This window comes from Scyliorhinus canicula, chromosome 1 (genome assembly GCF_902713615.1).
Source record: "Scyliorhinus canicula chromosome 1, sScyCan1.1, whole genome shotgun sequence".
In the NCBI taxonomy this organism is placed as follows: Eukaryota; Metazoa; Chordata; class Chondrichthyes; order Carcharhiniformes; family Scyliorhinidae; genus Scyliorhinus; species Scyliorhinus canicula.
Genome location: NC_052146.1, coordinates 97143648 through 97432005, shown reverse-complemented (window position 1 = coordinate 97432005; position 288358 = coordinate 97143648). Strand labels below are relative to the sequence as shown.

The window sequence follows — 288358 nt, the reverse complement described above, 5'->3', positions numbered from 1 at the left end:
ATGTTCAATTCCCGGCTTGCGCCACTGTCTGTGCAGAGTCTCCACGTTCTCCCTGTGCCTGCGTGGGTTTCCTCCGGATACTCCTGTTTCCTCCTCAAGTCCCGAAAGATGTGCTGTTAGGTAATGCGGACATTCTGAATTCTCCCTCTGTGTACCCAAACAGCTGCCAGACTGTGGCGACTTGCTTGGGCTTTTTACTGTAACTTCATTTCAGTATTAATGTAAGCTTACTTGTGACAATATTAAAGATTATTATTATAAAAAACATGAAGTTGGCACAATGGCTGCTCAGGGGAAGTGGCGAGGTGAGTAGCCATTTCCATTTTCTGGCAGCTCAATCAAGGGCACCTGAGCCCACAGACGGCGTGGGCTTCGTCAGCGGGCGGAAGCGTTCTAGATCGGGGGTTGCCCCAGAGATGGTGTGTGATAGGCGTTGCAACTGTGAGGCATTCCAGCTATCTTTAAATATTGTGGAGACACATAACAGGGGCAACCACAGCTGAGACCTGTCTGTCCCACCAAACATTTTCAGGATAGAGCCCTGCTGCTTCTAACCTGAAAGTCAATTTCATCCCCTTTGACTGTGAGCAGCCTCTAGCTTCACAACTGAAGGCTATTTGAAATCAAGAATTAGCCTGGTTAGTTGTGAGAATAGTACATGCCTCTCAACTGCCACCTTGAGGACACACGTGCCATGTCTCGGAGGATGATGGGAGCGGAGATGGGCCGGCATTGTGGCACAGTGGTTAGCACTGCTGCCTCACAGCACCAGGGTTCCAGGTTGAATTCTAGCCTTAGGTAACTGTCTGTGTGGAGTTTGCAATTTCTTCCTGCTGTCATGTGAGATACCTTTAAGAAATGTGTCTATAAATGGGTATGTATATAAGTATCTGTAGTGAGAGTACCTTTAAGAAATGGGTATTTATTACTGCAGTGATGTTAGGGAGTGGGTGGAGCTGGGCTGTCTGTCAGATTTTTACTTTCATTTTAGGTTGTTTGCTGCAGGGTGTGTTTTAGTTTTGTTTTCAGTGTTGGAGCTGAGGCCAGACCGAGCAGGTGCACTGTTGATCCCTCTGCCATCAAACGACTATCTCTTGATCAGTGGGTGAATTCAGAATTATAAATGTTGTCAGTAGTGAATGCAAACCTAATGTGCTTCTGTTGAAAGGTGTTTTTAAGTCTTATGGATGTTAAAAGGAAAACTGAAAGGATTACTTACTGTTGTAGTCTTTGGGGGTTGTATTTAAATTGATGGTTGCTAAGATGTTCACTGGATGTTGTAAAAAGGTTAACTTGAGTTCATAGAATAAACAGTGTTTTGCTTTTAAAAAATACTTTTCCATTTCTGCTGTACCACACCTGTAGAGAGGGCCGTGTGCGCCCCATACCACAATCTATTAAAAGTTGTGGGTCAGGTAAACTCCATGATACACTTTGGGCTTCTCTAAACTCTGGCCCATAACACATTGTGGTCTCGTCCGGGATAAAAGATAATCTATTGGATTGGCTTAGTGAACTTAAAGACAGTGAGGGGTGAGCATATTGTGCTTGCTTTTAAGGTGTGGTATTCTAATTTAAATAGGGAGGGTGTTGTGGATCATGGCTCTTTCAGAGGTTCAGAGGTTTGTGGGGGTGGAGATGGTCACACGCAGTACTTGACGGACAGGGACTAAAAGCAGACTGTTAGATTTGGCAAAAACATTGCAGTTAACGTTACCTGACAAAATGCGAAAAGATGAGGTAATTATGGTGGTGGCTAAGCATTTAAAGTTGCCTGAGAAAATGTTTGACTCATTGGAAATGCCAAAAATTCAGTTTCAAATTAAACAAATGGAACATGAAAAAGAATTAAAGCAGCTTGAATACAAAAGAGATAGAGAGGAAAAAGAAAAGGAAAGAGAAGAAAGGAGAAAATAAAAGAATACTCCTGGCAGAACTGAAAGAAAGAGAAAGGGAGATACCGTTCAGGGAAAAGATAAAGAGAGAGAGTTTGAACTTCAGGAAATGATTATGAAACATGACAGTCAATTAAAATTGGGAGACGTAACGGGAAACGTACAGTTGGATGACAGTGATAAGGACAGTGAGAAAGAGCGTCAAATTCGAAGGCTTGGTGGGAATCTATTTACATTTGTCAAAGCATTGCCAAAGTTTGACGAGAAGGAGGTAGAAGCCTTTTTCTTATTATTTGAGAAGGTGGCTAAACAAATGAAATGGCCACAGGACATGTGGGTTTTACTGATTCAAACAAAGCTGGTAGGTAGAGCTAGTGAAGTGTTTGCATCACTACCGGAGCAGGTATCTGGGATGTATGAGGAGGTAAAAACATCCATCTTGGGTGCATATGAACTAGTGTCTGACGCCTAGAGACAAAGGTTTAGAAATTTAAGGAAAGAACGTGGTCAAACATACATGGAGATTGAAAGGCTCAAACAGAGTAATTTTGATAGGTGGATAAGGGCTTTGAAAATAGACCAAACGTATGAACCTCTCAGAGAATTTATACTTTTGGAGGAGTTTAAAAATTCAATTCCTGGTGTAGTGAGAACTCATGTGGAAGAACAGAGGGTTCAAACTGTGAGGTTAGTAGCAGAAATGGCAGATGATTATGAATTAGTTAATAAATCAAAGCTTGGTTTCCAACATCAGTTTCAGCCTGTGAGGGATAGAAACTGGGGACATGAGAAATACTCAAGTGGTAAAGGTAAGGGAGATCTGATGGGAGATAATAAGGAGAGTGTACCTCAGACTAAAAAAGAAATCCAGGAGAGTGGAAAAGAAATGAAAAGTTTCAAATGTTTTCACTGTAATAAACTAGGCCATGTAAAGTCACAGTGTTGGTGGTTGAAGAAAAGCACTGGGAAGGCTGATGTGGTAAAACAGAACAAGTGAGTGGGGCTTGTTAAAGTGGTAAAGGAAAGCCCAAGTGAAGCGAAGGAGGTGCAAAAGATTGTACAGCCTGATCAAGAGGCGATTGATAAGAAGGTGCCAGATCTCTTTGAAGAATTTACTTGTGTGGGTGAAGTTTATTCATGTGTATCAGGAGGAGCAGGTAAAGAAGTCACAATTTTAAGAGAGACTGGAGCTAGTCAATCTTTAATGGTAAGAGATGAGGAGTTATATAGTTTGGGAAGAATGTTGCCAGAAAAGTTGGTAATATGTGGAATTCAGGGCGAGAGGAGTAGTGTTCAATTATAAAGTTGGAAAGTCCAGTGAAGAGTGGTGAAGTGGTAGTAGGAGTAATAGAGAAACTATCTTGTCCAGGAATACAGTTTATCTTGGGTCATGATACATCGCTGAATCACAGGTGGGAGTGATGCCTACTGTGGTTGATAAGCCAGTGGAAAATCAGACAACTGAAGTGTTGAAAGATGAATATCCTGAGATTTTATCCGGATTGTGTAGTAACAAGGTCGCAAAGTCACAGGTTAAGACGAGAGGAGAAATCAACGAGTGAAGTGACATTGAAGTGCAATTATCAGAAACAATTTTTGATCAGATCGTTGAAAAAGAACAAGAACAGGTGGAGGATGAGGCGGATATGTTTAGTTCATGAAAATTGGTGTAGTTACAACAGAAAGATTTAGAACAGTACAGCACATAACAGGCCCTTCGGCCCTCGATGTTGTGCCGAGCAATGATCACCCTACTCAAACTCACATATCCACCATATACCCGTAACCCAACAACTCCCCCTTAACCTTACTTTTTAGGACACTACGGGCAATTTAGCATGGCCAATCCACCTAACCCGCACATCTTTGGACTGTGGGAGGAAACCGGAGCACCCGGAGGAAACCCACGCACACACGGGGAGGACGTGCAGACTCCGCACAGACAGTGACCCAGCCGGGAACCGAACCTGGGACCCTGGAGCTTTGAAGCATTGATGCTAACCACTATGCTACCGTGCTGCCCCCTAAAAAAAGATGTAGAAATAAAATGGATGTATCGGAAAGAATACACGGAAGAGGAATCTGAGTGTATACCAGAGTTTTATTAACGTAAAAGTGATGTCTTGATGAGAAAATGGAGACCGGTACATATGCAGGTGGAGGAAAAGTGGGCAGAAGTTCATCAAGTAGTATTGCCGGTAGGTTATTGAATGGAGGTGTTGCGAGTTGCACACGAGGCACCAGGGGGAGGTCATTTGGGAATAAGGAAAACTCAAGCTAAAATCCAGAAACATTTTTATTGGCCTGGGCTACACAAAGATGTAGTTAAATTTTGTCAATCATGTCACACATGTCAAGTGATAGGGAAACCTCAGGCAGTGATGAAACCAGTGCCTTTAATACCCATTCCAGCATTTGAGGAACCTTTTACAAGTGTCCTAATTGATTGCGTAGGACCGCTTCCTAAAACAAAAAGTGCCAATCAGTATCTTTTGACGATAATGGATGTGTCCAGTCGGTTTCCAGAGTCCATTCCGGTATGTAATATTACAGCTAGAAAGATTGAGGAGGAGTTACTTCAATTCTTTCCTAGATATGGACTACCCCCAGAAATACAATCAGATCAAGAATCAAATTTTACCTCAAGGTTATTCAAAGAAGTTATGGATAGCTTAAGAATAAAACAATTTAAATCAACTTCGTACCATCCAGAATCGCAGGGAGCGTTAGAAAGTTGGCATCAGACATTAAAGACAATGTTGAGGGCTTAGTGTCACGATTATCCAGAGGATTGGGATAAAGGAATTCCATTCGTACTGTTTGCAATTAGGGATGCACCTAATGAGTCAACCAAATTCAGTCCTTTTGAACTAACATTTGGTCATGAGGGAAGAGGACCACTTAAATTGATTAAGGAAAAATTGCTGAGTGAGAAATCAGAAATTACATTATTGGATTATATGTCAAATTTTAGGGAACAATTAAATAGAGCAGGTGAATTGGCTAGACAGCATTTAAAAGTTGCAAAAAATGTGATGAACCGTGTAGCGGTTAAGAAATCCAAAGTTTATAGTTTTGCCAGTGGAGATAAAGTTTTACTGTTGTTATAAGTGGTAGGTGAACCTATAAAAGCTAGGTTTTGTGGACCTTATCAGATTGAAAGGAAATTAAGTGAGGTGAATTATGTGGTTAAAAACACCAGATAGAAGGAAGACTCACAGAGTGTGTCATGTGAATATGCTGAAAAGGTACTTTCAAAGGGAAGGAGAGAAAAAGGAGGAGGTTTTAATGATACTAACTCAAAGTAACGAACCAAATCCATATGACTGTGAATTTGACATACCTCAAATTAAATTGGAAAACGAGGATGTTCTTAAAAATTGGGAAAATTGTTGAATTACCTAACAGGAAAAACGAACTGACCTGAAAGAGTTATTGATATCACGTGGGCAAGTTTGTTGAGAAAGGTTGGGAAGTACTAAAATGGCTATACATGATGTAGATGTGGGAAATGCTGTTCCAATCAAACAACATCCATATAGACTTAACGCTTTAAAATTGGCACAGGTTAACAAAGAGATTGAGAGTATGTTTAAAAATGACATAATTGAAGTGGATTGCAGCTGTCATGTGAGAGTACCTTTAAGAAATGGATGTTTAAGCAATGTATCTTTAAGAAATGGAGCAGCTCATATTACTGAAGTAATGTCAGAGGGGGGAGCTGAGCTGAGCTCACTTCTGCTTTTAGTTTCAGTTTGAGAGAAAGCAGCTGAAAAGTGCCTGGTTGGTTTGCTGTGAGCAGTTTAAAAGGAGAAAGCCAGTTTTGAGGAAAAGAGCTTTGGTGTGTCTGCTTTTGCAGTGAGCTGGATCTGCTATGATCTCTGTATTGATAGACTATCTCTGAATCATTTGGGTCATTTAAACTCATAATAGTCTTAATGTCTTTAACCTGATATGTTTCTGTTGTTAAAGGTGAAGTCTTTTGGAGGTTTGAAGGAACATTTTGAGGGATTATTTAGTGTTGTATTATTTTTGGGGTTATCTTTGAAGCAAGGGGTGTTAAGTGATCCAATGTTTATTTAAAAGGTTAAGTTGAATTCATGGAATAAACATTGTTTTGTGTTTAAAAACCCACGTGTCCATAATTGTAATACCACACCTGGAGAGCAAACCGTGTGCTTCAAAAGCTAACAATACATTAAAGGGAGAGGTTGGTTGAACTCCATGATACATTTTGACGTTCTGAAAACGCCGCTGCCATAATACAGCCAAGGGGGCTCAACCATAGTGTTGGTACCAAAACCAGATGGTACCCAACGGTTGTTTGTGGACTACAGAAAGGTTAATGCAGTTACAAGAACAGACTCTTATCCTATCACATGTTTGGAGGATTGCATTGAGAAAGTGGGACAATCAGCTTTTATTTCCAAACTGGATTTACTTAAAGGTTACTGGCAGGTACCTTTATCCGAAAGGGCGAAGGAGATTTCAGTTTTTGTGACTCCCGATGGTATATACAATTCAAAGTTATACCATTTGGCATGAAAAACGCCCCAGCCACATTTCAGCGGTTAACTAACAGAGTCGTTTCAGGTTTATCCAATTATGCGGTATACATCGACGATCTGGTAATTTTCAGCCAGACATGGACAGAACATTTAAAACATCTGATGAAGTTATTCGATCGACTTCAGGAGGCGGGTTTGGTGATAAAACTAGCCAAAACTGAATTTGGAAAGGCCCAAGTCACTTTCCTTGGTGATACAACCAGACAGGGTCGAATGGTCTCACGGGATGTGAAAACAGAAGTTATTGGGGAGTTTCCGATACCCTTGACACAACGGAAAATAATGCGATTTCTTAGTATGTGTGGATTTTACCGGAAATTTGTACCCACTTTTAGCAGTGTGGTCACTCCACTGATGGACTTGCTCAAGAAGCGTAACAAATTCCAGTGGACAGCGGAGTTTCAACAGATATTTGACTGCCTGAATGCTGTGATAACCAATGCTCGTGTGTTGGAGAATTACAAGGGACTCTGTGATCAGATTGAACGAAAGTATCTGACTTTAAAGAGAAATGCTAAGGCGTAAAGAAATGGATGGATTGTGCAGACACCTTCTTGTTCAAAGCAACTGTCAATCAAGAATGATTTATTGTATAAAGGATATAAAGTATATTAACTGTGCATTTTTAAAGGATAGTGAAAAGGTGAAAAATGGAACCATCTTGACGTTGATGGTTTTTTTTTCTTGGGGGGAGTTGTCATGTGTTGTTCATTCTGGGTGAGTGTGCTTTACACTCAATTTGGCTCTGTTTTATTCCTTAGCTCTAGAGTCGCCAGGTATCGTTAAGATACCGCCACAAGTTCAAGTTCAGACCAATAACTCAATACACCAGTTAGTAAGTTCAAACAAGACGTGTTTATTATAATAGTTATCTACTACTTATGCATATAAAACTACAAGACTAGGCTAATCCTACCACTAACAGGCCAATACTTATCTGGAATAAGGGAACTGCCGGATCAGGGAACAATGGCCTCTTGCTTTGTCCTGGATCCCAGGCTTCCAGTCGGTGTGGACTAAAGGGGTTAGGAGTGTGTACTCTCGTAGCGTGCGTTGTATGACACTTACTTGATGGCGGCTGCTGACCAGGCATCTCCTTCTCAAGGTTCTCCGAGAGTTGCTAAGATGTTCTGCTGGGAGGGCCGGCTAAGAGCGCTGGTCAAGAGAAAGTCCTGGGACCTGACTTTTATAGGTCCCAGGGGCTTCGCATCCTTCTGGGTGGACCCCTTATAAACCTGCAATCGATTGGGTCTCTTCCCAATCGATTGATTTGAATTTTCCCAATAACGAGGCCGTTCCTCGATCACCGGGCGGTTCCTTACACCTTATTGGTGTCCTTTGTCTTAGACTCCTCTGGCGCCGGAATGTCTGACCTTCCATAGCATGTTTCAATTGCAGTTAACTGTTGTGTCCATTATGCCTGGGAATCACCGTGAATCGCTCACTTAATATGCGCAGCTCGTTAGTTACAATTCTGTCGGGTTTCTGTAGCAGCTAGAATACAGGGGATTCTGCAGACTGCTTGTTTCTTTGCCAATGTCCATTTTACCCTGTAATCTTTGCGTTCTTCCATTTTGTGTGAGGAAGTGGCCAACCCAGGTGGCTACACATGTGAGATTACCTTGAAAAAATGGGTATGTATATAAGTATCTGCGTGAGAGGACCTTTAAGAAATGGGTGTTTATTACTGCAGTGATATCAGAGAGTGGGTGGAGCTGGGCTGTCTGTCAGCTTTTTACTTTTGTTTTAGGCTGTTTGCTGCAGGGTATGTTTTAGTTTCGTTTTCAGTGTTGGAGCTGAAGCCAGACCGAGCAGGTGTACTGTTGATCTCTCTGCCATCAAAAGACTATCTCTTGATCATTTGGTGAATTCAGAATTATAAATGTTCTCAGTGGTGAATGTAAACCTAATGCGCTTCTGTTGAAAGGTGTTTTTAAGTCTTATGGATGTTAAAAGTAAAGCTTAAAGGATTACTTAGTGTTGTAGTCTTTGGGGGTTGTATTTGAATTGATGGTTGCTAAGATGTTTACTGTATGTTGTAAAAAGGTTAACTTGACTTCATAGAATCAACATTGTTTTGCTTTTAAAAAATACTTTTCCATTTCTGCCATACTACATCTGTAGAGTGGGCCGTGTGCTCCCCATCCCACAATCTGTTAAAAGTTGTGGGTGAGGGGAATTCCATGATACACTTTGGGGTTCTCTAAACCCTGGCCCATAACACTGGATCTACATAGGTTTCCTCCGGGTGATCCGGTTTCCTCCCTCAGTCCAAATATTACAGGTCAGGTATTTTGACCATGCTAAATTGTTCCCTAGTGCCCAAGGATGTGCAGGATGGGTGGGGTTACTGGGATCTAGTAGGGGAGTTGGCCGAGATAGCGTACTATTTCAGAGGGTCAGTGCAGACTCGATGGGCTGAAAGTCCTCCTTCTGCACTGTAGGGATTCTATGACTAGGGCACAGCATGTCAAACAAACTTTGATGCTTGTAGAGTGTGCCTGAACTCTAGGTGCACCACAGAGGCAACCATCAACAATTAAACACTGAAGTGCAGGCTTTCAGCACTGCAGATCTTCTCATGACCAAGTCTGTGGATCAGGGAGGGCACCTGAGCATGGCCTCCCTAATGTTGCCGTCAGTGGTCTGGGTTCTGGGGGCTCCTGATGTGACCGGGAATGAGTGTGCAGAGCAAGGTTTGCCAGCGCAACTGGCTCACGGGGTGGCACACAGAGAGAAGGTGCTGCACGATTGGGTGGGGGAGCCTTGGGGGATTTGAGAGTCCCAGGATGGAAGCCCAAACTGATTGTCGGTCTCTCTCCTTCTCCAATTCTTTTGAGCTCCAAATATGTTTGCTGGAATGGACCCGCAGAGAATGCCCTCCTGTTGCTGGTGGTAGCCGAGGCAGGCAGATGCCGGAGAAGGTAGCATCGACGACATAGGCTGGAGGCAGCACCCCATGTGCAGGGGGCCACCACACACCCTGAAGACACAGTCACCCATCAGGCTGAGGAGGGATCCAGAAAGGAAGGCCAGCGATGGCTCAGAGTGTACAGGTGTCATTGGTTATTCTATGAGCTGTTCCCCGGACTTGGCACCCTGTGGAAGAGGAAAACATCCGCTTCCACTGGCTGTGAAGGTCACTGCAGTGCTCAGCTTTTATCCTACTGGGTCATTTCAGGGGTTGAGCGGGTCACTGTATGGAATTTCACAATCTACAGCCCATAGTTACATCCAGGAGGTGATGGATGCCCTGTATGCCCAGGCATCGAACTAAACTGGACCAGGTCCATTAACATGCCTGGGCTGCAGGATTACATAGAACTGAATAGCACACTCATTCCCGGTCACATCAGGAGCCCCTAGACCCCGGACCACTGCCGGCAACATTAGAACTTATGGTACAGAAGGAGGCCATTCGGCCCATCGAGCCTGCACCGACCCATTCAGCCCTCACTTCCATCCCATCCCCGTAATCTAATAATCCCTCCTAACATTTTTTGGACACTAAGGGCAATTTAGCATGGCCAATCTATCTAACCTGCACGTCTTTGGACTGTGGGAGGAAACCGGAGCACCCGAAGGAAACCCACGCAGGCACGGGGAGAACGTGCAGACTCCGCACAGACAGTGACCCAGCGGGGAATCGAACCTGGGACCCTGGCGCTGTGAAACCACAGTGCTATCCACTTGTGCTACCATGCTGCCCATTCTCAGCCATCATCGGGATGCCCCAGGTCTACGGGCAATCGATGGCATGCATGACACCCTGTGCACATCGGGGCATCAGGGAATTCCCCATATTAGCAGGAAGCGGTTCCATTCCCTGAATGTTCAGACTGCCCCCATATCATGCACATGTGCCCGCTCCCAGGGTGAGTGCATGACAGCTACATCCAGGGGCACTCGGAGATCCCTGGTGTCTTCAAGGCCACCCCAGAATGACAGGCTCAAGAGGGGCAAAAATGGTGAGAATATCATTAACCCTCAATTGCTTTTATTTCAATCTCATTAGCGGGATTGAAGTCAAACCCAGCGGCCTTCCAGGAATTAGATAAGTCCCCAGTGAGAAATCACGTGGGCGTTGTTCAGTACTCCTTTCCAAAAGGAGCATGGTGACACAATAGAACAGTGGTTATCACTGTTACTTCACAGCACCAGGGTCCCAGGTGCAATTCCCAGCCTGGGTCACTGTCTGCAGAGTCTGCACATTCTCCCTGTTTATGTGTGAGTTTCCTCCGGGTGCTCCAGTTTCCTCCTCAAGTCCCGAAAGATGTGTTAGGTAATGTGGACATTCTGAATTCTCCCTCAGTGTACCCAAACAGCTGCCAGACTGTGGCGATTTGGGGCTTTTCACAGTAACTTCATTTCAGTGTAAATGTAAGCCTACTTGTGACAATAGTAAAGATTATTATTGTAAAAAACATGAAGTTGGCGCAATGGCTGCTGAGGGGAATGACGAGGTGAGTAGCCATTTCCATTTTCTGGCAGCTCAAGGGCACGGCGTGGGCTTCGTCAGCGGGCGGAAGCGTTCTAGATCGGGGGGTGCCCCAGAGATGGTGTGTGATAGGCGTTGCATCTGTGAGGCATTCCAGCTATCTTTAAATATTGTGGAGACACATAACAAGGGCAACCACAGCTGAGGCCTGTCAGTCCCGCTAAACATTTCCAGAACAGAGGCCTGCTGCTTCTAACCTGAAAGTCAATTTCATCCCCTTTGACTGTGAGCAGCCTCTAGCTTCACAACTGAATGCTATTTGAAATCAGGAATTAGCCTGGTTAGTTGTGAGAATACTACATGCTCCTCAACTCTCAAGTGCCACCTGGAGGACACACGTGGCATGTCTCGGAGGATGATGGGAGTGGAGATAGGCCGGCATTGTGGCACAGTGGTTAGCACTGCTGCCTCACAGCAGCAGGGTCCCAGGTTGAATTCTAGCCTAAGGTAACTGACTGTGTGGAGTTTGCAATTTCTTCCTGCTATCATGTGAGAGTACCTTTAAGAAATGTGTGTCTATAAATGGGTATGTATATAAGTATTTGTAGTGAGAGTACCTTAAGAAATGGGTGTTTATTACTGCAGTGATGTCAGAGAGTGGGTGGACCTGGGCTATCTGTCAGATTTTCATTTTTGTTTTAGGCTGTTTGCTGTAGGGTGTGTTTTCGTTTCGTTTTCAGTGTTGGAGCTGAAGCCGGACAGAGCAGGTGTACTGTTGATCTCTCTGCCATCAAACAACTATCTCTTGATCATTTGGTGGATTCAGAATTATAAATGTTCTCAGTGGTGAATGTAAACCTAATGCGCTTCTGTTGAAAGATGTTTTTAAGTCTTATGGATGTTAAAAGGAAAGCTAGTGTTCCCTAGCGTCCAAGGATGTGCAGATTGGATGGGGTTACTGGGATCTAGTAGGGGAGTTGGCCGAGATAGCGTATTCTTTCAGAGGGTCAGTGCAGACTCGATGGGCTGAATGGCCTCCTTCTGCACTGTAGGGATTCTATGACTAGGGCACAGCATGCTAAACAAACTTTGATGCTTGTAGAATGTGCCTGAACTCTAGGTGCACCACAGAGGCAACCATCAACAATTAAACACTGAAGTGCAGGCTTTCAGCACTGCAGATCTTCTCATGACCAAGTCTGTGGATCAGGGAGGGCACCTGAGCACGGCCTCCCTAATGTTGCCGTCAGTGGTCTGGGTTCTGGGGGCTCCTGATGTGACCGGGAATGAGTGCAGAGCAAGGTTTACCAGCAGACCTGTCTTACTGGGTGGCACATGGAGAAGGTGGTACACGTATTGGTGGGGGAGGCTTGGGGGATTTGAGGGTCCCAGGATGGAAGCCCAAACTAATTGTCGGTCTCTCTCTCTTCCAATTCTTTTGAGCTCAAAAATATGTTTGCAGGTATGGATCCTGCAGAGAATGTGACGACATAGGCTGGAGGTGGCACCCCATGTGCGGGGGGCCACCGCACACCTTGAAGACCCAATCACTCATCAGGCTGAGGAGGGATCCAGAAAGTGAGGCCAGCGATGGCCCAGGGTGTACAGATGCCATTGGTTATTCTATGAGCAGTCTCCTGGACTTGGCACCCTGTGGAAGAGGAAAACATCCGCTCCCACTGGCTGTGAAGGTCACTGCAGTGCTCAGCTTTTATCCTACTGGGTCATTCCAGGGCTTGAGCGGGTCACTGTATGGAATTTCACAATCTACAGCCCATAGTTACATCCAGGAGGTGATGGGTGCCCTGTATGCCCAGGCATCGAACTAAACTGGACCAGGTCCATCAATATTCCTGCCCTGCAGGATTAAATTGAACACAGAACGCACAGTGCAGAAGGAGGCCATTCGGCCCATCAAGTCTGCAACGACCCTCTTAAGCCCTCACTTCCACCCTATCCCCGTGGCCCCACAACCCTTCCTAACCTTTTTTGGACACTAAGGACAATTTAGCATGGCCAATCTTTCTAACCTGCACCTCTTTGGACTGTGGGAGGAGACCCGAGCACCCGGAGGAAACCCACGCACACACGGGGAGAACATGCAGACTCCGCACAGACAGTGACCCAGAGGGGAATCGAACATGGGACCCTGGTGCTGTGAAGCCACAGTGCTATCTACTTGTGCTACCGTGCTGCCCATTCGCAGCCATCATCGGGATGCCCCAGGTCTCGAGGGCAATCAATGGCATGCATGTCACCCTGTGCACATCGGGGCATTGAGGAATGCCCTATATTAGCAGGAAGCGGTTCCATTCCCTGAATGTTCAGACTGCCCCCATATCATGCACGCGTGCCCACTACCCCAAGGAAAGTGCATGACATCTACATCCTGGGGCACTCGGAGATCCTTGGTGTCTTCAAGGCCACCCAAGGGTGACAAGTTGGCTCATGGGGGATAAGGGGTATCAGGGGTTAATGGATGATGACACCGGTGTGGAGTCCTGAGACCCATTTCCCATTCCCTCCTCCTCCCATCCCACCTCCTTCCACCACATTTTCCTCCTTCCCCCAATCCCCTCTCTTACATTTTCCCCCTTCCCCAACAATTCCCTCCATTTCCCTCCTTCCCCGACTATCCCATCCATTTCCCTCCTTTCCCCCATCCCCTCCCCCACATTTCCCTCATTCCCCACAATTCCCTCCATTCCCCTCCTCCCCATCACCACCTCCTCCCTAACCACCCTCCAAGCGTGCCCAGGGGGTGGGGGGGGGGGGGGGTGAGCGGAATGGAGGGCAACAGTGGCTGGGGGTGTAGGTAGGCACTCTGTGGAGAGTAACATGACAGAGACTTCACATTTATCAGGTGTTACGTGTTTTAATCGTGAACATTTTATTTTTCCATTCTCCCTAGCAGCTACAGATAGTGACCCCTCCCCCCCCCCCCCCCACCCCCAGTGTCCACTCAGTGCTCCCCACACTTCTTGATCTTTTGTGGTCTAGTACTCTGTCTAGGTGTGTCCCCAGGATACATATCAAAGAAGGAAACAGCCTGCTGCTTTGAACTCCCTGTGGCCTCTGATGACCTTTGTATGTCCTCCTTAGAGCCCGAGGACGCTGGCCGATTTACCAGTGTCACAGGTGTTGCCGTGCCACACTGTTCTGTGAGCCGTGTGCTTGATGGGTCGGGGGTCTATAGCAGGTAGCATGTGTGGGCATCGCACCTGGACATGAAGAGGTTTCGCGGGCAGGTGGTGAGGTGTTGAGGAATGAAGATCGGATGTGGGAGTGTGCGAGGTGACAGCCTCTTCATGGTGTCCAGAATCAATGTTGTGGATTCCCAGGGCAACTCCATCCCAACTGTGCAGCCATCTCTGCTGGATCTGTCCTGCCGGTGAGACAGGACATATCCAGTAATGCTGATAGCGGTGTCTGGGACATTATCTGTCTGGTATGATTCCATGAGAATGCCTATGTCAGGCTGTTGCTTGACTAATGTGTGAGACAGTTTTCCCAATCTTGGCACCAGTCCCCAGATGTTAGTAAGGAGGACTTTGCAGGGTCGACAGGGCTGGGTTTACTGTTGTCATTTCCGGTACCTAGGTCAATGCCGAGTGGTCCGTCTGGTGTAATTTCTTTTTTCATGTGTTTTTGTAGCAGTTGAATGCAACTGAGTGGCTTCATAGAATCATAAAATATACAATGCAGAAGGAGGCCATTTGGTCTTTCAAATTTGTCAAGGCCCTTGGAAAGAGCACCCTACTTAAGCCCACACCTCCACCCTATCCCAACAACCCAGTAACCCCACCTAACCTTTTGGACACTAAGGGGCAATTTAGCATAGCCGATCCCTCTAACCTGCACAACTTTGGACTGTGGGAGAAAAAATGGACAACCTGGAGGAAACCCACACAGATGCGGGGAGGAAGTGCAAATCCACACAAATAGTCACCAGGGGCCGGAATTGAACCCGGCTCCCTGGAGCTGTGATGCAGCAGTGCTAACCATTGTGCTACCGTGGCGCCCAAAGGCTTTCTAGGCGTTTTCAGAGGGCATTTAAAATTCAACCATATTACTGTGGGTCTAGAGTCATATGTAGGCCAGACCCAGGTAACGATGGCAAATTTCCTTCCCTAAAGGACCATTGTGAGCCAGATGGGTTTTTACGACAATCGACAATGTTCTAGTTTCCTTCACACTTCTCATTTCAGATGTATTATTGAGTTTAAATTCCACCATCTGCCATGGTGTGATTCAAATCTGGGCCCCCAGATCATTACCTTGGGTCTCTGGATTATTAGTCCACTCACAATACCGTTACGCCATCTCAACCTTCATAGCGAGAGGATTCGCGTGCAGGTGCAGGGATGTCTTGCTACAATTGGTGAGACCACATGTGGAATATTTGGTGCAGATTTGGTCTCCTTACCTGAGGAAGGATGTTCTTGCTTTAGAGGGAGTGCCGCAAAGGTTTACCAGACTGATTACTGGGATGGGCGGTCTGAGTATGAGGAGTGTTTGAAACGGTTAGGGTTATATTCACTGGAGTTTAGAAGACTGAAGAAGGATCTCATAGAAACCTATAAAATTCTAGCAGGACTAGATGCAGGAAGGATATTCCCAATGGTGAAGGAGTCCAGTGCCAAGGGATGCGGGGTAAACCATTTAGGAGTAAGTTGAGGTGGGCCTGTGGAAGTTGCTACCTCAGAAAGCAGTTGTGGGCAAAATGTTGTATATTTTCAAGAAGGAGTTCGATATAGCATTGGGGCTAAAGGGGCCCAATGATTTGGGGGGTGGGGGAGGGGGGGGGGAAGGTTGGGGGGAGGCAGGAACAGGTTACTGAATTGGATGATCAGCCATGATCATAAAGAATGACAGAGCAGGCTGAAGGGGCCGAATGGTCTGCTCCTGCTTCTATTTTCTATGTTTCTATGTTAGTTAACTTGACAGAATTATAGTTGATAAAAGTCCAGCACTTTGCATTTTTAATCCTTTCTTTTTGTTAGGATACCAGGCAAGTACCCCAAACAATGTTTACATTGATAAAACTGTGAGGAAAGGCTACTTCATCCCAGGAGTGATGACACTGACCAATAGGTATCTTTTATGTTAAAACTTACTTTAATTTAAACACAGAATGAACCATATTAACATCAAATAAATAGCTTTGCAATTAAAAGTTAAACAATTCTTAAGTAAAAGGAAAAAGTTTTATCTACTATTTATACCTGTCATTAATTCCAATTAAGGAACCTGTTATGCAAGGGATATATTAGGAAATTGGTCCAGAAATGATATCGAAGATGTAGCAGGCACTTTACGGGTTAAACTCACTGAGGGAAAATACTGCTAGCGCAGAGTCAGAGGGATATGCCCACACTTGGCCGAGCTACATTGACCCAGCCAGACTTAAACTCATTAGTGGAAATACACAGGATGCCCCAGATCCATTGTTCTTCGGGACATTCCTGTCTGACCAGCCATTAGCCCATTACAGAGTCTGATAGCCTCTTTTTCCATCAGTGGGAGGTTAGTTGCACACCAATAGCATGGCTCTGTTCTTTTGCATAAATGGGAGTGGGCAATCAAAAAGCCAAAATAACGATGATAGGCTCAAGTGTGGAAACCTCAGCGAACCTTTGTTTGAGGGACTAAGCAGAGTTCAGAGAGAGAAAAAGAATCCTGTTTTGAACAGGGACAGGAGAAAGCTTTGGAAATCGACCGAAAGAGGTCATGAAAGTTGCCACTGAGATAGGCTTTGGAAAAGGGTTCTGAATTAATTTTCCTAACAGAAGGAAAAATGCTTAGTTAAATGTATTGCCTTTGCCTGTGGAACAAGAGTTGCTGTTTAATGGTAACTGGTGTGTTAAGGTTACAAAACAACATGCAATCTGTTATTGTTAGGGTTGACATTTAAATATTTGCATTTCTATAGCAATATTTAAATATTGTTTTCTTTCTTCTGTTTTTTTTGAAAAATATTTTATTGAGGCATTTATACATTCACACAACAAACAGAATTACAAATCAAAACCAACCAGTAGGGTTGCAAACAACAAAGTCAACAAAAAACCCCTGTTTCTTTTTTGAAAATAAAGTTTAAACCACTGCGCCACCGTGCTACCCATAACCTCACTTTTTATGTCACCTTCATTACAGCTTTAACAGACACATGGGGCTGGATTCTCCGTCGGCGGGATCCTCTGTTCTGCCGGCACTGCACTCACACTCACGGATTTCCCGATGGCGTGGGGGTGACCTCAATGGGAAACCCAATTGGCCGGCTGCCGGGATGGAGAATCCCGCTGCCGGCGGGGGTTCACCGCACCAGAAAACGGATGTGGTTCAATGGAGAATCCCACCCAAGGTCTGGGCACTTTAAACTAGGTTCTTTAATAATATTACTATAACAAATATATGCCATAACCAAGGCTTTTAGTGACGTTACTGCGACAGAAATAAAATACAATATACCAATTTCGTACATTCGTCACATCGTCAAGAGGCCCTTTATAAGATGGACCTTGACAGCCCCGAATGTGAAATTTAATGCAACGCCAGGGCCGTTCTGCAGTGCAATTCATATGGGAACTTTCCAGATAAGTGGTTAACTTACAATATCAGAGGTTAGGTGACTGGTGTTGCCATCTTTGGTCAGTGTCTTTTCTTGTTTTTTTTTAAAACTCGTCCTCTTCAAACAGTTTAATATGTTTTTGGTTAGCTGCTGAAGGTATAGCTAGATTTTACTCAGTCACAATTTCCCGCTGCCATGATACCTGGCCTGAAACTTTGCTCCCCTTTGTCCAGTGTATTATGGTGGCAGCTGACATTACAGCAGTCACTTTTACGACAAGCTAATTATAAAGTAAAATAGTCACAGTCATAAATTCACCTTTTCAACTGCATTTATAATGGTTAAAAAGCTGATATATGCAAATTGTGCTTAATGTAATATAATGACCATTTAATGACAATGAATGGATCTAATGATGCATGCTTATTGTTATGTACAATCTAATGATATGGCATTATGGGTACCCTTTACTGTTACTCATTATTACAGTTTTACCTTGTTTTTGTTTTAGTATCTTGAAATATTCATTTCGAAAATGTCCTGCACAGCTCTGCCCTTTTTTGGTGTGCTTTATTCATTCGAGGACTAATGTAATGAACTCCAATTGGCTTTATTGGTTGGCCAATTGGAGTATGTGCTCCCTCAATGATAGTTCATTGAGGGGGCCCATATAATCACCTGTGTAGGCTTTGTGAGCCAGTCTTAAGTTGACTGGACTGCTAGCAGCACTGTTTGTAGCTGCTCCTGTAATATCATTATTGTAAATAAATATTGGTGCGGTGACGGAACTCCTGCCTCCCGTGGATTACTACAACTAAATAATTAGAATATTTGCTGTCCAGGGAACAGCACCACTAATTGTGTTTACCTGTATCCTATGCTATAGATAAATTCACTGCCACTTCTAGGTAATTTATCAGGAAGTTCAAGAGGCATCAGGCTGCAGACATTTTGAATCCCCTTCAAATAATTTTATTTTTATAGGAAACTGTCAAAGCTCTTGAGATGCTGTCACATTACTTGAGGCCTGGGCCCTTTATTGATGTGTAAAAAGGCAAGATTGGACCAGAAGATTGAAATCTCCTTGAAGATTTTTTTTCCACGGTATACCGTTCATTTTATGGGTGGTTTTATTCAGTTTGATCTGGTTTTGTTCGTGCCACTGAATCTATCAGTGTGGAAGTTGGTTATTTAGGGCCCTGGGCCCATAACTGCCGCAGAAGAACGGCTAGAGAAATCAATCACTGGGACAAAAAAACAAATCACCATTTGAGAAAGTGAGAGTCTTCAGCAGCTTGAAGAGGCAGATCACTATTATAGAGAGATAGAGCACACGGGCACTCATTGCCACTACAAATAGGTAGATCATCATTTCACAGACATTACCTGTGGTTAATAGCACAGGTTATAGCAAAATTGGAAAACAAGAATGCAAAGAATAATTGCCGGATTTGCATGGAAAAGGCACGGAGCAGTAATAAAATTGAGGCATTGGAGCTTTTGGGATCTGAAGCTAATGATTTTTCAACCAATGCACTGAGGAACAGTCAAAGTTCAAGGCCCATTCCAGGGCACTATTGGAGGTGCCATCTTGCAGATAAGGCGTTAAACCGCGGCTCCATCTGTCTGCTCGGGTGGATACAAAAGATCCCATTGCACTATTTGGGAGAATAGCAAAGAAATTATCACCAGTGTCCTGGCCAGTATTCATCTCTCAATCAACATACAAAAAGAGATTATATGGTCATTATCGTATTGCTGTTTGTGGGACCTTACTCGTGCAAATTGACTGCCATGTTTTCAATGCTACAGCAGTGACTATACTTCAACAATAATTAATCATCTGGAATGCATTGAGAAATGCAGAGGCCATGAAGAGTGCTATAGAAATGCAAATATTTATTTTTCTTTTTAAAACGGAGGTTAGCAAGGATGGAGATTGCCTGAACTGAAACTTAATAGATTTAGATCAGTTGGAGCTCAGAAAGCAGTTTTGAAAAGAAGAGGAATGAATATCCAAGGAAAAAAGGTGTTCTATCTGCCAATCTGCTGCTGTTATTCTAATGCATTTAAATAAAACTGGGCAGTAACTGGACACTTAAGGACAGTGGGGGAAATCTAATTGTTGAGCCAGATGAAATGGGCGAGGTACTAAATGAGTACTTTGCATCTGTGTTCATCAAAGAATGGGACTTTGTTGAAGATGATTCATGGGTAGGGTGTGTGGACAGTCTGGGTCATGTTAACATCGAAAAGAAGGAGGTATTGGGTGTTTTAAAATACATTAAGGTAGATTATCTCCTGGGCCGGATGGGATTTACCTGGGGCCTTATCTGACATCTTTGTATCCTCATTGGCTACAGGTGAGATCCCAAAGGACTGGAGAATAGCTAATGTAGTACAACTCCTACACAGTAGCATGGTGGTTAGCATAAATGCTTCACAGCTCCAGGGTCCCAGGTTCAATTCCCGGCTGGGTCACTGTGCGGAGTCTGCACGTCCTCCCCGTGTGTGCGTGGGTTTCCTCCGGGTGCTCCGGTTTCCTCCCACAGTCCAAAGATGTGCGGGTTAGGTGGATTGGCCATGCTAAATTGCCTGTAGTGTCCTAAAAAGTAAGGTTAAGGGGGGGGGGGGTTGTTGGGTTACGGGGATAGGGTGGATACGTGGGTTTGAGTAGGGTGATCATTGCTCGGCACAACATCGAGGGCCGAAGGGCCTGTTCTGTTCTGTACTGTTCTGTAAAAGCAAATTACTGTGGATGCTGGAATCTGAAACAAAATAGAAAATGCTGGAAAATCTCAGCAGGTCTGGCAGCATCTGGAGGGAGAGAAAAGAGCTAGCGCTTCGAGTCCGATGACTGTTTGTCAAAGCTAACAGACAGAGAAAGTGGGAACTATTTATACTGTGGAGTGAGAATGAAAGATGAGTCATAGCCACAGAAACCCAGGGAAACCGGGAGCTAATGGCCACAGAAACCAAAGGCAAAGACTGCTAATGGCAGTCCCCAGAGAGAACAAAAGATGTGAAAGGTCAAACAGCAGAGAAACTAACATCAGAGGATGAACTGTAGATGTGGGGGGAGGGGACGGGGGAAGCAAAGAGGAGAAAGGTTGAGGAAAGGTGGATAAGATTGGGGGGAGGATTAAATATATATTAAGAAAGAAGGAAATGGTAAAAGAAAGTTAAAATTAAATGGGATGAAAGCAAATGGGTTGAGGTGGGGTAGAGCTGATCATCTGAAGTTGTTGAACTCGATGTTCAGGCCGGAAGGCTGTAGCGTGCCTAACCGGAAGATGAGATGTTGTTCCTCCAGTTTGCGTTGAGCTTCGCTGGAACATTGTAGCAGGCCAAGGAAAGATATGTGGGCATGGGAGCATGGTCTTTTGTTCAAATGGCAAGCAACAGGAAGGTCAGGGTCCTGAAGATGCTCAGCAAAGCGATCACCCAGTCTGTGTTTGGTCTCTCCGATATAGAGGAAACCACATTGGGAGCAGCGAATGCAATAGACCAAATTGGAAGAGATGCAAGTGAAACGCTGCTTAACCTGGAATGAGTGTTTTGGGCCTGGGATGTTAAACATGGAAGAGGTACATGGGCAGGTGTTACACCTTCTGCAATTGCATGGGAAGGTGCCATGGGTGATGGGAGAGGTACTGGGTATGGTGGAGGAGTGGACTAGATTATCTCGGAGGGAACGGTCACTGCGGAATGCTGACAGAGGGAGTGAAGGGAAGATTTGTTTGGTGGTGGCATCACGCTGGAGTTGGCGAAAATGGCGGAGGATTATGCTTTGCATACGGAGGCTGGTGGGATGAAATGTGAGAACAAGGGGGATTATATCCTTATTCTGGGAGGAAGTGGAGGGGACGAGGGTAGTGGCGTGGGAGATGGACCACACACTATTGAGGGCCCTGTCCACAACTATAGGTGGGAAATCATGGTTGAGGAAGAAGGAACACATTTTCGAAGCACCATTTTGGAAAGTGGCATCATCGGAACAAATGTGACGGAGGCGAAGGATTTGAGAGAAAGGGATGGAGTCCTTACAGGGTGTAGGGTGCGAAGAGCTGTAGTCCAGATAGCTGTGGGAGTCAGTGGGCTTGTAGTGTATATTAGTGGATAATCTATTACCGGAAATGGAGAAAGAAAGGTCAAGGAAGGGAAGTGTCTGAGATGGACCAGGTGCAAGTGATGGAGGAGTGGAAACTGGAAGCGAAGTTGATGAATTTTTCCAGGTCCAGGCGAAAGCATGACGAAGCACCAAAATAGTCATCAATGTATTTGTGAAGGAGTTGTGGGAGGGGGCCCGGATAGGCCTGGAACAAGGAATCTTCCACATACCCCATAAAATGGCAAGCGCAGCTAGGACCCATCCGGGTAGCCATTGCTGCACCTTTGATTTGGAGAAAGTGAGATGAGTTAAAGGAGAAGTTGCTGAGAGGCGTCAAGATAAGAGGAAATAAGTTTGGTGGGGCAAGAGCATGCTGGCACAATGGGCCTGCCGGGACAGTCCTTTTTGTGGATTTTGGGAAGAAGGTAAAAGCAGGCTGTCCGAGGTTGGGGGACTATGAGGTTGGAAGCCGGAGGGGGAAGGCATCTGGAGGAAATGAGGTCACTAACGGTGTTGGAGATAATGGCTTGATGTTCAGTGGTCTGGTCATGGTCCGGGGGAGGTAAGAGGAAGTATCTGAGAGTTGGCACTCAGCCTCTGCAAGGTAGAGGTCAGTGTGCCAGGCGACAGCAGCATCCCCTTTGTAGGCAGGTTTGATGACAAAGTCAGGGTTAGACCTGACGGAGTGAAGAGCAGAAAGTTCGGAAGGAGAGAGGTTGGAATGGGTGAGGGGGGCAGAAAAATTAAGACGGACAATGTCCCGTCGACAGTTCTTAATGAAAAGATCAAGGGCAGGTAATTTTCCTGGCCCGGGGGGGGGGGGGGGGGGGGGGGGGGGGGGGGGGTCCACTTGGAGGCAGAATGTTGGAGGCACATGAAAGGATCAGGAAATGGGGGGAGGATTCTTGCCCAAAGAAGTGGGCACGGAGACGAAGGCGACAAAAGTAGAGTTCAACATTATGTCGAGCCCGGAATTCATTGAGGTGGGGACGTAAGGGTACAAAGCTGAGTCCTTTGCTGAGAACAGCACGCTCAGCCTCAGAGAGGGGAAGGTCAGAGGGTATGATGAACACGCGGCAAGGGCTGGGGCTGGGAGAAATGGGCTACGAGGGATTGGGACTGGTGGTGGCCCTGGGATAGGCAGTGGTGTTGATACTGGGAGAAATGGAGTACGAGGGATTGGGACTGGTGGAAGGCCTAGGATGGGCAGTGGGTTGATGAGTTGTTGAAGCTTGCGTTCCTTAACATCTGTAAGAAACAGGAAAAGATTCTTGGTTTTTTAAAATATTTTTATTCTCCTTTTTCACATTTTCTCCCGTATTTACACCCACCAACAATAAACAATAATCAGCAACAGATATGTCAATCCCCATAACAATAACAACAATCCCATCCTCCCACCAAACATCAGCCTGCATGTTCACATAGACAAATGACAAAAAGGAATCAGGATTACCCATAGTCATCCTTAAAATACACAGCCCCCCTCCCCCCCAACCCTTCCACCCATCCGCCCCCAACTAATGTTCGATGTTATCCAGTTCTTGAAAGTGCATAATAAATAATGCCCATGACTTGTAGAACCCCTCCGAGCTTCCCCTCAGTTCAAACTTAACCTTCTCAAGGGTCAAGTATTCCAACAGGTCCCCCCGCCAACCAGGGCACAAGGTGGAGAGGCCGCTCTCCATCCCAGCAGGATCCACCTTCGGGCGATCAACGAGGTGAAGGCTATGATATCTGCCTCCGCACCCGTTTCCAACCCTGGCTGGTCCAACACCCCGAATATGGCCTCCCGGGGACCCGGGTCCAGTTTCACGTGCACCACCTTGGAAATTACCCTAAAAACCTCGGGCGAAATTCTCCGCACCCGCGGAAAGTCGGCAAACGGTCGTAAAAATCGGGACCGTTTTACGACGGTCGCGAAGGCTTCATTTCCCGACCGATTCACTTCCTGGAAATGGGCTAGCAGCGCGGCCGCGTCAATTACGTGCGTGATGACGACGGAACGCGACGACGACACGAACCCGCCCATGTGACGCCACCCGACGCCGTAAAAAGGCGCGGGCGACCACAGAATCTGTCGGGCAGGATGTCGGAGCCTAGGCGAGCTGCACCTCGCTTTATTGATGCAGACGTCGAGGCGCTGCTCGATGCCGTGGAGCAGAGGAGGGGCATCATCCGCCCGCGGAGAGGGCATCGCCAACCTGCCAGCACGGTACGCCAGGCCTGGCGTGACGTGGCTGCTGCCGTCAGTGCTGTGGGGCAGACCCCTCGCTCAGCAGAGCAGTGCCGAAAGAAGCTACATGACCTCACCAGGTCTGCCAGGGTAAGTGCCATGAGGGTGCCCCCTAGTCACAACCATCCCTCCCCCTTAACTGCCCGGGGGGGGGGGAGAGGGATTGGGGCAGAGTTATTTGAGGGTGGTTCACAAAGTTGTCACAGACCCAGCGCTCTGGCCCCGAGGAGAGATGCAATCATCTGATGACAACTTGCCCCCCCCCCCAAACTGTGCCAGTATCAGAACGGACTTCTGAGACCTACCGTTTTGTAATGATCTACCTATGTTTCCTCCCCCAACAGGCCAAGGCCGGTCATAACCACCGTGAGCGGCACAAGACTGGAGGGGGTTCGCCCAACATGCACCCCCTCAGCACCTTTGAACAGAGGGCACTGGACCTTGTTGGGGGGTCTGCCACCCGCGATATCGCGCAATGCGAGGTTGGCGGAACTGCAGCAAGTGAGACAACCCTCCCTGACAAACACCCTCCCCCCCCCCCCCCCATCCTCTGTCCCTTCACACACCCTGCCCACTGGGACACCTCCCCATCCTCTGTCCCTTCACACACCCTGCCCACTGGGACCATCCAGCGGCCTGCCGAGCAAATCGAAATAACCCGTCTCATTCTCTTCCCTAGGACGTGATGCCGAACGACCAGGGCCGTCTGGCTGCAGACGGAGACACGAATCTGCCGCCACCTCACCCGGGGCCTCACAACAGAGGGTGCCCGATCAGCGGGCAGCCCTATCTGCCCCAACCCAATCTGCGGACCAGGACGCACAGAGGGTTCGAGGTCCACCACCACCACCAGAAATGGCCAGGGACAACCCTCCTGTCGCTGAGCGGCCCCACACCCTGGACGAGGACCTAACCATTGAGAGCGTCGGGCTTGCGGCACTGCTTTCTCCCACCACTTCCATCATCCCAGAGATACACACCCCGGCGGGCCTATTTAGTGATGAGTCTCCTGGGGCATAGTCTGGTTGGCACATCACAGATGAGCAGGTACAGCAGGTGGAGGTCGGAGCAACAGAGGGCCCGGACTCGCGGAGGCCAGACCAGGCCCAGGATGCAGCTGGCTCCCAGACGTTTTCGGAGTTCCTGGAGTTTCTCAACCCACCCGCACAGCCGATGCCTCAGGAAACCCAGGGAAACAATGACGGGATGAGGGCTTCCTTCCAGACTCTGCAGACGCTGTTAGAGGAGTTGATCCGCGTCCAAGAGCAGGGAGTGGTGCCGCTCATGGCAGAGACCCAGTCCGACACCGCACGGGTGGCATCCGCGGTGGAGGCAATGGGTCAGGTTATGCAAGACGTTGGGATTAATGTGCACGCGTCATCCTCGGCCCTGGACAGGGTTGCCCTCTCACAGGCAGCAATGTGCCAGAGCCAAACCGACATTGCCGGCGCCCTGCGGGCCATGGCCGAGTCTCAGCAGGTCATTGGCCAGTCGCAGCAGTCAGTCGCCGAGAGCATCAACCGCCTGACACATGTGCTGGATGGCGTCGTGCACAATCAGGTTGAGATCGCACAGTCCCTGGCGGGAATGTCTAACTCCCTGGACTCCGTCTCTGCAAACCTTCGGATCCTGGTGGATACCGTTGCAGGCCTCCAGGACTGGCAGCGCCAGGTGTCGGTGGTGCGACGGGGAACCTCCCCGCTCGCACCTCTGTCCCAAAGTGAGGCCCGGGGGCCACCGGGCTCCCCGAGGGAGGAGGAGGTTTCGGGGCCCGTCCCATTAACTCCATCACGGGACGTCCCGGAATTCTCGGCCTCCCCCTTCCCATCCCTGGTGCATCGGGTGGGCAGCAGGCAGAGCAGGGTGGCACAATGTCACCCGAGACGCCCGCAGAGCAGCCTGGCCCATCAAGGCCGGGTCGCCCCAGGAAACGCTTGGCCAAGGAGAAACGAGTCGAGGGGGGCGATTCGCAGCAATCCTCCTCCACTCCTGCTGTATCATCTGGGGATTCACTTAGACGTAGTGGTAGGGCCCGTAAGGCAACTAAGATAGACACTGAGTAAGTTGGCACGGGTGAAGGGCACAGTTTAGTTGTAGGGGTAGGGCACCTGTAAATAATTGTTAATATTAAACACACTGTTCCACCTTACTTGTAATACCGTGTGATTGTTCCACAGCCACAGGAATCGTGATGGTGACCGAGTGTCGCTGGGGGTGGCGGGTGGTGAAACCTCGGTGCCGGGTGTGCAGTCCCTGCCCCTACCCCCCTCCCACAGCTAGCCCACGCGGGCACGTGATGGAGTGTCAGTGACGAACTCAGCGGCCACCAAGGTGGATGGTTCAGCTATTGCCATGGGTCAGACTCTCTCTAACGATTCTGAGCTCACAGCTCTTCGCAGAGCGGGCTGTCATCATTCCACATGGCACTGATCACACCCGCTGACACAGCCATCAATGTTGTGCCATTCCGTCTGGACCCAGTGATAAGCTTCATGTCGAAGTGGAGCAGTGTACACTGAGGGGGGGGGGTTTGGTGGTGGCAGTTGTGTGGTGACCCTCTGCATGACTAGCGATGCAGGTGGTGGTTTGGTGTTCATCGGGGACGTCACATGCGATGCGTGAACCGTGCTGCCACCATGGCATCGCGTGCCCGCCGTCCTTGCCGGGTCCGTCGTGCCGCCTCCTGGACATCACCAGCACCTGGGTCGTGTCTGCGTGCTGCGCCCGCCACTCCGCCAGCGTCCTCCTCCTCCTCCTCCTCCTCCTCCTCCTCCTCCTCCTCCTCCTCTGTGCTGGCACCACTGCCACTAGCTTCTCCCTCCGCCTCCTGCAACAGGTCATCTCCCCTCTGCATCACGATGTTGTGCAGCGCACAGCAGACCACTACAATGCGAGCGACCCTGTCGGCCTGGTACTGCAGGGCCCCTCCGGAGCGGTCCAGGCACCTGAATCTCATCTTCAGGAGGCCAAGGCAGCGCTCCACCACACCCCTGGTTGCTGCATGGGCCTCGTTGTATCGTGTTTCCGCATTGGTCTGAGGCCTCCGTATCGGCGTCATCAGCCAAGACCTCAGCGGATAACCCCTGTCACCTAGCAACCAGCCCCTCAGCCGGGGGGGACGTCCCTCAAACATCGCAGGGATGAACGACTGCGCTAGTATGTAGGAGCCATGCACACTCCCTGGGAACCTTGCACAGACGTTCATGAACCTCATGTTGGGGTCGCATACCACCTGGACATTAATGGAGTATGTCCCCCTCCTGTTTGTGAACACGTCCCTGTCCACAGCAGGCGGGCGCATGGGGACGTGAACACAGTCGATTGACCCCTGAACCCTCGGTATCCCGGCCACACTGGCAAATCCACGGGCTCGTGAGTCTTGACTTGCTCGGTCCTCGGGAAAGGTGATGTAGCGATCGGCGATGGCATAGAGGGCGTCGGTCACATCCCGGATGCACCTGTGCACCGAATGACTGGGAGATCCCAGAGACGTCCCCCGCTCGGAGACTGGAAGGAGCCGGTAGCATAGAAGTTCAGAGCGACCGTCACCTTGATGGCTACCGGGATCGCGTGTCCTCCCCCCGTTCCACGTGGGGCGAGGTGCGACAGGAGTTCGCAGATATGTATCACCGTCTGCCTACTCAGCCGGAGTCTTCTCCTGCAGGTGATGTCCGGCATTGTTAGGAAAGAGACCCGGACACGGTACACCCTCGGCTTTGGTCGTCGCCTCTGACGCCGTGGCTGCACCCTCACTCTCTCCTCTTCCTCTTCCTCCTCCTCCTCCTCCTCCCCCCCCCCATGCTGCTCGACGACTGGCAACTCCTCGGCCCTTCCCTCTGCTGCTGCAGCTGGCCCTGCAGCCACTGCGGGTTGTGGGTGTGGATGCTGCTGCATCTCCAAATCCAGTAGAGCTGCCCCAACCACTGCGCAGAACATAGCCGTTCTGTTCCCATGCATCGTGCTAACCTACAGAAGGGTGGTGGGGGGCGGAGAAACGGGACATGTTAGACGGACGTTAGTCGACACCTCGGCAGCCGCCAGCCATGGGATACCAGTGTGTCCCGGTGGCCTGGTCGCACTGCTGACACGCGGTCAGCCTAACCCCTGGTCACTTCCTGCATCCAACGGCAGTAAACTATGTCCTCCTCACGGGTGTGTCAGTGGCCTGTGGCCGGAAGCCACAGGGGAACCAGCGGGCCGTGTCCTCGTCACCTGCACACCATGGCATGGTGGCAGACATTTTGTTACGGGGTTGGACGGCCTCACTCTCTACCTAAACCCCCCCCCCCCCTCCGTCGCCCCCCACTGCCTCCCCCGTCTCCCCCCACTGCCCCCTCCGTCTCCCCCACCTCTGCCTCCTCCGTCTCCCCCACTGCCCCCTCCATCTCCCCCACTGCATCCTCCGTCTCCCCCACTGCCCCCTCCGTCTCCCCCACTGCCCCCTCCGTCTCCCCCCACTGCCCCCTCCGTCTCCCCCACTCCGCCCCCTCCGTCTCCCCCCACTGCCCCCTCCGTCTCCCCCACTGCCCCCTCCGTCCCCCCCACCGCCCCCGTTCTGGACCCCCTCCCGTTCCCAGGGATGCCTTCCCCGTTGTGGCCAGACTCGAGCGGTGCGCTGAGCGGTGCGCTGAGCGGTGCGCAGAGTGGTGCCCTGACCTCCTCCAAGCAGTCGTCAGCCAGGCCGACTGGTTGACGAATTTAAAAAGCAGGTGTGTTTCACGACGTCCAAACAGGGCGCCATGACGTCGGGACTTCGGCCCATCCGGGCCGGTGAATAGCGGGGGGGCTCACAGTGGCGATTCTGGTCGTGTCAGGGGCGGGAAGGAGGCGTTTGTCGGGAAACGCGACTCCGACAATTTGCGGGGTTCGGAGAATAGCGGGAGGGCGTCGGAACAGCGTCGCCGTAAAAATTTCCGATGCCCGCTATTCTCCGACCCGTCGTGAGTCCGGAGAATCTCGCCCCTCCTTCCAGTTCTCCTCTAGCTTTGGACAGGACCAAAATATATGAACGTGATTAGTGACCCCCCCCCCTCTCCCCCCCCCCCCGCAACGCTCACAGACATCTTCTACTCCTTCAAAGAATCGGCTCATTCCCGCCCTTGTGAGGTGCACTTTATATACCACCTTCAGCTGTCAGCCCCAACCTCGCACATGAGGTGGAGGCATTTACTCTCCGGAGCACCTCACACCAGAACCCCTCCTCCATATCCTCTCCCAACTCTTCCTCCCACTTTGCTTTGATCCCTTCCAGTGGTGCCTTATCCTCTTCCAAAATAGCTTCGTAAACCGCTGACACTACCCCCTTCTCCAGTCCCCTCGTCGTCAGCACCTCCTCCAGCAATGTGGAGGCCTGTCCCTCTGGGAAGCTCGGTATCTCTTTCCTGGCAAAATCCCGAACCTGCATGTATCTAAACATTTCTCCCTGCTCCAGTCCATACTTCGCTTCCAGCTCCCTCAATCCTGTAAACCGACCCCTCAGAAAAAAATCTTTTAGCGTCTTAATCCCCTTCTCTTCCCATTTCCGAAAACTTCCATCCCACTTCCCTGGCTCAAATCTGTGGTTCCCCCGAATTGGCATTTCCCTTGACCCTGCCCCCAACCCGAAGTGTTGGCGAAACTGCCTCCAAATTCTCAATGAAACTATTATTACCGGACTCTTTGAGTATTTCCCCAGAGCTATTGGGAGCGGCGCTGTTGCTAGTGCTTTCAATCCCGACCCCCTGCACAAACTCTCCTCCATTCTGACCCACTGGGAATCAAGCCCTGCACCTTCTCCACATTCGCCGCCCAGTAGTAGTTGTGGCGCTAACAATTGTACACAAAGACTCGAGTGAAGTACAAGAGAGTCTTTATTGCTGTGAGACGCTATTCCTCCGGCGGCAGCTGTAGAATAGTATCTCAGTGAAGCTAGCGCATATTTATACACAAGCTCCCTGTGGGCGGAGCTAGCCGGCAGGGGCTTACCGGAGAAACCTGTATTACAGGTACGGCTATACATCCCCCTACTGCAAGCACACATATATACAGTGGTTGTATCACCACATTCACCCCCTGTAAAAATGAGTCCGGTGGGGGTGACGTGGAACAATAATACAAAAGGTGATCTATGTACAAAATGTCCAAACAATAGAAAACCAAGAGTCCATCCGGTTAGCAGGTCACAGGTTGAGCCGAATCGGCGGTCGAACATTCCGTTGTGATCAGCATAGCTGTGGTGGCGACGTCGGCACAGGCGGTGTTGGCGACGACAGTGCAGGTGCTGGCGGTTTCGGTGCTGGCCAGTGGCGGGATGACTCCGAGATCGAGCCGGAATCTTCCGTGTCCTCCAGTATGGGCAGGGGGACGAGGGATGGACCTGGTGGGGACGAATACGGGGGCGCCAGGGAAAGGAGGGTGGCGCGGGGGGGGAAAAATGGCATGGGATCGGCACCTGAGGGAGCCAGGTCCCGGAGCGAGACTGTGTCCTGGCGGCCATCGGGGGACTCTACATAGGCATGCTGGGGGTTGGCGTGGAGCAGGCGTACTTTGTCCACCAGGGGTTCCGCCTTGTGGTTCCTGACATGCGTACGGAGAAGGACTGGGCCCGGAGTCGTGAGCCAAGTCGGGAGCGACACCCCGGATGTAGACTTCCTAGGGAAGGCAAAAACACGTGCATGGGGTGTACTGTTAGTTGGGGTGCACGTAGTGACCGAATGGAATGGAGCGCGTCAGGGAGGACCTGCTGCCAGCGAGCGGCTGGGAGGCTCCTGGACCGTAGGGCCAGCTGGACGGCCCTCCATACCGTCCCGTTCTCCCTCTCTACCGGCCCGTTTCCCCGGGGGTTGTAGCTGGTCGTCCTGCTGGAGGCGATACCCCTGCTGAGCAGGAACTGACGCAGCTCATCGCTCATGAATGAGGATCCCCTGTCACTGTGGATATAGTCGGGGAAACCGAACAGAGCGAATATGGAATCGAGGGCCTTGATGACGGTGGCAGACGTCATATCCGGGCATGGGATGGCGAAGGGGAACCTAGAAAAATCATCGACCACACTAAGGATGTAGTTGTTGCGGTTGGTGGAGGGGAGGGGCCCTTTGAAATCCACGCTGAGGCGTTCAAAGGGGCGGGACGCTTTCACCAGGCGCGCACGGTTTGGCCGGTAGAAGTGCGGCTTGCACTCCGCACAGATCTGGCAGTCTCTGGTGACTGTCCGTACTTCCTCGACGGAGTAGGGCAGATTGTGGGCTTTGATTAGGTGGTATAAACGAGTGACTCCCGGATGGCAAAGGCTCTTGTGCAAGGCACGGAGCTGGTTCACTTGTGCGCGGGCACATGTACCTCGGGAGAGGGCGTCTGGGGGCTCGTTGAGCTTGCCGGGGCGATACAAGATCTCGTAGTTATAGGTGGCGAGCTCGATTCTCCACCGCAACATTTTGTCATTTTTGATCTTGCCTTGCTGCGTGTTGTTGAACATGAAGGCTACCGACCGTTGGTCAGTGAGGAGAGTGAATCTCCTGCCGGCCAGCTAATGCCTTCATTGCCGCACCGCTTCAACGATTGCCTGTGCCTCCTTTTCAACAGAGGAGTGTCGAATTTCGGAGGCATGGAGGGTGCGGGAAATGAATGCCACGGGTCTGCCTGCCTGATTAAGCGTGGCGGCAAGGGCGACATCTAAAGCGTCGCTCTCTACTTGGAAAGGCAGTGTCTCATCTACTGTGTGCATACCGACCTTGGCTATGTCAGAGCGAATACTGGCGACGGCCTGTTGTGCCTCGGCCGTGAGGGGAAAATGTGTGGACTGGATTAGTGGGCGGGCCTTGTCCGCGTATTGTGGGACCCACTGGGCGTAATAAGAAAAGAACCCCAGGCAGCGTTTGAAAGCCTTGGGGCAGTGGGGGAGGGGGAGCTCCATGAGTGGGCATGCGGTCGGGGTCGGGCGCCATTTGTCCGTTTTGGACTACGTAGCCAAGGATGGCCAAAAGGCCTGTGCGGAACACACACTTCTCCTTGTTATACGTAAGGTTAGGGAGGGATGCAGTGTGGAGGAATTTAGCAAGGTTGGCGTCATGGTCCTGCTGGTAATGGCCGCAGATGGTGACATTGTCTAAGTACGGAAAAGTGGCCCGCAGTCCGTACCGGTCAACCATTCGGTCCATTACTCGTTGAAAGACCGCGACCCCATTTGTGACGCCGAAGGGTACCCTAAGAAATTGGTACAGACGACCGTCCGCCTCAAAGGCAGTGTAGGGACGGTCCGATTTACGATGGGGAGCTGGTGGTAGGTGGATTTCAGGTCAATAGTAGAGAAGACCCTGTACTGTGCAATCTGATTGACCATATCAGATATGTGAGGGAGGGGTACGCGTCGAGCTGTGTGTACCGGTTGATGGTCTGGCTGTAGTCCACGACCATCCTGTGCTTCTCGCCAGTTTTCACCACTACCACCTGGGCTCTCCAGGGACTGTTGCTGGCCTTGATCATACCCTCCCGAAGCAGCCGCTGGACTTCGGACCTGATGAAGGCCTTGTCCTGGGTGCTGTACCGTCTGCTCCTGGTGGCGACGGGCTTGCAATCTGCGGTCAGATTGGCAAAGAGGGAGGGAGGCTTGACCTTGAGGGTTGCGAGGCCGCAAACGGTGAGGGGAGATAGGGGTCTGTAGAATTTGAGGATGAGGCTCTGGAGGTTGCATTGAAAGTCCAGGCCTAGTAAGAGTGACGCGCAGAGGTTGGGGAGAATGTACAGGCGTAAACGATCGCATTCCACGCCCTGTGCAGTAAGTTTAACCAGGAAGGAGCCCCGGATCAGGACAGAGTGGGAACCGGAGGCTAGGGTGATCTGCCGGTTGACGGGGTGGACCGCAAGGGAGTAGCACCTTACCGTGTCCGGGTGAATGAAGCTCTCAGTGCTCCCGGAGTCGATGAGGCAGGAGGTCCCGTTGCCGTTGACGAGCACCGTCATGGAACAGGGTGCCAGGTTGCGAGGACGGGACTGGTCGAGCGTAATGGAAGCGAGTAGCAGGCGATCTGCAGCCGAGTCTGATGAGTCCGATGAGTAGCGGCAGCGACCCGAGTCCCGTGGTCCCGTCCCGAGGGGAGGACAAAATGGCGGCGTCTGGAGTACCTGTGTGGAATAAGATGTCGGCGGACAAAATGGCGGCGCCCATGGAGCGCACGTTATGGTGGCGGGACAAGATGGCGGCACCCATGGAGCGCACGTTGTGGAGACAGGACAAGATGGTGGCGCCCATGGAACGCACGTTATGGTGGCGGGACAAAATGGCGGCGCCCATGGAGCGCACGTTATGGCGGTGGACAAGATGGCGGCGCCCATGGAGCGCACGTTGTGGAGACAGGACAAGATGGCGGCACCCATGGAACGCGCATGGAGGCGGAGGGTGAAGATGGCAGCGCCCATGGTGCGTACATGGTGGGGGCGGCGAAAGATGGTGGCGCCCACTGATCGCACGTGGGGTCGGGGGCAGCGGACGGCAGGGCCCATTGTGCGATCGGCTGAGGTGAGGGGGGGAATGCGGGCGCGATAGCGGCAACCGTCCGAGACTGACACACCGCTGCAAAGTGGCCTTTCTTGCCACAAGCTTTGCAGGTCGCGGTGCGGGCCGGGCAGCGCTGGCGGGGATGCTTCTGCTGACCACAGAAGTAGCACCGAGGACCCCCAGGGTGCGCGGTGCGGCGAGCAGCGCAGGCGTAGTGCGTGGGGGCGGCTGCTGGGGGGGCGGTTTGCGGGGTCCACGAGGGGTAGGACGGGTGGGCCTGGGGGGCCGTTTGCGGGGTGAACGAGGGGTAGGACGGGTGGGCCGAGTGGCTAGCAGGGTAGGATCGCGCACTATGGGAGGCGGCCGTCATTGATAGCGCCAGAGTCTTTGTAGCCACGAGATCGAGGGCGGCCCCTTCCAGTAGTCGTTGCCGGATGGGGTCCGATGCAATGCCCGTAACAAAGGCATCCCACATGAGTAAGTCTGAATGTTCCGTGTCCGTGAGGGCCTGGCAGTCACAGTCTCGTACTAGAGGTATAAGGGCCCTCCAGAAGTCCTCAATCGACTCACACGGATGTTGGACGCGAGTTGAGAGTAGATGTCTTGCAAACAGGGTGTTCGTCGACTGTGCGTAGTTTTCCTTGAGCAGTTCCATGGCGTAGTCAGGCGCATCTCGAATTAGCGGAAAGACACTGGAGCTGAGTCTTGAGTAAAGGAGATGTCATTTTTGAGCCTCCGTCAGGGGAGGGTCCGCTGAAGAGATGTAGGCCTCGAAGACTGCAAGCCAGTGAACAAAGTCTTTCTTGGCGTGGGGCGACTGTGGATCCAGCTTTGATCCTGATGTCCATGGTGTATGAAAATCTCACAGCAATAAATTGTGGCGCTAACAATTGTACACAAAGACTCGAGTGAACTACAAGAGAGGCTTTATTGCTGTGAGATGCTATTCCTCCGGCGGCAGCTGCAGAATAGTATCTCAGTGAAGCTAGCGCATATTTATAGACAAGCTCCCTGTGGGCGGAGCTAGCCAGCAGGGGCTTACCGGAGAAACCTGTATTACAGGTACGGCCATACATCCCCCTACTGCAAGCACACATATATACAGTGGTTGTATCACCACAATAGTACATCAGGTTAGGGAGACCCAAACCCCCTGCCTGCCATCCCCTCTGTAGCAGCACCTTTCTCACTCTGGCCACCTTCCCTCCCCATATGAACGAGGTAATCCTTCCCTCAATTTCCCTGAAAAAAGCCTTTGGCAGGAAAATCAGTAGGCATTGAAAAATAATCAGAAATCGTGGCAACACATTCATTTTACCGCCTGTACCTGACCGCCAGTTACAGAGGGAGACCAACCCCCGTGCCAGATCGGCTTTCACTCTCCCCACCAAACTAGTGATGTTGTATCTGCGAAGCCTCCCCACTCCCGAGCAACCTGCACCCCCAGATACCTAAAGAGAGTTCCTCCCCTATGGAATGGCAGCCCCCCCACCCCTGCCCCCACCCCCGGCCGAGACACCACAAAATACTCACTCTTGTCCAGGTTCAGCTTGTACCCCGAGAAAGACTCGCAGTAGCTCCAATATTCCTCCTATCAACGCACTCGGTTCCGACACATACAGCAGCAAGTCGTCGGCATATGAGGACATCCTATGCTCTAGCCCCCTCCCCCCACCGCACTATTCCTTTCCATGCTCCCGAGCTTCTTAATGCGATGGCCAACGGCTCAATCGCAAGTGCAAACAGCAGGGGGACATAGGACATCCCTGCCTCGTCCCACGGTGGAGAGAAAAGTATCTCAAACTGATATTGTTTGTGCGGACACTCGCCTTCGGCTCCTTATATAGTAGCTTTGGTCCAATCCAATCCAAAACCATTCCAGAACTGCCACCTACCCGGTCAAACGCCTTCTCGGCGTCCAATGCCACAACCACTTCTGTTTCCTTCCCTTCCGCCGGTGCTATAACGACGTTCAAAACGCTCCTAATGTTCGAAAACAGCTGCCTCCCTTTCACGAACCCCATCTGATCCTCACCTATCACCTTCGGGAGGCACCCCTCCAGCCGACTCGCCAGTACCTTCTCCAGTATTTTTGCGTCCACATTCAGAAGTGATATGGGCCTCTCCAACCAACGCTCCATCGGATCCTTATTTTTTTTAGCAAAGTGAAATCGATGCCTGCCCCATGGTTTGCCCCTTCCCTATCACCTCTTCAAACATCCCCACCATCAGGGGTGCCAACTTATCCTTGAATTTTTTATAATATTCCACCGGAAACCCATCCGACCCTGTCACCTTGCCCGACTGCATCTTCCCAATCGCATCCTTTATCCCCTGCTCCACTATTGCTCCTTCTAATGTAGCCCTGTCCCCCTCCCCTAGCCTCGGGTATGCAACCCATCTAGAAATTCCTGCATCTCACGGTCTCCCCCAGGTGGCTCTGATCTGTACAACCTCTGATAAAACTCCTCAAAAACCTTATTAATCAGCTCCGGAGCCACCACCAACTTCCCTGCCCTATCCCTCACTTGAAGAATTTCCCTTGCCGCTGCTTCCTCCGGAGCTGACCTGCCCCGCCTTATCTCCACGCTCATAAACTGCACCCCTTGCTCATCTCAGTTGGCGCACTGCCTTCCTGGTGGACAGTCGGTCGAAGCTCGCCTGTAGTTACTTCCTCTTTTCCAGATTCGCTGGGTCCCCATCTTCTGCATAACTCCTATGTGCCTCCAACATCTCATCTATTTCCCTCTGCTGCTCCACCTCTCCTCTTTGTCCACCCTGGCCTTAAACAAAATTACCTCACCCCTCACCACCGCCTTTAGAGCCTCCCAGACGACTGCCATTGACACCTCACCCGGACAGTTGAAACCTACATATTCCTTAATTACCTTTTCAATTTTCTCACAGAACACTTGGTTCCTCAAAAGCCCCACATCCAGTTTCCACCCCGGCCTCTGCGCTACCCCCTTCTCCAGTACCATATCCACCCAATGTGGCGTGTGATCTGACACAGCAATTGCCGAGTATTCCGACCCTTGAGTCCAGACAGCAAAGCCTTTCCCACCACAAAAAAGTCGATCTGTGAGTATACCTTATGGACTGCTGAGAAAAACGAGTACTCCCGTTCCCCTGGGTGCAGGAACCTCCAAGGGTCCACCCCTCCCATTTCCACCATTAGCCCAGCCAGCACCTTCGCCCCCCCTTGACGGGACCAGCGAGCGCGGCCGGGATCTGTCCAACCTTGGCTCCTGCACCAAGTTCCAGTCCCCCCCCACAATCAGCTCGTGTGTGTCCAAGTCAGGAATGGCTCCAAACACCTTCCTCACAAATCCCGCATTGTCCCAGTTGGGACCGTATACACTTACCAGCGCCACTAATCTCCTGTCCAGCGCCCTGGCCACAATCACATATCTACCCCCCTGATCTGCCACTACCTTCTCCATCTGGAAGCGTACCCTTTAGCTGACCAACACTGCTACCCCTCGAGCCCTTCCATCAAATCCAGAGTTAAACATTTGACTAACCCAACACTTTTTAAGTCTCACCTGGTCCTTCACCCTCAAATGAGTCTCCTGCAGCATTGCCACATCGGTTTTCAGACTTTTAAGATTCACAAGCACCCTTGACCTCTTGACCGGACCTCCTAGCCCTCTCACGTTCCACGTAACTATCCTTACTGGGGGTCTCTCAACCCCCTCCCCCCACCTTTCTTATCCACCATCAACATACCGCCGGGCCCTGCCCCATAAGCCTGACCCGCCCCTGTCCATTGTTAACATCGAACCCCTTCCCCCCTCCCAAAAACCCCCCCTACATTTCCCCCAGAAACAACATCTCCCAACATCCATCCCTTCCCCCCCTCTCGCTCGCCTCGTAGGCCCATTGAAGCCTGCTATCCAGGCTCCAGCGTCCGCAGCCCTCCTCTCACCTCACCTCCGTTCACTAGCTGACTTTAGTTAGCTAACACGGGTGGCTCCCCACACCAAGATATATCGTCCCCTTCCACCCAATCCCAGAGAAAGAAAAAACAAGACCAACAATTCAACCCATTATTAACTTGAACTCTGTCACAATGCAAAGAGAAGTAAATTATAATACACATCAGTAAAACGAATGTTGTAGCATTTATACATTTTCCAGCTGCTCAAACACAGTCCACAGTCTCTCTTCCAGTTCCACTCTTCACGTCTGACCCAAGCCTTCTGCCCTCACGAACATCTCAGCCACCTCCGCTGTCTCAAAATAAAAGTCTTTGGCGTTATACGTTACCCTCAACTTCGGCGGGTACACAATACCAAATCGCACCCCCTTCTTGTACAGTGCCGCCTTCACACGCCTGAACGCCACTCGTCTTTTTGCCAACTCCACTGTCAAGTCCTGGTAGATCCGAACCGCAGTACCATCCCACAGCACCTCACGCTTCTGCTTAGCCCAGCTTAATACCTTCTCCTTCATGCAGAACTTATGGAAGCAGATAATTACTGCTCTTGGCAGCTCGTTCGCTTTGGGCTTCGTCCTTAATGACCGATGAGCTCGGCCTAGTTCGTACCAGGAAGGGTTCTCACCCTCCCCCATCAGCTCCGCCAAATTCTTAGCGAAGTATTGTGTTGGTCTTAGGCCCTCTGTCCCTTCGGCAAGCCCACAATTCTCAAATTGTCGCACCCTGAGCGGTTCTCCAAGTCCTCAAGCTTTGCTCGGAGTCCTCTGTTGACCTCCACCACCCTCCGCAGCTCGTCCCCCATCGAGGTGACCGGGTCGGAAATCCCCGGAGACGCCGCAAATCGTGGCCACCGGCGGGAGCTTCTTTTACTGCGGCCGCCCTGCTCGTCCACGTCACCGGAAGTCCGGAAAGATTCTTGTTAAGGCGTCGAATGACACAAAGGATGAAATGAAACTGGGGGCAGGGATAGCTTTGAGAGTGAGTAAGACGGTGCTGCTGGAGAGAGAGGTCGAGTGTCTTCATGTGGCGGCGCATGGCACTGAGTGTGGCTTTCAGGATGCAGCGAGAGCAGCAGTTGGAAGAATGTTGTGTATGCTGGAGGTACCTGTTTTCCTGGAGATTACATGCAGGATGGAATTAAAGTTGAAATCCTCGTGGGGTAAGTCGGAGCCGAATGGTCACTGAGGAAGGAAATATGGCTGTGGAAGCGAATCTTGGTAAATACCTTGTCCAACACTAAGAGAAATGGAAAGCAGTGAAGGTGGATAGTGGGGGAGGGACATACAGAAATCCTGTCGGAGAGAAATACAGTACTTCTTCAGGGTAGGCATTCCTGGAAGAGAGGTGGCAGTGAGTTAAACACTGGATAAAAGCAAATTACCGTGGATACTGGAATCTGAAACGAAGCAGAAAATGTAGTACCATTGTTTAAGAACGGAAGCAGGAATAATCCAGGCAACTGCAGGCCGGTGAGCCTCAGGTCGGGAGTAGGTAAATTACTGGAGAGAATTCTCAGGACAGGATTTATAGCCATTTGGAAACAAATGGACTCATTAGCGACAGACAGCATGGTTTTCTGAAGGAGAGGTCGTGCCTCACTAACTTGATCGAATTTTTGAGGAGGTAACAAAGATAATTGATTATAGAATTTACAGAATTATAGAATTTACAGTGCAAAAGGAGGCCATTCGGCCCATCGAGTCTGCACCGGCTCTTGGAAAGAGCACCCTACCCAGGGTCCACATCTCCACCCTATCCCCATAACCCAGTAACCCCACCCAACACTAAGGGCAATTTTGGACACTAAGGGCAATTTAGCATGGCAAATCCACCTAATCTGCACACCTTTGGACTGTGGGAGGAAACCGGAGCACCGGGAGGAAACCCACGCACACACGAGGAGGATGTGCAGACTCCGCACAGACAGTGAGCCAAGCCGGGAATCGAACCTGGGACCCTGGAGCTGTGAAGCAATTGTGCTATCCACAATGCTACCGTGCTGCCATTGATGACGGGATGCTGTGGATGTTGTTTACATGGACTTCAGTAAAAGCATTTGACAAGGTGCCTCATGGCAGACTGGTACAAAAGGTGAGTCAGACGGTGAGGTGGCAAGATGGATACAGAACTGGCTTGGTCACAGAAGGCAAAGGGTAGCAGTAGAAAGGTGTTTTTCTGAATGGAAGGTTGTGATCAGTTGTGTTCCTCAGAGATCTGTGCTGGGGCCTCTGTCGTTTGCAGTATACATAAATGATTTGAAGGAAAATGTAGCTGGCCTGGTTAGTCAGTTTGCGGATGACACCAAAGTTGGTGGAGTGGCAGATAGTGTTGAGGATTGTCAGAGGATACAACAGGACATGGATAGGTTGAAGACTTGGGCAGAGAAATAGCAAATGGAGTTTAATCCAGACAAATGTGAGGTAATGCATTTTGGTAGGTCTAACATAGAGGGGAAATATTGCGTAAATGACAAAACTCTTCGGAATATAGAAAGTCAGAGAGATCTGGCCATGCAGGTCCACAGATCTCTGAAAGTGGCAACACAAGTGAACATGGTACTCAAGAAAGCATACGGAATGCTTGCCTTATTGGATGGCGTATCAAGTATAAAAACAGGCAAGTCATGCTGCAGTTGTATAGAACCTTGGTCGGGCTGCACTTGGAATACTGCGCACAATTCTAGTTGCCACATTACCAGAAGGATGTGGAGGCTTTAGAGAGGGTGCAGAGGCGGTCTAACAGAATGTGGCCTGGTCTGGAGGGTGTTAGCTATGCGGAGAGGCTGGATAGACTTGGACTGTTTTTATTAGAACGCCGGAGATTGAGGGGTGACCTGATAGAGGTCTACAAGATTATGAGGGGCATGGATAGAGTGGATGGACAGGCATTCTTTCCCAGGGTGGAGGGGTCAGTCACCAGGGGGAACAGGTTTAAGTTCTCAGGGGCAAAGTTTAGAGGAGATATGAGAGGTAGGCTTTTTACACAGAGGGTGGTGAGTGCCTGGAACGCGTTGCCAGGGGATGTTGTGGAAGCAGATACATTAACGGTATTCAAAAGGCATCTCGATAAATACATGGATAGGATGGGGTTAGAGGGATACGGCACGAGGAAGTGCTGAGGGTCTTTGTCAAGGGTGGTATCATGACCAGTACAGGCTTGGGGGCTGAATGGCCTATTCCTGTGCTGTATTGTTCTTTGTAATTTTTAACCTGTTTTCAGTGGTGATAAATGATAAGTTATAAGAAAGGATATAAATGTGTTATAGGCAGATCAGAGAAGGTTCACTTGACTGATGCCTGGACTGTGGGAAATAAATAGTGAGGGAAGGTGATCAGTGGTGTTCCTCAGAGATCTGTGCTGGGGCCTCTGTCGTTTGCAGTATACATAAATGATTTGAAGGAAAATGTAGCTGGCCTGGTTAGTCAGTTTGCGGATGACACCAAAGTTGGTGGAGTGGCAGATAGTGTTGAGGATTGTCAGAGGATACAGCAGGACATGGATAGGTTGGAGACTTGGGCAGAGAAATAGCAAATGGAGTTTAATCCATTAACATACAGGTTGGTCCTGTATCCATTGGAAGAAGATTGAGTGGTGATCCCATTGATAAGATTCTAAGGGGATTGACTGAGTGGGTGCTGAAAGGATGTTTCCCCTGTGAGAGAGACTGGAGCAAGGGGACACAGTTTAAAAATAAAGGGTCTCCCATTTTAAGGCGAAGATGATAAGAATTATGTTCCCTCAAAGGTCCTGAATCTTTGGAACTCTCTTCCTTGGAGTCTGGGTTGTTGTGTTAAGCACACTAAGATAACACGGGCTGCAACTGGATGCAGCTTTAACTGAAAGATACTCCAGACCTTGACATTAGTTCAATCTGATTTATTGAACCTGTCACACAGTTAGCACAGTTCTCTGTGAGTTCGACTCTGCTAACCTAAGTGTGATTACTCTGTCTGACTGAACCAGACTAGCTCTTAGCCACGTGCTGGAGGTGTTATGTGATATATACTCCCCGACTCACTCTGTAGATGTCCCCAGTGGAAAGAGTCGGAGTGTGAGTGCCTTGTGCCTTCTATAGTGGGAAACCACCCCCAAGTGTTCTGCCTGCTGATTGGTTATGTCCTGTTCTCTGTGATCATTAGCTGCCTGTTTGTATCTCATTATGTGCATGTCTGCATATCATGACATCTCCCCTTTTGAAATGTTTTTCTGAAGCATATTTAAAAATATTTACATGTGTAGGCCGGAAAACTAACTTACTTACATACTTGAGCAGATGAGAAACTATGTACATGTGAAAACAGGTGTCTAATGTGCGCAAACAGAACATAGCAAACAAAACAAATGTTCATAAGTCCAGTCTCTGGGGCTTGCGTCTGATCATGGTTGACCGTTGGAGAGGTGGTGGTGGGGACGACAGTGCCTTGATCGGCGGGATTGAAGCCTGACTGGTGGCCTCATGGTTTGAGGTATCAGGAGGTGGCACAATAACAGATGGAAACAACAAAGAATGTGGTTGCGGGCAGGCAACTGTGCGCAGTGGCCATCTGTTTCACCACTCAACAGAGCCATCAGCGATATGCACAACATACGATCGAGGAGCAGCCTGTCAAACAACAACAGCTGGAGCTGACCAGCTTCCATCAGGTAGCTTGATCTGAACAGCATCCGCTGGGTATAGCACAGGCAAATCGGTGGCGTGAGCATCATAGCCCTGCTTTTGCCGGTCCCTGAGTTTCTGCACCTCCTGGACCACCGGGAGGTGATCCAGGTCAGGCAAGTGTATGGCTGGAAGAGTCGCCCGCAGGTCCCTGTTCATCAGGAGTTGAGCCGGTGACATGCCGGTAGACAGAGGGGTTGCCCTGTATGCACACAGCGCAAGGTTGACGTCAGAAGCAGAATCCGCGGGCTTGAAGTTGAGCTGCTTCACAATGTGCACCCCTTTCTCAACCTTCCCTTTGGACTGCGGGTAATGTGGGCTGGAAGTAACGTGGTTAAACTGATATGACTGGGCAAATCTTGACCACTCTTGGCTGCTGAAGCAAGGACCGTTGTCACTCATGACAGTGAGTGGAATATCATGCCTGGAGAACGTCTCCTTACAGGCTTTGATGACGGTCTTGGCTGTGAGGTCCGAGAGCTTCACGACCATTGGCGTGAAAGAAGTCGATGCCCACCTTGGACCACGGGAAGGTCACGATTTTGTGCTTCTGAAGCATTTCCTTGCTCTGTGCTGGCTGGAAGCATTGACAGGTCGGACAGTTGAGGACCATATTTGAGATGTCCTGACTAATCCCAGGCCAGTAGACAGCTTGCCTGGCTCTGCGCCTGCACTTCTCGACACCCAGATGTCCCTCGTGGATTTGCCGGAGCACCAAGCTCTGGAGACTGAGTGGAATGACAATGCGGTCCAGCTTGAGGATGATACCATCAACCACCATCAGGTCGTCCATTGAAGAAATGAGGGCATTGCCCTTTTTGCCAGCCATTTACGAGATGGCACATGACATGCTGCAGAAGAGGGTCTTTGGCTGTCTCGTCGCGAATGCGAATCACCTTATCATCCAACGCCGGGAGCTTGCTGGCCCACAGCTACACCTGTGATTCAGTATGTTGAATGAATGCCAGCGGTTCACTGGGCAAGGTTATGGAGCGGTGTGTGAGGCCAGGTTTGGGATAAACTTGCCCAAAATGTTCACCATGCATAGGAAGCGCAGCACCGCCTTCTTGTCTTCAGGGGTCTTCATGGCTTCGATGGCCTTGACCTTGTCTGTGTCGGGGTGCACACCTTGCTGGGATATCTGGTCAACGAAGAACTTAAGTGTCGACATGCCAAAGTAACACTTTGCCCTGTTCAGCTTGAGGCCATTGGCATGGACACGGCGGACCAGCTGCTGGAGACGAGAGATGTGCTCTTCGGGGGTCGTGGACCATATGATAATGTCGTCCACATACACAGGAACCCATTCAATGCCCTCCATCATCTGTTCCAAGATTCTATGGAAGATCTCCAAGGCCAAGACAATGCCGAATGGCATACAATTGTAGCAGTACCGGCCAAACGGTGTGTTGAAGGTGCAGAGCCTCCTGTTGGACTCATCCAGCTGGATTTGCCATAATCCATGTGACGCATCTAACTTTGTGAGAAACGGGGCGTGTGCCATCTCATTTGTGAGTTCCTCCCGCTTCGGGATGGGGTAGTGTTCCCGCATTATATTCTGGTTGAGATCCTTCGGATCAATGCAGATGCGCAGCTCCCCCAAAGGCTTTTTTACACATACCATCAAGCTGACCCAGTCAGTTGGATCTGTAACTTTGGAAATGATGCCCTGGTCCTGAAGATCCTTTAGCTGTGCCTTCAGGCGTTCCTTCAGTGGAGCTGGGACCCGGCGTGATGCGTAGACACAGGCGTGGCATCAGGCCGTAGCAGGATCTTGTCGTCGCACGTGCGCAGTGCGGTCGGCAGACGTTCACACCTGCGCAGTGTGGTGATCGGCCTCTGCGTTATCGCATACGCATTGAGCAGGCGTGGGGCTCTGGGAAGAGCGTGCAAAATGGCCGCTTTCATCAATGCTGAGGCGCTGTATCCGGGCGATGGCCTGCACACTCTCTGCCTCGTGGGAGGCAAGTTTCTCATTTTCAGCCGATTTGTATTGGGAAAACCGATTTTTGGCGTGCTCATGCACCGTACATGTTTCAATCGCGACTGACAGGGTCATATGCTTGATTTTTAAAAGCTGCTCTCTCAGAGGATCAGAGTGCACTCCAAAAACAATTTGGTATCTGATCATGGAGTCAGCAATATCACCAAAATTGTAGGACAGCGCTAGTAGATGGAGATTAGTTAAGGAGTTGAAAGGTTCATCTTTACCTTGTAGGCATTGTTTGAATATATAGCGCTCGAAGATTTCATTGGTGTCGTCTTCACAATGACTATCAAACTTGTCCAGGATGGTCTGAAACTTTGTCTTGTCCCGCCCTTTGGTGAAGTTATACGAGTTGAAGAGTTGGATGGCTTGATCCCCCGCAGTTGAGAGGAGAAGTGCGATCTTTCTTGTATCAGACGCACCCTCGAGGTCTGAGGCTTTGATGGACAGCAGAATCCGTTGCTTGAAAGTCCGCCAGTTGGCACTGAGATTGTCGGAGGTCCACAGCTTTTGAGGAGCCTGGATCTTCTCCATGGTGCCGGGATACATTTGCTGGTCGTCACGGAACAGATTGAGATAAACCACCTTGGGATAGCAGTCTTCTGGTACCATGTCGTGTTAAGCACACTGAGATAACACGGGCTGCAACTGGATGCAGGTTTAACTGAAAGATACTACAGACCTTGACATTAGTTCAATCTGATTTATTGAACCTGTCACACAGTTAGCACAGTTCTCTGTGAGTTCGACTCCCTGCTAACCTTAGTTACTGAACCAGACTAGCTCTTAGCCACGTGCTGGAGGTGTTATGTGATATATACTCCCTGACTCACTCTGTAGATGTCCCAGTGGAAAGAGACGGAGTGTGTGTGGCTCGTGCCTTTTATAGTGGGAAACCATCCCCAAGTGATCTGCCTGCTGATTGTTTATGTCCTGTTCTCTGTGATCATTAGCTGCCTGTCTGTATCTCATTATGTGGATGTCTGCATATCATGACATGGGTCATTAAATATTTTCAAGACAAAGATAGATAGATTCTTGACTAATAAGGGAGTCAAAATTTATCAGGGGTAGGCGGGATGTGGAGTTAAGACCACAATCAAATCAGCCATGATCTAATTGAGTGGCAGAACAGGCTCGAGGAGCCAACTGCCCTACTTCTGCTCCTAATTCCTATGTCCATATGTATAGATGGTGGTTACTGCTGATGAAAATTCAGCCACAAACATTAAAATATGTTGAGTATAAGCTTGGACTGAAGATTAGTTCTGGACTATAGAACATTGCAATGCAGTGTGACAACATTTAGCCTGATGAACTTTACCAGCTCTCTGAAAACGCTAGCCAATTGGTCCCATTCCCCAACCCTTTCCCAACACTTTATTCGGTTTTTTGGCAGTATCAACATTTCTATTGGGACATTAATTCCCTTATAACTGTGAAAAGCTATTCATAACTTCAAATGATTTTATCTGTAAAGTTTATGATGCCATACTTACATAGACATAACTTACATGAAAATATGTGATACATTTTATTATGTTTGTTACATACACAGAGTGGAAATTTTACTCTACTTCTTACCCTTTGCAAGTTATAAATACACAATGACTTTAAAAAACAAAATAAAGCAGTATTGATGTTCCACAGAAGCTGCAATCAGATTGATTAGGGTCGGAATTCTCTGGCCACTGGGATTCTCTGTTCCCGCCAGCAGTGCACCTCTTCCCACGGGTTTCCCAGCAGCATGGGGTGGCTTCAATGGGAAATCCAATTGACAAGCGGCTGGAGTAGAGAATCCCACTACCAGTGTACAGCGCGCTGTCGATAAACAGGCGTCTTGGGGACCAGGGAATCCAGCCCTAGATCTTTGTACTGAGTGATGAACCATTCTGAACTATTTGAATTCTTAGTTTATTTTTGTTCAGAATGCTGCTTAGTGTCATTCAAAGAGACTTAACAATACTTTACACTGCTGCGCATGGCTCAAAACGATGTACTGGCTTGATGTCTTGCATTATATATATATATATATATGCATGGATAATTTTTAAAATACTCAGCACCTGTGGAGAAGGAAACAAAGTTAACCCATCTGGTCATTGACAGCGGGATCAGAGAGCCTGAGCTGTCAATCAAACAATGTTTTCTCTGGGGCACAGGTGTTTTAGTCCTCTAATGGTTGCCTGGGCTATCAGCCAAGCCTCACTATGTATGATTGGCAGAGAGCCATCTTAAAGGTCTCTGCAAACCTGTTTCTTATCAACTTCACCAGTACAGAAACTTGATTTTCTAGAAATAAAACCACAAATAAGCAACTTCAAGATCAGCTGAAAAACCCATCTCTCTAGGAATTCTGCAATAAATCTGAGATATGGCACTGGCTTTTCGAATATATAGGGGCAGCACGGCAGCATGGTGGTTAGCATAAATGCTTCACATCTCCAGGGTCCCAGGTTCGATTCCTGGCTGGGTCACTGTCTGTATGGAGTCTGCACGTCCTCCCCGTGTGTGCGTGGGTTTCCTCCGGGTGCTCCGGTTTCCTCCCACAGTCCAAAGATGTGTGGGTTAGGTGGATTGGCCATGCTAAATTGCCCGTAGTGTCCTAAAAAGTAAGGTTAGGGGGGGGGGGGGGGGGGGGGGTTGTTGGGTTACGGGTATAGGGTGGATACGTGGGTTTGAGTAGGGTGATCATTGCTCGGCACAACATCGAGGGCCGAAGGGCCTGTTCTGTGCTGTACTGTTCTATATCGAGACTAACTCTTCAGCAGTGAAACACTCTCTTCAACTGACCATCAAATTGGCTTTTTACTAAAATGAGCCAAACACATGAACTGCAAACTGTTCTTTTGTTTGTAATTGGTAAAAGTGCACTACCCTCTGTAACGCTCGTGTGTCTGTGCGTCATTGTATTTAGGCCCACAAAACTTTACTGCTGATTATTCAAGTTGACAACACATCTTCCTTTGCAAAACACACGCTTTTTTTTATTCATTCATGGGGCATGGACATCACAGGCTATGCCAACATTTATTGCCCACCTCTAAATGCCTTTAAGTTAACCACATTGCTTGGGTCTGGAGTCACATGGTTAGCACTGTTGCTTCACAGCGCAAGGGTCCCAGGTTGCTCCGGTTTCCTCCCACAAGTCCCAAAAGACGTGCTGTTAGGTCATTTGGATATTCTAAATTCTCCCTCAGTGTACCTGAACAGGCAGCGGAATGTGGCGACAAGGGGATTTTCATGGTAACTTCATTGCAGTGTTAATGTAAGCCTACTTTTGGCAATATAGATTATTTTTTAAAAATAAATAAATATAGGCCAGACCAGGTAAGGATATCAGATTTATTCCCTGAAGGACATTAGTGAATCAAATGGGTTTTTATGGCAATCATTAGTCATCATTAGACTTTTAAATCCAGATTTTCATTGATTTCAAATGTCACTATCTGTAGTGGTATGATGTGCACCTGGGACCCCAGAGTACTCCAGATTACTAATCCAGTGACAATACCACTACATCACTGCCTCCCCACTGATTACAGGCAGTAAGAAAAGGGAATTGGAGTTTCAATTCTCCCTCATCTCTGTCCATAACAGAATACGTCTATCTCTATGTGTGTTTACATGAGTGTACAAGTGTGTGCATGTATGTGCACGTAAATTTAAATTTAGGATATGCAAACAAAGATCAAACATAAGCTGAAGGATGGTGAGACAGGAAAATGTACAGGAGGCATGCATTTTTACACACTTGCACAAAATGTCAAGACTTTGTAGAAATTAACCAAAATTCCTGTTATACTGGCACAGCCAGACATGTGTCAGTTTCTTTTCAGCAACACAGAATATGTAGAAAAACTGGGGTGCAAAATCACCCAAATTGAATTGCGACACTACCTCAAGGGGGGGTCCCGGGGGCTTGTCGCTGATTTATAATTTTAGCAGGCTTTTAACTTCAAAGGCATTAAAATTTAATCAGATTTTGAATGCTGGTGAGCAGAGCTGAGTACACGTGAGTAAATCTCTGATTTCCCAGCAACAGTGCAACAGTATAACTCAAAGCTAAACAGATGCTGGTCTCAAGCTGTGCCTGTATTACAACAGGATCCTTCAATTCATATTGTGCTATCTTTTCAGTGGGACGGAATATTTTTCCAACAATTTGGATCTGTAATTTTTTCAGTGAGAACATAATCCTGTGCTCGTCAACGTACATTGGCTCCGATCCCATCAACACCTCGGTTTTAAAATTCTCAGCCCCCTTTTCAAAATTCTCCATGGACTTAGCCTTCCTCATTTCTAGAACCCTCCTTCAGCCGTATAATTCACCAAGATCCCTGCCCTCCCCTTCCAATTCTGGCCTCTTGCACATCTCTCATTTCCAGTCACCACCATTGGGGAAGGGTGAACTGCCAGAGGTTGTAGTACACATAGATATAACGACATAGGCAGGAAGAGTGATGAGGTCCTGCAGAAGGAGATCAGGGAGTTAGGCAGTAAGCTAACAAGCAGGACCTCTAGGATTGTAATCACAGGATTACTCCCTGTGCCACGTGTCAGTGAGGCTAGAAATAGGAACACAGTAAGAAGTCTTGCAACAACAGGTTAAAGTCCAATAGGTTTGTTTGGAATCACTAGCTTTCGGAGCACAGCTCCTTCCTCAGGTGAATGAAGAGGTGGGTTCCAGAAACTCATATATAGACAAAGTGAATGATACTTTGAATGTGAGTCTTTGCAGGTAATTAAGTCTTAACAGGTCCAGATGGAGCAACTGGAGAAAGGGATAATCACAGGTTAAAGAGGTGTGAATTGTCTCAAGCCAGGACAGTTGGTAGGATTTCGCAAGCCCAGGCCAGGTGGTGGTGGGGGGGGGGGGGGGGGGGGGGGGGGGGTGTGAATGTAATGCGACATGAATCCAATGTCCCGGTTGAGGCCGTACTCATGTGTGGGACTTGGCTATAAGTTTCTGCTCGCCGATTCTGCGTTGTCGTGCGTCCTGAAGGCTGCCTTGGAGAACGCTTACCCGAAGATCAGAGGCTGAATGCTCTTGACTGCTGAAGTGTTCCCAACTGGAAGAGAACATAGATACAGATATACATAGAAGATAGGAGCAGGTGGAGGCCCTTTGGCCCTTCGAGCCTCCTCTGCCATTCATCACGATCATGGCTGATCATCAAACTCAATAGCCAAATCTTGCTTTCTCTCATATCTAGCCGCCTCTTGAATATATTCAATGTTTTAGCATCAACTACTTCCTGTGGTAATGAGTTCCACAGGCTCATCACTCTTTGGGTGAAGAAATGTCTCCTCACCTCTGTCTGAAATGGTTTATCCTGAATCCTCAGACTGTGACCCCTGGTTCTGGACACATCCAACATTGGTAACATCTTCCCTGCATCTACCCTGTCTAGTCCTGTTAGAATTGTATAAGTCTCTATGATTTCATTCTTCTGAACTCCAGCGAAAACAATCCCAACCTAGTTAACCTCTCCTCATATGGCAGTCCCTTCATTCCTGGAATTAGTCTGGTAAACCTTCACTGCCCTCCCTTGAGAGCAAGAACATCCTTCCTCAGAGAAGGAGACCAAAACTGCACACAATATTCCAGGTGTGGCCTCAAGGTCCTCTACAATTGCAGCAACACCTCCCTGATTCTATACTCGAAGTCTCTCACAATGGAGGCCAATATACCATTAGCCTTCTTTACCGCCTGCTGCACCTGGATGCTTACCTTCAGCAACTGGTGCACAAGGACACCCAAGTCCTGCTGCACACTCCCCTCCCAATTTATAACCATTCAGGTAGTAATCTGCCTTCCTGTTTTTGCTTCCAAAGTGAATAACCTCACACTTATCCAAATTATCAATGCATCTGCCATTGATTTGCCCACTCGCCAACCTGTCAAGATCATGCTGTATAATCCCTGCATCCTCATCATAGTTTACCCTCCCACCTAACTTGGTATCATCTGCAAATTTTGAGATGTTACATTTTGTTCCCTCATCCAAATTATGCATATGTATTGTAAATAGCTGGGTCCCAGCACCGATCCCTGTGGCACCCCACTAGTTACTGCCTGCCAATTTGAAAAGGACCCATTAATTCCTGCTCTTTGTTTCTTCTCTGTCAACCAGTCTTCTATCCACCTCTATACATTTCCCCTAATCCCATGCGCTTTAATTTTGCACAGTAATCTCTTATGCGGGACTTTGTCAAACGCCTTCTGAAAGTCCAAACATACCACATCGACTGGCTTCCCCTTGTCAACTGTACTGGTTACGTCTTCAAAGAATTCCAACAGATTTGTCAAGCATGATTTTACCTTCATAAATCCATGCTAACTGACTGATCCTGCCACACCTTTCCAAATGTTCCGCTAGAAAGTCCTTGACAATGGATTCAAGAATTTTCCCCACGACCGATGTGAGGCTTATTGGTCTGTAATTCCCTGCTTTCTCGCTACCTCCCTTTTTGAATATTGGAGTGACGTGAGCTACCCTCCAATCTGCAGGGACTATTCCAGAGTTTATAGAATCCCGGATGATGACCACCAATGTATCCACTATTTCCAAAGCCACCTCCTTAAGCACTTTGGGATGTAGATTCTCAGGCTCTGGGGATTTATCCGCCTTCAATGCCATCAATTTTCCCAGCACCATTTCTCTACTAATGTTGATCTCCCTCAGTTCTTCCCTCTCACTAAACCTTTCATTCTCCAACATTTCTGGTATCTGATTTGTGTCCTCTTTTGTGAAGACAGAACCAAAGTATGTATTCAATTGTCAGCCATTACTTTTTCCCTTTTATGCATTCCCCTGTTTCTGTCTGTAGAGGGCCTACATTTCTCTTTACCGATCTCTTTCTCTTCACATATCTGTGGAAACATTTAGGGCGGGATTCTCTGACCCCCCGCCGGGTCGGAGAATCGCCGGGGGTCGGCGTGAATCCCGCCCCCGCTGGCCGCCGAATTCTCCAGCCGTCCAAAAGTCAGTGAGGCGTGAGTTGCGCCGCCCGCCCTGGAAAATGGCGGGGACCGGCACGACTCAATGGGCCCCGGGGCTGCCCTGAAGTGTCTGGCCTGCGATGGGCCGAAGTCCCGCTGGTTTTTTGCCGGTCCCGCCGGTGTGGATCAGACTAGGTCCCTTACCGGTGGGACCTGGTGGCGTGGGTGGGCTCCGGGGTCCTGGGGGGGGGGGGGGGGGGGCGCGGGGCGATCTGGTCCGCGGGGTGCCCCCACAGTGGCCTGACCCGCGATCGGGGCCCACCAATCCACGGGCAGGCCCGTGCCGTGGGGAACTCTTTTCCTACGCGTCGGCTGTGTCAGCCTCCACGATGGCTGACGCGTAGGTGATCCCTGCCCTGCGCATGCGCGGGGTTGGCGTCAGCAACCGCTGACGCACCCGCGCATGCACGGACTCTTGCCGACCGGCGGAGTCCATTCGGCCCCGGCTGGCGTGGCGCCAAAGGCCTTCCACGCCAGCCAGCGGGGCACAAACCACTCCGCTGCCGGCTTAGCCCCTGAAGGTGCGGAGGATTCCGCACCTTTTGGGTGGGCCGACGCCGGAGAGGTTCACGCCACTCTGTCCCGCCAGGACCCCCGCCCCGCCGGGTACGGGTGAATCCCGCCCTTAGTGTCAGTCTTTATGTTCCCTGCAAGCTTCCTTTCATACTCCACTTTCCCCTTCTTAATTAATCCCTTCATCCTTCTTTGCTGAATCACTCACAGGCAGAGCAAAAAAGGTGACAAGTGTGAGAAGGGAGGTGGTCAATGCAGGATTGAGGGTGTTGTACCTAAATGCGCGCAGCATACAGAACAAGGTAAATGAGCTTGTTGTGCACATTGAAATTGGCTGGTACAATGTGGGCATCACAGAGACGTGGCTGCAAGGTAATCAGGGCTGGGATCTAAATAAGGGTAACTACAAAGACATGAGGGAGGAGCTGGTTCGAGTTCATGGAAAAGGAGCCTAGCACGCAAAACAGTGGAACAGCAATGGCAGGAGATATTGGGAGTTATTTGGGAGGCACAACAGAAATTCATCCCAAGGCAGAGGAAACATGCTGAGGGGAGGTTAAGGCATCCATGGCTGACAAGGGAAGTCAAGGACAGCATAAAAGCAAAAGAAAAAGCATACGAAGTGGCGAGGATTAGTGGGAAGCCAGAGGATTGTGAAGCCTTTAAAAGTGAGCAGAGGACAACTAAAAAAGCAATAAGGGGAGAGAAGATGAAATATAAGTGTAAGCTAGCTAGTAATATAAAAGAAGCTAGGAAGAGTTCTTTGCAATGTATAAAAGGTAAGAGAGAGGCAAAAATAGTCATTGGACCACTGGAAAATGGGGCTGGAGAAGTAATAACAGGAAACAAAGAAATGGCAGAGGAACTGAATAGTTACTTTACATCAGTCCTCATGGTGGAAGACACTAGTGGGATGCCAGAGCTCCAGGAGAACCAGGGGGCAGAGGTGAGTGCAGTGACCATCACTAAGGAGAAGGTTGTGGGGAAACTGAAAGATCTGAAGGTTGATAAATTATCTGGACCAGATGGACTACACCCCAGGGGTTCTAAAATAGATAGCTGAGGAAATTGTGGTGGCATTGGTGGTGATCTTTCAAGAATCACTGGAGGCAGGAAGGGTCCCAGAGGACTGGAAAATAGCTAATGTAACACCGCTGTTTAATGAGGGAGGGAGTCAGTAGACAGGAAATTATAGGCTTATTAGCCTGACTTCAGTCTTTGGTAAGATTTTAGAGTCCATTATTAAAGATGAAATCGCGGAGTACTTGGAAGTGCATGGTAAAATAGGACTGAGTAAGCACGGCTTCATCAAGGGGAGGTCATGTCTGACAAATCTGTTAGAGTTCTTTGAGGACGTAACAAGGAAGTTAGACAAAGGAGAACCAGTGGACGTGATTTATTTAGATTTCCAGAAATCTTTTGACAAGGTGCCGCATAGGAGACTGTTAAATAAGTTAAGAGGCCATGGTGTTAAGGGTAAGATCCTGGCATGGATAGAGGATTGGCTGACTGGCAGAAAGCAGAGGGTGGGGATAAAGGGGTATTTTTCAGGATGGCAGCCAGTGACTAGTGGTGTGCCTCAGGGGTCGGTGCTGGGACCACAACTTTTCACAATATACATTAATGATCTGGAAGAAGGAACTGAAGGCACTGTTGCCAAGTTTGCAGATGATACAAAGATTTGTAGAGGGACATGTAGTATTGAAGAAGCAGATGGGCTGCAGAAAGACTTGGACAGGCTAGGAGAGTTGGCAAAGAAGTGGGAAACGGAATACAATGTGGAAAAGTGTGAGGTTATGCACTTTGGAGGGAGAAATGGAGGCATGGACTATTTTCCAAATGGGGAGATGCTTCGGAAATCAGAAGCACAAAGGGACTTGGGAGTTCTTGTTCATGATTCACTTAAGGTTAATGTGCAGGTTCAGTCGGCAGTTAGGAAGGCAAATGCAATGTTAGCATTCATGTTGAGAAGGCTAGAATACAAAACCAGGGATGTACTTCTGAGGCTATATAAGATTCTGGTCAGACCCCATTTGGAGTATTGTGAGCAGTTTTGGGTCCTGTATCTAAGGAAGGATGTGCTGGCCTTGGAAAGGGTCCAGAGAAGGTTCACAAGAATGATCCCTGGAATGAAGAGCTTGTCATATGAGGAAGAATTGAGGACTCTGGGTCTGTACCCATTGGAGGTTAGAAGGATGAGGGGGTTCTTATTGAAACTTACAGAATACTGCAAGGCTTGGATGGAGTGGATGTGGAAAGGATGCGTTTCCACTTGGAGGAAAGACTAGAAGCAGAGGACACAATCTCAGACTAAAGGCACGATCCTTTAAAACAGAGATGAGGAGGAATTTCTTCAGCCAGAGGGTGTTGAATCTGTGGAACTCTTTGCCGCAGAAAGCTGTGGAGGCCAAATCACTGAATGTCTTTAAGACAGAGATAGATAGGTTCTTGATTAATAAGGGGATCAGGGGTTATGGGGAGAAGGAAGGAGAATGGGGATGAGAAAACTATCAGCCATGATTGAATGGTGGAGCAGAATCGATGGGCCAAGTGACCTAATTCTGCTCCTATGTCTTCTTGTCTTATGGTCAGGACACTGTTCTCGACTGCGTCACTGTGATGCTGACTCCAGGACACTGTTCCCGACTGCGTCCTTGCGATGCTGAATGCAGGACACTGTCCCCGACTGCGTCACTGTGATGCTGACTCCAGGACAACATTCCTGGCTGCATTACTGCGATGCTGACTACACAACACTGTACCTTGACTGCGTCACTGCAATGTTGACTGATAGGCACTGATCCCCGTCTGCGTCACTGTGATGCTGACTGCAGGACACTCTTCCCTGACTATCACTGCAATGCTGACTCCAGGACACCCTTCTCCGACTGTCACTGTGATGCTGACTCCAGGACACTCTTCCCTGACTGTCACTGCGATGCTGCCTGGAGGACACTGTTCCTCAACTGTGTCACTGCGATGCTGACGTCAGGACACACTTCACCGACTGTGTCACTGTGATGCTGTCTCCAGAACACTGTTCCCTGACTGTGTCGCTGCGATGCTAACTTCAGGACACTGTTCCCCAACTGCGTCACTGTGATGCTGACTGCAGGACACTGTTCCCCGACTGTGTCACCGTGGTGCTGACTGCAGGACACTGTTCCGCGACGTGTCACTGTGATGCTGATTGCAGGACACCATACCCTGACTGGGTGACTGGGTTGGTGGCAGCAGGGCACTACCCTGACTGTATCACTCTGATGCTGAATGCAGGACACAATTCCCCGACTGCGTCACTGTGTTGCTGAGTCCAGGACACTGTTCCCGACTGCGTCACTGTGATGCTGACTCCAGGACACTGTTCCCGACTGCATCCTTGCGATGCTGACTCCAGGACACTGTCCCCGACTGCGACACTGTGATGCTGACTCCAGGACAACATTCCTGACTGCATTACTGCGATGCTGACTACAAGACACTGTACCCTGACTGCGTCACTTCAATGTTGACTGATAGACACTGATCCCTGTCTGCGTCACTGTGATGCTGACTGCAGGACAACATTCACTGACTGTGTCACTGTGATGCTTATTTCACTAACAAATATACCCATTCCACCCATGGCTATGGAGTCAATTCTTTCTTGTTCACAGTCCCATCATCGATGCCAGATCAATCTTTGCTCCACGCTTTTAATTCCTTTTCTCTTCTATTTGCCAATTTTGACATCCAAAGTTGCTGTTTGCCTCCATCAAATCTCCTTTAGTCGGGGAGGAACATTGATTCAGGCCATGAATTTCTCTCACGCCTTCCTTTATTACTTCTTGAAGATCATTCAATGGGAGTTGTATCACAAACTAAATTGCTTAAAGGCTACTCAACAGCTTTTTTCCAATCAACCCAACAATATTTCTGTTCGGAGAATATAATTATGGATTTTTCAAAAATATTAAATTTAAGTGCCACCAGGGAAATAGTAGATTCTTTATTGGCTGTGCCTCAGTCTTCCATATTCCTGATTATTTACAAAAATTGCCGTGAGACAGAGCCTTGCGTGTGGCTTTGCCAGAAAAGATTAATCTCCTGTCTCACATAAATCAATTCACAACCCAAGAAACATTAAGTCCAATTTTGACCTTTGTATCGCAATTGCTCCTGTTTTTTGACCCATGCCTAGGTCACTGTTGGGGACACATGTATTCCAAGAATTGCCCGATTGTGTCACTTCGATGCTGACTGCAGGACACAATTCCCTGACTGTATCACTCTGATGCTGACTGCAGAAAACCATTCCCCAACTGCATAACTGTGATGCTTACTGCAAGACACACTTCCCCGACTGTCGCTGCAATGCTGTCACCAGGACATGTTCCATGACTGAGTCACTGCGATGCTGACTGCAGGACACCATTCCCCGACTGTGTCGCTGCGATGCTATCACCAGGACATGTTCCCCAACTGCTTCACTGTGATGCTGTCTCCAGGACACTGTTCCCCAACTGTGTCACTGCGATGCTGATTGCAGGACAACATTCCCCGACTGTGTCGCTGCGATGCTGACTTCAGGCCAAAATTCCCCAACTGTGTCACTGCGATGCTGTCTCCAGGACACCTTTCCAGGCTGTGTCACTGTGATGCTGTCTCCAGGACACTGTTCCCAGTCCGATTCAATGCAATGCTGACTGCAGGACATTGTTCCTTGACTGTGTCACTGTGACGCTGACTGCAGGACACACTTCCCCAACTGCGTCACTGTGGTGCTGTCTCCAGGACACGGTTTCCAGTCAGCTTCACTGCGATGCTGACTTCAGGACACCATTCCCTGAATGGTCACTGCGATGCTGACTGCAGGACACTGTTCCCCGTCTGCGTCACTGTGATGCTGACTACAGGACACTGTTCCCTGACTGTGTCACTGCGATGCTGACTGCAGGACACCATTTCCCGACTATGTCTCTGCGATGCTGACTTCAGGACACTGTTCCCCGACTGTGTCACTGTGACGCTGACTGCAGGACACACTTCTCCGACTGTGTAACTGCGATGCTGACTGCAGGATACCATTCCCCCACTGCATCACTGCAATGCTGACTGCAGGACAACATTCACTGACTGTGTCAATGCGATGCTGATTGCAGGGCACCATACCCTGACTGGGTGACTGGGTTGGTGGCTGCAGTACACTACCCTGACTGTATCACTCTGATGCTGACTGCAGAACACAATTCCCCGACTACGTCACTGTGTTGCTGAGTCCAGGACACTGACCCCCGTCTGAGTCACTGTGATGCTGACTCCAGGACACTGTTCCCGATTGCGTCACTGTGATGCTGTCTCCAGGACACTGATCCCCGACTGCGTCACTGTGATGCTGTCTCCAGGACACTGTTCCCGATTGCGTCACTGTGATGCTGTCTCCAGGACACTGATCCCCGACTGCGTCACTGCGATGCTGTCTCCAGGACACTGTTCCCCGTCTGTGTCACTGTGATGCTGTCTCCAGGACACTGTTCCCGATTGCATCACTGTGATGCTGTCTCCAGGACACTGTTCCCGACTGCGTCACTGTGATGCTGACTCCAGGACACTGATCCCCGACTGTCACTGCGATGCTGTCTCCAGGACACTGTTCCCGACTGCGTCACTGTGATGCTGACTGCAGGACACTGTTCCCGATTGCGTCACTGTGATGCTGTCTCCAGGACACTGTTCCCCGTCTGTGTCACTGTGATGCTGTCTCCAGGACACTGTTCCCGATTGCATCACTGTGATGCTGTCTCCAGGACACTGTTCCCAACTGCGTCACTGTGATGCTGACTCCAGGACACTGATCCCCGACTGTCACTGCGATGCTGTCTCCAGGACACTGTTCCCGACTGCGTCACTGTGATGCTGACTGCAGGACACTGTTCCCGATTGCGTCACTGTGATGCTGTCTCCAGGACACTGTTCCCCGTCTGTGTCACTGTGATGCTGTCTCCAGGACACTGTTCCCGATTGCATCACTGTGATGCTGTCTCCAGGACACTGTTCCCGACTGCGTCACTGTGATGCTGACTCCAGGACACTGATCCCCGACTGTCACTGCGATGCTGTCTCCAGGATACTGTTCCCGACTGCGTCACTGTGATGCTGACTGCAGGACACTGTTCCCCCACTGCATCACTGCGATGCTGACTGCAGGACACTGTTCCTCGACTGTGTCACTGTGATGCTGACTGCGGGACACTCTTCCCTGACAATGACTGCAATACTGACTCCAGGACATTGTTCCCTGACAGCGTCAATGTGATGTTGACTCCAGGACACTCTTCCCTGACTGCATCACTGCGATGCTGACTGGAGGACACTGTTCCTTGACTGTGTCACTGCGATTCTGACTGCAGGACACCATTCCCGACTGTGACACTGCGATGCTGACTGCAGGACACTGTTCCCTGGCTGCGACACTGTGATGCTGACTGCAGAACACTGTTCATCGACTCTGTCACTGTGATGCTGACTGCAGGACACTGTTCCCCCATTGCATCACTGTGATGCTGACTGCAGGACACTGTTCCCGGCTCTGTCACTGTGATGCTTAGTCCAGGACAACATTCCCCGATTGAGTCACTGCGATGCTGACTGCAGAAAACCATTCCCCGACTTTGTCACTGTGATGGTGATTACAGGGCACTGTTCCCTGACTGTGTCACTGTGTAGTTGACTCCAGGACAACATTCCCGACTACGGCACTGCGATGGTGACTACAGGACACTGTTCCTCGACGGTATCACTGTGATGGTAACTGCAGGACACTGTTCTCTGGCTGTGTCATTGTGATGCTGACTGCAGGACACTGTTCCCCCACTGCATCACTGCGATGTTGACTGCAGGACACTGTTCCCCGACTGTGTCACCGTGGTGCTGACTGCAGGGAACTGTTCCCCGACAGCGTTACTATGATGCTGACTGCAGGACACTGGCCACCCGACTGCATCACTGTGATGCTGACTGCAGGACACCATTCCCCGACTGTGTCAATGCGATGCTGACTGCAGGACACTGATCCCCGACTGTGTCACTGCGATGCTGTCTCCAGGACAACATTCACTGACTGTGTCAATGCGATGCTGACTGCAGGGCACCATACCCTGACTGGGTGACTGGGTTCGTGGCAGCAGGGCACTACCCTGACTGTATCACTCTGATGCTGACTGCAGAACACAATTCCCCGACTGCGTCACTGTGTTGCTGAGTCCAGGACACTGTTCCCGAGGGCGTCACTGTGATGCTGACTCCAGGACACTGTTCCCTGACTGCGTCAATGTGATGTTGACTCCAGGACACTCTTCCCTGACTGCATCACTGCGAGGCTGACTGCAGGGACCACTTCCCTGACTGTCACTGCAATGCTGACTGGAGGACACTGTTCCTTGACTGTGTCACTGCGGTGCTGACTTTAGGACACTGTCCCCGACTGCGTCACTGTGATGCTGACTCCAGGACAACATTCCTGGCTGCATTACTGCGATGCTGACTACACAACACTGTACCTTGACTGCGTCACTTCAATGTTGACTGATAGGCACTGATCCCCGTCTGCGTCACTGTGATGCTGACTGCAGGACACTCTTCCCTGACTATCACTGCAATGCTGACTCCAGGACACCCTTCTCCGACTGTCACTGTGATGCTGACTCCAGGACACTCTTCCCTGACTGTCACTGCGATGCTGCCTGGAGGACACTGTTCCTCGACTGTGTCACTGCGATGCTGACGTCAGGACACACTTCACCGACTGTGTCACTGTGATGCTGTCTCTAGAACACTGTTCCGTGACTGTGTCGCTGCAATGCTAACTTCAGGACACTGTTCCCCAACTGCGTCACTGTGATGCTGACTGCAGGACACTGTTCCCCGACTGTGTCACCGTGGTGCTGACTGCAGGACACTGTTCCGCGACCGTGTCACTGTGATGCTGATTGCAGGGCACCATACCCTGACTGGGTGACTGGGTTGGTGGCAGCAGGGCACTACCCTGACTGGTTCACTCTGATGCTGACTGCAGGACACAATTCCCCGACTGCGTCACTGTGTTGCTGAGTCCAGGACACTGTCCCCGACTGCGACACTGTGATGCTGACTCCAGAACAACATTCCTGACTGCATTACTGCGATGCTGACTACAAGACACTGTACCCTGACTGCGTCACTTCAATGTTGACTGATAGACACTGATCCCCGTCTGCGTCACTGTGATGCTGACTGCAGGACAACATTCACTGACTGTGTCACTGTGATGCTGATTGCAGGGCACTGTTCCCGACTGTGTCCTTGCGATGCTGAATGCAGGACACTGTTCCCGACTGCATCACTGTGATGCTGACTCCAGGACAACATTCCTGACTGCATTACTGCGATGCTGACTACACGACACTGTACCCTGACTGCGTCACTTATATGTTGACTGATAGACACTGATGCCTGTCAGCGTCACTGTGATGCTGACTCCAGGACACTGATCCCCGACTGTGTCACTGCGATGCTGATTGCAGGGCACCATACCCTGACTGGGTGACTGGGTTGGTGGCTGCAGGGCACTACCCTGACTGTGTCACTGTGATGCTGAATGCAGAACACAATTCCCCGACTGCGTTACTGTGTTGCTGAGCCCAGGACACTGATCCCCGTCTGTGTCACTGCGATGCTGTCTCCAGGACACTGTTCCCGACTGCGTCACTATGATGCTGACTCCAGGACACTGTTCCCCGACTGTGTCACTGTGATGCTGAATGCAGGACACTGTTCCCCGACTGTGTCACTGGGATGCTGACTGCAGGACACTGATCCCCGTCTGTGTCACTGTGATGCTGAATGCAGGACACTGCTCCCCGACTGTGTCACTGGGATGCTGACTGCAGGACACTGATCCCTGTCTGTGTCACTGTGATGCTGACTCCAGGACATGTTCCCCGACTGTGTCACTGTGATGCTGATTGCAGGACACTGTTCCCCGACTGTGTCACTGGGATGCTGACTGCAGGACACTGATCCCTGTCTGTGTCACTGTGATGCTGACTCCAGGACACTGTTCCCGATTGCGTCACTGTGATGCTGACTCCAGGACACTGTTCCCCGACTGCTTCACTGTGATGCTGACTCCAGGACACTGTTCCCGTCTGTGTCACTGCGATGCTGACTCCAGGACACTGTTCCCGACTGCGTCACTGTGATGCTGACTCCAGGACACTGATCCCCGTCTGTGTCACTGTGATGCTGACTCCAGGACACTGTTCCCCGACTGTGTCACTGCGATGCTGACTGCAGGACAATGTTCCTGACTGTATCACTGTGACGCTGACTGCAGGACACACTTCCCCGACTGTGTCACTGTGATGCTGTCTTCAGGACATGTTCCCCAACTGCGTCACTGTGGTGCTGTCTCCAGGACACGGTTTCCAGTCAGTTTCACTGCGATGCTGACTTCAGGACACTGTTCACCGACTGTGTCACTGTGATGTTGACAGCAGGACACCATTCCCTGACTGCGTCACTGTGATGTTGACTGCAGGACACTGTTCCCTGTCTGTGTCACTGTGACGCTGACTGCAGGACACACTTCACTGACTGTGTCACTGTGATGCTGACCGCAGGGCACCATTTCCCGACTGTGTCGCTGCGATGCTGACTTCAGGACACTGTTCCCCGACTGTGTCTCTGTGACGCTGACTGCAGGACACACTTCCCCGACTGTGTAACTGCGATGCTGACTGCAGGATACCATTCCCCCACTGCATCACTGCGATGTTGACTGCAGGACAACATTCACTGACTGTGTCACTGTGATGCTGATTGCAGGGCACCATACCCTGACTGGGTGACTGGGTTGGTGGCTGCAGGACGCTAACCTGACTGTATCGCTCTGATGCTGACTGCAGAACACAATTCGCCGACTACGTCACTGTGTTGCTGAGTCCAGGACACTGATCCCCATTTGTGTCACTGGGATGCTGTCTCCAGGACACTGTTCCCGACTGCGTCACTGTGATGCTGACTCCAGGACACTGATCCCCGTCTTTGTCACTGTGATGCTGGCTCCAGGACACTGATCCCCGACTGTGTCACTGCGATGCTGTCTCCAGGATGCTGTTGCCTGACTGCGTCCTTGCGATGCTGAATGCAGGACACTGTTCCCTGGCTGTGTCATTGTGATGCTGATTGCAGGGCACCATACCCTGACTGGGTGACTGGGTTGGTGGCTGCAGGGCACTACCCTGACTGTATCACTGTGATGCTGAATGCAGGACACAATTCCCCGACTGCGTCACTGTGTTGCTGAGTCCAGGACACTGATCCCCGTCTGTGTCACTGCAATGCTGTCTCCAGGACACTGTTCCCGACTGCGTCACTGTGATGCTGACTCCAGGACACTGTTCCCGACTGCGTCCTTGCGATGCTGAATGCAGGACACTGTTCCTGACTGCGTAACTGTGATGCTGACTCCAGGACAACATTCCTGACTGCATTACTGCGATGCTGACTACACGACACTGTACCCTGACTGCGTCACTGCAATGTTGACTGATAGACACTGATCCCCGACTGTGTCACTGTGATGTTGATTGCAGGACACCATTCCCCGACTGTGTCACTGTGATGCTGACTGCAGGACACTGTTCCCCGACTGCGTCACAGTGATGCTGATTGCAGGACTGTTCCTCGACTGCGTCACTGTGATGCTGATTGCAGGACACTGTTCCCCGACTGCGTCACTGCGATGCTGATTGCAGGACACTGTTCCCCAACTGTGTCACTGTGATGCTGACTGCAGGACACCATTCCCTGACACTATCACTGTGATTCTGACTGTAGGACACCCTTACCCGACTGTCACTGTGACGCTGACTGCAGGACACTGTTCCCGTCTGTGTCACTGCGATGCTGACTCCAGGACACTGTTCCCGACTGCGTCACTGTGATGCTGACTCCAGGACACTGATCCCCGTCTGTGTCACTGTGATGCTGACTGCAGGACACTGATCCCCGACTGTGTCACTGTGTTGCTGACTCCAGGACACTGTTCCCCGACAGTGTCACTGTGATGCTGTCTCCAGGACGCTGTTGCCTGACTGCGTCCCTGTGATGCTGAATGCAGGACACCATTCCCTGACCCTATCACTATGATGCTGACTGTAGGACACCCTTCCCCGACTGTCACTGTGATGCTGACTCCAGGGCACTCTTCCCTGACTGTCACTGCGATGCTGACTGGAGGACACTGTTCCTCGACTGTGTCACTGCGATGCTGATGTCAGGACACACTTCACCGACATTGTCACTGATGCTGCCTTCAGGACACCATTCCCCGACTGTGTCACTGAGATGCTGACTGCAGGACAATGTTCCTGACTGTATCACTGTGACGCTGACTGCAGGACACACTTCCCCGACTGTGTCACTGTGATGCTGTCTCCAGGACATGTTCCCCAACTGCGTCACTGTGGTGCTGTCTCCAGGACACGGTTTCCAGTCAGCTTCACTGCGATGCTGACTTCAGGACACTGTTCACCGACTGTGTCACTGTGATGTTGACAGCAGGACACCATTCCCTGACTGCGTCACTGTGATGTTGACTGCAGGACACTGTTCCCTGACTGTGTCACTGTGACGCTGACTGCAGGACACACTTCACTGACTGTGTCACTGTGATGCTGACCGCAGGGCACCATTTCCCGACTGTGTCGCTGCGATGCTGACTTCAGGACACTGTTCCCCGACTGTGTCACTGTGACGCTGACTGCAGGACACACTTCCCCGACTGTGTAACTGCGATGCTGACTGCAGGATACCATTCCCCCACTGCATCACTGCGATGTTGACTGCAGGACAACATTCACTGACTGTGTCACTGTGATGCTGATTGCAGGGCACCAGACCCTGACTGGGTGACTGGGTTGGTGGCTGCAGGGCACTACCCTGACTGTATCACTCTGATGCTGAATGCAGGACACAATTCCCCGACTACGTCACTGTGTTGCTGAGTCCAGGACACTGATCCCCATTTGTGTCACTGGGATGCTGTCTCCAGGACACTGTTCCCGACTGCGTCACTGTGATGCTGACTCCAGGACAACATTCCTGGCTGCATTACTGCGATGCTGACTACACAACACTGTACCTTGACTGCGTCACTTCAATGTTGACTGATAGGCACTGATCCCCGTCTGCGTCACTGTGATGCTGACTGCAGGACACTCTTCCCTGACTATCACTGCAATGCTGACTCCAGGACACCCTTCTCCGACTGTCACTGTGATGCTGACTCCAGGACACTCTTCCCTGACTGTCACTGCGATGCTGCCTGGAGGACACTGTTCCTCGACTGTGTCACTGCGATGCTGACGTCAGGACACACTTCACCGACTGTGTCACTGTGATGCTGTCTCTAGAACACTGTTCCCTGACTGTGTCCCTGCGATGCTAACTTCAGGACACTGTTCCCCAACTGCGTCACTGTGATGCTGACTGCAGGACACTGTTCCCCGACTGTGTCACCGTGGTGCTGACTGCAGGACACTGTTCCGCGACCGTGTCACTGTGATGCTGATTGCAGGGCACCATACCCTGACTGGGTGACTGGGTTGGTGGCTGCAGGGCACTACCCTGACTGTGTCACTGTGATGCTGAATGCAGAACACAATTCCCCGACTGCGTTACTGTGTTGCTGAGCCCAGGACACTGATCCCCGTCTGTGTCACTGCGATGCTGTCTCCAGGACACTGTTCCCGACTGCGTCACTATGATGCTGACTCCAGGACACTGTTCCCCGACTGTGTTACTGTGATGCTGAATGCAGGACACTGTTCCCCGACTGTGTCACTGGGATGCTGACTGCAGGACACTGATCCCCGTCTGTGTCACTGTGATGCTGAATGCAGGACACTGCTCCCCGACTGTGTCACTGTGATGCTGAATGCAGGACACTGTTCCCCGACTGTGTCACTGGGATGCTGACTGCAGGACACTGATCCCTGTCTGTGTCACTGTGATGCTGACTCCAGGACATGTTCCCCCACTGTGTCACTGTGATGCTGATTGCAGGACACTGTTCCCCGACTGTGTCACTGGGATGCTGACTGCAGGACACTGATCCCTGTCTGTGTCACTGTGATGCTGACTCCAGGACACTGTTCCCGATTGCGTCACTGTGATGCTGACTCCAGGACACTGTTCCCGTCTGTGTCACTGCGATGCTGACTCCAGGACACTGTTCCCGACTGCGTCACTGTGATGCTGACTCCAGGACACTGATCCCCGTCTGTGTCACTGTGATGCTGACTCCAGGACACTGTTCCCCGACTGTGTCACTGCGATGCTGACTCCAGGACACTGTTCCCGACTGCGTCACTGTGATGCTGACTCCAGGACACTGATCCCCGACTGTGTCACTGTGTTGCTGACTCCAGGACACTGTTCCCCGACAGTGTCACTGTGATGCTGTCTCCAGGACGCTGTTGCCTGACTGCGTCCCTGTGATGCTGAATGCAGGACACCATTCCCTGACCCTATCACTATGATGCTGACTCCAGGGCACTCTTCCCTGACTGTCACTGTGATGCTGACTCCAGGGCACTCTTCCCTGACTGTCACTGCGATGCTGACTGGAGGACACTGTTCCTCGACTGTGTCACTGCGATGCTGATGTCAGGACACACTTCACCGACATTGTCACTGATGCTGCCTTCAGGACACCATTCCCCGACTGTGTCACTGAGATGCTGACTGCAGGACAATGTTCCTGACTGTATCACTGTGACGCTGACTGCAGGACACACTTCCCCGACTGTGTCACTGTGATGCTGTCTCCAGGACATGTTCCCCAACTGCGTCACTGTGGTGTTGTCTCCAGGACACGGTTTCCAGTCAGTTTCACTGCGATGCTGACTTCAGGACACTGTTCACCGACTGTGTCACTGTGATGTTGACAGCAGGACACCATTCCCTGACTGCGTCACTGTGATGTTGACTGCAGGACACTGTTCCCTGACTGTGTCACTGTGACGCTGACTGCAGGACACACTTCACTGACTGTGTCACTGTGATGCTGACCGCAGGGCACCATTTCCCGACTGTGTCGCTGCGATGCTGACTTCAGGACACTGTTCCCCGACTGTGTCACTGTGACGCTGACTGCAGGACACACTTCCCCGACTGTGTAACTGAGATGCTGACTGCAGGACAATGTTCCTGACTGTATCACTGTGACGCTGACTGCAGGACACACTTCCCCGACTGTGTCACTGTGATGCTGTCTCCAGGACATGTTCCCCAACTGCGTCACTGTGGTGTTGTCTCCAGGACACGGTTTCCAGTCAGTTTCACTGCGATGCTGACTTCAGGACACTGTTCACCGACTGTGTCACTGTGATGTTGACAGCAGGACACCATTCCCTGACTGCGTCACTGTGATGTTGACTGCAGGACACTGTTCCCTGACTGTGTCACTGTGACGCTGACTGCAGGACACACTTCACTGACTGTGTCACTGTGATGCTGACCGCAGGGCACCATTTCCCGACTGTGTCGCTGCGATGCTGACTTCAGGACACTGTTCCCCGACTGTGTCACTGTGACGCTGACTGCAGGACACACTTCCCCGACTGTGTAACTGCGATGCTGACTGCAGGATACCATTCCCCCACTGCATCACTGCGATGTTGACTGCAGGACAACATTCACTGACTGTGTCACTGTGATGCTGATTGCAGGGCACCATACCCTGACTGGGTGACTGGGTTGGTGGCTGCAGGACGCTACCCTGACTGTATCGCTCTGATGCTGACTGCAGAACACAATTCGCCGACTACGTCACTGTGTTGCTGAGTCCAGGACACTGATCCCCATTTGTGTCACTGGGATGCTGTCTCCAGGACACTGTTCCCGACTGCGTCACTGTGATGCTGACTCCAGGACACTGATCCCCGTCTTTGTCACTGTGATGCTGGCTCCAGGACACTGATCCCCGACTGTGTCACTGCGATGCTGTCTCCAGGATGCTGTTGCCTGACTGCGTCCTTGCGATGCTGAATGCAGGACACTGTTCCCTGGCTGTGTCATTGTGATGCTGATTGCAGGGCACCATACCCTGACTGGGTGACTGGGTTGGTGGCTGCAGGGCACTACCCTGACTGTATCACTGTGATGCTGAATGCAGGACACAATTCCCCGACTGCGTCACTGTGTTGCTGAGTCCAGGACACTGATCCCCGTCTGTGTCACTGCAATGCTGTCTCCAGGACACTGTTCCCGACTGCGTCACTGTGATGCTGACTCCAGGACACTGTTCCCGACTGCGTCCTTGCGATGCTGAATGCAGGACACTGTTCCCGACTGCGTAACTGTGATGCTGACTCCAGGACAACATTCCTGACTGCATTACTGCGATGCTGACTACACGACACTGTACCCTGACTGCGTCACTGCAATGTTGACTGATAGACACTGATCCCCGACTGTGTCACTGTGATGTTGATTGCAGGACACCATTCCCCGACTGTGTCACTGTGATGCTGACTGCAGGACACTGTTCCCCGACTGCGTCACAGTGATGCTGATTGCAGGACTGTTCCTCGACTGCGTCACTGTGATGCTGATTGCAGGACACTGTTCCCCGACTGCGTCACTGCGATGCTGATTGCAGGACACTGTTCCCCAACTGTGTCACTGTGATGCTGACTGCAGGACACCATTCCCTGACACTATCACTGTGATTCTGACTGTAGGACACCCTTACCCGACTGTCACTGTGACGCTGACTGCAGGACACTGTTCCCGTCTGTGTCACTGCGATGCTGACTCCAGGACACTGTTCCCGACTGCGTCACTGTGATGCTGACTCCAGGACACTGATCCCCGTATGTGTGTCACTGCAATGCTGACTGCAGGACACTGATCCCCGACTGTGTCACTGTGTTGCTGACTCCAGGACACTGTTCCCCGACAGTGTCACTGTGATGCTGTCTCCAGGACGCTGTTGCCTGACTGCGTCCCTGTGATGCTGAATGCAGGACACCATTCCCTGACCCTATCACTATGATGCTGACTGTAGGACACCCTTCCCCGACTGTCACTGTGATGCTGACTCCAGGGCACTCTTCCCTGACTGTCACTGCGATGCTGACTGGAGGACACTGTTCCTCGACTGTGTCACTGCGATGCTGATGTCAGGACACACTTCACCGACATTGTCACTGATGCTGCCTTCAGGACACCATTCCCCGACTGTGTCACTGAGATGCTGACTGCAGGACAATGTTCCTGACTGTATCACTGTGACGCTGACTGCAGGACACACTTCCCCGACTGTGTCACTGTGATGCTGTCTCCAGGACATGTTCCCCAACTGCGTCACTGTGGTGCTGTCTCCAGGACACGGTTTCCAGTCAGCTTCACTGCGATGCTGACTTCAGGACACTGTTCACCGACTGTGTCACTGTGATGTTGACAGCAGGACACCATTCCCTGACTGCGTCACTGTGATGTTGACTGCAGGACACTGTTCCCTGACTGTGTCACTGTGACGCTGACTGCAGGACACACTTCACTGACTGTGTCACTGTGATGCTGACCGCAGGGCACCATTTCCCGACTGTGTCGCTGCGATGCTGACTTCAGGACACTGTTCCCCGACTGTGTCACTGTGACGCTGACTGCAGGACACACTTCCCCGACTGTGTAACTGCGATGCTGACTGCAGGATACCATTCCCCCACTGCATCACTGCGATGTTGACTGCAGGACAACATTCACTGACTGTGTCACTGTGATGCTGATTGCAGGGCACCAGACCCTGACTGGGTGACTGGGTTGGTGGCTGCAGGGCACTACCCTGACTGTATCACTCTGATGCTGAATGCAGGACACAATTCCCCGACTACGTCACTGTGTTGCTGAGTCCAGGACACTGATCCCCATTTGTGTCACTGGGATGCTGTCTCCAGGACACTGTTCCCGACTGCGTCACTGTGATGCTGACTCCAGGACAACATTCCTGGCTGCATTACTGCGATGCTGACTACACAACACTGTACCTTGACTGCGTCACTTCAATGTTGACTGATAGGCACTGATCCCCGTCTGCGTCACTGTGATGCTGACTGCAGGACACTCTTCCCTGACTATCACTGCAATGCTGACTCCAGGACACCCTTCTCCGACTGTCACTGTGATGCTGACTCCAGGACACTCTTCCCTGACTGTCACTGCGATGCTGCCTGGAGGACACTGTTCCTCGACTGTGTCACTGCGATGCTGACGTCAGGACACACTTCACCGACTGTGTCACTGTGATGCTGTCTCTAGAACACTGTTCCCTGACTGTGTCCCTGCGATGCTAACTTCAGGACACTGTTCCCCAACTGCGTCACTGTGATGCTGACTGCAGGACACTGTTCCCCGACTGTGTCACCGTGGTGCTGACTGCAGGACACTGTTCCGCGACCGTGTCACTGTGATGCTGATTGCAGGGCACCATACCCTGACTGGGTGACTGGGTTGGTGGCTGCAGGGCACTACCCTGACTGTGTCACTGTGATGCTGAATGCAGAACACAATTCCCCGACTGCGTTACTGTGTTGCTGAGCCCAGGACACTGATCCCCGTCTGTGTCACTGCGATGCTGTCTCCAGGACACTGTTCCCGACTGCGTCACTATGATGCTGACTCCAGGACACTGTTCCCCGACTGTGTTACTGTGATGCTGAATGCAGGACACTGTTCCCCGACTGTGTCACTGGGATGCTGACTGCAGGACACTGATCCCCGTCTGTGTCACTGTGATGCTGAATGCAGGACACTGCTCCCCGACTGTGTCACTGTGATGCTGAATGCAGGACACTGTTCCCCGACTGTGTCACTGGGATGCTGACTGCAGGACACTGATCCCTGTCTGTGTCACTGTGATGCTGACTCCAGGACATGTTCCCCCACTGTGTCACTGTGATGCTGATTGCAGGACACTGTTCCCCGACTGTGTCACTGGGATGCTGACTGCAGGACACTGATCCCTGTCTGTGTCACTGTGATGCTGACTCCAGGACACTGTTCCCGATTGCGTCACTGTGATGCTGACTCCAGGACACTGTTCCCGTCTGTGTCACTGCGATGCTGACTCCAGGACACTGTTCCCGACTGCGTCACTGTGATGCTGACTCCAGGACACTGATCCCCGTCTGTGTCACTGTGATGCTGACTCCAGGACACTGTTCCCCGACTGTGTCACTGCGATGCTGACTCCAGGACACTGTTCCCGACTGCGTCACTGTGATGCTGACTCCAGGACACTGATCCCCGACTGTGTCACTGTGTTGCTGACTCCAGGACACTGTTCCCCGACAGTGTCACTGTGATGCTGTCTCCAGGACGCTGTTGCCTGACTGCGTCCCTGTGATGCTGAATGCAGGACACCATTCCCTGACCCTATCACTATGATGCTGACTCCAGGGCACTCTTCCCTGACTGTCACTGTGATGCTGACTCCAGGGCACTCTTCCCTGACTGTCACTGCGATGCTGACTGGAGGACACTGTTCCTCGACTGTGTCACTGCGATGCTGATGTCAGGACACACTTCACCGACATTGTCACTGATGCTGCCTTCAGGACACCATTCCCCGACTGTGTCACTGAGATGCTGACTGCAGGACAATGTTCCTGACTGTATCACTGTGACGCTGACTGCAGGACACACTTCCCCGACTGTGTCACTGTGATGCTGTCTCCAGGACATGTTCCCCAACTGCGTCACTGTGGTGTTGTCTCCAGGACACGGTTTCCAGTCAGTTTCACTGCGATGCTGACTTCAGGACACTGTTCACCGACTGTGTCACTGTGATGTTGACAGCAGGACACCATTCCCTGACTGCGTCACTGTGATGTTGACTGCAGGACACTGTTCCCTGACTGTGTCACTGTGACGCTGACTGCAGGACACACTTCACTGACTGTGTCACTGTGATGCTGACCGCAGGGCACCATTTCCCGACTGTGTCGCTGCGATGCTGACTTCAGGACACTGTTCCCCGACTGTGTCACTGTGACGCTGACTGCAGGACACACTTCCCCGACTGTGTAACTGCGATGCTGACTGCAGGATACCATTCCCCCACTGCATCACTGCGATGTTGACTGCAGGACAACATTCACTGACTGTGTCACTGTGATGCTGATTGCAGGGCACCATACCCTGACTGGGTGACTGGGTTGGTGGCTGCAGGACGCTACCCTGACTGTATCGCTCTGATGCTGACTGCAGAACACAATTCGCCGACTACGTCACTGTGTTGCTGAGTCCAGGACACTGATCCCCATTTGTGTCACTGGGATGCTGTCTCCAGGACACTGTTCCCGACTGCGTCACTGTGATGCTGACTCCAGGACACTGATCCCCGTCTTTGTCACTGTGATGCTGGCTCCAGGACACTGATCCCCGACTGTGTCACTGCGATGCTGTCTCCAGGATGCTGTTGCCTGACTGCGTCCTTGCGATGCTGAATGCAGGACACTGTTCCCTGGCTGTGTCATTGTGATGCTGATTGCAGGGCACCATACCCTGACTGGGTGACTGGGTTGGTGGCTGCAGGGCACTACCCTGACTGTATCACTGTGATGCTGAATGCAGGACACAATTCCCCGACTGCGTCACTGTGTTGCTGAGTCCAGGACACTGATCCCCGTCTGTGTCACTGCAATGCTGTCTCCAGGACACTGTTCCCGACTGCGTCACTGTGATGCTGACTCCAGGACACTGTTCCCGACTGCGTCCTTGCGATGCTGAATGCAGGACACTGTTCCCGACTGCGTAACTGTGATGCTGACTCCAGGACAACATTCCTGACTGCATTACTGCGATGCTGACTCCACGACACTGTACCCTGACTGCGTCACTGCAATGTTGACTGATAGACACTGATCCCCGACTGTGTCACTGTGATGTTGATTGCAGGACACCATTCCCCGACTGTGTCACTGTGATGCTGACTGCAGGACACTGTTCCCCGACTGCGTCACAGTGATGCTGATTGCAGGACTGTTCCTCGACTGCGTCACTGTGATGCTGATTGCAGGACACTGTTCCCCGACTGCGTCACTGCGATGCTGATTGCAGGACACTGTTCCCCAACTGTGTCACTGTGATGCTGACTGCAGGACACCATTCCCTGACACTATCACTGTGATTCTGACTGTAGGACACCCTTACCCGACTGTCACTGTGACGCTGACTGCAGGACACTGTTCCCGTCTGTGTCACTGCGATGCTGACTCCAGGACACTGTTCCCGACTGCGTCACTGTGATGCTGACTCCAGGACACTGATCCCCGTATGTGTGTCACTGCAATGCTGACTGCAGGACACTGATCCCCGACTGTGTCACTGTGTTGCTGACTCCAGGACACTGTTCCCCGACAGTGTCACTGTGATGCTGTCTCCAGGACGCTGTTGCCTGACTGCGTCCCTGTGATGCTGAATGCAGGACACTCTTCCCTGACCCTATCACTATGATGCTGACTGTAGGACACCCTTCCCCGACTGTCACTGTGATGCTGACTCCAGGGCACTCTTCCCTGACTGTCACTGCGATGCTGACTGGAGGACACTGTTCCTCGACTGTGTCACTGCGATGCTGATGTCAGGACACACTTCACCGACATTGTCACTGATGCTGCCTTCAGGACACCATTCCCCGACTGTGTCACTGAGATGCTGACTGCAGGACAATGTTCCTGACTGTATCACTGTGACGCTGACTGCAGGACACACTTCCCCGACTGTGTCACTGTGATGCTGTCTCCAGGACATGTTCCCCAACTGCGTCACTGTGGTGCTGTCTCCAGGACACGGTTTCCAGTCAGCTTCACTGCGATGCTGACTTCAGGACACTGTTCACCGACTGTGTCACTGTGATGTTGACAGCAGGACACCATTCCCTGACTGCGTCACTGTGATGTTGACTGCAGGACACTGTTCCCTGACTGTGTCACTGTGACGCTGACTGCAGGACACACTTCACTGACTGTGTCACTGTGATGCTGACCGCAGGGCACCATTTCCCGACTGTGTCGCTGCGATGCTGACTTCAGGACACTGTTCCCCGACTGTGTCACTGTGACGCTGACTGCAGGACACACTTCCCCGACTGTGTAACTGCGATGCTGACTGCAGGATACCATTCCCCCACTGCATCACTGCGATGTTGACTGCAGGACAACATTCACTGACTGTGTCACTGTGATGCTGATTGCAGGGCACCAGACCCTGACTGGGTGACTGGGTTGGTGGCTGCAGGGCACTACCCTGACTGTATCACTCTGATGCTGAATGCAGGACACAATTCCCCGACTATGTCACTGTGTTGCTGAGTCCAGGACACTGATCCCCATTTGTGTCACTGGGATGCTGTCTCCAGGACACTGTTCCCGACTGCGTCACTGTGATGCTGACTCCAGGACACTGATCCCCGTCTTTGTCACTGTGATGCTGGCTCCAGGACACTGATCCCCGACTGTGTCACTGCGATGCTGTCTCCAGGATGCTGTTGCCTGACTGCGTCCTTGCGATGCTGAATGCAGGACACTGTTCCCTGGCTGTGTCATTGTGATGCTGATTGCAGGGCACCATACCCTGACTGGGTGACTGGGTTGGTGGCTGCAGGGCACTACCCTGACTGTATCACTGTGATGCTGAATGCAGGACACAATTCCCCGACTGCGTCACTGTGTTGCTGAGTCCAGGACACTGATCCCCGTCTGTGTAACTGCTATGCTGTCTCCAGGACACTGTTCCCCGACTGTGTCACTGTGATGCTGATTGCAGGACACTGTTTCCCGACTGTGTCACTGTGATGCTGATTGCAGGGCACCATACCCTGACTGGGTGACTGGGTTGGTGGCTGCAGGGCACTACCCCGACTGTGTAACTGCTCTGCTGTCTCCAGGACACTGTTCCCCGACTGTGTCACTGCGATGCTGATTGCAGGACAACATTCCCCGACTGTGTTGCTGCGATGCTGACTTCAGGACAAAATTCCTCAACTGCGTCACTGCGATGCTGTCTCCAGGACACTGTTCCCTGGCTGTGTCATTGTGATGCTGATTGCAGGGCACCATACCCTGACTGGGTGACTGGGTTGGTGGCTGCAGGGCACTACCCTGACTGTATCACTGTGATGCTGAATGCAGGACACAATTCCCGACTGCGTCACTGTGATGCTGACTCCAGGACACTGTTCCCGACTGCGTCCTTGCGATGCTGAATGCAGGACACTGTTCCCGACTGCGTAACTGTGATGCTGACTCCAGGACAACATTCCTGACTGCATTACTGCGATGCTGACTACACAACACTGTACCCTGACTGCGTCACTGCAATGTTGACTGATAGACACTGATCCCCGACTGTATCACTGTGATGCTGACTGCAGGTCACCGTTCCCCGTCTGTGTCACTGTGGTGTTGATTGCAGGACACCATTCCCCGACTGCGTCACAGCGATGCTGACAGCAGGACACTGTTCGCCGACTGCGTCACTGTGATGCTGATTGCAGGACACTGTTCCCGACTGTGTCACTGTGATACTGACTGCAGGACACCATTCCCTGACACTATCACTGTGATGCTGACTGTAGGACACCCTTACCCGACTGTCACTGTGACGCTGACGGCAGGACACTGTTCCTTGACTGCATCACTGTGATGCTGACTGCAGGACACTCTTCCCTGACTATCACTGCAATGTTGACTTCAGGACACCATTCCCTGACCCTATCACTGTGATGCTGACTGCAGGACACCCTTCCCTGACTGTCACTGTGATGCTGACCGGAGGACACTTTTCCTCGACTGTGTCACTGCGATGCTGACGTCAGAACACACTTCACCGACTGTGTCACTGTGATGCTGACTTCAGGACACCATTCCCCGACTGTGTCACTGAGATGCTGACTGCAGGACACTGTTCGCTGGCTGCATCACTGCGATGCTGACTGCAGGACATGTTCCCCAATTGCGAAACTATGATGCTGTCTCCAGGACATGTTCCATGACAGAGTCACTGCGATGCTGACTGCAGGACACCATTCCCCGACTGTGTCACTGTGATGCTGTCACCAGGACACCATTCCCCGACTGTGTCACTGTGATGCTGTCACCAGGACATGTTCCCCAACTGCTTCACTGTGATGCTGTCTCCAGGACACTGTTCCCCGACTGTGTCACTGCGATGCTGACTGCAGGACACTGTTCCCCGACTGTGTCACTGCGATGCTGACTCCAGAACACTGTTCCCAGACTGCGTCATTGTGCTGCTAACTGCAGGTCACTCTTCCCCGACTGTGTCACTGTGATGCTGTCACCAGGACATGTTCCCCAACTGCTTCACTGTGATGCTGTCTTCAGGACACTGTTCCCCGACTGTGTCACTGCGATGCTGATTGCAGGACACTGTTCCCCGACTGTGTCACTGTGATGCTGATTGCAGGACACTGTTCCCCGACTGTGTCGCTGCTATGCTGACTTCAGGACAAAATTCCCCAACTGCGTCACTGCGATGCTGTCTCCAGGACACTGTTCCCTGTCAGATTCACTGCGATGCTGACTGCAGGACATTGTTCCCTGACTGTGTCAATGTGATGTTGACTCCAGGACACTCTTCCCTGACTGTCACTGCAATGCTGACTGGAGGACACTGTTCCTTGACTGTGTCACTGCGGTGCTGACTTCAGGAAACCATTCCCCGACTGTGTCACTGCGATGCTGACTGCCGGACACCATTCCCGACTGTGTCACTGCGATGCTGGCTGCAGGACACTGTTCCCTGGCTGTGACACTGTGATGCTGACTGCAGGACACTGTTCATCGACTCTGTCATTGTGATGCTGACTGCAGGACACTGTTCCCCCATTGCATCACTGTGATGCTGACTGCAGGACACTGTTCCCGGCCCTGCCACTGTGATGCTGAGTCCAGGACAACATTCCCCGATTGTGTCACTGCGATGCTGACTGCAGGACACTGTTCCCCCATTGCATCACTGTGATGCTGACTGCAGGACTCTGTTCCCGGCTCTGTCACTGTGATGCTGAGTCCAGGACAACATTCCCCGATTGTGTCACTGCGATGCTGACTGCAGGACACTGTTCCCCCATTGCATCACTGTGATGCTCACTGCATGACACTGTTCCCGACTGTGTCACTGTGTAGTTGACTCCAGGACAACATTCTCGACTACGTCACTGCGATGGTGACTGCAGGACACTGTTCTCCGACGGTGTCACTGTGATGGTGACTGCAGGACACTGTTCTCTGGCTGTGTCACTGTGATGGTGACTGCAGGACACTGTTCTCTGGCTGTGTCACTGTGATGCTGAATCCAGGACACTGTTCCCGACTGTGTCACTGTGTAGTTGACTCCAGGACAACATTCTCGACTACGTCACTGCGATGGTGACTGCAGGACACTGTTCTCCGACGGTGTCACTGTGATGGTGACTGCAGGACACTGTTCTCTGGCTGTGTCACTGTGATGGTGAATCCAGGACAACATTCCCCGATTGTGTCACTGCGATGCTGACTGCAGGAAACCACTCCCCGACTGCGTCACTGTGATGCTGATTACAGGGCACTGTTCCCCGACTGTGTCACTGTGATGCTGATTACAGGGCACTGTTCCCCGACTGCGTCACTGTGATGCTGATTACAGGGCACTGTTCCCCGACTGTGTCACTGTGATACTGATTACAGGGCACTGTTCCCCGACTGTGTCACTGTGTAGTTGACTCCAGGACAACATTCTCGACTACGTCACTGCGATGGTGACTGCAGGACACTGTTCTCCGACGGTGTCACTGTGATGCTGACTGCAGGACACTGTTCTCTGGCTGTGTCACTGTGATGCTGAATCCAGGACAACATTCCCCGATTGTGTTACTGCGATGCTGACTGCAGGACACTGTTCTCTGGCTGTGTCACTGTGATTTGACTGCAGGACACTGTTCCCCCACTGCATCACTGTGATGCTGACTGCAGGACACTGTTCCCCCTCTGCATCACTGCGATGTTGACTGCAGGACACTGTTCCCCGACTGTGTCACCGTGGTGCTGACTGCAGGGAACTGTTCCCCGACTGCGTTACTATGATGCTGACTGCAGGACACTGGCCCCCCGACTGCATTACTGTGATGCTGACTGCAGGACACCATTCCCCGACTGTGTCAATGTGATGCTAACTGCAGGACACTGATCCCCGACTGTGTCACTGCGATGCTGACTGCAGGACAACATTCACTGACTGTGTCACTGTGATGCTGATTGCAGGGCACCATACCCTGACTGGGTGACTGGGTTGGTGGCAGCAGGGCACTACCCTGACTGTATCACTCTGATGCTGACTGCAGAACACAATTCCCCGACTGCGCCACTGTGTTGCTGAGTCCAGGACACTGTTCCCGACTGCGTCCTTGCGATGCTGAATGCAGGACACTGTTCCCGACTGCGTCACTGTGATGCTGACTCCAGGACACTGTTCCCGACTGCGCCTTTGCGATGCTGACTCCAGGACACTGTTCTCGACTGCGTCACTGTGATGCTGACTCCAGGACAACATTCCTGACTGCATTACTGCGATGCTGACTGCACGACACTGTACCCTGACTGCGTCACTTCAATGTTGACTGATAGACACTGATCCCTGACTATCACTGTGATGCTGACTGCAGGTCACCGTTCCCCGACTGTGTCACTGTGCTGCTGATTGCAGGACACCCTTACCCGACTGTCACTGTGATGCTGACTGCAGGACACTGTTCATTGACTGCATCACTGTGATGCTGACTGTAGGACACCCTTCCCCGAATGTCACTGTGATGCTGACTCCAGGACACTCTTCCCGACTGTCACTGTGATGCTGACTCCAGAACACTGTTCCCCGACTGTGTCACTGTGATGCTGAATGCAGGACACCATGCCCGACTGTGTCACTGTGATGCTGACGGCAGGGCACTGTTCCCCGACTGTATCACTGTGATGCTGACTGCAGGACACCATTCCCGACTGTGTCACTGTGATGCTGATTGCAGGACACAATTCCCCGACTGTGTCACTGTGATACTGACTGCAGGACACTTATCCCCGACTGTGTCACTGTGATGCTGACTCCAGAACACTGTTCCCAGACTGCGTCATTGTGCTGACAACTGCAGGTCACTCTTCCCCGACTGTGTCACTGTGATGCTGTCACCAGGACATGTTCCCCAACTGCATCACTGTGATGCTGTCTCCAGGACACTGTTCCCCGACTGTGTCACTGTGATGCTGTCTCTAGGACACTGTTCCCCAACTGTGTCACTGTGATGCTGTCTCTAGGACACTGTTCCCCGACTGTGTCACTGTGATGCTGTCTCTAGGACACTGTTCCCCAACTGTGTCACTGTGATGCTGTCTCTAGGACACTGTTTCCCGACTGTGTCACTGCGATGCTGACTGCAGGACTCCATTCCCTGACTGTGTCGCTGCGATGCTGTCTCCAGGACACTGTTCCCCGACTGTGTCACTGCGATGCTGTCTCCAGGACACTGTTCCCCGACTGTGTCACTGCTATGCTGACTGCAGGACACCATTCCCGACTGTGTCACTGTGATGCTGACTGCAGGACACTGTTCCCCGACTGTGTCACTGCGATGCTGACTGCAGGATACTGTTCCCCGACTGTGTCACTGAGATGCTGACTGCAGGACACTGTTCCCCGACTGTGTCACTGAGATCCTGACAGCAGGACACTGTTCCCCGACTGAGTCACTGTGATGCTGACTGCAGGACACTGTTCCCCGACTTTGTCACTGTGATGCTGACTGCAGGACACCGTTCCCCGACTGTGTCACTGCGATGCTGACAGCAGGACACTGTTCCCTGACTGCGTCACTGCGATGCTGACAGCAGGACACCGTTCCCCCGACTGGGTTACTGCGATGCTGACTGCAGGACACCATTTCACGACTGTGTCACTATGATGCTGACTGCATGACACCATTCCCCGACTGTGTCGCTGCGATGCTGACTTCAGGAAAAAATTTCACAACTGCTTCACTGTGATGCTGTCTCCAGGACACTGTTCCATTCTGCGTCACTGTGATGCTGACTACAGGACACTGATCCCGGCTGTGTAACTGCGATGCTGACACCACGACAACCTTCGCGACTGCGTCATTGCGATGCTGACTGCAGGACACACTTCTCCGACTGTGTCACTGTGATGCTGACTGCAGGACACCATTCCCTGACTGGGTTACTGCAATGGTGGCTGCAGTACACTACCCTGACTGTGTCACTGTGATGCTGTCTCCAGGACATGTTCCCTGACTGTGTCACTGTTATGCTGACTGCAGAGTAAATAGGGAACTTTGTCCTTGCCGATTGCAGCAGTGTTGACAGTCAACGATGACCGTAGTGCGGTGGAGGCTGTTCATTATGTTATTTGAGGAGTTGTTCATCACCGGGGGAGGGGATTAAAAAGGGTAAAACTGTCCAAATTTAATTATGCTTTAATGGACTGTTTATTCTGTTGATGTTGTGTATGTTTGGAATAAAATATCTTTTTTTGAAACAAATTTAAAAAACAATGATCTTCACTTTTTTGAGCAAACCTTAGTGCACAAAAAACGTTAATTGTCATTCTGATTTTCCTGTCAAATTGGACCCTTCTGAAGTGAAAGATCAAACTTCTTTGGAATAAAATGTGCTGGCCTCTCCTGTTCTTCTTTGATCGGGGACTTCAGTGAGGAATGAAGACTGACAGGGCAGCACGATGGCGCAGTGGTTAGCACTGCTGCCTCAAAGTGCCGAGGTCCCAGATTTGATCCCGGCTCAGGGTCACTGTCCGTGTGGAGTTTGCACATCCTCCCCGTGTTTGTGTGGGTTTCGCACCCACAGCCCAAAAGAAGTGCAGGCTAGGTGGATTGACCACTGTAAATTACCCCTTAATTGGAAAAAATTAATTGGATACTCTAAATTTATTTTTTAAAAAGTAATGAAGACTTTACAGTTGAGCCAATAGACTTTTAGCCATGCAAATGGGCGGGGTACAATATTTAGGCTCTAATGAAGAAAGATGATCATTTTACTGATATTAACTTGGTTTGTCCACTTGGCTGTGACAGGTGCGTTAACTCAACTATTTCTCACATGTTGATTTACGCCCAATGTCATTTCTTAGTATGTCAGCACTCAACCTCCTTAACTCCAAAGCCACTACAATCTATTTCTGTTACGTTAGTCTCTAAGCAAAGGCTCTGATTTCCTTCAGTAATATTCCTTAATCTGTTTATGACTCAAGATTCCGTCTCTCTCTTTGAAGTTTGGTCATTTCACGCAATTATCAATTACTTCAATCCAGCCTCCTTAGTTGATCTTTCAGTTTCCCCTTTATGCTTCATAGCAATTTCACAGTTTATTCAGATCTGTATTGCCTCAGATAGCTTGGATTTGTGTGAATAAGTGACATTTTTAACACTGGTTATGAATTCTGAGACAACGTCAGGCTATTCTTATACTAGCTCACCTAAAATTCTGCTCAGTTTAGATTTACAGTTAGTTTCATTGCACCAGCTGAAACATTCTTTCATTGGGTTTGAATACACTGTGCATATAAGCCAGAATAATGAACTTGCATTTATATAGCCTTCTACATGATCACAGGATGTCACAAAACATTACAGCCAATAATCTACTTTTGAAGCAAGGCCCTGCATGATTTTCATGGAGTCAGGGAGACTCAGTGGAGGGACCAACTGTTTGGGTTTCTGATTTTCACCAGGTCTTTTTAAGGATCCAGGCTAGTTCGGGTCATTAGCCCACACCCTGCACTCCTGACCTACTCAGTTCGATTGGAGGATGGGCATATGCTAGTCTTCTGAAAAGTCCAAGGAGTTGGGCCAGCTTTTCAAAGTGCTGGGGTTCATGAACCATAGCCTGGTTGGCAGGATCGTTTGAAAGATAAGTTCAAAAGACCTTTCTTGTGCCTCCCCCATACCAGCTATACCCTCTACTCACCCCCTCTCCCCCATACAAAGCTATGACCTCTCTCACCCATCTATGGCCCATTATAGATTTTGCACTTCCATTCCCAATTCCCATTAACCTCATTATGCATTCTTGGCTGAGAGGCCAGACATCTATTAAATTGTTGAGACAGCTGGGCCCAGGTGATGCGACCATCAATTCACACGAGACGATGAGAAGAAGTGAACAGTGGTTTTAATAAGCTAGATCTGTGCCTGCCTGCGACTGCTCTGTACTGAGTGCCGCCTACAGGCTGCAGATCTATATACCTCCCCCGAGGGGCCGGAGCCATAGGCAGAGCCCACAAGGCCATCAACATAATATAATACAATATAATGAAATACCTGGGAAGCTCAATGAGCCCCTGGATGCCCTGTCCCATGGCGCATGCGCCAGCGTGCAAGACTTCGGGCCATCCACAATGACCTCTGTCACCCAGGGGTCACCCGGTTTCTCCACTTCATCAAGGCCTGCAACCTGCCCTACTCCACTGAGGAGGTCAGGGCCATGACATATTATGCCCAGTCGGTCCCCAACTATGCGGACAAAGCCCGCCCACTTATTAAAGCCACCATCTTTCCCCTGTCGACTGAGGCGCGCCTGGCCTTCAACCACATCAAGGCAGACATTACCAAGGTCGCGATGCACGCGTAGGACAAGTCCATCCCCTTCCAGGTGGAGAGCGACGCGTCGGATGTTGCCCTGGCCGCTACCCTTAACCAGGCAGGCAGGCCGGTGGCCTTTTTTTCCTGTACCCTCAATGCCTCCGAGATTCGACACTCCTCGGTCGAAAAGGAAGCTCCAGCCATTGTTGAAGGTGTGCGGCATTGGAGGCACTACCTGGCTGGTAGGAGGTTCACCCGACCAACGGTCGGTAGCCTTTATGTTCAACAACACACAGCGGGGCAAGATCAAGAATGGTAAAATCTTGAGGTGGAGAATCGAAGTCTCCACCTATAATTACGATATTGTGTATTGTCTTAGGAAGCTCAATGAGTCCCGGATGCTCTGTCCCATTGCGCATGCGCAGCGCGCAAGGTGACCGACCTCTGGTCATCCACAATGACCTCTGTCACCCGGGGGTCACCCAGCTTCTCCACTTCATCAAGGCCCGCAACCTGCCCTACTCTATCGAGGAGGTCAGGGCCATGACCAGGGACTGCCAAGCAGACAAGGCCCACCTGGTGAAGGCATCCCGCCCCTTTGAGCGCCTCAGCGTCGACTTCAAAGGGCCCCACCCCTCCACTGATCGCAACGTGTATTTTCTCAACGCCATTGACGAGTACTCCCGTTTTTCCTTTGCCATCCCATGCCCCGACATGACAGCGGCCACGGTCATTAAGGCCCTGCACAGCATCTTCACCCTGTTCGGTTTCCCCACTTACATCCACAGTGACCGGGGCTCCTCATTTATGAGTGAAGAGCTGCGTCAGTACCTGTTCGGTAAGGGCATTGCCTCGAGCAGGACTACCAGTTACAACCCCTGGGGAAACGGACAGGTGGAGAGGGAGAACGCAACGGTATGGAAGGCCTCCTTCTGGCCCTACGGTCTAGAAATCTCCCGGCTTCCCGCTGGCAGTAGGTCCTCCCCGACGCGCTCCACTCCATTTGGACGCTCCTCTGTACAGCCACGAATGAGATCCCTCACGACCGTCTATTTGCCTTCCCCAGGAAGTCCACCTCCGGGGTCTCGCTTCCGTCCTGGCTGACGACACCGGGGCCTGACCTCTGCAAGCACGTGAGGAGCCATAAGTCCGACCCCCTGGTCGAGAGGGTCCAGCTCCTACATGCCAACCCTCAGTATGCCTACGTGGCGCACCATGACGGCCGACCAGATACAGTCTCCCTCTGGGATCTGGCACCCGTAGGCGACCATTACCTACACCCACCCCACTACACCGAACACCGCCACCGCCCCACCACTACATCGCCTACACACCCCCCTCCCCCCATCGCCGACCCACCATGATGAAGCTCCAGACGACACAATCCCGGAGTCAACAGCCCAACACTCGTGTCCGCAGCGACGGGTTCAACACCCGTGCCCGCAGCGAAGCCAGAGCTCAGGCGATCACAGCGAACGATCAAGGTGCCGGACAGACTCGATCTGTGAGCCCACTTCACCCCCGCTGGACTTTAATTTTTTTAACATGAGGTGAATGTGGTGAATGTATTGCTGCTACCATTCACCACTGTACTGCATTATATTGTATTGTTATGTTGATGCCCTTGTGGGCTCCGCCGTAAATTGATGCAACCATCAATTCACACGATGAGTAGAAGTGAACAGTGGTTTTAATCAGCTAGATCTGTGCCTGCCTGCGACTGCTGTGGACTGAGTGCCGCCTACAGGCTGCAGATCTATATACCTCCCCTGAGGGTGCGGAGCCATAGGCGGAGCGCACAAGGGCATCAACATAATACAATGCAATATAATGCAATACAATGGTGAATGGTAGCAGCAATACATTCACCACACCAGGGAAAACATTGCTTGATTCGCAGAACTAGTTTTCTCATCTCCTCTGTCAATTGCACAATGTTTATTTATATAGGATAGACAGGTTTCAACCCATTGCAGTTTCTGTTATTGATACTATAAATGGTCCCGATGATTGACACTTTATTGTTCTGTTGTAAAAGGAGTTTTTTAAGGAAGTGGATGACTTTTTTTCAAGAGCTTTTTTTACACACCCTAATGTCACCGTAGGGTTGATTGGTTCCATACAATGTATAGTGGTTGAATGGATATGCAAATGCCATAGCTTGGCAAGGGGAGAATAAAGGGCCATGGGGGGATGGTGTTGGGTAGGGGCAAAGCTTGGAATGGGGGGATTGAGAGGCCCTGGGGGGGTGTGGAGAGGGGGGGGGGGGGTTAATTTGGCATAAATAGAGCATGCGGAGAGTTTGGGGGGTGAGGATTATTGATGAGTGGCGAGGACGAGAAGGGCACAATTCTCCAGAAAAAGTCCAAGTGCTGTAGCAAGCGGCAATTGCCGCCGGTTTCCTGGTGCTCGGCCCAGCAAAGCCAGCAACACTATTCAACATTAATTGGTCCACTTAATGAGGCCTCTTGGGCTTCCCACTCCGAATGCAGGCTCGCAAGCTGATTCGCCAGGATCGCACTCGCCAGCTCCCCACTAACAATGCCAAGTAGCACTTGCTCAGCCAACACCAGCCAGCTTGCAACAATGGTACTGAGGAGACCGGCCCCAAGATTCAGGGATGCTGATCGGGGGAGGCTCCTGGACATGGTGGAGACCAGGGGGGATGTCCTGTTCCCCGAGGGTCCCGGAGGGTCAGCCAGAAGGCAGTCAGTGCTGCCTGGGTAAAGGCAGCAGCAGTCAGCTTGGGCTGTGTGATTGGGAGGACTGGCCTCCAGTGTCGGAAGACTGGGCAGCCAGAGTGAGTAGACACCAAAGTCCCACCTCCAAACACTCAAGGGAGCATTCCCCCAGGCGATCCCCGGCCCTCCCTCCACCCCCCTCTCCCTTCAGCACTCCCTCCAGCCACCCCTTCAACCCTAACTCCACCCCAACTCTCCCTTCACACCCCCTCCTCCCCACAACTTTGAACCACGCGTGTGGTTAACGATTTGCCCTCTGTGTCCCTCAGGAAAAGCTCCCCCCTAATCAGCGGGAGAGGCCCCAGACTGGTGGTGGGGTGCCGGACTTTAGAATCCTCACATCCTTCGATGAATGGGCCCTGGACGTGACCGGTGTGGCTGAGGTTGGGGCGGTTACCCAAGTGGAAGCTGGCGGACGCCGCAGAGGTGAGGAACCACCGGGCGCCACTGGAGAACCTGTCAAACGTGAGTAGTGATTGCCCTACTGACTGACCCATCCCTGCCACTGACCACATGTCCATTCTTCTGCAGATCCTCCAGCCGATGGCTCCACCCCATCCCGGGCGACCACTCTCCTGACTCCAAGGAGAATACCTTGGAGGAGAGCTCCGAGGTTGCAACTATTATAGTCGTGGCACAGCGGTCATCCCCACACTTCACCAGCGCAGATACACACACCTCAGTGGGAAATGTTAGTGGTCAGGCCTCTGGGGCGCAATCTGGTGAGCACCACCTGCTACATCAGGTGGATGCAGGAACCCCCAGGTGAGACAGCAGTCGGAGGCTGGGTCCCAGCCTGATGATGCGCCCCTTGAACAGAGTTTCCCGGAGCCATGGAGATGATAGAGAGCGGCTGGGATGTTCAGAGGGAGATGTCAGTGTCACTCCAGCAGATCCATAACCGCTTGGAGGAGTCCCAGAGGCTACAGGCGCAGGAGATGGCGCCGGCAATGAGTGCCACCGAGGCCAACACTGCTAGGGTGGCAACCACAGTGGAGAGCCTGAAACACGACATCGGCACCATGAGTGAAGGTGTCCAAGGCTTTGCGCAGTCGGTGACTGCCATGGCTGAGGGTCTCGGCAGAATATCTGCGTTGCTGGGGATGTCACCCAATATCAGGCCGACCTTGATGAAATTCTGTGCGACATGTCACGGGCTCAGATGGGAATGACAGAACTGCGGAGGTTGTCCCAGTCGCAGGTGGGCATTGCTAAGGCACTGTAGAGCATGGCCCGGTCAGTGGGGGATGTATCCCAGTCACTGAGGAGCAGCGCCGGGGCCGTCGACACAACAGTGCGGACCATGGGGAACCACCAGAGCCAGATGATGCAGGGGCTTCCTGGGCCTGAACCAGCTGCCCATCTGTCCCAAGGTGAACCCCAGGGCCCAGGGCTCTATGAGCACCGACCAGGAAGAGGGGGCACTGAGTGCCAGCCCGGACCCATCCCATTGGGCAGCGATGGTAGCCACCAGCACTCCCGAGTTCCTTCCCTCTGATGTGGCATCTTGAGGTCAGCACATGAAACGGGGCATGTGCATCGACATGTGAGCCGGGTCCCCCTGGCTCCAGAGCACCCAGAGGACCCTAGCAGTGTTAATATATTTACGTGTCGTCACACTGATATATCAATCATACAGAACTCGAGACTGAGCTTTATTTATGTCAGTTTCAAAGTCTATTTTTTTTTATTTAGAGTACCGAATTCATTTTTTTCCAATTAAGGGGCAATTTAGCATGGCCAATCCACCTAGCCTGCACATCTTTGGGTTGTGAGGGTGAAACCCACACAAACACGGGGAGAATGTGCAAACTCCACACGGACAGTGACCCAGAGCCGGGATCGAACCTGGGACCTCGGCACCATGAGACCACAGTGCTAACCCACTGCGCCATCGTGCTGCCCTTGTTTCAAAGTCTATTGATCAAGTCCAATTTCATACGAATACAGAATTTAAAAGTTTGTTCTACGCAAATACAGGTGATTGAGTCGAATTTGAGATACAATTCAGTTTGCAAAATGCACGATACAAAACTGGAACAAAAGTAAATAGCTGATTGCGAAGCAATGTAGAAATAGGTTTTGTAGGTTAGGTTAGGATGAATTCCGAGAGAGCGCAAAAGGTTACTCCTGGTCTCTTAAAGGAATCCTAATCTTTTTAGATTCTGTCCCCTTTCTGATTGTGATTGGGTTAGAACAATTATTATTCATATAATTGATCAAAAATATCTGTCCATCAAGTTTAAGAGATGATATGCCATGTGAAGATTTCTCTATGTTTCTATAATGCGGTGTGTCCGGGCCACTTGCTTTCCCACCATAGTCTCGAAAACTAATGGTTGGCCAGTAATGATAACAATGGATGTAATTAGTCAGTCTGAATATTGACTACCTTCATCAGATCTTTCTCATGCTCTCAGCATCTCAGCATGTTCTGCTCACCTGGCTTTCTATATGCACTAAATAATTTCTTCCCTTAACCCTTTATTACCTATAATAAAGTAGGTTTCTATTAGTTCCCCCTTTTGATTATTCGAAAGATTAAATGAGATGAATCAAAATAGAAATAGAAATTAAGGAAGAAATGCAATAGGATAGAGATAAGCGTGGAGAAGAACATTGTTTTTAATTGTTCATTTGTTTGAGAACAGCCTTCAACAATGGAGCATGCAAAGCTGTGCAAAGCGTTACAAACATTCTGGTAATATTTAATGTAACAAAAGTAAAATGATTATCAAAATTGATTGTGTAATTCAGTAATAAAATGGTTATAATGCAATAACAATGCAGTCAATAATAAATCAACAGAAACTGCTCATTTTGTAATTATTTGGCTGGTGGTGGATGTGGATCACTATTTAACTTCCGGAGTTTTGTGGTATTACAGGCAGCCATACATTGGCATGCGCATTTGACCAGCAAGATCACCACATAAAGGATAAATCCAACAATGCAAAATAAGAGGATTCCCTGTATAATGGACATGCCTGTGCCACCCAACCATCTGGAAAGCCAATCCCAAACAGTGTAATCAGGGGGTTGGCCAAGTTTTTGTAACTTCTTTCTGGATGTGTGTTGCCAAGCCTTTGACATCTTCTGAATTGTCTGGGATGTAGGTGCAACACACTGCACCAATCAGGGCACAGATGTCACCTATTTCGGCTCGCAAATAGTCAAGTGCCATCCTAGTCTGTAAAGCAATAGTTTGAATAGCTAACATTTTGTCAGAAATTTTGACTAGTGCAATACAGGTGTCATTGGCTACTTGTTCTATTATGTCAATTATTTTATTTATCTCGTGGGTTATCTTTCCATGCCAATAAAAGGGAATAAGATAGGCCAGAATTCTATCCCGCGCCAGGACGGCACGCTTGTTTCTTTGAACTAGTGATCTGGAAAGAGAAGGAAGGTGACTAATGGGAGGTATAACGTATGCTAAATAGCAAGATCCTGACCAGTGACTGGGAAGCCAGGGATTATGCCTTGTTGTTACAGACAAAATAAGTTCCATTATTATGGAACAAAATGGGTAATTTCCTCTAAGTAACATTGATCTGAAAATGTTGAATCACCAGTAAGATTTTGGAGACTTGTTAATACTGAGGAATAAATAAATCTCTGTGCCAATTATGGGGTACATTTATAAGCTCTGCTTACATTAAAATAATGAGTGCCGTTACTATATCCCATCTTCATCCCTGTAGGGTGATAACTCACTACGCATATTAATCCTTCCAGATTAAGAGTAGATGGGAGGTTGATGTGGGAGGATTTTGGTTCCTGTCATAGTCATGTTGAAACCACCCTGAAAAAGTGTTTAATGAAGATTTCCAATATTGGATTTTAGTATTCATATTAACTGGCCATTTGGATTTCCAACATGTGTCTGCTCCTGCTCGGAACTGTGAAGAGTGGGTGGTGCTCTGAATAATATACCATTCTGCTGTTTCAGAAGTGTTAAAATTGCTAAGAAAGGGATAACCACCTCTGAATGGGTGGGGATTGCAGTACATATCCAACAACCGGAGATGTTAAATTTTTCAGCATAAACGTTAGACATTTGAAGAAAGGTATTGTCATGTAACTGTTTAGTAAGACCTGCTAGGCAGAACATGGAACTGAAAATCATTATTGTGGCAAACATTTTTACAGATTATGATTATGATGCGTACGCTTCACATGCGACACGTGAATCCAGGTTTTCTTTCCTTGGATTTTCACGGCCGACAGTGTAGGCAGGAGGACTATATGGGTCTTCCCACCTGGCCCCCAGGGGATCTCTCTGTACCTTTTTCAGATAGACTGCTTCTCCTGGGACGAATTTGTGCCCTCCCCCAGGCCGCTGAAATCTATTGAGAAGCCGAACTAACAGCATTTGTTAGTTTTGACAGTAACTATGTAAAGCATCACTCATCAAATGACAGTCTGCCTTTTGTAAGTCAATAGTTCCTGGCAAAGACATTGTCTGCCTGTGATGACCTCAAATGGGCTTAGGCCTGTGGTTCTATTTGGAGTTGCTCTGATACTGCACAACACTGGAGGTAAGGCTTGAATCCAATTCCTGCCTTACATAGAACATAGAACAGTACAGCACAGAACAGGCCCTTCGGCCCTCGATGTTGTGCCGAGCAATGACCACCCCACTCAAACCCACGCATCCACCCTATATCCGTAACCCAACACCCCCCCCCCCCCCCCTTAACCCTACTTTTTAGGACATTACGGGCAATTTAGCATGGCCAATCCACCTAACCCGCACATCTTTGGACTGTGGAAGGAAACCGGAGCACCCGGAGGAAACCCACGCACACACGGGGAGGATGTGCAGACTCCGCACAGACAGTGACCCAGCCGGGAACCGAACCTGGGACCCTGGAGCTGTGAAGCATTTATGCTAACCACCATGCTACCGTGCTGCCTTCTAGGTTGTATTTGGACAGTCGTTCTTTCAAAGTCCGGTTCATGCGTTCCACTAGTCCTGATGGTTCTGGATGATAAGGGCAGTGTAGACTCCACTAAATGTCCAGTAACCTGCACACCTCCCGGCATACAGCACCTGTAAAGTGGGTTCCATTGTCTGAAAAATGTATCTACTATCACAAGGACCACAGTGTACCTTTGGCATCGAGGAAGGGTGATGTAATCAACCTGTATGTTCTGAAATGGTCCTGCAGGAGCAGGAGCTTTTAGCGGAGGCATTTTTGTTATAGGTCCTAAGTTGTTCTTCTGACATGTGACACAGCAATACAATACCAATTTTGCATGTTTTTTAAATCCTTTACCACACCAACTTCTCTGGAATCAATCCATCATCTGTTGAGGGGCCAAATGTCCCCATGAATGGATTTGTTGTGCCAGGTATGGCATCAGTGCCTGTGGTGCCACTGGTTTATCAGTCTGAACTTGTCTCCAAATATTATCATCATACTCCTCAATACCTGAGTCTAACCATGACCATTTTTCTTCCTTTGTAGTGTTATGTTGCATTTCACGTAGATCTTGTAACAACTTGCTCATTCCCAATTTGTAGATGAAATTAAATGAAAATAGCTTATTGTCACGAGTAGGTTTAAATGAAGTTACTGTGAAAAGCCCCTAGTCGCCACATTCTGGCGCCTGTCTGGGGAGGCTGGTACGGGGACCAAGATGTGCCTTGGTTCCGCTGAGACATGCCACTGGGAGGCAGCTTTCTTTGCTGCTTGATTTTCAAGGTGGCTGACTGGATGAGCTGAATGGCCTCCTTCTGCACTGTATGATCTATGCTCTATGTTCAATGAAATATATCGTCAATCAAATTTGTTTTCAATGAAAGCATGTAACGCTATTCAAATGGGCTCATTGAGAGTGCGGTAGACGAGGTTTTTGGCCTCTCAAGTAGTGTTCTCTTGTGTTGTGGGGTTCATTTGAAAAACTTTTTGTTCAGCGCAGCATCATCATCCGAGTCGTCTCTATGTGGTGAACATGGGCTTGGTCTATGTCGTTCCCTGAATGTATTGTCATAATACGTGTTGCTGGGTGGCTCCCTATAGTAGTCACGGGGTGGTTCTCAATAGTAGGAGTCATGGGACGGTTCCCTGGAAAAAGGGACCATGTTGTAGTCTTTACCTTGTAGTCCAAGGCAATATTTCCTTGCCCAATGGCCTTTTCCACAAAAGTTACATTGACCTATTTTTTTGGAATCCTTTAATGGAGCAAGGGGAAGGGCTGGGGTTGGTGGCACCGGAACTACCGGGGCCACTGCGACACCCATAGCTGCTGCTTCGGGCTGGGCCTGCTGGATGTCACGGTTTTTAACTGCCAATCCGCGTTCAATTTGAATACATCGTTCCACTAAAGTCCTGTAGTTAGTACCGACTAGTCCCAGTCAGGAAGGACCAGGTTCCAGGCTTTAGACAATTCGGGTCTCAAATCATTGACAAAAGCGGTTTTAAACGGTCCTAAGATACTCTCATCCCAAGTCCGCTCACCTGCCTGTAGTACCATTCCTGAGTGCTCCTTCTAAATCATTCTAAACCTCTCCTCAAGTCCTGCAGATCCTCAGCATTGTTCTGAAGACAGGCTGTTATTATTGTCCATTCAGTCGTGGATGGGTTGAATGTTAATAGCCAGTCTTTAATATCCTGCCATCCCCCTTCTAGATTTTGTAAATCGGCGTTCAGGCCTCTCGGAACCTATGTCAACAGTTTTTACTTTTGCGGGAACCAACCATCACAGACAGGACCTGTACACCATCTAGCGGATGTAAGCTGTAAATATACTGTAAACGCTGTAGCTGATACCAAGTGGCTAATTCCCCCCTTTTAGGATGTGGGAGTTCTTTGGACCATCGATCAATCTTATCGGGGTCAGCCAGTCATGAACCCAATGGACGGCGTATTGAGATCTCGTGACCGAAACATTATTATCGGTCGTTTCTGTCACTTCAACCTTAACTCGTTTGGTGCGCAATGGGGCGAGCTGGATTACAGTAGGCCTGACGATAGGAATGTCACTTCCGCTTTCACTATGTACGTCACTTTTGTCCCTATCCTCGTCGGAGCTAACAAGCTTCCTTTGTTTGGCGCCTCGTATAGTGATAATGGTTTCGGAGCCTGTTTTAGCTAATTCGGAATGCTTGGTAACCGGAATCTGCGGAGCGCATTGGCCGGTAATATCCGCACTGTAGGCGGCTGCAGATTTCAAAGATTTAAAATCTTTGCGCAGCAATTTGTACTGAGTTTTCAGGTCGGCTATTTTAGTTTGCAAGTCGGACATTTTAGTCTCCAAAATACAATTCTCTCTCAGTAATTGTGTATTTGCCTGTTGGAGCACGTTTGTGTGTGAAAGAAAATCATCATATTGTGATGTTAATTGTCGACCAATGGAGTCCGACACAGAAATTTTATTTTGCAGGTCAGTAATTTCACTGCAAAGCTCATCATTTTTCTTTTGAAATTCGCTATTTATATTCTGAAGCTTGGTATTATTTGTTTGAAGATCTGTATTTATATTTTGAAAACCACTAATGGCATTGTGGTAGTATGACTAGGGGTATTACGGTACCTCAGAGGTGAGCTGCTATTGGTGCAGAGGACTCGCTGCCCATTGGCTCGGGTAAGTCATGTGCCTCTCAGCCGATTGGCTGAGAGGTAGGTAGCTCCGCCTACAAGGCAGGATATAAGAAATGTTCCCCGTCAGTCGGCCATTCTGCTGTACGTCTGCTGCTGGGCACACATCTTGTGCATTAAAGCCTTTTGTTTGGAACACATCTTCGTCTCATGTCCAATTGATGGTGCATCAATTTAATGCACAAGTTTTAAAAGATGGATCTTCGTATCAAGCCGGAGTGCCTTTGACTCAGCCCGCACGCAACAAATGCACCAGCTGCTTTTAAACACTGGCTGGCGTGTTTCAACAGTTATTTCAGCACAGCCGAAAACCGCCCAACGAGGGAACAAAAATTACATATCCTCCACTCGTGCGTGGGCACCGCCGTGTACATGCTCATAGAGGACACAACAGAATATGACGCAGCTATGGACTTGCTAAAAGGACATTTCATCCGGCCGGTGAACCAGGTCTACGCATGGCACTTGCTGGCCACGAGACAGCAATTCCCCGGTGAGTCCTGAGATGAATTCTACCAGACCCTCCTTGTTCTGAGGAGAAACTACGCCTGCCCACAAGTTTCTGCGGCCGAGCACACCAAACTTTTAATTTGAGGCGCTTTCGTGGCGGGTATTCAATCTTCCCAGAGCCACCAGAGAATCTTGGAGAAAGAAACTTTAAGCCTCACTGAGGCACGGGCCCTCGTTTCCTCTCTCGATATCGCTAACCGCAACGCCCGCGCGGATGTTCCCGACCGCGCGGCGGCCCCCTGGGCGGCATGGAACGCAACACCCCTCACCCCCGCAGACTCTGAACCCCCCCCAGGCCTGCGCCGCAGGGCGCCCCGATAAACCCACAGGGCCCCGCTGCTACTTTTGCGGCCAGGCGATGCACCCCCGCCAGCGCTGCCCGGCCCGCACCGCAACCTGCAAAGGCTGCGGCAAAAAGGGCCATTATGCGGCCGTTTGCCAGTCCAAGGCGGTCGCTGCAATCCCGAGCAGCGACCGCGGGTCACCCCATGCAGCCCACCTCACGCGCCCCATGCAGCCCACGGACCTCTCTGCCCCCACACCCCACCGCCACGTGCGGCCGACGGGCACCGCCATCTTGGATCGGCACCGAGGATCCTGCAAATGACCACACGCTGCCGGATGACGACTCGGAGATTCCTGCCACGACTCGCCTCAGTAACATTGGATTAGTCACGGCCCCGCACGCTTTCCACGGCGACCACGAAGATCTTCCTCAACGGTCACGAGACAAGCTGCCTGTTGGACTCCAGGAGCACGAAAAGTTTTGTCCACCCCGCCACGGTAAGATGCTGCGCACTTCCCATTTACCCGGTAAAACAAAGAATCGCTCTGGCCTCCGGTTCGCACTCGGTCCAGATCACAGGGTGCTGCATAGCGGACCTCACGGTCCAGGGGAGGGTGTTTAAAAGCTATAAGCACTTCGTCCTTCCCCACCTCTGCGCGGCAGCACTCCTGGGGTTAGATTTCCAGTGCAACCTCCAGAGCTTAACTTTCAAATTCAGGGGCCCTATGCCCCCCCTTACTGTCTGCAGCCTCGCGTCCCTCAAGGCCGATCCCCCGTCCTTGTTTGCAAACCTCACCCCAGATTGCAAACCCGTCGCCACCAGGAGCAGACGGCACAGTACCCAGGATCGGACCTTCATCAGGTCCGAAGTCCAAAGGCTTCTGAAGGAGGGGGTTATTGAGGCTAGCAACAGCCCCTGGCGAGCACAAGTGTTGGTGGTTAAGACCGGGCAGAAAAATCAAATGGCCATAGACTACAGTCAGACCATCAACAGGTTTACGCAACTGGACTCGTATCCTCTCCCATGTATCTCTGACCGGGTTAACAGGATCGCGCAGTACAAGGTTTTTTCCATGGTGGACCTTAAGTCCGCCTACCACCAGCTCCCCATCCGCACAAGTGACCGAAAGTACACTGCGTTCGAAGCGGATGGGCGACTCTACCACTTTTTAAGGGTTCCTTTTGGTGTCACGAATGTTTTTTTTGGAACATCTCTTTGCCTCCAATTGATGGTGCATCAGGCATTCTGAAATTTGGTGTTCTGCCGTTGAAGTTCACTAATGTGTTTACGGAGCTCACCATTCTGACAAATAAAAAGGTTTTAGCTTGATCGACTCTCTTGAATTTAGCATTTGAATCATGCAGTAGCACAGAGACTCTGTGGAGTTGATCTTGGTCAGTTTGAAGGATCGTTTTCTGCTGCTCATGGAGCTGTTGCATGGCAACAAGGGATTATCTAATACGCTCCTTATTTTGCTTACAAGTAGTTTTACCCCAAACTTTCCTAATATCTTCAAAGGACCATTGGCCGTTAGTAATGTTGTATTTCAATTCAATCTCCTTATTTGCTAATAACAAATTATAATGCTGATAGATAGTAGCCTTGATATCATTGAATATATCTTCACTAGACACATCTGGTAGAGCTCGGCCTCCCTTAACAGGGTCGGGATTCTCCCCTACCCGGTGGGCGGGGGTCCCGGCGCGATGGAGTGGCGTGAACCCCTCCGGCGTGGGCCGCCCCAAAGGTGCGGAAGTCTCCACACCTTTAGGGGACAAGCCCTAACATTGAGAGGCTAGGTCCGCGCCGGAGTGGTTGGCGTTTCGCCGGCCGGCGGAAGTCCGCGCATGCGCCAGAGCGTCAGTGGCTGCTGACGTCATCCCCGCGCATGCGCAGGGGAGGGGGTCACTTCCGCCTCCGCCATAGTGAAGACTGTGGCGAAGGTGGAAGGAAAAGAGTTCTCCCAGGGCACAGGCCCGCCTGCCCGCTGATCGGTGGCTCCGGATCGCGGGCCAGGCCACCGTGGGGGCACCCCCCGGGGCCAGATCGCCACGCGCCCCCCACAGGACCCCGGAGCCTGCCTGCGCCGCCTGGTCCCGCTGGTAAGGTAGGTGGTTTGATCCACTCCGGCGGGAGAGGCATGACAGCGGCGGGACTTCGGCCCATCGCAGGCCAGAAAATTGCCGGGGTGGGGGGGGCCCTCCGACCAGCGCGGCGCGATTCCCACCCCTGCCAAATCTCTGGTGCTGCAGACACGGGACACGGCGGGGGCGGGATTGACGCCGGCCCCCCGCCGATTCTCCGACCCGGCGGGGGTTGGAGAATCCCGCCCCAGATGTGGGAAGCTCCGCTACACCCTTGTAAGCTATGGGGGCTTTTGTAAGAGTATCATCCCCCATAATTGTTCCGTACAACTTAGAAGCAGTTGGGACTGTGTACTGTCACCCCTTTTAACTGACTGAAGTACTTGCAACCGCAATATCTCAGCCTTTTCTTCTGAGAGTCTTTTGTCGATAGGGAAAGCTTTGTGAGCCGTCGTGGCTTGAAATAAGGCAAAGTTGTTGTCCTACATCAGTTGACTTTCAGAACGAAGCCTTCTGATCATCCGGTCTGTGAATCTGTCATCTGGCCACTTAGCTTACGAATCACAACTCGTACCCGGCATGGCTCTCGGTCCTCAGTCTGTGGTTTTCTGGCGCCTCTCCGGCAAGGTCTGCCTTTGGGCCGCTCCGTTTTCCCTCCATTTGTCCTATCTCTTTCATTCTCCCCTCTACCGTTAACCGACTATGCCAATTGATGGATCTGTATTTTGTTAATATATTTACGTGTCGTCGCACTGATATATCAATCATACAGAACTCGAGACTGAGTTTCTTGAGTGAAGTCAAGAGTATCTTTATTTATGTCAGTTTCAAAATCTATAAACCAAGTCCAATTTCATACAAATACAGAATTTTAAAATCAATATGTACACTAAATAATTTCTTCCCTTAACCCTTTATTACCTATAATAAAGTATATTTCTGTCAGACACCCATCGAAGGCCATAAGACGAGGTAAGCAGCCACCTCAGATGCGGATCCTGGGGAAACACCAAAACGTAGTAATAATAATAATAATCTTTATTATTGACACAAACAGGCTTACATTAACACTGCAATGACGTTACAGTGAGAATCCCCTAGTCCCCAACACTCCGGCACCTATTCGGGTACACTGAGAGAGAATTCAGAATGTCCAATTCACCTAACCTGAACATCTTTTGGGACTTGTGGAAGGAAACTGAAGCACCCGGACCGCAGACATGGGGAGAACGTTCAGACTCCGCACAGACAGTGACCCAAGCTGGGAATCGAACCCGGGTCCCTGGTGCTGTGAAGCAACAGTGCTCACCATTAGTGGTGGATCTAGGAGGGCCAGGCACGTTGAGCATCACTGAGTGCACTGGGATCGGGGGAAGGGAATAAGCAGGGGGTGAGTAGGGGATGGCGTTGGGAGCCGGGGTGATTGGGGGGACAGCACTGTCAGGAATGGGGTACTGTACAGCACATTAAACAACTTTTTGCACAAACGTTATGATGCCTCTGTCACTTTCTTCCGCAATGCAGGCTGTCCCCCGGACCCTTTGCCTGCCTCTCCAGGCAATCCCCCCTCTTCTCCATGGTACCCACCCACCCTCCGGCTGTGGTCATGTCCCGGGAGTTGTGCCTCATCCCCTGGGTGTTTGGATGTTGTCTGCTGCGTGTGTGGTTTTGACTCCCACACAGTGTCCAGGCATCAAGGTTTGATTGGAATGCTAGGCAATGACTCCCACATGCTACGTGGCCCAGCTACACACGGAACCCACTTGGCATGTGTCAAGTGCTCACTTAACCACAAATGCCAATTCCTTATTAGCGATGGCTTTCAGTTGCGCAGCAGCCTCAGCAGTAAGTCGGGGTTATGGGTGATCGGTGGGGCAGTCAGGCAGGGACAGGGGTTACCCCCAGCATGGAGTTGGGTTGGCACCATAGTGCCCTGAACAATTGTCCCCTCAGCATCTCCCCTAAAGCCTCCCCAACCCCCCACCCTCTCATGGCGACCTACTCCCTGCCAAGCACTGGAATGGCAAGCCCAACATCGCCGGTCTCTTTGCCTGTGAGCAAAGATTGCTACTCCCCTCCTTGGCTCCCCACAGAAGGTGCTCTTCACAGCACCAAGCTCTTCCATCAAGTTCCCGTTTTTAATAAGGAATACCAATCGGCGCCAGCGTGAGCACTTGCCGGGGGGGGGGGGGGGGGGGGGGGGGGCAGTAAATGACAGGAGGCCGTTGCATGACAGGTGGCTCTTGTTAATTGTATGGAACTGGGGCTGAAGTGATGATAATTGGTTTCTCACCATGCTAAGGTGAGATTTCGAATTTGTCTACGGCAGCGGGCCGGTAGCATCACAAATTCTTTGCCGTCTGGCGTGGTTCCCGTTTTTTGGTCTCCCACACTATTCACCGTGATGAGGCCGGAAGATCGCGCCCTACGTTTTGCATCACAACTGGGATAAAGTCACATGGCAGCGAGTGGGCCTTTTAACCAGCCCCCCTCACCCCCGCCCCAATGCCGTGGCTGCTTCTGAACTGTTTCCCAGTTCAGCTGGTGCAACTGCAGCCTGAACACCCCCCTCCCCCACCCACCACCAAAATGAAAATCATCAGGCATTGTCTCCCAATATGGGCAGGTCAAGTTGGGAAGTCTCCGGACTACTGCTTTCCACCTGGAAGATAAAAACTCAAGCCAATCTTTCATGATGCAAAGTCATCACCCTTCCTGTCTCCATAGATGCTGCCTGACCTTGTAGAAGTTCACTTTTTATCTTTTAAACCTTATTCTTTCTGAAACAATGGGGTGGATTTTCTTGTGGGCTTTGGGATCCTGTGAAAAGGGGGTCACAATCCCGCAGTTGTGGCTTCTTAGTTGGCTCTCTCTGCTCTCAGTCTGATGCTGCAGGACTCAATCAGGTGGCTGGCAGCTCTAAAGACTCTTGGTACCGGCGAGACTGCCTCCACTCAGCTGGTGCCCTCTGCAGGCGGCCGAGTGTTGCTCCATCCACTGGAGAATACTGCAAAATTTTCAAAATCGCCCCTAATTAGAGCCTACCAATCTTAATTGATTCTCATCGCCATGGAGAAACCAGGTTACTGGAAAGTTCCCTGGAGGCAGGAATGGCTTTCCCCAATTCCCAGTCATCCCAACTCCAATCCCTTTATCACGGGGCCAGGAAAAGTCAACCCAATTTCCTTTCACCCGTAATAGCTGTTTTTCTTTAATTTCTATTCGGAACTTTAATTCACTGGGCCAATAGTATTGCGCTAATGTGCACCCTGTCATTAATGTGCAAGTCAGCCAACAAATTCATAGAATTAATAAAGTAATCACTGATTGTCACAAGTAGGCTTCAATGAAGTTACTGTGAAAAGCCTCGAGTCGCCACATTCCGGCACCTGTTCGGGTAGGCCGGTACAGAAATTGAACCCGCACTGCTGGCCTTGTTCTACATTACAAGCCAGCTATTCAGCCCACTGTGCTAAACCAGCCACTTTTACGAGATATTCCAAATGTCCAGAACTTATTGTTCAATGTATGCAGTTGTACCTTTTCACAAACAGCATCATGCATGCATTCTTTTTAAGAACGTGTTGGATTTTCGCAGTTACTGCTGACTAAACTCACTGTAGAAAGTTAATGGGCGGACTTCTCCGACCCCCCGGGGGGTCAGAGAATCGCCCGGGGCCGGAGTCAATCCCGCCCCCTCCGTGTCCCGAATTCTCTGCCCCCCGAGATTCAGCAGGGGCTGGAATCGTGCCACGCCGGTCGGTGGGCCCCCCCCCCGCGGCTGACAGGCCTCTCCCGCCGGCGTGGTTTAAAGCACCTACCTGACCGGCGGGATTGACGGTCCTGGGGAGGGGAGCCGGGCGATCTGACCCCGGGGGGTGCCCCAACGGTGGCCTGGCCCGCGATCGGGGCCCACCGATCAGCGGGCGGGCCTGTGCCATGGGGACACTCTTTTTCTTCCACCCCCGCCATGGCCTTCACCATGACGGAGGCGGAAGAGACCCCCTCCCCTGCGCATGCGCCGGTATGACATCAGCAGTCGCTGACTCTCCGGCGCATGCGCGGACTTACGCCAGCCGGCGAAGTCCTTTCGGCCCCGGCTGGCGTGGCGCCAATGGCCGTTCACGCCAGCCGGCAGAGTGGGAACCACTCCGGCGCAGGCCTAGACCCTCAATATGAGGGTTTGGCCCCTAAAGGTGCGGAGCATTCCGCACCTTTGGGGCGGCCTGACACTGGAGTGGTTCACGCCACTACGACACGCCGGGACCCCCAGCCTTGCCGGGTCAGCGTCGAGGAGAATCCCGGCCAATATTTCCGTGCTAAATAGAGAGAAACAAGTAGACTTATTTATGGTTGAAAACAATTTGATGAACAACAAAATTCAGCAGTTCAATCCGAACCTATGTTCTCCAGTCTACTGCTTGTAACCAATTCCTTATTTGTAAGATTACGATTAGTGTTTATTGGTAAGAATACACCTCTAAACTCTTATGCATCAGCTACTATCTTCATAAAGTCACATATATTTATGGGTATGTGTAGTGCATTGGTTTGAGCTCCACACTATGGAAAGGATGTTGAGGGACTAGGATGGATGCAGGGCAAATTGTCTAGGTTGCTGACTGGCATGATGACAAAATACAATAACAAGGAAAGGTTTGAAGATTAAACCTTTATTAGGAGAGAATATTATGGGCCTTTCGAACAAGATGTTAAACCCCTTCAGAAGGGTATAATGGCGCTTTTCCAAGAAGATCAGGGAAGGTCTCCCGGTTATCTGACCAAAGCTATCTCCTCAACCAACATCACTAAAACAAACTGTATGGTCATTATTACAGTACAGCTTGTGGAATCTTGCTGTGCATAAATTGAGTCTTGTTTCTTACATTAAAGTGGCTCAGAAATATTTAATTGGCCACATAGCATTTTGGGATTTCTTGAGGTTGTGGAAGGCAGTATAAAAATGCAAGTTCCTTGTTTTCTTGATAAGGATAAGGTCAAATACTGAGTGTAATCTAAGAATTCTCATCAGCTATGATCACACTCGATGGGAACTGATTGAAAGTGCCTGATCTCATTTCATTGTAGGATCCTCACAGACAAGGAATTGCTGTGCAGTCTAGATTTGAACCCAGGTCCCAGAGGTAAAATGTCAGTGTCTAACCCACCATGCTGCCCAGTTCCCCCATTTCCTTCAGTATTTAAGTAACTTAAAGCTTCTCACAATATTATTTCACACTGAATATGCAAGATGAATAACGCAAATTTGTAATAATTCACGTTTGCTATAGAGCAGTGATGAGATTCCATTGCTTTGGTAGAAGTGCAGCATGAGGCCGTATTGTGAGCTTGTAACTTTAATCAGCAAAAAAGACAAACGACCAAGCAAATCAATTGTCCAATTTATTTCTTGAAAGCATGGCTATTCACTAAGACAAATGGGTTGTCATTAATATTTTAGTCCTATGAAGGAGGACATGCTTGACCCTGGCAACATTTCCTGAACCGGGGGACGTCCACCAGCCATTAATAACCATTGCACAGTTCTAAATGTTACAAAGGGCCTTATTTTTCCTCGGCTGGGGGCAAAGTTCAGATTAGTGTTTTGCTGCATTGAATATTTTACAGGTGGAACAGACTGCAGCGGAGAGGGAGAATTCAATTTTTAGTATGTTACAAGGATTGTCAGACTTTTGAACATGTTTTTTTAAAATTTAGAATACCCAATTCATTTTTTCTAATTAAGGGGCAATTTAGCGTGGCCGATCCACCTAGCCTGCACATCGTTGGGTTGTGGGGGCGAAATCCATGCAAACACGGGGAGAATATCCAAATTCCACATGGACAGTGATCCAGGGCCGGGATTGAACCCGGGACCTCGGCGCAATGAGGCAGAGTGCTAACCACTGTGCCACCGTGCTGCCCCAGACTTTTGAATATGTTGACACTTAGTTTTACCAACAACTCAGAACCAACATGTTTCCATTCCTTTAAATAAAGAAATGTCAATTCTCCTTCTCCCTGAAGAAACTGACATTTATTGGAAACACAAACATAGGCACCTTTCCAGTATCTTTCTCGAGTAACTACTCTTCAATTAGAGTCATAGAAAGTGAACGGCCACCAATCTCCATAAAGGGTATCACAATGGAGCTCCTTGCTGAACATTTATACTCTGTGCGCTTTCCAGGAATAATGATTAATATTTTCCCTTCCCTCTCCGAGGAGAACTGAATCTCGGTGGAGCACCTTGATAGCTGCCTAGTCACAGTCGGCATCTTGATGGCTGCCTAGTCACAGTCAGCTGGTTGCAGGTCACATAAACCAACAGAATTAAAGAAAGTAAGTAAATCCATCAGAGTCCCAGAAGACCATAGGCTGATTTCCCCTTTGAGGAGGAGAGCTGACTGGTGGTGATTTAACCTGAGGGTCACCACACCTCAGGCGAAGTGCAAGATTGGTGGGACCTTCATTAATAACCTCAGCCGGTACGGGAATGGAACTTGCACTGCTGGCCTCATTCTGCATCAAGAACCATCTGTCTAGCCAACTGAGCTAAACTGGCCGCAGCAACATTATTAGTGCAGGGCTGATTGGAATTGAGTGGCCAATTCTCTTGGCAACCATGCGTGGAAGCAACAGGGATTCATTTTATGGACAAAATGTCTAGATCGCTATCCTCCACCCATTGCATTTAGCTGGAGAAATCATTTTATTTTAAAATCAGGGAACATTGCTGCAGTTTTTATCATCAGTTCTGTTTGCTACATATGGGATCTCTGTTTTCTATTCGAATACCTGTAACGACATACCATATACCAAATAACAGAGATTCAAGACTGGCTTCTTGGGTTAAAAGCAATTTGCAACTTTTATTTTGTCAGCTAGTAGTGTTTATTGGTAAGCTTCAATTTTCAAGTACAAAATTTAGGAAGTTCCGACTAGCCCTGCAGCAAGCTAATCAGAATGATTGTCTTTCACAAATACAGATAGTTGAATTCAAAATACAATGACAGCTCGTGGTAATTTCTTCAAATCAAGATACACAGTACAAAAGGACTGCTCAATTTAAAACAGAATAAAATTGCAAAGCAAGCAGGTAGAATAGGTTTCAGAGGATAGGTTGAATTGATTCTAGAATGGCTTTCCCACCCCGATACCTGACCTTTTAAGGAGATTACTATCTTTAAAGTTTTGTCCTTTTTACAACTCTGATTGGTTTTAACTAATCTATAATTCATTTAATTCAGCCGAAGTGTCTGTCTGTCAAATTAAGAGATAAAAGATTTCTGTGAAACACATTTCCCACAAGATATTATCACTATGAGCTGACCAGCTGTTACATCAAAACGGAACAAGTTCTTTGTGAGACAACGGGTCTTTTCACAGCATGACCTTGCGCAGACTCTAACAGTGTGAAAATGTGCTTATTAGATCAATTCACAAGCACTCAGCTTTTCTTACTGTCATGGTTAATATATCACTTTAACTTTTATTAATACGATTTCTCTAGATAATTTCTTCCTTTAACCCTTTTTACCTATAATAAAAGGTTGGTTTCTATCACTGTAGCTCGCAAATACTCTTTTAAAGTAGACTCTGTTGACTGTTTACTGTAGTGCGTTATATAAACAGGCTCAGTTTAAGCTTTGTTTGCTATAAAAAATATATTGTTCACTGTGAGTCCTGTGGTAAATCCCGCTCCACCTTCTAATCATCTGCTCACCCAGTGGTGTCAATAGATGTACTGAATTTAGTATAGACCAGGAAATGCAGGTGGGACTTTTTGGTCCAAAAGGCCCAGCACATTTGCTCACTGAGTGATAGGTGTGACATTCCACATTTATTTTGCATTTTTATAGTCAATTCCACAATCTCAGAACACCCTCAAGCACTTTATAGCCCAGGGAGTACTTTTCTTTGGAAGTAAACTTGTGCACAGCAAAATCCCACAAACAACAATGTTGGGAGCTGTAAGGCAAATCAGTGTCTTACATCTTCTTGTTGCAGGGTATGTGCCAGTGGAACAATGCATCTGATAAATACTGGGTTTGACATGCTAGTATCTGTCATGATAGCATTTCTTATACTTCCAACATTTTCCCCGATGAGCCACCACTGCCGAATATATTAAAATCACTTTAATGGAAAGCAGTTTCTCATTTATTGGGGCAGCTTTATGAAAAATCAATATGAATAAAACTCTTCTGCCCAGGGAATTGATCAAATTAATTTTTAACAAATATTATTAAAAGTATATCGAAGCTATTCATTAATATAGTGTGAATTGGACCAGTAGAGGGTGCAGTTTCACATAGGAATTTTAAACGTGAATTGAAAATATGAACAGTCATGTTCCCTATTGGTGGTGGTTCGAAGTAAAATAGATTGTCGGACTCCTGAATGCAGAATCATAGCAGATTTGCTAATCATAAACTGAACAAGTTTGTTGCATAATTTATAATGCAGCTTTAAATGGTTCTAGTAGATGCACATTTACTCATCCCTAAACAAAAGCAATCTGCTGCAAATCAGGAACCATCGCAAGATTTCTTTTTATGTTTATTCCCAGAGTGCGTTGAATTAAATGGCCTTTGCCAATGGAGTTCTACCAAAACTGGAATATCTCTTGCTTAAGAGGTTGGTTCTCAATCTAATCTGTAATGATAGGTTGTTTTGACATGGTTTCCCAAAGAAGTAGTATTGGCCAATTTTAGCACATCCCTATCAAGCATCAGCTATGCCTCCGTGGGTAGCATTCTCACATTTATGTCAGAAGATTTGGCCAAAAGACATAGGAGCAGAATTAGGTCATTCAGCCCATCAATATTGCTCCACTATTCAATCATGGCTGATATGTTTCTCATCCCCATTCTCCTGCCTACTCCTCATAACCCCTGATTTCCTAATTAATCAAGAACCTATCTATCTCTGTCTTAAAGACACTCAGTGATTTGGCCTCCACAGCCTTCTGTGGCAAAGAGTTCTACAGATGCACCGCCCTCTGGCTGAAGAAATTCCTTCTCAGCTTTAAAGGATCATCCCTTCAGTCTCAGACTGTGTCGTGGGGTTCAAGTTTTTCCTACTAATGGAAGCATCGTCTCCACGTCCACTCTATCCAGACCTCTCAGTATCCTGTAAGTTTCAATAAGATCCACCCTCATTCTTCTAATCTCCGACGAGTACAGACAGCTCCTTATATGACAAGCTCTTCTTTCCAAGAATCGTTCTTGTTTACCTCCTCTGGACCCTTTCAAGGCCAGCATATCCTTCCTTAGGTACGACTACAAAAGAAATGTTGTTTGATACCCCAGTGCAGCACTGAGGGAATGCAGTCAGGTGAGATGTTCAACCAAGGCCCTGTCAACTCCATCAGAAGTATGGTAGTAATTGAAGAAAAGTGGAGAGTTAAGTCCGGCGTCCTGGCCAATTATAAAAATAATTGATTATCTGGACATTATCAAATTGCTGTTTGTCCGAACTGGCTGTGTGAAAATTGGTTGCTGTGTTTCCTCTGTTAAAAGCATGACTACACTTCAAAATTATTTCACGGGCTTTTGGACATTGTGGTGATCCAACCACTGTATATATGTGTGTTTGCAGTAGTGGGATGTCTGGCCGTACCTGTATTACAGGTTTCTCCGGTAAGCCCCTGCGGCTAGCTCCGCCCACAGGGAGCTGTATAAATATTCATAAGTTTCACTGAGATGCCATTCTACAGCTGCCGCTGGAGGAATAGCATCTCACTGTAATAAAGCCTCTCTTGTACTTCACTCGGGTCTTTGTGTACAATTGTTAGCGCCACAGACATCCTGAAGACATTGAAGGCAATGGTGTAGAGGCATTGTCACTGGACTAGTAATCATGGCACCTAGGGCAAGATTTAGGGACCCTGGTTTGAATCTCGCCATGACAGATAGAACATAGAACATAGAACAGTACAGCACAGAACAGGCCCTTCGGCCCTCGATGTTGTGCTGAGCAATGATCATCCTACTTAAACCCACGTAACCCGTATACCCGTAACCCAACAATCCCCCCATTAACCTTACACTATGGGCAATTTAGCATGGCCAATCCACCTAACCCGCACATCTTTGGACTGTGGGAGGAAACCGGAGCACCCGGAGGAAACCCACGCACACACGGGGAGGACGTGCAGACTCCACACAGACAGTGACCCAGCCGGGAATCGAACCTGGGACCTTGGAGCTGTGAAGCATTGATGCTAACCACCATGCTACCGTGAGGCCCCCAAGATGATGATGTTTGAATTAATAAATATCTGAAATGAAAAGTCTAAGGACGACCATGAAACCATTGTCAATTGCCATAAAAACACATCTGAGTTATTGATGTCCTTCAGGGAATGAAATCTGCCGTCCTTATCTGGTCTGGTCTACATGTGATCCATAGTGGGCGCGTTTCTCCGCAAATCCGGCGTGCCATGAAGGCTGGCGTGAAACTAGCCGTGTTTCACGCCAGCCTCGGAGCTCCGTCCCGGGACCCGATTCTACCCCCCGGGCGGGGCTAGTATCGGGGTCGGGGGTATCACGGTGACGTGGAGTTAGCGAACGTCGATAACTCCGCCCACCAAGAGTCACGGCGGCTGACGCGCACGCTGACGCGTCAAACCCGCGCATGCGTGGGCCGTCATGCCGCTCAGCTGCCCCGCGGACTGATCCTGCGGGCGGCGGAAGAACAAATAGTGCGCGGGTATCGGACCCGCTGCCCGTGATTGGTACCCACCGATCGCAGGCCCATGCCACCCTTAGCACGGCCGCGGTGAGGCTGTGCCAACCGGTGCCATGGTTGTCCGGGACAGGCACTTTGCGGCCGTTTTCACGAACGCTGAAAGCAGGTGTGATCGCGGCCATGAAAACGGCCGTAAACTCTGCGGTATTCAGCCCATCGGCCTGCGGAGAATCGCTGTTCGCCGTAAAATACGGCGAGCGGCGATTCGTGTCAGGGGGCGGCCGGAGGGGGGGAGAATAGCGGGAGGCCGGGAAAATTGTCGGGAAGGCCCTCCCGCTATTCTCCGACCCGTCGTGGGCAGCAGAGAATCGCGCCCGGTCCATGGTTTAATTTCAAATGCCCACTGAAATGGAGGGTAGGGAGGGATGGGTAGGGATGGGCAATAAATGTTGGCCCAGCCAATGATGTTCACATCCCATAAATGAATTTAAAAGTATATAAGTTTGGGTCTTACTATGTTTAGAATGAGTCCATAGCAAGATATCATCCTCAGAAGTGTATTGTGTTTTATCTATATTTGGATTAATAATATTAAATGCCAAAAATTAGAGATCATCTTTGTTTGTAAGAAAATATATTTGGAAATTTGCAACCTTCAAAGATTTAGCAGAAATTGTGGTCAGGATTCTCTGATCCTGAGGCTAAGTGTTGACGTCGTCGTAAACGCCGTTGCGTTTCACGACGATGTCAACATGCTCCCAGGAGCAGCGATTCTGACCCCTACAGGTGGCCGACACAGCACGAGAGCGACCAACGCTGATCTAGCTGCCAATACCGGCGTCAGATGGGCGCCGCGGGTCTGCGCATGCACAGTGCGACTGCCGTCAATGCGCGCATGCGCAGTGCAACCAGTGCGACTGCGCGCATGTGCAGTGGCTCCCTTCTCCGCGCCAGCCCCGATGCAACATGCCGTAGGGCTACATGGGCCGGCGTGGAGCAAAGGAGGCCTCCAGCCCGAGAGGCCGGCCCGCTGAGGCCCCGATCACGGCCAGGCCACAGCGGAGGCCCCACCCCCCCCTCCCCGGGGTCGGACCCCCCTCCCCCCCACCAGGCCGCCCCTGGATGGATGCATGCCGAGGTCCCACTGGGTAAGAGCATGCATGGACGGCGCCGGCGGAATTTGGATTTTATATGCGGCCGCTCGGCCCATCCTGGGCGGAGAATCGCCGGGGGTGGGGGGGCACGTTTAGGGGCCTCACGGTAGCATGGTGGTTAGCATCAATGCTTCACAGCTCCAGGGTCCCAGGTTTGGTTCCCGGCTGGGTCACTGTCTGTGTGGAGTCTGCACGTCCTCCCCCTGTGTGCGTGGGTTTCCTCCGGGTGCTCCGGTTTCCTCCCACAGTCCAAAGATGTGCGGGTTAGGTGGATTGGCCATGACAAATTGCCCGTAGTGTAAGGTTAATGGGGGGATTGTTGGGTTACGGGTATACGGGTTACGTGGGTTTAAGTAGGGTGATCATTGCTCGGCACAACATCGAGGGCCGAAGGGCCTGTTCTGTGCTGTACTGTTCTATGTTCTATGTTCTATGTAGAGCAGCCCCCGACCGGCGCCGTGCCAACAATGCTGGCGCCGATGGCACCGATTCTCCACTCTCCGTCGATTCTCTGGCCCGGTGTGGGCTGAGAGAATCCCACCCGTTATCTTGACTTCTGTACAGTTTTGCAATTTGAATGAGAATGTGCTAATTGCAATGCTGTTCGTATGATTAAATGATGTTACGTATGATTAAAGACCACAAACCACTCCTGTATTTGAAGTAAGCACTTGAGGAGATATCTCCATCAACCTTTATTCTTGATTATTCAAAACCTCCCTGGTTTTAACTGCAATCAAACTATTTCCACAAGACTGCAGTCTGTAAAGATGCAAAATGTGACAAAACTGAGAACATCTCTTGAGTGTGAGGAGACTAATTGTGTCAATGCACTCTGTGGGCTGCGCTGAACAAAATTGTTTTGAGATGCTCTTAAGGAATTGTTTACTGGACGAATGAGACATTGATGGAATGCTGCATTGTCGAAAGTGCCAACACACACATGAAATATTAAAGAAAAATTTATTTCTGCCAATTCACATGATGAGCTCTCGTAGCCTTTTCAAGGAATGGTAGGTGCGATTTCCCCTGTTCTGTCCAACATACCTTGCTCAAACAACACTACCAGAGCAGATTTAATTTTATAGAATTTCCAGTGCAGAAGGAGGCTATTCGGCCCATTGAGTATGCACCGGCCCTTGGAAAGAGCTGCCCACTCAAGCACGTGCCTCCTCCACCCTGTCCCCTTAACCCAGTAACCCCAATTAACCTTTTTGGACACTAAGGGCAATTTAGCATGGCCAATCCACCTAACCTGCACATCTTTGGACTGTGGGGTGAAACCAGAGCACCCGGAGGAAATCCACGCAGACACGGCGAGATTGTGCAGACTCCACACACACAGTGACCCAAGCTGGGAATCAAACCTGGGACCCTGGAGCTGTGAAGCACTGTGCTAACCACTATGCTACCATGCTGCCCCAACTGGACATTGCATAGAATAGCACAAGCTGTAAAATGAGTTACGGTGTATGTGGTCCCTTGATGGTTAGAGCATTGGAGTCCATTGTACAGTGTTATGCAGTGCCGCCTCTCTACAACAGCAACTCAGCTAATCCCACTCCCCTGCCTTTCCCCCCAGCCCTATATTTTTTTAAATTTCTAGTCAGGTGCTTGTTCTGTTGCCTTATGAAAGCCATGGTTGATTCAGCCTCCATCATGTTTTCAGGTAGTACATGCTAACCAGTTGCTGCGTTAAATAGCTTTTCCTCATGTTGCTGTTGATTCTTTTGCGAATTAAATCTCTGTCCTCTGATTCTTGGCCCTTCCACCCATGGGACTAGTTTATCTCTTTATGTTTTGTCCAGACTTCTCATGATTTTGATCAGCACTATCAAATCCCTCCTCAACCATCTTTTCTTGAAGGAAAACAGCCCCAGTTTCTCCAATCTCTCGAAGTAGCTGAAGTCCCTCAGCCCTGGAACTTTATTCTGAATCAGTAACTTACAAAGATTTTCATAAGACCCTTATTTTTGTTAGAAACGTGAAGTTGTGATTTAATAGGTTTTGTAAAAGAAAGTGATCATACTTTTTAAATGGGCACAAGAAGCCTTAAAGGTGGCTGCCAAAAGTCACCTGACCTTACTTTGACTGTAATGTTGTCAAGCTTCTGGAAGACTCCAAGAGGATTTCAAGCAGATATACCCAGCCAAAAAAAGACTCTTGAAATTCAATGACAGACAATGGTTTTCCCAGACAGTATGAAAACCTTTTGAACACTGTAGCTGGCAAGGGGATTTTGGATTGTCAAGTGGGATTACCACTGCCACATTTGGAAGATGACTTGCCATGTTGTCCAGATCACATGATACAGTGGCCACCTTGGCTCTCTAAAGATATAGCAGGAAAATTCAACATGGGTTATGTCGTATTCCAGAAGGAGTCCTGAGAAACAACTTCAGAGAGGGATCTTAGGCAAGGGAGGACCAAAAGGACGGTGTTTAAGAAATCAGCTGCTGCTTCTATGGCATTTCCAAGCTGCAAGTGCCATAACTCCAAAATTAGTGAGGAACTGGTCGACTACAGAAGCCGTCATTGCAGCTGCTAACTGCTTTCAACTACTTCACTTTGGAAAGAAGAAACTCAGCAATTGGTCTGCTATGATATCTCACAGAGATTGATTAAAAGTCTCATATTTACATATAGCATTTTTCTTTATTTGCATTTTAATTATTGTGACTGTATTTTAGTTAATAATGTTCTCACTTTTTAACTTGTATAACATATGGTTGTAGATTTGTAATAAGCTAACTGATCCTGTTTAAGAGTAAAATTTGTCTTCTGGGGTAGTTTCCAATTGAGCTACTCATAAATTAAAATGGGGTCACACACACACAAATTCTGAGCCTCACGGTAGCATGGTGGTTAGCATCAATGCTTCACAGCTCCAGGGTCCCAGGTTCGATTCCCGGCTGGGTCACTGTCTGTGTGGAGTCTGCACGTCCTCCCCGTGTGTGCGTGGGTTTCCTCCGGGTGCTCCGGTTTCCTCCCACAGTCCAAAGATGTGCGGGTTAGGTGGATTGGCCATGCTAAAATTGCCCGTAGTGTAAGGTTAATGGGGGGATTGTTGGGATACGGGTTACGTGGGTTTAAGCGGGGTGATCATTGCTCGGCACAACATCGAGGGCCGAAGGGCCTGTTCTGTGCTGTACTGTTCTATGTTCTATGTTCTATATTGCTTCAAGAAAATGCCTTTCATATGGCCATGGCACGTTAATGCTCAAGTCAACAAAAATATATGAACCTAACATTTAACTTAACTAATATCCCATTTTGTTAATGAAATTAACGGCACGGTGGCACAGTGGTTAGCTTCCCTGTGTCAGGGACCCGGGTTCAATTCCGGCCTTGGGTGACTGCCTGTGTGGAGCTTGCATGTTCTCCCTGTATCTGCGTGGGTTTCCTTCAGGTGGTCTTGTTTCCTCCCAGTCCAAAGATGTGCAGGTTAGGTGGATTGGCTATGCTAAATTGTCCTTTAGTGTCCAGGTATGTGCAGGTTAGGTTTGGGGGATAGGGAGGGGTGGATGGGGCAGAGGAAATGTGTGGGGTTCTCTTTCAGAGGGTTGATGTAGATTTGATGGGTCGAATGACCTCCTTCTGCACTGTAGGCATTCTATGATTCAAGGAAATAAAAACTGGGGCAGGGGGAGAATATCAGAAATACTATACTCTCCAAGACTTTGCTTTGAGCTAATTCCAGTGTAATCAGCTGTGATTTAATGTTAAAGTTGAAATGTCTGCCGAATTATATATTTTCTATGTATAGTAGGTGCTGAAGTTGCCCTTTCATCTATTATACCTTTCTAGTGCTACTTGACTTTGAAATGTTTGAAGCAGAATTACATTTGAAGACTAATTGGTCTGAAACCCCTGCCATTGACTTCCATCCAACAACAATATTCTTGGGATATGGTTGGCAGGAACTTGGGTGCAAAGTTTGGTTCAATGATGTGAATGCACAAACTCAGCTGTGCCAGAGCTAAGCCCACTTGACTCTGGAACTCTCCTTAAATCTATCCAACTTTCTACTTTCCTGTCCACTTTCATAATTCTCTTCTAACAATATTTGGCAACCTCCTCTAACTCGTTACAGTTTGTTGCCTGGCTTTGACATTGCATCGGTCGTTACACTTCCAAAGTGTCATTGGCTGTAAAGCACACTTGAGATCTCCTGAAATCATGAAAGATGCTATATAAATGCAAGTTATTTCCTTCCTCTTTATTTTGCTGCCATTGCTCAGCATTCTACCTGTTAAGCCTCTCGTGGGTGTATATTATGTTAAATGTTGCTATATAAATGAAAGAAATACTGAAATTGATGGCCCCTGATAAACATTTAGAATTAATTATTTGGGATTATGCCATAAATGAGCTCCAAAAGCTGGCATGTTGACACAGCTGAATGATTGACAGTTTTAGGAGGTTTTAATATCATACTTTATATTTGATGTGGTTTCAGAGCACACAGGTATTTGTTTCGACAACTAAATGGTCACTTAAAAAATTCCGGGCTGGTTCCTGCGGTGAAGCGCTGACGCCAACGGAGGATCCGTGGAGTTCCATGATGGAAAAATTGGCGCACATGCGCACCAATTCCGGTGAGGGGCTAGCACCAGCGCCGCGCAAAACATCCGCGGAACACGCAGAAAATGGTGGGAGAATCACCAGGTCCATGCTGGACATGTGCAGGGCTGACAAGCTGCAGCCGCGCATACACCTACACCCCCCACACACGCACCAACGGCGCCGGTTGTGCTGGACTGCATACCCGTCCATTCCGACCCCACAGCGCACCTTCAGGCCACCCCCTACTACCCTCCCCCCTCACCCAGCCCTGGCAGAAGCCCCTCGGCCAACGGCACAACTGTCAATGGCGACATATGGCGGTGCTGGACACTGTCTGTATGCCCTCTCTCTTTCCCCGCAGCCACCACGCTAGGCTCACGACCGTTGAGACAACACGTGGCCCGTGCCATCGGGAACTCGGCCGTTTGGAGGCGGCATCATGGTGGGCCCAATAATGAGATGCGAATGCAGGTAGAACTGCATGCGTCGTGCATCGCAATGACGCCGATTTGGAGGGGCAAAGCATTGCGATTACCAAACCAGCGCCTGCCACAATTTCAGCTTCGGCAGCTGTTGTCTGCCCAATCGCCGTTCCTGATTTTGGCATTGGGTAACGGAGGATCCCGCCAGACATTGTTTTGTAGCGTCAGAGATGTTTGAATGATAAATTTATTAGATTATCATGTTGCTTCACAGCGCCAGGGCTCCAGGTTCGATTCCCCGCTGGGTCACTGTCTGTGCGGAGTCTGCATGTTCTCCCTGTGTCTGCGTGGGTTTCCTCCGGGGGCTCCGGTTTCCTCCCACAAGTCCCAAAAGACATATTTGCTAGGTGAATTAGACATTCTGAATTTTCCCTCAACGTACCCGAGCAGGCGCCGGAGTGTGGCGACTAGGGGATTTCCACAATAACTTCATTGCAGTGTTAATGTAAGCCTAATTGTGACTCTAATAAAAATTATAAAAAAGGTTTTGTTTTTTTTCAACTGCATTTCAAGCATTTTTTTAATTCATTCATGGAATGTGGGCTTTATTGTAAATTTCTAATTGTCCTTGAGAAGGTTGTGGTGAGCTGCCATCTTGAAACATTGCAGACCATGTGGTGTGGTTACACCCACAGTGCTATTAGGGAGAGGGTTTCAGGATTTTAACACAGCGACAGTGAAGGAACAGCAATATATTTCAAAGTCAGGACAGTGAGTGACTAGCTGGTGGTGTTCCCATGTGTCTGCTGTCCTTGTGCTACTAGATAATAATGGTTCTGCTTTTGAAAGGTGGTGTCTAAGGAGCCTCGGTAAGTTCCTGCAGTGCATCTTGTAGATGGTACACACTGCTGCCATTGTGCACTGGTGGTGGAGAGAGTGAATGTTTGTGGATGGGGTGCCAATCAAGCCAGTTGCTTTATCCTGGATGTTGTCAAGCTTCAAGTGTTGCTGGAAGTAGATTGATCCAGGCAAGTGGAGAGTATTCCATCACACTCCTGACTTGTGCCTTATAGGTGGTGGACAGGCTCTGGGACCAGGAGGTGAGTTACTCAGCATAGAATTCTGAGTCTCTGACCTGCTCTTGTCGCCACAGTATTTATATGAATAGTCCAGTTCCGTTTTTGGTCAATGGTAACCCCCAGGAATTTAATAGTGGGGGATTCGGTAGTGGGGGATTCGGGGGTACCAATGCCATTGAATACCAAGGGGCGAAGGTTTGGTACTCTCTTGTTGGAGATGGTCCTCATGTACAATTGTTCCCTGATTCCCATTGACTCTAGTTTTGCTTGGTTTCCTTGATGCCACACATGATTAACTGTTACCTTGATGTCAAGTAGAAATTCGGGGTCAAATATCCAAATATTCCCTAGCTTCATATGTCACCTGAGTACTGTACATGGTATAGATACTGGCCAGGAGGGTGGAGGATGTGGTCTCGCAGGTCATTCACGAGGACCCAACGGGTTTTGTGAAGGGGAGGCAGCTGAATGTCAATGTGCGGCGGCTTCTGAACGTGATAATGATGTCGGCGGTGAACGGGGAGGCGGAGATAGTGGCATCGATGGATACAGAGAAAGCTTTTGAGAGGGTGGAGTGGAGCTACCTGTGGGAGGTGTTGAGGAGATTTGGGTTTGGTGAGGGATTTATTAGCTGGGTGAAGATGTTGTATAGTGCTCCGGTGGCGAGCGGGGTGACGAATGGGAGGTGGTCGGAGGACTTTCGGTTGGCTTCGCATTGGCGATCGAACCCCTGGCCATGGCACTGAGGGAATCGAGGAACAGGAGGGGGATTGTGCGGGGGGGGGGGGAATGGAGGAACACCTGCTGTCGTTGTACGCGGACGATTTACTGCTGTACATTGCAAATCCGGTGGGGGGGATGCCAGAGGTGATGGGGATCCTGGGGGAGTTCAGACACTTCTCTGGCTATAAGCTCAATGTGGGAAAGAGTGAGCTGTTTGTGGTGCATATGGGGGACCAGGAGAAAGAGATAGGGGAGCTCCCGCTGAAAAGGGCAGATACCAGGGAGTCCAGATAGCCAGGAGCTGGGGGGCCCTGCATAGGTTAAACTTCACGAGGCTGGTGGAGCAGATGGAGGAGCAGTTCAGGAGGTGGGATGTGTTGCCACTCTCCCGAGCGGGCAGGGTCCAGTCGGTTAAGATGACGGTGCTCTCGAGGTTTTTGTTTCTCTTCCAGCGTTTACCCATTATGATTCCGAAGGCTTTCTTTAGGAGGGTTAACAGGAGCATTACGGGGTTTGTGTGGGCGCAGAAGACGCCGAGCGTGAGGAGGGTATTTGTGGAGCGAGGCAGGGAGGTGGGTGGTGTTGCTCGTTATGCTTTCCCTTAATTTGCTCTGTTTTAATTACCTTTGCTCAAGAGTTGCCAGGTATCTTTCTGATACCACCACAGGGTTCAAAGCCAAGTACTGATCAATAACTCAATACACCAGTTAGTAAGTTTGAAATCAATACACATTTATTGACACACATAGTCAATTATTACTCATGCATAAACTCTCCTCGCTAAACTACAACTACTACTAAAAGCCTATACTTAGCTTCGAGTGGCCCACTCAGTCAGAGGAACAATGGCCGTTGTCTGGTTCTGACACTGCTGGCTTCGAACTGGTATGGGATAGTAGCTAGGAGCGTCTATCTCGTAGCGTGCGTTGACCTTAGACTTACTTGGCTGGTGCTTGGCGGCCTCTCGTCGCTGAGAGCCAAATGCCAAGTTGAAGATGGAGAGGAGTAAGAGTAAGAGAGCGAACTGACCTTGGGGACTCTGCTTTATACCCCAAGGGGTTTCGCGCCCTTCTGGGCGGACCCCGGACTTGGTCCCAATTAATTGGACCATGTCCCAATCGTTCGCATTGATTTTCTCCAATACCGGGTTCGTTCCCTGATCGTTGGGCTGGCCCTATGTAACCGTTGGCCTGCCTTTGTTTTAGCTTCCACTGGCGCCGGGGAGTCTGTCCTGGTCTCGATTGTTTCAATGTTTCCTTTTTGTCCCGGGAGATAGCTCATTAATATGCTAATGGCTATTGGTTTCAGTTCTGTCTGGGTTCTGCAAGTCTTAATACACAGGAAACCTTGCACTTGCTTGTTTTCTCTAGTGCTGTCCATTTTTCCCTGCACTCTTTGCGAGTGTCCATTTTGGAATCGGGATGTGGCTACACTCCCTCCTTGTGATCCTCAACGTGAAGCGTGAAGAATCACACTACTGCGATGTCTTTGTTCCCTGACCATGCAGGCACTCATAACTAGGCTCTATTCTGACCCTAACTATGCCACATATTTTTAACTAAACAATCTTACATACACACATCATCAAAACTCTATGGGGGTGCTATGTCATCAAGGGCATGCATTACAAAATAACAAACTGGAACCTCTAACTATTCTCACTAGACTATCCTCACTTAAACAATTCAAAAATATACTAACATCTTAACTGTACAAAAATAGCAGCATTCAAATTTCTCTGGTTTGGCAGTCAAACGCAGAGTTCACATTTCTTTATTCAACAAACAAACACATTTCTTTATTCAACAAACGAACACACACAAACAAAAAAACTAATGTACTTTAATCCATGTCAAGGGGTTCAGGGGCCTGGTGGAAACCGAAAATAGGGGATCTTATTCTGTATACCCGGGTGTGAGAGCGGCGGGCTCTTCTTTGCCATTTCTTCATTCGGATGGTCTGCACGATACTGCAAAGTATCGGCAGTGCTAAAAGTGCTTCAACGACATACGAGAGGGAATACCATGTGATAAACTTATCACACCAGGTCGGGGTACTGTTGACTGTTACTGGGCTCTGTGTACTGTGGGGGAGTGAATCATTGACGGTCTGTGGGGTGGGGGTGGGGGGGGTTAGCGTTCGCGCGCAACCAAAGGGATCCTGCTGGTGTCCATATAACAAAGATGGAGGTCGTCTTCATCTTTCTCTTCTCTTCTCTTCTTTCTTCTCTTCTTGTCTTCTTTGAGCTTCTGGAATTCTGTGAATACAAACATAATATCTATCATTATCTTGCTTAAGATCTCGTGTGTTTGTCTGTCTGTCCTTTAGCCAATTACCCTTTATAATTGGTCACCATCTGTGACTCACTCATTTTTTTTTCTGAACCGAATTTCTGGACAAGACATTCTTGAAAATTACTGACACAGTGCGAGCCGTCTCGCAGCCTGTGCGATTTACCATCCCAATGTTTGAGGATGAAAATAGCATGAGGAAAGCAACCGAAGGGTCACTATAAAAGAAAACAAAAACTTTTGAACTGAAAGAGCCAAAATGAGGTGCGTATGGGCCGGGGCGGGTAAGAATTGGATGGAATCCCCAGGTAGGACGGGATGTGCTCTACCCGAGCTTGGCTGACCAGAGGGGGGGGTCCTCAGGCAGGGCGGGGGTAAGTGCCGTTTCTCCACTGCCTGAGTAACCGGCAAGAATGGGCAAGAATGTAGTCGTCATGGGGGTTGCAGTACTGCCTCTCCTAACCTCAAACTAGAAGAGCAGTTATGATCTGTTTTCGGGCAAGTTCTCAGAGGTTTCGGCTGATAAGCTAGGCGGCAAATTCTCAGAGGTTTCTGCGGACAAACTAGGCATCTGGCCGTGGACAAACTTGCTCCATTAACTGCCAGGGGGCGTTAAAGGAGTGGTGGCATTGGGCTGTGAAAACCTGTTTAAATTCCAAACACTGAACATGTAACAAATACAAACAAACAAACATGCAACAAATATCGTGCAGGTTCCATCAGAAAGGACACCATATCTCTCTAGCGGTTCCTTTTAAACATCATCTGGACACCTCAGTTTTCAGTTGCGAACAGGGTCGCAAAGGGATTCGCGTGGTGGGAGTCAGACTCAATGTCATTATCTTCTCCAGGCTGCCATACTCTTGACTGTATAAGTCGTGCCAAAACTGCATGGGGTGACTTGGGGTCCATCTCATTGTTCCTGATGAGCCTGAATGACTTGTCGCGGTGCCAGATTCGTGAGTCTAGTTGGGAGCTACTGGAGTTCAGTCCGTCACCGTCGGGCGGTGGGTCTGGGTCAGGGGCTTTAATGTATGTGATCTCGAAGGGATCACTTGAATTGTTGTCGGAATCGCTGGGAGTGGGGCCTGTTGCAGGGGGATAGTATCGTGGCGTGTTGTTGCTGTCATCAGTGCTTTCACAGTCACTGTCGCTGCTGTCTGGGGGTGGGGAGAGGTGGAGTCGTGTGTCAGGGGGCGGAGTCGAAGTTGAGTCCGAGGATGGGCTGGACTGGCTGGGGAGGGTAGGAATGCGTTTCCTGTGGGCGGGGCGAGTTCATCTGCTGCGGCGAGCAGGATGTGGTGTGTGTGGTTATTCTGCGAGCCATAAGCCTTGAGCTGGTTTATGTGAAACCACGCAATCTTTCCATTGGGGTACTTTATCTTGTAGACAGAGGGCTTACTTTGTCCGAAATGGAGTACGGACCTGAGTACTTAGGTGACAGGAATGTGCTGGGGTTGTAAAGGGAAAGCATCACTTGCTGCCCTACTGCAAACTCAGTGGCATGCACTGTCTTATCGAAACAAGCCTTGCTGTTACTTCCTTGTGCACATTCTCACAGCGGCTGCTAGTTGGGCCAATTTAACATTTTCGATTAGCTGTTGCACAGCCGTTTCGTGTGTGAGGGCCGTCACTGCGGGGCTGGTCAAATCTAATCCGAATAAATATTCCATTCCTTTCATGGGGCGTCCGGTCATGAGAGTGTGGGGGGTGTATCCTGTGGACGTGGATACCGTGTTTCGTAAAAACGTCAATGCAAATGGGAGAACTGAGTCCCAGGTGCTATTGTTCTGCTGAACCATTTTCCTAAGGGTGGCTTTTAGTGTCCTATTCATTCGTTCGGCAATACCACTTGACTGGGGGTGGTATGCGATGTGAAACTTTTGAGTGATTCCAAAAATTGTGAGGACGTTTTTCATAACTCATCCTGTAAAATGGGAGCCTTGATCGGACTCTATGCTATGGGGGAGTCCCCATCTTGTAAAGATGTGGTGGGTCAGTATTTTGGCTGTGGTCTTTGCCGTGTTAGTGCGCGATGGAAATGCTTCTACCCATTTTGTGAAGGTGTCGATGACCACCAACACATACTTATATCCGTTTCTGCAAGGGGGTAGGGGTCCTATGAAGTCGATCTGGAGATTAGTCCATGGGCCATTAACGGGGCGGGTGTGGCTAAGTTGAGCCTTCTTTGCGTATCTGTCCGGATTGTTCTGGGCACAGATCAAGCAATTCTCAATGTAGTGTGTTACGTCGGCTTTCAAATGTGGCAACCAACAGAGCGGTCTGAGGTGGGCTAAAGTGGGTTCAATTCCCTGATGTCCATGATTGTCATGGAACAAATAAATAAGTTGGTTCCTATCCAGCTCTGGAACTACATAAAGGCTGTCTTTAAGAATCACATCGTCATGTGTGGTCATGGAACTCTTAAATTTGTCATAAGGGGCTGGGAAGGTTCCCTTTAAAACTTCCCTGAGCTTCTCGTCCTGTTTCTGTGCCTGGGCTAATTCCTGTATGTTGGTCTGTGAGACCTGAACTGCGTGTACTTGGGCGCTTTCGGGGGGGTTCCAAAAATAACCATGCCTAGAACCTGCTATTGCTAGGGCGTCTGCTTTAACATTTCCAGGTGATGAAGAACGGTGGTGACTATGAACTTTTATAATGCTGTATTTCCTGTCCTTTGCCTGCTTTAAAATATGGCAGAGTAGTGGAGTTGATGGTAGGGGTTTTCCGTCTGCGGAAACAAATCCTCTTGTTTCCCACAGGGGTAGGAATTCTGTTAAACTGTTACAGACATACAGGCTGTCTGAGTAGATGTCTAGTGGGGTGGGGAACGAATCGGGGTGGTCTACAATATAAGCTATCGCTGCCAGTTCTGCTGCCTGCCAGCCTAAGTGTCCTGGCAACTTTAGGGAAATCTCTTCAAGGGCGCGTCCCTGCGCGTCCTCTACATAAATACCGCATCCTGTTATGCGTTTGCCGTCTAAAACTGTGGAAGAGCCATCCACATAGATTTTCAGGGGTGCGCACGCGTCTGTGGGCTGGGGTCTCTGAGGTGAACTACCTATCTTCCTGGGAGGTGTCTGTGGAATGAATGGGCCTGTGTTGTGCTGTGTGGAGATAATCTGACATTCATGAGGGGTGCCTGGGTATTGTAAATTGTCCGCAAGGAAAGTGTGTGTCTTTGTTCTTTTAACTGTGATGTCCCTTCCCTGTAAAAGAAGGGTCCAACGGGCTGCTCGGATTTGGCTGAATGTGCCATCTTTAAGTCGGCCGTCTAATAATAGCTGTGTTGGGGTGTGTTCTGTGAGGATGGTGATGGGGTTGAGTCCTGTTATGTACGAAAAATACTGTACTGCCCAAACAACTGCGAGCAGGTGCCTTTCACAGGCAGAGAATCCTTGCTCGACAGGGTCTAAAACTCGGGATGCGTATGCTACGGGTCTTAACTGGTCATGCCGTCCCTGGAGGAGCATGGCCGAAAGGGTTCGGTCGTTAGCTTTTGGGGAAAGAGGGTCTGGGACCTGTAGTGCGGGGGCTGTGCTGAGTGCTCTTTTTAAAGCATACACGGCTTCTGTATGCTGTGGAAGCCATTCCCAAGGTGCCTTTTTTTTTTAAGAAGGTCGGATAGGGGCGCTGCTTTAGTGGCGAAACAGTCGATGTGGTTTCGGCAGTAGCCAACCAGTCCTAAAAACGACCGGAGGGCTGAGACATTGTGGGGAAGGGGCAATTTGAAAATCGAGTCAATCCTTTTCTGCTCGATCTCGCGTTTACCATGCGTGATAACTGTTCCCAAGTATATCACTTTTTCTTCCAAAATCTGGGCCTTTTTGGGGTTAACCTTACATCCAATTTCTTTTAGGAGTCCTAGGAGTTCTGATAGAAGTGAAATGTGCTCTGCCTTTGTGTCTGTCTGTAGTAGCAGGTCGTCTACATACTGGACCAGACATTCGGGGCGGGAAAATTTAGCTAATCCATTTGCCAGCTGTCGGTGGAAAATGGAGGGGGAGTTGTGGAATCCTTGTGGAAGGCACGTCCATGTACACTGCTGTCCTTTAAAAGTGAAGGCGAATTTGTACTGGCACGCTTTAGCCAATGGAATGGACCAGAAGCCATTACTAATGTCCAAAACCGTAAAGAATCGTGACTGGAGTCCCTGCTTGAGCATGGTCTCGGGACTTGAGGCTATGGTGGGGGTTGCTGCTGGGGTTACTTTGTTCAGTTCCCGGTAATCAATGGTCAGTCGCCATGATCCATCGGGTTTCCTGACGGGCCAAATTAGAGCATTATTAGTGGAGGCTACTGATCTCAGTATGCCCTGTTCTAACAAGCTGTCTATTACTTTTGAGATTTCTCCCTCTGCTTCCTGGGGAAATCCGTACTGTTTCTGGGGTCTGGGGTCAGGACCTGTAATCTGCACAGAGCCAGCCATTCTGCCACAGTCGTGCTTGTGCTGTGCAAATGCTGCTTTGTGTTCTTGCAGGACTGCCCTAACCTGTTTGTCTGCACTAATTGTTCTCGGGTGAAACCAATATTCTCCTACTAAGCTGATCCTGTTTGCATATTCTCCTACTGTGAGCGTGGCGGGGGCTCTTGCTGCTTTTGCCATTCTCCAGCCACATTTGTTTACTGGATCAAATGAAAGGTTGTGGGAACTCATAAAGTCAATTCCTAAAATGTGTTCTGCTGTGTGGGGCAGATCAACTAACACTATGGGGTGCTTTGTGGTTATATTGCCGATTTGTATGGATACAGGGGCTGTGATATGTCCCTGCTGTGAGTGGCCTGTAAAGCCGCTGAGGGTGATGGTGTCTGTAGTGGGCCATGTGTTCTTCTGAAACATCGTGGAGGAATTGAGTGTGGTGCGGGACCCTCCTGTGTCCCAAAGAAATTCAACGGGCTGACCCCGTACTTTGCTTGCTACGACCGGTCGGCCAGACTTATCCCATAGGATGTCGCAGACCCAGGTTGGGGAGCACGAACACTGTCAGTCTGTGCCGTTCATGTCTCCCTGGTCTGAACGGGCGCTAACACTGTGAATAGGCTTTGCCCTATTCCTATTTAGGGTGCCTGTCTGTTGGGCTCTCTGTGGTTTCTGTGGCGCGTTGCACTCGCGTCCTGGATGTCCACAGTTGTAACACTCCTGTGATTTGGGCTGGGGTGGGCTGTTCCTACTCTCATTTATCCATGCGGGGTTCTGTTGCGCTTTAACTGCAGGCATATCTGCATCTGCCTGCACTTCCTTGGGTTTCCTAAAATTGGTCTTATTCTGAACGGATTGCTCCCAAGCGCGGGACAACCTTTTTAAAACCCATTTCTCATCGTGGACCTCATCTGAGGGGTCATAATTTGCGCAAGCTCTCTGTCCTGCCTCTGTTGCATGAGAGATCAAGATTCAAGTCCATTTTGCCATGTTATCTGGGGACAAATGGGCACGGGCTAATTCTCCAAATACTGCAGGGAAATGAATCCACAGGTGTCCAGCAAACGCTGTGGGGTGCTCTGTCTTCTTTTGCCTACATTTATTCAGGCCTTCTACCGGGTCTCCTATGTTATAGTCGAACGCATCAAGGATCGCTGTGTGTATCTCTGCTAGGGTGCCTCCTCCTACATTCTGTGTGTCGGGAAGGGCTGCTACGACTGATGGATCAAGACTCAAAACTGTTAGCTTTACCTGCTCTCTCTCGACAAGGCCGTACATGGTGGCCTGCTGTTTAACTTTCACAAAGAATTGGTGGGGGTCTGAAGTGGGGAGGAATGGTGTGATTTTCTCGCACGCGTCCCGTAATTGGGTCAAGGTTAAGGGGGTTCTATACAGGAAATCTCCTTCTCCTTCTGCTGCGGCTCTGCGGTGTGTGGTTACCGGATTCATGGGGGTGTGTTCTGCCTGTTCAGTGGGGGGTTGGGGTGCTCTCCTTTTCTGGGGCTTCTCCTGCGTACATGCTCCATGTACGTATCTATGGGCTGTTTCATTTAATTCCTGCCACTCGGGGCCATTTTCCTCATCTAGTTGGGATCCGAATGTGCTCTGAAAGCCATTCTGAACTGAAAGTAGGGATTGCAATTCTGCAATTTGCTTCCGGCACTTTGCGTGGTCTACCGAGCTCTGCCTTTGTTCCGTTGTGGAAGCATGGAGTACTCGTAGGGCTGCTTTTAAATCACTACACTGTTTCTGCAATGCCTCTACCTGCTGTTCTGTTTCTTGTCTTACCTGTCTTTCTTGTGTGTCCTGGTAGGCCTTGTCATACTGGGTCTGGAAGCTGCTTAAGTGTGCCAGACAAGACTGGTGTGCCCTCTTGGCATCATCCACCTCTGTCTTTTGCTGATAACTTCCCTCTTAACTCTCTGTTCTCTCTCTCTCTACCTCACTCACATCTACCTTACTCGTTCTATCTCTCTCCTCTATCTCTCTACGGAGCGTCCTAACGACCTCCTCTGTGCCTCGCAATTGTGCCAGACGGGACACGATTGCCATCGGCTTGTGAGCTTTTCCCAAGCTCTTCTTGTGAATCTCTGTCAGGTTCTCCCACCAAGTATGTCCTATACTCCCAGGACCTGTTTCTTCATTCGCACAAAATTCGCTCCAAAGGGGCCATCCTTTCCCTTTGAGGTACTTCCTAATTTCATCTTCCCAAACGGGACACTGTCCTACTCTGCTGGTCGCTGCGACCTCGAATTCCTGGGGGTTCATAAGGCGTTTCATTGCCTTCATTGCCATTTTCCTATTTCTGTGTTCTCTATTAAATTTGGAACGGAGGTGATAAAGCGGTGATGTAAACATGGGTACGGCTTACGCTAATTTCCGGCCTACAAAACTCCCGACAGTTTTACGCAAAAAAATCTCTCAGGTTTAACTTATATCCCTATTAGTACGCATACATTAACACACTTCCGAATTCTGGAGGATTGATCAGTACTGCTTAAACTCTTGTGGTTCTTCTGTTTCCAATTGGATTTCTAATTCAAATTTTGGGTTCTCTCGGAGTGGGGGGGCCACTTCTAAGTCGAATCCCATCAGAGTTGCACCTGTAAATGTTGCTCGTTATGCTTTCCCTTAATTTGCTCTGTTTTAATTATCTTTGCTCAAGAGTCGCCAGGTATCTTTCTGATACCACCACAGGGTTCAAAGCCAAATACTGATCAATAACTCAATACACCAGTTAGTAAGTTTGAAATCAATACACATTTATTGACACACACAGTCAATTATTACTCATGCATAAACTCTACTCGCTAAACTACAACTACTACTGAAAGCCTATACTTAGCTTCGAGTGGCCCACTCAGTCAGAGGAACAATGGCCGTTGTCTGGTTCTGATACTGCTGGCTTTGAACTGGTATGGGATAGTAGCTAGGAGGGTCTATCCCGTAGCGTGCGTTGATCTTAGACTTACTTGGTTGGTGCTTGGCGGCCTCTCGTCGCTGAGAGCCAAATGCCAAGTTGAAGATGGAGAGGAGTAAGAGTAAGAGAGCGAACTGACCTTGGGGACTCTGCTTTATACCCCAAGGGGTTTTGCGCCCTTCTGGGCGGACCCCGGACTTGGTCCCAATTAATTGGACCATGTCCCAATCGTTCGCATTGATTTTCTCCAATACCGGGGTTGTTCCCTGATCGTTGGTTGGGCCCTATGTGGCCGTTGGCCTGCCTTTGTTTTAGCTTCCACTGGCGCCGGGGAGTCTGTCCTGGTCTCGATTGTTTCAATGTTTCCTTTTTGTCCCGGGAGATAGCTCATTAATATGCTAATGGCTATTGGTTTCAGTTCTGTCTGGGTTCTGCAAGTCTTAATACACAGGAAACCTTGCACCTGCTTGTTTTCTCTAGTGCTGTCCATTTTTCCCTGCACTGTTTGCGAGTGTCCATTTTGGAATCGGGACGTGGCCACCCCAGGTGGTGAGGAGGGTATTCTTGGAGACGAGGCAGGGTGGTGGGTGGATTGGCGCTGCCCAACCTGTGTGGGTATTACTGGGCTGCTAACGTGGCAATGATTCGTAGGTGGGTGATGGAGGGGGAGGGAGTCGCATGGAAGAGGATGGAGGCGGCGTCCTGTGTGGGCACGAGTTTAGAGGCGCTGGTGACGGCCCCGTTGTCACTCTCCCCGGCAAGGTACTCTTCGAGTCCGGTAGTGGTGGCTACCCTCAAAATCTGGGGGCAGTGGAGGAGGCATAGGGGGAAAGTGAAGGCCTCGGTTTGGTCCCCGATATGGGGGAACCACCGGTTTGTACCAGGGAGGATAGATGGAGGGTTTTTGAGTTGGCACAGGGCAGGTATCAGTCGGATTGGGGACCTCTTCCTAGATGGGAAGTTTGCGACCTTAGAGGAGTTGGAGGGAAAGTGGGGTCTACCCCCAGGGAATTCCTTTAGGTACATGCAGATTAGGGCGTTAGTTAGGCAGCAGGTAGCGGAGTTTCCGCTATTGCCGCCAATGGGGGTTCAGGACAGGGTGCTCTCGGGGACGTGGGTCGGCGAGGGTAGGATCTCTGCCATTTATCAGGTGATGCAGGAGGGAGAGGAGGCCTCGGTGGAGGAGCTGAAAGCGAAGTGGGAGGAGGAATTGGGGGAGGAGATTGATGAGGGGACGTGGGCAGACACCCTGGGGAGAGTGAATTCCTCCTCTGCTTGAGCACAGCTTAGTCTAATCCAGCTAAAGGTGCTGCACAAGGCGCATATGACTGGGACCAGGCTGAGCCGGTTCTTTGGGGGTGAGGACAGGTGTGGCAGGTGTTCGGGGAGCCCAGCGAATCACACCCACATGTTCTGGGCGTGTCCGGCGTTGGAGGGTTTCTGGAAGGGGGTGGCGGGGACCTTGTCCAGCGTGGATGGCTCCAGGGTGGAACCGGGCTGGGCTCGCTATTAATTGGGGTAGCATCGGAGCCAGGAGTGCAGGAGGCGAGAGAGGCCAGTATTCTGGCCTTTGCATCCCTAGTAGCCCGGTGAACGATCCTCTTGCAGTGGAGGGACACAAAGCCCCTGAGCCCGGAATCCTGGATCAGCGACATGGCCGGGTTCATTAAACTGGAGAGGGTCAAGTTTGCCCTGAGGGGGTCGGTGCAAGGGATCTTCCGGCAGTGGCAGCCTTTTCTTGATTTCCTGGTGGAGCATTAGAGGGTGCTCAGCTTCAGCAGCAACCCGGGGGGGGGGGGGGGGGGGGACGGGGGGGAGGGGGGGGGGACTGTGAGTTCGTTCTGGGGGTTTGTTCTTATGGTTCTATGTTTATTACTCTTTCTTGTTGTTAATTTATTGTTTTTGTATTGCGGGGGGGGGGGAGGGGTTCTTGTTTTTCTCTTTTCGTTGTTGGGATAAAATCTGTTGTTGAAAAATTTGAATAAAAATTATTATTGTTTTTAAATGGAGGATACATGGGAGGCATGGAGGGCATATTGAGGATCTGAGGGTCATGGAGTGGCATGGTGGTGTGAGATAAGGATCAGGAGGCCTTTAAATAATTTTGAGAGCACGGCTTCCAACTTGGAAAGCTGAGGAGGGCCTTCTAACCCGCCGCCTCTGCAATCACACTCCTCCCATACTTCATAGCAGCTGGCAAAAAGCACTGCACACCCAACCATGTGGGAAAAGACAAATATCCCATGAAAATATCACATCGGTTGGGTATGCATTTTGGAATGTAAAAAGATGTGCCGGTCATGTTTTCCCAAGCCACATGAAAACCCAGGCCATATTTCAACTTGATCTCACATTTTTTAATGCTAATTATATTATTGTGTCATGTATTTGATACATCTTTAGCTATTTGGTGAAGAAAAATATAATTTGCTTATTATGGAGTCAAACAAGGCAATTTTAAATTGGCTGTTGACTGCTTCCAGAAGGAACATTCTTTATGTTTAATTGAGTGGTTGAGGGGGGCACAAGGGTTGAGAAGGAGGGTCTGGGAGGCGGGGCAGGGGGAGGGGCACCGGTGCCCCAAGATTTCCTTCCCCTGCTCCTCCAGGGTCACAAGGAATCTTCTCTTCATTCTGGCCTCTTCAGGACCTTGTGCTTCTTGCCACCAGGTTAACCCGAAAGGCGTACACCAGGTTAAATACAGTCAGGCCACAATTATGTCATTGGAACCCAATTTACATATTTAAAAACGGATTCTGCTGTCTTCAGAAGAATAAAAATAAGATTGCATCCTGCATGAAGACAATAAGAGCCAGTAAATTGCTTGGATTACTTTAACCCCACCCACTTGTCGCAGTTTCTGGTGTTAAAATTGGGTTGAATCTGCAGATCAGAAATTCACCACTTTTCACTGCTCTCTGCCTTTGATTTCTAAAGGTAGCAAGGGAGAATATATGATGTTCTTTCAATTGTTTGCCCTACAGTGTGGAATGGACTCCAAAGGTAAAGTTCCTGAACTTCTGCTCGGGTTCTATCTTCTAATCTAATTCCAGCAAAAGAATCACAGAACACTCAGTGGCTGTAGAAATTCAGGGACAAATATTAAATGAATGCATCTTGGTCATTGACATCCACAATGAATTTCATTCCTGTACTACTTCCTCACTGTTGGTATAGCTTTAACTTGCACCTTGGCTAGCCTAATTTAATATTATAGGGTCACGTATTGCCATGAATCTTATGCCACGTTTTAATTATTACAATCTTTGATAAAGATGTGTTGTGGGAAAGTTTCCAACCTAGCAGGAGCATACTTGAAAAGCTCAATTTTTTAACCATTTGATTTGGAAGATCATGCGCAGTCCACGTCCAAATATTCAGTGTGCTCACAATGGATGAGAGTTTTTGCTGCAATTAACTGCTTCCGATATTTAATTTACAGTTTTGGGCTCTGATAGATGCAATACAGCATAATGCTTGCTAGCTTTTACCAAAATGTTTTGGTGGGGTTCATGTTAGGTCTTTAATGATTCATATAGTAGTGATAGTTTACAGACAAAACCTCAAATGTGTTGGTTGAAGTATTCACTTCATATTCCATTGTGATATTGTACGGCAAAATTAAATAGGTTTGAGAGCATTTCAGTATCCTGCAGGGCAGCCACCTTTACGCGTGGTATCTGAAACAGCGTGCCAAACGTTCCCTTCTCGTATAATAACCTGAACTACCGAGGGCATGTCGGCAAAACCACTGATATGCATTTTCTTCTTTAGGCCATCTTCTATTTCCTTGCGGAACTGGCGAAGCTGCAGGAATCAAACACATTCATGGAAAATGACTCCATGTTAGAATTATCAAGTGCATATTATCCTTTAGGTACTACAGACTTTTGTTTTTTAAAACTATCTTTGAGAAACTATGCTAAGGATCAAGGCCCTTGCTTCAGATCACCAGTGTTGAAAATAATCAAACAGTGACATGAATCAGAAGAGAAGTTTTAAAAGTAGAAAAATCTGTTGGAAATTGGTGGACAGGAGGGTCCTCCCAAGGGGGGGGGGGGGGGGGGAGTGGACAGGAGGGTCCTCCCAAGGGGGGGGGGGGGGGGGGGAGTGGACAGGAGGGTCCTCCCAAGGGGGGGGGGGGGGGGGGTGGACAGGAGGGTCCTCCCAAAGTGGGGTGACGGAGCGGAAGTGAAATAACCAACTTTATAGTTTGACAAAGAGAAGGAAAATTCCAAGCACAGAAAAGGGACTCAGCATAAATTGGAAAAATACATTGAATGAGTATCTGTAGTTTAGAATTGAGGGGAGATGCTGTTCAGGAAAGCTTTGAGCATCAAAACTTTAATTACAAAAAATGAGTCTAGACATTACATGAGCGAAAGAATATGAATATCAGTAGAAGATGACAAGTTTTCTCTTTGATCTTGTTCATGATGTGAGAGAAATTCTAGAATCATATAATCTACAGTGCAGAAGGAGGCCATTTGGCCCATCGGGTCTGCACCAGCCCTTGGAAAGAGACCCCACCCAAGCCCACACCTCCACCCTATTCCCGTAACCCAGTCACCCCACCCCACTTTTTTGGACACTAAGGTCAATTTAGCATGGCTGAACAACCTGACCTGTACATCTTTGGACTGTGGGAAGGAACCGGAGCACTCGGAGGAAACCCACGCAGACACGGGGAGAACATGCAGACTCCGCACAGACAGTGACCCATGCCGGGAATTGAACCTGGGTCCCTGGAGCTGTGAAGCAACTGTGCTAACCAGTGTGCTACCATGCTGCCCACCAGAGAAGATACGATGGAAACAGTATTCATGTGCAGTGTTCAATGACTTGTTCGATCTGTATTTGATACTGTTAGCCTGGTAACTGATCCATACATACTTGCTTTTTGCTTTAGCTTGTTGGGTGGAGTGAGGGAGCTGCAAAACTTATATGTGTGTATGTGCATGAGTGCGTGTTCATCTCTGCATTGTTCGGACATAAATCAGATAAATCAAATCAATTCAGTGAATACATAACAAACATAGGCAATGAGTTTGGTGTTTAACTTTACCAGCTCCAGAACCATTTATTTTATCCCCTGGAGATCCTCCCATGGGAGTGATGGAATTCAGGGTTCAAGACCTACTTGCTGGCTATAGGTATGGACCATCTAGGTGTAACACCAATCCATAAAAAGCAGTACTTGTACATTGTCTCAGAACAGAAGGCCGGCAAGTGTTCAAGCAGCTCACAAAAGATACGTCTCTATCTGATATGGCATTAGGTGCTCTTGAAAAATATTTTGGGCCAAAAAGAAAATGTGAGGATTGAATGATATCCATTCCATCAGAGATCGCAGGAAAATAGGGATCCCATCGAACAACATGAGGCAGCACTGTGGTGATTGGTTTCTACATGTAGGTTTCGTACTCTAACCAGTGAGCGAATTAGTGATCAATTAATTGGTTCTGCGATGTTCCTTGTGTTGACACATCAACTCCTCAAATTTCACTAAATTTGAAATCTGTGCCAAAGTTTCACAGCAGCTGAAACAACTAGAAGCAAGGTAGAAGTACTGAGAAAATTGACTAATCGCCAGGGAGAGAGGCGGGACTTCAATAAAAGAGCACAAAGAGAGGGAGGTAAGACTTCAGTAAAGAGCAGGAGAGAGAGGCGGTACTTCAAAGAAACAAGAGTGACACTACAGGAAAACCAAAGAAGAGTAGCAGCCTTGGTAAGTAGGACCCGGTGAGCATTTATACTGTACTTAATATGCCCTATACTAGTGAAAGTAAAAGTAAAGTAAAGGGAGCAATTTAAGGATAAGTCATGGCAGGGCAGCATGGCTATGTGGAACTCTTGTGTGATGCGAGTAGCCAAGGACACTTACAATGTCCAGGGTGACCACATGCACAAGAAGTGTCTCCAGCTGAAACTATTCAAAATCTGCATTTCAGATCTGGAGCTGTGACTGGAATCATTGTGGATCATCAGCCAGATTAACATCTTCGTGGATAGCACGTAGAGTGAGGTGGTCACACCGCAGATAAAGAGCACTTTGACAGAAAGGGAATGGGTGACCGTCACAAAGAGAAAAATCACTCGGCAAGTAGTGCAGGACTCCCCAGGTCCATCTCCCTTATAGCAGGTTTTCTGTTTTGGATACTGTTGGCAGAGGTAATTTCTCAGAGTAATACAGCAGGAGATAGGTCCATGGTACCATGAGCGGGAGAAACAGAAAACTGGGAGAGCAGGAGAGAAATAGTGATGGGAGATTATTTTGCAAGGGGAACAGCTAGATGTTTCTGCAGCCACAGACGTGACACGAGATTCCCAAGGCTCTGGGACTGACTCTGGTGAAGATATGACCTGTACAAACTGAATAGGTTGCACCCAAGCAGGTGGGACCAATATCCTCACAGGGGTATCTGATACAGCTGTTGGGGACGATTTAAACTAGAGTAGCAGAGGGGTGGGAACTTGAGCGGGGAGGCACAAGAGAGGCAAACAAAGATAGAATTGAAAGTCAAAATGGAAGGCGGAGGAAACAAGGGCGAGCAGCAAATAGGACCATAGTACAAAACAAATGTGTAAAAATGTGATAAAGACAAGTCTAAAGGCACTGTATGTGAATGCAAGGGGCATTCACAATAAGGTAGATGAATTAATAGCGCAAATTGATATAACGGGTATGATAGGATTGCAATTATGGACACATGGCTGCAAGGTGATGAAGACTGGGAACTGAATATCCAAAGGTACTTGATATTTAGCAAGAATTGACAGGAAAAGGTATCGGGGGTGGGGTGACATTGTTCGCTAAGAATGAAATCAGTGCAATAGTGAGAGGATATTGGCTCAGAAAATCTAGATGTAGAATCAGTCAGGGTGGTGCCAAGAAGCTACAAGGGGTGGAAAACATTAGTGGGACGTGCCTAGCGGTAAGGTAAGTGATGGCATTTAACAGGAAATTACAGATGTATGTAACAAAGGTGTTATAGTAATCATGAGTGACTTTAATCGACATTAAATAAGGCAAATCAAATTAACAACGATACTGTGGTGGATGAATTCCTGAAGTGTACACAAGATGGCTTTTTTAGACCAGTATGGTGAGGAACTAACCAGGGAACATACTATCTGAGATTTAGTGTTATGCAAGAAGAAGGGGTTAATTAATAATCTTGTTATGCAGGATCTCTTAGGGAACATGATTAAATTCTTAATTAGGATAGAAAGTGAAGAAGTCCAATCTGGAACTAGGATCCTAAATCTAAACAAAGGAAACCATGAAGGTATGAGGCAGGAGTTGGCTACTATAAGACCATAAGACATGGGAGCAGAATTAGGCCACTCGGCCCATCGAGTCTGCTCCGCCATTCAATTATGGCTGATATTTTCTCATCCCTATTCTCCTGCATTATCCCATAACCCCTGATCCCTGTATTAATCAAGAATCTATCTTGGTCTTAATTATTATTAAAGCCACTCAATGATTTGGCCTCCACAGCCTTCTGCAGCAAAGAGTTCCACAGATTCACCACCCTCTGGCTGAAGAAATTCCTCCTCATCTTTGTTTTAAAGTATCGTCCCTTTAGTCTGAAGTGGTGTCCTCTTGTTCTAGTTTCTCCTACAAGTGGAAACATAGTTTCCACGTCCACCCTATCAAGGCCTCGCAGTATCCTGTAACTTTCAATAAGATCCGCCCTCATCATTCGAAACTCCAATGAGTACAGACCCAGAGTCCTCAACCATTCTTCATGCGACAAGTTCTTCATTCCAGGGATCATTCTTGTGAACCTTCTCTGGACCCTTTCCAAGGCCAGCAAGGCAAAAGTGCTCACAATAATCCCCATGGGGTTCTGACCAGAGCCTTATTAGCCTTAGAAGTACCTCCCTGGCCTTGTATTCTAGCCTTCTTGACATGAATGCTAACATTGTATTTGCCTTCTTAACTGCCGACTGAACCTGCACGTTAACCTTAAGAGAACCGTGGACAAGGACTCCCAAGTCCCTTTGTGCTCCTGATTTCCTAAGCATTTCACCATTTAGAAAATAGTCTATGCCTAAATTCCTCCTTCCAAAGTGCACACTTCACACTTTTCTACATTGTATTTAATTTGCCACATCATTGTCCACTCTCCTGGCTTGTTCAAATCCTTCTGCAACCCCCTTGCTTCCTCAATACTACCTGTCCCTCCACAGATCTTTGTATCATCTGCAAACTGAGCAACAGTGCCTTCTGTTCCTTTTTCCAGACCATTAATGTATATTGTGAAAAGTTGTGGTCCCAGCACAGACCCCTGAGGCACATCACTAGTCATGGCTGCCATCCTGAAAAAGACCCCTTTATCCCCACTCTCTGCCTTCCGCCAGTCAGCCAATCCTCTATCAATGCCAGGATATTACCCGTAACACCATGGGCTTTTAACTTATTTACTATAGATTGGTGAATTCCATTAAAAGGCATGGTGGTGGGTCGGAAATAGCTATTATTAAATAATGAATGCATGCATTGCAACATTTATACATCCTTCAGGTGTCAAAACCCAACAGGTAAACCAGCCTAACCATGGCTAACATAACAAATTATGGATATTATTGGATCCAAAGAAGAGTTATATAAGGTTGCTGGAAAAAGTAGCAAACCTGAGGATTGGGAGCAGTTCAGAATTCAGAAAACGAGGACCAAGAGATTGATAGACTGAGATTAAGCTTAGAAGTAACATAAAAGCAGATTCTATAAGTATATAAAAATACAAAAAGATCAGTGAAGACAAATGTAGGTCCCTTACAGTCCGAATTAAGAGAATTTAAGAGAACAAGGAAATAACAGAGCAATTAAACAACTACTATAGTTCTGTCTTCGTGGAGAAGACATTCCTGTCTTCATTCCTGATGCAATGGAGTATCCAACCCAGTATTTCAAAGTTTGGTGATGACACAAAACTTGGTGAGAATGTGAGTGGTGAGGATGATGTCAAGATGCTTCAAGTTGAGAGAATGGATAAATACATGGCAGAAGCAGTAAAACGTGGATAAATGTGAAGTTATCCAATTGGGACAGAGAACCAGAATGGCAGGGTATTATTTAAATGGTGATAGATTGGGAAATGTTGAACTACAAAAGTGACCTGGGTGACCTTATACACCAGTTACTGAAACAAAACATTCATGCAGAGCACGCAATTAGTAAGGTAAATGGCCTTCGTTGCAAAAGGACTTGAATACAGGAGCAGCTGCAGAGGACCTTGGCAAGACCGCACCTGGAGAATTATGTGCAGTTTTGGTCTCCTTATCAGAGAAAGGATGTGCGGGATTCTCCGACCCCGTGCCGGAAGGGGGGGCACGAATCACACGATGCCGGTCTCCCCGCACGATGGGCCGAGTGCCTGCTGAGTTAGGCCCGCCGCCGGCATCATTCTTGTGTGGCCCTACCCGGCGGGACCTTGGCATTCAAGCTGCGGAGGGCGGCCTCGTTGGCGGGGGGGGGGGGGGGGGGGGTGGCCTCCACAGTGGCCTAGCCCGCGATCGGGACCTACCGATGGGCGGTGGCCAGGCTTATCCTGGTGGGGGCCTCTGTTCCTCTGTGCCAGCCCCCTGTAGCTCTCCATCATGTTGCGTCGGGGCTGGCGCGGAGTAGGCAACGCACGCACATGTGCGAACATGCGCCGGTCGTGGAGCGCATACACGAACTCGCGCCGGCCATGGCGCACATGCGCAGACCCGCTGCACGCGTCCTGATGCCCGTATCGGCAGCTGGAGCTGCGGGAGTCGCTCCAGTGCCTTGCTGCCCCCTGTGCGCCGCAAGATTGCTGATCCTAGGGGCCTGCTGACGCCATCGTAAAATGCTCTGGTATTTACGACGGCATCAACACTTAGCACCAGGATGGGAGAATCCCGCCCAGGGAGTGCAGCGAAGGTTCAGCAGAATGAATCCTGGGATGTCAGGCTTGTCATATGAGGAGAGATTGGGTTGACTAGGCCTGCACTCACTGTAATTCAGAAAAGTGAGAGGGAATTTCAATGAAATGCATAAAATTCTGATAGGTCTTGACAGACTGGATGCAAGGATGTTGTTTCTTCTGGTTTGGGGGAGAGTGATCTAGAACAGGGTGGTCATAGTCTCAGGATATGGGGGTAGGCCATTTAAGACTGAGGTGAGGAGAAACCCCTTCACTCAGGAAGGTGGTGAACCTATGGAATTCTCTACCAGAGGCCGTCACTGAATAAGAAGGAAATAGATAGATTTCTAGACTCTAAAGGCATCCAGGGAGAGCGCGGAAGTGTGGTGTTGAGTTAGAGAATCAGTGATGGTCACATTCAATGGTGGTGCAGCCTCAAGGGAACAAATGGCTTATTCCTGCTCCTATTTTCCATGTTTCTGTATCAAATTAAGTCATTGCGCAATTAAAAAATGGCACATCTAGACTATGCATCCAATTTAAGATGATTAACAAGGCGATTATTTCAGAAAAGTATCCATTTCCTATAATCCAAGAGCTGTCAGCATCATCCCATGACTCCACAGTCTTCACAAAGGTCGATATGCAATAGAACTATCTTCAAGTACCTCAAGCTGAGAAAAGCCAATATCTTACAGCTTTCTTTACTCGTGAAGTTACGTTTTAGTGCCACAGAATGCACTACGGGCTAAGTTCAGTACCGAGTGCATTCCAGAAGAACATTTCTTCAGTCTTACCAAATGTTGACGGACGCTCAACCTACTCAATGTAGTTGGTGTCCAGTTGTCGTCGAAGGAAGGAACAAAACAGGACAAGATCAATGATAATCAGCCGTCTTTACTACACTGAGAAAACACAATTTGACAGTCAACAGGGACAAGTGCACATTTATGTCACCCAAGATTGACTTTGCAGAGTACAGAGTGAGAGCAGCTGGAGTAAAGCCTATACATAAACAATATGAAGGCCAGTTCTTTTTTTTTTATAAATAATTTTTATTCAAATTTTTCAACAACAAATTTTCTCCCAACAGTTAAAGTAAACAAGGTGTAAAACTAAACGGAAAGAGAAATCCCCCCAGTACAAAGTAATAAATGAATAACTAATAATACAAGAAAGAAGAAAATAGCAAACAAACCGTCGCAAAAGCAAACCCCCTTAACAAACCCCCAACCCCCCCCCCCCCCCCCCGGGTTGCTGCTGAGACTGACCACCCTCTAACCCTCCCCCAGGAAATCAAGAAAGGCAAGAAAAGGCTGCCACCGCCGGAAGAACCCTTGTACCGACCCCCTCAGGGCAAACTTAACCTTTTCCAGCCTGTTGAACCCGGCCATGTCATTGATCCAGGCCTCTGGGCTCGGGGGCTTCGCGTCCCTCCACTGTAACAGAATCCTACGCCGGGCTACTAGAGACGCAAAGGCCAGGGTACCGGCCTCTCTCACCTCCTGCACTCCCGGCTCCGATGCTACCCCAAAGATCGCAGGCCCCCAGCCCGGCTCCACTCTGGACTCGACCACCTTGGACAAAGTCCCCGCCATCCCCTTCCAAAACCCCTCTAACTCCAGACATGCCCAGAACATGTGGGTGTGGTTCGCTGGGCCTCCTGAACACCTCTCACACCTGTCCTCTCCCCCAAAGAACCGGCTCATCCTGGCCCCCGTCAGGTGCGCCCTATGCAGCACCTTCAGCTGAATTAAGCTGAGCCGTGCGCAAGAAGAGAACAAGTTCACCCTCCCCACGGCGTCCGCCCACGTCCCATCGTCGTTCTCCTCCCCTAGCTCCTCCTCCCACTTCGCTTTCAGCTCGTCCACCGAGGCCTCCTCCTCTTCCTGCATCACCTGATAAATTGCCGAGATCCTACCCTCACCGACCCACGTCCCCGAGAGCACCCTATCCTGCACCCCCCTAGGCAGTAGTAGCGGGAACTCCGCCACCTGCCGCTTAACAAACGCCCTAATCTGCATATACCTGAAAGCATTCCCAGGGGGAGGCCCACTTCCCCTCCAACTCCTCTAAAGTCGCAAACTTCCCATTGAGGAAAAGGTCCCCCATCCGCCTGATGCCTGCCCTATGCCAACGCAAAAACCCACCATCTATTGTCCCTGGTGCAAACTGGTGATTGCCCTGTATCGGGGCCCACACTGAGGCCTTCACTTCCCCCCTATGCCGCCTCCACTAACCCCAAATTTGAGGGACGCCACCACTACCGGACCCGTGGAATACCTTGCCGGTGGGAAAGGGAGCGGGGCCGTCACCAATGCCTCCAAACTCGTAGCCACACAGGACGCCACCTCCAACCTCTTCCATGCGGCACCCTCCCCCTCCATCACCCACCTGCGAATCATTGCCACATTCACAGCCCAGTAATACCCACACAGGTTGGGCAGCGCCAAACCGCCTGCCTCCCTTCTTCGCTCCAGGAATACCCTCCTCACTCTCGGGGTCTTCCGCGCCCACACGAACGCCAGAATACTCCTATTCACCCTCTTAAAAAAAGCCTTCGGAATCAATATGGGGAGGCACTGGACAAGAAACAAAAACCTCGGGAGCACCGTCATCTTTACCGACTGGGCCCTACCCGCCAAAGAGAGTGGCAGCGCGTCCCACCTCCTGAACTCCTGCTCCATCTGTTCCACCAGCCTCGAAAAGTTTAGCCTGTGCAGGGCCCCCCAGCTCTCAGCTATCTGGACCACAAGATATCTAAAGCTCCTCTCCGCCCTCTTCAACGGGAGCTCTCCTATCTCCCTCTCCTGGTCCCCCAGGTGCAGCACAAACAGCTCACTTTTCCCCACGTTGAGCTTATAGCCCGAAAAGTCCCCAAACTCCCCAAGTATCTTCAACACCTCTGGCATTCCCCCCACCGGATCCGCGATGTTCAACAGTAAATCATCTGTATACAGCGACAACCAGTGCTCCTCCCCACCCACCCCCCTGATGTGATCTGAACACCCCATTAATGTCCCTGCCACCCCGCACCAAGTTCCCTCCTGCATCTGTGACTCCCCCTATCTCTCTAGCTGCCTCCCGCTTCCGGAGCTGGTGGGCCAGCATCCGACTTGCCTTCTCCCCATACTCATATATCGCCCCCTGCGCCCTCCTCCACTGCGCCTCCGCCTTCCGGGTGGTCAGTATATCAAACTCTGCTTGGAGACTGCGGCGCTTCCTCAGAAGCCCCTCCTCCGGGACATCCGCATACTTCCTGTCCACCCTTACCATTTCTTCCACCAGCCTCTCCCTCTCAACCCTCTCTCCGCTCTCCCTGTACGCCCGAATGGATATCACTCTAACCACTGCCTTCAGCGCTTCCCAAACCGCCCCAATTTGCAACTCCCCGTTATCGTTGGCTTCCAAATACCCCTTTATACCCCTACGGACCCGCCCACATACTTCCTCCTCTGCCAGAAGCCCCACATCTAACCTCCACAGCGGGCGCTGATCCTTCCCCTCCCCCAGCTCCAGGTCCACCGAGTGCGGAGCAAGGTCAGATATGGCTATCGCCGAATACTCCGCCCACACCACTCTCGGGATTAGACCCCTGCAGAGAGCAAAAAAGTCAATCCGGGAATAAGCCTTGTGGACATGGGAGAAAAAGGAGAACTCCCTACCCCCCGGCTTCAAAAACCTCCAAGGATCTACCCCTCCCATCTGATCCATGAACCCCCTCAGCACCGAGGCCGCCGCCGGCCTCTTACCTGTCCCAGACTTTGAACGATCCAGAGCCGGATCCAACACGGTATTAAAGTCCCCTCCCAAGATCAAACCCCCCGTCTCCAGGTTCGGGATCCAGCTCGCATCGTCCCAGTTGGGGGCGTACACATGGACCAGACCACCCACTCCCCTGAAGACTACCACTCACCATTACGTATCTACCTGCACTGTCCACCACCACACTCGACGCAACAAACAACAAGCTCTTGCCAACTAAGATCGCCACCCCTCGATTCTTCGCATCCAGCCCAGAGTGAAACACCTGCCCCACCCAGCCACTTCTCAGTCTCACCTGATCCGCCACCTTAAGGTGCGTCTCCTGGAGCATAGCCACGTCCGCACCCAGCCCCTTCAGGTGCGTCAAGACCCGGGACCGCTTCACCGGTCCATTCAGCCCCCTCACGTTCCATGTGACCAGCCGAGTCTGGGGGGTCTTCCCCCTCTCTCTGCGCCCGTCAGCCATAGCTCTCCCTCGGCTCACCACGTGCACGCAGAACCCCCCAGGCCCATTCCCCACGGTGGCAGACCCCCCCCCCCTCAACCCCCCCTTCATCAGCAGTTCCCCTACGGCCCCTGCAGCAGCAACCCGGTACCCCCCACTCCCCCACCCGAGGCCCTCCCTCCCCAAGCTAGGGCCCCCCTAGCTGCGTAACCCCGGCCATTGTACTTACTAAGTCAGCCGACTCCTGCTGACCCCCCGGCTGCTCCCGCCATCCCGACGACCCCCCCCCCCCCCGATGCAACACAACCACCATTACCCCCTCCCAGTGCCGGCACTGCCCACTACTCCTCCAGCGCTGGAAGAAAGCCCGCGCTTCCATCCCAAACCCCGCCCTCCCCGACCCAACACGTGGGAAAAAGACGGGCACATGACCCAGCAGGACCGCGAACAGCTCCCCAACCCTCCACCAGTGAAAAACTAAAAGGCACCCCAATAAATAAATAACAGCCCCAAAAAGCAGAACAGCAAAAAGGCAACATCAAACACAGCCAATAAAACAAAAGGATACCAAAGAGGACAGAGCCTCCGGACTATGTACATCATTCCCCAGCCCCCCAGTCCTCAGTTCGAGTCCAACTTCTCTGCCTGGACAAAAGGCCCAGGCCTCCTCCGGAGAATCAAAGTAGAGCTGGCGGTCCTTGTAAATGAAGCACTCCCTTCGCCCGATTGAAACCAGCCCTTCTCTTCGCCACCTCCGCGCTCCAGTCCTGATAGATCCTGATCTCTGCATTCTCCCACCTGCTGCTCCTTTCCTTCTTCGCCCATTTCATCACACACTCACGGTCAGCGAAGCGGTAAAAACGGACCAGCATCGCCCTAGGCGGCTCGTTCGGCCTGGGCTTCCTCAACAGCACTCGATGGGCCCCCTCCAGCTTCAAGGGTCCTTGGACCGACCCCGCGCCCATTAACGAGTTCAGCATCACAACCACGTAGGCCCCCAAATCCGAATCTTCCAGTCCCTCCGGGAGGCCCAGAATCCGCAGGTTCTTCCGACTGGAGAGGTTCTCCATCGCCTCCATCCTTGCCAGCCATTTCTTGTGAAGCGCCTCGTGCGACTCCACCTTCACTGCCAGGCCCAGGAGTTGGTCCTCGCTCTCCGAGGTCTTTTGCTGTAGCTCTCGGATCTCCGCACCCTGAGCTGTCTGAGTCGCTATGAGCTTGTCCAGCGAGGCCTTAAACGGTTCCAGGATCTCAGCCTTCAGCTCTCTGAAGCAGCGATGGAGCAGCTCCTGCTGCTCCTGTGCCCACTGCTGCCACGCTGCCAGTTCCCCGCCCGCCGCCATCTTGTTTTTCCTGCCTCGCACCTTTCTCTGCTCCAAAGCCGATTTTTTGACCGCTCCGCTCCTGGTCAAGTCCATCCACCGGCAGATAAGCACAGTGGATGTGTTCCCACCAGGGGAAAAGTCCAACCAGCACCGCTGCGGGCCCTTAAAAGAGCCCGAAAGACCAAAAATAGCGTGAGTTACCGAACGTGCGGCTTAGCTCCGCATCGCCGCAACCGGAAGTCCCTCAGTCATGCTCTTTCAATCGTCTAATTTGAAATAGTTGGCATAGCTGTCGGTACCACATGTGCCCAAGTACACAGAGATCATGGAGACTATTCAGAAGCTGCTGTGCAAAGATGCACAACAGGACGAGGCAAACGCACAGCAAACAGAATTTAAAACGTTGAAGGTGAATAAAGCATCTCGGCCAATCAACAAGAATTTCAGCCCACATGCAGAAACATACGTCACAACTGATGAACTGTATTCAGTCCATTGAAGGAAGTAAATGACCAATGGCTTATGGGTCAAGCCCATTGTCAGAAACAGAATACAAATACTTTACTGGAAACCAAGAAGTACTAGCCTGCATCTATGCATGTGAACATTGACACATGTATCTCCATGGTAGAGAGTTCATTCTCTGCAATGATCACCAAGAACTGACTACATTGCTAGCTATGTCAGGTTTGGATCATTGACCTTTCCACATCTACAGATGGTCAGATTGTCTTCATCAGTTTGACTTTGAGGGAGAGTATATTGTAGGTACATGGAACAGAGTAGCTGACATGTTGAGCTGTACTACTATCGCAGACAGTGCCAGTGAAAGCGAAGCAATGTTGAAGATTGATTGAGTGATTTTGTATACGACTGCAAATTTTGTTACATGAGAGGTATAGGCAGTTGAATTAGCAACATATAGCTTACTTTATAAAGTAAGCCTGTACATTAAATCAGAATAGCCTCATGGGTTTAGGGGAAGAATTGTTCCCATATTGATGACTGTAATGCAGTCAAATCTCGAGCATCTATCCCAAATGCTTTCCAGCAATGTGTGTAGAGTCATGATATCCTGGTATTGGTAAAATGAAACCACAATCCTGTGAATCCGATTGTTGTGTAGGAGAGTTCATTAGAAACTGCATTGTTTGGATACTCAAGTGAAAAATCTGTTCAACCATGTTGCGCACCTCTACAACTGACCCCAGGGCCATCAAAATCATGGCGACAACTGCAAGTTGATATTTTTGTAGAGGTGCCAGCAGTCCCTCGGAATCAACATTTTCTGCTTGTTCATGATCTACAAAACAAATGGCCAGAAAGTGCTTCACCAAATTCCTTAACAACCACTTCAATCATTAACCTTCGAGAAAATTTGTTTACAAATTGGGGTTTGTGGAGACTATCACTACAAACAAGAGGCTGTTTAGCACAGGGCTAAATCGCTACCTTTGAAAGCAGACCAAGGCAAGCCGGCAGCACGGTTCAATTCCTGTAACAGCCTCCCCGAACAGGCGCCGGAATGTTGGGACTAGGGGTTTTTCACAGTAACTTCATTTGAGGCCTACTTGTGACAATAAGCGACATTCATTTCATTTCAATGGAGCACAGTTAGTTTCCAGTCAGTTCATGGGCCTCCTAGCAAGTTATTGAATTCATCACCATCTGACATTGCATTTCAACCCGCAATCAAATTGTGATATCGAACAAGTCAACAGGGTGATATGGACACTCTGAATTAGTGTGTCAGAGGGGGAAAACAATCCAACAATCCAGTCACTTCTTACTTCGCCCATATTGATCCACCCCACAAACCTTGACTGGAAAGACACCAGCCGAACTTGTGATAGGTCATAAATTCACATGTGTCACTGACCATTCTTAAGTCATCAACACCAGTTAATGAGAATTCCAGACTAAAAGCAGATGAAATTGCAAAGCAACAGTATCAAGAGACATTGTATTCAATGGTTTGTTTGATCTGTGTTTGATTGTGTTAGTCTGGTATATCATCCTTGTATTCTGGCTTTATTGCTTAAGCCTGTGGGTGGGCTATAGAGATGAGGAATTTGATAGCTCAAATTTCAGAGACTTCCTGTAAAGACTTTATACAGTAGTCCCCCTTTATAACGCGGGTGTTGGGGTCCAAGACCCCAACCCGCGTTGTAACCGAGCCGCGGATATCCATGATGGGGGTTTTAAATTTATTTAAAAATCTATGCTAGCGCTTCCCATTGTGAGTCTACGGGGGGCGGGGGGAGAGGTCAGACCCCCGTAGACTCACAATGGGAAGCGCTAGCATAGATTTTTAAATAAATTTAAAACCCCCATCGTGGATCCAATTAAAATTTCAGCGGCCGGCTCACTTTGATCCGGAGAGAAGCTGCTCTCAGTGAAATAATCAGCCGGCCGCTGAAATTGACACTGCCCGCTGCTCTCTCCCTCCAATCAGAAACATTAAAACTTAAAAGTTGGATTGGAGGGAGAGAGCAGCGGGCAGTGTCAATTTCAGCGGCCGGCTGATTATTTCAGTGAGAGCAGCTTCTCTCCGGATCAAAGTGAGCCGGCTGCTGAAATTGACACAACTGACAGTTGGGGTCCATCAGCCCCCCCGCAGTATATCGCAAACCGCGGTATTGCGGAGCGCGGTATAACGGGGGACTACTGTATATTGGAAATTTAATTTGTTCTGAGATGTTTTAATGTTTTGTAAATAAACTGCATAAAATTAGAATTATAATCATCTCTGCAATTTTCAGAGATAAATCAGTTATACAACAACCTGATGAATACATAACAAGGAGGTATTGGATAGGATGTCCATAATTACATGCAAAACAAGGAAGTATTGAATAAGGTGTCCTTACTTAAATACAGAACAAGATGGTATTGAATAAGGTGTCCATTATTAAATACATAACAATGAGGTATTGAATAGGGTGTCCATACTTTAAAGTTGATAAGATGCCAGGATCAGATGAGATGCATCGAAGGATATTGAAGGAAGTGGGAGTGGAAATTGCAGAGGCACTGCCATAATTGTCCAATGTTCTTTAGACTTAGGGGATCTGGAAAACTGCAAATTGTTCAAAAAGGGTGTAAAAGATAACCCAGCAACCACACCTTAGACAGTTTAACCTTGGTGGTGTGGGTGCTTTTGCAAGCATCATTTAAGGACAAAATTAGTAGTTATCTCCAAATTAAGTTAAGCAAAGCCAGCACGGGATTGTTAAGGACAAATCATGCTTATTTAACATGGATATGAAATTGGCTGAGTGCTAGGAAACAAAGTGTAATAGTGAATTGTTGTTTCTTGGACTGGAGGATGGTTTGCAGTGGAGTTTCCATGGTATTGGTGTTAGAACTGTCGTTAATCAGGAAGGAAGACCTTTATGTATACAAAGCACAATTTAAAAAATTAAAGAGGATACAAAACTTGGGAGTATTGCGAGCTATGAGGGATAGTGCAGAACTTCAAAAAGACATGGACAGGTTGATAGAATGAGCAATCAAGTGGCAGATGAAATTTGGTAGGAAGAATACAGAGATAATATAAAATAAAAGATACAATTCTAAAGGGAATGGAGGAGTTAGAGGCACCTGTGTGGTTATGTGTATAAATCATTGAAGGTGGCAGAAGAGGTTGAGAGAACAGTTCACAAGCAGAAGAATCACAGACGTCATTAATAGGGACATAGAGTACAAGAACAAGGAGGTTACTTTAAACCTATATAAAACACTGGTTTGTCCTCAACTGGGGGAATGCATCAGTTCTGAACATCATATTTTAAGAAGGATGTGGAGGCATTGGAGAGAGTGCAGAAGGTCCCAGGGATGAGGAACTTTATTTATGTAGGAAGATTGGAAAAAGTGGGACTGTTTTCCTTTGAGGACAAGTTATTTGATAGAGGTATTCAAAGTCATGAGGTGTCTGGATACAGTAGATAGGGAGAAACTGTTCCCGTTGGGGTAAGGATCAATAGGCAAAGGGCACAGATTTAAGTTAGTTGGCAAAAGAAGAAAGGACGGCAGAAGAATAAAACTCTTTCACACAGCGAGTGATTATCTGGAATGCACAACTTGAGAGACTGTGGTAGGAATAGGGTCAGTCGAGGCTTTCTAAAGATAATTATATGAAAAGGAAAATGTTGCCTGGCGACAGGGAAAGGGCTGGGGAGTGGTACTAGGCGGTTTGCTCCTGCAGAAGCCTGTAACCACTTTCATGATTGCAACTTCTCACGTGACTGAATTGTTTACATTGGTTTCCAAGTTTACTAACCTCCTCTGCATTTGATGCCAGTTCCTCAGATTCAAACTGCACAAGATTCGGTAACAATTGGTGGTGAACCCTTGGTTTCTTCACTGTCTCACAAGCATCATCACCAAACCAAAGGGCATTGATTATAACCTATTGAACAAGAAACACATTGTTCAACAAGTTAAAAAGGATGCCAGCCTTGTTAACATAAAATTAGCTTTTAGTAATTACTGTTTGGAGATGATATAAAGAGGAATGATTGGTGGAATCAGAATCAATAATAGCTTTCAAAAGGAAACTGAAATTTACTTAAAAATTAAATATAGGCAGGGCTATGAGGAAAGACTAATCGACACAATTGCAATGGCCCAATTGTCCTCTTTCTATTTTGTACATTTATATAATATTGGCCCAGATCTCCTGGGTCAGTGAGAGGCTGAGGATATTGCTGCAACTCTGATGATTAATGCCTTTTTTGCAAATTTGCAGCCGAGATTTTATGTCACATCTGCAGTGCAGACATCCACGAAAAACAATGGCAAGGAGGAACAACAGGGAGGCAATGCCCCTTCTTCAATACATCAGCTGCCATGTTCAGAAAAATTCAAAAAGGTCCAAAATAGTTTCAGTGGGTTAGTGAGTGCTTTGGTGCATGGGTGAGGGGGGTGTGTAAGAGAGAATCGTGTGCGTGTGTGTGTGAAAGTTGGGTGTGTCTCCGTGTGTGAGAGAGTTGGGTGTGTCTGTGTATGTGAGAGAGAGTGGAGTGTGTCACTGTGTGTGAGAGAGTTGGGTGTGTCTCTTTGTGAGAGAGAGAGATTTGGGTGTGTATCTGTGTGTGAGAGAATTGGGTGTGTTTATGTGTGTGAGGGAGAGTTGGGTATGTATGTGTGTGTGTGTGTGAGAGAGTTGGGTGTGTATGTGTGTGTGAGAGAGAATTGGGTGTGTATGTGTGTGTGTGTGAGAGAGTTGGGTGTGTATGTGTGTGAGAGAGAGAGTTGGGTGTGTATGTGTGTGTGTGAGAGAGAGAGTTGGGTGTGTATGTGTGTGTGTGAGAGAGAGTTGGGTGTGTTTATGTGTGTGAGAGAGAGTTGGGTGTGTATGTGTGTGTGTGTGAGAGATTTGGGTGTGTATCTGTGTGTGAGAGAGAATTGGGTATGTATGTGTGTGTGTGTGTGAGAGAGTTGGGTGTGTATGTGTGTGTGAGAGAGAATTGGGTGTGTTTGTGTGTGAGAGGGAGTTGGGTGTGTATGTGTGTGTGTGTGTGAGAGAGTTGGGTGTGTATGTGTGTGTGTGTGAGAGAGAGTTGGGTGTGTATGTGTGTGTGTGAGAGAGAGTTGTGTGTGTATGTGTGTGTGTGAGAGAGAGTTGGGTGTGTTTATGTGTGTGTGTGTGAGAGAGTTGGGTGTGTTTATGTGTGTGTGTGAGAGAGAGTTGGGTGTGTTTATGTGTGTGAGAGAGAGTTTGGTGTGTATGTGTGTGTGTGAGAGAGAGTTGGGTGTGTTTATGTGTGTGAGAGAAAGTTGGGTGTGTTTATGTGTGTGTGTGTGAGAGAGTTAGATGTGGCTCTGTGTGTGTGAGAGAGAGTTGGGTGTGTATATGTGTGTGTGTGAGAGAGTTGGGTGTGTATACGTGTGTGTGTGAGAGTTGGGTGTGTTTGCGTGTGTGAGAGAGAGTTGGGTGTGTTTATGTGTGTGTGTGTGAGAGAGTTGGGTGTGTATGTGTGTGTGTGAGAGAGAGTTGGGTGTGTATGTGTGTGAGAGAGTTGGGTGTGTATATGTGTGAGAGAGAGAGTTGGGTGTGTATGTGTGTGTGTGAGAGAGAGACTTGGGTGTGTATGTGTGTGTGTGAGAGAGAGTTGGGTGTGTATGTGTGTGTGTGTGGGAGAGTTGGGTGTGTATGTGTGTGTGTGAGAGAGAGTTGGGTGTGTATGTGTGTGTGTGTGTGAAAGAGTTGGGTGTGTTTATGTGTGTGAGGGAGAGAGTTGGATGTGGCTCTGTGTGTGTGAGAGAGAGTTGGGTGTGTATGTGTGTGTGAGAGAGAGAGTTGGGTGTGTATGTGTGTGTGAGAGGGAGAGTTGTGTGTGTGTGTGTGTGAGAGAGAGAGTTGGGTGTGTATGTGTGTGTGAGAGAGAGTTGTGTGTGTGTGTGTGTGAGAGAGAGAGTTGGGTGTGTATGTGTGTGTGAGAGAGAGTTGTGTGTGTGTGTGTGTGTGTGTGAGAGAGAGTTGGGTGTGTATGTGTGTGTGAGAGAGAGTTGGGTGTGTATGTGTGTGTGTGTGTGTGTGAGAGAGTTGGATGTGGCTCTGTGTGTGTGAGAGAGAGTTGGGTGTGTTTATGTGTGAGGGAGAGAGAGTTGGGTGTGTATGTGTGTGTGTGTGTGTGAGAGAGTTGGATGTGGCTGTGTGTGTGTGAGAGAGAGTTGGGTGTGTTTATGTGTGAGGGAGAGAGTTGGATGTGGCTCTGTGTGTGTGAGAGAGTTGGGTGTGTATGTGTGTGTGTGTGAGAGAGTTGGGTGTGTATGTGTGAGAGAGTTGGATGTGGCTCTGTGTGTGTGAGAGAGAGTTGGGTGTGTTTATGTGTGAGGGAGAGAGAGAGTTGGGTGTGTATGTGTGTGTGTGTGAGAGAGAGTTGGATGTGGCTCTGTGTGTGTGAGAGAGAGTTGGGCGTGTTTATGTGTGAGGGAGAGAGTTGGATGTGGCTCTGTGTGCGAGAGAGACGTGTGTGTGTCTGAACAAGAACAAAGAAAATTACAGCACAGGAATGGGCCCTTCGGCTCTCCCAGCCTGTGCCGACCCAGATCCTTTATCTAAACCTGTTGCCTATTTTCCAAGGTCTACTTCTCTCTGTTGCCCACCCGTTCATATATCTGTCCAGATGCATCTTAAATGATGCTATCGTGCCCGCCTCTACCACCTCCGCTGGCAAAGCATTCCAGGCACCCACCACCCTCTGCGTAAAAAACTTTCCACACACATCTCCCTTAAACTTTCCCCCCTCTCACCTTGAAATCGTGACCCCTTGTAATTGACACCCCCACTCTTGGAAAAAGCTTGTTGCTATCCACCCAGTCCATACCTCTCATAATTTTGTAGACCTCAATCAGGTCCCCCTCAACCTCCGTCTTTCCAATAAAAACAATCCTAATCTACTCCACCTTTCTTCATAGCTAGCACCCTCCATACCAGGCAACATCCTGGTGAACCTCCTCTGCACCCTCTCTAAAGCATCCACATCCTACTGGTAATGTGGCGACCAGAACTGCACGCAGTATTCCAAATGTGGTCTAACCAAAGTCCGATACAACTGTAACATGACCTGCCGACTCTTGTACTCAATACCCCGTCCGATGAAGGCAAGCATGCTGTATGCCTTCTTGACCACTCTATCGACCTGGGTTGCCACCTTCAGGATACAATGGGCCTGAACTCCCAGATCTCTCTGTGCATCAATTTTCCCCAGGACTCTTCCATTGACTAAATAGTCTGCTCTTGAGTTAGATCTTCTAAAATGCATCACCTCGCATTTGCCTGGATTGAACTCCGTCTGCCATTTCTCTGCCCAACTCTCCAATCTATCTATATTTTGCTGTATTCTCTGACAGTCCACCTCGCTATCTGCAACTCCACCAATCTTAGTATCATCTGCAAACTTGCTAATCAGACCACCTATACCTTGCTCCAGGCCATTTATGTGTATCACAAACAACAGTAGTCCGAGCACGGATCCCTGTGGGACACCACTAGTCACCTCTGTGTGTGTGAGAGAGAGTTGGGTGTGTCTGTGTGTGAGAGAGAGTTGGATGTGTTTATGTGTGTGAGAGAGAGTTGGGTGTGTTTATGTGTGTGAGAGAGAGTTGGGTGTGTTTATGTGTGTGAGAGAGAGTTGGGTGTGTTTATGTGTGTGAGAGAGAGTTGGGTGTGTTTATGTGTGTGAGAGAGAGTTGGGTGTGTTTATGTGTGTGAGAGAGAGTTGGGTGTGTTTATGTGTGTGAGAGAGAGTTGGGTGTGTTTATGTGTGTGAGAGAGAGTTAGGTGTGTTTATGTGTGTGAGAGAGAGTTGACTCACAACATGCCCCCCTGGCAGTCCCCGCGTTTCTCCCACCCCCCGCTCGGAAGAATTGGCGGTTTTTCGCGGCGACCGACGATTCTCCGGCCCGGATGGGCCGAGCGGCCTGCCGTTCCCGACCGGTTCACGACGGCGGCAACCACACCTGGGGTGGAATTCTCCACTCCCGCGATAAATCGAGAAGGCCGTCGTGAAACTCGGCCTCGGAGGCCGCTCCTCTCACCTTATTCACCCCCACCCGGGGGTCGAGGAGCGGCGCTCCGTAACTCTCGGCCGCCGGGCCTTGATGCTTGCGTCAAGGCAGTGCGCCAAGAATGACGCGACGGCGGCGCCTAAGTGCGTCAGCCGTGCATGCGCAGGTTGGGCGGCTCCAACCCGCGCATGCGCGGTTGACGTCACGACGGCTGACAGCTCAAACCCACGCATGCGCGGTTGCCGTCTTCCCCTCCGCTGCCCCGCAAGACGTGGCGGCTTGATCTTGCGGGGCGGTGGAGGAGAAAGAGTGCGTCGCTTTGAGACGCCGGCCCGACGATTGGTGGGCACCGATCGCGGGCCAGTCCCCTCCCGAGCACGGCCGTGCTGCTCACTCCCCTCTCCGCCCCCCACAAGCCTCAAACCAGCATTTGGCGCCCATGTTCACGACGGCAGTGACCAGGTGTGGTTGCCGCCGGCGTGAACTGGTCAGGAACGTCAGGCCGCTCGGCCCATCCGGGCCGGAGAAACGCCGGTCGGCGTGAAAAACGGCGAGCGACGACTCTTCCGAGCGGGGGGGTGGGAGAATCGCGGGGGGCGCCAGGGGGCCGTGACGTGAGTCGCCCGGCCCTCCCGCGATTCTCCCACCCGGCGTGCGGAGCGGAGAATTCCACCCCTGGTCGCTGCCGTCGTGAACATGGGCGCCAAATGCTCGTCTGAAGCTTGTGGGGGGCGGAGAGGGGAGTGAGCACCACGGCCGTGCTCGGGAGGGGACTGGCCCGTGATCGGTGCCCACCGATCATCGGGCCGGCGTCTCAAAGCAATGCACTCTTTCCCCTCCGCCACCCCGCAAGATCAAGCTGCCACGTCTTGCTGGGCAGCGGAGGGGAAGACGGCAACCGCGGATGCGCGGGTTGGAGCAGTCAGCCGCCGTGATGTCAGCCGCACATGCGCGGGTTGGAGTCGGCCAACCTGCGCATGCGCGGCTGACGTCACATAGGCGCCGCCGTCACGTCATTCTCGGTGCGCCACCTTGACACAATGTCAAGGCCCGGCGGCCGAGATTTACGGAGCGCTGCTCCTCGCCCCCTGAGTGGGGGTGAATTAGGTGCGAGGAGCGGCCACGAGGCAGTCGTGAAACTTGGCCGAGTTCACAACGGCCTTCCCGATTTATCGCAGGAGCGGAGAATTTTGCCCTGTGTGTATGAGAGAATTGAGTGTGTGTCCATGTGAGCTGTGTGTGTGCGTGTGTGACAGAGAGCTGTGTGTGTATGTGAGAGAGCGGGGTGTGTGTGAGAGCACGGGGTGTGTGTCAGAGAGTGGGGTGTGTGTGTGTTTGAGAATGGGTATGTCTCTGTGTGAGAGTGTCGGGTGTGTGTTTGTGGTAGAAAGTCAGATGTGTGTGTGTGTGTGTGTCTGATGTGGGTGTGCGAAGAGTGGCTGTTTGTGTGAGAGTGGTTGTGTGTGTTGGATTGGATTTGTTTATTGTTACGTGTACCGAGGTACAGTGAAAAGTATTTTTCTGCGAGCAGTTCAACAGATCATTAAGTACATGAAATGAAAGGAAATAAGAGAAAATACAGAATAGGGCAATACAAGGTACACAATGTAACTACATAAGCACCGGCACCGGATGAAGCATACAGGGTGTAGTGTTAATGAGATCAGTCCATAAGAGGGTCATTTAGGAGTCTGGTAACAGCGGGAAAGAAGCTGTTTTTGAGTCTGTTTGTGCGTGTTCTCAGGCTTCTGTATCTCCTGCCGATGAAAGAAGTTGGAAGAGTGAGTAAGCCGGGTGGGAGGGGTCTTTGATTATGCTGCCTGCTTTCCCCGGGCAGCGGGAGGTGTAAATGGAGTCAATGGATGGGAGGCAGGTTCGTGTGATGGACTAGGCTGTGATCACGACTGTGTGTGGGTGTGTGTGTGTGTGAGAGCGGGGTATGTGTGAGAGAGCTGGTATGTGAGTGCAGGTGTGTGTGAGAGTCAAGTGTGTGTGTGTGTGAGTCAAGTGTGTGTGTGTGTGTGTGTGGGTGTGTGTGTGTAGGTGCATGAGTGAGTGTGAGTGCGGTGCATGTAAATTGCGTGTAAACTGCCCTTAGTGTCCAAAAAGGTGAGGTGGGGTTACTGGGTAACAGGGATAGGGTGGAGACATGGGCTTAATTGGGTTGCTTTTTCCAAGAGCCGGTGCAGACTCGATGGGCTGAATGGCCTCCTTCTGCACTATAAATTCTATGAAGTCTATTCTATGTGTGAATGTGAGTGCGCATGTGTAAGCAGGGTGCGTGTGTGTGTGCGCGAGTCAGGTATGTGGGCAGTAGTCAGGTGTCTGCGAGAATTGGGTGTGTCTAACTCCCTGCTCTTTCCTCATGGCGCTTTTCAAATATATATCAAATTACCTTTTGAAAGTTACTACTAAATCTGCTTCCATCATCCTTTCAGTTAACGCAGTCCTGATAACTGCAGTTCCCTGTGGCAAAAATAATTCCCTCAACTTCACCTCTACCAGGTTCTTTTGCCAATTTGTTTTGTTTTCAATCAAATGAGTGAAAGGCTATTTACATCAAAAACGGTGAGAGAAGATACAGATAACCAAGTTTGGAGAATTGTATAACATTTGGAAAACAACTAAAATTGCCATCTGTTTTCACAATTTGTCTCAGAATTCAATATGGTACAGCAATACTCAAAAGCTGCTAACCTTTGCTCTCAAAATGGGTAATAGGCAGTACTACTACTATCTATGGGGAAATATTTTAGCTGCCTTAACAGTACAAAATTCTGAATAAGAGTAATAAAAGTCTAACTAGCTCAATTGCCTTTCTCCAATACTGTTGTATAATTTAAAAATCACTCCTTATTTAAAAGCAGCAATATCGATGTTGTTATTCCACTGGCTCAGAACAGAGACTGATACTCCAATTAGATATTGATGAAAAAGGAAATCAAAGCTACCCTGGGGAGTGAAGATTTGCCACAGCTTATAAAACATATGCAGATATTGCAGCAAGACCAGAAAAGGAATAAAATTAGATGTGGAAGGACATTGTGAAGAAATTGCTTCGCTTCTGATCCTCATTAAAAAAAACTATAAATCGGTAACTAGGCAAAAAATGTGAGACAGCATCTTGTGGCAGAGAAAACCGGTTCTGGGGATGACTGCTTTTTGGTCAGAAGTCACACGGAGGAGAAAGCTTCCTGAAATAAGGTAAGAATAGCTGACTCATCCAGGTGACCCAAGAATGACTGATATCACCTGGGACAAATTAAGGAAACCAGTGGTCAAGAAATTGTCTAGCGAACAATGTTTGGTTGCAATTACTAACCATTTGATTGAAAGCCATCTTCACGCACATACAAAAATGGGAAACATGTAAAGAGGAAGCAAAACTGGATATTTTGTGGAGCATGAAGGATCAGGTAGCGCCTCTTTCTTTTGATGTGTGACTCTTGGTGGGGAGGAGATGATAGATGGGCAATGGGTGATTAATGCCAAGAAACAAGTGATGTTCCTAAAATCTACACATTACAAAATTCAAGTTTGATGCCAACCAATTGCTGTTCATCCTCTTTCTTTTTGGCACTTCAGCTAAGACAGGTCAATTAAAAGAAATTGGTATTAAGAATTACACTTTGATATAATATAAAGGGGAGAGATATATTGCGTTGATCGACTTGAGGTTTTCTTTGTGTTGAGTTATCTCCTGAACATGCATCCCTTCCACCGCCAATCCCCCCCCCCCCCCCCCCCCCCCCCCCACATTGCGTTTATTGGGTTGGGGTGAATGTGAAATATTCACCTCTCAATAAGTATTCATCTCGCAGAGAAATTGATTAAATGAACAAACAAGCTTTTCCTTGATCAATAGTTTTGCCTGTGAGACTTCAGTTTTCTTCATCCTACCTTGATTCCATTTGATTTAATTTCCTGTTCTATTTTCATACCTACCAGAGCAGTTGCTGTGATGATCCTTGAGCTACCTGAAGCTCCAACCACCATTTTCACTTTTTTATCTTTGTCAAGTATAATCGCAGGAGACATAGCAGAGAAAGGTCTTCTGCCTGTTGGAAAATTGGGGATATCGATAGCATTAGTTGAATTATTTTATTGCTGAGTTTATTCCATTCTCTCTGCTCAGTTATAAAGAATTGCTGCCTAAACTGTAATAAACTGACAGGATTACCTGTTATTTCAGGATTATATATTCAATGGGGTCATCCTTTTCCCTTTCACCTCAAGGACTTTAATGTTAATCATATCAACCATTCTGAGCCATTCTCCAGAGACTTGCTTAATGCATGCTCCCTCCATACATTGAGGCCATTCCAAGAGGCGGAATACAGGCAATTATCAAAAGTATATTAAAATTTGTACACTCAGAGCTCAATAGGTCAATTGATAAGTCCCTTATTTCATATAGGGGAGTGTCCTTATGCGCCACTTCTCCACTCAAACCTCAGGAAGCACAGCCAATGGTCCTAAGCTTTAGACATCCTACAATCTTCAGTTTAAGCACAAAGTGTGCTCGCATTTCTGATGTGTTCTTTCCCATGAGCACCAAGCAATAAAACGGTGCTCGACCTGTCCACCTGGGCCTTCAACGTAGATTGTGCAACACTGGTGCACTTATCTCTCTGGGAAAAGATTCTCTGACTAGAAAGAAGAATTGCAATACTTCATTTTTAAACACTAGGGCACGGGCAATTTTAGGTGCACAGGTGCACCATTATTCTGGTGTTGTGTTTGACGCTGTGAAATTCACCCCACGATCCTAATGGAACAGATTTCACAACGGCAGGGGTTTGAGTGTGTTCCAAAACCACTGTTACTTGAAGCGCTCCTGTGACATAAAGGGAGCATAAGCTGTCATGGAATGTGTTATTTCATTAGCAAAATGGAAATTGAGTTTGCCGGCATATGTATTAAATTACATAATTAGAGCAAGAAGTTTAAAATGATCTCAGGAAAAAAAATTACAATTTTTATTTACCAACAAACATCATGTGGCCGCTCCCTCAAATAATTCATTTGAAAAAAAAGCAATGAAACATACCAGGTTGCACATAGTTTTCAGAACATGGTGGTAGACTGTTGTTATCTCTGTACTGTGAAAAGTCTGCCATCTGATTATTAAATATTATCCCAGTCACATTCGAACGAACAAATGATCCAAAACTGAATAATATAAAACAAGAATCAGAGTGAAGGACTGACTGTGCGAGCATACAGGAATGTTTACTGGTAGTGCCTCTGGCAGGAGAGACGATTGATTATGATGATTTTTTTTCCATTGCGATTGCAAGAGCTGAATTTTCAATTCACCCACATTCTGTTGCTATTGATTTCTCCATTTTCCTCGTGTGTGTGTGTGTGTGTGGCGGGGGTGGGGGGGGGGGGGGGTCATGCTCTGGAATTTAACTAGCTGCAAAATCAATTTGAGTTGCAAAGTTGTCTCGCTGGTGGACCCATCTCTGGCCTTCTTTGCCTTCAGGTGGATCTATAGGTGGATAGGTGGAGAGCCCAGCATTCCAGGGCTCTCCATCAGGTTTGGCTTTCGAAGGTTGTCCCTATAGGGGTGGCACAATGGCACAGTAGTTAGCACTGCTGCCTCACAGCTCCAGGGTTTCAGGTTCAATTCCAGTCTCGGGTGACTGTGCAGAGTTTGCACATTCTCCCCATGTCTGCGTGGGTTTTCTCTGGGTGCGCACAGTGGTTTTCTCCCGCAGTCCAAAGATGTGCAGGTTAGATGGATTGGCCAAGCTAAATTGCCCTTGAGTGACCAAAAGGTTAGGTGGGGTTACTGGGTTATGGGGATAGGGTGGAGGCATGGGCTTAAGTAGGGCGTCCTTTCCAAGGGCTGGGGTAGACTTGATGGGCTGAATGGCCTCCTTCTGCACTGTAAATTCTATGATAGGTGCGATGTATCTTTTCCAAATAAACACAGGAACGCATCGTATATTCTGGGATAGAGATGGAGTTCATGGCAGCAGGCATTAAGAGTCTCCTTCCTTTACTCTTCTGGTGACCGTGAAGATGCCACTGAAGTTTGGTCACATACCCACTGAAGAATCATTTTCTTTTGAAGAAGAGGACTCTCTTCATACCAACAAAAAAAAAGGGAAAATGTGCTCAGCTGACATTGGATAGGCAAAGCAACATTGTACTAGTGTTTTGTGAAAGGGAGAGAACATATTTGATAACCTTCAATTGAAACAAATAGTCATTAGAGTGACCTGGAGGGTTTCCTGCAATCAGGAAACATCTGGGCTCAAAGGAACGAGCAGTTCTCAATTGACTAATGTACTCTGCATTAATTTTTCATTCACAGTACAAACCTAAATAGAGTAAAGTGGACTATCGAGTTAGTAGATAGTGGAATCTCTTCCTGGGATTTGATACTAGTGGTCAGTATTCACTCAGTCAAACTTTTTTTTCACAATATCCATCTCATTGTATCTTCCATGTTCATATAGCTATTTAACTATTCCTTCTTGCACACCATTTTCAGTAAATCAATTAAGCCCCGCATTTAGCCCTTTCCGTTGACTCATTGTTTGAATCACTAATCTTCATTATTACCATCGAGCTATCAAGGCCGGGATTCTCCCCTACCCGGCGGGGCAGGGGGTTCCGGCGGGATGGAGTGGCGTGAACCACCCCGGCGTCGGGCCACCCCAAAAGTGTGTATTTCTCTGCACCTTTAGGGGCCAAGCCCTAACCGGCGGGAAAGGCCTTTGGCGCCATGCCAGCCGGGGCCGAAGGGACTTCGTCAGCCGGTGGAAGTCCATGCATGCGCCGGAGCATCAGCATCTGCTGACATCATCCTGCGCATGCGCAGGGAGGGGGTCACTTTCGCGACCGCCATCGTGAAGGCTATGGCGTACGCGGAAGGAAAAGAGTGCCCCCACGGCACAGGCCCACCCGCCGATCGGTCGGCCCCGATCACGGACCAGGCCACCATGGGGGCACCCCCCAGGGCCAGGTCGCCCCCCCCCCCCACCCCCAGGACTCCGGAGGCCGCCTGGTCCTGCCGGTAAGGTAGGTTGTTTGATTCCCTCCGGTGGGACCGGCATGACAGCGGCTGGACTTTGGCCCACCGCGGGCCGGAGAATCGCCGTGGGGGGGGGGGGGGGGGGCGTCGGCAGGCACGGCGCGATTCCCGTCCCCACCGAATCTCTGGTGCCGGAGACTTCGGGAGACGGTGGGGGCGGGATTCACGTGGGTCTCCGGCGATTCTCCGACCCGGCGGGGGGTCGGACAATCCCGCCCCAGGTTTCAAGTCATATTACAATTTGTTCAAGTCCCCAAGTTGAGGCCTCAACTGGAGTATTATGGACAATTCTAGGCACCACACAGATTTCAGGAAAGACACAAAGTCTGAGAAAGGAGACAGAGGAGGTTTACCAGGATGTTCACAGAGATAGGAGGAGTTCAAAAAGCTTGGATTTGTTCTCCTTGGAACACGAGGAGGTCAAGAATTGACCTAATAGAGGTTTTCAAGACTTTTTCTGAGAGCAGAGAGAGACATTTGGCAAATGGGTCAATAACCAGGAGGAGTAGATTTAAAATCATTGGTAAAAGGTCTAGGGGGAGAGGAGAAGAAATATTTTCACGCAAGGAGTTACTGAGATCAAGAATGCTTTACCTGAAAAGCTGGTTGAAGCTGGTTCAAAAACTAATTTTCAAAGGGAGCTGGGCAGGAAGATGGGGATTGCATAGACTATTTTCTAAATGGAAAAATGCTTGGGAAATCAGAAGCACAAAGGGACTTGGGTCCTTGTTCATGATTCTCTTAAGGTTAACGTGCAGGTTCAGTCGCCAGTTCCGTAGGCAAATGCAATGTTAGCATTCATGTCAAGAGGGCTAGAATACAAGACCAGGGATGTACTTCTGAGGCTGTACAAGGCTTTGGCCAGACCCTATTTGGAGTATTGTGAGCAGTTTTAGGCCCCATAGCTAACAAAAGATGTGCTGGCCTTGGAAAGGGTTCAGAGGAAGTTCACAAGAATGATCCTTGGAATGAACAGCTTATCGTATGAGGAACCGTTGAGGACTCTGGGTTTGTACTCGTTGGAGTTTAGAAGGATGAGGGGGGATCTTATTGAAACTTACAGGATACTGCGAGGCCTGGATAGAGTGGACGTGGAGAGGATGTTTTCACTTGTAGGAAAAACTAGAACCAGAGGACACCATCTCAGACTAAAGGGACGTTCCTTTAAAACAGAATTGAGGAGGAATTTCTTCTGTCAGAGGGTGGTAAATCTGTGGAACACTTTGCCGCAGAAGGCTGTGGAGGCCAAATCACTGAGTGTCTCTAAGACAGAGATAGATAGGTTCTTGATTAATAAGGGGATCAGGGGTTATGTTAGTGAAGGCAGGAGAATGGTGATGAGAAAAATATCAGCATGATTGAATGGCAGAGCAGACTCGATGGGCTGAGTGGCCTAATTCTGTTCCAATGTCTTAGAACATAGAACAGTACAGCACAGAACAGGCCCTTCGGCCCTCGATGTTGTGCCAAGCAATGATAACCCTACTCAAACCCACGTATCCACCCTATACCCGTAACCCAACAACCCCCCCCCCCCCTTAACCTTACTTTTAAGGACACTACATGCAATTTAGCATGGCCAATCCACCTAACCCGCACATCTTTGGACTGTGGGAGGAAACCGGGGCACCCGGAGGAAACCCACGCACACACGGGGAGGACGTGCAGACTCCGCACAGACAGTGACCCAGCCGGGAACCGAACCTGGGACCCTGGAGCTGTGAAGCATTTATGCTAACCACCATGCTACCGTGCTGCCCACGGTCTTAAGGTCTTATGGTACAGAGTTGTGGACAGAAAATAGGTGATGGACTAAGCATAACTGTTCTTTAAAAGGGTCGGCACAGGCAAAATTGCCTCTTTCTCCAATGATTCCAGCTACTATTCCCATCTTGAGCTGGGACTAAACCCATTTCTTTTGATTACCGGTAAAAGTGTCAAATTAACATTTGAGGCTTAGGAGTGTAGTTTTATTAATTAATAAACACTTACCGACCATTAATAGTGCTAGTGACAGACACTGCACTGCCATCTTGTGCTACAACAGATAGATGGGATGTTCCATCCTGCCCAGGTAAAAAGCACTTTATCCCATAATAATCAATCTTTTCATTGGTGTGACTGTCACTGATCTTTTCTCTAATATCATTAGCTTTTGAGATCATCTCGTTGACCTGTTTAACAGTTAAAGCAGAGGAGTTGGAACAAATGAATTGGCATCCCTTTGTGGCCAGCATTCACACACAAATTTCTTTATAAAAAATATTTTTGGAGCATACATCATATCACCTATCAAAATGTCCAAAGCATGTTAAAATCATTAATTTCATTAGGAGCTTTTGAATCTGCAAACTTCCCTCACTGAACAGCAATTAAACTGTCACTGACCCAACACTTGTCATTTACAGTACAGGATGTTCCTTGGTGATATCTACAGATATACGATCAATTTATAAATTTTTATTTTAAAAAATTATTTCATAGGATCTGGGTGATTGTGGCAAGGTTGCTTTTTAGATTTATCTTTCACAGAACTAGACAAACAAGCAGTGAAAAGAAAGATAGCCGTTGGATCTTTACATGACATTGTTGCAAAAAGGCATTAGGCTTGGCTACCTCCGAAATCTGGCTCTGGAAATGTGACCAGAGATTACAGCAAGAAACAATCGAACAAAAGTACATTTAGCACACTAGCAGCACCAGCAGGGAGCGTGCCAGAGATCCACACAAGTGCAAGAACATGCACAAGGTTAACAGCCAGTCAGACCAGGATCTTTAACTGGAAAATGAACTAGCTTTCCAAATTGTTAATGTGATACACTGTGTAGATTAAGTCAAGCAGTTTGAGGCTTTCACTACCATCAGGATCACATGCCTGAAGAAATACAGTAAACGCATGTTCACAGCCAAAGTCGACACAGGAGTGAGCATGAGTATCTCACTGGTCGGAATCCTAAAAGATATGTATCTGGATCATTGGAAGTCCGACGGGTCACCCATTCATTACATAATTATATTGACATTGAAATGCAGTTACAGCACGTCTGCATGGAAATCAGAAGTATTTTTACTAGCAAAAGCAGGACTACCAGTGCATAGGAAACTGAGCATTGTAACTGTCGTGTTAGGTACACTGGTCTAACACTGGCTGCAACTGGATGCAGCTTAGATCAGAAAGATGCTCCAGACCTTGAAGTTAGTTCAATCAGGTTTATTGAACTAATAGCACAGTTAGCACAGTTCTCTGTGAGTTCGACTCTCTGCTAATTTAAGTGTGGTTACTCTGTCTGACTGAACCAGACTAGCTCTTAGTCACGTGGTGGAGGTGTGAGATTATAACAACACCCTTCACTGACTCTCTAGATGTTCATCAGTGGAAAGAGGCAGAGTGTGAGTGCCTCGTGTCTTTTATAGTCAGATCCCACCTCTGAGTGTCCTGCCTGCTTACTGGTCATGTCCTGTTCTCTGTATCCATTAGCTGCTTGTCTGTATATCATTATGTGTGTGTCTGCATATCATGACAGTAACCATACACAAGATCACCAAAATACCAATTCCAGCAGACGAGGCCAAGAATAATCACACTTTATCAGTCCATGACCTACAGCACATATACCCAGACAGACTCGCAGACAGAGTCAATGTTATTGGAAACCTCAGAGATGGTGACCTACTACACTTCAGGGAAGATAGAATTCCATCGAGTGATCTTCCTAGAAAACGAGTGCCCCTCCAAGAAAAAGTGCGGACTTACAGGAAAAACTCGAGTAAGTTCATGATGGAGTGTGAAGGCATAATACTCATGTACATCAGCACATCAATTGGTGTAGTTGTATAAAAAGATAGCACAATACAGATAGGCTTGGATCCAAGACATCTCGTGCGCGATTCTCTGCAAATGCGGAGAATCGTAAAGGCTGCCATGGGACAGGCCGTGACCCACGGCAGCCTTCACGGCCACTTCCGGGACCGATTCTCCCCCCCCGGCCGGGGCTAGTAGTGCGGCCCCATGCGTCACGGCGGCGCGACCTTGATGACGGTCGTCAAGGCCGCAAGTCAAGCCGGCTGACGCGGCCGATGATGTCAGCCGCGGATGCGCATGTTGGACAACGCCAACCCGTGCATGCGCAGTTGGCGTCTTTCTCCTCAGCCGCCCGGCAAGACGTGGCGGCTTGATCTTGCGGGCAGTGGAGGAGAAAGATTGCGTCTGTTTTGGACGCTGGCCCGACGATCGGTGGGTACCGATCGCGGGTCTGTCCCCTCCCGAGCACAGTCGTGGTGCTCCGTGCCAATCGGGCCTCTAAATGCCCCAAATGGGCATCTGCCGCCCGTTTCACGACGGCAGCGAGCAGGTGTGTTTGCTGCCGTGGTGAAACGGGCGTGAAGGCCCGGCTGCTCGGCCCATCGGCCTCAGAGAATCGCATTCGTGGCGTGGGTCGGGCGTGGGGGGGGGGGGGGGGGGGGGGGGGGGGGGGGGGGAGAATAGCGGGAGGGCCTGAAAAATGTCGGGAGGCCCTCCCGCTATTCTTCCACCCGGCGTGGGGAGCGGAGAATCGGGCCCCTCAACTCTTGACCTAAAGAGATGCTCACACAAAATTCCAACATTAGAGGAATCAAATCTCAAATTCACAGGAGCCAAGTTTTACTCCAAATGTTGGACGCCAAACAAGAATATTAGTCAGTTCATTTGACAGAAGTATTTCAAGAGATCAGCATGTTTGGGATACCATCTGGAAGGTGCTTCAAGCGATTACATTTTGATTCATCCACCAGGATCTGTTCCAGCAGCAAATGGAAAGAATTACAGAAAATATTTCTGGATCTATATGCATTACTGATGATATTGCAAAACCAAAGATGAGCATAATAACGGAATTATATGGATGATGGAGAACTAAAATAAAAACAGAAAATGCTGTAAAACCTCAGCAGATCTGACAGCATCTGTGGAGAGAGAAAATCTGAGTTAACATTTAAATCCAATCTGACCCTGGAGGAGCTGCCAGATCTGCTCAGTTTGACCATCACTTCCTGTTTTTATATCAAAGAAGAGAATGATCATAATCTAGACTCATGATGGCAGCAGCTCATCTTGAAGGACTTGTCAGCACAGGGCTAAATCGCTGGCTTTGAAAGCAGACCAAGGCAGGCCAGCAGCACGGTTCAAATCCTGTAACAGCCTCCCCGAACAGGCGCTGGAATGTGGCGACTAGGGGCTTTTCACAGTAACTTCATTTGAAGCCTACTTGTGACAATAAGCGAATTTCATTTCATTTCATTTCTTCAACAGCAACAAATGCTAGGTGAATATAGGTCATATTAGCTTTTCGGCTATGTTCATTTACATTATGTGATCTGTTCTGATCCAGGAAACTTGAAGATGTGAGACACATGCCTGCACCCCAGGACAAAGAGGACTCGCAGAGATACCTTGGATTTTTAAACTATTTAGTGACATACACACCTAACTTTGCCGATAAAGCACTGTCACTAAGAGGGTATTCCATACATATGGCAGGAGGTCCACCAACACTTATTTGAGTCACTTAAACAGGCATCGTCACAAGAGATGTGTTTGTAAATACTTCAACCCAAGTAAAGAGACAGTCTGCGAGATTGTTACAGCTCAGAAAGGGTTAGGAGCGTGCATTATGCAAGATGTCAAACCGATCGATCGCACTTAGCTCCAAAGGTTAGTCAGTGGGACAAGTCACTCAGACGGCAACAACTTCTGCTAAAAGTATAGGGATACCATTTTGAATTCTGGTACAGACTGGGTAGTAAAATGGTTTCTTCTGACACAATGAGCACTTTGCAAAATCCAAAAAGGACTGTGGATATTTTGCTCGACCTGAAAGTGAATGACAGAGACATCAAAGTAGAAAACTTAACGTCAATATGATGAGTTTTGGTTAACATAAATTCAACCAACTTCAAGAATAAACAATAAATGATCCATGACTAAAGGTATGGCGGAGAGTCATTGTCAAAAGGTCAGCCTGATATGATACAAGATGCGTGACACCCTCAGATATTTCTATCCACACAGAAATAGATATTTCAAGAGGCATGGTTTTCAAGGGAAATCAGGTGCTTGTACCTAAAGCTCTTCACCAGCACCTATTGCCACAGTTACACCAGGAGCAAATGGACATAGAGGTGCTTGGCAAGGTACACTGTGTATTGGTCTGAGATCAACAATGGTCGAGAAGATAGTGAGGATGTGCAAAGCATGCCAGAGTAACCAACCACATCAATACAAAGGTTTGGGTTGTATAAATAACACGGGGAACCTGACCACTTGCAGAAGTATCCACAGTTTATAGCGGTGGCACAGTGGTTAGTATTGCTGCCTCACAGCGCCAGGGATCCGGGTTTGATTCTGGCCTTGGCTGACTGCCTGTGTGGAGTTTGCACATTCTCCCTGTGTCTGTGTGGGTTTCCTGCGGATGCTCCATGCTAAATTGCCCCTGAGCGGCCAAAGATGTGTAGGTTAGGTTACAGGGTTATGGGGATAGGGTGGGCGAGTGGGCTTAGGTAGTGTGGTGTTTCAGACGGTCGGTGTAGACTCAATGGGCGAGATTCTCCGCGGCTGCCGTGGGACAGGCCGTGACCCACGGCAGCCTTCACGGCCACTTCCGGGGCCGATTCTCCCCACCAGGCGGGGCTAGGAGCACGGCCCCGTGCGTCACGGCGGCGCGGCCTTGACGACGGTCGTCAAGGCCGCACATCAAGCGTCACGCCGGCTGACGCGGCCGATGTCAGCCGCGCATGCGCAGGTTGGACAACGCCAACCCGTGCATGCGCAGTTGGCGTCTTTCTCCTCAGCCGCCCGGCAAGATGTGGCGGCTTGATCTTGGCAGGCGGCGGAGGGGAAAGAGTGCGTCTGTTTTGGACGCTGTCCCGACGATCGGTGGGCACCGATCGCGGGCCTATCCCCTCCCGAGCACAGTCGTGGTGCTCCCATGCCAATCGGGCCTCTAGATGCCCCAAACGGGCATCTGGCGCCCGTTTCACGACGGCAGCGAGCAGGTGTGTTTGCTGCCGTGTTGAAACGGGTGTGAAGGGCTGGCCACTCAGCCCATCGGCCTCGGAGAATCGCCGCTCGCCATAAAAAACGGCGAGCGCCGATTTGTGGCGTGGGTCGGGAGTGGGGGGGGGGGGGGGAGGAGAGTAGTGGGAGGGCGTGAAAAATGTTGGGAGGCTCTCCCGCTATTCTCCCACCCGGCGTGGGGGGCGGAGAATCGCGCCCAATGTGCTGAATGGCCTCCTTCTGCACTGTAGGAATTCTATGGGCCTAGTTCCTATGAGGCCACAAAACTAAATTGAACAATGTTAAAGAGAAAATAAGACCAGCTAAGGTAACTGGACAACTGTATAACACCCAGCATTTGAACTGCATCCCACACACATCTGGAGATGAGCTGGGAAGTGAAACTGTGAGAAACCATCATAAAAACTATCAATATTCCGACGGGTGTCAACACATATAGAAATCAAGAACATCTAAGTGATAAGTCCAGATCTCATAGTCATACCATCACAAGACCTGGGGCAATGAGTAAGCTACCCATACATTATACAAGAGTCAAACTCAAACAGAGATCTACCTTTTGTGCGAATAGCTTTCACAACCACCCTATTGTACATATATCTTTAATCTTAATGGATTCAATGTTACCTTGGGGGATAAAAAGGATGTTGTGATATCACTTTAAGGGAATGTGCAAGTAAGGAAGCAGCCAGGATGTAGAGCAGCAGCAGTGGTGTAGGAATTACAGCTGTGCTGTGCCTATGAGTAATGGTTGCTAAATCTCTTACGTATATCTGTCTGTTGAGCTATGGGTAATGTACCTTCAAATAAACAAAATCTCCCTATAGTTTACTGGGCCTGATGTGAGATTGGTGAGTTTGTGTAAAGCAGATATATAACACAACAAGTGTTAGACAGTGGTATTTCAAATCATGAATGATTTTGATAGAATAAATAAGGAGAAATTGTTTCAAATCAAAGGAATTGCTAAACAGGAGTCGCAGATTTAAGGTTAAAAAAAAGGGGATGAGGTCCTAAAAGCAGAATATAGGGAGTTAGGAAGAAAGTTGAGAAGTCAGACCTCAAAAGGTAGTGATCTCAGAATTATTACCAGTGCCACGTGCTAATCAGAATAGAAATAGCAGGATATATCGAATGAATACGTGGCTGAAAGATGGTGCGAGTGGAGAGTTTCAGATTCCTGGGACATTGGGACCAGTTCTGGGGCAGGTGGGACCAGTACAAACTGGGTGGTTTACACCTGGGCAGGACCGGGACTGATGTCCTGGGTGAGTATTTGCTGGAGTGACTGAGGAGGGTATAAACTAAAATGGCAAGGGGGTGGGAACCTATGCAAGGAGTCAGAGGAGGGGGTAATCGAGGACAAAAACAAAAGACAAAAAAGGGAAATAAGAAAAATGATAAGGCAGAGAAATTAAGGGCCGGATTCAAACAGGACCAGAGTGAAAAATGGTGGGAATGGGACAAGTAATTTTAAAAAGACAAGCTGAAAGGCTTTGTCCCTTAACGCTCAGAGCATTCACAATAAAGAGATGAACTAATTGCGCAAATAGATGTAAACGGATACGATATAGTCGGGATTATAGAAACATGGCTGCAGAGTGGCGAGGGCTGGGAACTGAATACCCTGTGATATTCAGTATTTAGGAAGGCGGGGTGTTGAATTGCTGGTTAAAGTGGAAATTAAGGCAATAGTGAGGGAGGATATTAGATCCGACAATGTGGAAGTTCTATGGATAGTGCTGAGAAAGGGGCAAAAAATGTTAGGTGGGATTGTATACAGATCTCAAATCTGTAGTGCTGATGTTGGGAATAGTAAGAAATCTTACAACACCAGGGTCTTACATTCACCTGAGGAAGGAGCAGTGCTCCGAAAGCTCGTGTTTGAAGCAAACCTGTTGGACTTTAACCTATTGTTGTAAGACTTCTTGCTGTGCTCACCCCAGTCCAACGCCGGCATCTCCACATCGATGTTGGGAATGGCATTAAACAGGAAATTAGAGATGCATGCGATAAAGGAATATCTGTAATTACCAGGTCATTTTAATCTCCATATAGATTCAACAAATCAAATTAGTCACAAAACTGTAGAGGAGGAATTTCTGGAGTGAATACGGGATGGTTTTCTGGACTAATACGTTGAGGAACCAACCAGAGAACAGGACATCATAGACTGGGTACTGTGTAATGAAAAAGGAATCTTGACAATCTAGTTGTGAGAAACCCCTTGTGGTTGAGCGACATCATGAAAGAATTTTTTATCAGATGGAGCCATGGTTGATTCTGAGACTAGGATCCTGAATCTTAAAAGAAACTACAATGACATCAGGCGCGAGCTGATTATGATCGATTGGGAAAGGTTACTGAAACGAATTACAATGGATAAGCAATGGTAAACATTCAAGGAGCACGTGGGTTAACCACAACAACTGTTTATTCCTGTCTGGCGCAAACATAAAACGGGAAAAGTGGCCAAACCATGGCTTACAAAGGAAATTAGAGATAATATTAGATCCGAGGAAGAAAAACATACAAATTGGCCAAAAAGAACAACAGTCCTGAGGATTGGGAGCAGTTTAGAATTCAGCAAAGGAGCAAGGGATTGATTAAGATGGTGAAAACAGAGCACGAGCGTAAGCTTGCAGGGAACATAAAAACTGACTGTAGAAATTTATATAGGTATGTAAAGAGACCAAGATTGGTGAAGGTACTTACAGTAGGTCCCTTACAGTCAGAAACAAGGGAAATTATGATGGGGTACAAAGAAATTGCTGACCAACTAAATACATACTTTGGATCTGTCTTCACAAAGGAGAAGACAAATAAGATCAGAAATATTGGGGAATTCAGGGTTTTGTGAGATGGAGGAACTGAAGGAGAATCCGCCGGGTCGGAGAATCGCCAGGGGCGGCATGAATCCCACCGGCTGCCGAATTCTCCGGTGCCGGGGTTTTGGCGGGGGTGGTAAACGCGCTGCGTCCCCCCAGCGATTCTCCGGCTCACGATGGACCGAGTGGCCGCCCGTTTTAGGCTGGTCCTGCCGGCGTAAATTGGACCTGGTACTTACCGGCGGGACCTGGCTGCACAGGCAGCCTCTGGAGTCCTCAGGGGGGCACGGGAGGATCTGGCGCTGGGAAGTGGCCCCACGGTGGCCTGGCCTGTGATTGTGGCCCACCGATCCGCGGGCGGGCCTGTGCCGTGGGGGCACTCTATTCGTCCGCATTGGCTGCTGTGGACTTCCGCGATGGCCGACGCGGAGATGAAACCCCCCTGCTCATGCGCTGGGATGACGCCAGCACACGCTGGCGCTCCCACGCATGCGCCAACTCGAGCCGGCCGGCGGAGGTCCTTCGCGCCTGTTCGCATGGCGCCAAGCCCCTTCGGCGCTAGCCAGCACGGCGCAAACCACTCCGGCGCCGGCCTAGCCCCTGAAGGTGCGGAGGGTTCCGCACCATCAGGGCAGCCCGACGCCAGAGTGGTTCATGCCACTCCTTCGCACCGGAGTTGCCCGCCCCACTGATTCCTGCAGAATCCCGCCCATGGTGTTGGGAACACTGATGGGATTGAAGCCTGATAAATCCTCAGGCCTAATAATCTACATCCCAGAGTATTTAAGGAAGTGGCCTGAGAAATAGTAGATGCAAAGGTGGTCATCTTCCAAACAGTTCATATAGATTGGAGGGTGGCCAATGTAACCCCACTATTTAAAATGGAGGGTGGAGACAAAACAAGGAATTAGAGACCAGTCAGTCTGACGTCGGTAGTGTGGAAACGTCTAGGATCCATTGTCAAAGATTTTATAGCAGAGCACTTGGAAAACAGTAGCAGGATCGGACAGAGTCATGGATTTATGAATGCTTGACAAATCTGGAGTTCTTCAAGAATGTAACTAGGAGACTTGAGCACGGGAGCCAGTGGGTGTGGTTTATTTGGACTTTGGCTTTCAACAAAGTCTCACTGAGAGATTAGTGTGTAAAATTAATGCACATGGAATTAGGGGTAATGTATTGAGATGGATAGTCAACTGATTGGCAGGCAGGAAACAAAGAGTAGGAATAAACGGGTCTTTTTCCAAATTGCAGACAGTGGCTAGTAGGGTACCACAGGGATCAGTGCTAGGACCCCAGCTATTCACGATATATATTAATGTCTTAGATGAGGGAACTAAATTTAATGACAAATATTCTGTGCATGGAAGACTATTTTCACCTGTCGGAGATGAACTGCAACTGATTTGTGCTCGCGCTGTGAGTGGAAATCTGGAAGCGATTCACATCTCTTGCCATGCAAATGTATGCATGGTGGGGATTGGAAGGGAGCCCTACAAATCCCCTATTGGGCCACCCAATAGCGAGGTCTGGTGACTGGGCCTCCCCCTGCAATATAATTCTGACCCCCTGGATTTTTTGGGATATCCCCCACCCACAGTACGAGGGGGGCCGACCCCACCTGAGACCCCCATAAGAGAAATCCCACCAAAGACCCCCCAATTTGTGTGATCCACAGCAGAGACCCCCACCCCCCCATAAGAGAGATCTTTTCCGGAGAACCCCTAACCGGAAAGTGGCGACTAGGGACTTTTCACAGTAACTTCATTGAAGCCTACTTGTGACAATTAGTGATTATTATTGATTTATTATTAAGAAAGACCACCAGCAGAGACCCCTCCAAATACAGAGACCCCCCCACAAGAGAGACCCCTGCCGGGATGCCACCCATAAGAGAGACACTGGCCTGAAAGCCTCCCATAAATATCTAGCTATGATTGACAGCTTCTGGACCACATCAAAGACAGTTAAGTGCTCTCACTTCCTCTTTTTCTCTGCTGAAAACACTTAGCTGACTTTGGCATGGTCCAAAAGCTGTCAATTATAGCTAGATGTTTATAAACATTGGATTAGTTTCACAGCTGACTATTTAAAAGACACTCAAGCATGTCGGAAGCTGAATTAAACAATACAGACAGTTCGGTGTGTGTGGAAGCCTAGTTAAAGCAATTCCACACAGATATGAATGAAAGGCTTCGCATCAAAGATCTGAGGGAGTTTAAACCCAACTGACTGGTTTTCTCTTTCCAGGAATTGACAGGTGCTGCTTCCTCTCCCTGAGTTCCACAGGACTATTAAAGCCATGATTTTTTTTCACTTCCTGTTTGGACTGCTCTCTAGCTTACAAACAGGGGTCTCTCTTATGGGGCGTTTCCAGGAAGGGGTCTCTCTCATGGGACAAGTCTCTAGTGGGGGTCTGTCCATGGGAAATTTTCTGGTGGGGGTCTTAGTAATTGGGGGGGGGGGGGGGGTCGGGGGGGTCTCTGTAATTGGGGTATCTGGTGGGAATCTCTCTCATGGGGGATCTCTAATGGGGGTCTCTTAAATTAGGAGGTCTCTGATGGGAATATCTCTTCTCGGGGGTCTCTGTATTGGGGAGGGTCTCTGGTGTGGGGGGGAGGTTTGCATTGTGGTGGGAGGGTGGCCCTTCGATAGACTTTTGGAGCAACCCCCTTAAAGAGTTAGCTCCTTGGCCCATTGTGAGATCCACCGTGTCAGCACCACGTTTGTCAGACCTGCACCAATTCTCGCCCAGGTGATTCCCGACCCAGAGGACTGGAGATTCACGCGAGCCAGGGGAATATGGTGCTTAGCCTGTTAATAGGATGAAAATGGGCCAAATTGATCCAGGTATATCCTGCCACTGGAGTGGGCCAAATTGACCCAGGTATATCCTGTCACTGGAGTGGGCCAAATTGACCCAGGTATATCCTGCCACTGGAGTGGGCCAAATTGACCCAGGTATATCCTGTCACTGGAGTGGGCCAAATTGACCCAGGTATATCCTGCCACTGGAGTGGGCCAAATTGACCCAGGTATATCCTGTCACTGGAGTGGGCCCAATTTACCCAGGTATATCCTGCCACTGGAGTGGGCCAAATTGATCCAGGTATATCCTGCCACTGGAGTGGGCCAAATTGACCCAGGTATATCCTGTCACTGGAGTGGGCCAAATTGACCCAGGTATATCCTGCCACTGGAGTGGGCCAAATTGACCCAGGTATATCCTGTCACTGGAGTGGGCCAAATTGACCCAGGTATATCCTGTCACTGGAGTGGGCCAAATTGACCCAGGTATATCCTGCCACTGGAGTGGGCCAAATTGACCCAGGTATATCCTGTCACTGGAGTGGGCCAAATTGACCCAGGTATATCCTGCCACTGGAGTGGGCCAAATTGACCCAGGTATATCCTGCCGCGGGAGTGGGGCACGACCCTCGATATTGCGCCGATCCCATTTTTTGGCTGACTCTGGATTCTCTGACTCATCGGGAACTCCGCTATCGGGGCCGGGTGACGGAGCCCAGCTCAATATCTCCAAATTTGCAGATGTCGCAAAGCTTAGTGGGAGGATGACCTGTGAGGACGATGCAGATATCGTTCAGTGTGATTTATGAGTGGGCAAATGAATGGTAGATGCATTATAATTTGGATAAATGTGTCATTATCCACTTTGGTAACAAAAATGGGAAGGCTGATTATTATCCGAATGACCATAAATTAGGAGAGAGAAATGTGCAACAAGACCTGTGTGTACTCATACACCAGTCGCTGAAGGTGAGCAGGCAGTAAAGAAGTCAAATGGTATGTTGACCTTCATGGCAAGGATTCGAGTGCAGGAGCAGTGACTTGCTGCAGTTACACAGGGCCTTGGTGAGGTCGCACCTGCAATATTGTGTTCAGTTTTCGTCTGCTTATCTGAGGACAGATGTTCATGCTCTAGAGGGAGTGCAGCGAAGGTTTACTAGACTGATTCCTGGGATGTCAGGACTGATTTATGAGGAGAGATTGAGTTGGTTAGGATTGTATTCACTGGAGTTCAAAAGAATGAGGTAGGATCTCATAGAAACCTATAAAATTCTAACAGGACTAGACAGGGTAGATGCAAGAAGGTTCTTCGCGATGGTGGGGGTGTCCAGAATAGAGGTCACAATCTGAGGCTATGGGGGAGACCATTTAGGACAGATTTTTTCAGAATGTGATGAGCCTGTGCAATTTGCTGTTGTAGAACTCGAGGAATCCTGCCCTGGCATCAACACTTAGTCTTCGGAATGGAGAATCCCGCCATGTATGTTTTCAAGAAGGAGTTAGATATGGTTCTTGGGGCAAAGTGGATCTAACCATCGCCCTTGACATTCAATAGCAATACCATTGCTGAATCCTCCACAATCAACATCCTGGGGGTTACCATTGATTGGAAACTGAACTGGACTAGCCATATTAATACTGTGGTGGGGCGGCACGGTGGCGCAGTTGTCAGCACTGCTACCTCACGGCGCAGAGGACCTGGGTTCGATCCCGGCCCCGGGTGGAGTTTGCACTTTCTCCACGTGTCAGCGTGGGTCTCACCCCCACAACCCAAAAAGATGTGCAGGGTAGATGAATTGGCCATGCTAAATTGCCTCTTTATTGGGAAAAAAAAGTTAGGTATTCTAAATTTATTTAAAAAAAAATAATACTGTGGCTACCAGAGCAGGTCAAGGCTAGGAATCCTACAGCAAGTAACTCACCTCCTGACCCTCCCAAAGCCTGTTCACCATCTACAAGGCACAAGTCAGGAGTGTGATGGAATACTCTCCACTTTCCTGGATGAGTGCAGCTCCAACAACATTCAAGACGCTTGACACCATCCAGGCCAAAGCAGCCCGCTTGATTGATCCCCCTTCCACAAACATTCAAACCCTCCACCACCGCCGAACAGTGGCAGGCATGTGTACCATCTACAAGATGCACTGCAGTAACTCACCAAGGTTCCTCAGGCAACACTTTCCAAACCCATGACCAGTGCCATCTAGAAGGACAAGAACAGCAGATACCTGGGAATTCCACCACCTGGAGGTTCCCCTCCAAGTCACTCACCACCCTGATTTGGAAATATATCACAGCTCCTTCACTGTCTTTGGGGCAACATAGACATAGAACAGTACAGCACAGAACAGGCCCTTCGGCCCTCGATGTTGTGCCGAACATCCTGGAACTCCCTCCCTAACAGCACTGTGGGTGTACCTACACCTCAAGGACTGCAGCGGTTCAAACAGGCAACTTACCACCGCCTTCTGAACGGCAACCAGGGATGGGTAATAAATGCTTGTCTAACCAGCGATGCCAACATCCCTTAAAATGAATTTTTAAAAAAGGATCAAAGGATATGGGGGGAAGGCGGGATCAGGGTAATGAACTTGGTGATAAGCCATGATCATAATGAATGGTGGAGCAGGCTCGAAGAGCTGAATGGCATCCTCCTGCTCCTATTTTCTATATGATGACAAAAGAACCAGAGGCAACATGAGGAAAATATAATTTCTCAGTACATTATAATAATTTAGAATTCACTGCCTGAAAAGGTTGGTGAAAGCAGATTCAATAATAACTTATAGAAGAGAATTGGGTAAATACTTATAAAAGGACAAGATTGTAAGGCTGTGGGTAAAGAGCAGGGGCACAATGGCATAGTGGTTAGCACTGCTACCTCACAGCGCCAGGGATCCGAGCACGTTCTCCCAGTGCTCTGGTTTTCTCCCAAAGATGTCCAAAGATGTGATCAGGTGGATTGGCCATGATTAATGTGTAGGGTTATGGGGATAGGGCAGGTGAATGGGCCTCAGTAGACTGCTCTTTCAGAGGTTCGGTGCAGAGTCGATGGACTGAATGGCCTCCTTCTGCACTGTATCATTCTGTGATTCCATGATTCAACACGATCAGAACTAGGCCTTAATTTCCATGTTCTTTACTAGTTTTAAATGACTGATATTACCAAAAATACTAAGCCTGTATTCCAATAAGTGGTGGATGGATATCAGTATGAACAAATGTAAGTTAACATGGACTGTGTACACACTGTATTGGCATTGCATAGCGAAGTTGAAAAAGAACAGGACTTCAGTGTGGCTACCACCCATTGAATAGCAGTATCTAGTCATGGCAAAGCTGTTACGAACATGAACAATCAAATTCCAGAATGCTTACTGAGGATATTATTAATAATTAAATTGCAGTATTTGTGAAAACTTTGGAAGTGAGGAATAACATTGGAGTACAGGAGTTTCTGTTCAGCAATGAAACTGGGAAATGGAAAAGTGAGGTGCTTCAGAGCGACCTAGGATGAGAGTGTTAAATTACAAATTGACAAGTTTACATTGGCTGCTTATAAATAGAAATATAGGGCGCGATTTAACTGTTCATAACAGCTTCACCATGACTAGATACTGTTATTCAATGGGTGGGAGCGGGGTGTTTCTTGGTGTCTGCAGCTCTGTGAATGACCCCGTTATTAAACAGGATTTTGCTTTTTCTGTGGACCTTGCTGAGAAACGCCCTGCCGAGACTGCACTTAGCTTAATTTTAAAATGAAAATTTAAAAATGCCACTCCGACCTGTCGACCCTGCACTGCGGCCTCCAGACCCTCTCAACACCCAAATTACTGATTAGGGGGTCCTCGAGCACCCCCCCACCAGCCCGCTCACTGCCCGGGGAAACTGGGACTGGGCACCTGGCTGCAGAGTGGTGCCAGGCTGGAACCGCCAGGGCGCTCAGGTGGCATCGGGGCATCAGGGTACCACCCTTTCCAGAACCTGACCACCCAGGGCCCCTGATGGCCTAGGAGACCCCACCCCCCAAATGGCATTATGCATGAAAACCAGTGCTAAACGGCGAGGTAAAGGGACAGCATGGTAGCACAAGTGGATAGCACTGTGGCTTCACAGCGCAGGAGTCCCAGGCTCTATTCCCCGCTGGGTCACTGTCTGTGCGGAGTCTGCACGTTCTACCCGTGTCTGCGTGGGTTTCTTCCGGGTGCTCCGGTTTCCTCCCACAGTCGAACAACATGCAGGTTAGGTGGATTGGACATGATAAATTGCCCTGAGTGACCAAAAAGGATAAGGAGGGGTTATTGGGTTACGGGGATAAGGTGGAAATGAGGGCTTAAGTGGGTCGGTGCAGACTTGATGGGCCGAATGGCCTCCTTCTGCACTGTATGTTCTGTCCCAGATGCGGGCATTCGTTCCCAGGCCTTGGGAGAATCCGCCGCAGACATTTAAGTGAAGCTAACTGCTGACTCGAGTATGCATACCTGGATTCTGCCCAGTGAGGGCGAGATTCAGATTGCGATGTCTCGCAAGAGGCCTCGTCATGTCACCAATGTAATATATTGGCCAGAAATTTTCTCTCCCCCGCCCCCCTGTGGCAGATTTTCCTGTGGAAGAGGCGGCTTGTTATTGGTCACCAGCAGAACCTTCTAGTCGCGCTGAAGTCAATAGCATCTTGTATGGTTACCCGTTCCGCTGCTGCGGCCTGTGGCAGAGGGCCCACTTTGGCAGGACTGGAAGATCCTGCTGACAGGAAGGGCTGGAAAATTCCACCCATTGCGGTTAGAAAGTGCACACAGATATAACTTTTTGATATAATAGACTTACCTTGCTTTGGTCACTAGATGTTGGATATTCCAGCTTGCTTCTCTCTGCAAACCCAAATTTGAAGGCTTCAATAATTCTATGGTATGTTAAGACTTTCTTTTCTCTGGTAGAAACACTTTCTCTGGAAAAATGATACCCTAAATTAGAACAGAAACGTGATTAGAGGATGAAAAGTTGGACAGGCCATTTTTTGCCAACTTCCGCCCAAACTAAACAAAACTTGACAAATTCACTTTTTGTAGGATTTTTATATTCGTCAGAGATTTTTATTCCATGTTTGAATGTGACAGCATCTCCCAAATCTGCAACGTCTATCACCTTGAAGGACAGGGGCAGCAGGTACACGATCACCTCCAAGTTCCGCCCCAAAACACACATCATCCTGGTTTGGACATATATCAGCATTCCTTCATCTTTGCTGAGTCAAAATTCTGAAACTCTACCTAATAGCAGTGTGGGTGTCTCCTCCACCACACAAGTGGCCCAACACCACGGGAGGGGTATAACATCTCACCTGCAACATCCACAACCCAAGTCTTGGTTGGATTTAAACCCAGGTTCATGAGAAGACAGCAAGCAAATCCATCCTACGTAGAAACATACATAGAAAATAGGAGCAGGAGGAGACCACTCGGCCCTTTGAGCCTGCTACGCTATTCATTACGATCATGGTTGATCATCAAGTTCAATACCCTAATCCCACCTTCACCCCATATCCATTGATCCCTTTAGCCCCAAGAGCTATAGCTAATTCCTTCTTGAAATTATACAATGTTTTCACCTCAACTACTTTTTGCTGTGATGAATTCCACAGATTCGCCACTCTCTGGGTGGAGAAATTTCTCCCCATCTCAGACCTAACAGGTCTTATCCTCAACTATGACCCCTAGTTCTGGACACCCCCATCTCCCCAGAACATGCTTTCTGAATCTACCCAGTCTAATTTTGTTAGAATTTTTAAAGTTTCCATGAGATCCCCCATCACTCTTTTAAACTCTAATAAATATAATCCTACCTGACTTAGTCTCTCCTCATATGACAGTCTGTCATCCCAGGAATCAGCCTGGTAAACCTTCGCTGCTTTCCCTCCGTAGCAAGGACATCGTTCCTCAGAGAAGGACGCCAAAACTGCACACAATGGGCATGATCCAACAGCCATGCTACGCCCGAAAAGCAGCTCCTTGCAGCGCAGCATGGCCATTGAAAGCCAGGAGAGCCTGCTCCCGGAATCTACCCGGTTCGCCACGCCTTATGAGATCTAATATAATCTCACGAGACGTTGCAATGTGAATCCTGCCAACAATGGTTGAGTAAGCCTCACTCTAATGTGCAGATTCCTTCGGTACCTGAGGTTTTGGGATTCAATCCCTTTGCCTCAGAGACCTCGGGAAAGCACTGTTCACCACTGGTTGCCACAAATGGGAACCAGATGGAACAGCACTCACTGGGGTCTTCCAGGCATTGGAGGCCCTTTGCTGCATGCCCTTTGGGCAAGGTGATTTCCTGGTACTGCTGGTGTCACCTGGGCACCCTGGCAGTGCCAAGCTTGCATTTTTTGCTTGCGCGCGATCGAGCCGGGATTGCCCTGCATGAGTGTTGGGGGGGGGGGGTCCGGGGTCTGGGGACCCTCCTACAGTACATCCGGACTGGGGAGGAAGTCGAGGATTGTTTTGGGGGCCTTGCAGATCAGGACGCCATTTTTAAATGGCGCCCGATCTCTTGCTACATCTCTTGCTACAATGGGAAGTTCTGCCGAGCAGAGCTCGCAAGTGACTAAACACGCTCGCGAGAGGACTTTGTTGCCTTTTGGGGGAATTGCGCCCAATACTCCAGGTATGGCCTCACCAATGTCTTGTACAATTATAGTAAAACATCTTTAATATGCTTTCCAATTGTTACTGCCAAATTGGATAACCTCAGATTTTATCCACACTATACTGCATCTGCCATCTAATTGTCCACTACCCAGCCTGTCCAAATCCACGCAGCTGACGTCATTAGGCCGGCGCCAACCCACACATGCGCGGCTGATGTCACAACGGATGACGGCAAACCTGCGCATGCGCGGTTGCCATCTTCCCCTCCGCTGCCCCGCAAGATGTGGCGGCTTGATCATGCGGGGCGGCGGAGGGGAAAGAGTGCGTCCCATTGAGATGCCGGCCCGACGATCGGTGGGCGCCGATCGCGGGCCAGTCCCCTCCCGAGCACGGTCGTGGTGCTCACTCCCCTCTCCGCCCCCCACAAGCCCCAAACGAGCATCTGGCGCTCTGTTCACGCCGGCAGCGACCAGGTGTGGTTGCCGCTGGCGTGAACAGGTCATGAACGGCAGGCCGCTCGGCCCATTCGGGCCGGAGAATCGGCTGCGATTCTCTGAGCGGCATGTCGCAAAATACGACACGCCATTTTAGGGGGGTGGGAGAATCGCGGGGGGTGCCAGAGCGGCCCTCCCACGATTCCCCCACCCGGCGTGGGAGCGATGAAGTTCCCTCGTCCAAATTATTCATGTATGATGTGAACAGTTGTGGTCCTAATACCGAGCCTGCGGTACCCCACTAGTCTCTGCCAGTCTGTCGAAAAATTACCCATTTATCCAGTCCTAGACACCACTTGTAATGTCATGAGCTTTAACTTTACATAGTAATCTGCAATGTGAGACATTGTCAAAAGCCTTCTGAAAGTCTCAATAAACCACATCCATTGGTTCTCCCTGGTCAACTCTACTTGTTACATCTTCAAAGAATTCCATAGATTTGTCAAGCATTATTTCCTTTTCATAACTCTATGCTGACTTTGTCTGATTCCACCACTCTTTCCAAATGTCATGCTATGAAATCCTTGATAATGGACTCCAGCAACTTCCCTGCTACCGATGTTAGGCTCACTGGTCTATTATTCCCTGTTTTCTCTCTACCTCACTTTTTGAATAGTGAGGTTACACTCGCTACCCTCCAAACTGTAAGAACCATTCCGGAATTCAAAGAATTTTGGAAAATGACCGCCAATAGACCTACTATTTCTCAGACCACTTTAAGTACTCTGGGATGAAGATTATCAGGCTCTGGAGGTTTGTCCGCCTTCTATCCCATTAATTTCCCCAAAACCATTTCTCTATTAATACTAATTTCATTCAGCTCCTCACTCAAACTTGTGCTTCTTAGAACTTCCGGTACATTATTCATGTCTTCCTTTGTGGAAACAGAAGCAAAGTACAAATTTAGTTCCTCAGCCATTTCTTTGTTACCCTTTATGAATTCCCACGTTTCTGACTCTAAGTGCCCACATTCGTTTTTGACAATTTTTTTCTTTTTACGTACCTACAGAAACCCTTCCAGTCTCAGTTTTTATCTTCCCTGCTAGCTTATTGTATTTTCCCCTTCTTAATCAATTCCTTGGTCTGCCTTTGCTCAATTTTAAACTGTTCCCAATCCTCAGGTCTATTGCTTTTTCTTGCTAACTTGTATGCCTCTTCTTTGATTTCTATCTCTAATTTCCCTTGTAAGCCATGGTTTGGCCACAGTTCCCTTCTACTCTTGTGCCAAATAGGAATAAACAACTTTTGGAGTTCACCCATTTGTTCCTTGAATGCCTGCCATCGCCTGTCCACTATCCTTCCTTTCAGTAATGTTTCCCAGTTTATTATAGCCAGCTCATGCCTCATACCATCATAGTTATCTTTATTAAGATTCAGGACCCCTAGTCTTTAGAGTCAACTACTTCACTGTTCACCTTGGTAAAAACTTCTACCATATTATGGTCACACATCTGCAAGGGTTCTCTCACAACTCGGTTGTCAACTAATCCTTTTCCATCCCAGTCCAAGATGGCCTGTTCCCTTGTTGTCTCCTCAACATACCGGTCCAGAAAATCATCCTGCAGACTCTCCAGGTATTCCTCCTCGATTGTATTGTGACTAATTTGACTCACCCAATCTCTATGCAGATTAAAGTCACCCATAATCACAGATGTTCCTTTAACACGTACATCTCTGATTTCCTGTCTAATGCTATTCCAAACATTACCACTGCAGTTTGGTGATCTGTATACCGCCCATAAAAATGTTTTCTGCCCATGGGGTTTCTTAACTCAACTCATATAGATTCCACATTGTCAGTGCTAATACTTTTCCTCAACATTTAATATATCTTTCCTCTTCATTTTATTTTTATGTGGTTGTGCAAAATGATGCAAGATAAAATCTTAATTTTCCAAAGTACAATTGGGAATATGGATTACAGTAGAAGCTTTCTTCATGACTTAATCTTAGACATGTAGGGCGCGATTCTCCCAGAGACCCGAAGCCGTCGTGAAACCTGGAGAGGTCCACGACGGCGTCGGAAGCCTCTCCCGGCCCCCTATTCTCCCCTCCCCGGGGGGGGGGATAGGCGGGCCATGTCGGGAAACTCAGCCGCGGGGCCTTGACGTGGTGTCAAGGCCCGATGCGGCTGACGCGCCTAATGACGTCAGCCGCACATGCGCAGGTTGGATAGCGCCAACCCGCACATGCGCGGTTGCCGTCTTCCCCCTCAGCCGCCCCGCAAGATGTGGCAGCTTGATCTTGCGGGGCGGCGGAGGGGAAATAGTGCGTCCCATTGAGACGCCAGCCCGACAATCGGTGGGCACCGATCGTGGGCCTGTCCCCTCCCGAGCACAGTCGTGGTGCTCAAAGCCCCAAACGGGCATCTCACGCCCGTTTCACGACGGCAGTGACCAGGTGTGTTTTCCGCCGTCGTGAAACGGTCACCAACGGCAGGCCGCTCAGCCCATCCGGGTCGGAGAATCACGGCGGCCCGCGATTCTCCAAGCGGCGTGTTGCAAAACGCGACATGCCATGTTGGGGGGGTGGGAGAATCGCGGGAGGTACGGGAGCGTACCTCCCGCGATTCTCCCATGCGGCGTGAGAGCGGAGAATTCCGCCCGTAATTTCCTTCGGTATTGTTCCTGTGATCAAGCAACGTACAATCCATTGGAAACTCTTAAATTCCCCCATTGTTATGGGAGCAGTGTTTTCAGAACCCCAAAATATATCATGGAGTTTAACCAACCTCTCCCTTTAATGGATTGTTGCTTTTCCAGCACACGGCTTGGTCTCCAGGTGTGGTATTACAATTATGGACACGTGGGTTTTTAAACATGAATTCAACTTAACGTTTTTAAATAAACATTGGATTGCTTAACACCCCTAACTTCCAAGATAACCCTGAAAATAATACAACACTAAATAATCCCTCAAAATGTTCCTTCAAACCTCCAAAAGATTTAACACCTTTAAACAGAAACACATCAGGTTAAAGACATTACTATTATGAGTTTAAATCACCCAAATGATTCAGAGATAGCCTTTCCTGGCAGAGATCACAGCAGATCCAGCTCACTGCAAAAACACAGACACACCCAAGCTCTTTTTCTCAAAACTGAAACTAAACTCCCAAAAAGCAGAAGTGACCTCAACTCAGCTACCCCCACCCTCTGACATCACTTCAGTAATATAAGCTGCTCCATTTCTTAAAGGTACATTGCTTAAACATCCGTTTCTTAAAGGTACTCTCACATGACACCATACCATTTTAACTGTTGACAGAGATAATTATGCTACTTGTGACTGATTTAATTTTAAGTTCAGGATGCACATTAAGCAGTATGAGCAGGACAAATTTTGGTTGATAATCAATTCTGAGCAGCAAGTTCAGGACAACAACTTAATACTGTGCTATTTATCATTCATGTGACAAAAGTGAATATGTAAGCTTGTACAATTGTCCCAGATTGTCCCTGTGGTTTGACTAATGATGCTTCTTCAACCAAAAATAAATAAATCAACCAGCCATCTGTTAGCTTTTTGTGGGATTGTGCTCAATGAAAAAATTGGCTGCTTCATTTGTCTACCAATAGCCGCCACACTTCAATGCAATCCTTATAAAGTTATTTAAGATATTTGGGAGGGGCATGGCTTGGCACGATCACATTTTTTCCTGAATAATATTCTTCCATAAAATTCAACAGGAAATTGAACGCAAGAAAAAAAAATACACCTCGCCAGAGACCATGTGGTTGACCTGATGACTTGTTTATAATAATAATAATCTTTATTGTCACTAGTAGGCTTACGTTAACACTGCAATAAAGTTACTGTGAAAAGCCCCTAGTCACCACATTCGCCTGTTCGGATACCACGGAGGGAGAATTGAGAATGTCCAAATGTGGAAGGGAAATGAATGAGTTGCCAATTTAGAAGCATGCTGGGAAATGCTCGACTATATAGTTTAACAGTGCTTTTGAACAAAAATAAGTAGGTCAGGTAACGTAAACAAAATACTGCTTAATATTTTGGTCTCAGCCTTATTATGATAACACATTGTCCTCCGAAAGATAACAAAATGTGTACTCGAGTTGTTGTTCGCCAAGGGCAAGAACATACATACTACATATTTCATGGTCGATTTAATATAAACATAGCTGTTTACTTCACGCTGTTATTTCTTTGGTCAAATCCCAAGAGTGCTGCGGACTGGCTATGCAGCCAGAGCACTCTCTGCAAATATTTGTGTAAACCAATTTCCTTAAATTGAACTTCAGAGAATTTGGCCTTATTATAATTTCCACTACACCAAATTACCTAACAGCATGTTCTTTGGGACTTGTGGGAGGAGATTGGAGCACCCGGAGGAAACCCACGCAGACACACAGGGAGAACATGCAAACTCCATGACAGTGACAGTGACCCAAGCCGGGAATTGAACCTGGGACCCTGGCGCTGTGAAGCAACAGTGCTACCCACTGTGTTACCATGCCATCCTATGGAAAACAATGCGAAACTTGGAATTGGTGGTTATGTTCCCAATTCAGTCCCCACCTCAAACACAATGTGATGACTTTATCAAACGTCAGCAGAAACTGAACTGGATTGCCAACTGTTCATTTCTCGCCTTTTGTTGATAGCAACATTTGACCTGAGGAGTGTTAATTCTCCATAGCCAGTCTTAGCTTCAGAGTTAAAAGGTCATGCCTAGTAATATATACCACACAAATTTAACAGTGAAACACCGTGGGCAGGATTCTCTCAGCCCTGGACCAGGCCAGAAAATACCCGCGACCAGCACGAATCGCGCCAGGCCGCCCCGACACCGGGACGCGATTCTCTGCAGAGAATCAGCGCCATTGGTACCGGTGTGATTGGCACAGCACCGGTCAGGGACCGCTCTACATGGCCGGCCCGCCGATTCTCGGCCTGGGATGGGCTGAGCGGCTGCCGTAAAAACGGCGAGTCCCATTGGCGCCATCCACACCTGCTCTCAGCTGGCGGGAACTCGGCGTGGAAGGGTCGGGGGGGGGGGGGGTCGCCTGTGGGGGAGGGGGGTCCAACCCTCGGGGGGGCTCCAATGTGGCCTGGCCCACGATCAGGGCCCACTGATCGGCGGGCTGGCCTCTCTGGCTGGAGCCTCCTTTCTTCCACGCCTCCCCCTGTAGTCCTGTGCTATGTTGCGCGGGCAGGGCATGTTGAAGGAAGCCACTGCGCATGCGCCCGTTGGCACCGGTGCCATTGCGCATGCATGGATCCTGCTGGGATCAGAAGCTGGAGCGCCATGAACCCCTTGTAGGGGCCAGAATTGCTGATCCTGAGGCCGCGTTGACGCTGTTCAGAAACGCGACGGCGTTTCCGACGGTGTCAACACTTAGTCTCAGGATCACAGAATCCTGCCCCATGAATTCGCAATTTCTGTATGGATCTGCCAGTTAATTTTTAGCAGTTATCTGGAGAATTGTGCTGTAACATTCCAGCATTCTTCACCACTAATGGTGCAAATGGTTCGAGGGAGCATGGCATGCTGACCCTGACTTTAACTGGGGCTGTTCCTGGGGGTCACTTTATTATCAGTTCAGCTCACACCAGAAAAGGCTGGCCTCTTAACGCTCCATCTCTGATAAAAGTTGCTGACTGATTTCCCAGATTTCTGAGCACTGGGGCGGGATTCTGTGATCTGCGGAGAATCGTGTGCCGACGGCAGGGCGGCCTGCCACGATTCGCGCCGGTGGCGGGACTTTCTGGCCCAGCCCCAGACTGAGAGAATCCCGCCCTGTATACTTACTTGGTACTGAGTAAGATTTCTCATTAGTCTCTCATCAGGGTGTTTTCAGAAGAGGTGCACAATGAGTGCAGGTGATTGCCACTTTAATTTAAAATGTTTAACTGATTTTCCTTCAACTAATCCTTTAGAGGGCATGGAGGAGGGCTGTGGGGAGGGCACAGAAAAGGGAGACCTAAGGTTTTCTTGTGCATTTCAACTGACTTCTGTTTCCCATTCAAACCTCCTTGTAAATATTGCAGACCAATTCTGATGACATCATTGGTACCCTCAGCACAGGTGAAGAAGGAACCTTTGGCCAGTTGTCCTTGCTGCCGGTCGGCTCAATGGGGCATTCTGACAGGTCAGGTCACAGTGGCTCCATGTAGGGTACATGACTTGGACCAAATTTAATCTGCGTTTCCTTAGCTACCAGGTTTAAAAACCACCCCCTCTGTGGCAATTACTGAGAAGTTCTGGAGTGCAGTGTGATGTGATGTCGAAAATTGTTGTGAAAATGGAATTTAGAGTGGATCTTATCACCTTGCTGCGAATGGGCACTTTCTCTAACCACTGGTTTATTCACATCATAAGTATCTTGGCTGAAACATTTTTAAAGGCAACAAAAGAAACATTTCAGAGCAGATTCTGGAGGCTCAAAGTTACCTTCAAGGATTTTCAGAATGAGTGCAAGCACTGGTCCCCCAGATGGGGCACCCGGAACATACAGTGTATATTCATCTAGAGTCACATTTATAGGGGTCTCCTTGTTCGCCTTGTACTGTTTCAGGTCATCTCGGGAAATTAATCCACCTGAAGAGGAAAGAGACAGGGAGAGAACTGCACCAATCCAACTCGAGCTGACAGACCACGAGCCAATTAAATAAAATTAACTCCTTTTACTGTTAAAAAGAACCCTAATACAACAATCCCATGAGAAAAGGCAAGAATACTCCAGCTGACACTCCTAATGCTGCAACTGTCTGAGCTACATTCTCTTGGATAAGATGTGAAACCAAGATGGGTGGGTGTGAAACTTGGATGGGTGTGAAAGATCTCATGGTGTCATTTTGAAGAGGAGTTGGGGAATTTTCCCTGGTCTTCAGGCTAATTAGTAATCCCTCAATCAACATCAGTAAAACACATTACCTGGCCATACATCTCATTGGTATTTTGGGGATCTTGTGCACAAATTGACTTTCGTATTTCCTCTATTACAACAGTGATTATGAGCTGAATTTTAATGTTAAAGAAAGGGATAGGTTTGGGTCAAGTGGGCTGGGGAAAGAGTATTTAAAGTCAGAAACCTCTTTCCTACCCCAAACCTTTCTCCATCCTGCCATTTTCAAGCTTCAATGAGGCTAGAAGATGGGAGGACAACCAAACCTAACCCCTAAGAGGTTGATTGCAGCTTTAGCTATGATAATGAGGCTGCCAGCTTAATCGCCGGGCAGCTTTTGGACTTTAGTAGGCCAAGCTTCCTGAGCATTGAGTACCCCAGCAAGGTGCGGATTGGTGGTTTCGGGCGATATGGGGTGCGTGTGTGGGGGGGTGCAAGTGTACATGCAGCTGCAGGTTCTCAGCCCAACGTGTGTCCAGAACGAACCCGGCAATTCAACGGAATTGATGCCAATGGAGGATCCGTGGAGTTCCACAACAGAAAAATCGATGCCATGCCCACACCGATTCCGCTACCGGTCTCGATTTTAGCGTTGGGCAACAGAGAATCTTGCCCATGATATTTTTGAAAAAGGGTTTAAGATAGAGGAGAAGGGTCACAATCTAAAGTTGCCACACTCAACCTTGAGGCCTGATGGCTGTAACAGGCCCAATTAGAACATGAGATACTGCTCCTTCAGCTTGTGCTGGGCTTCACTGAGGCAATGCAGCAGGCCAAGGACAGAAATGTGGGCAGGAAAGCAAGATGCTGAGTTAAAATGGCAATTAACTGGAAGGTTGAGGTGATTAATTAGTAGGGTTACATGTGTGAGCAGTCCGCTATATTTTTGATAAATCTATTGAAATTTTATTGGCTCCATCACAGCTGCAGTGGGGCTGAAATATGCACAATCTACAGGATGCATTGCAGCAATTTGCCGAGTTTAGTTCAACAGTATCTCCCGACTCTGTATCCTCCATAATCCAGCAAGATAAGGGCAGCAAGGTCATGGGACGCCCTCAGCCAAAGGTTCCCTTAATGCTAGTCACACCCTATGCTGTCATAAATTTGGATTCCTAATTGCTCCTGGGTCAAAACCTTCAAAAGCTCTAGCTAACACTGATTCCCTTACTGAAAAGAACTGTCTATCTCAACCTTGATCATATTTAATGACCCAGCCTCTTCAGCTCTCTGCAGTAAATAATTCCTCAGATTCACTACCATCTAAGAGAAGAAATTCCTCTTCATCTCTTAAATGGGCAACCCCCTACTCTGAGATTATGCCCTGTTGTCCTCGACTCTTCCATAAAAGGAAACAACCTCTCAGCATCTATTCTGGCAAGCCCGCTGAGGATCCTATAAGTCATAATTACGTCACCACTCATTCTTCTAAACTCCAATGAGTACAGGCCCAAATTCCTCAACTTCTCCTTATAAGAAAATCCCTCCATACCAGGGATCAACCTGGTGAACCTAGTTGAAGCCTGTGGTGACATTAATCATGCTGCCAATTTTTTCATACATGATTCGGGATGGAACTCTATATGTTATTGAAGAATGGATCCAGAATGTGTCCGTTCCCAAGTAAGAAACAGAAAATAAAATACTGGAAATAGGTTGATTCAGGAAATGAACTTGCATTTAGCGAAATGGATTCTCAATTCCCCAGTAATAACGCAGCATAAGTAGCGAGATATCCAGGCACATACCTGACTGACTGACATATTGAACAATATCCTCTGCAATGGGTCCATCATAGAACGCATTTGGTCCTTTATCTGCTATCATCTGCAGTGTATCCGCTAATTGTGGAAAACATATCAGGTCATTCTCGCTCAAAACCTGGCTGCTGTTTTTCTTACAGAACACATCACTGTGGAAATGAAATAAGTTTTAGCAGTTATCAAAGAGTAATTTTCTTCATTGTTAACAATGGGGTAAATTCAATGGGTGCGAATTAATGGCCGTGTTGCGCTCAAGCGAGAGCGCGACAACGCCATTAAATCACTGATTACTGTAGAGGCCAAATTCGAGAATCGCGTCAGACGGTGATTGATTTGCGATCTAACCACCCGCTTCCATTGGCGAAATCAGGATCCTGCCACAGCATGGCAAGAAACCAGTAATCACCACTTAAGCCCAATCTCCACACAATTTTATTTTCCTTTTTAAAAATATTTAGAGTACCCAATTCATTTTTTTTCCAATTAAAGGGCAATATAGAGTGGCCAATCCACCTACCCTGCACATCTTTGGGTTGTGGGGAAAAACCCACGCAAACATGGGGAGAATGTGCAAACTCCACACAGACAGTAACCCAGAGCCAGGACCGTACCTGGGACCTCGGCGCCGTGAGACATCTGTGCTAACCACTGCGCCACAGTGCTGCCCTCAGTCTCCAATCAACTAATGGAAGCGACACCATATCTAATGGCCCCCCATGATCTAATCTCCTCCCCAGCAAGAGGTCATGTGGGCACCGATTAGTACTTCTTTTAAAAAGCGTGAAGTTGGCGGAACGGCTGCTGTTGGGACCTGTTATGGGCCAGGGTTCAGAAAACCCCAAAGTGTATCATGGAGTTCACTTGATGCAAAACTTTTAACAGAAGCACATCGGGTTTAAATTAACTGCTGAGAACATAAAAGTTATTAGTCTGAATTCACCAAATGATAAAGAGATAGTCTTTACATGGCAGAGAGAACAACATTACACATTCTGTGACTGACTGCAGCTCCAAAACTGAAACAAAACCAAAATAACACAGACACACCCAAGCCTTTTCTTAAAGTGAAACTAAAAGCTGACAGACAGCACAGCTGCACCCACACTCGGACATCACTGCAGTAATAAATACCTATTTCTTAAAGGTACACCCACAACAGTTATTCTATAAAAAAAACACCCATTTCCCAAAGGTACTCTCAGATGACACCTCCCCCCAAGAAAACAAAATAAACCATCAACTTCAAGATGGTTTCATTTTTCACCTTTTCACTTTCCCATAAAAATGCACAGTTAATATACTTTTTTGTTTCAAAAAACAACACACGCAAACAGGAACAATCATATAGTCCATTTATTTTCTTCTTCCTCCAACTGGAATCCTTCTTGATTGACAGTTGCTTTGAACAAGAAGGTGTCTGCACAATCCATCCATTTCTTTACGCCTCAGCATTTCTCTTTAAAGTCAGATACTTTCGTTCAATCTGATCACAGAGTCCCTTGTAATTCTCCAACACAGGAGCATTGGTTATCACAGCTTTCTGGCAGTCAAATGTCTGTTGAAACTCCGCTGGCCACTGAAATCTTTTACGTTTCTTCAGCAAGTCCATCAGTGGAGCAACCACGCAACAAAAATTTGGCACAAATGATCTATCAAATCCACTCATGCCAAGAAATCACATTATTTCCCTTTGTCTCGAGGGTACTGGAAACACCTCAATAACTTTTGTTTTCAGATCCCGTGTGACCATTCGACCCTGTCCAATTGTATGGCCAAGGAAAATGACTTGGGCTTTTCCAAATTTACTTCTGGCTAGCTCTACCACCAAACCCACCTCCTGAATCGATCAAATAACTCCATCAGGTGTTTCACATGTTCTTTCCATGTCTGGCTGAAAATTACCAGATCGTCGATGTATACTGCACAATTGGGTCATCCTGCAACAACTTTGTTAGTTAACCGTTGAAATGTGGCTGGGGCATTTTTCATGCCAAATGGCATAACTTCGAATTGGTACATACCATCTGGAGTCACAAAAGCTGAAATCTCCTTCGCCCTTTCGGACAAACCAGTAACCTTTAAGTAAATCCAGTTTAGAAATAAAAGCGGATTGTCCCACTTTCTCAATGTAATCCTCCAAATGTGGAATAGGATAAGAGTCCGTTCTTGTAACTGTATTAACATTTCTATAGTCCACACACAAGCGCTGGGTACCGTCTGGTTTAGGTACCATCACTATGGGTGAGCTCCATTGGCTGCAACCAACTTCAATTATGCCATTTTTAAGCATACTCTCAATCTCTTTGTTCACCTGTGCAAATTTTAAAGGGTTACGTCTATATGGATATTGTTTGATTGGAACAGCATTTCCCACATCTACATCACGTATAGCCATGTTAGTACTTCCCAATTTATCTCCACAAATTTGATCACGTGATATCAATAACTCTTTCAAGTCACTCCTTTTTTCCTCTGGGAGGTACAATTTTTAAGAACATCCTCAGTTTCCAATTTAATTTCAGGTATGTCAAATTCACAGTCATCTGGATTTGGTGATTTACCAAAATTCACTAGACTCTGGGGTGGTCCCGGTGGATTGGAAATTAGCAAACGTGACACCACTGTTTAAAAAAGGAGGTAGGCAGAGAGCAGGAAATTATAGGCCAGTGAGCTTAATTTCGGTAGTAGGGAAGATGCTGGAATCTATCATCAAGGAAGAAATAGCGAGGCATCTGGATAGAAATTGTCCCATTGGGCAGACGCAGCATGGGTTCATAAAGGGCAGGTCATGCCTAACTAATTTAGTGGAATTTTTTGAGGACATTACCAGTGCAGTAGATAACGGGGAGCCAATGGATGTGGTATATCTGGATTTCCAGAAAGCCTTTGACAAGGTGCTACACAAAAGGTTGCTGCATAAGATAAAGATGCATGGCATTAAGGGTAAAGTAGTAGCATGTATAGAGGATTGGTTAATTAATAGAAAGCAAAGAGTGGGGATTAATGGGTGTTTCTCTGGTTGGTAATCAGTAGCTAGTGGTGTCCCTCAGGGATCCGTGTTGGGCCCACAATTGTCCACAATTTACATAGATGATTTGGAGTTGGGGACCAAGGGCAATGTGTCCAAGTTTGCAGATGACACTAAGATGAGTGGTAAAGCGAAAAGTGCAGAGGATACTGGAAGTCTGCAGAGGGATTTGGATAGGTTAAGTGAATGGGCTAGGGTCTGGCAGATGGAATACAATGTTGACAAATGTGAGGTTATCCATTTTGGTAGGAATAACAGCAAACGGGATTATTATTTAAACGATAAAATATTAAAGCATGCCGCTGTGCAGAGATACCTGGGTGTGCTAGTACATGAGTCACAGAAAGTTGGTTTACAGGTGCAACAGGTGATTAAGAAGGCAAATGGAATTTTGTCCTTCATTGCTAGAGGGATGGAGTTTAAGACTAGGGAGGTTATGTTGCAATTGTATAAGGTGTTAGTGAGGCCACACCTGGAGTATTGTGTTCAGTTTTGGTCTCCTTACTTGAGAAAGGACATACTGGCACTGGAGGGTGTGCAGAGGAGATTCACTAGGTTAATCCCAGACCTGAAGGGGTTGGATTATGAGGAGAGGTTGAGTAGACTGGGACTGTACTCGTTGGAATTTATAAGGATGAGGAGGGATCTTATAGAAACATATACAATTATGAAGGGAATACATAGGATAGATGCGGGCAGGCTGTTTCCACTGGTGGGTGAAAGCAGAACTAGGGGACATAGCCTCAAAATAAGGGGAAGTAGAATTAGGACTGAGTTTAGGAGGAACTTCTTCACCCAAAGGGTTGTGAATCTATGGAATTCCTTGCCCAGTGCAGCAGTTGAGGCTCCTTCATTAAATGTTTTTAAGGTAAAGATAGATAGTTTTTTGAAGAATAAAGGGATTAAGGGTTATGATGTGCGGGCCGGAAAGTGGAGCTGAGTCCACAAAAGATCAGCCATGATCTCATTGAATGGTGGAGCAGGCTCGAGGGGCCAGATGGCCTATTCCTGCTCCTAGTTCTTATGTTCTTATGACACACTCGGTGAGTCTTTCTTCTATCTGGTGCTTTTCACCACATAATTAACCTCACTTAATTTTCTTTCAATCTGACAAGGTCCACAAAACCTTGCTTTTAAAGGCTCACCTACCACAACACGAAAACTCTATCTCCATTGGCAAAACTACAAACATTGGTTTCTTGTCCACTACCCATTTCATCACATTTTGTGCAACTTTTAAATGTTGTCTAGCTAATTCACCTGCTCTATTTAATCATTCCCTAAAATTTGACACGTAATCCAATAATGTAATTTACGATTTCTCACTCACCAATTTTCCGTTAATCAATTTAAGTGGTCCTCTTACCTCATGACCAAAAATTAGTTCAAAAGGACCTGAATTTGGTTGACTCATTAGGTGATCCCTAATTGCAAACAGGACAAATGGAATTCCTTTATCCCAATCCTCTGGATAATCATGACAATAAGCCCTCAATATTGTCTTTAATGTCTGATTCCACCTTTCTAACACTCCCTGTGATTCTGGATGGTACGCAGTTGATTTAAATTGTTTTAGTCCGAAGCTATCCATAACTTCTAAAATAAAATGATAATTGCTTATTGTCATGAGTAGGCTTCAAATGAAGTTACTGTGAAAAGCCCCTAGTCGCCACATTCCGGTGCCTGTTCGGGGAGGCTCTTACGGGAATTGAACCATGCTGCTGGCCTGCTTGGTCTGCTTTCAAAGCCAGCGATTTAGCCCTGTGCTAAACAGCCCCGTCTTTGAATAACCGTGAAGTAAAATTTGATCCTTGATCCAATTGTATTTCTGTGGGTAGTCCATTTCCAGTAAAGAATTTAAGTAACTCCTCCACAATCTTTTTAGCTGTAATATTACATACTGGAATGGACTCTGGAAACCTAGTAGACACATACATTATCGTCAAAGATATTAGGCGGAATTCTCTGCTCCTCACGCTGGGTGGGGGAATTGCGGGAGGTCCACTCTCGCACCTCCCACGATTCTCCCACCCCCCCCCAAAATGGCGTGTCGCGTTTTGCGACAAGCCGCTCGAAGAATCGTGGGCCGCCGTTTTTCACGGAGGCCTGCGATTCTCCGATCCGGATGGGCCGAGCGGCTTGCCGTTTGCGACCGTTTCACGACGGCGGCAACCACACCTGGTCGCTGCCGTCGTGAACACGGCGTGAGATGCCCGTTTGGGGCATGTGGGGGGCCTAGAGGGGACTGAGCACGACGACCGTGCTCAGGAGGGGACAGGCCCGCGATCGGTGCCCACCGATCGTCGGGCCGGTGTCTCAATGGGACGCTCTCTTTCCCCTCCGCCGCTCCGCAAGATCAAGCCGCCACGTCTTGCGGGGCGGCGGAGGGGAAGACGGCAACCGCGCATGCACGGGTTGGCGCCGGCCAACCTGCGCATGCGCAGCTGACGTCATTAGGCGCATCGGCCGTGTCATTCTCAGCGCGCCGGGCCTTGATGCCAGCGACAAGGCCCGGCGGCTGAGTCTCCTGGCACGGCCCTCCCAGCCCCCCGGCGGGGGGGGGGAGAATAGGGGGCCAGGAGAGGCCTCCGACGCCGTCGTGAACCTCTCCAGGTTTCACAACGGCGTCGGGCCTTTGGGAGAATTCCGCCCATTGATTCCCACTTTTTGTTTTAGGAAGCGTTCCAAGGCAATCAATTAGGATCCTTGTAAAAGTTCCTCAAATGCTGGAATGGGTATTAAGGGCGCTGGTTTTATCACTGCTTGAGGTTTCCCTATCACTTGGCATGTGTGACATGATTGACAAAATTTAACTACATCTTTATGTAGTCCTGGCCAATAAAATGTTTCTGGATTTTAGCTTGAGTTTTCCTTATTCCCAAAAGACCTCCCACTGGTACTTCATGTGCAACTCGCAACAGCTCCTTTCTGTACCCTACCGGCAATACTACTTGATAAACTTCTTCCCACTTTTCGTCCGCCTGCGTATGTAAAAGTCTCCATTTTCTCATCAAGACATCACATTTACGGTAATAACACTCTGGTATACACTCAGATTCCTCTTCCGTATATACTTTCTGATACATCCGTTTTATTTCTATATCTTTCTGTCGTAACTCCACCAATTTTCCTGAACTAAAAATATCCGCGTCATCCTCCACCTGTTCTTGTTCCTTTTCAACCATCTGATCAAGAATTGTTTCTGATAATTGCACTTCAACTTCATCTTCACTCTTTGATTTCTCCTCTTGTCTTAACCTGTGACTTTGCGACCTTGTTACGACACAATCCAGGAAAATCCCAGGATACTCGTCCTTCAATGCTTCAGTTGTCTGATTTTCCACTGAGGGCTTTTCAACCATAGCAGGAATCAGTCCCACCAGCAATCCAGCTATATCATTATCCTAGATAAACTGTATTCCTACTACCACTTCACTACTCTTCACTGGACTTTCCAACCTTACCTTATATAATGGAACACTACTCCTCTCACCCTGAATTCACATATTACCACCTTTTCTGGCAATATTCTTCCCAAACTACATAACTCCTCATCTCTTAGCATTAAAGATTGACGAGCTCCCGTATTTCTGAAAATTGTGACTTCTTTACCTGCTCCTCCTCATACACGAGTAAACTTTACCCACACAAGTAAATTCTTTAAAGAGATCTGGCATCTTCTTATCAATCACCTCTTGATCAGGCTGTACAATCGTTTGCACCTCCTTCACTTCACTTGGGCTTTCCTTTACCACTGTAACAAACCTCACTTTCTTATCCTGTTTTACTCCAACAGCCTTCCCAGTGCTTTTCTTCAACCACCAGAAACTGATGTCGCAAACCAAGCTTTGGTTTATGAACTAATTCATAATAATCTGCCATTTCTGCTGCTAACCTCGCAGTTTTAATCCTCTGCTCTTCCACATGAGTTCTCACTACATCAGGAATTGAATTTTTAAACTTCTCCAAAAGTATAATTTATCTGAGAGCTTCATACGTTTGGTCTACTTTCAAAGCCCTTATCCACCTGTCAAAATTACTCTGTTTGAGCCTTTCAAACTCCATGTATGTTTGACCAAATTCTTTCCTTAAATTTCTAAACCTTTGTCTGTAGGCTTCAGGCACCAGTTCATATGCACCTAAGATGGATTTTTTCACCTCCTCAAATATCCCAGATAGCTCCTCCGGTAGTGATGCAAACACTTCATTAGCCCTACCTACCAGCTTTGTTTGAATCAGCAATATCCACATGTCCTGTGGCCATTTCATTTGTTTATCTACCTTCTCAAATGAAACAAAAAAGGCTTCTACCTCCTTCTCATCAAACCTTGGCAGTGCTTGGACAGATTTAAATAAATCCCCACCAAGCCTTCAACTATGACGCTCTTTCTCACTATCTTCATCACTATCATCCAAATGTACGTTTCCCTTTACGTCTGCCAATTTTAACTGACTGTCATGTTTCATGGCCATTTTCTGAAGTTCAAACTCTCTCTTTTCATCTTTTTCCCTGATCTGTATCTCCATTTCTCTTTTTTTTGTTCTGCTAGGACTATTCGTTCTTTTCTCCTTTCTTCTCTCTCCTTTTCTTTTTCCTCTATCTCTCTTTCTTTTTCCTCTATCTCTCTTTCTTTTTCCTCTATCTCTCTTTCTTTTTCCTCTATCTCTCTTTCTTTTTCCTCTATCTCTCTTTCTTTTTCCCCTCTCTCCCGTATTCAAGCTGCTTTAATTCTTTCTCATGTTCCATTTGTTTAATTTGTAAGTGAATTTTTGCCATTTCCATGAGTCAAACTGTATCTCAGGCAACTTTAAATGCTTAGCCACCGCTATAATTACCTTATCTTTTTGCATTTTGTCAGGTAATGTTAACTGCAATGTTTTTGCCAAATCTAACAGTCTGCTTTTCGTCTCTGTCCGTAAGGTACTGCGTGTGCCCGTCTCCACCCCCAAAAAATTCTGAGCCTCTAAAAGAGCCATGGTCCACAACACACTCCCCACTTAAACTGGAATACTACACCTGAAAAGCAACCACAATATGCTCACCCTTCACTGCCTTTAAGTTCACTAAGCCAATCCAATAGATGGACTTTTATCCCCCTCGAGCCCCCAATATGTTATGGGCCAGGGTTTAGAGAAGCCCAAAGTGTATCATGGAGTTCACCTGACCCACAACTTTTAATAGATTGTGGTATGGGAAGCACACGGCTCACTCCACAGGTGTGGTACAGCAGAAATGAAAAGTATTTTAAAAAATCAAAACAATGTTTATTCTATGAACTCAAGTTAACCTTTTTTAAAACATAGTGAACATCTTAGCAACCATTAATTCAAATACAACCTCCAAAGAATACAACACTAAGTAATCCTTACTTTCCTTTTCAGACCATAAGACCATAATACATGGGAGCAGAATTAGGCCACTTGGCCTATCGAGTCTGCTCCGCCATTCAATCATGGCTGATATTTTTCTCATCCCCATTCTCCTACCTTCTCCCCATACCTCTGATCCCCTTATTAATCAAGATATCCAAAAAATATTTTAACAGAACCACATCAGGTTTAAATTCACTACTGAGAACCGTTCTCACTCTGAATTCACCAAATGATCAAGAGATATTCTTTACATGGCAGAGAGAACAACATTACACATTCTGTGACTGACTGCAGCTCCAACAGTGAAACAAAACCAAAATAACACAGACACACCCAAGCTTTTTCTTAAAGTGAAACTAAAAGCTGACAGACAGCCCAGCTCCACCCACACTCTGACATCACTTCAGTAATAAACACCATTTCTTGAAGGTACTCTCACATGTCCGACCCGAGAAGGTGAGTAGCCAGTGCTCCCGGGGGCACTGGGCGTATTTCCCCAGTGCTCTGAAGAGGGTCGGGGAACCCCATGGGGGGCCAGCCTCAGTCAGCGTGGACCACCATTCATGGGAGGTGGGATGGTGGCTGCCCATCAGCTGGGTTGGGGGGTAGGAGATGGGTGTCTCAGCGCCCACGGGGCCACCATGCCCCTGGATCATGTGGTCCTGTTCCGGGGCAACCCCAGCTCCTGTGCGCCTGCCCCACTGACCATCCATAACTCCAACTGACTGCAGAGGCCTCTGGCCTCGCGGCTGAAGGCTATTGCTAATAGGGAATTTGCAATCATAGTTAAGTGAGCACTTTACACATCCCAAGTGGATCCTTGTGGGTAGGCGTGTCATGTACCACATGGGGGTTATTGTATTGCTTAGCATTCTAATCAGAACGTGATGCCTGGACACTTTTTCTGAACACGGTACGAGGTAAAACCACAGTCACAGCGGGGCCATTATCTGAACACCCAGGGGCTGGGCCCCAGCACCGGAAATATTTCCATGCCCAGAGGGTGGGTGTGTACGCCGGAGAGGGGACCAGTGCCAGTCCAGGTAACATTACGTACGGGTGTCTGGGCTACAGGTTGTGGGGTCTGGTGAGCAGGGGCTCCTGCTGCGGCCGGGGGTGGGTGGGCAGGGCATGACGGGTGGGAAAGGCAGAGAAGAGGCGTCCAGGACCGCCTTTTCCGGGGAGATGGGGCACGGGATTGGTGCTCGGCCCACATTGTGGAAGAAAGTGCCAGAGGTACCATATTGGTTGAGGTCAACAATTTTTACCATTTAACAAATGTGTCCCCAACTGCCCCAATCCGCTGATCATGTAATATCCCTTCCCCACCCCTCGCAGACCCTCCCCCATACCTCCCCTCATACAACTCACCCAACCCCCCCCTTACCACATTCCCACCCCATCCTCCCAGTGCCCTCTCTGTGATCCTCGCCCTGCTTAGCCTAACCTGCTTGACTGCTGCACCTAGGTGTGTTCCCAAGATGCACATCAGAGGTGGAAGCAGTCTGCTGCCTACCATGACCTGTGGTCTTCGATTCCCCTGGCGGGTGTCTTCTGGGAGCTCTGGGGCTGGAGTCAGTGGGGTTAGTCTCGGGGGAGTGGGTAGCCACCATCCTCACTTCATGGGGTGAGTCCGGGTTGACAACCAGTGCCTCCTCCTCCCGGTCGGTGTATATAGAGCCCTGGGATTCACCTCGGGATGGAGGGGCACCTTGATCGAGCCCTGGCTGCCCGTCCGTCATTTGGCTCTGCCAGCCCTGGCGGCTCCCCAATATCTGCAGCATGGTGTTGACGCCCTTGGCTCCTCCATCGGCTGCCGCTATGCCCAACTGCGACTGGAACACGTGCTCCCGTGACTGGGACATGCTCTGCAGCGCCTCAGTTATGCCTACCTGAGAATGGGACATGACCCACATCGCCTTGGCTCGGTTATAGTACTGTGAGACCTCCCCTAGCGACCAGGACGTTTTCTGAAGGGCCTCGGCAATGCCTACCTGGGACTGGGACATGCTCTGCTGCAACTCATTATTTCCACCTGGTACTGGGTCATGTCCCCCAGCGAATGGGACACGCTGTCAAGACGCTCAGCCCTGGCCATCACTGACTGTGCCACGTCTTGGACACCTCCACTCATGCTGCTGACGTTGTGCGGCAGGCTCTCCACTGCGGTCGGCACCTAGCAGTGTTGGCCTCTGTGCCATGCATTCTAACCACTCAGTGCCATCTCCTGTGCCCATAGTCTCTGGGACTCCTTCAATCTGCTATGGACCTGCTGAAGAGTCACTGTCATACCCCTCTGAATATCACGGCTGCGCCCTAATGTCTGCATCAGCTCCGGGTAAACCTAGTCCAGAGGCTCAGCATCTGACTGGGACCCAGCTGGGTCCAGGGATCCAGCAGAACTCTGACTGCTATCTCACTGCCTCCACCTGATGTGCATCAACATCTGCTGCATCAGCATTATGTGCCCCAGAAGCCTGACCACTACTGTTGCCCACCATTGTGTCTGTCTCTGCGCCAGTGGAAGGTGGAGTTAAAACCTTTGATGCTTAGATGGTGGTCTTCTCAGAGCTCTTCTCCGAGATGTTCTCTTGGAAATGGGGGTGGGGGGGAGGGGTGATCCAACCTGATGGGCCAGCTGTGGCCGGATGGAGGTCCTGTGGGGGAATGATCAGTGGGACGGATGGATAAATCTGCATGGCAATAACACCTCATGTGTGACAGGTCACCTGGGTGGGGGCTGGTGGATCCTCACCTCTGGACCATACGCCAACCTCTAAGTTGATTACTGATCTGTCCTTAGCCACCCCGCGACCTCCTGGCCACATCCCCGAACTGAAGGCCGCTGCTACTTCCTCCCAGGCAGCACTGGCTGCCCTGCGGCTGACCCTCCGAGGCCCTTGGGGGAAAAGGGCACCCGTCTGGTCCCTACTGTGTCCAGTAATCTAGCCAGGTTAGCATCTCCGAATCGTGGAACTGGTCTTCTCGGAGACATGGCTGTGAGCTTTGTGGGGGTGACTTTGAAGGAGCGGTTTAAGTGCTGCTCCGCCTTGTTGGGGTCGTGGGGCGCGACACAGTACCGGTGAATCAGCTGGCGGGACCATAATTTGCACCGTGAAGCCAATGGTGCCTCATTAAGTGGACCCATTAACGTTGTATAGCGGTGGTGGCTTCGCCGGGCCGAGCCTTGGGAGGCTCGGGGCAGTTCCCGGTCACTGCCACACTGAGAAACGTTTTGGTTAAATTGCGCCCAATATTTCCAATAGAATCCATGTCCAAAGGGGATTGGTGGTAGAATTACAACATTGGAGCACAAATCCGTCTATGCTGAGAACATTGGTGAATATCTTTTGACATAAGATATAAAGGAGCATAATTAGGACATTCGGCCCATCGAGTCTGCTCTGCTATTTGATCATGGCTTATATATTCTTCACCCTCACTCTCCTGTCTTCTCTCCTAACCCTTGATCCCCTTATTAATCAAGAACACCAGATTTGTGCTTGAGGTGTTGTTACCCATAGGGCTACAGACCAAGAAGAGCTGGAAGGTGGAATTAGACAGAATAGTTCTTTCTTAGAACATAAGAACTAGGAGCAGGAGTCGGCAATTTAGCCTCTTGAGCCTGCTCCACCATTCAATACGATCATGGCCTCAACTCCACCATCCTGCCCATTCTCCGTAACCCTTCAACCCATTACTAATTTAAAATTTGTCTAACTCCTCCTTAAATTTACTCACTGTCCCAGAATCCCCCGCATGCTGGAGTAGCAAATTCCACAGATTCACAACCCTTTGGGAGAGTTTCTCCTCATCTCGGTTTTAAATTTGTTACCCCTCATCCTGAAACTATGACCTCTCGTTCTCACATGGATGTTTTTATAATTCAGTCACGTCCATAATAAAAAATGTTGCTGTACTGCCAAAATCTGTACAAAGGATTTCTTCATCATAATTTCTCAATAAATTATCAAATGGCACAAATAATTAAAAATGTATTGCCCAAATAGTTTTAGAACCTGTATCATGAGAGCCTTTTCCACCAGATATTTAGTCAGTTTCTATGTTGAAAGTCACTTGATGGATAATTGGTAGTGATGAGAAAATCATTATTTGATCAATTGCTTTAAGTAACAGTGTGAACTGCAGCATCAGATTACAACCTTGTATCTCTCCTGAGATTGGGGTAAATCTCCAGAAGGCTGGGTTGTATTGAACATTCTCCGCAGAATGTCGGAGTTTGAAATAGGCTTGATTTAATTTGAATAAGGCACAAGTCCACAGCAGAAAACAGAGCTCATACAGCAAAAATAACTTCTTGTGGCAAGGAGCTTATTCTTACCCAGAAACAGGGGGCGGGATTCTCACAGCCCACGCCGGTTCGAAGAATCGCCGGCTGAGCGAGATTCGCGCGACACCGCCCGCGCCAGTCCACCGATTCTCCGCTGACCAGAGAATCGGCGCCATTAGCGTCGCTGCGGCGCTGATCGAGGGCCACTCTTCACAGCCCGCCCGGCGATTCTCCGCTGACCGGAGAATCGCCGCCATTGACCACTGGCGTGACTCTGGTCGGGGGACACTCGACGCAGCCCCTCCCCAGCGATTCTCCACCCGGGATGAGTCGAGTGGCCGCCAAAGAAGCCCGAGTCCCGCCGGTGCTGTTCACATCAGGTCTTACCTGGTGGGACCTCGGCATCCATCCTGTCGTGGGCAACCTGGTGGAGGGGCAGGTAGGGGTGTTCCGATCCTGGGGGCGGGGCCTCCACCGTGGTCTGGCCTGCGATCGGGGCCTACCGATTGATGGGCCAGCCTCTCCTAGTGGGGGCCTCTTTTACTCTGCACCGGCCCCTGTAGCCCTACGCCATGTTGCATCGGGGCCGGCACAGAGAAGGAAGCTACCGCGTATACATGTATTTGCGCCGGTCGCAGTGTCCATGCGCGCATTTGCACTGGTTGCAGCACGCATGCGCAGACCTGTGGCACCCATTGGACACCGGTATCGGTAGCTGGAGCGGCGTGGGTCGCCCCAGTGTCGTGCTGACCTCCTGTAGGGCAGAGGATCGCCACATGGCGGTCCGATGATGCTGTCGTTAAACTCTCCAGTTTTTACAACAGCGTCAACACTCTGCCGTCAGAATGGAGAATCACGCCGAGGCATTTTGTTTATCGCCAAAACCTAACGCCAGTGGGTAGGCAAAAGGCAGGTTCAAGTCAGTCCTCCATTTTCCACCCCACCCAATTTTTACTTCAATGAAAAGTGAGTTGAAATAGGTAGCCACTCCAATCCTGTTCCTGCCAGGCAGAATTAGGTTAAAACTACCCTCAGTCTCACATATTTGTTACAGAAACCCATGGGATATTTTGTGAGATCTTGCATCACTAGCCCCCCACAGTTCAGCACTTTAAATTAGTAATCTTGTTCCACAAAAGCTGGTTTAGGAAGCATAATATCAAATTGTTGATCAAAATGTTTCATACAAGTGGAGTTTGGCCACAAAACCTTTTGGGGACGATGGTGCGAGTCAATCCTACAAGTGACCCCAGTGTCTTGAATGGGAGTTAATCCCACTGCTTTATATCTATGTGTAACATAATGGAACCTGGGAATATAGTGTGAAGCCAATGTAATGGTTATTGCAACAGGCTCAGCTCTGGGATCATTGGGAAAGAGATTTTCCAGATATAGAACTGCTTCTGGTTTTCACATAAAAAGAACAAAAGCATCAGGTCAGTATATTACTCCATGCAGTTGGAGCTATTGACAATGGCATAATATTAAAATAGGCAGTCGATGATATTTCTATTTATGATTAGGGCCTCCAGACATTTGATTCATATTTCAACATTCCAAAAATTAATTAGAGAGGGTAAAGTTTCGCAAGCGAATGCAAAAACCAGACATGAGCATAGATTCATTTATCAGCCATTTATACAGGTTGGTAGAAAATTGAGGGAAAAATTGATTTGTGGTCGAATAGGAGTTGAGCTCTGAGACAAAGGTCTATCAGATCTCCTGCAAACGAGAAAAGATTTAACTCTATGTCAATGTGATAAAAATTGCAAGACAAACTGAGTTCAGAAAGCAAGTTGGAGCATTTGTTCATGGAGAAGGTGAGATTCCATGGAAACGAATGAGTGAGGCCATTCAGAATGCAGGCCAGAAGAGGGAGAGTGCACCAATGCAGAAGCCCCCCAAACAGGGAAAAGCACGCAAATCACCATCTTGAAATGCTCTCTGTGTGGCAGGCAAAAGCCTGAATAAATGGGAAGAATGCCCGACATAAAGGGAACAGAGTGCCACAACTGTGGAAAAAAAAGGACATTTTTAAATTGTTTACCAATCTTACAAACATGTAGCCTGCAAAAAGAAAGAAAAGATGTTAAAACCATACCACATACAAGAAGTGGAAGAACCACAGAAAAATGAAGTAACTTTCCTACAGGGAGGAAATTAAATGGAAAATAAATACTGGATTATTAAAATTGATGTGGATTGATAACCCACAGTTTAAAATAGACACAGGGGCTAGAGTTTCTCCAGGAGGTGCAGGAGGTACCTCACAAAAAGATGAGTCCATGGTGTTGGAGGTAGTTTATTGGCATGAATGGAGAATTGGTAAATGGGCAGGAAACTGCGAATTGGGATAAGGGGCTCTTCTTCAGGTTGGTGACCTGTAACCACTGGAGATCCACAGGGATCAGTGCTGGTACTGTTTACAATGTATATCAATGACTTGGCAGATGGAAGCGAATGGAAATTTGCAGACAACAAAAATAGTTGGAAAGGCAAGTTATGAGAGGGGTAAAACAATTTACAGAGAGATATTGACTGGTTAAGTAAGTGGGCAAATGGAGTACAAAGTGGAAAAATGTAAAGTCATTCATTTCGGAAGGGAGAACAAAAGAACAGACTATTATTTAAATGGTGAAAAACTGCAGAAAGCTGCACACAAAGGGACTTGTGCAAGTGTGCACAAAACACAGAAAGATGTCAAACAGTTGCAGTCGGTAATCCGGTGGGCTAATGGAATGTTGGCTCTTATTTCAAGTGGGTTGGAGTATAAGAGCAGGGAAGTCTTGCTGCAATTGTACCATATCTGGAGTACTGTGAATAGTTTGGTCCTCTTATTTGAAGAAAGGTATACTTGAGTCAGTTCAGAGAAGGTTCACTAGGATAATCCCTTGTATGGAGGGACTGTCTCATGAGCAAAGGTTAAACAGGTTGGGACTCTACTTATTGAAATTTAGAATAATGAGGTGATCTCATTGAAATATATTCTTGAGGGATTTGACAGAGTAAATTCGGAGAGGATGTTTTCCCTCGTGGACAGTCCACGACCAGAGGGCACAGTCTCAGAATAAAGGGATGCCAATTTGAGATGGAGGAATTTCTTCTTTTAGAGGGATGTGAGTCTTTGGAACTCCTTGGCACAGAGAGCTGTGGGGACAGAGACTTTGCATTTATATAAGGCTGAGATGGATAGATTCTTGATCAGTAAGAGAATCAAGGATTATGGGGAAAGGTCAGGAAAGTGGATGTGACGGATATCAAGGGCGAAATTCTCCCCTAACCGGCGGGGCGGGGGGTCCCGGCTTAGCGGAATGGCGCCAACCACTCCGGCGTCCGGCCTCCCCAAAGGTGTGGAATTCTCTGCACCTTTAGGGGCTAGTCCAGCGCCGGAGTGGCTCCCGCTACGCCGACTGGCGCCAAAACGAGCGCCAACGGCCTTTGGCGCTACGCCGCCCGGTGTCGGGGCTGGCCGAAAGTCCTTCGCCGGTCCACGCATGCGCCGTGGCGTCATTGGCCGCTGATGTCACCACCGGCGCATGCGCGGTGGAGGGTGTCTCTTCCGTCTCCGCCATGGTGGAGGCCGTGGCGGCAGCGGAAGAAAAAGAGTGCCCCCACGGCACAGGCCCGCCCGCCGATCGGTGGGCCTCGATCGTGGGCCAGGCCACCTTGGGGACACACCCCGGGGTCCGATCGTATCGCGCCCCCCCCCCAGGACCCCGCTCGCACTGCCAATCTCACTGGCACAGAGGTGGTTTAAACCACGTCGGCAGGAGAGGCCCATCAGCGGCGGGACTTCGGCCCATCGCGGGCCGCAGAATCGTCGCGGGGGCACGCCGATCGGCAGGGCGTAATTCCCGCTCCTGCCGATTCCCAGGTGGTGGAGAATTCCGGCCTCGGCTGGGGCGGGATTTACGCCGGCCCCGGGCGATTCCCCGACCCTGCGGGGGGGGGTCAGAGAATTCCGCCCCAGATGTGCCAGGATCGTATTGGATGGCAGAGCAGGATGGAGGTGCTGAATAGCCTACTCTCGTTCCTGTTTTTTATGGTCTTACTAGACAAAGTAAAGTGCCTTAAGCACAATACACCACAACTATCATCTATTAATTTACAGGGTGCAGGCCAAGATCTGGCAAAATTGAAGTACAAAGATCAGGAAATCATTGAATCTCCATTGTGTCATCTAGAATTCTTTAGTAAGCAGGAAGACATGTTTAAAATTGAAGCTAATCAATGAAGTTGGCAAAGTTGCTGATGAGCATTACAGAAGTACATTCAGGAATTAATTTCCAAGATTATTTACAGGCTTGGAAAACTGAAGACCAAATAGCATGTTAGCCCAAGAGCTGATGCTGGTCCAATTTGTTTTTCTACAGGCGTAACAGCCGTTGCGAATCCCGGGAAGGCTCCTCCCGGGATCTACTGGCTGCGTCCCATCCCAATTCCGGCGGGATGTAGCCTGTATATCTGACCCCCACTTCAGCTTGATATACTTCAAAGACTTCACCAAGGTCATTTAGAGATAGGAAAATGTCACGGGAGAGTATAGAAATCGGTCTGGTGGCGAGGCATTACTTGTCCTATAGAAGAAATGATTTTTAATTTTCTTACCTGTGTAGTGAACAACCAAGAGCAAAATAACACTATCACCTTCTACCTTTCCATAAAGACTGTGGGAGCGCCTGGCAATGGATTAATTTGATTTTATTCCAAGACATCCCTTACTATCATCAATTACAACTCTAGTGGCTTCTATTGCAACATTTTGGAATAATTTATAAGCAAATTCCTAAATGTTGCAATAGAATACAGCTTTATTTAATTTTCTTTTTCTTTTATAAATTTAGAGTACCCAATTCATTTTTTCCAATTAAGGGGCAATTTAGTGTGGCCAATCCACCTACCCTGCGCATCTTTGGGTTGTGGGGGCGAAACCCACGCAAACACGGGTAGAATGTGCAAACTCCACACGGGCAGTGACCCAGAGCCCGGATCGAACCTGGGACCTCGGCGCCGTGAGGCAGCAGGGCTAACCCTCTGCGCCCGAATACAGATTTATTCATGTAACCAGATTGTCTCAATATCCTCAAGCAAATCGAGAAGCTAAGAGAAGTGTGTGGACCAAAGGCTTGAAGGAAAAGAATGAAGATTTTTAAATTTAGCTCCTCTGAGTTATCGAACCTCGCCGCTACAAAATGGTTTCTCATCATCAGAGTTGTTTATGGGAAGGTGGTTGAGAACACAACTTCCAGCTCTGCAACACAAACCAGAACCCAATATCACCTCATGCAACAATGCCATGGTTAAACAGCATGAGAAAGAACAACGACACAAAAAAGCTCGTAACTTTAACTTCTGGAATAGAGCATGAAACTTACCAGTGCTGATGCCTGGGGTAAAGGTGTGGGTACAAGAGCAACAGAAAAAGGTAAAATAATCAACAGAGCTCCACAACTGAGATCAGACAGATTGATATGGACCAGCGAACTGAGGAGAAACCATAGTACCTCAATGTCCTTGGAAAGAAAGCTATTAGAAACTTGGGCTTGCTATTCAAATACTGATGGAGATAATGTAGGAGAAACAAGACAAAGCTTTACATCCACCCAGAAGAAAGACACTCACACCAACATGAGGGAGTGCAGAATTTTCTCAACCTCAGAAATAGATCGAACGAGATGAGGGAGACTAGTAAAAGCACCTCAGAGACTAACCCTGTGAGATCTGAGTCTTTGGGGGGGGGGGGGGGGGGGGGAGAGATGGTGGAAGATGTATGTATTGGGATAAAGATTTGAGGGAAGATGTAGAATAAAGGGTGAACATCAGTTGCACCTGATGCTGATGTAACAATGATGTAACACCACATGGTTAAGTAACAGAGATTCAGTTACAACCTACTGCGGTGGTCCCAAAATGAATAAAGTAGCTGAAAATAAAGGTTCATGGTTTTAACAAACTACAGTCTCGAGCAGCTTACTTTTGGAGAATCGACATGCCTCAAGGATCATCATTTAGACGCTGAACACAAGATGAAACAGCAATCATGCACATTTGTGATCTAAAGCAGGTATTCATGTCTTTCATGTGTATACTTTATATCGGTACACTGCGGAAACACTTGGCAAGGCAAGATCAAATATGAATTAAGATGCTTTACTTCACAGTAAGGTAAATATGCACAACAACGATTATAAGTGGGTTCACTAAATGCGCTCTGTAAAACTTAATATTTTGTAATAATACAAAATAAAGGTGCCGAACACACCCAATGCTAACTGAAGCAAGATTGTTTCTTACTATTCATCATTTCTACCTCAGCAAAGAGCATTGCAGCTCTCCCTGAAACACACCTGACTGCCGTCAGTCTACCTGTGTTCAAAAGCCTTTTCCCTCATTTTCCTAACTCTTACTCTTTTTGTCTTTCTCTGATCACAGACAGACAAAGACAGAAGGACATTTTGAAATGTTGGCTGCAAGTTACTTATCCACTCCAGTAATGAATTTTTTATTTTTTTAATCTCTAAAGAAACAAATTCATTTTAGCATATGAACAAGTGCGGCACGTGACACAATTGTTCGCACTGCTGCCTCATAACGCCAGGGACCCGAGTTCAATTCCGGCTTTGGGTGACTGTGTGGCATTTGCACATTCCCCCTGTGTCTCCGTCGTTGTCCTCCAGGGGCTCCAGTTTCCTCCCACAGTCCAAAGATGTTGGGGTTACAGGGTTGCAGGGAGAGGGTGGGAGTCTAGTTGGGGTGCTCTTTCGGAGGATTTGTGCAAAACTGATTGGCCCAAAGGCCTCCTTTTGAGCTGAGATACGATTTACGTGAATCACATCCTGTGGCAGTGAGCTCCACTCTTTGGGTAAAGACGTTTTTTCTGAATTCTGGATTGGATTTCTTGAGGACTATACTACATTGTCATGTGAGCATACATTTAAGAAATGGGTGTTTATAAATGGGTGAGTACATAAATATCTGTAGTGAGCGTACCATTAAGAAATGGGTGTTTACTACTGCAGTGATGTCAGAGATTGGGTGGAGCTGGGCTGTCTGTCAGCTTTTCACTTTTGTTTTTGAGCAGGCTGCAAGGTGTGTTTTAGTTTTGTTTTCAGTGTTGGAGCTGTAGCCAGACCAGGCAGGTGTACTGCTGTTCTCTCTGCCATCAAAAGACTATCTCTTGATCATTTGGTGAATTCAGAATTATAAATGTTCTCAGTAGTGAATGTAAACCTAATGTGCTTCTGTTGAAAGGTGTTTTAAGTCTTATGGATCTTAAAAGGAAAGCTTCAAGGATTACTTAGTGTTGTATTCTTTGGGGGTTGTATTTGAATTAATGGTTGCTAAGATGTTCACTGTATGTTTTGAAAAGGTTAACTTGAGTTCATAGAATAAATATTGTTTTGCTTTTTAAAAAATATTTTCCATTTCAGCTGTATCACACCTGTAGAGTGGGCCGTGTGCTCCTCATACCACAATCTATTAAAAGTTGTGGGTCAGGTGAACTCCATGATACACTTTGGGGTTCTCTGAACCCTGGCCCATAACAATATTGATTAACTCTTAGTTACACTCTTTCACTACATGATGATAATTTCAAATACCTCCAACACTTTGAATACCTTCACCTTTTTTTTCCAAGAAAGAAAAGAAACCCATCTGTCAACGCTTTCCAGGTCTGTACATCCACATATTGCTGACATTATCCTTGTAAATCTTACCCTCTCCATGGTATTTGTATTCTGAGATTTCCGGTTAGATTATTTGTTGCTGTCGAAATGCAGAGTGACTGTTGGGGCCATTATTTAATTGCAGAGTAATTTTTCCAATTCCATGTTGAGAACGTGATGGCTCATTCCGTTCACACCCTCAAAATGGTTGTGTTGGATTTAATTTGTGTCATTCTATTGTCATGATATGCAGAGATGCAGATAATGATATACAGACAGGCACAGGCATGCAGCAAATGATCACAGAGAAGAGGACATGAGCAATGGGCAGGCAGGACATTCAGGGGTGGTATCTCACTATAAAAGGCACAAGGCACTCACACTCCGCCTCTTTCCATTGATGAACATCTACAGAGTGAGTCAGGGTGTATGTACAGTATCACACCTCCAGCATGTGGCTAAGAGCTAGTCTGGTTCAATCAGACAGAGTAACCACACTTAGGTTAGCAGTGAGTCAAACTCATAGAGAACTGTGCTAACTGTGCTACTGGTTCAATAAATCAGATTGAACTAACTTCAAGGTCTGGAGTATCTTTTGGTTAAAGCTGCATCCAGTTGCAGCCTGTGTTATCCCAGAGTACATAACACATCATCTATAATCTTTTCTATAATCTTTTCAATTCATATTTTGAGGCACCTGCAGCAGTCGAGAAGTAACTGCACACACATTACGGAATTTTGATATTCTGTCCAGAGCCTTTCCTATGGGCCCAAAAGATGGCAGCCAGAAATCTGCTTCTATATTTGCCATCAGCAAGACTATGCCTTAACCGTGTAAGGAAAGTACACCTTGCGATGGCATTCCGTGCCAACATAAGCATCAGACCTGCTTCGTGTCTACTGTAGGGCTATCATTAAGACTGTAAACACCGCATTAAATTGGCTCAACAGGGAAGAGTTTTGATGTTTGGCTGTGTAATCGCTCTGGCACCGACTATATTGAATTTCTCTCTCCAGAATGCAGTGTGTTAATCAGATATTCATGGAGATCAGAAAAAAATAATTTTGGGCTGAAACTCAAATTAAATTGTTCACCTTTCGGTGACTGGAGTTTAATTTTTGCTTTAGCTGTGTATGTGCAGGCTTTTCAATCCTCAGATTCCTGTGAAACAATCATACAGGGGTTCGGAAAACCTTTTCACAATACAATAATGTCTTCCTTTCTTTCATGAACAATATCTCACTACGTTTAATGAATGAGGTTTTGAAATGTTAGTTACCATGAATTGAGTTGGCTTGCTGTGTCTGTCGTTTAATTCAGCGGGGTGCAACTGAAATCTACAGCAGCTGTCGGAATAGGTCAAAGGCTCCCCGATCTAATTCATACCACTTTTAGTCGCATGTGAACATCTTTAGAAACTATGGGCCAAATCCCCTGTGGAATAGCAATCACCATTAGATTGCCACTCCCCCTCCTTTTTACTTACCCTAGACTGGAGCTGTACCTTTCTCGCCTGGACTTCCAACCCAGGCCTGGTGAAAAATGTACAGAATAGCTGCTTTGGAGATCTGTTCTGTGTGGTGTAAGGTAAAGTTGCCATAGTCCGTGATGAACATAGTCTGTTTTCCCCTTGAGGGGGAGAGCTAACTGGTGGTAATTTAACCTGAGGATCACCACACCTCAGGTAAGGTGCAAGATTGAGAAGACTTCATGAATAACCGCAGCCGGTACTGGAATTGAACCTGCGCTGCTAGCCTGGCTCTGAATCACAAACTAGCTGTCTAGCCATCTGAGCTAAATTGTGGTGTAGGAGTGTTGGGAAAGTGAAGCCATTCCCTTTTCATTCCACTAGCAGCCGTAAAGTCGGAAGGTTAAACATCCCAGTCATTTTGACAAGAGATAAGTGTGTAAGGTAAGTGGGTGAGGGAGTGACTAGGCTTGAGGTCAGGTGTCTAGGTTGGGGTTGGGGGTAGATGGAAGAATTGGGAGGGAGTCACATGGATAAATCGTGGATTGGAGGCAGTAGTGCAGTGAGACATTGGGAGGATAGTCAGATATTTGGAGGGGGTGGGGGTTCGTCAGAGGGTGTGGAGAAGCGATTTCTGAACACAATAAACTTGGAGTCGAAAAAGTCCAGACTTGGTTCCTAGTTCTTATGATATAGTTATCATCGGAGCTTAACAGACCAGAATCAAACCTAGGTCCCTCGCGCTGTGAGGCAGCATTGCTAACCACTGTGGGAACGTGGCACCCCATTCTGGGTGAAAACTCCTGTGCTCTCAAGTACAAATAGACTAAGATTCAAACATGGTGCCAATAACATCTAAATGGTCAATGTGAGCAGAAAACTCTTCTGTTATTTCATATTTGGGAATAAGTTGTTCTACCAGGGAATTATTGCTAACCTTATTTTCAAATTAAAGCGTAATTGTAGATTTCATACTTCAACAGCCAAAACTGCACTTTAAATTCTAGTTTAGGTCAGTTGAAATATTAGCCAACACTAATGAATTGTTTTTAAACTGTAAGTGAACTCATTCTCACCATAATGAAGCACTTGCTTCGATTTGCACTTTATTTGTTTCGAGGGCTACGGCAAGACTCTTACCAACCGGAAAACCTTTTCTTGCGAGTTTAATGGATGGTTCAAACAACTGTTTCCATGGTAACCGACCATGCCATTGGTGTGCGAGCGCATATCCTCTGATTTCACCTGGAACTGCAATTGAAGGCCCTCCTGTAACATGGGAAACATCAAAGAAGTAGCAATTCTGGGTCAGAACTGCAGCGTTTATTGCAAAGTAAATTAACAAATAAAGCAGCTATGAGGAAATCTTTATTCGGCTAATCCTTTAAAAAAAAATTAGAGTACTCAATTATTTTTTCCCCAATTAAGGGGCAATTTATTATGGCCAATCCACCTAACCAACATATCTTTGGGTTGTGGGGGTGAAACCCACGCAGACACGGGGAGAATGTGCAAACTCCAAACGGACAGTGACCCTGGGCTGGGATTCGAACCCAGGTCCTCAGTGCCATAGGCTGCAGTGCTATCCACTGCGCCACGTGCCTGTGGTGATATGCATCACTGTAAATACACAAGGGGTTAATGTGAACACACTACACCTAGCTAGACACTAGGCAGAGGTATGACACACAGACATTCAACCAATAGGTCAGTAAGATAGGACACGACCAATGGGCATTCAAGATACACAGAGGGGTGACACTACCACAGGGGGGCATTACACCAACCCATATAAAAGGACACAGCACACATAATCTTCCTCTTTCCAGTGGAGACACTCAGTGAGTACACAGGGTTGATTTGAAACACATCATACCCACCACGTGGATTGTAGCAGACTGGTTCTTCAGTCTGAGTAGCTAAAGCAGGATTAACAGGAGAGTCGAATCCAAGTAGGAGAATCATTAACAGTTCAATAAATGTGTTAAAGCTATCTCCAAGTCTGAACCTTCCTTTGTCAGAGTGCACATCAAGGAAGCATCTTATGCTACGTCAAGAGCATAACAAAACAGTACCACCCTCTTTATCCGGCTAATCTGACCCTTTGGAATTGTAGCATTGACTTGCACATGTATTTTGGTGGATATTAACTCACACTAACTTACTAGTCATCGTTCCCCATATCTGGATTGTGAACAATGCGATTCCTAAACTTGCTGTGATGTGTGAAGGGGGCAGGGACACCAGAAAAGATTGCTACTTTTCTGGCGTCAGGTCTGCAGATATTGGCACATTCTCCGCTCCTTTACAAATGGTGCATTCACAATTTCCTTTTTTCAGAAAACTTTTAATTAAAGTCCCACAGGTTACTGTGCAAAATTAAAGTGTATGGGAGTGGGGGGGTAATATATTGAACCAGATTGACAATTGGTTAGCAGACAGGAAATGGAGAGTAGGAATAAATGCGTCTTTTTGAAGTTGCAGGCGGTGACTAGTGGGGTCCCGCAGTGATCAGTGCTTGTACCCAGCTATTCACAACATAAACCAATGATTTGGATGAGGGAACCAAAAGTAATATTTCCAAGTTTGCTGATGACACAAAACTTTGTAGGAATGGGAATGGTGAGGAGGATGTTGGAGACTTCCAAATTGATTCAGACAAGTTGAGTGAGTGAGCAAATATGTAGCTGCTACAGTATAGTGCAGACAAAGTGATCCACTTCGGATGGAGAAACAGAATGGCACAGTATTATTTAAATGGTGATAGATTGGGAAATATCGAAGTGCAAAAGGTCCTGGATGTCCTAATAGAACAGTCACTGAAAGCAAGCAGGAGCATCAAGCAGTTAGGAAGGCAAATGATATGTTGGCTTCATTGCAAGCGGACTGGAATAAAGGAGCAAGAATGTCTCACTGCAGCTTACAGGGTATTTGTGAGGCCATACCTGGAGTTTGGCCAGATTGGATGAAATCAGAAATCAGATCGCAATCTCTCCCATACAGGGTAGTGGAAATCTATGGCTGTTGGAGCAATTGAAATTTTCCAAGACTGGGATTAATAGATTTTTGTTAAGTTTAAGGGCATCATATTTTGGGGAAAAGGCAAGTACATGGAGCTGGGGCATAGATTTGCCAAGGTCTATTAGAATGCTGCAGTCTTGGCCTCCTTATCTAAGAGAGGATGTATTTGTCATCGTAAAGATTCACTAGACAAATTCCAGGGAAGGCAGGATTGTCATACGAGGGGGGATTGGGTTAACTGGGCCTGTATTCACTGGAAATTAGAAGATTGAGAGAGGACCTAATTGAATTATATAAATTTCTAACAGGGCTGGACAGACTGGATGCAGGATGTTGTTTCATCTGGCTGAGGGGTGGGCGGGGGTCTAGAACAAGGGGTCACAGTCTCAGGATACGGGGACTGAGATGAGGAGAAATGTCTTCACCTCAGAGGGTGGTGAACCTATGGAATTCCCTACCACAGAAGGCTGTGGAAATTAAGTCACTGATGATATTTAGGAAGGAATTAGATGGATTTCTAGACTCTAAAAGTGTCAAGGAGTATGAGGAGAGTACAGGAGTGTGGCTTTGAGATAGAGGATCAGTCATGATCATATTGAATGGTGGAGCAGGCTTGAAGGGCTGAATGGCTTATTCTTGTTTCTATTTTTGATATTTCCCTTCAAACACAGATATTCCCACAGCACCCTACCTTCGCTGTAAATATTGACACACTCAATATTCCTGTGGAATGTACATCCTCTATCATTGCCACTGCTCTCACCATCTACCCTGTATCCCCAACACTCACCTCCACAGTATAGGCTTGCATTAGTCATGATCAGCAGAAACATACGCTTCACTGCTATTGTCGCCTTCAATGAACAGTTCAGGCATAAATTCTAAGTAATCAAACTGCTGACAAACAAAGAACAGCTGCTAAATGGACAATGTTACACAGCCCTCGTCAGCATAAAGACTTTTGACTCTGTCCTGCACAAGGCCTGAATTTTGTGCCTATCGGGCAGGTGAAATCAGCGGATCCGGAAACAGGTGTGAAACACGCTTCTGGCCACTATCGTTCCAGAATGCGATTTCACAGTGGTTGGCCAATTAACGGGCAGCCAGGATCAAACATGTGCTGGGAAAGGATGAGTGCTGCCAGTGAGGTCAGGTGCCGAGATAGGGAGGGTCCGGTCTAGCGCTTCTAATGGGCTTCCTTAGGGGAACAGCCACTGAGGAGCTGTTTCAGGGAGCTACAAACCTATACAAAATAAACCCGGATGGAAAAACACGGTCTGGACAGCACAGTCAAACACAAACCTCAGGCCCTAAACATTTTTTAGAATTTTATTTCAGCCTTAACAGTTCAACCCGCCTTGGATAAAGGATGCAGGTAAAATGTAAAGGTCACCTGGCCAATTGCACCCCCCCCCCCTCCCCCCCACCCCCAATTGTACACATTGACGGGCCGTATAAAATTGCTTTCAATTAGCCCTTTAATGGGCTAAATTGCCAGTTTGCTTGTTGGCGGGCGCACTTATGATTTGAGTGTGCCAGCCAACCAATTTTTTACGTGAGTGAGCGATGACGTTGGGACACACATGTGATTTCACGCGGTTCTGAGTCACGCGCAGTCACCCAAGCAATGTAAAATTCTGCCAAGGTCCTATAGTTCTTATTTATTCACTTGGGGCAAATCCAGAAGGCACCTGCAAATATTTCAAATTTGGAGAGATATCTTAATTGCTCTGATAGTGAATAATGTGTCAAAAAATTAAGCCTTTATCTCTAGGATGGATTAGTTAAAGATTTTTTTTGCCTCACACAGTATCCAGAGGTTTAAAGTTGATTACTGCTGACTGTTCCTACATACTACAGGGAATAGACGACACCATGGTCACTGACAAAGGGGAGCTCTCTGAAACTCTCCCCTAAAAAGCTGCAGAAATTGGTTGTTAACTGAGAGTTTCAGAAGAACATAGAACATACAGTGCAGAAGGAGCCCATTTGGCGCATCGAGTCTGCACCGACCAACATTAAGCCCTCACTTCCACCCTATCCCCGTAACCCAATAACCCCTCCTAACCTTTTTAGACACTAAGGGCAATTTAGCCTGGTCAATCCACCTAACCTGCACGTCTTTGGACTGTGGGAGGAAACCAGAGCACCCGGAGGAAACCCACGCAGACACGGGGAGAACGTGCAGACTCCACACAGACAGTGACCCAGCAGGGAGTCGAACCTGGTACCCTGGTGCTGTGAAGCCACAGTGCTATCCACTTGTGCTACCATGGAATTATAAGCCATGATGTGGAGATGCCGGCGTTGGACTGGGGTGAGCACAGTAAGAAGTCTTACAACACCAGGTTAAAGTCCAACAGGTTTGTTTCAAACACGAGCTTTCGGAGCACGGCTCCTTCCTCACCTGAGGAAGGAGCCGTGCTCCGAAAGCTCGTGTTTGAAACAAACCTGTTGGACTTTAACCTGGTGTTGTAAGACTTCTTACCATGGAATTATAAGACATTTGTTCGGCAAAGATGTTAAGGTTTACAGAACAGAGGATGACAGGTGGTATTAAGATGCAAGTCAATCAGGATCTAATTGAACGGGGGAAAACAGGCTGGGAGCGCTGGATGGCCTTCTGATCTTATGGTTTCTGTCACTTGTGCTTGCTGGAAAAAAAAATACATTAGTGGCACTCAGACACCTCAACAAGAAGGCTGACATTAGTAAACTGACACAAAATGAAGGTTCCAATGACCGCTTCCATCAGTCGCTTGACAACAATTGATAAAAAATACCAGTTGAAGTGCCCTGGTAACAACAATCACTCGGACAGTGACATGACCATAGTAATGGATCAGAAAATGGGTTTTGCTGCATCCAGTGTGTTCAGCAGGACGTGTAGAACAGTTAGCCTGTAGAAATGCTCAAGCACCAAACAAATTCAAAGTAGAGTTAAGGGGTGGGATTCTCTGTCCCGCCGCACTCATTTCCTGGTGCAGCCCCCCCCCTTCCCCCCCCCCCCCCCCCCAGCTAGCAGCATGATTCTCTGTCCTGGCAGCTGGCCAATGGGGTTTCCCATTGTGGGCAGCCCAATGCCGTTGGGAAATCCGTGGGTGTGATTGCGGTGCCAGCAAAATAGAGGATCCCGCCGATAGAGAATCCAGCCAAAGGTATTTGAATACAATTGGTCGAGAACTTTGCATGACAATATTTTTTTTTAATTTATTGTATCCAACTATTTATTTTTCCAATTAAGGGGCAATGTAGCGTGGCCAATCCACCTTTGGGTTGTGAGGGTGAGACCCACGCAGATACAGGGAGAATGTGCAAACTCCACACGGGCAGTGACCCAAGGCTGAGATCTAACGCGGATTCTCAGCGGCGTGAGGCAGCAGTTCTAACCATTGCGCCACTGTGCCACGCTTTGCACGACAATGTTGTGAGCAAGCCAGTGAATGCTTTTCTCGAGAATTTCAAGGTTCAAAATGTGATTCAGTTCTCTTGCAATCCAAAGATGTTTCCGATTTGCATCTTAATAAAACAACATTGCGGTCAACCTCAGTGTCAAAATCTCATGGCTTACCTGTTTCCAAGCTCCTTGTCATTTCTTGCTCTGGAGCCACCTCTCTTGAATTAATAACCTCAACCTGTCCTGAAGAGAAATATGAAATTGTTAAAAATTGAATTAGATCTAGAAGAATAACTTGTTTTCATAGAATTCCTACAGTGCAGAAGTAGGCCATTCGGCCCACTGAGTCTGCCCTGAAAGACCACCTTAGCTAGGCCCACTAACCCACCATTTCCCTGTAACCCCACCTAATCTGCATATCTTTGGACATTAAGGGGCAAATTAGTATGATCAATCCACCTAACCTGCATATCTTTTGGGCTGTGGGAGGAAACTGGAGCACCCAGATGGAAACCAACGCAGGCACGGGGAGAATGTGCAAACTCCCCACAGAATGTCACCCAAGGCCGGAATTGAACCCAGGTCCCTGGTGCTGTGAAGTAGCAGTGCTAACCACTGTGCCACCATGCCTTGCGTTTTATCCATTGAGTTTTATCCTTTTTCTATATTTTTATGCTCTCTCTCCTGTTTGATTCCTTTCTTTTGCTTTCTGGCACCTAGCATGTGGGCAGCACGGTAGCCTTGTGGATAGCACAATCGCTTCACAGCTCCAGGGTCCCAGGTTCAATTCCGGCTTGGGTCACTGTCTGTGCGGAGTCTGCACATCCTCCCCGTGTGTGCGTGGGTTTCCTCCGGGTGCTCTTGTTTCCTCCCACAGTCCAAAGATGTGCGGGTTAGGTGGATTGGCTATGATAAATTGCCCTTAGTGTCCAAAATTGCCCTTAGTGTTGGGTGGGGTTACTGGGTAATGGGGATAGGGTGGAGGTGTTGACCTTGGATAGGGGGTAGGGTGCTCTTTCCAAGAGCCGGTGCAGACTCGATGGGCCGAATGGCCTCCTTCTGCACTGTAAATTCTATGTAAATCTATGTAAATCTTCCATTGGGGAGAGTCATACAGTCTGGGTTTTCATAATTTAAATTATTGGGTTTTTTTTAAACCAATGCTCCATAATCCAGAAGCAGGTTGTTCAAGTTGTTATAAAGAGGCTGGAAACCATATAAAACCCTTTGGACTGTATGCAGCAGAGAAGACTTGAAATGTAACTATACATTGTAAATATAATCTGTAATGGCAAGGATGGTGAGGCAACTTGGGTATTGAAAGAAACCAATCTGTATTGCATTTTGTATGGTGTCAAATTTCAACTTGTGCAATGTACATTTATACATTTTATGAATGAAATATAAACAAAAAGGACTTTATACAGGGCCTTCAATGGTGGGATATTTCTGTTTGTCAACTGAGCCATTGCACTTAATTCAACACAATTGCTGGTGAGGTGGGATGGGGTGCTATACAGATGCATTTTATATACCAGAATGGTACAAAATCAGTTGTTGATTAAATGGTTAGCTCAAGGGCCACAAAGGGCCCTCATTCCAATTGCCAAAAATCTTTAAATGGTGTAAAAGGAAAATCTGCTGAGTTACTCCACCACAGTGGATGAAGAAACATTGCTCCCTTTTTGTTTGTACCATGCAAAGGAAGGCAGGAAAGATAGAGCAGAAGGCAAGAAAGAAAAAAAATAAAGGCAAAGCAATAATTATGCTCCTCTATTTCTAATTTTATTCCACTTAAACATGTTCTGATCAACTTAAAATATTATCTTGTGCAAGAAAAGATGGGAGAAAGACGGGACAAATGGCCAAAGCGGAAGTGAACACGCAACAATAACGGCAGCGAAAACCCGTCCGGGAGAAGCAAGTAACAACACCAACACCAGATCCATTCTCATATTGCCCTCTCTGTATTGGAAATAACTACTGTAATTGTTTCTCAGGCACCCAAATGTATATATACCTCCCCAGTTTTCCCCACCCCACAAACATGCGCCTACTTATTTGTTAAATCTAATATTGCTAACTGTACAGAGTTGTTGATTTTGAGCTGGTGTACAATATCCTACCAGTTTTTTTTAATATATATATTTCAATCTGTGTACATAACTGTAAATATACTCTGTTCAAAAACCCAATAAAAAACATTTATAAAAAAAAACTTAAAATAATATCACCACAGAATAAAAAGAAAGAAGGAAATGTTTGAATAGGGATAGGGTTAACCTGTTGATGCATTATAGATGGTGAGGATGAAGCCTCCTCCAATGCCCATACTGTGCGCGTTCACCAGTCCAATACAGAGCAAAGCTGCAATGGCTGCATCGACCACTGATCCATTCCACTTCATTATATCCCTGGAAGAAAGCAAAGTCCCAGACTATAGGAATGAAAATGCCCAAAAGCAGAACACCGTACACATGGGATGATAGCGAGGATGGGGTCTGATTAAATCATGCAAATTAGGATCCAATGCCACACACAGGATCTGTTTTTTACAGCACTGGTCCAGGTTCTTTTTGCAATTGTTCTGAGTTTATGAAGTCACCGCTTAGATAGGAACTATAGAAAGAATTTGAGCTCATTCACACAATAAATTTAGAGTTGATGTAAAGTGCTTTTAATATTGCAACTTCCCTAAACTTGTATAACCTAAATTAGATTTGCAGATTCAAATCTATTCCAAAGAGAAATCTACGCAGTTACTTCCAACTGGGTCAAGTCTGCTCTGGAGTTGGTGATCCACCTTGATCAGACCTGCACTGCACCCAAACAGGACGATCTCGGAGAGCCTCCTCCTACTCAGGGATATCATTGCCTATGAGTGGGTCAGGGGCCTGGACATGTGTTTCATCAGAAGGCCTGTGGCAGAATATCTGCATAAGTTAAATATCCGAGGGTATCAAACTATTCAGAAGGACAGAGTGGAGGGTAAGGGAGGTGGTGTAGCTCTGTTATTTAAGGATGACATCCGGGCAATAGTAAGGGATGACGTTGGTGCTATGGAAGATAAGGTTGAATCCATTTGGGTGGAAATCAGGAATAGTAAGGCAAAAAAGTCACTGATAGGAGTAGTCTATAGGCCACCAAATAGTAACGTTATGGTGGGGCAGGCAATAAACAAAGAAATAACACATGCATGTAGAAATGGTACAGCAGTTATCATGGGGGATTTTAATCTACATGTCGATTGGTTTAACCAGGTCGGTCAAGGCAGCCTTGAGGAGGTGTTTATAGAATGTATCCGCGATAGTTTCCTAGAACAGTATGTAATGGAACCTACGAGGGAACAAGCGGTCCTAGATCTTGTCCTGTGTAATGAGACAGGATTGATTCATGATATCATAGTTAGGGATCCTCTCGGAAGGAGTGATTACAATATGGTGGAATTTAAAATACAGATGGAGGATGAGAAGGTAAAATCAAATACTCGTGTTTTGTGCTTAAACAAAGTAGATTATAATGGGATGAGAGAAGAACTAGCTAAGGTAGACTGGGAGCAAAGACTTTATGGTGGAACAGTTGAGGAACAGTGGAGAACCTTGCAAGCGATTTTTCACAGTGCTCAGCAAAGGTTTATACCAACAAAAATGAGTGACAGTAGAAAGAGGGAAAATCGACCGTGGATATCTAAGGAAATAAGGGAGAGTATCAAATTGAAGGAAAAAGCATTCGAAGTGGCAAAGGTTAGTGGGAGACTAGAGGACTGGGAAATCTTTAGGGGGCAACAGAAATCTACTAAAAAAGCTATAAAGAAGAGCAAGATAGATTATGAGAGTAAACTTGCTCAGAATATAAAAACAGATAGTAAAAGTTTCTACAAATATATAAAACAAAAAAGAGTGGCTAAGGTAAATATTGGTCCTTTAAAGGATGAGAAGGGAGTTTTAATAATGGAAGATGAGGAAATGGCTGAGGAACTGAACAGGTTTTTTGGGTCGGTCTTCACAGTGGAAGACACAAATAACATGCCAGTGACTGATAGAAATGAGGCTATGACAGGTGAGGACCTTGAGAGGATTGTTATCACTAAGGAGGTAGTGATGGGCAAGCTAATGGGGCTAAAGGTAGACAAGTCTCCTGGCCCTGATGGAATGCATCCCAGAGTGCTAAAAGAGATGGCTAGGGAAATTGCAAATGCACTCGTGATAATTTACCAAAATTCACTAGACTCTGGGGTGGTCCCGGCGGATTGGAAATTAGCAAACGGGACACCACTGTTTAAAAAAGGAGGTAGGCAGACAGCGGGTAATTATAGGCCAGTGAGCTTAACTTCGGTAGTAGGGAAGATGCTGGAATCTATCATCAAGGAAGAAATAGCGAGGCATCTGGATAGAGATTGTCCCATTGGGCAGAAGCAGCATGGGTTCATAAAGGGCAGGTCGTGCCTAACTAATTTAGTGGAATTCTTTGAGGACATTACCAGTGCAGTAGATAACGGGGAGCCAATGGATGTAGTAAATCTGGATTTCCAGAAAGCCTTTGACAAGGTGCCACACAAAAGGTTGCTGCATAAGATAAAGATGCATGGCATTAAGGGTAAAGTAGTAGCATGGATAGAGGATTGTTAATTAATAGAAAGCAAAGAGTGGGGATTAATGGATGTTTCACTGGTTGGCAATCAGTAGCTAGTGGTGTCCCTCAGGGATCAGTGTTGGGCCCACAATTGTTCACAATTTACATAGATGATTTGGAGTTGGGGACCAAGGGCAATGGGTCCAAGTTTGCAGACGACACTAAGATGAATGGTAAAGTGAAAAGTGCAGAGGATACTGGAAGGGGTGCAGAGGGATTTGGATAGGTTAAGTGAATGGCTAGGGTCTGGCAGATGGAATACAATGTTGACAAATGTGAGGTTATCCATTTTGGTAGGAATAACAGCAAACGGGATTATTATTTAAATGATAAAATATTAAAACATGCTGCTGTGCAGAGAGACCTGGGTGTCCTTGTGCATGAGTCGCAAAAAGTTGGTTTACAGGTGCAACAGGTGATTAAGAAGGCAAATGGAATGCTGTCCTTCATTGCTAGAGGAATGGAGTTTAAGACTAGGGAGGTTATGTTGCAATTGTATAAGGTGTTAGTGAGGCCACACCTGGAGTATTGTGTTCAGTTTTGGTCTCCTTACTTGAGAAAGGACGTACTGGCGCTGGAGGGTGTGCAGAGTAGATTCACTAGGTTAATCCCAGAGCTGAAGGGGTTGGATTATGAGGAGAGGTTGAGTAGACTGGGACTGTACTCATTGTAATTTAGAAGGATGAGAGGGGATCTTATAGAAACATATAAAATTATGAAGGGAATAGATAGGACAGATGCGGGCAGGTTGTTTCCACTGGTGGGTGAAAGCAGAACTAGGGGACATAGCCTCAAAATAAGGGGAAGTAGATTTAGGACTGAGTTTAGGAGGAACTTCTTCACCCAAAGGGTTGTGAATCTATGGAATTCCTTGCCCAGTTAAACAGTAGAGGCTCCTTCATTAAATGTTTTTAAGATAAACATAGATAGTTTTTTGAAGAATAAAGGAATAAAGGGTTATGGTGTTCGGGCCGGAAAGTGGAGCTGAGTCCACAAAAGATCAGTCATGATCTCATTGAATGGCGGAGCAGGCTCGAGGGGCCAGATGGCCTACTCCTGCTCCTAGTTCTTATGTTTTTATGATGAATGTGCTGTCCGGAATGGAATTTGGGGAGGGAATCTCCAGTGGACCCAACTGCTCTGCACAGATATCAATAACTCTGTTTCAGTCAATGGGTGGGAACTGGAAAGCTTTCTGATAAAATTGGTAGTCAAACGCGCTGCCCTCTCTCCCCTGTCCCGCTCATGTGTGGAATTGAGCCTTTAGCAGAGTCCATCATAAGGATGACTCATACGAGGGTTGACAATCCCAGGCAGTGAGTGCAAGTCAAAGTCTCACTACACATGGACTACTTTGCTATCTCCTGCTGGGATCCACTGTCTGTGCATAGACTAATAAGCATCTGCCACTAGTTTGAACAGGGCCCTGAAAGCAAGGTAAATCATGGCCCTATGAAAAGCTGGTGATAGAGCTATTTGGGGAAATGATGAGATTGGTGGCACAGTGCAAGCTGCAGGTTACTGGGCTCTAGACTTTCTCCATGGTATCACAAGTAGTAGCAATTGATGGTCAGAAGCTTTCTTAGCATTTATTGTATATTAAATCCTTGCGGATTATGCTCACTTTTTCTTGGTTTGTCACTTTCATTCCTGCAGAATGGGGGAAGAGAGAGGTCAGAGAAAGATGAAGCCCCAAATGATGATACGGAGGAGAAAAAGAAAAGAAATACTTTCATTGTTGACTTGCTGAGGATGAAGAAGATCATGATGATGAGCAATAGGCCCCATGAAAAAGATCACTGGACCAAGATCCTACCCGATATTCCTTTATCACAACCGTCTCAATAAGTCAGTTGCTTCCATCTTACCATGCACTAGCTAAAGAGACTACGGAACAAAGCGAGGTAGGTCTTTCAGGAATGAAATTAAAAACACTTCCACCTACAAAGTTTATTAGAAGTTTGGAACTCTTTCCACAAATGACGGTTGATCCGGAAAGAGCAGATATTTTCGAATTAGAGATTACTAGATTTCTGTTGTGTGGGTATTAAGGGACAAAGGTGGGTACCTGGAGTTCACTCACAGGTCGACTATGATCCATCTCGCTGAATGATGGAACGTCCGACTCCTATATCTATATTTGTCCAGGGAAAGCCCCTCATCAGGGTGCTGAATTCAAGCTGAGAGAGTTTTAGGGGTAAGGAACGGCAGGAATGTACCAGCTTCGCAGCAAGAGGACGTGCACACAGCGACTTTTGGCAAAGAAATTATGCAACTCAGATCTCTTGGCTACTCTTCTCAAAGAAAGGCATGCTGACAATGGCATCTACATCCAGGCACATCCATGGCCCAACAAATAGAGGTGACAGAGGTGCAAACACCCCTCAGTGCTTATTTTAGAAAAGATTGCTGGGGCACCGCTGGGGCTGTGACAATGTTAACACCTTCAGGGATTTCAATACATTTTAAATAAATGGGTTTCCAAGATTCATAAATTAATATTGTGGTTTACCTGCCAATTTTGGAACAAGGAGCTGCATCTGAAGCTACACCGGTGTTCTTATGAAGCACACAGGCATTACATCTCCGTTGCAGATGCACAATTGCTCCAATACTAATAATAACAATGATAATCAGAAGAATCCCAGTGACACAGCACATCTTCTTTCTGAAATAAAAACTCAAGTTCCATGGATTAGCTTGCAGTAAATCAACATTAATAATCAAATCTAATAATCCAAGACCTTGTGATGATGACAATGTAATATGTAATTATCATCATCACAAGTCTTGTCATTTTTTGAGGCTGCAACCAAACACATCTACATATGTTTTCGGATGGTTTCAAGTGGTACAATTGCTGAAGTCTACTTGGGCTTGAATTTCCCCCAAAAACCCATCAGGGTAAGTTTGCCAATTTTAAAAAGTGGCCAGGTGAAATAACATTTTTAAGTTTTTTATTTACTTTTCTTGAAAATACAGACTCTCATTTAAACTCCAGTCTGTGCCTCTAATTTGGGTCAATGTTCAGCGTATCAGAGTTCAATTTATCTGAAAGAATCTGCTTCCGTCACCCTCTCAGGTGGTGCATTCCATCTGTTCTTGTCAATATTTCTCCTTCAACCAACATTACTAAAACAGGCCAGAGAAGCTGGCCATTATCATGTGATGCCTGGTTGCACACAAATTGCCTGCCACATTTTTACAGTACAATAGAGACGACACATCCAAAGTACTGTATTTCATTGGCGGTAAAGAGCTTTTGGATCTTCCTTAATTTCCTTCTTTGAAGTATATCAAGTGATTAAAAAAAACATCTGTTGGACAGTGGCGAAGACACGCTTCCAAGTGCAGGTCATGGTGATGGGCTGAGGCCAGTGGTGCCGCAATGAGGACGGACGGGGTGAAGTGGGTGGTGGATGGATACTGTGGGCAGGGCAAAGGTTGCATTCATGTCTGCAGCAAAACCAGGCAGCCGGGGCACCCATGTATCCCATGGGCCCTGGCTGTCGAGATGTCAAAGCGGCATCGTTAATCTCTCCTTTCCCCCCCCCCCCCCACCTTTCGTGTAGTTCGTCACGTTTGCGCACCAGCCAGCTATGCTTGCCGCCGTGGCGGGAGCCATTGGGCGCCAGCGATGCAGGCGGCTCAGAGCAGCTGCTGGAGCGGCGGCTGCAGCAGAGGGACTGGCTGCAGAGGGCCCCGTGCCAGCCACTCAGGCTGCAGGCCCTCCCGCCCAACAGGTGCAGGAGGAGGCGGAGGGTGACAATGACCACCACATTGTCGGGCATGCAGAGGGCGAGGATTTGGATTCTGATGGGGCACAGGGGAAGGAGCAACAGCAGGTGGTGGTGCCAAGGCGCCGGAGGCGCCCCATGCAGCCTCGAGTGTACCGGGACTGCATGTTGTTCCAGGACCTTCCGGTTACAGCATGCAGGAGGAGATTCCGATTGAGTAGGGAGTCCGTGGAACATATATGCCACCTTTTGGCACACGTGGAACAGGGGGAGGACATGCTATCCCGGTGACCTGTCTGGAATCTCGCAGGCATCGGTGCATCCGGGCTGTCACTGGCGCCCTGTATGCCATCGCTGACATATACAGATACCGATGGTCCAGGGGCTGATTGATGGGGTGCACGTCGGCATGCGTCCACCCTCGGATAACAGGGACATTTTCCTGAACAGGAAGGGGAACTACTTGATGAACATTCAGGTGGTCTGCGACCATCGCATGAAGATAATGCACATGTGCGCCCAATACCCTGGCAGCGTGCATGATGCTTTCATACCGGCTCATTCTTTCATCCCCGCTATTTTTGAGGGACACCCTCCTGGCTGAGGGGCTGGTTGCTGGGCAACAGGGGTTACCCATTGCGGTCGTGGCTGAAGACGCCTATACGGAGGCCACAGACCAACACGGAGACCCGCTATAATGCGGCCCATGCAGCAACGAAGGGTGTAGTGGAATGGTGCTTTGGCCTCCTGATGATGAGATTCCGGTGCCCGGACTGCACTGGAGGGGCCCTGCAGTGCCACCCCGACAGGGTCGGTCGCATAGTTGTGGTCTGCTGTGTGTTGCACAACATTGCCCAACAGAGGGGCGATTTCCTGGAAGAAGATGCACAGGGGGAGCCCGATGAAGGCGACACCTCTGCACATGAGGAGGAGGAGGATGGGGAGGTGGGGGAGGCACAGCCACGACCTGGGGGCGAGATATGACTGGGAGGCTGCACGATGACACCGGCTGGGAGAGCGAGCACGCGAGGCATTGATCGCCGCACGTTTCACTAACTAGGGGGAGGGCATCGCTGAGCAAGGCACTTGTGCCACGGATCGCGCACAACCGCACCACCCAGCACCCTCCACCTCCTGCACCATCACACAAACCTACCGTCCACACCACCACTTTCATAGCACCTTACACCTGCGGCACATTGTGAATGTTTTAACACAGTTGCTTGTGTCAGCGGGTGTGGTCAGTGCCATGTTGAATGATGACAGCCCGCTCTGCGATGAGCTGTGAACTCAGGATCACTAGACAATGTCCGACTCATGGCCATATCTAAACCCTCCACCTCAGTGGTCCCTGTATGCAAGACAGACAATCCACCATATGGCCATGTGCGGCAACTGGCGTTGGTGTACTGAGGGCAATGGGGTGTTGGGGGGGGGAAGAAACACACACCCGGCCTCACTGTTGCACAGAACTTTGACCTCCAGTGTCACTCGGCCCCCCTCATGACCCCTCAGGCACCTGACATAACAGAGGCATCTAGATTTGGTGTAACAGTGACTTTAATCGTGACATTCACAGACAAGTGCCCTAGCCCCTGCAACTAAGCTGTGCCCTGCACCCGTGCCAACTTACTACATGTCTAACTTCTTGGCCTTACGGGCCGTACAACTATGTCTTGGTGTTTCCCCAGACGGTACAGCAGGAATAGAGGCGGACTGCTGAGACTCCTGCCCTGCGATATTGGTCCCCGTCGGCGCGTGTTTCCTGGGGCGCCCGGCTTGGATGGTCCAGGCTGCTCGGCGGGCGTGCTGGAGGGTGCCACCCTGCTCTGCCTGCTGCCCACCAGATGGAACAGGGACAGAACGGGGGAGTCCGAGTGTTCCGGGACCTCCCTTGCTGGAGTAACCTGGAGTGACACCAGAACCTCCTCCTCCATCTGGGAGCCCGGTGGCCCAAGGGCCTCACTATGGGACGGTGGTGCGCGCGGAGACAGTGGCACAACTGACACCTGGCGCTGCCAGTCCTGGAGGCCCGTTGTGGAATCGACCAGGGTCTGAACGTTCCCAGCGATCAAGCTCAGGGAGTGCACCACCCTGTCAAGAACTGTGCAACCTCCCGCTGGGATTCTGCAACGCTATCCAGCACATGGGCAAGGCCGCCGATGCTCTCAGCAAGGGCCTGCTGTGAGAGGGCCATGGCCTGCTGAGACTGGGCCAGGCCCCGGAGCGCTGCGGCAATGTCCAGCTGGCTCTGGCGCATGGCTGCCTGTGAGAGGGCAACCCTGTCCTGGGCCACGGATGACGCATGCACATCAAGCCCCACGCCTTGCAGAACCTGCCCCATGGCCAAAACCGTTGCCCCCATTGCCTCCACCGCGGACGCCACCCGTGCGCTGTCGGCCTGGGTGACAGCCATGATCGGCACCATTCCCTGCTCCTGGACGCGGATGGACTCCTGCAACTGCGTCTACAGATGGTGGCAGACGGCCATCATCCCGTTGTCCATTCCCTGGGTTTCCAAATGCATCGGGTCTCTGGGTGGATCTGGTAAGTCCAGGAACCCGGGAACTGTCTGGGCGGCAGCTGGGTGCTGGGCCAGGGCCGCCCTCCGACCGTCCAGCCCCTCGGCTGCTCCGACCTCCACCTGCTGTACCGGCTCAGCTGTGTGGTGCACACCAGACCGTGACCCAGGAGCATCATCACTTATGTGCCTAACTGAGGTAAGTGTATCTGTGATGGTGGATGTTGCGGGTGACAGCAGTGCCGCAAACACGAGGTCCTCATCTGTCCCCAGGTCTGGGGTCTCTTATGTCGATCCTTGGACCGATGCAACTAGTCCGCGACCCATGTTAGTTGCAGTGTCTGGTGTGTCCGTCGACTGTCTTGCCATCCTCTGTGCGTCACTGTTCTGGCTCGCAGTCCTCTCCTCGTCTGACTCACGGCCATCAGTGTCCTGACTGTCCGTCCTGTGTTCGTCCATGTTGTGTCTGTCCATCTTCTGTGTATCCCCCTCCAGTGCCCCAGCCTCAGAAGAGGGCAATCCTGTCAATCTTCCTTCCCCCCTCTGCCGTGCGTCCATTGGGGTGGATGTGCTTGCAGCTGGACGGCGGGGGCTTGTCTGAGACGGTCGGCTCCTGGGCCTGGGGAAGACAATGAGGCATGTATCGTTAGACAAGCGGAGTCGGGTGCGAGGGGGTGGAGGGGGCAGTGTGAGGGGGTGGAGTGTCGGGGGGGTTAGGGGGTGGAGAAGGCAGTGTGAGGGATGGAGTGTCAGTGAGGGGTTAGGGGGTGAAAGGGGGTGGAGGGGTATGTGTCACGGGGTGGGTTGAAAGGGGGGGGGCTTGGGGGCAGTGGTAGGGAGTGCAGTGCGAGGCGGGGGAGAGGTGACGGGCTAAGGGGGTGTAGCCATGCAGGGGAGTCTCACTTGGTCCTGCACCTCCGATCTGGCTACCTCCCGGGTGGCGGCTCCCCCAGCGAGGTCCACAGCCCTCTGCTCATGGATGGTGAGGGGGTGCAGCACAGGTGATCCCCCTCCTGTTCTTGTGTGGGGGGGGGAGGGGGAGCAGTCAGCATCAAGACGTGCAGATATTGGCAACATTATGACTGGGTGGGGGACACTGGGCACCATGCCATGGCAGCTTTCAAGAAAGACGTGTTGCCCATGTGGGTCAGGTACAACGTGATGTCCCCAGACCGCAACCCCCCCCCCTCCTGCGTGGGCAGGGGGGGTTCCCACAAAACGGTGGGGTGGGGGGGGAAGATGTGGGGTGTGGCCCGGGGGAACCCTCAGGGTACTTACCCTGGCAGCTCTCGTGAGGTCGTGGAGCTTCTTTCGGCACTGGTCTCCAAAGCGGGGGAATGTCCCACAGCGCTAATCGCGGTGCCCACCTCACACCAGCCGTGCTTCACAGAGCTGGATGGTTGCCGGTGCCCACGTCTTGGACACACGATGGCCCTGCGCTCTTCTACAGCGTCCAGCAGCGTCTCGAGATCACTGTCCCAGAACCTATGAGCAGCACAGTGGATCGCATTCTTTAAATGACACGGCGCGGCGTCAGCCGGGCGTCGTGGGATGATGCCGCTGCTCTGGCGCCACGCCCATCGCATTTCTCACAGCCCCGCTGCTGGCCTCTTTTCGGGGCCTGAATCGATCGTGCCCGCGGCTGTTTAGCGCCATCGTGAAACGCCACGGCGTTCCACGACGGCGCGGACACTCTGCCTCAATATCGGAGCATCCCACCCTCGGCTTTTGGCTTCTCAGGTGAGGAACTATCACCGCGGACACTCTGCCTCAATATCGGAGCATCCCACCCTCGGCTTTTGGCTTCTCAGGTGAGGAACTATCACCGCGGACACTCTGCCTCAATATCGGAGCATCCCACCCTCGGCTTTTGGCTTCTCAGGTGAGGAACTATCACTTGTGTGCAACCACACATCGCTTTTGGGACAAGAGGGAATCATATAATTGAATGATCCAGCACTGGAGGCAATTCAGCCCCTTTGTACCTGTGCCAATCCTAATCCCATTGCATCAGTCCTTTTCACGTTGCCCCTTCAAGTATTTATTCAATTCACTTTTGAAAGTTATTATTGAATCTGCTTCCTTCACCCTCTCAAGTGGTGCATTCCAGACCATATTGATAAGAGAGAGACAAATAGATTTACCTGTTTTTTAATGTTCCAGTGTCAGTCCTTGCAGGATCCTTAACATCATCCTGTTTAATCCCAGATTGCAGTGGGATTGTGTTTGAACCATCCTCACTAAGTACACCGAGTTCAGTCGGGTTTTCCTCAAGCATTTTTAGATCTGTTCAATAAGTTCGGTGCGGCATAGATTTTCTCTGACTGAGGTCTTCACTTCACATGAACAGTAGCTCCTTTCTCTCAATTGACAACAATCACTTGTGATTCTTCCCTCAAATCACCATGGTGATTGCTTTGCAACAGTTGCTGTTAAAATATAAATTGATGTTCCAATGGATTGAAATGAAAAGATTTCTGGTTCTGATGTTAATGTCAACAGCCTACCTAACTGCAACATTGGCTATTATTGGATTAACACTTAGCCAATTAGAAACAACGTTGTGAACACTGTACAGATAATTATGGGGGAGGGTAAGCTGTAATACATTAACCGAATCATAATCATGCTTCAAAATAAGTGAGAGGGATTAAGTCTGAATGACCCAGACCGTTACAATATTCAGTTCAAGCATAAACAAAAAGAGCAACGAACTGCAAATGCTGGCAAGCTGAAACACAAACAACAAACGTTGGAAACACAGTGAGTGGATCAATCAGCAAGTGTAACAAGAAAAGAAAGAAGTTTAATGTTTTTAATGTATGTTATACATAAAACCTTCACTTGGCTTTTCTATTCAGATATTGGTCAACATACATTGCCTGACAACAGCAACTAAACTTCAAGAGTATTTCATTGGCTACAAAGTGCTTTCAGACGCCTTGAGGTAGATTAATCAATTGCCCCTAATTTAATATTTTGCCTCTGTAACATTCATCTTCAACATGCAAGGATTGTACACCCAAAAAGCTCCTCCATCGAATTTCAGTGCAACAACTATTTATAGAACCCTTTGCCATTGGGAAATTTGTAATGTTAAGTTTTGATAAATTTATCATTATTGTAAATATATAAATATTTGTGTTAGGACAGAAGGGAAGCTTTCCTCCACTCACTGTTAGAAAGTAAGAAATTGCATTTATATAGCACCTTTCACAACTTTAGGGCCTCACCCCAAAGTGCTTTCTGGCCAATGAAGTTTCTCTTTTCGAAGTGTAGTAACTGTTGCAATATGGGTGAATATGTAAGACATTGTGTACATCATGCAAAGGTTCTCCTTGTATTTCAATTCTAGTAATCAGTGCCAATCTTCCCATCATATTGTAATTTTGCTGGTGTACAGTAACCACACTTAACCTTCCTTCAACACCAGGGTTTGTCTTCATGAGAAGCCCATTCAGTGAGCCGGTGGATAGTGAACTCCAGCAGTTAAAATAGATTTCCGTCTGTAACCCCTAAATTAATAGATTAACCCCAGGTAAAGGAGACGGGAACCAAAGAGCTCTGGAATTACTTTATAGTTAGTCCTTGGGATTAAGCTGTACAGTGGATTGTTCAATGGTCTCACAATTACCAAATTGAGGTGTGATTTGTGAATTTCTGCACATTAATAATGAAAGGTGGGGAAACGGGGGTGGGTTTGGGTTTAGTTCTTCAATCCTGATACGTTATCCTCATCCTCTCCTGGGCATTAGAATGAAGACCATTTGGTCATTGGCCAACCTTCGTTTTCAGATCTGGTTGTTCCTCATTGTCCGTAAATTCAGTTCCATCATCAGGTTAAAATGCTAAAACTTAAGAATGAGATTTGGTACAAGGTAGAGCTTTGCAAATTAATTTTAAAAAAAATTTCTTTGGGAAGTGAAAAGCAGATCTGTCACTACCTGAAAGCTCAATATTGATCAAGATCAAAATTGAGTTCTGACTGATCGGCCTTGCTTAAGGGTTTCCAATGTTTACAGCTTTGTAAAAAAAATGATTGTCACCTTGACTGGCCATAAAGGGAACATCAGAATTCCAAAAGAATTCAAAAGCCATGGCCTCCTCAGAGATCAGCTGAGACCTGCTTTATACTCTGTCCGTAGCACAAAGTCTAGATCATTGGGAGTGAGGATAGAAGTCTTCTGCAGATGGTGCTAAGCCACATATCTGTGACCAATCAGGCAAATCTCCAGAGTATTGTACATTGACAATGTTGTTTAAGCTTTATGACCTTGTCACAATTCCTTAATTATGTTGCAGCACTGCACAGGCCACAATTGTTATTGTCTCAATATTTTGCAATTCCATTATTCTTGGCATGAGCTCAGTGAATGCCTGAAAGAAAAAGAATGGATCAGCAGAATCAGAACAAACCTTTCAATGTAAAGAGCTCAATAGCAGCAACCATATAGCTACATAGCTAAATATTTGCCTCCCAGTTATGTAGACATTAACGAGGTTTACTTAGCACCATTAACCAGGGTTAAATCCCCACTGGGTGCTTCACAGACTGGAGGTAGAATTTTCCCTTTTTCATGAACATGTGGCAGTGGGTGGGTGGGGGAAAAGTAGCGTTGAAGCCACCGGCCCCTGCGGCAGCCACCGGTCCCTGCGGCAGCCACTGGTCCCTGCGGCAGCCACCGGTCCCTGCGGCAGCCACCGGTCCCTGCGACAGTCACCGGTCCCTGCGGCAGCCACCGGTCCCTGCGACAGTCACCGGTCCCTGCGGCAGCCACCGGTCCCTGCGGCAGCCAACGGCCCCTGCGGCAGCCACCGGCCCCTGCGGCAGCCACCGGCCCCTGCGAGAGCCACCGGCCCCTGCGGCAGCCACCGGTCCCTGCGAGAGCCACCGGTCCCTGCGGCAGCCACTGGTCCCTGCGGCAGCCACTGGTCCCTGCGGCAGCCACCGGTCCCTGCGGCAGCCACCGGTCCCTGCGGCAGCCACCGGTCCCTGCGGCAGCCACCGGTCCCTGCGAGAGCCACCGGCCCCTGCGGCAGCCACCGGTCCCTGCGAGAGCCACCGGTCCCTGCGGCAGCCACCGGTCCCTGCGGCAGCCAACGGCCCCTGCGGCAGCCAACGGCCCCTGCGGCAGCCACCGGCCCCTGCGGCAGCCACTGGTCCCTGCGAGAGTCACTGGTCCCTGCGGCAGCCACTGGTCCCTGCGAGAGTCACTGGTCCCTGCGGCAGCCACCGCCCCCTGCAGGCAGCCACCGCCCCCGCAGCAGCCACCGCCCCCTGCAGCAGCCACCGCCCCCTGCAGCAGCCACCGCCCCCTGCAGCAGCCACCGCCCCTGCAGCAGCCACCGCCCCCTGCAGCAGCCACCGCCCCCTGCAGCAGCCACCGCCCCCTGCAGCAGCCACCGCCCCCCTGCAGCAGCCACCGCCCCCTGCAGCAGCCACCGCCCCCTGCAGCAGCCACCGCCCCCTGCAGCAGCCACCGCCCCCTGCCGCAGCCACCGCCCCCTGCAGCAGCCACCGCCCCCTGCAGCAGCCACCGCCCCCTGCAGCAGCCACCGCCCCCTGCAGCAGCCACCGCCCCCTGCAGCAGCCACCGCCCCCTGCAGCAGCCCCCGCCCCCTGCAGCAGCCACCGCCCCCTGCCAGCAGCCACCGCCCCCTGCAGCAGCCACCGCCCCCTGCAGCAGCCCACCGCCCCCTGCAGCAGCCACCGCCCCCTGCAGCAGCAGCCACCGCCCCCCTGCAGCAGCCCCCCGCCCCCTGCAGCAGCCCCCGCCCCCTGCAGCAGCCACCCGCCCCCTGCAGCAGCCACCGCCCCCTGCGCAGCCCCCGCCCCCTGCAGCAGCCCCCGCCCCCTGCAGCCGCATCCCCAGCACCCCTGCAGCAGCCCACCCGTGCCCCCTGCAGGCAGCAGCGCCCCTGCAGTATCCGCCACGCCCTGTAGCAGCCACCACCCCCTGCAGCAGCCACCGCCCCCTGCAGCAGTCAGCCACCGCCCCCTGCAGCAGGCAGCCGACCCCTGCAGCTAGCCCCCGCACCCCTGCAGCAGCCACCGCCCCCTGCAGCAGCCCCGCCCCTGCAGCATGCCAGCCGCCCCTGCAGCAGCACGCCACCCGCAGTACCGCCACGCCCCCTGGAAGCAGCCACCGCCCCCTTGCCGAAGCCACGCCCCCTGCCGCAGCCCCGCCTGCCGCAGCCCCGTCCCCTGCAGCAGCCACCAGCCCCTGCAGCAGCCACCGCCCCCTGCAGCACCGCCCCCTGCAGCACCGCCCCCTGCAGCACCGCCCCCTGCAGCACCGCCCCCTGCAGCAGCAGCCCCCAGCACCACCGCCCCTGCAGCAGCAGCCACTGCAGTATCCCACCCCTGGAGCAGCCACCGCCCCCTGCAGCAGCCCACCGCCCCCTGCAGCAGCCACCGCCCCCTGCAGCAGCAGCCCCTGCAGTATCCTCCAGCCCCTGGAGCAGCCACCCCGCCCCTGCCAGCCACCGCCCCCTGCAGCAGCCACCGCCCCTGCCGCAGCAGCCACCTGCAGTATCCTCCAGCCCCTGGAGCAGCCACCGCCCCCTGCAGCAGCCACCGCCCCCTGCAGCAGCCACCGCCCCCTGCAGCCCCACCGCCCCCGCAGCAGCCACCGCCCCCTGCAGCAGCCACCGCCCCCTGCAGCAGCCACCGCCCCGCCCTGCAGCAGCCACCGCCCCCTGAGCAGCACACCCCGCAGCAGCCACCGTCCCCTGCAGCAGCCACCGCCCCCTGCAGCAGCAGCCACCTGCAGCAGCCACCGCCCCCTGCAGCAGCCACCGTCCCCTGCAGCAGCCACCGCCCCCTGCAGCAGCAGCCACCTGCAGCAGCCACCGCCCCCTGCAGCAGCCACCGCCCCCTGCAGCAGCCACCTGCAGCAGCCACCGCCCCCTGCAGCAGCCACCGCCCCCTGCAGCAGCCACCTGCAGTATCCTCCAGCCCCTGGAGCAGCCACCGCCCCCTGCAGCAGCCACCGCCCCCTGCAGCAGCCACCGCCCCCTGCAGCAGCCACCTGCAGCAGCCACCGCCCCCTGCAGCAGCCACCTGCAGTATCCTCCAGCCCCTGGAGCATCAACTAGCCCCTGCAGCATCCACCGGTCCCTGCGACAGCCACCGGCCACTGCAGCATCCACTAGCCTAATCGCAGGTCACATGACCTTGGTAGAGGCGCCTCATGGTGTGTTTGTACCGTCCACCACCTGCTGGTTGGAGGTCGCACATCTTCCAACTATGATATAGCCCATAGACACACCATTAGTGGAAGAACGGAGAGCATTGTGAGAAGGGGCGCCAAAGTTTGCAGGACTGTAGCAGGTTAGAGATAGGGAAGTGTGAAGCCATGAAAAGATTGAGGAGTTGGTTTTCTGGGAGTCAATATCGATTAGCAAGGACAGTAGTGATAGTTGAATGCAATTCAGGGGTGTGGTAAAATACTGACTGCAGAAAATTGGATCAACTTTATGGAGCATCAAGGATGTGAGGAAACTGAAATAATGAGATTTGTCATTAACAAGGCAACAGCATGGATGAGGGTTCCAGCAGCAGATGGATTGAGGGGCAGAAATGGGAGCTGCTTTGGAGAAGGAAGGAGGTGATGGTCACGTTGGAATTCTGGGTGGGATTCTCTGTTGGCCGACGCAGGAATCGGGAAAGGCGATTAAGCGGAAAATAGGTTGTGAGGCCATAATTGTGGCCGTGCAAGGCGCCCAACAGAATGCCATACTCCAGTGCCTCGACTGCGGCATCAATGCGTTAATAAGAACATAAGAATTAGGAGCAGGTGTAGGTCATCTGGCCCTTAGAGCCTGCTCTGCCATTCAATGAGATCATGGCTGATTTTTTTGTGGACTCAGCTCCACTTTCCCGCCCGAACACCATAACCCTTTATTCCTTTATTCTTCAAAAAACTATCTATCTATCTTTATCTTGAAAACATTCAACGAAGGAGCCTCAACTGCTTCATTGGGCAAGGAATTCCATAGATTCACAACCCTTTGAGTGAAGAAGTTCCTCCTAACCTCAATCCTAAATCTACTTCCCCTTATTTTGAGGCTATGCCCCCTCGTTCTGCTGTCACCCGCCAGTGGAAACAACCTGCCCGCATCTATCCTCTCTATTCCCCTCAGAATTTTATATGTTTCTATAAGATCCACCCCTTTGCACCCTTCTAAATTCCAATGAGTACAGTCCCAGTCTACTGAATCTCTCCTCGTAATCCAACCCCTTCAACTCTGGGATTAACCTAGTGAATCTCCTCCGCACACTCTCAAGCGCCAGTACGTCCTTTCTCAAGTAAGGAGACCAAAACTGAACACAATACTCCAGGTGTGAGGGTGTGTGTGAGGGGGGGCTGTGTAAGGGTGTGTGAGGGTGTGTGTGCGAGTGTGTGCCTGTGTGAGGCTGTGTGTGTGAGTGTGTGTGTGTGTGAGGGTGTGTGTGAGGGCGTGTGTGTGAGGTTGTGTGTGTGTGAATGTGCGTGTGTGAGGGTGTGGGTGGGTGGGTAAGTGAATGTGTGTGCGTATGTGAGGGTGTGTGTGAGAGAGGGTACTTGTGTGTGTGAGGGTGTGTGTGAGAGCGTGTGTGGGTGCGTGTGGGTGTGTATGTTAGCGTTTGTGTGTGTGTGAGGGTGCGTGGGTGAGAGCGTATGTGTGTGTGTGTGTGTGTGTGTGGGGGTGTGTGTGTGAGGGTGTGTGTGGGTGTGTATGTGAGCGCGCGTGTGTGTGAGTGTGAGGCTTTGTGTGAGGGTGTGTTTGAGTGAGTGTGTGTGTGTGAGGGTGTGTGTGTGAGGCTGTTTGTGTGAGGGTGTGAGTGGGTGTGTATGTGAGGGTGTGTGTGAGGGTGTGTGTGATGTGGTGTGTGTAAGGGTGAGTGTGAGGGTGTGTGTGAGGGTGTGTGTGTGTGCGTGCGGGTTTGTGTGTGAGTGTGTTTGTGGGTGGGTATGTGAAGGTGTGTGTGTGTGTGAGGGTTTGTGTGTGAGAGGGGATGTCTGTGTGTGATGGTGTGTGTGAGAGTGTGTGTGGGTGTGTGTGGGTGTGTATGTGAGCCTTTGTGTGTGTGTGTGAGGGGGTGCGTGTCAGATGGTATATGTGTGTGTGTGAGGGTGTGCGTGAGGGTGTGTGTGTGAGGGTGTATGTGTATGAGTGTGTATATGAGAGTGTGTGTGAGGGTGTGTGTGGTTGAGTATGTGAGTGTATGTGTGTATGAGAGGGTGTGTGTGGGTGTGTGTGTGTGCAGAATTTTATATGTTTCTATAAGATCCACCCCTTTGCACCCTTCTAAATTCCAATGAGTACAGTCCCAGTCTACTGAATCTCTCCTCGTAATCCAACCCCTTCAGCTCTGGGATTAACCTAGTGAATCTCCTCTGCACACTCTCAAGCGCCAGTACGTCCTTTCTCAAGTAAGGAGACCAAAACTGAACACAATACTCCAGGTGTGGCCTCACTAACACCTTATACAGTTGCAGCATAACCTCCCTAGTCTTAAACTCTATCCCTCTAGCAATGAAGGACAAAACTCCATTTGCCTTCTTAATCACTAGTTGCACCTCTAAATGCAACTCATGCACTAGGACACCCAGATCCCTCTGCACAGCAGCATGTTTTAATACTTTATCATTTAGATAATAATCCCTTTTGTTGTTATTCCTCCCAAAACGGATAACCTCACATTTGTCAACATTGTATTCCATCTGCCAGATCCTAGCCCATTCACTTAAACTATCTAAATCCCTTCTGCAGACTTCCAGTATCCTCTGCATTTTTTGCTTTACCACTCATCTTAGTGTCATCTGCAAACTTGGACACATTGCACTTGGTCGCCAACTCCAAATCATCCATATATATTGTGAACAATTGTGGGCCCAACACTGATCTCTGAGCTACTGATCCACTAGCTACTGATTACCAATGCGAGAAACACCCATTAATCCCCACTCTTGCTTTCTATTAATTAACCAATCCTCTATCCATTTTACTACTTTACCCTTAACGCCATGCTCCTTATCTTATGCAGCAACCTTTTGTGTGGCACCTTGTCAAAAGCTTTCTGGAAATCCAGATATATCACATCCATTGGCTCCCCATTATCTACTGCACTGTTAATGTCCTCAAAAAATTCCACGAAACTAGTTAGGCACGACCTGCTCTTTATGAACCCAGGTTGCGTCTGTCCAATGAGACAATTTCCATCCAGATGCCTCGCTATCTCTTCCTTTATGATAGATTCCAGCATCTTCCCTACTACTGACCTATAATTGGCCTATAATTACCCGCTTTCCGTCTACCTCCTTTTTTAAACAGTGGTGTCACGTTTGCTAATTTCCAATCCGCTGGGACCACCCCAGAGTCTAGTGAATTTTGGTAAATTATCACGAGTGCATTTGCAATTTCCCTAATCATCTTTTAGGACCCTGGGATACATTCCATCAGGGCCAGGAGACTTGTCTACCTTTAGCCCCATTAGTTTGCCCATGACTACCTCCTTAGTGATAATAATCGTCTCAAGGTCCTCACATGTCATAGCCTCATTTCCATCAGTCACTGGCATGTTATTTATGTCTTCCACTGTGAAGACCGACCCAAAAAACCTGTCATTTCCTCAGCCATTTCCTCTACTATTGTTATCTCCCTTAATACTATCCTATTATTAAATCTCCCTTCTCATCCTTGAAAGGACCAATATTTACCTGAGCCACTCTTTTTTGATTTATATGTTTGCAGAAACTTTCCACTCCGCACGTACAGTAAATGCTGTCTGCATATCATTAGCGGGCCTGACTCAGTATTCTCCAGTGCCTCTGAAATGCTCCACTTCTGCTGGTAGGAATTATTCACATGATAATTCACTTGTGGTTTTAAAAGTTGGAAAACGGCGGCGTGGCTGATGAGGGAGAGAGGGGAGGTAAGACATGCAGAGGTGTGACCGTGGGCTGCCGGTCCTGCCACCAGCAGGGCTGGCCGTATGGGGGAATGGACCATTGCCAGGCACGGGAGGGTGGGGGGAGGGTGGTGACCAGGGAATGGGTCGTATGTTTCGGGTGGCCCCCCGCATGGGTCTGGGCATCCTGGCACAGACGCACAGACCACCATTGCAGCGGCCTGCAAGGTTGCCATCTTCCTGCACACCCCACTGACTGACCACAATGGCCCAAGGTTGAGCAGAGTGACACCGGCGTATGTGTGCCCCCACACCACCACCCCCACACTAACCCCCGCCCTCCACACCACCACCCCCGCACTCCACCTGCTACACTCCACCCCACCATGCCCGCATACCAGCCCCCACCTCCACCCCCACCCCACCTATCTGTACCCTACACCCCACCCTCCACCCCATCCAACCCCGCACTCCCCACCCTCCCCTCAGCAACCCTGCACCCCAGCCCTACCCTCCACCTCACCCTCCCACCCACCCTCCACCCACCCCCCCATACACCAGCCCCCACCTCTACCCTACCCATCTGCACCCTACACCCCACCCTCCACCCTACCCCTCCGCACTCCCGACCCTCCCTCCAGCAACCCAGCGTCCAAGTTCCACCCCACCACAGCCCTCACCCTCCACCCCACCAGTTCCTCCCCCTCACCCAACGCTGGGGCAGCATGCGGCCCACCCAAGGGCAACGCCCACGGTAGGCCCTGCAGGAGGGCACCGGATGAGGGCTGTGGAGCACACTGCTGGCATGAGCAGCACCAAGCAATGGTACCCCTTGCAGCAGGGACAGGTGCCAAGGCCAGAGGTCCCCACAATGGCAAGCACCGTTATAGCAGGGTGCAGGGAAAACGGCCAGGAAAGGGGGTGGGGATGGGAAGGAGTCGGGGTGGGGGAGACATGTGGGGGCAGGCGGTGCAGTGAAGGGCCACTGTGTAGCCTGTTGGACCTGGCGGCATGCACCGTTAACATGGTTTCTGCCTTTCACCCGCTGCAAACAATGGTTATCGGAATGCAACCAGGTTTGGATTGGATTCAGATTTTGTTTATTGTCACGTGTACCGAGGTACAGTGAAAAGTATTTTTCTGCGATCAGCTCAACAGATAATTAAGTACATGAAAGAAAAGGAAATAAAAGAAAAGGCATAATAGGGAGAATGAAGTTTTAAAAGATTAGAACGATTGTAAGATAAGTAAAAAGTGGATCTGTTAGGGAGAGCTCGCAGAGAGTCGCCTCACTCCAAAAAAAAATGGTTGCCTTCGGCCTGACCACCACAGTCCAGAAGGATTCACTGAGGCTATACGAGCTGGAACTGATCAGGGAGCACCCTGCAGCAGCAGAGCTGCCCCAGAGGAAAAGGAACTAGCCGACAAGGAGGTGAGAGAGAGGCACCGCATGAGGCCGCATATGCAATGGTAGCGCCTGAAATTCAAGGCCCTGCTGGACCAGGTATGCCACTGAAAATTCCGGCAGAGCATGGGGATCGTATGGCATGGCATCAATCGTAATGACGTGCTTCGAGAGGTTGGTCATGAAGCGCATCAACTCCATGCTTCCAGAACGCCTAGATCCGCTGCAATTCGCATACCGCTGAAACCAGTCTACATCAGACGCCATCTCCCTGGCCCTACATTCATCCCTAGAGCATCTTGACAACAAGGGCTCCTACATCAGACTCCTATTTATTTATTGACTATAGCTCCGCCTTCAACACCATAATCCCAGCCAAGCTCATATCAAAGCTCCAAAACCGAGGACGTCGCAATATATGGTTCCAACTGCATCAACAAGTTTGCTGACAACACGGCCATTGTGGGTTGGATCTCAAACAATGGCAAGTCAAAATACAGGTCAAAATAATGACGAGTCAGAATACAGGAGGGAGATAGAGAACCTACTGGAGTGGTGCAATGACAATAATCTATCCCTAAATGCCAGCAAAACTAAAGAACTGGTCATTGGCTTCAGGAAGCAAAGTACTGTGCACAGCCCTGTCTACATCAACGGGGCCGAGGTGGAGATGGTTGACAGCTTCAAATTCCGAGGTGTGCAAATCACCAACAATTGTCCTGGTCCACCCACGTCGATGCTACGACCAAGAAAGCACAACAGCGCCTATACTTCCTCAGGAAACTAAGGAAATTCAGCATTTTCACATTAACTCTTACCAACTTTTGTGACACCATAGAAAGAATCCTATCTGGCTGCATCACAACCTGGTATGGCAACTGCTCGGCCCAAGACCTTCAGAAACTTCAGAGAGTCGTGAACACCGCCCAGTCCATCACATGAACCTACCTCCCATCCATTGACTCTATCTACACCTCCTGCTGCCTTAGGAAAGCAGGCAGTATAATCAAATTCCCCTCCCACCCGGCTTACGCACTCTTCCAACTTCTTCTATCAATAATAATAATCGCTTATTGTCACAGGTAGGCTTCAATTAAGTTACTGTGAGAAGTCCCTAGCCGCCACATTCCGCGCCTGTTTTGGGGAGGCCGCTACGGGAATTGAACCGTGCTGCTGGCCTTGTTCTGCATTACAAGCCAGCTGTTTATCCCATTGTGCTAAACCAGCCCCAGACATCAGGCAGGAGATACAAAAGTCTGAGAACATGCACAAACAGATTCAAAAACAGCTTATTCCCCGCTGTTACCAGACTCCTAAATGACCCTCTTATGGACTGACCTGATTAATATTACACTCCTGTATGTGTTACCCGATGCCGGTGTTATGTATTTATATTGTGTACCTTGTGTTGCCCTATTACGTATTTTCTTTTTATTTTATTTTCATGTACAGATTGATCTGTCTGGACTGCAGACAGCATAATATTTTTCACTGTACTTCGGTAGAGGTGACAATAAACAAATCCAGCCCAACAAATCCAATCCAATCTACCGGATCATGACGAATCTGGCACCGCGGGGGTATGGGGGAAGACACCCACTCCCGGTAGCTGTTAAGGTGATGGTCACCCTGAACATTTATATATTATTCCAGGTGCTGAGTGGGGACCAGTCTGGGATCTCGCAGACTTTGGTGCACAAGTGCATCCATGCCATCACGGGGGCCCTGTATGCCCGCTCGATGCAATACATCAAATTCAATATGGACTGCGCCCACCAGAATGCCTGAGCAGCAGGGTTTGCTGTCATCGTCAAGATGCCCCAGGTGATCGATGTGATGCATGTTGTCTTATGAGCGCCGCCCCATGACAGGCTGGTCTTCAGAAACTGAAAGGGATTCCACTCGATGAACGTGCAGTTGGCGTGTGACTATGAGATGCAAATCGTACACGTCTGCGCCCGCTACCTAGGCAGTGTACACACCTCCAACCTGACACACTCACCTCTTCAAGGTGCACCTCCGGCTGAGGGACTGGTTCTTGAGCGACGATTTTGATTTGATTTATTATTGTCACATGTATTAGTATACAGTGAAAAGTATTGTTTCTTGCATGCTATACGGACAATGCATACCGTACATAGGGAAGGAAGGAGAGACTGCAGAATATAATGTTACAGTCATAACTAGGGTGTGGAGAAAAGATCAACTTAATACGAGGTAGATTCATTGAAAAGTCTGATGGCAGTAGGGAAGAAGCTGTTCTTGAGTCGGTTGGTACGTGACCTCAAATTTTTGTATCTTTTTCCTGACAGAAGAAGGTGGAAGAGAGTATGTCGGGGTGCACGAGGTGGAGAGGCGGGGCTATGGAGTGGGACACTGGAGCAGTGAGCTGGGGTCCCTGGCCCAAGTCCACCCTCAAATGTCAGCCCATCGGCCCTCTGCCTCCCCAAATACCACATAAGTGGTATTTGAAATATATGGGTTTGCTTAATTCGAATATGTAGAGGCTGGTTTCAGGAAACAAGTTGAGATGTTGCAACTGTTAACTGTAAAGCTGTTTCCTTGTTGCTAATGTGCTTAATTCTGTGTTCAACTTAAAGTTTATTTTAATATAAAGCTGTCTATTGGCCAGTGTTATCATTCCTGTGGTGCAGTAACATTTCCTCACAGTTTTTGGGTTGTAATTGGGTTGTAATCGGGATCTCAACCAAAATCGGGGTTTAGATCTGGGCCCATAACATGTCCTCTACATAAAGTTTAGGCCGGGGAAATCTTTTTCCTTTCACCCGAGTAAAGGATGACTCACAGTGGCAGAAATATGTTGAGTAACATTCAGAAACATATTACGCTTTAATTGATTGAAAATAATGTTGAGTATTCAAAGTGTTAAGAAAACAAAATCAGGTTTTCTTAAGATCTGTTTTTTTTATATTTAGAGTACCCAATTCCTTTTTTCCCCAATTAAGCGGTAATTTAGCGCGGCCAATCCACATTCCCTGCACATCTTTGGGTTGTGGGAGAATTGTGCAAACTCCACACGGACAGTGACCCGGGGCCGGGATCAAACCCGGGTCCTCGGCGCCATGAGGCAGCAGGGCTAACCCACTGAGCCACTGTGCTGTCTTGTGCTTAAGATCTGTTTGACAACTTCACTTTGAAGAAGGAAATCTTTCAGCATCAAGATTTACCTCTCTGTCAAATATCACACTCTCCTGATTGCTACATGCCACTTTCTCAACTATGTTCAGCAAGACTGTATTGATAATTATAGCAGAACGCCACTGCCGTTGCCTGGGCTAATAATGAGTGAGATTCATGTTTGCAGCATTGTCATGCTGAACATTAAAATTTTCCGTTTCCAAAGGATTCTAATCGAGAGGAAACTGAACCACTTTAAAAAATGTTTTGCTGCTATGGATCTCCAGCACTCACTCGACAAACCTCAATGCCAAACCCAAAATGAAATAAGTGCTGAAAATAACCAGCAGGTAAGAGAGAGAGAAACAGAATTAATGGCTGGAATTTTCCAGCCCATCACAGCAGGCTTCGCCATAGTAGAGGCAGCTCGCCATGCAGTTGGGATCTTCCAATCTTGCCAAAGTCCACAGCGTTCCACATAGATAACCTGTTCCACTGCTGGGACACGCACAGGGTCAATGTCATGGGGCCAGAAGATCCCGTCGGCAAGAAGGGCTGGAAAATGTTTTGGATTGGTAACCTTTTATCAGATCTGGAAGAAAACATGAGAAGGGAAAAAGCAAAAAGGTAAACGGGAAATAGAGAGATGAGTGGAACGTCAAGGAGGAGATGGTGGTAAAGTCACTAGTAACCCAGGCGATTCAGATTAATGCCCTGGCGACAAGGGTTCAAGTCCCACTCAGGCAGTGGATGGAATTTATCCAGCATTTTTAAAAATTGAAATTGACAGCTAGTTTCAGTAACTTCTGATCGATTGTCATGAAAACCCAACTTCCCCTTTCGGGAAATAAATCTGCAGTCCTTACCTAGCCTGGCCTACATGTGTCTCCAGACCCACAGTTATGTGGTTGACTCTAAACTGCTCTCCAAGAGCACAAGAACTAGGAGCAGGAGTAGGTAAGACAGTCCCCAGGGGCAACATTGGGATTGGGGCCGAGTGCAGCAAACGGCTTTCATCGAGGTGAAACAACAACTCTCCTCATCAAGGCTGATTTACGCAATTCGACCTATCCCGGCCAATACTGTTGACACTTCTCTGGACAGCATCAGGACAATGCTGGCCCATGAATTGGACGATGGATCTGAACGTCCCATCGCCTTCGCCTCAGGAACATTGGCCAATGCAAAGAAGCGATATGCCCAGATAGAGAAGGGGGGTTTGGCTGTCATATTTGAGGTCAAGAATTTCCATCAATATGTCTACGGGCATCACTTCACCGTTCTCATGGATCACAAGCCTCTCCAAAGGCTCTTCAAGGAGGATCAGATGATTTTCCCCCTCCTCCCCCACATTGCTTCCGCTCACATCCAGCGATGAGCACTGTTACTCGCAGCATATGACATTCTGTTGGAGCACTGCTCCGCGACCAAGATTCCCCACGCCAAGTGTTAAGCTGTCTGCCCCTGCTGACCAGGCCACCTACACCAGCAGAAGCCGGTGAGGTCATTGCCGCCTTCAATTTTATGGGCTTGCTACTGTCACGTCATATCGCATCCGTGGGTGGATCCAGACTGATGTTCAGCTATCCTGCACCCATCACGTGGTGCAGGATGAGGTTCAACAAAGGGCTGTGCCGCAGGACCTAAAGGTGTACACCACAAAGATGCAGGTGTCCTACGTGCGTAGAGGAGGGCGTGCTTGTTTGGGGGACCCACGTGATGGCACCCGAACATGGACTCGGCCCTCTCCTGACGGACCTCTACAATGGACACCCAGGTGTGTCCAAGATGAAAATGTTTGCCCAAAACTACATCTGGCGGCCTGGCATCGATCCAGACATCGAGTAGATAGCCCAGCGCTGTGTCCAGTGTCAGGCACACCAGAAGGTGCCTCCTGCATCCCGGCTCCATCCATGGGAATGACCAGGTCATCTGTGGCCTCACCTCAATAGAGACTTTGTGGGTTCCTTTCAAGAGGCAATGCTCCTTGTCCTTGTTGATTATCACTCAAAGTGAATGGAGGTCCTCGATACAGGCAACAACGGCCCGGACCACCATAGAGAAACTCCAGCACATTTTCAGCATGCACGGCATACCTGAGGTTCTGGTCTCTGGTACGCCATTTATGAGTGCGGAATTTATGGCATTCATGTCTACCAACGGGATCCGTCAGGTGAGTACCGCCCCATGCCACCCAACTTTGAATGGGTCCGTTGAGCGGCAACGAAAACATTTAAGTTCACCATGAAAAAACAAACATCGGGATCTTGGGAGACCCGCTCAGCAACGTTCTTATTCTGCTACAGAAGAACCCCGCATGCCACGACGGGCATTGTGCTTGCTGAGATGTTGATGGGTTGCCACCTCAGCGCCCGTTTGAGTCTCGTTCTTCCGGATATTGGCGGAAAAGTCTGCCGAGTTCAGGACTGAACTAAGGCAGACTCAAGTCGCCGCAGGCCACTGCACAGGTTCGCACCGGGAGAAGCAGTACACGTCCGGAACTTCAGCGGAGGGGCTGCTTGGATCCCGGGCATCACGTTGCCAAAAACAGGATTGGTTTCTTACCGAATACAGGCACAGGGATGTGAGTCTAATCGCCACATAGACCATCTCCAAAGCCGCGTGCTGGATACTCTCGCCATATCGGCCATTGGTTCAGATGTCTCATCTTCACCGTTGCCCTGGCCATTCCTGCTGGCACCAGTGCCACACTGGCTCCGCCGGTTGCCAAGGATTCAGCGGTAATCTTTCAGGACACCGAGATGCTGGAAGAAGAACGACTCGGAAACCAAGATGAACATTCTGCATTGGCTGGAGGTGCCCGTGCCAGCTCTTGTGGCCGCCGCCCAGACTCTCGTCACATAAATGCCACTTTCTGGTCCGTAATACACCTCCTGACGCACGGGGTTAGCGTCTGCACGCCATCCACAGGAGAAACGGTTGAAAGGCCCGGCGCACTTACCCATGGCGATGGATGTTGCTCCGGACTGAGGGTGGGAGGAATGTTATAACCTCAATGGAGGTCCAGGGATCAGGACTATATGATTTCCTGTGACCTCCCCGGAATATGAACTTCCCCTTTAAGACAGGCAGGCCTTCCCTTTTAAGGGGGTGAGGTTTCCCCTTTACAAGGAGAGTCTCGGTTGTACTAAAATCCTGGCCTGGCAGCAGGTCGGGAAGGATACCCTTGGGGAATGGAGGAGTATTGTAATTGTATCAAAATAAACCTTGTTCTGTAATTTCTACTTTAGTCTATGTATTCTGCCTACCGCGGATTCAACACACTCAATTCGAGCAGAATAAATGCTGGCCTTGCTTGTAATGCTCACATCCCATGAAGGAATTTTTAAATAGGTGGTCATTCCTGGAATAGACGTGGCAGTGAATTAAATACAAACAAATAGAAATGAAGCTATTTAGGAGTTCCATGTTCAGCAAATAAAGTAAACCCACTGGTAAATTCAGGTGCTATAAGAGCCTGCACTAAGGGTTTTTATTTAAAGATTTTTTATTCTCCTCCTTTTTCACATTTTCTCCCAAATTTACACCCACCAACAATAAACAATAATCAGTAACAAATATGTCAATCCCCATATCAATAACAACAATCCCATCCTCCCACCAAACCCCAATCATTAGCCCGCATGTTCACACAAACAAATGACCAAAAGGAAGTAGGAATCACCCATAGTCGCCATCAACGCACACCGCCCCCTCCCCCTAACGCTCCCAACCGGCCCCCCAACTAACGTTCAATGTTATCCAGTTCTTGAAAGTGCATAATGAATAATGCCCATGACTTGTAGAACCCCTCCGTCCTTCCCCTCAGTCCCAACTTAACCTTCTCAAGAGTCAAGAATTCCAAGAGGTCCCCCCGCCACGCCAGGGCACAGGGTGGAGAGGTTGTCTCCAAGCTATCAACATCCGCCTTCGGGCGATCAACGAGGTGAAGTCTACAACATCTGCCTCCGCACCCGTTTCCAACCCTGGCTGGTCCGACACCCCAAATATGGCCTCCCAGGGACCAGGTCCAGTTTCACGTGCACCACTTTAGAAATTACCCGAAAAACCTCCTTCCAATAATCCTCTAGCTTTGGAAAGGACCAAAAACATACGACCGTGATTATCCCCACCCCCCGCAATGTTCACACACATCTTCTACTCCTTCAAAGAATCAGCTCATCCTCGCCCTCGTGAGGTGTGCTCTGTGTACCACCTTCAGCTGTTTCAGCCCCAACCTCATGCACGAGGTGGAGGCATTCACTCTCCGGAACACCTCACACCAGCACCCCTCCTCCACATCCTCTCCCAACTCTTCCTCCCACTTTGCTTTGATCCCTTCCAGTGGTGCCTTCTCCTCTTCCCAAGTAGCTTCATAATCCACTGACACTACCCCCTTCTCCAGTCCCCCTTGTCATTTGAGAGTACCTTGAAGTAATGGATGTTTAAACAATGTACCTTTAAGAAATGCAGCAGCTCATATTACTGAAGTGGGTCAGAGGGTGGGGGTTAGTTGAGTTGAGCTCACTTCTGCTTTTGTTTTCAGTTTGAGAGAGCAGCTGAAAAGTGCCTGGCTGGGAGTGTTTGTGTGTTTTGCAAAAAGCTGCAAGAAGAAAATACAGACCTGGTCTGTTGATGTCTGAAAATCCAAAGACTATAAGTATATTAAATGTAACCTCATGTCTGTTGTTAAAGGTGAAGTCTTTTGGAGGTTTGAAGGAACATTTTGAGGGATTATTTAGAGTTGTATTATTTTCGGGGTTATCTTTGAAGTAAGTGTTGTTAAGGGATCCAATGTTTATTTAAAAAGGTTAAATTGAATTCATAGAATAAACATTGTTTTGTGTTTAAAAACCCACGTGTCCATAATTGTAATACCACACCTGGAGACCAAGCCGTGTGCTGGAAAAGCAACAATCCATTAAAGGGAGAGGTTGGTTGAACTCCATGATACATTTTGGGGTTCTGAAAACACTGCTCCCATAACAATGTTGTCAGCACCTCCTCCAGCAATGTGGAGGCCGGAAAGTTCTGTATCTCCTTTCTGGCAAAATCTCGTATTCATGCATCTAAACATTTTCCCCATGCTCCAGCCCATACTTCCCTTCCAGCTCCTTCAATCCTGCAAACCGACCCCCAAGAAACAAATCTTTTAGTGTCTTAATCCCCCTCTCCTCCCATTTTCGAAAATTTCCATCCCACTGCACTTGCTCAAATCTTTGGTTCCCCCAAATCTTTGGTTCCCCTTTTGAAAGAGTCACTTGATTTGTCAGTTCTATTTGTCTGCATTGAAAGATAATAAAAGCTTGGAATCAGGAACAATATTGAAGTGTAGCTATTTAAATGGGTTGAAGAGACATTTCTGGAAAGTGAAAGAATCAGAGAACACATGACAGGGCTAGTAGGCAGCTGTTGAAGACTGAGAGAAGAAAAAGAAGAGACTGAAAGAAGAATTTAAAATCCTTTCAGGTGCAACCCAATTTCTGTACCTAAGCACAGAGCACATTGGGAAGGCCCAACTTTAACCTGGGTCCAAGTGGGCTGATGTGGATAGCAATCTGTTCAGCCTTTCACTGCAAACTTTACTTCAATGTAATCCAAGAGATTTAGTCACATAATTTACCATCTCCAACTGCCCTGGTCCCACACTCCATTGGCATGTCCATCCCCTGCCCATGGTTAAAAAAAACAAGAGGTGGGATTCTCCGACCCCACACCGGATTGGACAATCGCCAGAGGGGGCATGAATCATGCAACGCCACTCCAACGCCGGTCCACCTATTCTCTGGTGACCGGAGAATTGGCGCCAATGGTGGTCGGCGCGGCGCCGGTCGGGGGCCACTCAAAGCAGCCCCGCCAGTGATTCCCACCGCGCGATGCGACGTGTGCCCACCGAATTCGGCCGAGTCCCGCCAGCATTTTTCTCATGTGGTTCTACCCGGTGGGACCTCGGTGTTCTGGATGCGGGGGCGGCCTGGTGGATGTGGGGGGGGGGGGGGGGGGGGGGGATCTGACTCGAGGGGCCCTCCATGGTGGCCTGGCCCGCGATCAGGGCCTACTGATCGTTGGGCGGGCTTATCCCAGTGGGGGCCTATATTCCTCCACGCCGGGCCTCTGTAGGTCTCCGCCATGTTGCGTCGGGGCCGGTCCGAAGACGGCAACCCACGCGCCTGCGTGAACTCATGCCAGCCGTGCTGCACATGCGCTGAGCCACGCCGCCTGTGCTGACGCTTGTATCGGCAGGTGGAGCAGCGTGAGGCTCTCCACTGCCGTGCTGGCCCCCCTGTGCGGCGCAGGATCGTCGTAAAACTCTCCACCGTTTATGGCTGCGTCAACACTTAGCCCCAGGATCGTAGAATCCTTTCCAAGCTCTTCATTTACCTTATTCTTAACTCGAAACAAAACTCTTCTTCCTATCCCCTATATTCTGATGAGCAACAACATGTTTCAAGAACTTTTTTAAAAAGCACTTTTATTTATGCTTTTCTGCAGTGTGTGCTTCCAGCAATTCGTAGATAGCCCTGGACAAACCTGGAGGGTTGGCAGCCCGCGTTTCACCCTCTTCCGCTCAGCCTGGACCCAATTTTAATCCCAGGCCTCACTTTAATTTCTCCGCACCAAACGCTGCCCAAATACCGGTGAGGGACGGGGGGTGACCTGGCAGCCAGTGAGCGGGGAGAGATATCATGTGGCAGCAGGTTAAAATCAAGAAAGAAAGACATTTACTGGCAAGGGTAAGGTTTGGAAGGTCCAACAACTACAGCCAGGGTCGGGGGTGGGGTTGCTGGTAGGACCATTGTGGAGAAGACCCAAAATTATTTTGTGGCACCAGGAAGGGCGTTCTGGTCCACAAGAGAAATGTTATAATATCAATTTGTCAGGGCCTCCTTTGGCCTCTTTGTTGACACCTCCTTAACTGGCAGCTCCAAAACTGTGCATGATTCATTCACCACAGTTGTGGTTGTAGCTAGAGTGAAACGTTTGTGAGGTTCCGCACATGCCCAATTCTTGTTCCCAAACACCTTGGAGTTAAATTAACATGGGGTTGCACACCATGACAAGCTCCCAGTGGCAATGTTAAACACCCGCACGCACCATTCTGCCATGTGTGCAGGGTTAAAATGCACATTAAGCATTCAGTTTTGAGCTTTGCTATCTGGAATATACTTCCTGATGTCCACATTAATCAAAGGTCTGATGGCGAGAGCCAAAACTGCCGTTGACCAGTAAGATACCCTCAATTACGACACAGGAGAGAAGATTGGTAATTCAAAGGCTTTAATTACCAGAGAACCGGACAGCTGCCGAGAAGTGTGGTCACAGCATGCTGCCCAGTAAGCATCACCTTATATACCGTTTCCATGGGGGCGGAGCCAGAGGCGGAGTCCCCCAGGGTTCCAAGCCCGGTCTTAAAGGGCCAATGTATTAAAGGCAAGGTACAGTTACAGCAGTTACCGATACCATTCATCACAACCAGGAAATGTTAGGAGTGTGATTTGGGGTCATTTCTTTTTCCTGTTTAAGAAATGTCAAAACTGTTAAGATTTTCAAACCAAAGGAAAGAGTTGGTTGAATCCAAATGAATGAGTGTCAACAAGTGGTTTACCTCAAAGCCCTTCCTTTAACATTGTTACATATGCTTCATACATTAAAAAGCATAAAACCATTAACCATTTATTTGTTTAAGACAAGGGTTTGTAGATGACTAAACTGGGGGCTAATTTAGCTCATTAGCTGGTTTGTGATGCAGAGAAAGGACAGCAGCGCAGGATCAATTCCTGTACCAGTTGAGATTATTCATGAAAGCCCCACCTTCTCAACCTTTCCCCTGGCCTGATGACCTTCAAATTAAATCACCATCAGTCAGCTCTCCCCCTTAAAAGTTAAAGCAGCCTATGGTTATCTGGGCACAGTACACTTGATATCTAACTTTTGACCTATGATATCAAAGGATGGCCTTCAGAATCTGCTGGGCTTGCAAGTTTGGGTGAACAATGAAAGAAGAAAATGATTTGCTGTCAGATTCCCAAAGCGCAAGTGCAGGCCTTTCAAACCCACTCACTGTGAATGACAGTCACTCACTTTGTGTAAAAATATATGGCATTTTTATGTATAACACTCAGAAAAATAAACACAGCTCCACATGTTTGAATGTGCTCGCAATCTGGTGTCAGTTTTGTTGATCGTAAATCTCACTGTTAATATTTTCCTGATGTGACAACCCTGAAAGCCACTTGTATGCCCAAGGAATATAAAAGGAGCAAAATACCGAGAAAGGGGACAAAACAGCACATGATTTATTTTAATTGCGTCTAACCAATAGTTCACTTTGTTGAACTTGCAATGCTTCACAAATTGAAGGATGGTCAGAATTTGAGTCCATTCAAATGCATTTTTATTTTTGTAACATGTTCCAAAAGTTGAATTTTGTGCATGTTTCCCAAGTTTCCCAAGGGGCTGTTTAGCTCACAGGGCTAATCGCTGGCTTTGAAAGCAGACCAAGGCAAGCCAGCAGCACGGTTCAATTCCCGTAACAGCCTCCCCGAACAGGCGCCGGAATGTGGCGACTAGGGGCTTTTCACAGTAACTTCATTTGAAGCCTACTCGTGACAATAAGCGATTTTCATTTCATTTCAAGTTAATATCTTGGGCCTGAACCTTCTGCCCATTGGGCACGCACACTCGGTGGACTTGGGAGTGGGAGCAAAATATACTTCTGGCTGCAGTCGGCCACGCAAAAGGATTTCACACTGGCAGGCCAACCTGTATCAAACACTCACTGGGAAAGGTTCAGTGATGCCAAGGAGAGCAGGAAGAGAGGGGGCACTGAGAAAAGATAGTGTGTGGGCTGTCACTTCTAACCTGCTTCCTCTGGGGTACAATTGCTGAGGAGCTGTCTCAGGGAGTTGAAGACATGTGAAAAATAAATTGCGACGAAAAAACCATGCAGTGTGTCTAGGCAGCACATTCAAACACAAACCTCAGGCCCCAGGCATTTTTTTCAATTTTATTTCAGCCCGGACATTTCATCCAGCCCTGGAAAGAGGCTGAAGCTAACGTTTAGAGACTGCCTTACCAATCGGCCTGCCCAACAATGGGCAACATAAAATTGCCCTCAATTGGCTCTTAATGTGCTAAATTGTCTGCCTGATTGTCAGTGGGCGTGATTCCAACTGAAATATTGCGTGTGCGCGATGACATCGGGAGACATGCCCAATGTATTTTTGTGTGATTTCACGCACTTTTGGGTTTGGTATGTGCCGGTCTGAGCGGTGCAAATTTTGGAGTGCACAGTTGGTTAAGAATTGGTAATGATCTCATCCTTTTCCCTTCTCTTCCCCCCCTCCTCTCCCTCCCCTTCTCTTACCGCCCCTCCCTCCCCCACGATCCCTCCACAGTCTTGCCGCCCTCTATCTTTGTGTCCTCTTCCTGTCCTGCAATCATAAGAGATCGCTGTACTGACCCAATTCTGGCCACTCACGTATCCCCCATTTTAACCACTCTGTGGTCCAGTGTCAAATTTGCTTTGATAATTTCATTGTGAAGAACCTTGAGATGTCTTTGAAGCAATATTTACATAGAAACTAACCGCCTGGCCGGAATCCCACAATCTTACTTTTGCAACATTTGGGGAAACAATAGAAAAGTCATTTAAACCAGATAGATTAGGAGAGGACACAAAGGAAAGAGGATCCCAATTGACACAAATTGTAGCATAGAATGTGGTCAACACATGGGCATGGAATCAGATATCGAGGGAAACAAACAACCAGCATCCAGCAACAGGCGGACCCGAAGAAACGTAACAGCAGGGAAATGATTTTGCACCTTCTCCAGTTCCTCTATCTTTGTTTATAAAATCATAGAAATCTAAAAGCACAGAAGGAGGTCATTTGATCCATCACGTCCATGTTAGCACTTTATACAAGCAACTCAACTAGTCCGGCACAATAGCACAATAGTTAGCACTGTTGTCTCAGCACCAGAGACCCAGGTTCTATTCTGGCCTTGGAAGACTGAGGGCATGATTCTCGGGTGGGAGAATCGCGTGCGGGTGCCGGGGCGGAGTGGCGGGACTCGCGATTCTCCCACCCGGCGTGGGAGAGGGAGAGTTCCACCCTATCTGTGTGGAATATGCACGTTCTCCCTGTGTCTGCATGGGTTTCTTCCGGATGCTACGGTTTCCTCGCACAGTCCAACGATGTGCAGGTTAGGTGGATTGTCAATCCTAAATTGTCTCCTAGTGTCCCAGGATGTGCAGGTTAGGTGAGGTTGTAGGGTTAGGGCAGTGGTGGTGGGACTAGGTGGTGTACTGTTTCAGATGGTTGGTGCAGACTTGATGGACTGAATGGCCTCCTTCTGCACTGCAGAGATTCTATGCATTTCCCCTCATAACCTTCTTCCAATGCTCATCTAGCTGGTGATCTTCAACCTTTGGAGACCAGAACTGCACAACGTACGCCAAGTATGGTCGAACCCGAGTTCTATTAACGTAGCTCAGAGAATTTTAGTCCCCAAGCACCTATAGGAGGGGGCTGATTGGTCAGTGCCCCTCCTCCCCCCATGATCCCGAGACTTCCTGCAATCAATGATCATTACAAATGAACTATTTTATTTTCTTTAAATATCTGTTTAAGAGTTTTAGCAGAATCATTGTTCAACCAACCCAGAGTAGCAATCTACAAAATCAATTCATATTGAATTCAATCACCAACAGAAGAATATAAGTCAGAAATGGTCATCACCAAACTGTGCAGTGATCCAACTAGAGTGCCTCTTTGAATGTTACATGTACTTCTTGTAATAAAGGGAAAAGAGAGGATTCAAAGGCTGGAGGCCATGTAGCGACAAGCCTCAGGGAAGATTGCTAAAGTTAGAAAGGTGGGTTATGAGATAGGACTGGAGAGACTTAGACATTTCTGTTTAGTGAGGAGACATCGGAAAGGTGATCTTATACAGGTGTCCATGGTGATTGAAGAAATGGAGGAAATAATCCTGGAATATCACTGGCAATTAAATTGAGTAAGAGTAGAACAACAGGACACAAGATCCAAATTAGTGAAAGTTCATTTTAAGGTTAATATTAGGATATCCTTCCTCAATATATGAAATTCTCTCCCAAACAGATGAATAAAGGAAAATCCTGAAATCCTTTAGGGTACAATTAGAGGCTGCAAACTCTGGATTTCAGAATCACATCACTAAATAATGTGAGGCCATTTGGCCCTTCTCTATCAGTTGTAGCTTATTTGATGTAACACTTATCTCTGAGTCAAAGTTATTGGCACAAGTCTCAATCCATAGATTTATGCTGGTGTTGCACTGCAGCACTGATGGAGTGCTGCATTGGTCAGCTGCAATATTAAACATCGCACTGTCTGCCCTCTCAGTTCACATGAAGAATACAAAAAAAATAATTGTTTTGAGTCATGAAGGCAAAATTCCAAGAACAAGAGGTATTTTAGAATCTCCCACTTTCCTAAATCAGTTTATCATTCTATTCCATTCTCCCTCGCTTGTTTATCTAGCTTGCGCCTACATGAAATACGACTATTAATCTCAGCTCCTTGTGGTTGTGAGTTCCACATTCTCGCCACTCTGGTAAAGCAGGTTTCCTCTTCAAATTATCTTTCTGTGCTAAACAACCCAGCCAGTTGCTTTCACAAATGAATGCTGCTTCCCACACAGTCAAACGTTGCCGCTGGACTAATTTTAGCCATCCATTAATAGGCATTACCATAACAACCACATGCTCAGTGACAGAGAACCTGCTGACTCAATCAGTTTGGATATTAACCAGTCTTAAGCAGAGTGCACAATGAAGTTGTCAGTGATTTAATTCAATTGGTCTTCAAACAACCATATACTAACTAAGAGGGACTAAATGTAACTTGCACTTAAAACTAGCAGAAATTGTGTGCTCACATTAAAGGAAAGGTGAAAAAAAGACCATCGACTCCATCGACACTTGCATCTTTGAGCAAGAGTATTTTGTTCAACACTGGGAATCTAACTTTAGGAAGGATGTTAAGGTCTTGGAGAGAGTTCAGAAGACATTTACTAGAATGGTACCAGGGATGGGAGACAGCAATTATGTGCAAATAGAGAAGCTGGGATTGTTCTCCTTAGAACAGAGGTGGCCAAGGGAAGATTTAATAGAGATGTTTAATGCTGTGACGGATTTTGACTGAGTTGGTAGAGATAAACCCTGGTGAAAGGGTTGACAGTCAGAGGAAGCAGAGCGGAAAAAACACCTGAGGGGTGTGGTATTTTAAAACAAACTTTATTATTAACACAGTATTGTACTACCTTAACATCACAATTACCAGTTAAACACTGCTCAACAATAAAATGAAGCACTTTACCTTCTGATACTTTCATTATCTCCAGTCATGCAAAACCCATTGCAGGCTAAAAAAAAAACACTTCTAAACAGAATCAGCAAACATAGGACTAGCTTTTTAAAAAAAATTTAGAGTGCCCAATTCATTTTTTCCAATTAAGGGACTATGTAGCATGGCCAATTCACCTATCTTGCACATCTTTGGGTTGTGGGGGCGAAACCCATGCAAATACGAGGAGAATATACAAACTCCACACAGACATTGGCCCAGAGTCGGGATCGAACCTGGGACCTCGACGCCGTGAGGCAGCAATGCTAACCACTCCATCTCCGTGCTAAACATAGGACTACCTATTGTACACTTGACCAGAGTTTTATTTTAAAAGACTGCTTGGAGAGAGAGTGATCATATCAAGAAACAGCCTGTAGAGTCTTGTCTGTGTTAGACTACTGTTTAACCTGACAGCATTTTGCAGAAGCTACTGTTCAGCTCCCAGACAAAAGCAACTAAATTCAAAACTGACTGCTTCAAACCTGGCTCCTCCCATTGCTATATCATCTTTATCCCACTCAAAATCCATGATCCAATTACTTAAGTTTAAACACAATGGCCGTGATTTTCCCACTGCACCGTGCCTGGCGTCAAATCCGTTGTGCCGGGAGAATAGCGGGAGAGGCCAAGATCGAGTTTCGCACCAAGCACAAACCATTTTGCAATTATCCTGGCCCGGTCCCGATGGTGAGATCTGGATCTCACCCAAAAATAGCGTGAAACTTATTAAGCCTAATTTGCATCCATTTCAATCTCACTAGCAAGATTGAAGTCAAAAGCAGCGCCTTCCCGAGAGTCGCCTGACTCCCCAGCAAGGAGTCATGTGGGTGCCATTCAGTAGCCCTCTATAAAAATAATTGTGCCCCATTGTTCTGGGGTGGGGGTCCTTCAGGGGGGTTGGGGTTGTTTGGTGGCTGGAGGAAGCCAGGTTAGGGTCACCCCTGGGCCAGGGAATGAGGGGTTTTGAGTATGTGAGGCCTTTGAGCCACCTTTAAATATTGTGGAACCCATAGCTAAAAGCTAAGCAGTAGTCAGCAGGGCTTCACCATCGAGGACCTCTCACAGCTAAAGGGTAAGTGTCTGGCTGAGCGGATGACAGCTGAGCATGGCCTCACTAATGTTGCTGGCAGAGGCCTGGGTCTAGCGGTTCCTGCTCTGGCCGGGAGTGAGTGTGCAGAACGATGTTTACCAGCACAACTGGCTTGCCGGATGGCACTCAGAGAAAGTGGGACAGTCATGGTAAGGGTCAGAAGGCTTGGAAGATAGGAGGCTCTCAGATTGGAAGACCAACTGATTGTCGGTCTTGCTCCTTCTCCAATTCCTTACAGAAACAACAATGTTTGCTGATGTTGATCCTGCGGAGCCTGCCCTTGTTGTGCATGTTGCAGCCGAGGTGGGCAAATGTCAAAGAAGGCACCAAGGCCATCACAGACTGGAGGTGGCACCACATGTGTAGGGGGCTGTCAAACACCCTCAATACCCGGTCACCAATCAGACTGAGGAGGGGGCCAGAAGGGGAGTCCAGCGACGTGCCAGGGTCCACAACAGTCATTGATCCATCAATCAGCTGATGGACAGTATATGCCGTAGAAAACTGTCTCTCAATAGAGACAGTGCTGCATCTGTGCCACATCCTCACCTATGGCATGGCACCTATGGAGGAGGACGACACTCGCTCCTGGTGGCTGTGAAGTCACTGCAGCCCTAAATATCTCCGCTACTGGGCCATTCTAGGGCTCAAGTGGGGACGTGTGAGATATTTCATAGTCTTCAGCCTAGAGGTGCACCCGGGTATCAGACTATATCACCTTCAATCTGGACCAGGCCCAGCAAGATGCCTGGACTGCAGGATTTGCGACCATCTCTGGGATGCCCCAGGTCCAGTGTAGTGAGAGATTGGGGCACCTTTTTTAAATCACGTCCCGATCTCCGAGGCCCACAAAATGACCCTGAACCACCCTTCCTGCCCGAATGTACTACGAAAGGGTCACCGGCTGCCCCGCAACCCTTCCAACATCCACGTAGGGCACACCATGTCCTATCGTGTGTGCATTAAATGCCAGCTTTGCACCTTGGCAGTGCCAACCTGGCACCCTGGCAGTGCTCATGCCAGCTGTCAGTGCCACCTGGGAACCATGGCAGTGTCAGGCTGGTATCCAGGTGGCACATCCAGGGTGCCAGGCTGACACTGCCAGGGCACCAACCTGCCCAAAGGGTATGCAGCTGGAGGCCTCCAATCCCCTGGGGGACACCCACAAGTGCCGTTTACTGGTTACTAAATGGCACTCGCCCAAGATCTAAAGGAGAAGGGGATAGATTCCAAAGTCTCAGGTACTTCAGAAATCTGCACCATAGAGTTAAACTAGCTGTCTTGCTTTAATACGCAGATTGCACGCAAGGGCGGGATTTATATCGCAATGTCTTGCGAGATCGTGTTAGATCTCATGAGGTGTTGCGAGCCAGGTAGATCCCGAGAGTGGGGTCTCTTAGCTTTTATCGACCGCGGTGAACTGACTTTCAGGCGCAGCGAGGCAATTGGATTGCGCCCTTATTCATTTTCTGGGTAAATCGCACCGAAGACCTCTAAATATTTATTCCCCAGAAATCATAACAAAAACACACCGGCACTTCCGTGTAAACATAAGTATGGTTTGAAATAACGTTGAACTCGCTATTACGATGTCTTAATTGTACCTTCTGCAGCCAGATTGTCTATCTTTTAAGCCAAGAGTTTTAAAAAATAATTACCACAGCGGATATATACATTCCAACCCAGGCTTTTAAAAACATTACTGTGCCAGATACTTTTAATACAATGTATATGGCAACTTCTTACATCCATCACTCTGACCCAGGCAAAAAGGGCTGAATGGCATTCTTCCGTACTATATGATGCCATGATTCTATGAAAAGGAACAGATTTACTAAAGCAATAATACTGAGTCTCCAACTGATAGTGACAAAGAGTAAATATTTTCCAGCTGGTCTTCAAGGAGAAGTGTTACACACATGCAAATGTTATTTGCTTTTCCTGCCTTTCGCTCTGAAATTTCACTGCAGAACATAAAACAGGATACAACAAGAAGCGATTATTTTGGTATTTTGGTTTCTCTTACTATTTCTCAACCTCATTCTCTTGCAGCACCTGCACAGTTGTCGGATGCAGCAAACAACTTTTTTCAATTCATTGTCAATCCCCCATCCTTATTAAATGTTTATTTTTCAAATATTTATCTGCATCCTTTCTGGACTAGTTTTAGTTTCTCATTCTGGCATGACAACCCACGCCCTAACAATCCCCTGCAAAAAAGAATTCTCCTGTTCTCTCCCTTCTATCTTTTGATGAGTAATTTCATTTAACTGCGCCAACTGTTGACTCACTAGTCAGTCAATGTCCTTAGGGAAGGAGGGCGGAGAAATCAAAGAATTTGGGAGTTCAAATAAACCCCGACCTTGGGCAGGTCGAGGAAGAGGACCATGAGGGTAGTGGAGTATATAGTTATTGTATTGTGGAGTAGTAGAATAAACCTTGTTATATCCTGTCTGTCTGGCTTGTGTGGAGTTCTTGCTTTCGATCACAAACCATCACTAACTCCAACAATGGCCCCATTTCCAAGCATCCCTGTCCAATGCTTAAGCCAGTGTTGCAATTCAGTTGGTTTTTCACCGACTCTGAAGTTCCCTTCGCCAGTTGGGAATTTTAATCAGCCATGAAGTGGTTTAGTCTTGCATCAATATCCTTGTTTTTTTTTTAAAAAGCAAACACAATGAGAGTTATTACAAAATGCTATTATTGACTTTATAATATAATAGTCACTTGTACTTTTAGACAAATTTGATTTCTGGATCTCTCAGTGCTTTTATGGACTCCTTAAAAGGATAGTTGAAATTTTTATTGAAAAAAGAGAAGTTCCTAGATGTCAACTTGACTTGTTTTTGGAAATGGTTGCCTGCGATGATTGCCATCACGGGGACTTTATAGATAGTTTCAAAGGTGCAATTTTGAAGCAATCACTTTGGTAAGTCCTTTCACTCAGAGGATTCAGATTGTATTTCTCAAAGAGGTTTTTAAACATCATTACTATTATGAAAATTTAAGCAAATGACATTGAAGTCTTTTAACAGAATCAGGGAAGGCCTTACAAACCAACACAATTCATTCTTCTCTGAATAGCAGCTTCTTTTCAAAGAGCCGACATTTTCATTGTCAGAAATCCTCCTATCTCAGTACTGTTGTATATTTTATATATCAGAACAATGCAGAGGTAACACTACTTTCTAAGTGTGCAAAAAGTTTTATTTACATTGCTTACAAATATCTGCAATATCAAAATGGCAGCACCACGTTTCTCCCAACTTGAGCTTCTTCTAGTACAGGGGTGGGCAAACTTTTCCGTGCAAGGGCCACATTCAGAAATTCACAATTTTAAAGGGCCGCATAGTATATTAAGTAAAATAATTATCTCACCCGGTTATGATTCTGGGCACCTCATATAGAACATAGAACAGTACAGCACAAAACAGGCCCTTCGGCCCTCGATGTTGTGCCGAGCAATGATCACCCTACTCAAGTCAACGTATCCACCCTATACCAGTAAGTAACCCAACAGCGCCCCCCCCCCCCCCCCCCCCCCCCCCCATTGACCTTTTTTTTAAAAAAAAATTTTTTAATGACTTGGTGGGCCGCATAAAGACCTTTGGCGGGCCGCATGCGGCCTGCGGGCCGTAGTTTGCCCACCCCTGTTCTAGTATCTTCTATGGTGTCTGTTTATTTATCTCTGGAGTCAACATCCAGGCTTCATCAATCAAGCACTGTGAACATAGATCAATTACCAGACGCACGCAATCAAACACAGACCAATCAAGCACTACAGTGAGGAGTGTAGCCATGCTGGCCACGCAAAATGGACACTGAGCCAAACTAAAATGGAAGGCTGCTGAGAAACAGACAGTTCAGCCAGAACAGCAGTCTGCAAAGAGCAGTTTGCATTCTGCAGCAGCAGAAACCAGTTTGGGCTCAGGTGAAGAGACCTTAGCTAGGTGCAAATGGCAAAACGCTTTGCATGCTAATGAGGCCATCAGACTTGAACACCCACACAATAGATACATTTGGTTCTGAATGGACACATTCCAATCAAGACCCAGACATCGAGGCACCAGAAACCTCCGAACAAAAGGACATAAGAAACGCCCCCTCCATCACGGAGACCCCCTCGCATTGGGGAATTAATCCAGTATCGATAAGAAATTGATCCAATAGGTAGAGCCCGCCCGAGAAGAGGGAAGGACAACGGAACCCCTATAAAAGATAGGGACCTCGTGTTGTCCGGTCTGTTAAACCTGTGCTCCGGCCCCGACTGACACCTGGTATCCTGACTCCAGCCGTTGAGCACCAGCCGCCGAAACCGTAAGTTCAACGCTCGCTACGCGATCCAAGCCCGCTAGACTCCCAAGTGCCAGAACGCTTGCTGAAGGCTGCAGACAAAACCAGGACGAAGGCCTCGTTCTCTGACCTTGCCTGTTCCTGTTAGATAAGTATTCTGTTTGCTTATGTTTAGTTGTAGCTTAGTCTCTTAGTGTGTGTGCATGAGTATTTATTATTAACTGTATAATAAATATTGATCGTTTGAACTTGACTAATCGGTGTATCGTCTTTATTACTTTGAATTTGACCTTGGAATACTTGTGACGTTGCCTATACGGCAGCTGGCGACTCCAGAGCTTAAATAATTACATAGAACAGAGCCTAGCAGTGTTAAGCACACGTCGAACTCGGAGGCGTGTTAATACACTCCAATAAACGCGTTTTACGCCCATAGTAAAACGTGCAACATTTAGTGGCGACTCCGCCGGGACCCTGTTGTAAGTGGAAACACCACAGTGTCCAGGACCCTGAAATTTGAATTAGAACTCCAAATTGCAGAGAAAGAAAGAGACCACAAGTATTCAAGGTGTTCAAAATAATAAGCGAAATTCGGAAGTGTGTTTAGTGCATGCGTACTAACAGGGCTGTAAGGTAAAACTGAAAGCTTTTTGTTGCGACAAACTTTCGGTAGTTTTGTAATCGGAAAATAGCGTAAGCCGTACCCTTTTTCGAAACACCACCCCAGCAACCCCCTGTTCCAAATTATAAAAAGAGAGTCAGAGGAAATGGCCATGCAGGCAATGGAACGTCTGATGGATCCAGCAAAGTTTGTGGTCGCAGCGACCAGCAGCAGTAGCAGAGTAGGCCAGTGTCCCACGTGGGAGCTGGAACTCCGCAAATATTTACAAGGAAAGGGATGGCCCCTTTGGAAAGAGTTTTGTGCAAATGAGGAGACAGGTCCCGGAAGTATAGGTCATACTTGGTGGGAGAACCTCTCTCAGATACACAAAAAGAGTTTAAGTAAAGCACGCAAGCCGATGGCGATTGTGTCCTGCTTGGCACAGTTGCGAGGCGCAGAGGAGGTCATCAGGACGCTCCGGGCAGATTTAGAGGAAAGGAACCGAATGAGTAAGGTCGATGTCAGGGACATCGAGAAAGAAAACCTGGAATTAAAAGGGAAGTTGGCAGAGAAGGGTAGAGAGGTGGATGATGCCAAGAGGGCTCACCAGTCTTGTCTAGCTCATCTGAACAGTTCCCAGACCCAGTATGAGAAAGCCTATCAGGACGTGCAACGTGCCGTTCTGATAAGACAGGAATCGGAGAAGCAGGTGGAGGCATTGCAGAGGCAATGTTCCGATCTCAAAGCAGCTTTGAGAGCACTCCACGCTGCAACGACCGAACAAAGACAAAGCACAGTTGACCACGCGAAATGCAGAAAACAGATTGCGGAACTGCAATCTCTGCTTTCGGTGCAGAATGGCTTCCAAAGCACCTTTGGAGCTCAGTTAGATGGGGAAAATGCCCCAGATTGGCAGGAATTAAGCGAGACAGCGCAGCGTTATGTTCAGGGAACATGTGCGCCCGCAGCTCAGCAGAAACGACAGGCACCCCAACCCCCCACAGCTCAGATCATAACCGCACCCATGAATCCCATAACCACACAGAGGAAAGCCGAATCAGAAGGCGCCCCAGACATAACTTACACCACCCCTTTAACAGTAACCCAGCTAAGGGACGCTTGTGAAAAGATCACTCCGTTCCTCCCCACCGCAGACCCCCACCAGTTCTTTGCGAAAGTAAAACAGCAGGCTACCATGTACGGCCTGGATGAGAGAGAGCAGGTTAAGCTCACCGTGTTGAGCTTAGACCAGAGTGTAGTGGCAGCCCTCCCCGACCCACAAAACGTGGCAGGAGGCAGCCTAGAGGAGATGCACACTGCCATTTTAGATGCCATCGGGTACAATAGAGGTGACCCCGTAGAAGGCTTGAATAAGTGCAGGCAGAAGAGATCCGAACACCCCACAGCATTCGCAGGAAGGCTGTGGATTCACTTCAGCGCAGTTTTCGGACAGCTAGATAGAGCGCATTTAACCCGCGAAAACATGGTTAAGTGGACGCGCACAATTATCTCACACGCAACAGAAGCAGGACAGAGCGCTTGCAATAATTACGACCCCTCAGAAGAGGCCCATAACGAGAAATGGGTCCTCAAAAGATTGTCCCGCGCTTGGGAGCAATCGCTTCAGGCAAAAGCAAAGGTTAGATCCCCAGAAGAGGCTCAGGCTGCTGCAGATATCCAAGCAGTCAGAGAGCACCAGAAGCCCGCATGGGTAAATGAAGGCAAGAGCAGCCCTCAACAGAAAGGACAGGAATGCTATAACTGTGGACAGTTAGGGCATTGGGCAAAAGAGTGTAATGCACCCCAGCGATCTCAGAGAGGCCAGCAGACAGGCACTCTGAACCGCAACAAAGCAAAACCCATCCACAATGTAGCAGTACAGTCAGGACCCACCAATGTGGACGAGACGAACTGACGGTGTTCGGGCTCCCCCACTTGGGTCTGTGACACACTATGGGACTCATCAGGGAGGCCCGTAGTCACGGCAAAAGTCAAAGGGAAGCCCATAGAGTTATTGTGGGACACAGGAGGATCCCGCACCACCATTAACTCCACAACCACGGCACACGCAGACACGTGGCCGACCACCTCCACCATCACACTTAGCGGGTTCACCGGACACTCGCAGCAGGGACATATCACAGCACCCGTAGCGATCCAGCTAGGGAACATTAGCACAAGGCACCCCGTAGTTTTAGTAAATCTTCCCCGGACAGCAGAGCACATCCTGGGGATAGATTTTATGAACGCCCACAGCTTGTCGTTCGACCCAGTGAACCAGTGTGTCTGGCGAATGGCGAGATCAGACAGAGCCCCAGCCACCCTCACAGTAGGAGACTACGCTAATCGGATTAGCGCAGTGGGAGAGTACTCATTCGACCTGACTACACTCCACACCGACCGACAAATTAAGGCCCTACTAAACAAACACAGGACAGCATTTGCAAGTCACCGTCATGACTGTGGTAGAATGACTGGACAAGTTCATGTTACCGGACAGGACCCCCGACCGCAAAAGCAGTATAGATTTCCCCTCGAAGCAGAGGTGGAAATAGAAAAAGTTATAGGCAGCTTGTTGGAACAAGGTGTACTGAGAACGGTAGCCTCCACCAACAATGCCCCTATTTGGCCAGTGAGGAAGCCCGATGGATCATGGCGTCTGACCATCGATTATCGGGAACTCAACAAAGTAACCCCCGCAGTAGCCCCAACGGTAGCTACTAGTCCCGAGACCATGCTCAAGCAGGGTCTCAACGCCAAGTACTTCACGGTATTGGACATCAGTAATGGATTCTGGTCAATACCATTGGCAAAAGCGTGCCAATACAAATTCGCATTCACTTTTAAAACACAACAGTACACGTGGACATGCCTCCCACAAGGATTCCACAATTCCCCCTCCATTTTCCACCGACAGCTGGCAAGTGGATTAGAAAAATTTTCCCGACCCGATTGTCTGGTACAGTATGTAGACGACCTACTACTGCAGACAGACACAAAGGCAGAGCACATTTCGCTTCTGGCCGAACTCCTGGAACTCTTAACTGAAATTGGCTGTAAAGTTAACCCGAAAAAGGCCCAAATATTGGAAAGTAAAGTGATGTATTTGGGATCAGTCATCACGCACGGCAAACGCGAGATCGAATTCAAAAGAATTGATTCGATCGTCAAATTGCCCCTTCCCCAAAATGTATCAGCCCTCCGGTCGTTTTTAGGACTGGTTGGCTATTGTCGGAACCACATCGACGGATTCGCGACAAAAGCCGCCCCACTTTCAGACCTCCTTAAGAAAGGAGCCCCCTGGGAATGGCTTCCGCAGCATACAGGCGCTGTGGAAGAGTTGAAACGAGCCCTTAGTGCAGCACCCGCGCTGCTAGTCCCCGACCAACTTTCCCCGTACGCAATAGAGGTAGCGAGCACCGATCTGACCCTCTCGGCCGTGTTGCTTCAAGAACGGCACGAGCAGCTAAGACCAGTGGCTTATGCCTCCCGACTGTTAGACCCAGTAGAACAAGGATTTTCAGCCTGTGAGAGGCACCTCCTTGCTGTCTTCTGGGCAGTGCAGTATTTCTCATACATCACCGGACTCAACCCCATCACCATTCTAACCGAACACACACCCACACAGCTACTACTAGACGGTCGACTGAAGGACGGTTCAGTTAGCCAGATTAGGGCAGCTAGGTGGACCCTACTTTTACAAGGACGGGACATTACAGTGAAACGGACACGCACACACACATACTTAGCAGACAACCTCCAATACCCCGGACAGCCCCATGACTGTGAAATTGTAGCTCCCCTGCATAACACAGGACCCTTTTTAGCAAAAACACCCCCCAGGAAGATAGGGAACCCGAAACAAAGCCCCCAGCCCACAGACACGTGTGGACCCTTGAGGATTTATGTAGACGGTTCCTCCACAGTTTTAAATGGTGAGCGTATCACAGGATGCGGCATCTATGTAGAGGACGCGCAGGGGCGCGCTCTCGAAGAGATAGCTCTTAAGTTACCAGGTCACTTAGGCGCGCAGGCAGCAGAGCTAGCAGCCATAGCGTACATAGTGGACCACCCCGATTCTTTCCCCAGCCCAGCAGACATATATTCAGACAGCTTATATGTCTGTAACAGTTTAACCGATTTTCTGCCCCTGTGGAGGACACGAGGTTTTGTCTCCGCAGACGGGAAACCCCTTCCATCAGCCCCTCTACTCCAGCATATTTTAGCGAAAGCGAAGGACAGGACCTTCGGCATAATAAAAGTAAGAAGTCACCATAGGTCATCACCACCTGGGAATGTAAAAGCCGACGCGTTGGCTAAGGCAGGTTCCAGGAGAGGACACTTATGGACCCCCCCAGCTAGCGCACCAGCTAGCGCCCCTGTGAGCGCAGTCCAAGTCTCACAGACTGATATTAAAGATCTCGTGGCAGCACAAAAACAGGACGGAGACCTCAGGGAGGTTTTCAAGGGAAACTTTGTGCCTGCTTACGAGCACTTTAAACACGCACTGACCACACATGAGGGTGTGATCATTAAGGACCGACTTTATGTGGTCCCACAGCAGGACAGGAATCAGATGATTGCCTTGTTCCATGACGGACACGGGCATCAGGGAATTGATGCAACAACGAGGCACCTCAGGCAACTCTGTTGGTGGCCTGATCTCAGGAATGATGTAACACACTACATAGAGAATTGCCTGATTTGTGCTCAGAATAACCCGGACAGGTATTCTAAGAAGGCACAACTTCGGCATACTCGCCCAGTTAACGGCCCTTGGACAAACCTCCAGATCGACTTTATAGGTCCATTGCCCCCTTGTAGGAATGGCTATAAATACGTTCTGGTGGTGATAGACACCTTTACCAAGTGGGTAGAGGCATTTCCCTCACGAACAAATACAGCAAAGACAGCTGCAAAGATCCTGACCCACCACATCTTCACGAGATGGGGTCTACCCCGAAGTATCGATTCGGACCAGGGATCTCACTTTACAGGACGGGTCATGAGGAACGTCCTGACAATATTCGGAATCAAACAGAACTTCCACATTGCGTATCATCCACAGTCCAGCGGGATTGTGGAGCGCATGAATCGGACCCTAAAAACTACCCTTAGGAAAATGGTTCAAGAGAACAATTCCACATGGGATTCAGTGCTCCCCTTTGCACTTATGTTCATAAGGAACACTGTCTCCACATCGACAGGATACACACCACACACACTCATGACCGGACGCCCTATGAAAGGTACAGAATTCCTTTTAGGACTGGACATGACAAGCCCCGAAGTGACGGCCCTCACACATGAAAAGGCAGTTAAAGAACTAGTTGAGACTGTGAGGTCTGCACAGCTCGCAGCCGCAGCCCAGCTAGGGAAACGCCGACAGCAACGGACTGCCTGTTTCAATAAGACCGTCCACACCACAGAATTCCAGGTTGGGCAACAGGTAATGTTATCTGTTTATAACCCCAGCAGTTTTTTGGCTCCAAAATATTCCGGCCCCTACTCAATTTCGGACAAAATTAGCCCTTCCGTTTACAGGATAAAGTATCCTAATGGGAAGACCGCGTGGTTCCATATAAACCAGTTAAAGGCATATGGAACACAGGCCAACCATGCTCACCATGTCCTGCTAGACGCAGCAGAACACTTCACCCCGCCCACCAGAGACACTTTTCCACCATCCCCCTCACAGACCAGTTCATCAACGGACTCGCCCACGACTCCGCCCACAGACCACTACAGACCACGCCCCGACACGCCCACAAGCTGCCACAGCAGAGACAGTAGGACAGACACTGACTCTGAAGACAGCGACACCACACAGCCATACAGCCCACACTGCACCAACTACGACCCCGACTCCAGTGACCCCATGGAAGTCACTTACCTTAAAAACCCAGAACCACCACCCGACCCCGACTACCCCGACAACACACTCGACGCCACACAATGGCACAGGGACAATTCCTACAGACTTGTCCGCAATGACGAGAGTGACCCCCGGTCACACAACTCCAAAATTGCATGCCTGATCCACACAAGGGTGTGGGATCCGGGAGAGCAGGACGACACGGTGTCTGACTCCCGACACGGCAACCCCTTTGTGACCCTGTTCACAGAGGCAGAATCAAAGTGAGGTGTCCAGATGATGTAAGATAGGAATCGTTTGAGGGAAACGATGTCCTTTCTGATGGAACCTGCACGTATGTTTGTCTTCGTTTTATGTTTGTTTGTTTTCAGGAATGTTAATGTTTCAGCTGGAGGATGGACATCTTCTTTTCAGCTGAAAAGATTGTGACCACCTCACATACACGTTAGCTTGTCTGCCGAAACTTTTGAGAACTTCGGTTTGATTGGAGATCCTTTCCAAAGTTGTAAGGCCACACGCCAAATAGCTTGTCCGCAGATATCTCTGAGAACTTCAGGGATGTCCTCAGTTGGAGCATCTTGGCTCCCTTGGTTTTTTAGGTGCCCCTCTATTCGGCGAAATAGAGGCTGCAAGTCATGGTCAACACATTCGTACCCGTTTCTTTCCAGGTTACTCAGGCAGTGGACAAACGGCACTGAGGACCCGCCCTGTCTGAGAACCAACCCTTGGTCAGCCAAGCTCGGGTATGGCACAGCACGCCCTACCCGGGGATCCCATCCAACTCGTACCCGTAGCGGCCCATACGCAACTCATTCGGATGTTTCTTTCCAAATTTGTTTTCATTTTAGGTTAGGTAGCCCTTCGGCCGCCATCCCACATGCTATTTACATCCGGAAACATTCGGATGGTAAACTAGCAAAGCCTGCGAGACGGCTCGCAGAAGGAAGGATTGTTAGGTGTATGCTGGTCTTTAAATTCGCTTTTTGAAAAAAAAAATGAGGGGAGTCACAGGGTGTGACTTAGCCAGTCATTTTAAAGGGTCAATTGGGTTTTGAAAGACAGATGCACTAACAAGTAAAGGTCTTAAACTGTGTATTGACAGATACTGTGCTTGATCCCAAAGGTTTCAAAGGACGAGACAGAGGTCGAAGCCAGGATTGTCAATACCGGAGGAAGAAGGAAGAGAAAGAAGAAGAACAGCAAAATGATGGAAGCCCACTTATTACTATTTAATGTCATATGTATATGTGTGGAAACAAGACACGTTTCCCCCACAACCCCCACCGTAAATGTTTCTAGTACAGCAAACCCCCAGTGCTCAGCTCTGATCAGCGAGGTTCAGACCTGGTGTACTAAATTCATGACGTGGTACTCCATGTCCTACATAATCGAATCACTGTTGGTGATTGCGATCCTCACCATCCTAGTGCAGACCCTCAGGTTGAGGAAATGGAAGAGGAGAGCCTCTCGTTCCAGCACCTCACCCATCTATAGAGTGCAATCCCCCATCTTCGGATTCCACCAAACCCCTCAACCCCTCACTGATTACAACACTCTGTAAATAAAATTCAGCCATGTATTATATTGTTCCATACTCGACTGCCGAGTTGGGAAGTGTGATGTTGTGGTGTGAATGGTTAAGATTTTAGAGTGATTAAATGTTTAAGTTAAGGTTAAGGTTAATAGTGATAGGTAGAGGTTCCCAATTGTAGTAATGCATGTCCCTTTGACATAGGGCCAAGTAGAAATGTTAGTTAAATTTTTTTTCTCTTCTTCCCATAGTTTAGAACAGAGTAGAACAGGAACTGGCAAGAGGTCAGAACACAAGGAGGCAAAGTACATAGGTGATCCTTCACAATAGTATGATTGTGAGGATCACAAGGAGGGAATGTAGCCATGCTGGCCACGCAAAATGGACACTGAGCCAAACTAAAATGGAAGGCTGCTGAGAAACAGACAGTTCAGCCAGAACAGCAGTCTGCAAAGAGCAGTTTGCATTCTGCAGCAGCAGAAACCAGTTTGGGCTCAGGTGAAGAGACCTTAGCTAGGTGCAAATGGCAAAACGCTTTGCATGCTAATGAGGCCATCAGACTTGAACACCCACACAATAGATACATTTGGTTCTGAATGGACACATTCCAATCAAGACCCAGACATCGAGGCACCAGAAACCTCCGAACAAAAGGACATAAGAAACGCCCCCTCCATCACGGAGACCCCCTCGCATTGGGGAATTAATCCAGTATCGATAAGAAATTGATCCAATAGGTAGAGCCCGCCCGAGAAGAGGGAAGGACAACGGAACCCCTATAAAAGATAGGGACCTCGTGTTGTCCGGTCTGTTAAACCTGTGCTCCGGCCCCGACTGACACCTGGTATCCTGACTCCAGCCGTTGAGCACCAGCCGCCGAAACCGTAAGTTCAACGCTCGCTACGCGATCCAAGCCCACTAGACTCCCAAGTGCCAGAACGCTTGCTGAAGGCTGCAGACAAAACCAGGACGAAGGCCTCGTTCTCTGACCTTGCCTGTTCCTGTTAGATAAGTATTCTGTTTGCTTATGTTTAGTTGTAGCTTAGTCTCTTAGTGTGTGTGCATGAGTATTTATTATTAACTGTATAATAAATATTGATCGTTTGAACTTGACTAATCGGTGTATCGTCTTTATTACTTTGAATTTGACCTTGGAATACTTGTGACGTTGCCTATACGGCAGCTGGCGACTCCAGAGCTTAAATAATTACATAGAACAGAGCCTAGCAGTGTTAAGCACACGTCGAACTCGGAGGCGTGTTAATACACTCCAATAAACGCGTTTTACGCCCATAGTAAAACGTGCAACAGGAGAAAGTGCAAACTCCACACCAACAGTCACCCGAGGCCAGTATTGATCCAGGGTCCCTGGATCTGTGAGGCAGCAGTGCTACACGGTGTCACTGGGCCACCCATGCGGGGGCAGAATCCGCAGTGCCAACCGGGGTCATGGTTGGGCATGGGGGGTACGCACCATGATAACATGCCGGCCTTTCATCCCCTGCAGACAATGGATATTTGAATTCACCCAGCAATGGTGACCTTACTCCTAGTCGCCGCAGCCCTGGGGGATGCACTGCTGCTGCATGAGCTGGAGCTCCTCGAGGAGCTGCAGTAATGGAGCATGCAACAGCGGGGCAGGAGGGAGCCACTGTGGATGGAAAGCTGGTTGCCCAACAGGCCGGGGAGGAGGAGGTGCAAAGGATGCCTTGGCCTCATGTGTACCCACAGCGCCCATCATTCGAGGACCTGCCGGATCGGGCATGCAGTTGAAGACACCTGCTGAACAGGGGAACAGTATGACATATCTGTCAGATAATGGCGTACCTGGCACTGCGGGAGGGGGCGGGGGGAAGGACACCTGCTCCTGGTAGCCGTCTAGTTCACCCTGATCCTTTACGCCACGGGGTCCTTCCAGTAACCGAGTGAGGACCTGTTCTGGATCTCACAATGCTCGGTGCACAGGTGCATCCGTGCTGTCCAGAGGATCTAAATGCCCAGTCGGCACAATAAATGCATTTCAATATGGACCGAGCCCACCAGGATGTCAGGACAGCGGCGTTTCGCCCCCATCGCCGAGATGTTCCATTTCCACGATCGACATGATGCATGCCGCCTTATGAGCACCTGCAGATGACAGGCCGCTCTACACAAACTCAAAGGGGTCCAATCGATGAACGTGAAGTTGATATGTGACCATCTGCTGCGTATCATGCACGGCAGTGCCCAATACCCGGACAGTGTGCCCGATGCCTTATCCTGGCACACTCAACGTTTCCGGGCCTTTTAGAGGCTCATCCCCGGCCTGGTGCGTTGGCTCCTGGGCAACAGAGGCTATCCACTGCGGTCGTGTATGACGACGCTTATCCGAAGGCCACAGACTGACGCTGAAACCCGCAACATCAATGGCCTTGCAGCGACCAGGGGCATGATCAAGCGATGCTTCGGCATCAAAGATGTGGTTCAGGTGCCTAAATCGCTCTGGAGGGCCCTCCAGTAAGACGCTGGGAGGGTCGCCCGTATCGTGGTGGCGATAATAATCCCTCAAAATGTTCCTTCAAACCTCCAAAAGATTTAACACCTTTAAACAGAAACACATCAGGTTAAATACATTACTATTATGAGTTTAAATCACCCAAATGATTCAGCGATAGTCTTTTCTGGCAGAGATCACCGCAGATCCAGCTCACTGCAAAACACAGACACACCCAAGCTCTTTTCCTCAAAACTGAAACTAAAACACTGCAAAAAGCAGAAGTGATCTCAGTTCAGCTCCCTCCCTCTGACATCACTTCAGTACTATGAGCTGCTTCATTTCTTTTTTTTTATAAATTTAGATTAGCCAATTATTTTTTCCAATTAAGGGGCAATTTAGTGTGGCCAATCCACCTACTCTGCACATTTTTGGGTTGTGGGGGCGAAACCCACGCAGACACGGGGAGAATATGCAAACTCCGCACGGACAGTGACCCAGAGCCGGGATCGAACCTGGGACCTCAGCACCGTGAGGCGGTTGTGCTAACCACTAGACCACCATGCTGCCCAGGATGGGTTGGTTTTAAGAAGAAATCATTATGCACGCTTGAAAACCAGAGAAGACTTTCACAACAACGGGACAGTTGACAAATCTACGTCAGAATCAACATCAGCTGCAGTGTCAGATAGTTCAGCAGTTCCTGAGCATGAGATTGTCATGGAGAACATTGAATCTACAATTTCTGAGCAGCAAGGGAAAACTTTGAGAAGATCAACAGAGTCAGAAGAAAACCTGATTGACTCAATTTGTAGATTGGACTATTTGTACAGACTATGCTTGCTGTTCTTGTATGTATCTTTGTTAAATCAGTTTTAGAAATTTTCAAGAAAAAAATTAATACTGTTAGACACATAGGCTCATGACATCACCTGTAAATATACTGATGATAATGTATTAATTTATTCCTTCAAAGGAAAGGGGATGTAGTGATGTCACGGTTGTGTTGTAATTCACCGAATGACCACTAGCGGTCTCATGAGTGTATAAGTGAATGTTGGAGTCAGGTGACCTCAGACTGAATAGGAAGTTGGGAGCGAGATTGCTTGTGCATGTTCATACTAGTGGCACAGTAGCACAATGGTTAGCACTGTTGCTTCACAGTGCTAGGGTCCCAAGTTCAATTCCCGCAAGGGTCACTATCTGTGTGGAGTCTGCATGTTTACCCCGTGTCTGCATGGAGTTTCCTCCGGGTACTCCAATTTCTCCCCACAAGCCCCGAAATAAGTGCTTGTTAGGTGAATTAGACATTCTGAATTCTCCCCCCGTCTCCCCGATCAGGTACCGGGAGTATGGCAACTAGAGGATCTTCACAGTAACTTCACTGCAGTGTCAATGTAAGCCAACTTGTGACAATAACAAAGGTTATTATTATTATTCATCTGTTGCTTTGTATATATTTGCCACACAGTTACTGTTGATAAATTGTTTGTAGCTATAGCTACAAGTGTTCTTGTAATATAAAGCAGGCCATTCGACAAGAACATGACTTTCGCCACCTCCCTCTGGGACTGGGCCACCTCCCTCTGTGTCTGCGCCACATCGCAGTGCCTGGGCAATGCCGCCGACATTTTCAGCCTTGACCCGCTATGACTGCTGCAATGTCCAGGTGGCTCTGGCACGTGGCTGGCTGAAAGAGGGCAGTCTTTTCCTGGACCTCGGCCACTGCCTACACAGAATGCCTCAGGCCTTGGACATGTTGATCCATAGCAGCAACCTTCACTCCCTTGGCACCACCATGGACCCCACCGTGCAGTGTTGGCCTGGGTGGCACGCATAGCCGGCACCACCTCCTGCTCCTGCACATGGTTGGCTCCTCCAACTGCGCCTGCAGGTGCCTGATGCTCGCCAACAACCTCTCCATGACTCTGCAACTGCATCTTCACTGTAGATGGGACTGTCCGTCCCAGAAACCCGAAACCCATCTGGACAGCAACTAGTCCCTGGGGTTAGCCTGCTCTCCAACCATCCATCCCCTCGGGATTTCATACCTCCACTTGATGTGCCAGAGCATCTGTGTGGTGCGCATCAGATAGTGCCCCAGGAGCCTCTCCACTAAAGTACCCAACCGAGCTGAGTGTCTCTGGGATGAGGGGACTGTTAAAGACAGCTGTGATGGGAAATCAGTGTCATCATTGGAATCGAGCTCTGGGGTGTCCTGGGTTTCAGACAATTTGGTTTACTTCTGTGATGGTGACATCATTATTGCTTGGCTCCCGGGGTTTGGCTGTAGCTTTGGCAGGGGTGGGGGACATCAGAAGGGCCAGCCCATCACCAGTGGGTCCATCAAGACACAAGACAAGACGCATGATTAGATTGTGGGCCAGGGTAATGGGGGTGGTGTGTGTGTGAGGGAGATGTGGGTGTGAGGGTAGTGGGGGTAAGTGTAGTGTCACAGTCGTGTGGAAGTGGTGGGGTGTGGGGTGTGGGTGGTGGGGTGGTTGCCATACGTGTCATGGGGAATCACAACTCAGTGGGGTCTCATTTCCTCGCCCGAGGCCGATCTCCATCCCGGCGACTGCCCCGCTGCTCTGCCGCGGTGAGGGGCTGCAGGTCCGGAAGTACCTCCCCGCCCCAGTTTTCACTCGCTTCATGCAGTTACGGGCAGCCTTCTACTGGGTGTGTGTGTGTGGGGGGGGGGGGGGGGGGGGGGGGGGGAGGTGCTAGCGTGGGGGCGGGGTACAGAAAACAAACAGTGTTAGACAGTTTGACGCATGCAGCCCAGGGGACGGGTAGCTAGTGACTTCAGTGGCCAGGGCACCTGGCAATGGCGGCAATAAGGATGCAGATGGAGGTTCGGCCATCTTGCTGGTGGGGTGTTAACTCTTTTGGAGATTTGAATGAACATTTTGAGGGATTATTTAGTGTTGTATTATTTTCGGGGTTATCTTTGAAGTAAGGGGTATTAAGGGATCCAATGTTTATTTAGAAAGGTTAAGTTGAATTCATGGAATAAACATTGTTTTGTGTTTAAAAACCCTTGTGTCCATAATTGTAATACCACACCCGGAGACCAAGCCGTGTGCTTCAAAAGCAACAATACATTAAAGGGAGAGGTTGGTTGAACTCCATGATACATTTTGGGGTTCTGAAAACGCCGATCACATAACAGGTGTGATGTGTTTCAATCAACCCTGTGTACTCACATAAGTCTCCACTGGAAAGAGGAAGATCATGTGTGCTGTGTCCTATTATATGGGTTGGTATAATGCCCTCCTGTGGTAGTGTCATCTGGGTGTGTCGTGAATGCCCATTGGTTGTGTCCTATCTTCCTGGCCTCTTGGTTGAATATCAGTGTGTGATGTCTCTGGTGCTCCCTCTAGTGTCTAGCTAGTCTACATGTATTTACATTAACCCCTTGTGTATTTACAGTGATGCATATCTCCACACTGTTATGTATGCTTTCAGATTTTAAAGAATTAATCAGGCGAGTTTTCTGACTACAATGCTCTTTCCCCTATGCCGCCCCGCAAGATCAAGCCGCCACATTTTGCGGGGCAGCGGAGGGGAAGACGGCCACCGCATATGCAGGGTTTGAGCCGTCAGCCATCGTGACGTCACCCCGCGCATGCGGGGGTTGGAGCCGGCCAACCTGCGCATGCGCGGCTGACGTCACATAGGCACCGCCGTTGCGTCATTCTCGGCGGCCGAGCCTTGACGCTCCTAGCCCCCCAGGTGGGGGTGAATACGGTGAGAGGAGCGGCCTCCAAGGCCGCCGTGAAACTCGGCCGAGTTCACGACGGCTTTCCCGATTTTTCCCGGGAGCAGAGAATTCCGCCCAGAGTCTCCAGGCATGGACCATCACAGCCGTAGACTGCAAGGCAGCAATCTTGCTGTGCAACCCACTGACCGTCCAACGTGGCCCATGGTCACGCAGAGTGACACCAGCCATATGGATCCCTCAACCACCCACCCCCCACAGGTTGACACCCACAGTAGCCCCCACAGGAGAGTGCTGAAGTTGGGCCGCGGAGTGTACCACTGGCATGGGTAATGCCAGCTACGGGTACCTCTGCCGGTGGGGTCAGGTGCCTGCCAGCAGGGGCGGGCACCAGGCACCAAAGGTACTAGAGATGTGGTGCGGAGGGCAAAGTGCTGGAGGAACTGTGGGGGTAGGTGTGGGCATGTGGGAGAAGGGAGAGGAGGAGGGGACATGCGGGAGTAGAGGCTGCAGTGCAGGGCAGTGCCAGCATGTAGCCCGGTGGACCTGGTTGGGCAAGGGGATACCTACCATGCTAACATGCAGGTACCTTTCACCCCTGCAGACAATGGACTTTGGAATCCAACCAGAAATGGTTGCTATCATCCTGGCCGCCGCAGCCCTGGGTGATGCACTGAGGCTGTACGAGCTTGGGGAGGACCATGCAGCGGCGGATTCTGTCCCAGAGAAACAGGAGGCAACGGTGAGGTTGGAGAGCTGGCCGCCCAACAGACCAAGCAGGAGCTGGGAAGGAGGCACTGCATCAGGCCTTGAGTGTACTGTCAGCACCTGTCATTCAAGGACCTGCTGGTCCGGGCATGTCACCGCAAACTCCAGCTGATCGGGACAGTGCAGCATATCTGCTGATTCATGGCGCACCTGGCACTGTGGGGTATGGGGAAGGACACTCGCTCCCGGTGCCCATCAAGGAGATGGTTGCCTTGTACTTTTATACAATGGAGTCCTTCCAGGCGCCGAGTGGTAACCTGTCCAGAATCTCACAGGCCACGGTGCGCAGGTGCATCAGTGCCATCATGAGGCCCTGTATGCCCGGTCGACGCAATCCATTAGCCTGAATGTGGACCGAGCCCAACAGGATTCCCGACAGCAGGGTTCACTGCCATCGCCTTGATGTCCCAGGTCCAGGGGGTGCATGTCCCTCTACAAGCCGGCCCATGACAGGCCGTTCTTCACAAACCGAAAGGGGTTACACTCGACGAACGTGCAACTGGTATGTGCCCACGAGCTGCACATCATGCCCGTCTCCATCAGATACTCGGGCAGTGTGCACAATGCCTTCATCCTGGCACACTCGACAGTTCCTGTTCCAGTGCTCTTTCCAAGGGCCGGCAGAATGGCCTCCTTCTGCACTGTAAATGCTATGACTTCTATGACCTCGGGTGAGGAGTGGACTATTGGGTGACAGGGGGTATCCACTTGTAGTTGTGGCTGATGATGCCTATCCAAGGGCCACAGAATGATGCGGAGACCCACTACAACGATGCACATGCCGCAATCAAGAGGTGTGATCGAGCGGTGCTTCGGCATCCTGAAGATGCAGTTCAGGTACCTGGACCGCCATCGTGGTAGCCTCCTGCGACCTTCAAAACATCACGCAGTAGTGGAGCAATGTGCTGGAGGAGGGGGATGAACACCAGGCCTCATCCAATGAGGAGGATGCAGAGCATGGCCAGGATGGACAGGGGATGGGGCCTGGAAGGCACAGGAGGCCACAAAACCTGTGCTGCAAAGCCGGCGCACATGGGACGCTCTAATCGCTTCCTGGTTCACTGACTAGAGGGGGTGGTACGAACTTCCCTTTCCCCCCACACCGCAGCAAACCACCCCATCCCGTGACCACCAGCCCCACCCTCACCCAACCCGCCCCCCTCCCCACCTCCTCAAACAACCCTACCCATGGGTGCAGGTCCTGGGACCTGCAGCTGTGTACCAGGGTAATGTGGGGGGTCTGATGTGAGGAGCCTGGCACATGACGACCTGCCCCATCTGCCCATCCCACCATAGTGCTCCCTCTACAGACAGCCCAGCCCATTTCTCACATCCTGCTGACAGAGCACTGAGGCAGGTCAGACCTTTTGTGCACAGGCATTTATTTTGCAAATAACATGCGAACAAGAACAGAAGGGGGGGGGGCAAGGCACATGTGGTATTCTGGCAAACTCCCTGCGAGAGTCACCGGCCTGGGCCCCATCACCTCCTCCCTCGGAGTGCCCGATGGGCACCGGGCTACTACATGGGATGGTGGTGAAACCGGAGCAAACTCCTGAGGCTCCCCTGCCACCTTGTGCTGCCAGTCTCAACCAGGGTCTCCATGCTCGAGGCCATAGAGCACAGGGACTGGGACACCTCCCTCTGGGGCTGATATAGGTCAGCCAGCGACCAGGCAATGCCAAAGACGCCCTCAGCCAAAACCTAGTGTGTCTGGGCCAAGCTCTGGAGTGCCACTGGTGGCCCTGCTACATAGCTGCCTGTGACAGGGCAGCCCTGCCCTGTGCCTCAGCTGCGGTCTGCACAGATTGTCCCAGGCCTTGGACATCTTGACCCATGGCCGATATATTTAATCCAAGGACTTAGCCACCGATGTCAGCCGTGCGGTGTTGGCCTAAGTGGCATGTATTGGCGGCACCCCCTCCTGACCCTGTGGGCAGTTGGACTCCTCCATCTACACATGCAGGCGTTGGATGGTTGCTGACAGTTTAGTCCCTGGCTCTGTGGCTGCATCTCGATTATTGATGGACTGATCTTTTCAGAAGCCCGAGACATCAGGTAGTGCCCCAGGAGCATCTGGACTAACATGCCCAATCATGCGTGTCTCTGGGATGGTAGATGATGTTGGAGACAGCTGAGATGGCAGTAGGTTGCAATCTTGCAACTTCCTTCCCACCTCGGGGAAGAGGATGGTGTGTCTCTCCTCCACAGTGTCCAGCAGAGTCTCCAGCTCTGCGTCCGCAAACCAGGATGCTGCTGTCCGTGCTGCCATCTTGTTGGCCGGGTTGAGTGTGTGTGGACAGTGGAGTGCTGATATGTGGCTGCAGCTTGTCAGCCTCTCAAGTGGCAATCCTGACCTCGGTGAATGGGACACTGTTTCTTATTGGAATCGATCGAGTTCCACATGGTGCCAGTGCCAGCCCATTAATTGATCATGAATTGCTCAGGGACCAGCGCCAAATTAGTTGTCCTGGGAATCAACCGATTCAATCTCAACATCAACACTTAGTTTCTGAAACTGAGAATCCCGACCTTTGCTTTTCAGTAGATTGTCTCTTCTAAGGATGGTTATCCTGCAATATTCAATCACAATACTTCCAGTATAGATACAGAGACAGCTCCTTGCAGCCTTTCAAATTTTTCTGATCTTTGCCCTTTGGCTTAGTAAAAAATTCTTTAAAAAATCTTATTGGCTGTATATGCCAGAGGAATTGATGATTGGGGCAGCCAGTCTGATTAGTAAGTTCACAGATGACACCAAGGTCGCTGGAGTGGCAGATAGTGTTGAGGATTGTCAGAAGATACAGCAGGACATAGATAGGTTGGAGACTTGGACAGAAAAATGGCAAAAAAGTTAATCCAGATAAATGTGAGGTAATGCCTTTTGGTAGGTCTAACATGGAGGGGAAATATACGGTAAATGGTAAAACTCTTAGGAATATAGAAAGTCAGAGAGATCTGGGCGTGCAGGTCCTCAGATCTTTGAAAGTGGCAACACAAGTGGACAAGGTAGTCAAGGAAGCAGACGGAATACTTGCCTTCATTGGATGGGGCATCGAGTATAAAAACTGGCAAGTCATTCTACAGTTGTATAGAACCTTGGTAAGGCCACACTTGGAATATTGCGCACTATTCTGGTCACCACACTACCAGAAGGATGTGGAGGCTTTGGAGAGGGTGAAGAGGAGGTTTACCACAATGTTGCCTGGTCTGACGTGTGTTAGCTATGTGGAGAAGCTGAATAGACGTGGACAGTTTTCATTAGAAGGACGGAGGTTGAGGGATTACCTGATAGAGGTCTACAAGATTATGAAGGGCATGGATAGTGTGGATGGGCAGGCACTCTTTCACAAGGTGGGAGGGTCAGTCACCAGGGGCCATAGGTTTAAGGTCCGTGGGGCAAAGTTTAGAGGAGATGTGCAAGGCAGGTTTTTTTTTAAAACGCAGAGGGTGATGAATGCCTGGAAAGTGTTGCCATGGGAGGTTGTGGAAGCAGATACATTAACGGAATTCAAAAGGCATCTTGACAAACACATGGATAGGATGGGGTATAGAGGGATATGGCACAAGGAAGTGCTGAGGGCTTTGGCCAAGGTTGGTATCATGACCGGTACAGGCTTGGAGGGCTGAAGGGCCCGTTCCTGTGCTATATTGTTCTTTGTTTTTTGTTAGCACGGTTGCTTTACAGTGCCAGGGACCCCGGTTCAATTCCCGACTTGGGTCACTGTCTGTGCGCAGTCAACAAGTTCTCCCAGTGTCTGCGTGGGATTGCTCCAGGTGCTCTGGTTTCCTCCCACAGCCCTAAAATGTGCGGGTTAGGTGGATTGGTCACACTCAATTGCCCCAAAGTGTCCAAAATTTAGGTGGCATTGCTGGGCTAGGGCGATAGGGTGGAGGTGTGGGCTTGGGCAGGGCACTCTTTCAGGTGTAGACGTGATGAGCTGAATGGCCTCCTTCTGCACTGTAAACTCTTATGATTCATACAGTAGCCATTGTATTTTAGAACAGATATTTTCATTTTTGATATCTCATCTCAGAAACTTCTAAGTTTCAAGATTATTGTGACAGCTAACAGCAGGCGATAAGATCTTTCACACTCCTCAGGGTGGTTGAGTATTTGTTACTTTTACATCCCATTTGATGGACTATATGTTGTGTATTATGGTGGGCTAGCAGTCCCTCATTGATAGTGAACTGTCAGTCAGCATTAACTGGTGCATTTTCCATGGCAACCCCTCTACCAATTAGCACTCTCTTCTCACACAGGATAAATGTGTCGTCTCCCTTGGATTTGTATTCTTGCAAAATGTTCTGATGAGTACAAGACAAAAATCTTTGATAAAGATGTTTCTTCTTTCCGTAATACCCAAGGATTAAAAATGGCAACTTTGTTTGTCTGAACAGTTGCTGAACACACAGAGGGCAATTGAATTGAAGATTGAGTGGCTAACGAAGACCATTGAAGAGACAATATCAATAAAGCTAGGAGACAACAACTTGCTGTATTTTTAGATAGAGTGGTGAAATTGAGTTAGTTGGTAAAAAGGATAAATTACTTGATCCTGTTAGTCTTGGAGATAAAGGCTGTGTTAGTTGCAAACCATAGCAAAATACTTTATAAAACCCTGAATAACCCTGTTCCTACTCTGTGAATTCTGAAGCAGACAAAGAATGGGAATATTAACATTACTATAGCAACCGTCACTGCCTCAGGGGTCCAGATCATTGCTGAGTTGTCAAGTGCTCTTTGGAAGCACAGTAGATTGCATGAATCATATTACAATCACATTTGTAAAATACAATAATATTTTTAATATCACCTTTAGAATTCCACTTCATTATAATTTTAAAGTTAGTTACAGAGGAAATTTTAGGACAGCAGCTGTATCAAAAGCACTTAGGTTTCTTCCTTATTGAGTTGGGTTCACAAGGTATTTTGCATTGTAACCTGTGAGCATTGCGTAAATTCAGATACGAAAACATTAATTTTATTCTGAAATCATCCGACTGTGCACTTGGATGCTTGGTGCAAATTCATCCTCAACAACAGTCTTCAGAACCACTTAATCCTGACCTTGCCTTGTAATGTGTCAGCTTAAAATACTGAGCCACTTATCCACAACTGAATTGCTTTGTGTATTTATCTTATTTGGGCTTTATACTGCTTTGCTATGAATCAGTAAGTATTAAAAAAATGTTTTTGTTTCTTACTGGATAATAAGGGCACCTTGTAGCAAAATCTATTCACAGCTTACAATGTCTGTACATGAAGAAGCATAACACAACCAGTTAAACAACAAAAAAAGTGATTGATGTTGCGCAATAGATACAAACATACAAAAACAGTTAAAAGGTTTTTCTATTTCTTTTATGTATGAATTTACTATAAATAAAAAGTTCTGGCAGCACGATGGCACAGTGGTTAACACCGCTGCCTCACGGCGCCGAGGTCCCAGGTTCGATCCTGGCTCTGGGTCACTGTCTGTGTGGAGTTTGCACATTCTCCAGTGTTTGCGTGGGTTTTGCCCCCACAACCCAAAGATGCGCTGGTTAGGCAGATTGGCCACGCTAAATTGCCCCTTAAATGGAAAAAATGAATTGGGCACTCTAAATGTATTTTTTATTTTTTTTAAGTTCTCTTATTCAACAAATACCTAAGTCCTACTTTTTGACATTTTTCATGGAAGGAATGATATTGCTTCTTTTGTTCACAAATATGTTTAATAGATCCGCACACACACATAGACTCACACACAAAAGAAGCAGGCACACCCGCGCACCTCTCTCTCTCTCCCACACGCACAAACACTCCCACCTCTCTCTCTCACCTCTCTCTCTCACCTCTCTCTCTCGCAGTCATTCACACATACACTGTAATATCCCGCATGCGTTCTGATTAAACACATACTCCCATTTCTTTCTCTCACTCACACACCCACATCGTGCACTCATGCACACCCACCGAGATACTCACCTCTCCCTCACTCACCCGTCCAAGACCCCGAACTCTTGGCCACTACTCATTGCTTTGACCTCTGCGCCTTGCCCCGGCCTCAGAGGCAGCGTCACCTCCACCCTGTGGCTGCTGCCTATCTTGGTCCGCCACCCGCTCCACCATCCAGTCGCCTTCGCTCTCACCCCGACTTCGCGGTTGACTGAATTTGCCTCAGTTCCAACTAGTCTGATCAGAGGTTGGCTTCACAATGCATCCTCTGCGGATAGGCTGAGTAGTGTGCCTATCAGTAACCAACAAAGTGAAAAAGCCGCCTTTGGTTGGGCAAGCTGGAAGTGCAGCTTTTCCCAAATTGAAAAAGGCTGGATTTACCATGGAAATCCCTGGATGAGTCCCACCAAACCTTAGAATTCCATGGAACCCCGTTTTGGAAACATTGCTCTACACAACATAGAACATTACAGCGCAGTACAGGCCCTTCGGCCCTCGATGTTGCGCCGACCTGTGAAATCCCTCTAAAGCCCATCTACACTATTCCCTTATCGTCCATATGTTTATCCAATGACCATTTGAATGCGGTTAGTGTTGGCTAGTCCACTACTGTTGCAGGCAGGGCATTCCACGCCCTTACTACTCTCCGAGTAAAGAACCTACCTCTGACATCTGTCCTATATCTATCTCCCCTCAATTTAAAGCTATGTCCCCTCGTGCTAGACATCACCATCTCAGAAAAAAGGCTCTCAATGTCCACCTTATCTAATCCTCTAATCACCTTGTATGCCTCAATTAAGTCACCTCTTAATCTGCTTCTCTCTATTGAAAACAGCCTCAAGTCCCTCAGCCTTTCCTCGTAAGATCTTCCCTCCATACCAGGTAACATTCTGGTATATCTCCTCTGTACCCTTTCCAATGCTTCCACATCCTTCCTATAATGCGGCGACCAGAACTGCACGCAATACTCGAAATGCGGCCGCACCAAAGTTTTGTACAACTGCAACATGACCTCATGGCTCCAAAACTCAATTCCTCTACCAATAAAAGCTAACACACTGTACGCCTTCTTAACAACCCTCTCAACCTGGGTGGCAACTTTCAGGGATCTATCGACATGGACACCGAGATCTCTCTGCTCATCCACACTGCCAAGAATCTTACCATGAGCCCAGTCTTCCTGCTATTCCTTCCAAAATGAATCACCTCACACTTTTCTGCATTAAACTCCATTTGCCACCTGTCATCCCATCTCTGCAGCTTATCTATGTCCCTCTGTAACTTGTAACATCCTTCTGCACTGTCCACAACTCCACCGACTTTAGTGCCATCTGCAAATTTACTCACCCATCCTTCTACGCCCTCCTCCAGGTCATTTATAAAAATGACGAACAGTAGCGGCTCCAAAACAGATCCTTGTGGTACACCACTAGTAACTGGACACCAGTCTGAACATTTCCCATCAACCACCACCCTTTGTCTTCTTCCAGCTAGCCAATTTCTGATCCAAACTGCTAAATCACCCTGAATCCCATGCCTCCGTATTTTCTGCAGTAGCCTACCGTGGGGAACCTTATCAAACGCTTTACTGAAATCCATATACACCACATCAACTGCTTTACCCTCATCCACCTGTTTGGTCACCTTCTCAAAGAACTCAATAAGGTTTGTGAGGCATGACCTATCCTTCACAAAACCATGTTGACTATCTCTAATCAAATTATTCCTTTCCAGATGATTATACATCCTATCTCTTGTAAACCTTTCCAAGACTTTGCCCACAACAGAAGTAAGGCTCGCTGGTCTATAGTTACCGGGGTTGTCTCTACTCCCCTTCTTGAACAAGGGGACAACATTTGCTATCCTCCAGTCTCCTGGCACCATTCCTGAAGAGAAAGATGACTTAAAGATCAAAGCCAAAGGCTCAGCAATCTCCTCCCGAGCTTCCCAGAGAATCCTAGGATAAATCCCATCCGGCCCAGGGGACTTATCTATTTTAATACTTTCCAGAATCGTGTAACACCTCCTCCTTATGTACCTCAAGCCCTTCTAGTCTAGTAGCCTGTATCTCAGTATTCTCCTCGACAACATTGTCTTTTTCCTGTGTGAATACGGATGAAAAATACTCATTTAGCACCTCTCCTATCTCCTCGGATGCCATGCACAACTTCCCACTACTGTCCTTGACTGGCCCTACTCTTACCCTAGTCATTCTTTTATTCCTGACATATCTATAGAAAGCTTTAGGGTTATCCTTGATCCTACCTGCCAAAGACTTCTCATGTCCCCTCCTGGCTCTTCTTAGCTCTCTCTTTAGATCTTTCCTAGCTAACTTGTAACTCTCAAGCGCCCTAACTGAACCATCACGTCTCATCATTACATAAGCCTCCTTCTTCCTCTTGGCAAGTGTTCCAACTGCTTTAGTAAACCATGGTTCCCTCGCTTGACCACTTCCTCCCTGCCTGACAGGTACATACTTATCAAGGACACGCAGTAGCTGTTCCTTGAACAAGCTCCACATTTCCATTGTGCCCATCCCCTGCAGTTTTCCTCTCCAGCCGATGCACCCTAAGTCTTGCCTCATCGCATCATAATTGCCTTTCACCCAGATATAACTCTTGCCCTGCGGTATGTACCTATCCCTTTCCATCACTAAAGTAAATGTAATCGAATTGTGGTCACTATCACCAAAGTGCTCACCTACCTCCAAATCTAACACCCGTCCTGGTTCATTGGGTTCATTACCCAGTACCAAATCCAATACGGCCTCGCCTCTCGTTGGCCTATCTACATACTGCATCAGGAAACCCTCCTGCACACATTGGACAAAAACGGACCCACCTAAAGTACTCGAAGTATAGCGTTTCCAGTCAATATTTGGAAAGTTTAAGGCCCCCATAACAACTACCCTGTTACTTTCGCTCCTATCCAAAATCATCTTTGCAATCCTTTCCTCTACATCTCTGGAACTTTTCAGAGGCCTATAGAAAACCCCTAACAGGGCAACCTCTCCTTTCCTGTTTCTAAACTCAGCCCATACTGCCTCAGTAGTAGAGTCCTCATCAAACGTCCTCTCAGCCACTGTAATACTGTCCTTAACTAACAATGCCACCCCTCCCCCTCTCTTACCACCTTGCCTGAGCTTACTGAAATATCTAAACCCCGGCACCTGCAACAACCATTCCTCTCCCTCCTCTGTCCATGTCTCCGAAATAGTCACAACATCGAAGTCCCAGGTACCAACCCATGCCGCAAGCTCACCACAACACTCCAAGATGTGACCTAACTCACACTCCTTATAACTAAAAAATTCCATTACTTCACATTTCTGCAGAAAAAGAAAACTGGTATACTAATGGCCAACTCGGGGCCTGCCACCAAGGAGACGACGGTGGTGTCCATTTAATAATCTTCATTATTGTCTCAAGTAGGCTTACATTAACACTGCAATGAAGTTACTGTGAAAATCCCCTAGTCGTCACACTTTTTCATTTCTGGCGCCTGTTCGGGTACGCAGAGGGAGAATTCAGTATGTCCTATTCACCTAACAGGACATCTTTCAGGACTTGTGGGAGGAAACTGGAGTACCTGGAGGAAACCCACCCAGACACAGGGAGAACATGTAGACTCTGCACAGATTGTGACCCAAGCAGGAATCAAACCTGGGACCCTGGAGCTGTGAAGCAACAGTACTAATCACTATCTACCATGCTGCCCTGTGTTCTTACGATTCCCCCCCTTCCTGACACCAGCGCATCTCAAGGGCAGTGGGAAGAACAGGCTGGCATGACGACCCCTGTGACATCAGTAAATCGGCTGGGGCCCCTTGACTCCAGGCCCTCCAGAGGATGTTCGCCAATGGCATAAAAGGCCACAGGGCGTGGAAAGCCTCTGATGTGTATCCTGGGGACACACCTCGACATAGCACTAGACCATGGAAGATCAAGAAGTGTGAGGAGCACTGAATGGGCACTGGTGAGGTAACTGTTCATAGCTAGGGGGAATGGAAATCTGTCACAGTAAAATATTTACCATTAAAGCATGTCACACCTGATACATGTGAAGTTTCTGTCACGTTATTCTTCACAGCAGTCTGTCCACAGCCCTCATTCACCCCCACCCCCCGTCCCTAACACCACTCACCATAACCCGACACTTGTGCAAGATCAAAGCTCCTACTACAGACCATCTTCAGCTGCTTTATCGATAACCTCCCTTACATCATCAGTTCAGAAGTGGGAATGTTCACAGATGAGTGCACAGTGTTGAGCACCATTCACGACTCTTTGGATAATGAAGCACTCCATGTCCAAATGCAGCAAGACCTGGACAATATCCAGGCTTGGGCTGATAAGTGGCAAGTTACGTTCACGCCACACAAGTGCCAGACAATGACCATCTCCTACAAGAGAGGATCTAACCACCGTCCATTAACATTCAATGGCATAAGAATCACTGAATACCCCACTATCAACACATGGAGGTTAACATTGATGAGGAACTGAACTGGACTAGCCAAATTAGTATTGTGGCTACCAGAGCAGGTCAAAGGTTCGGAATCCTATAGCGAGCAACTCACCTCCTAACCCCCCCAAGGTTTGTCCACCATCTACAAGGCACAAGTCAGGAATGTAATGGAATATTCCCCACTTGACTGGATAAGTGCAGCTCCAGCAACACTCAAGAAGCTCGTCATCCGGGACAAAACAGCGCATTTGATTGCTACCCCTTCCACAAACATTCAATTCCTCCACCACTGATGGACAGTGGCGGCTGTGTGTACCATCTACAAGATGCACTGCAGGAACTTGCCAAGGTTCCTTAGGCAGCACAGTCCAAACTCGTGACCACTAACATCTAGAAGGACATGAGCAGCAGATACCTGGGAACCCCACCACCTGGAGGTTTCCCTCCAAGTCACTCACCACCCTGACTTGGAAATATATCACCGTTCCTCCACTGTCACTGGGAAAACATCCTGAAATTCCCTCCCTAACAGCACAATGGGTGTACCAACACCACAGTGGCTGCAACGGTTCAAGATGGCAACTCACCACCACCTTCGAAGGGCAACTAAGGATGGGCAATAAATGTAGGCCCAACCAGCGACACCCACATCCCGTAAATTAATTTTTTTTAAAGTCTCCTTTAAGAGGATGGGTTTACGCACGCAGTCAACAGAAAGATAGAGTTCAGACTTTATCAGATCCTAAGGAGCACCTGAACTTTCATCACAGCAAGTAATCATCACCCTCCTGCCTTGTATAGCGACCCGCTGTCAGTGCCAACACAGGCCCATCACCATGGAGTTATGTTATACAGACCATTGGAGGGAGAAATAGGGTGGTCGGGGAGAGGCAATGTGATGGGGGGGTGGGGAGGTTATTGTGCTGAGAGGCACAGTCTCGTACGAGTAGAATTTGGAAAGAATGAGGGCTCCCTGGTCCTCCTGGCATGTCGGGTCCTCGCAGGAACTTGTCCTCCATCTTCCGGCTTCTCCTCAGGCTCATTCTTCAGCCCCTCCTGGTCCGCAGCTCCTCCTCAGATGAAACCGCATGTTCCTCCGCTTCCTTCACCTCCAGCAGGTCGCCCCACAGCTATGCCAGATTGTGAAGGGAACAGCAGATCACCACAAGGCAGGCGACCCTCTAGGGGTGTAGCACAGGACACTGCCAGAGCAGTCAAAGTATTGGAACCACATAGTGAACAGCCTGATGCACCGCTCAACGACAGCATAGGTGGCAGCGTGGGCCTCTTTGTATCAAGTCTGTGGTTTTCTTTGTGCTGCTATTACTCAGGATGGATGTTGTAGTGTACACAAAAACCACAAAAGCTAAGTCTAAGAAACAAAGCTTAATTTATTACACAGTTTGATAACTATTCTTAAAACAAGCAATATTATAAATAAACTATAATCTACACTCTACTAACACTTGTCTCATGCTCTCTATCTTAAAGTGCTCTCTGCTGTGCTTCTATTCGCTCTAGCTCTCTACCCTCTCCTTACACAATCTCCTAGAAGCCTGAGAGGTATTCCTTTTATAGGTATGCTCCCCAGCTCCATTTAGTGGTCGGATAGAGTATTACTTTAACCCTTAATGTGCTGGACATTATACATAATGTCACAGGGTCTCTGCCTTGGTCTCAAGCCTCCGCACCATCAGCCGTGTCCTCATCAGGTATCCCTTTCCTCCAAGAACCAGCCCATCATCCTTGAGTGGTCCTCAAATCGTGAATCTCCGAGTGCCCCAGGACGTAAATGTCATGCACATTCCCAGGGTGGCAGACACACACATGCATGATTCTGAGGTGGTGGTCACACATGATCTGGACATTCAGAGAGTGGAACCCCTTCTTGTTAATATAGGGCACTCCCTGATGCCTCGGTGCTTGCAGGATGACATGCATTCCATCGATTGCCCCCTGGACCTGGGGCATTCTGGAAATGGGGGCAAATCCTGCAGCCCAGCATCTTGGTCAGTCTGTTCCAGGTCGAAGGTGATATAATCTGATGCCCAGGCATATGCAGTATCAGTCCCTCTCGAATGCACCTGTGGGCACATGACTGCAGTGCGCCACACAGGTCCCCACTCGAGCCCTGCAATAACCAGTGGCATAGAGGTTTAGGGCTGCAGTGATCTTTTTGGCCACAGGGAGTGGATGTTGTCCTCCACGGGGTGCCACACTGTCTCTCTGTGGAAATGGAGTCTTCTGCAGCATATGCTGTCCGTCAGCTCATGGAAGCATCAATGACGCATGTGCATCGTGGGCTGTCGCTGACCTCCCCTTCTGGCCCCCTCCTCGGCCTGATTGGAGGCCAGTTCTTCAGGGTGTGCGGCAGCCCCCTGCACTTGTTGTGTTGCTTCAAGCCTGCACTGGTGTTGCTGCTGTCTTCGGCGTCTGCCTGCCTTGGCAGGAGATCAAGGATAAATGGGAAGCGGAGTTGGGTGGGGAGATCAATTGGGGAGTATGGAGTGAGGCACTGTGTAGGGTAAACGGGACCTCCTCTTATGCAAGGGTGAGCCTGATACAGTTTAAGGGGTGCGCAAGGTGCATATGACTCGGGCGAGAATGAGTGGGTTCTTTCTGGGGGTAGCAGATGAGTGTGAGAGGTGTGGGCAGGGGCCAGCGAATCACACGCACATATTTTTAGGTTACGAAAAATTGGGAAGATTCTGGGCGGGAGTGATCGCGATCTTAGCCAGGATAGTGGAGGAAGTGGACCCGGACCCTTTGGTGGTGATATTTGGGGTTTCAAAGAAGCTGGAGCTCATGGAGAGGAGGAAGGCCAATGTCGTGGCCTTCGCCTCTCTGATTGCATGGCAGCAAATTTTACTGGAGTGGCAGTCGACATTGCCACCGGGGGTAGCGGCTTGGTTGGGTGACCTGTACGATGTCCTGCAGTTGGAGAAGGGTTAAGGGGCTCTGCAGGGGGGTTTGAGTAAAGATGGGGGATCTTTGTGACCGTGTTTGAGGAGCTGTTCATCGCAGAGGATGGGGGGGGGGGAAAAGGGAAAAAACTGTACAGTTGATTGCTGGGAAGTATGTTTCCCGGGTGTTTATTTGCTGTAACCTGTTTTGTTACATGTAACAAAATACATTTAAAAAAAAATCATATTTATTCCAATGTATTCTCAAACTAAATTCAGAATTGAGTATTGTATTTCTCGGTTGAATTTATCCATTATCCAGACCACTCATTTTTAAACTTGCACCAATGAAGATGTTAATTTATATAATTTTTTGAAAGAAATTAATATTTTGTTGCTTTGGTGAGACAGCAAGAAGGTGATGGGTATTCATGCAAGGGGATGCATTTATAAAGTACTTTTAACAACCGCAGGACATCCCAAGGTACTTTAAATAATGAAGTACAGTTTGAACTCCTACCAATTCTCATCTTCATGACCGGTAATCCAACGCTGTTGAGGTGCCTTGATACCTTCCATCCTGGGCTTTGAAGTTTTAATGTGCATTGAGCACCAGCTGTCAGTAGCACAAGGTTAATGGAAAATGTTGTTTTCTTATTGTACCTTCTTCTTTTCCAGAGTTATCTGTAAATTGTTCGGGTCTTAAAGGGTGTTGTTCCTCAGTAAATCGTAAGACCTGGTACGATGTCACGTTCTGCTGGTTGATATGAATGATGCACTACAGAACATCTAGTTTAAATCATTTATTATGAAACAACTGTGTGGTAAAGATAACTAGAATAAATAAATAACAAGCTACCAACTAACTATTCTGGAGCGACTGAAAAATATGTCTATCCTCCAACACAACTTACTCCCAACTCCCCCAGGCATATCATCACACTCTTCCCTGCACTTCTTCAAACAATACAACAGGATCCTTCACATCCACCCAGGGAATGTTGAATAGGACCTCAGGTTAAGATCACAATCGGACGATGACACCTCCAACAGTGCAGCAATCCCTCAATGCTGGCACTGGAGTGATTTGATAGATATTTCGTTCAAGCCTCTGGAGTGGAAATTGGACCCATTTAAACATTTGACTCAGAGACTGGTGCCCTACCAATTGGGACACTTCTGACATCGGTGTCTTAGGAGAGAATAATATGTCAAATGGTATTTGGGAAAAGTCTCCCACTAATCTGTCACAGGTTTAAAGATCCATCTCTAATTAATCGCCAGCACGAAACTCAGGCAGTAAGTGAAGCCGAAACTCTACTTGCATGCGGAAGGTTGTTGGTAGGTGCAATTGCGAGAAAATTCCCAGCCATTATTAAACAAATGGGTTGAGAGGGTACGGTGAACTAAATTTATCTTCTCAATGGATAATTAAGATGGGCTGAATGGCTACATTTGACCATCTGATTTGCCCTCTTCTATAAGAATCTAGAAGAGCCCATGCAGTACTAATTATCTAAATTCAGTCACAAGCAACATCCTTATTCAGTGTCTTAATGACAAGAGCTTCATTCAAACAGTTCATAATGCTAAATCCTGGGATATGTTGCAAGAAGCATCAGGTTACTAGTCACATTACAGGCTTTGATGTAAACAAGTGTAAATGTATTGATTGTGTGGTGAGGGATTGTATTGGGCACAGAATAACAGCTTGAGGCAGACAGCAGCTGTAATGAAACCAAGGGGTTTGTTGCTGGTACAATACAAGTCTGAGACAATTACAGGTATCTAATATGTATACATGAACAAGTGAGGTCTTATGTTTCATGAAAAACTGCTTTGCTGTATTACGCAGAAAAGTGTGACGATTGGGCCTGCTAGCATAATATCCAAATATAGAGTGGCCTATTTCCCCAACAGCAGTAAAAGCACTCCTACCTTCGAGTCATCAAGCCTCCAGGATTGCCCCGTGAACAGTGCAATAGCAAAACACCGGCGGTCTAAAAATTTTCTTCCATCATTTTCTAATATGCATTGACTTTTGTTTATTAATATAAAAATATTAAAAATGGGCTGCTAGTCTATACAGTGTTGGGAGGCACAAGGTCTTTTTATAAAACCTCCAGGAATACGTCCAATCAAAGATGGCAAACATACTGCCCATTCAGGTCAGCGCATGGTTTAATTCTTGCTGGCCGACACATATCTCCCAGGCATAAATCAAGTGGTGTCTTACAGGTTCATTGTGTTTCTGTGCTGGTGCTGCCCTGTCCTGTGGCCTAAACAGGAGGGTTACCACATCATAACATGGTCGTGACTTTCTAAAACTACTGCTGCTTGTAGCAACCCTGCGACATAAATGGCCCACACAATGAGAAACCAGTGAATGGCAGAGAACAGCAGAGTACAACAATTCAGTTCAGTTGGACAGTTGGTTCATGATGCCGAGCAAGGCCAACAGCCCGGGTTCAATTCCCGTACCGGCTGAGGTTATTTATGAAGGCCCCACCTTCTCAACCTTACCCCTCACCTGAAGTGTGGTGATCCTCAGGTTAAACTACCACCCTCAAAGGTGAACGCAGCCATTAGTTATCTGGGACTACGGTGACTTTCCTTTTACTTACTTGACAGCAGAATACCAGAAAGTAATGGCAGGAATACATTTTCACTCCATACTTTGCATCAACTCCAGTCAGGCACTACTTACTCTTTTTCTTCAGGGTCTTGCTTTTGATATAATTTATCTAATATTTTCTTCCATTTGTCCCTGGAGTTTGAGGTTGTCATCTTCCAAGCTCAGCGGCAGACCGGATGTCTACCAGGTCCCAGTGGCGTCTTCTTCCAGGAAATATTTGAGTTTGCTTTCAGCAAATGCAAACTATCATTGATTGAGTGTGGATTCATAACTCTGAATCATACCGGCTGATTATTCACACCATGCTGTGAATATTTGCACGCTAGGTGCCCCTTGACACTGCAAACCTTTCCTTACACAGAAATAGTTTCATTTATAAATACTAATACGCATGCCCTTCCTTTTGTAATGCCTGGAGCCTCTAAACTATATCTCAGAACATTAAATCCTAATGAATACTTTATGGAAGATCCTGTCATATACTGAAACAATTATTCTGTGTGTGTGTATATAGGTGTGTGCTCAGCTAAGACTGCTAAAGAATTTCTTTCTACTTGACATAACCCCATGGAGGTCACAGTACAAGGACAATTTGATTCCCCGTGACCTCCACGGAATATGAACTTCCTGGTAATGGGGAGGGGCTTCCCCTTAACGAAGGGAACCCTCACATACATATAAACCCTGACCTGGATGCAGGTCGGGGAGGGAGATCCTTGGAGACTTACTGTATATCGGATAAACCTCATCATTGTTTCCTACCTGCTGGTTCATGCATGCTACTTTGGCAGATTCTACACTAATTCAAGTGGAAAGGTAATGTTTCCTGTGATAACCATCATCCTTAATGGATTGACGAAAGTAAAAACTGATATAAAATTCAATTATCCAATTTTCTACTTTCTTGTCTCTTTGTATCACATAGAATAGTTGAGGTGAACAACATTGATATATTTAAGAGGAATTAATTAGCAGGGGCTGGTTTATCACAGGGCTAAATCACTGGCTTTTAAAGCGGACCAAAGCAGGCCAGCAGCACGGTTCAATTCCCGTACCAGCCTCCCCAAACAGGCGCCGGAATGTGGCGACTAGGGGCTTTTCACAGTAACTTCATTTGAAGCCTACTTGTGACAATAAGCGATTTTCATTTCATGAGTACTGAGGAAGAAAATAGAAAGGTTACGTTGATGGGCTTAGATGAAGTAGAGTAAGAGGAGGCATGTGTGGAGCATTAACAGTTGGGCTGAATAGCCTCTTTCTGAGCTTTTTATAAGAGACCAGAGGGGAAATTTCTTCACACCGAGGTTGGTGAGCATCTAAAACAGGCTGCCAGAAGCAGTGGTAGAGGTGGGTACGATTTTGTCTTTTAAAAAGTAGTTAGACAGTTACATGGGCAGGGTGGATATAGAGAGATATGGGCCAAATGCATGCAAGTGGGATTAGCTAAGTGATAGAAAATGGGTGGCATGGACAAGCTGGACGAAGGGCCTGTTTCCATGCTATAAACATCTATGACTATGTAAATTCTGAGTGGAATATTCTGATCGCATCTGCGCAGAGAACAGAAATTCCCACCCGAGATCAAAGGACCTTTAAATGGTACATCAGTGATTTCTGTGGTGAGCAGGACCAGAAGATTTCCCCTCTATGTGTGATATGTATGTGTTGTAAGATATGTTGATAAGGGATCTACACTGAAGTTGCACATTTTAGCCCTTGGATCCTTTAGTCTGCATCAGCTCCGAAATGCAGCCTCACCTTCTGGCTTGTAACTGAGGCAAGCATTTTGATCTTTGTGGAACACACTCAATTTTCTTCACAATGATTGCAATGGGGTGAACCTCACAGGTTGTATTAACAGATAATCATTCCATGCCGCCAGATTATAACTCAAGCATAAAAGGTGAAAATTACCCTTATTCCGTCCAGTTATGTACTACTGCAAAACATGGACTACCCAAGTGGCAGCTGGCAGGATGTAACAATCTCAGAATATTTTAGCCTCTTTTCTTCCACATCATACATGTTCTACTAGGTAAAAACTCGACAGATAGACAACAAACTCCATGACTGCTGGTGTCACAAAAATGATTTACAATGAAAGATGTGCATTTACTGATATCGCCAAAATTATCATTCCCTCCACATATAGTGCCACCAAGTCATTTTGTGATCAATTAACAAAGAATATTTATTAATTTAGAAGAAAAACACATGACCAGAAGGACTATGACATAATAGAACAGTACATTTAACCACACAGATGGCTATACACACAGTATTACATGAATTACCCCTTTATTCCCAACTACCTACGTTTCCTGAACTCAAAGATGCCCCTTTTCCCTAAACAAAATCCAGTATTATTGAATTGAATTTGATTTGTCACGTGTACTAAGGTACAGTGATAAGTATTGTTCTGTGTAGTACAGGCAGATTGATTATTACATGAAAAAAAAACATAGGACATGCATAAATTCAAAATGTAAATACACCAGCACAGGCATCGGGTGAACATATGAAGTGTAGAACTACTCAGTAGAAAAGATGTGTGAAGAGATCAACTCAATCCATAAGATGGTCATTCAGGCATCTGGTAACAGTGGGGGAGAAGTTGTTTTTGAACTTGTTGTTGTGTGCTCTCAGACTTTTGTATCTGCTGCCTGATGGAAGAGGTTGGCAGAGAGAATAATCCGGATGGGAGGGATCTTTGATTATGCTGCTCACTTTCCCAAGACAGTGGGAGGTATATGAGCTGAATTCAGCAGATAGTTACCATGCACAGGTTGAACATAGAACATACAGTGCAGAAGGAGGCCATTCGGCCCATCGAGTCTACACCGACTCACTTAAGCCCTCACTTCCACCCTATCCCTGTAACCCAGTAACCTCTCCTAAACCTTTTGGTCACCAAGGGAAATTTATCCTGGCCAATCTACCTAACCTGCATCTATTTGGACTGTGGGAGGAAACCGAAGCACCCGGAAGAAACCCACGCAGACACGGGAAGAACGTGCAGACTCCACACAGGCAAAAACCCAG

The 288358-nt window shown here is 48.6% G+C and overlaps 1 protein-coding gene and 1 long non-coding RNA gene across 11 annotated transcripts; one reads left to right on the top strand and one right to left on the bottom strand.

Annotated features, from left to right (window-relative positions):
* Positions 1–114293: 114293 nt before the first annotated feature.
* On the bottom strand, positions 114294–223713 carry LOC119965299 (glutathione hydrolase 1 proenzyme-like). Of its 8 annotated transcripts, none has more exons than XM_038795844.1 (14): positions 223325–223713; positions 217435–217602; positions 212574–212704; positions 210465–210533; positions 204949–205141; positions 182030–182193; positions 179828–179974; positions 171102–171238; positions 155580–155761; positions 151590–151711; positions 150485–150597; positions 142305–142433; positions 126309–126395; positions 114294–115214 (listed from the first exon to the last, which is right to left on the bottom strand). In XM_038795844.1, the coding sequence occupies exons 1-14, from the start codon at positions 223456–223458 to the stop codon at positions 115056–115058; spliced, it is 1935 nt and encodes a 644-aa protein (XP_038651772.1). In that variant the 5' UTR covers positions 223459–223713; the 3' UTR covers positions 114294–115055. The 8 variants fall into 8 exon arrangements, with proteins under 8 accessions (XP_038651772.1, XP_038651782.1, XP_038651790.1 ...); XM_038795854.1 differs by having other exon boundaries at positions 217435–217590; XM_038795862.1 differs by having other exon boundaries at positions 217435–217536.
* A 79-nt stretch (positions 223714–223792) lies between these two features.
* Positions 223793–235680, top strand: LOC119965326. 3 transcript variants are annotated; one of them, XR_005460489.1, is made up of 3 exons: positions 223793–223943; positions 231921–232019; positions 235136–235680. It is a non-coding gene; the product is annotated as an uncharacterized LOC119965326 (long non-coding RNA). The 3 variants fall into 3 exon arrangements; XR_005460490.1 differs by having other exon boundaries at positions 231921–232101; XR_005460491.1 differs by having other exon boundaries at positions 223793–224000.
* The last annotated feature ends 52678 nt before the right edge of the window (positions 235681–288358 follow it).

Bases quoted from the DNA above. Each gene is read 5' to 3' on its own strand.
- LOC119965299 (XM_038795844.1), bottom strand. From the start codon at position 223,458: ATGCTTGAGGAAAACCCGACTGAACTCGGTGTACTTAGTGAGGATGGT. The intron at 151,712-155,579 runs GTAAGTGTTTAT...TATATTATTCAG, and splicing joins ACTAGCACTATTAATGGTCG to TTTTGGATCATTTGTTCGTT. The intron at 150,598-151,589 runs GTATGTTTCATT...ATTTTCCAACAG, and splicing joins TGAAAACTATGTGCAACCTG to GCAGAAGACCTTTCTCTGCT.